The 227,631-nt window shown below is 44.7% G+C and overlaps 1 protein-coding gene and 1 non-coding gene across 11 annotated transcripts; one reads left to right on the forward strand and one right to left on the reverse strand.

The window, feature by feature from the left end:
- Nucleotides 1-1,165: 1,165 nt before the first annotated feature.
- XRCC2 (X-ray repair cross complementing 2) lies at nucleotides 1,166-170,348 on the reverse strand. 10 transcript variants are annotated; one of them, XR_009865977.1, is made up of 8 exons: nucleotides 170,203-170,348; nucleotides 143,599-143,680; nucleotides 55,526-55,626; nucleotides 28,320-28,441; nucleotides 21,335-21,409; nucleotides 12,155-12,241; nucleotides 8,349-8,431; nucleotides 1,166-1,277 (listed from the first exon to the last, which is right to left on the reverse strand). XR_009865977.1 is itself a non-coding variant. In XM_062192893.1 (7 exons), exons 1-6 carry the CDS (start codon nucleotides 170,239-170,241, stop codon nucleotides 8,383-8,385), a joined length of 468 nt encoding a protein of 155 aa, XP_062048877.1. In that variant the 5' UTR covers nucleotides 170,242-170,348; the 3' UTR covers nucleotides 1,166-1,277; nucleotides 8,349-8,382. The 10 variants fall into 10 exon arrangements, 7 of the variants coding, with proteins under 7 accessions (XP_062048877.1, XP_062048878.1, XP_062048876.1 ...); XM_062192893.1 differs by lacking the exon at nucleotides 12,155-12,241; XM_062192894.1 differs by lacking the exons at nucleotides 12,155-12,241; nucleotides 21,335-21,409.
- A 6,639-nt stretch (nucleotides 170,349-176,987) lies between these two features.
- On the forward strand, nucleotides 176,988-177,094 carry LOC133761257 (U6 spliceosomal RNA). The gene has a single exon (XR_009866058.1). It is a non-coding gene; the product is annotated as a U6 spliceosomal RNA (small nuclear RNA).
- Nucleotides 177,095-227,631: the final 50,537 nt, after the last annotated feature.

The following is a 227,631-nucleotide window of genomic DNA, read 5'->3' on the forward strand; positions in this document are numbered from 1 at the left end:
TTAAGAATAAGAGGCAACTTCCACTAGTAACTAAATGTTGTGGTTTCAAGGTGGGTGAGAAATTCCCAGAGCAGGGACCGAGCCGCTAGGGCCCTCTGGACACACTCAGGGGGTGTAGCATGGGGAGGGCAGCAGGAAGGACCACGGGAAGGGGTGGCCATTTGGCCTGGGAGTGGAGCCGCTGCTCCGGACACTGTGCATCCCATGTTGGCGTCTGCTCTGCGGCCTCCATGCCAACTTCCTGCTAATGTGCACCTTGGGAGGTGGCAAGTGATGGTGTAAGTACCTGGGGGCCTGCTACCACGAGAGTTCCTGGCTCCTGGCTTTGCCTGATCCAGTCCCACCCACCTCTTGTAAGCTTTTGGGAAGTGAACCAGCAGATGGGAGATGTCTGACTGTCTCCCAGCCTTTCAAAATAAATAAATACTGGGGCCGGCGCCACGGTGCAGTGGGTTAATCCTCTGCCTGTGGCGCCGGCATCTCATATGGGTGCCAGTTCTAGTCCCGGCTGCTCTTCTTCCAATCCAGCTCTCTGCTATGGCCTGGAAAAGCAGTAGAAGATGGCCCAAGTCCTTGGTCCTCTGCACCCATGTGGGAGACCCAGAAGAAGCTCCTGGCTCCTGGCTCCTGGCTTCGGATCAGTGCAGCTCTGGCCGTTAAGGTCATTTGGAGAGTGAACCAATGGAAGGAAGACCTCTCTGTTCCTCTCACTGTCTGTAACTCTACTTCTCAAATAAATAAATAAAATCTTAAAAAAATTAGTTAAAAACAAAAGGAGAAGAAAACCCACAGGATGCAAACGTTTACTCTAGTTGTTGAAACAGTGTGGACACATACTGAAATAGCCTATTTGCCTCTTTGCATTAAGATCTCATTTGACATTTTATTGGATTTCTTTCCAATTCTCCTCCCATTAACTGTCTCCCAACACACCACTATCTACATTGTTACCGATGTCTGCTGTGTATCTCCTCAGGTAAGTGGACCTGGCTCACCAACTCCAGAACTCTCTGAAGGAGTTCCCCTTAGGCTGACATCCCACCAAGCGTCTCTCTGGGTAGTTTGGAAGTGGGGGGCTGGGGGGAAACATTTGGAAGGATCGGCTCCACTGGCCTTTGCAAGGACATTCATGGTCATGTACCTCTGCACGGGGAGCAACCTCAAGGTAGGGTCTGCTGCTGTTTCTACGTTGGTTGGTTCGTGTGAAGGACGAGACAAGCTCTTACAACGCTTATTAAGGAGAGTGCTGACGATAGAAATGAAAAGATAGGAAAAATCTGAAAATGCAAAAAAAGAGAAAATACACATAAATAAAAACTTCATCAGACAGCACCCATTTATTTCTAATGTGTACAACGTTCTTGTTGGCACTTAAAAATAGAATGGTGAAGGAAGATTTGGTGGGAGTAATTGTTTGGGGAAAAAAATCAATTTAACATCATTTTGCTTTCAATTTCTACTGCCAAGAAAGCTCATGCTACATCCTCGAATTCAAACATAAGTGTCTCCAGAAACCTTTGGATCACATCTTACAAAACCCCATCTGTTTTACCCTCTCAAAATTAACATTTTTAGTTTAATTCACTTCTAAATTTTCTGACATTAGCTTGGTTCCCCTCCCCCTTTGTTATCTAAAATCACAACTGGCACCTTTTAGATTTGGATTCAACTCGGAAAATAATTTTTAGCTATTTTAAATCCTTTTTAGTAGTAAGCAGGGTATAAATAAAATTTAAAACATAACGATGCAAATATATATGCACACAAATGTTTATTACAGCTTTGTTTGCAACAGCAAAAATTGGAAACAAATGTCTATGAATTGAGAGGTGGCTAAAGTAACAATTGCAAAATTATTAATAATTGCTGGAAACAGTACAATATGTATCTATAGGTGTGTATGTACTGATATGGAAGGTTGTATATGTTCGGTGGGAGAAAAGCCAACTTAAAAAACAGTAAACAGATAGCTTTAGCCATGGGGGAAAAAAAAGCAAAGCTTGGAAAAATTTGTTTAAGGACACAGAAAGTAGATTCCGAGGACCACGTCAAGTGAAGGACATGATTACCTTTGGAACAGGGACTCAGGACAGACAGAGGTCGGGGGCAGTCCCATTGTTTTCTGTAGGCTTGTGGTATATTTGAAATCTTCTCCAATGACAATGTGTGGAGTCATATGTTATTTTGTATTTGAAAATTTGAAGCCAAAAGCAAAATTTCTTCAATCACCAAGCATATATTAGAACATAGCAAATAACACCAATGAGGGTCATCAGAAAACTTTGAAATCTTTGTTTCTATTCCAATTTGAGTCATTTCACATCTCTACTCAAGGGAACACAAACAGGAAAGAAGGAGGTGTGCAGTGCAGTGGGCCCTTCTGCTGTGGAGACGCTGGCGTCTCGGATCTCAGTGCTTGGGATTGAGTCTTGCCTCTGTTCTGATCCAGCTTCCTACTAATGCACACCCTGGGAGGCAGCAGATGGTGGCTCAAGTACTTGGATCCTGCCACCCATGTGGGAGGCCTGCATGGAGTTTCTAGACTCCTGGCCTTGGCCTGGTCCAGCCCTGCCTCTTGTAGACAACTGGAGAGTGAATCAGTGCATGGAGAACCTCCCTCTCTCTTTCTCTGACAATCTGCCTTTCCACTGAAGAAAAAATAGCCTTTTTTTTTTTTTTTTTTTTGACAGGCAGAGTGGACAGTGAGAGAGAGACAGAGAGAAAGGTCTTCCTTTTGCTGTTGGTTCACCCTCCAATGGCCGCCGTGGTAGCGCGCTGCGGCCGGCACACGGCGCTGATCCAATGGCAGGAGCCAGGTGCTTCTCCTGGTCTCCCATGGGGTGCAGGGCCCAAGCACTTGGGCCATCCTACACTGCACTCCCTGGCCACAGCAGAGAGCTGGCCTGGAAGAGGGGCAACCGGGACAGAATCTGGCACCCCGACCGGGACTAGAACCCGGTGTGCCGGCGCCACAAGGTGGAGGATTAGCCTAGTGAGCTGCGGCGCCAGCCAAAATAGCCTTTTTTTAAAAAGGGGAAAAAATGTAAAGCACATATATGAGAAAAATGTCTTAGAATGGAGAAGATAATGAGTGTGTAAACTGCTTAGTAAACAGAGAATATACATTTAGGTGACTACAGTGCACAGGAAATGCAGTTGCATATTTGTGTGTGTGAAATTTGTCTTATTTTTGGAGAGCATATTTTCTTTTTTTTTTTTTTTTAAAGATTTATTTATTTATTTGAAAGTCAGAGTTACACAGAGAGACAGGAGAGGCAGAGAGAGAGAAAGTCTTCCATCCACTAGTTCACTCCCCAATTGGCCACAACAGCCGGAATTGTGCCAATCCGAAGCCAGGAGCCAGGAACTTATTCCGGGTGCAGGGGCCCAAGGACTTGAGCCATCTTCTACGGCTTTCCCAGGCCACAGCAGAGAGCTGGATTGGAAGTGGAGCAGCCAGGTCTCGAACACAGGCAGAGGGTTAACCCACTGTGCCACAGGGCCGGCCCCTGGAGAGCACATTTTCATCATCATCATTAATTGCAGGCAATGTCTTAAATTAACTTTTTTAAAAAAGATTTTATTTATTTATATGAGAGGTAGAGTTACAGACAGTGAGAGAGAGAGACAGAGAGAAAGATCTTCCATCACTCTCCAAATGGCCACAACAGCAAGAGCTGAGCCAATCAGAAGCCAGGACCCAGGAGTTTCTTCACTTCTGGGTCTCCCACATGGATGCAGGGCCCAAGGACTGGGGCCATCTTCTACTGCTTTCCCAGGTCATTGCAGAGAGCTGGATTGGAAGAGGAGCAGCAAGGCCTAAAACCAGCACCCATATGGGATGCTGGCGCCACAGGCAGAAGATTAACCTGTGCCACAGCACCTGCCCCTCTTTAAATTTATCAACTAAAATAATCTTTTAAAAAAAGAATTATTTATTTGAAAGAGTTGCAGAGAGAGGTAGAGACAGAGAGATCTTCCATCCGCTGCTTCACTCCCTAGATGGCCACAACGGCCACAGCTGGGCTGATCCGAAGCCAGGAGTCAGGAGCTTCTTCAGGGTCTCCCACACTGGTGCAGGGGCCCAAGGACTTGGGCCATCTTCTGCTGCTTTCCCAGGCCATAGCAGAGAGCTGGATCGGAAGTGGAGCAGTGGGGACTTGAACCGGCACCCATATGGGATGCTGGCGCTTCAGGCCAGGGCTTTAACCCCCTGTGCCACAGCTAATTTAATCTTAACAGCCCAATTAGAAACGTTCTGTGGTTATTCCCATTTTACGGATAAGAAACTGAAGCAGAGGTTAAGGAACTTGGCCAAGACTACACAGCTCATGAATGATGGCAGCTGGGATTCACCCAGGCCGGGTGAACCCAAAGTTCATACATGTAATCCCAGCCCCAAACTTGCAGGCTGAATGAGCACATGCACGCCTTCGGGGGCCGCCTGTCTGGGGCCGGGGCGGAGGGCGGGGTGGGGGGACGCCCGGGAGCATCGTCCTGCCGCCCAGCTCCCCGCACTGTGAACGCCATCCCCTAGGCACGTGCACGCTTCCCTTGCAGTTTCTCTCCTTGGGTGCTGGCGCTTGTTCTCTGGTGGTGGCTGATGCTGGCCTTGGTTGAGGAGGCCGTGGTAGCAGTGCGAGGCGGAGATGGGGAGGAGGGAGGTTCCCTGGCGGAGTGGCGGAGCGGCGCGCTAGACAGGAGACTTACGGCTCACTAACGCACCAGCAGCAGCGCGGGCGCAGGCGCGGCCTTCGGGCTCTCACTGCCTGCTGAGGCAGCTCTGCCCCTCACTTTGTGCAGTTAAAAGGAAGTAGAGCCAGAATCCAGACTGAAGGGATCCATGAATTACAGTAATATGCTAAGGATAGCCACAGGTGACACAAAAGACAAAAAATAAATTTAGCGGAGGGTTTGGGCTTTGACTGATGGGGAGCAGATTGCCCAGGGGGTCTGCCATCCTGTACCCGCACAGGCACTGACACTGGCGCCGAGGCTGCCCCTGGCCCTCTTGGCCGCTCGGTCCTGCAGCTGTGGGTCAGTCAAGACTTCCTGAAGTCCCAGCCGCGCTCAGTGCCGTCTCCTTCCACAGCCTGCTGAGCCACCTGTCTCGCAGGTGCTTCCTGGAGAGGGCCCCTCTCTGAATCCTGGACACCTGAGTCCCCGCCCCACGCCGCTCAAAGACAGCGTGGTCTAGAGGAGGCTCAGCGTGAGCTCCCGGGGTCGGGTCATCATCCAGCCGGGAGGACCTGGCCTGAAACTGTGTCTCCCCAAGTGAGGATCCCCTTCTTCAGGAACACCCAGAACGGGCTAAGCCGCTGCCTGCAGTGCCAGCATCCCATAAGGGCGCTGCTGGTTCAGTCAGCCCTGCTCGCATTCCCATCCAGCTGCCTGCTAGTGGGCCTGGGAAAGCAGTGGAGGATGGCCCGAGTACTTGGGCCCCTGCACCCGCGTGGGAGACCCAGACGAAGCTCCTGGCTCCTGGCTTCAGCCTGGCTCAGCCCTGGCTATTGTGGCTTTTTGAGAAGTAAAACAGAGGATGGAAAATTCTCTCTCTTTTTCTGTCTCTGTCTCTCTGAAATTCTGGTTTTCAAATAAATAATTTTTTTTTTATGTAGATCACTAGGTCTAACCGTCCGGGTCTCCCATGTCCGGGCAGGGGCCCAAGAACCTGGGCTGTCTTCTGCTGCCTTCTCGGATGCATTAGCAGGGAACTGGATGTGAAGTGGAGCTGCAAGAGTGGATTTATTGTAAAAGAATCTTCAAAAATGTTTTTCATTTATTTATTTATCTAGTAAGTATATACTCAGCATTGAGTACATACCAGACACCATCTGCGTGATGCAGGACATGGTGGTAAGCAAAAAAGACATCAGACCTGCCCTACAGAAGCTTGGACATACTGGTTTCATGATGATACAAATACATAAATAGAAAACATGTTAAAGGGTGTGTTATAAAACAGCAACTATGTGTTACAAAGGACAAAGTATGCTGTATTAAGGGCTGTAGTTGGTGTTACAGCGCCTGGACTTGTCTGAGTGTTAGATAAAGGCTTTTTTTTTTTTTTTTTTTTAAACATTTATTTAGGGGCTGGCACTGTGACGCAGCAGGTTAACGCCCTGGCCTGAAGTGCCAGCATCCCATATCGGCGCCAGTTCTAGTCCTGGCTGCTCTTCTTCCAATCCAGCTCTCTGCTATGGCCTGGGAAAGCAGTAGAAGATGGCCCAAGTCCTTGGGCCCCTGCACCCATGTGGGAGACCCAGAAGAAGCTCCTGGCTCCTGGTTTCTGGCTTCAGATTGGCCCAGCTCCGGCTGTTGCAGCCAATTGGGGAGTGAACCATCGGATGGAAGACCTCTCTTTCTCTCGTTCTCTGCCTTCCCTCTCTCTGTGTAACTCCGACTTTCAAATAAATAAATCTTTAAAAAACTTTTATTTATTTATTTATTTGAAAGGCAGATTTATAGAGAGGCAGGGGCAGAGACAGAGAGAAAGAGAGAGGTCTTCCATCCACTGGTTCACTCCCCAAATGGCTGCAACAGCTGGAGCTGCGCCGACCCAAAGCCAGGAGTCAGGAGCTTCTTTTGGGTCTCCCACAAGGGTGCAGGGGCCCAAAGATCTGGGCCATCTTCTACTGCTTTCCCAGGCCATAGCAGAGAGCTGGATTGGAATTCCAGCAGCCGGCACTCTAACTGGTGCCCATATGGTGTTCCGGCACTGCACACGGTGGCTTTACCTGCTATGCCACAGCACCAGCCCCAGCTAATGCTTTTAATTAGACAACCTATAGAGAAGAGCTGAGGAAACTTTCTGGGAACAGCATGTGCAATGGCCCTGTGGTGAGAGGGCACTTGGCACTTGGAATTAAAACAAAGCATCAGAGTCAGCACTGAGGGAATATGGAGAGAAAGAGTGTGAGATTGGATCCAGGGTAGGCAGGAATCAGATCTATAGGGCCTAGAAATCCACATTTGAAGAACAATAGGAGACTTGTATAATGAGTTGGCCAACGTGACCTGGGCAAATTGAAGGGCTCCTGACTAGAACTGGGGATGGGACAGTAGGAGGCACCCTCAAGGGTGCTGTGAGGCCAGGCTTCTGCTTAGCCCCCGTCTCCACACGCAAGCCTTCCTTTCCACCGGGCCCTCTTCCTCCAGGACTGCTCCTCCCTGGGTCTGTATGCTGAACTGCCCAGACACACTCTCTTCAGTGAATCCCCTCCCATTCCGTATCCTAGCGCCTGACCCCTTCCTTCCTCATACTTATTAGATCTGCAATCACTTTATTGCTCTGATTGCTTCTGCCTGCTTATAATGTCCTGCAGACACCCTGCACGAGAGAAGCCTTGGTTCCCTTAGCCTGGCGTGGTGACAGCAAGCGGTGGATGCACCTTGCAGGGGCAGGGATGAGACATGGGGCCAAGTGCACTCAGCGGGAGTCGAGGCAGGAGGACAGGGCCAGGAGTGTGGCTGCGGTGGGAGACGCTGGGAGGACGCTGCACTAAAGCAGCACTTCTCAGCCTTGCTCTCAGGACACTGTGCACTCTAAAAATATATTTGAAAGGCAGAGTGACACAAAGAGGAAGAGGGGCAGAGAGAGAGAGAGAGAGAAAGAGAGAGAGGAATCTTCCATCTGCTGGTTCACTCCCCAAATGGCCATAACAACCAACCAGGGCTGGGCCACGCCGAAGCCAGGAGCCAGAAGCTGCTTCTGGGTCTCCCACATGGGTTGCAGGTGCTCAAGCACTTGGGCCATTAGCAGGGAGCTGGATCAGAAGCAGAGCAGGCAGGACACAAACTGGTGTCCATATGGGACACTGGTGTTACTGGTGGCAGCTTTTACCCTTTACACCACAATGCCAGCCCCACGCCTACGAATTTTTTTAAAAATAAGATAAATAATAAACCCATCTGGCTGGCGCCATGGCTCAATAGGCTAATCCTTTGCCTTGCGGCGCCGGCACACCGGGTTCTAGTTCCCGTCAGGGTGCCGGATTCTGTCCCGGCTGCCCCTCTTCCAGGCCAGCTCTCTGCTGTGGCCCGGGAAGGCAGTGGAGGATGGCCCAGGTGCTTGGGCCCTGCACCCGCATGGGAGACCAGGAGAAGCACCTGGCTCCTGCCTTTGGATCAGCGCGGTGCGCCGGCCACAGCGGCCCTTGGAGGGTGAACCAACAGCAAAGGAAGACCTTTCTCTCTGTCTCTCTCTCTCTCACTGTCCACTCTGCCTGTCAAAATAATAATAATAATAATAATAATAATAATAAACCCATTTTATACCCTAATTTTTATGACAAATAACTGTGTTTCCCAAGAGAAAAAAAAATCAGTGAGAAAGCGACATTGCTTACACTTTTGCACATCCCTTTAATGCCTGGCTTATTATTAGATCGTTGGACACCATGCATAGCTTCTGGATGGTTCTTCTGTACACCTGTGAGAGAATAAAATGGAAAAGGCAAAGATAACTTTAATATTAGTATGAAAATAGTTTGACCTTTTGTCATCTCTGAAAGGATCTTGGAATTCCTGACCCCTCCAACAAACCCAGGCTACACTGAGAACCAGATGCAAGCCTGACCAATGACTGACTGACAAATTTATATTTATATACATATATACTTTTTGAAAAAATGACATCTTGTTGAATTTTTAAAAAAAGATTTATTTATTTGAAAGACAGAGTTACAGAGAGGTAGAGACAGAGACAGAGAGAGAAAGAATCTTCCATCTGCTGGTTCACTCCCCAGTTGGCTGCAATGATGGGAGCCAGGCTGATCTGAAGCCAGGAGCCAGAAGCTTCTTTTGGGTCTCCTGCATGTGTGTAGAGGCTCAGGGGCTTGGGAAATCTTCCACTGCTTTCCCAGGCACATTAGCAGGGAGCTGGATTTAAAGCAGAGTAGCCAGGACTTGAACCAGTGCCCACATGGGATGCCAACACTGTAGAAGGCAGCTTTACCCACTATGCCACAGTGCTCACCCCAGATCTGTAGTTTTTGAATGGTGAGGCTGAGCCTAACCCAAGAGTGAACCTCCAGGATAAAGGTGCTCTTCCTTACTGTCTGTACTTCAATTATTTTTGACATCTAACATTGATTTCAATGTATTTTTGAGCCATTTCATTTTTAAGAGCTCATTTGGAGATCTTAAAAATTAATTTAATCTTTTGTCTCTGAAGTTTAATTCTTCCACTACTGACGTATTATCTATGGCTTCTGAGAAAAATTGCCAATCACTTGGGTAATTTGCACCTAAAATAAAGGTGCAAGGAAGCTGAAATGAGAAGCAGCCAGAATATTAGTTCCTTGGTTTTTCCCACAAAGGCTGTGAACCAAAATTCACAGAACCTTCCTTTTACCACAGCTTCCATTTTAAGCACTTCTAAAAGAAAGTGATACTCGTGCTGAGGAAGGCACTTCCTTCCCAAGCTGTCTGACCACCACTGTCTCTTCCTTGATGGTCGATGGCTAAGGATGTTTATGAGTTTTAAGGGGTTGTGGAGGGGCCTAGGATTGGACTTTGAGAAAAATGACCACCTCCAGGGCTGACTGTCATCCCAATGGCATTGGTCAGTGGTTCGGCTGTCTTCAAGAGGAGGCACACACTGTCCACAACAACTTGAGAGAAGATGAAGTCCCTGAGAGCGGCTGTGTTGAGAATATCTCATTGCTGACACCTTGCCCTGTCTGTACAGGACTATGGTGTTGCAAGCCTCTGCCTTTCCTCACACTTACATGCATTCAATAGCTACAAGTGCTCCTGGAGGCCTTCGGCTTAGCTGGGACAAAACAGTTTGAAAAGTAGGTAAAGGAATTCACATAGTACATGATGGGCCCTAGCTCTTATTCTAAACCCTCATCTCAACAGGAGGCTGTTCCCTGTGTAGGACTCTACTCCTGGAGGGCAGAGTGGTCTCCAGGCCTGCCTGACGGCTGGGAAGTGCTCTGCAAGGCGGTTAGATGAGCAGCTCCGACCATGCCTCTTGCACGTCACTGCTTTCCGTCATGGGAATACGTGCCTGCTCAGAGGGATTTCATCTGGGGACGCATTCATGGTGAGGAAAGAGACTGCCAAGTTAAGTCAAGAAGTCTGTTTGCTTCTGTACCCACAGTGAGGATTTCTATCTTGCATATTTTGCCGAAGCCTTGTTAGTCCTTGTAACATAAAGCACCTGGCCACATGACAAGGGCAGCCCGCTCCCGCCTTACCTCCTGAAGGAGAGCCACCTGGTGTAATAGAAAAAGCGAAGGCAGGGACTCTGGGAATCTGCTTTTATTTTGTTACTGTGTGTGGTTATCTATTGCTGCAAAGTCAACTGCCCTAAAGCACAGTGGCTCAGAATTGTTGACAGAAACTCTGCTTGATAAAACTTTAGTCAAGCTTCTCTTTGCTCTCTTCTCAACCAGAATTTAACCTTTGCTCATGAGAACCACACAATTTAGGCACAAATACTTTTATGTAGCCCTCACACTGAGAGACTTGAGAAAACACCAGCCTGGTTCCTAACAGCTCAAGACTCTGTTCTTGATGTGACCCAGCCTCTCTTGAGTTTGTGCCCTGGAGAGCTCAAGGCTGCCAACAGAATTTACTGTGCGAGATTTTCTTTTCAAAAAATTTTTTTAGTGCTTTATCATCTTTCATTTTATTTGAGAGAGACAGAGATAAAATGACAGATATCTTCCATCCACTGGTTCACTCCCCACATGCCCATGACAGCCAGGATTGGGCAAAACTGAAACCAGGCTCCAGAAACCCAATCTGAGTCTCCCACATGGGTGGCAGAGACCCAAGTAACTGAGCCATCAACTGCTGCCTCCCTCCCAGGGTGCATTAGTAGGAAGCCAGAATCAAAAGTGGAGCTGGGACTCAAACCTAAGCCTCTGATACAGGATGCAGGTGTCCCCAGGGACTGTTGGTGGGAGGGCTGTTTTCATCACAGGGCTGCTTGAGTGGCCTTGTGATGTGGTAGCAAAGAGAGAGCAAGGTAGTGGGGAGCTTCCATGTCTTGTATGACCTAGCCCTGGCAGTCTCACACCTCTGCAGCATCTCTCAGGCCATCTCTGGTGAAGAGGAACTCCAAGGGAGTGCACACACGGTGGCAGGAACCATCAGGGGTCACCTTGGAGGCTGGCTGCCATGCCTCTGCTAGTAACCTCTGCCATGACCTTGAGCCACCTTTGTCAGGGCCTTGAGCAGGTCAGCCTAGGCTGGAACAGTTAGGTGTGGACAGGGCTTGACCTGTGAGGTCCCTCTTAGGCCTGCCTTCATCTTCAGTTAAGTGAGAGAATCGCTCAATGAAGGAAAGAGTTAATGTGCTTACAAAAGCACTTCTCACAGAGAGTACCTCATCTGCCAGGCTCTGGCCCAATTCCTAGAACTGGGCTGCCTGATTGTGGGGGAGGGGGTCGAAGCAGCTGCCCGGGGTTCCCATCATTTCTCCTCTCACTTCCGAGGTCAGGGAAATGGGAGGGCACAAGAACAGGTGGCTCTTGACTAGCTGGCTTGGATCAGCCCTTATACAAAGACACTAAGGATTTGGAAAAGAGAATGTGAGAGGGGGGAATTGGCCGGCTGCCTTTGGAAAGAGCTGGTCCTAGTTTTGCTCCTTTTAGGAGTTTTGCACCTGATTAATGATTCTGTTCAAGATGGATTAAGCTGCTGGAACCTTTCTCCATTTAGCACTGCCAACTCCTTCTTACTAACACTTTTTTTTTTTTGCTAGTACCAGTCTTCCCATCCCCCAACTTGTTCTTGGGCAAACCAAAGGCCTAGGATGAATTGCATTTTCCCTGGGAAAGGCACAAGAGGCTGCACGGCGGCCCCAGGGCCTCCTCCTGGAGGTCCGAGACCAAGGTGAGAGTACAGGGAGAGGAGCTACCAGGCAACAGCTTCCCCCAGATCCCCTGACTCCGAGCTCCGTATCTTCCTCAGGAAGTTTCATTCTGAACAAATCTCCCTTTCAAGGCACAGTTCCTGGCTTTATTCTGTCTTCCCTAGAAATGAGCAGAGAGAAGGCAGGGAGTAACAACCAAACCAAGAAGTTGAGGAGCAATTGTTTTTGTTATTCAAGATGTTAAAAAAATTTTTTTTAAATCCCCACCCCCGACATCCCCTCAGAGGTTGAATTTCCACTTCCCCATTCCATGCTCGCTCTTACACAGTGAATGGCACAGCCTCGCAATCATGGCCTCACGATTGGGACCAGTAAGGCAACGCGTCCGAAGTCTTCCCATTCTTCTCTTTCCTGCAGGAACACGCTTCTTATAATCGGTGATCGGTTATTTGAAGAGTTGCTCTTCCTGTTTGCTCTGGATTGGCTCTCACTGTTGTGGGGGATGAGGGCGCTGGCAAAAGGTAAAGGTGGCTGCCTTCGCCTCAGGCCTGCCCCGGCTCTTCTCTTGGCTCTGCCTGTCTCCCCTCTCCCTGCTGTGTCTCCCCCACCTCATTCCAAGTTGTCCTTTATTCAGCTGGGATCCAAGGATCGCCCTCAGAGAAAGCAGATCATTGCCGGCTCCTCCGACTCGGGGGTGCCAAGACCTCGGCGGCAGGCCGAGGAGCGCCGGCACAATGGCCCTTTATGCCTCGCTGTGGGCTCTGTGCTGGCCCCAGCTGCCCCCATGTTCTGGTGTTCCTTACTCTTTTCTTCAGGCTTCTTTTTCCAGCTGACTTAGTTATTACAGTACACAGACCTGGGAGGCAGGGCCTCGGAGGCTGGGGCTGGCACACAGAATCTGAGAGTGTGGCTCCTGGGCCCCGCCATGACGTCACCAGGAGGTGATGGGTCACATTTCTACTTCCTGGGCTCGTTTCTGCTTTCATGGTAGGGGACAGAGGCAGGGCCTCTCCTGTGATAACCGGCTTCCCTGTCAGGGTGCTAGACCCTGCCAGCCTATTACACCTCTAAAAACAGAACTGAGTATTCAGTGGGGGATGGAGAAGGCCATCACTTCCCAACTCCAGTTTAGGTACAAAGCGTAATAAAGGCAAGAGGTCGATGTTGCAGTAGCTCAAAGTAGAGCTGCCAAAGCAGGTGATGGCTCAAGCAGTTGGGTCTGTGTTGCCCACTTGGGACACCTGGATTGAGTTGTAAGCTTCTGGCATTGGCCTAGCCCAGTAGTGATCCAGTAGCCGGAGGATCTCTCTCTCTCTCTGTCTCTCTTAATAATAATAATAATAATAATAATTAATAATAATGAAGTAGCACTGCCAAGATCAGGGGCTCAAGGGGACTCTGAATGAGAGTGCCTTGAAGCTAGTGCAGTATCCTGCCTGGCTGGCCCTGGCTCGGTGAAGGGCCCTTTCAGCTGGCAGATTTGACTTCTTTCATTCTTGTTTACAAGGGGTTACTAGAACTTGCAAGAACTACAAAACTGATGTTGACATGAAACATCTGCTTTAAATTTTAAAAAATATATGTTTAAATTAAGCCATTTAAATTTGTAATAAGATAACTAGAGTTTCATTTTTTGAAGTCCTAGATTTCATGGGGACAATGCCAAAGTTACAATGGAGAACAAAGCCCAACCAGAACAAGGAAGACAAAATTCACTGCTACCTCGCTTTCCCCCCTCACTGACATGCCCCGGAGACAAGTGACTGTTTACAAGGTAAACTGCATGAGGACCAGGGGAGAGGACCACTTTCTATGGCAGCCAGCAACTTGTAAAGGGGGTGGAAGGTGACTGCAAGCACATTTCAGGTGTGATGCTACTAGGAAAGTTCACCCAGAATGTTGGAAAAGATTGAGGGAAAAAAAAAAAAAAAAAACACCACCAACAACACCGTCTCTATGACCAAAAAGGAGACTTGAGGAGTGGGTATCATGGTGCAGCTGTTAAGAGACCCCTGGGACACTCATATCCCATATAGGAGTGCCTGGAGTCCAGTCCCGCCCCATTTCCACCCCAGCTTCCTGTTAATGTACACCCTGGGAGGCAGCAGACGCTGGCCCAAGTGCATGGGTTCCTGCCACGCATGTGGGTGACCTGGATGGAGCTTTGTGCTCCTGGCTTCTGCCTGGCCCAACCTTGGCTGTGCAGGTATTTGTGAAATAAATTAGTGAAGGAGAAAAAATCCCTTTTCCTTCTCTCTTTCTCTGTCACTATACTTTTCAAATAAATAAAAGTAAAGATTTTTTAAAAAACTGTATTTTAGAAACTTTAAGGAAAAAAGGAGCTTTGAATCCAGATTCAGGAGCTAGCACTTCCTGGGATGCTGGGTGGCAATAGGTGGGGTGCGTGCTGCTAGATGCCTGTATTACACTGCGTATTAAAATACTTAAGTACGCCCCTGTCTCTAGCAGTCATTGAATAGATGCTGGTTCATCTCCCACAACCCCCAAAATCTGTCTGCTCTGGGCCCTCTCTAGGAACCGCCTGGGGCTTCTGAAGAGCCGCTGCTGGAGGAGCAAGTCTGCCAGGGCTGGGGTCCCAGGCCCCACTTCAGTGTGACAGCGAGTACCGTTGTTAAACATTTTGAATGTTATCCCTGGTTATTCCAACGCCTCTAAGATGTGTTGGCAGAGAGATCTGGAAGGCGCTTGTCTGTGGCAATGCTGAAGTTCTGATTACTGAATCTGAGAGCGAGTTCTGGGACATGGCAGAGGCTGCCGGGGGCTGGGGGGTGGGGTGGGGAGGGGGCTGTGGCATTAAACCCGTTCCTAGACATCGAAATTTGATTTATTAACACTGGCAACAGTCACGGGCCATCCTGCCAACAAAGTTTCTGAAATTGAAATCGCATGAAACTTTCTTAGTTCCTGCTAGTGCCACATACGCCCTTTCCTTTCTAAAGCAGCAAATTCACTTAAAAATAATTAAGAAAAGATTGATGGGATTTTGGAATTGTAATGAAAAATATGATCTCATTAGTAAGTCATGAGTCAGGGCCAGGCACTCTGTCAGACGTATGCACTTCTGCATAATTAGAAGAAGCTGATGCAAGGAGAGCTAATAATGGCACGGATTAAAACATTAAAATAGTTTCCCTTTATACTTTTTTGGCTGTGCTGAAATTGTTCCTTTTGCAAAGACTCAGAAAGAGATCTCTTTCAAAAGAAGCCCCTCGGAAGTAACTGAGTTAGTGAAAAGGAAAATGGTGGTAAAAAGAATTGAAAGAACCAAATAAAAGATATTGCCCTGCTGAACCCATTGTGAATTCACATGTAGGTCACCAGACCCACGTGGGCAATGTTCTCACCCACGCACCTTCAACACACACACACCAGCACATTCTGAACAGAGCTGCTAGATTAATCATGGAAATTTCATATAATCTCTGGTTTGAGCCACAGAGTAAATAAAAGAATTGCCGTTTAGAGGGGGCACACCAGCTTTTAAAAGGCAAAAATGAGTTTGGAGTGAGACAAACTGGATGGTCACCTCCTCTCTGCCACTTCCAGCGGAGTAACCCAGCACTTGCCTAATTACCCGAAGTCTGGAGTTACTCATTTGTACAATGGGGAAAGGATGTCGACCTTCCAGGTTTATTGCAGGAACAAAATGAAACAACATTTAGGAGCAGGCATTCATTAACAATTATTTATCTTTTCCTTTTTCCTTAGGAACCTGAGTTTGTTGACAATTGAAACTAGAACAATTTCCCCTTCCTCGGTTCAAAGGAGCAAACACGTGGAGAATCGGCCACGTCTACGACGCAGCGGAGAGTACAGAGACGAGCAGGCGGGTCTTCTAAGGCATAGTCTTAGGGAGGGCCAAAGGGAGGACCCAGTGTGCTCCACTTATCCACAAGACAGAATGGGCTGGATGCCACAAGGGGAGGCCATAAACACTATTTGGAAGTTGCCAGAAGAGGCTGAGTGCAGGAAGATGAGTGAGGCACAGATGCTCGGCTGATTGGCACGACGAAGCTCCCTGGTAAAAGACTGAAATATTTACGCCCTGAGCCCCAGCTGCCTTCTGCTGCCCTGGCTCTCTCTAGAACCCTCAGTCCAGCAACAAGGCTTACCACCTATCATGGCGGAGACCAAAGGCCTCCTCTAGCTACAGCCTATACATGGCAGAGGTTAGATATTTTTTCTTTTCTTCTTCTTTCTTTCTTTCTTTCTTTCTTTCTTTCTTTCTTTCTTTCTTTCTTTCTTTCTTTCTTTTTTTTTAAGGTTTACTTATCTATTTGAAAGGCAGAGTTACAGACAGAGAGTGAGAGGCAGAGACAGAAAGATCTTCCCTCTGCTGGTTCACTCTTCCAAATGGCTGCAAATGCCAGGGCTGAGCCAGGTCAAAGCCAGGAGCCTGGAAACTCATTCAGGTCTCCCACGTGGATGGCAGGGGCCGAAGCACATGGGTCATCTTCCACTGACTGCCCAGGCGCACTATTAGGGAGCTGGATTGGAAGTGGAGCAGCTGGGACTCAAACCAGTGCCTACATGGGATGCCTGCATTACAAGCTGTGCCACACTTGAAGCCTGCCTCAAGGTGAAATATTTCCGATTTAACCTCCTGGGTGTGTGTGTCAGGGATGCAGGGCTTCATAATCTTGCTGAGATAGGAAGAGAACACAACAAGAAGCACGGGCAGGAGATAGAGTGGGAAACAGAATGAGAGAGAAAGTGTGTGGGGGGGGGCAGCACTGCGGCATAGCAGTTAAAGCCTCCACTGCAGTGCTAGCATCCCATACGGGCACTGGTTCGAGACCTAGTTGCTCCACTTCCCATCCAGCTCCCTGATAGTGTGCCTGGAAAAGCAGTAGAAGATGGCCCAAGCCCCTGGCCCCTGCACCTGCATGAGAGACCCAGAAGAAGCTCCTGGCTCCTGGCTTTGGATCAACACAGCTCTGGCTATTGCGGCCATTTGGACAGTGAACCAGTGGATGGAAAACTCTCTCTCTCTCTCTGCTTCTGCCTCTCTGTAACTCTGTGTTTCAAATAAATAAATAAATCTTAGAAAGAGAGAGAGTGCGCATTCTGGAGAGAAGGAACAGCATGAACAACAGTATGAACAAAAATAAAATAAGAAATGTATTTGTAAAGAGTAGGAAGTGATATATAAAAATATTATCCGCATGGTGTAGAAGGAAGGTCTTGACCTTAAAGTAAGGAGACTTAACTTTATGTATTTTCATTTTATTTGAAAGGCAGAGAGACAGAGAGAGAGAGAGAGAGAGAGAGAGAGAGAGAGAGATCTTACATCTGCTGGTTCTCTCCTAATGCCTGCAACAGCCAGTACTGGGCCAGGCAAAAACCAGGGGCCTAGAACTTGATCCACATGTCCCACATGGGTAGCGGGGACCCTCGTACTTGAGTGTCACCTAGTTCCTCCCAGGGTGTGCATTAGCAGGAAGCTGGAGAGGAAGCAGGACCTGTGCTTGAACCAGGCGCTCCAATAGGGGATGCAGGCTTCCTAAGCAGTGTCTTAACCGCCGTGCCAAACGCCCATCTCCAGATTTGACTCTCTTGGGTTGGGAGTCACTGAAGACTGGGGCAGGATGATGGGAAATTAATTCTGCGTAGCACATAAGAAATGACATGGAAGCAGGAAAAAACAGCAGAATCTGCAGTCCAAGAAAGAAACCATGAAGGCCGGAATCGGGATCATGGTAACGCAAGTGAAAAGATGAAAGGGTTATAAAAGACATTCCTGAAATACACACTGCAGACCGACAGTCGACTGAAACATATGGGTCCTCACCAGCTCCCCTGGGTCAGAATCTGGCCCTGATGACACTTGTCAAGACAAAACCCGAGGGGCCGGCAATGTGGCGCAATGGGTTAACGCCCTGGCCTGAAGTGCTGGCATCCCATATGGGCGCTGGTTCGAGACCCGGCTGCTCCTCTTCCAATCCAGCTGTGGCCTGGGAAAGCAGAAGAAGATGGCCCAAGTCCTTGGGCCCCTGCACCTGCGTGGGAGATCCGGAAGAAGTTCTTGGCTCCTGGCTTCAGATCAGCACAGCTCTGGCCATCTGGGGGAGTGAACCATCGGAAGGAAGACCTCTCTCCTCTCTCTCTCTGCCTCTCCTCTCTCTGTGTAACTCTGACTTCCAAATAATTGAATCTTAAAAAAAAAAAAAAAAAGACAAAACCCAAAAGAGTCTGAACCTTCCAGGAATCTAGTGTTAGGCCGGGTGATGACACTATGCTTCCCATCTGCCCTCTCTAGTTCCGGGATGTTAAGCTCCGCAGCCCACTCTCAGGGTGTGTGCTTCCCCTCCCTCGGTGCCGCTGTGCACCACCACCCCTCTCTTTGGTGCCTTTTAGCTAGCATTTACTGAAATCCGCTTTGTGCCAGGCACTGTAGCAGGTGCTAATGAGACACTCCTTGCAATGCTGTGTTGAGTGGAGGTGGTTTGTTCCAGTAAACCCCAAGTAACAAGGACTTGAGACCAGTATTCTCTTGGTTCTTTGTTACCACCAGCTTTTTCAAATCATTACATATCTCTCTTCTATGAAACCCCCCTTGCTTTTCGAGGGGTTTGCCTTTTGGTTTTGTTTTTATCTATCTTCCTCTATGCTACCGTCCCAAAGCCTGGTCCTGCTTCCATACTTACAGAAGGCTGTGCCCATCTGAGCAATTATGAAATCCTAGCAGAAATCCTAGCATAAGGATCCCTTCCCAGGGTTTCCAGCCCTCACCTCCTTTCTCTTTCAGCTACCTGTTCTAATAGTTCAGCTAAACTTTGTCATTGTTGGAACTAGGAATCCTTATTAGAAATACCACTTGCAGAACAGGTTTTTTGTTTTTTTTAATCTTATTTACTTATTTGACAGAGAGAGAGAGAGAGAGAGGAGAGACAGAGAAAGAGAGAGATCTTCCATCCACTGGTTCACCCACAAAATGTCCACATTACCAGAGCAGGGCCAGGCTGAAGCCAGGAGCTTCTGCCAGATCTCCCACATGGGTGCAGGGGCCCCAGCACTTGGGTCATCTTCTGCTGCTTTCCCAGATGCATTAGCAGGAAGCTGAATAGGAAGTGGAGCAGCCGGGACTTGAACCAATGCCCATATGCGATGCTGGTACTTCACCATAGTGCCGGCCCTCGGAGCAGGAGTTATAGCACAACGGGTTAAGTCATTGCTTGTAACACTGCCAGTTCAAGTCCAGGCAGATGTTTCCGATTCAGCTCCCTGCTAATGTGCCTGGGAAAGCAGCAGAAGATGACTCAAACTGCTACCTATGTGGAAGACTAGAATGGAGTTCCAGGCTCCTGGCTTTGGCTTGGTCCAAACCTGTCTGTTAAAAAAAAGAAAGGAAAAGAAAAAGGAAAAAGGAAGAAGGGAAAGAAAGAGAGAGAGAAAGAGAGAAAGGAAGAGAGAAAGAGAAAGGAGAGAAAGAGAAAGAAAGAAGGAGAGAAATAGAGAGAGAGAGAGAAAAAGAAAAGAAGAAAGGAAGGAGGGAGGGAGGGAGGGAGGAAGGAAGGAAGGAAGGAAGGAAGGAAGGAAGGAAGGAAGGAAGGGAAAGACCATTTTCAAACACCCACTCATATCAGGCCACCATCACTAGTTCCAGAGCAATGCTGAATAGAAGTGGTGATAATGAGCATCTTTCCTCATTCCTAACTTCTGAGGGAAATTTTCAATATTTCTCTGTTAAGTATATGTGCATCCACATAGTTTTTGTGCTGGTTCACCTCCCAATGCCCCCAACAGCCAGGTCTGGGCCAGGCCAAAGCCAGGAACCAGGCATTCCATCCTGTTCTCCCACATGGGTGGCAGAGGCCTGAGTAATTGAGCCATCTTCTCTGGCTTCCCAGACACAGGAAACTGGATCCGAAGCAGAGCAGCCAGGACTTGAATTAGTGCTCTGATACAGTATGATGGCATTGCAAGTGGCAGCTTAGCCTTCTGTGTGACAATGCGTCTCCTTGAATAGTTAATTTTATCAAACACTTTAATGCATCTATTAAAATAATATAATTTTCTCTTTAATTTTGTTAAATGCTGAATTACACTGGTTTTTGGTAAACTTAGTTAACATTCATAGCACACATTCATATTGGTTGTGATGCATTAGATGTTTTACACATTTTTAGAACTAGTTTGGCAAAATCTTATTTGGCATTTTTACATGTATGTTTATGAATGATATTGGCATATAATCTAATTTTTCCATGTAATATCCTTGACAAGTTTTGGCACAGTTATGATAGTCTCATATAATAAGTAGAGGAATGTATTCTTTTTCACTTCTCTGGGAGGATTTATGTGAAATTGATTTTATTTCTTCCTTTCATGTTAGAATTCACAGGAAAAGTCAACTAAGCTTGGCCTGTCCTTTGAGGGAGAGATTAAATTAAAGATTCCGCTTCTTCAAAGTTATAAGACTATTCAGGTGTTCTGTTGTTTGTGTGTATATGTGTCAGGTTTTTCTTTTTTTTAGTCAAAATATTCAAACCTTTCATGTACAATTACTTAAAATATACTCCCATCTTTTAAATGTCTGCAAGATCTGTAATGATGTCTCCATTTTCATTCCAAATATGTTTTCCCAGTGCCTCCTCCCTCTTTTTTTCTGAAGCAGTCTCATCACAGATGGGTCAATCTAACAAAGTTTTTAAAGAATCAATTTCAGGTTTTCTTGCAATTTCTGGCTTTGTTAATCTTCTCTATTTTATGTTTGTTTTGTATTTCATTACTGTATGCTCTTATCTGTCTTATTTTCTTCCTCCTACTTTCTTTTTTTTTTTTTAAAGATTTGTTTATTTATTTATTTATTTGACAGGTAGAGTTACAGACAGTGAGAGGGAGAGACAGAGAGAAAGGTCTTCCTTCCGTTGGTTCACCCCCCAAATGGCCACTACTATGGAGCTATGCCGATCAAAAGCAAGGAGCCAGGTGCTTCTTCCTGGTCTCCCACGTGGGTGCAGGCACCCAAGCACTTGGGCCATCCTCCACTGCCTTCCCCGGCCACAGCAGAGAGCTGGACTGGAAGAGGAGCAACTGGGACTAGAACCCGGTGCCCATATGGGATTCCGGGGCCGAAGGCGGAGGATTAGCCAAGTGAACCACGGCGCCGGCCCTCTTCCTACTACTTTCATTTAATGTTTTCTGCTTTTTGAGTTCTAACTTTTAACTTTACAAAGACTTATTTATTATTTACTTGTGAGGCAGAGAGAGACAGACACACCTCCTATTACTTGTTCACTCCCTAAATGCCCACAACAACCCAGGCTGGGCTGAAGCTGAAGCCAAGAGTTGGAAACTCAATCCAGGTCTCTCACATGGATGGCTGGACCTCAACTACTGGAGCCATCACTGATGCCTCCCAGAGTCTGCAATAGCAGGAAGCTGGAATCAGGAGTAGATACAGAGCTGAGACACTCCCCGAGGTGTTTTACTGCTAAATGCCTGCCCTGCCAATCTGTGAATTTGAATCGAAGCACTCACCACAATTTATCATAGTTTCCTATCTTTAGAAAATGATCTTCCATCATTATAGGCAATTCCCCAATCTTCGAATTCCTGTGAAAGCAAAAGCAATGTACATTTTGTCATTGGACTACTTACACCTACACACCATGGAAGGTGTTCAGTAAACCGTTATTGTATGAGTAAAACAAATGAATGCTCTGAAGTTTTAGCTTTTCATCCTTGACTTTTTTTTAAAAGATTTATTTATTTGAAAGTCAGAGTTACACAGAGAGCAGAGACAAAGAGAGAGAGAGAGAGAGAGAGAGAGAGAGAGAGAGAGATTTTCCATCTGCTGGTTTACTCCTCAGATGGCCACAATGGCTGGAGCTGTGCCGATCCAAAGCCAGGAGCTTCCTCTGGGTCTCCCATGTGGGCGCAGGGGCTCAGGGACTTAGGCCATCTTCGACTGCTTTCCCAGGCCACAGTAGAGAGCTGGAGTGGAAGTGGAGCAGCCGGGACTCAAACCGTATGAGATGCCAGCACTTCAGGCGGTGGCTTTACCCACTATGTCATGGCGTCGGCCCCTCACCTTTGACTTTTATGTGCAGAGCTTCAAATCCACTCACGGCTCTTGACTCTTTCTCGCCTTGGGCTCCCTGGGCCTGCTCTGCTTACTACTGTACTTAGGCTTCAGGGAGTTCTTTGCTGTGGGACTGCTCACTGTAGGTGATGCCACCGAACACGTCACTCCTACTCTGCAAAGCAGTAATGGTCTGATCCTATTTTTCAGTCCACATAATTTCCAATTCTAAATGCCACTGTGTTGTTGCCTTGGATCATAATCATGCTGCTGGCTGAGTCTTTAGATTGTATCTGACATGGAAGGAGGTCAGAGGACACATCTACGTGGGCCTGGGATGTGCTTCAGAATCGCCCTTTTTTTGAATTAGTGTTTCTCTTTAGTTTCCCACTGTAGCCTGCTTTGTTGACACATGCCAATGGCCTGTGTACCACTCACAGGTTAACACTAATATTTCTGCACCTCAACCTCGTTCTTATGACTTTAAGGACTTTTAAGCCATCATTGCCTGACTTTAACTTCAACCTTGGCTCTCTTTTGGCCACAGCCTTCTGGGTTTGGCCAGATCCCAGGATCTCTTTGTTAGAGACACACCTCACCTTCCTATTGTTCATCTTGGTGAGCTGCGGCAGCCCTAGTTGACAGTACTGAAGACTCCAAATAAATCCACTCACCAGCACCATCATGTTAAGCCTCGGTGTGATTTAAAGTACCATGTTCAACTGCTGGGAGACTAGTCACAGAGTCATCTGGACAAAGTCCTAGCGATCAAAGCAAAACTTAGCATTCTGGATTTTTGGTTATTCTTTTCTTTTCTTCATTTCTTTAAGATCTTGGAATCTAAAGTTCTCTAATCATAAGCTTGGGAGTTGCCTTACCTCTATGGTGATGGGGATAGCCAGCAATAATACATGCACAGCAAGTTGGAGCTTGGGAAGTATTCAAGATAAAACAGTACAATTTCTCATTTTGTAGTGGAAGAAACTGAGACCTTCGAGAAGTCAAACAAACTTGCCCATTGCCATTTGCTTTCTGCCTGCTGGATGAATGACTGGGTTTATGGGTCACACTCAGAACAAGACCCTTGATTGTTTTTAGCTTATGCACTTATGATTTAAATGTTATTGGGTTCTGGCAGAAGGAAGCAAAGCATGCGAACCACTTAGATGAGTAAACAAGTTGTTTTATTTACTTCTCTTCCTTGTGACTTTTATTTGTTTATTCAAACTAAGCTGCCTTGGATTCAGATTAATTCTTATTTATTTGCTAATAATAATGGCTTACATTTACAAATGTTTTCCTTGGCTGAGCACTACTCCAAGCACTTTATATCGCAGGACAACCTAAGAGGTAGATACTTTATTTCTCCAATTTTGCAAATGACATTGAGGCATGATCACATTAAGTGTTTTGCCTAAAGCCCTACAGCTAGTTAGTGCCCCAGCTGGACCATCTGGCTCCAGAGCCTGAGTCTCAGTCTTGGCTACCAACTATTCTCTCTCTTCCTTCTGTCTTAACCGAAAACCCTGAGTCATAGAGACCAACTCAGGAGTCGATATTGTCTCTTGGAAGAGCCCTGGAAATGTTAGGATTTCTCCTTTGTGGTAACACTGAGGCACAGCAGGTTATGCCACCATCTGCAGTGCCAGCATCCCAGCATGGGTGCTAGTTCGAGTTCCAGATGCTCCACTTCTGATCCAGCTCCCTGCTAATGCACCTGGGAAAGCAGCAGAAGATGGCCCAAGTCCTTGGGCCCCTGCACCCACGTGGGAGACCCAGAAGAAGCTCCTGGCTCCTGGCTTCAGTCTGGCCCAGTCCCGGCTGCTGCAGCCATTTGGGGAGTGAACCAATGGATGGAAGACTTCTCTGTCTCCTTCTCCCTCTCTGTAACTCTGCCTCTCATAAATAGTAATTTGAATCTGAAAGATAAGCAGTCTCCATAGGCATAAACTCAGTACCTTGTATCTATTGACTATTCTTTAATATTCATTAATTGATTGGCTTTTGTTTTGTAAAGATTATTTTATGTATTTGAAAGGCAGAGTTACAAAACAGAGAGAAGGAGAATAGACAGACACAGATCTTCCATCTGCTGGTTCACATCCCAAATGGCCATAATGGCCAGGGCTCGGCCAGACTTCGTCCGGCTCTCCCATGTGGGTGTAGAGACCCAAGGACTTTGGCCACCTTTTGCTGTATTCCTAGGCTCATTAGCAGAGAGCTGGATCAGAAGTGGAGTGGCTGGGACTTCAACTAATGCGCTTATGGGATGCCAGCATTACATTCATTGGCATAACAGTTACACAATGCAGGCCAATTGATTGGTTTAATCAATCTGTGATTGGCCCAAATGATTAGAAAACTGCCACAGATAGATGTAACCTGAACATATCCTTAGCAAAATTCCAAAGTTGGTGATATATGTCTTTTTTTTTTTTTTTAATGAAATGCCAAGTTAACAGCTTCCTACTTCTACTTTATGTGACCCCACCTCTCTCATCCATGTACCCTTTGACAGTTTGGTCAGTTTTCAAAAGGTCTTATTCTTGGCTCGCCTTCAAGGTTGGAAAACATGATGAGTGGATTCAACTTTAAGGCTGAAGAGCATTCAAGACTCCAGTCAATAATGTATCCTAGATAGGAGGTGGGAATTTAGAATGTGTCTTTCCCTAATGTGGCAAAGTAAAGAAGACAGACAGAAATAGTGACTACAATTACAATAGCCCCTATGTGTGGAGCCAGACACTGATAATTATATTGCAGGTGCTGCTGTATCTGTTATGTTTACAACATCTCTATGAGATAGATATTATACTGAGCCTGTTTTTTGGGTTAGGAAAGAAAGATCGATCGGCATGGCATGCCTGTAGCTCCGTATCTAACAGATGGTGAAGCTGGAACTCTTATCGTCCCTGCTTACAGCTTGTTCTCTTGAATATTACTCCAAACTCCTAACTTTTCAGTTTGCTATTTTCTGAACTGGAAGGCAGAGTCAAATTTTAATGTGAATTATTAAGATCTTACTTCGAATTTCGTAACTGGAGAAAATATTTCCGGACATAAGGACCCAAATGTTGCTCCTAAAATTACACTACATGATGTCTTATTTATTTGGATTTGGCAACTGCAAAGGTAAGACAACTGGAAAAGGTACGATGGGCAGAGTCCCTCTGGCTTTCTGGAAACCAATCTAATACTAGCGAGCAGACCAATTATCCCTCTCCAGTTTTTACCCGGACAAGACCAGAAGTTTGTCAGAGATCATTCCTCCTTCTGCTAGCAAAACAAACCTCCCACCACTCCCTAGAGAATAAGTCAATTTCAGAAGGGAAAAGATACAAGCTCTTCTGAGCTTTCAAAGAACTTAATAGGGAGCCAAATAAATAAATAAATAACTGAGTTCCATAAAATGAAGGCAAAAAATTCCCTGGATAATCTGATTGTTAGAGTGATTGTATTAAAGTTAAAAATCCCTCAGACATTTGAACATTTCCATTCTTGGGGCTCACACTATTAAATGTATATTTGGGGCATAACTTAGTATTTGAGTTACAGATTAACATTGGTGCATTGGGTGTTGGCTTGAAAAAGCTGCTGTGTAAATATTACAGTATTGGTATGTAGCTATTGTGACTCAGGCTGATGGAATTACTGCCACAGAATTAGGCATCAACTTAGAAGAGTAAAAATAAGTCTTCTTTATGACTAATTCCGTGTGTGGCCCTAAGAAAACCACTCAATTCTCTGTATGCCTCAGTTCCTTCAACTGTAGCATAGGGCCTGAAATACAGGACTCCTAATACTTCTTCTAGCTAGGAGAGTCTCTAATATTAACATTTATATTTATTTGTTAAATTACCTATCTGGGGTACTCTCATTCCGTATCAGAGCGCCTGGATTAGATTTCCAATTCCAACTTCCTGCTAACGAGCACCTTGCGTCCCTGCCACCTCTGTGGAGACCTGGATGGAGCGCCTGCCGCCTGGCTTTGGTTGGCCCAGCCCTGGCTGTTTTAGGCACTTGAGGAGTGAAGCCGCAGTGCACTCTCTTTATCTGCATGTCTCTCTCTGCGTCCCTTGTTCTCTCTCTCTTTCTCTTGTTCTTGCACTCTTTTCTCTGCCTTAAAAAAAAAAGTACTTGACATTAAATTGTGTTTAATAAATGTTAACTAATATTTAACCTTCAAAAAATTATCCATCCTGGCCAGCGCCGCGGCTCACTAGGCTAATCCTCCGCCTTGCGGCGCCGGCACACCGGGTTCTAGTCCCAGTGGGGGCACCGATCCTGTCCCGGTTGCCCCTCTTCCAGGCCAGCTCTCTGCTATGGCCAGGGAGTGCAGTGGAGGATGGCCCAAGTCCTTGGGCCCTGCACCCCATGGGAGACCAGGAGAAGCACCTGGCTCCTGCCATCGGATCAGCGCGGTGTGCCGGCCGCAGCGCGCCTACCGCAGCGGCCATTGGAGGATGAACCAACAGCAAAAGGAAGACCTTTCTCTCTGTCTCTCTCTCACTGTCCACTCTGCCTGTCAAAAAAAAAAAAAAAATTATCCATCCATTCAGCATTAATTAATCTTTCCCTTCAAGGAGCTTAAGCTTCTGTGGAACTAAGTCTCCCCAAATAGATCTGATTTCTGGGCACAGTAACCTTTGTGTGTGATTGTGATTTGAAGGGGTAGTAAGACAGCACCTGTAAAAGATATCTCCTCAATTTTGCATTTACTGTCACCATGCTACTGAACTCTGGTTTCTTACAGTGTCTCCTGATGTGTGGTCTTGAGAGATTCATTTCTTTATTTGACAAATGTTCACTGAGTGCCTCCTGGATACCTGGCTAGGTACTGACTTTACCAAAGAATCCACAATCAAGTTAAGTTTGAGAAATATTTGAACAAACAGAGCTGAGACTTCTTCCACTCATTATATAGCATAACTCATGGCCTTCTGAGTTTCTCACCATGGAGTCCATATCTAGGAGGAGGTGCTCATAGGACCAGGGTCCTGCAAAACATACTTTGAGTTAAAACACTCAAAGTCCTTCCCAGAATCCAAGCATTTCTGGAGTGTGGGGAGTGTGAAATAAAAGGGAAAGCTGTTCACTCATGTATTGTTCGGTATCTTAATTAGGACTAGGCTATTGCTGCTCCATCCAAATACTCTTCCCAGACACTTGATTTAAGGAGTCTTTTCCCTGAGATGGCATTCATTTCAGGATAGAATTAGAATATTAGATTAACTAAAGTTAATTATTAAGGCCTTAGAAGAATGGGGCTGGAGCTGACCCTAACCAGTGGTAGCATCTGATTTCTGAGCAGTGAGGCTATTATTTCTGTGTGGGTAATGTCTGTCCCGTCTGCTGGAAAAGATTGGAGCAAAATACACTAATTAGGTGAAGTGGAAATTACAGGAATTTGTAAATGGAGCTGATGAAAATAAAAACCAATGTGAATCAAATGCTAACTATTTTCAACTGGCAAGATGGCCATCTGGGGTATGAGTGACATGAAGACAGATCAGCGAATGAGGAGGAGGACAACGCCAAGCCTGGAGGCCACGCAGGGAGTGTGGACTTTTGCAAGAGCTTGCTTTCTGGGCGTGTTTCTGATTAGTGAAGAAATGTTTTGGGTTTGGATCCTCTTGTTTACCAGATGAAGGGTTGCCCTGGGGGTCTGGGGCTCTGGGCCACAGTAACGATTGCGGTTGAGAGGATGACAATTTACATGTGTGTTGGTGCTCCCAGAGGACTCAGGGCAGGGGAGGAGAGCGCCCGCCTCCTCCTAGCCTAATGCTAGAGAAGCAGAGAATGAAGGGAAGAGAAACTCTGAATGGGACAGGGAGGGCTTTTTGGTGATGGGAGGTGAGGGAGGATGGCAGGCCAGTGGCTTCTAAGCATTTCTTCCCCCACAGACTCCTTTGCAGACTTGTCTTCCACGGCCTCAACTGCCTCATTTGTGGGTTCCAATCCCACAGCCCCATGTCTTAGATCATAGGGAAAGCTCTGTGAAAAGCTCCTCCCTGGGCTTGATGTAAGGTAATTCATCCCCCGGCATGGTATCCGTGTTCAGGACTGTTACATGCAATAGCAAGCTCTGGCTATCACAACATAGACCCTGGAGGACCCAGGGGGGCTGTGGTACAACTGGATTCCACCTGGAAATCTCACATGGGTGAGGTCTGGCAATGACTCTATTTACCTTTAGGTTATCCTAACTCTAGATAGGTGCAGAATACTATCTGAGACCTGAGATTCATCCACACTGACTTAGAATGTCGACTATGTGCACTGACAGAGAATGTAATCACTTAATCACTGCAGCTTATCTTCCTGAATATTTCTGGAAATAAGTGAGTTGGCTCCTTAATTTAAAGGCAAATACTGAAATCAGCTCAGTTTCAACAGTGGTAGGAAGGGAGCTTTTTAGAATAAAAGGGAGGAAAAACTTGCCTTGTGGAGACAAGAGCGCAGGGCCGCTGTGACCAAATCCAAACGACTAGAAGTAAAACCAGGGCTCCCATCTTCTGTCTTGGATACCGCACTGCCTCAAGCGTTCCAGCCAGTCTGTTAGTCTGTTGGAAAGAAGAGACAGAGACATATAGGGCAGATGAAGCTTGTGGTCAGCAATTGAGAGCCAGAGATATCAGCATAGATTGCATTCCGGAGAAAATAGGTCTGAAACAATGAAGAGACATTACGGTCATCTGAGGCAGGCTTCTACCGATGTAGTCATTTTTGTTCCATGCGGCAGCTCCTACAGGGAGGCATCTATGACAGGAGAAATCACCACCTCCCAGGTAGCTGGGATTGGGGGTTAAAAGATCCCTTCTTAGATTCCATCCAAATTCACTTCCTGGCAACTTTCACCTTTTGGAATAATAAGAGCAACTGTACTACTTCTTTGTCCCACACTGTTGTCTTCTAAGAGTGGAAGACAGTCACTGTCCTGGCCAGCATTCTCTTAGGAAGTTCTGGAGAAGAAAATAGCAAGCATCATTTGGGTCAGCAAGATCAGCCCCTGCGTCTTGAGGCAATGCTTCCGATCACAGCCTTCATCGGACACCGATAATCAACTTACAGGGATTATACTAGGCCAAAATAGTGTCATGGAAAAGACTTGCCTCTCTATTCTCGTCAAACTTCTCAAGCGACGATCTTATCATGAAAAACTCTAAAACTGGGAGCCAAGGAGAAAGATCTGCAAAGTACAAGTATATGGTAAAGGGGTACTTCCCATAAACTAAGGCTTTTCCAAACTTTAAAAAAAAATAGACTTGATTTTTAGTGCCGTTTCAGGTTCACCGCAAAGCTGAGAGGAAGGCACAGAGGTGCTCCTCCTCATCCCGCATTTGTGCATAGCCATCCTCCTAATCAGAATCCACTCCCCAGACTGCTATATCTCATGCAGTTGATGAACCTATACAAACAAATCACTATCACCCAAAGCCCACAGTTTACATTAGAATTTATTCATCTGTGATTTTATCGGGCAGATAATAGCTCACATTTATGGAATGCTTACTATGAGTTCCAAGTGCTTTGCATGGCTGAACAGTGATTTGATGAGCTAAATGTTACTCCCATTTTACAGAAAGAAAAACTGAAGTGCAGTTACTTGTTCAAGACCAAACAGTTGATGGGTGAGACAAAGTGCAACTCAGGTGGTCTAGCTCCACCCTGTCTCTTGCTTCTGACCACCTCAGGGTGCTGTCTCACACAGGATGTGACACAGCAAAAGAAAGGAAGAAATTGCGCCAGCAACTGGGGGCATGCCCAGTGAAGCAATGAGACTATCCTTCAACCAGAAAAACCCTGTGTTTGTGGAGTCACAGAGAGATTTGCTCTTCTGTGTTGCTTATGGTAAGCAAACTTCCTGAAGGGCAGATTAGCACCAAGCACTGGGCATCAAAAATTGTGCAGGTCTTCTGACTCAGGAGTGCTACTCCTAAGACCTTATCCCGAAGAAATAAATAAGAGTGCAAACAATTTAGTTACAAAGAAAAAAATATGACTTTTTTGGCACAAGGAGATTGGTTAAATGGAGCAAGACATAGTCATAGCACAGGATTCCAAGCAGTCAATAGAAAAATATGTGAAATAATTTTTATCACATGGTGATATGTTTGTAAAATAAGTGAAAAAAGAATTTTTAATATAAGAATAAGTAGGCCGGCGCCGTGGCTCAACAGGCTAATCCTCCGCCTTGCGGCGCCGGCACACCGGGTTCTAGTCCCGGTCGGGGCACTGATCCTGTCCCGGTTGCCCCTCTTCCAGGCCAACTCTCTGCTGTGGCCAGGGAGTGCAGTGGAGGATGGCCCAAGTGTTTGGGCTCTGCACCCCAGGGGAGACCAGGATAAGCACCTGGCTCCTGCCATCGGAACAGCACGGTGCGCCGGCCGCAGCGCGCTACCGCGGCGGCCACTGGAGGGTGAACCAACGGCAAAAGGAAGACCTTTCTCTCTGTCTCTCTCTCACTGTCCACTCTGCCTGTCAAAAATTAAAAAAAAAAAAAAAATAAGAATAAGTAACTATTTTCTCCTTTTTGTAAATAACACAATTGTTATATGTATACTGAGAAATGATCATAAAGACATACGCCTTGTTGTACCTAATGATTTACTCTTCTTAATGGAGTAAAGGTGATTTTAGTATTATTCATTGGGTATATTGTATTTACATTTTTTCTAAATTCAACACACATTTAGAAACAGGAAAATAAAAGTTATTTATCATTAAAAATAGGAAGGCATAAATAAGCAGAAAATTTCCCAATGAAGAGCCTGTTGGGACTCTACTCTGTGATAGAAAAAACAGCCTCCCTCCCAGGGCACCTGTTGTCAATGTCCACAAGGGAGTTCCTGGAAAACGCGCCATTAAAACAGAAATCCCATCAGAACGCAGTAATTTTCCTGGAAATGAGAAAGTTGCTGGTGAGGGACTCATGAGGAGAAATCGTTTTCCATTTTCCTTAAATTTGCTTGTGAACGTTTCGTACCTGAGTATGTCATTTCCCAAGAGGAATGCGGATCTATTTGGTTGGTCCTCAACCAGCGTTTTGAAAGAGGTCAAGGCACTTAGGAGTTGAAGTCAAACTTTCAGCCGCCCCTAATATAATCTCCTCTAAGGAGACTAGGCAAATTGTGCTTTGTAATGAGATGTTTTCTTCTTTTATCAACCATCTCCTAAACTGGACAAAATCTGTTCAGTTCACAACATTGGCTGGCGCTTGATTCTCAGCTACTTGGCTCCAATTGCCAGGGCCCCGTGTCGGGGATGAGGGGCGGATGGCAGTCTTCCCACACAGGCTGAGGCCGTGCACCCAGTGTGCTTGTGCTGGTACCTGCTGATACACCCCAACCAGAGAAGGAAGGCCAGTGTCCTTGGAGACTCCAAGGGTGTCCCAACAAGCGCCATGTCCCTTCCCCAATGTAAAGGACTCTGGAACGGTGCAAAACCAACTCAGGGCTCCTCTCTTCACCTGCGGTTGCTCGTTATTCTTCCCTGGGCCTAAGGAGGATGTGGCATGTCTATAATACTTGTTTGAGGGGGCAGCATTTAAAAAAAAGATTTATTTTATTTATTTGAAAGGCATCTTATAGAGAGAGAGAGAGAGGGATCTTCCATCTGTGGGTTCACTCCCCAGATGACAGCAACAGCTGGAGCTGGGCCAGGTTGAAGCCAGGAGCTTCATCTGGGTCTCTCAAAAGGATGCAAGGGCCCAAGGAGTTGGCCCATCCTCCCCTGCTTTCCCAGGTGCATTAGCGAAGGGCTGGATTAGAAGTGGAGCAGCCAGGACTTGAACCAGCACCCATATGGAATACCAGCATTGCAGGCGGTGGCTTAACCCGCTAGGCCACGATGCCGAGCCTGTGGGGCCAGCATTTGGTGTAGTGGTTAAGTAGCTGCTTAGGACACCTGCAAACCACACTGGAGTGTCTGTTTTGAGTTTTCTCTCTGCTTACAGTCCAGCTTCCCGTTAATGAGCACTCGAGAAGGCAGCAGGTGATGGTCAAGTGCTTGGGTCCCTGTCAACACACATGGGAGACCCAGCATGTGCTCCAGGCTCCTGGCTTTGGCCTAGCCCAGCCTTGGTTATTTCAGGCATTTGGGGAGTGAAAACTGCTCTGTTTTTTGCCTTGCAAATGATAATTAAGTAAACAAAGCCTAGGCGATTATCACTTGGGCAGGGAAGTCAAAAGTATAGATTGCATCAAGTCTTCCTTTCAGCAGATTATCTGACTACTCTCTTTCTTGGACTTGGGTAGAAAGAGACCTGGAGTTTGGACTTTTCAGTCACATTGTCATCTCTTCACCAGTCTGTCATCCTCTTTCTCACTCTCCCATTTTACATGGCCCAGTTTCCCCACTTGTGTCCCATTTATTCTGTGGGCATCATTGTCTACACAGTCCCTCAAACTAGAAATTAAGCCTCACTGCTCAAGAACTCTAGAAACGGGGCCAGCGCCATGGCTCACTTGGTTAATCCTCTGCCTGTGGCACCGGCATCCCATATGGGCGCCGGGTTCTGGTCCCAGTTGCTTCTCTTCCAGTCCAGCTCTCTGCTGTGGCCCAGGAGGGCAGTGGAGGATGGCCCAAGTGCTTGGTCTCTGCATCCGCATGGGAGACCGGGAGGAAGCACCTGGCTCCTGGCTTTGTATTTGCACAGCGCCAGCCAGGGCGGCCATTTGGGGAGTGAACCAACGGAAGGAAGACCTTTCTCTCTGTCTCTCTCTCTCACTGTCTGTAACTCTACCTGTCAAATAAATAAATAAATATCTTAAAAGAAAAGAACTCCAGTCACAGAGGCTGCTAACTCTCCCTCCAGAATGTCCCTGAGACCCATCACCTTCTCCATGTTCCCACTTGACTTGCTCTGGTTCAGGCTGTCTTGTCTGTGTCTCATCCACCCGACGAAGTGCAGTATTTCATTTCCCAGTCTGTGCCCTTAGAGCCTCACATTCCCCTGGCATGGCGATGGGGCACAACCCTGAAAGGCTTGCTTCAGCTTTATTGAGGCACACTCAACAAACAACATTGCATCTATTTAGAGTGTACGATGTAATGATTTCATTTATGCACACATTGTCAAATGAGTGCCACATCCAAAGTTACCTTTCTGTGTTGGCCTAAGAGTGCTTAAGATCTCCTCTACTCTCTAGCAAACTTCGAGTATACAATGCAGAGTTGTTAACTGGAGTCACAGGGCTCTCCCTTGGCTTCTCAGAACTCATTCACACTGTAACTGAAATCTTGAGCTTTTTGACTAACATCTACCTCCCCATTCCCCAGGTCCTCCAGTCCCTGCCAACAACCATTCCACTTTTCCGTTTCTGTGAGTTCAACCTTATTTATTTTATTTCTTCAGATTCCACCTAAGTGATATCATGCAATGTTTGTATTTCTCCAGCTTATTTTATTTAGCATGATGCCCTCAAGGTTAATCAGTGTTGTTGCAACACTGAATTATATTCCACTGTACATAAATAATATTCCATTGTATCTGTGCACATCCCCTTTTCATTATCCACTCACCCACCAACAGACATTCAGGCTGTTTCCATATGCTGGGTATTGCAAACCACGCTGCACGGAACACAGCCGTGCAGGTGTCTCTTCCTCACACTGATTTCATTTCCTTCAGATGTACATCCAGAAGTGAGGTTGCTTTAACCTCATCAGCCAAAATGCAATCCACATCCACACTTGGCTGCAAAGGAAGCTGAGAATTGGAGTCTCGTAGCTCAGCGAGAATGTTCACTACTAGGGGCCACCAACTGCAACACCGGCATCCCATATGGCTGTGATTGGGGTCCCGGCAGCTGCGCTTCTGAACCAGTTTCCTGTTAATGCACCTGAGAAAGCAGCAGAAGATGGCCCAAGTGTTTGGGCCCCTGCATTAATGTGGGAGGCTCGGATGAAGCTCCTGGCTCTTGGTTTCGGCCGGCGCAGCCCTGGCTATTTTGGCCATCTAGGGAGGGAACCAGCAGATGGACGTTCTTGCTCTGTCTCTCCCTCGCTCTCTCTGACTTTCAAATAAATAAATAAACCTTTTTTTTTTTTTAAAAAAAAAAAAGAATATTCACTACTAAAGCATTTTGGTTACCAGGGCTCTAAAAGAGAGCAAGAACTTGAGGGGAGGGAAGGTAAAAAGCAGTCTACCATAGTTTTTCCATATTTAAACATTTTTCAGATGTTCAACTGTATCTCTATCCATGTCACCCTCAGTAAATAAGAATACTGAAGCTACCTCACAGGTAGGCTCTTTAAATTTTCTTTAACTTTTTAAAAAAGATTTATTCATTTATGGGGCCAATGCTTTGTTGTAGCAGGGTAAGCCACACCTACAGTGCCGACATTCTATATGAGCTCGGGTTCAAGTCCCAGCTGCTCTACTTTCAATCCAGCTCCCTGCTAATGTGCCTGGAAAAGCAGCAGAAATGTGCCCAAGTGCTTGGGGCCCTGCACCCACATGGGAGATCTGTAAGAAGCTCCTGGCTCCTTGCTTCAGATTGGCCCAGCTCTGGTAGTGTGGACATTTTGTGGGTGAACCAGTGGATGGAAGATTTCTCTCTCTGTCTCTCCCTCTCTCTCTGTAACTCTGCCTTTCAAATAAATAAATAAATATTTTTTAAAAAGTTGTTTTCCAAACTTAAAATTTGATTACTTATTTATTTGACAAATAAGAATTATAGCTATGGAGTATGATGAGTTCTTGAAATATGTATATATTGTGCAATGGTTAAATAAAGCATTACCTTACCAATTTACCACTTTTTAAGTGGTGAACCATATGACATTTTCTAGATTACCTGATGAGTACCTCATGACTGAGTTCCGGCACAGTGTCAGGACTGGTGCTTGTGTCCCTGCGCTGCACGTCGCTGGTGTGCTCTCCTCCCTCCCCAGCCTCCACTTGCTCTGCCCTGTTCTCTGTCTGGGGAAGCTGCCCGCAAGAGTGGAATCAATGGGTTCACTGGCCATTTGCCACCAGGCTCCGTTTGGCTAATAGGGAGCCCTGGCAGGACAGGAAAGAAAGAACGAGGTCCAGTAGTTCCACCAGCTTTCTCCCAGCAGGGTTGCCCCTGGAGATTTGTGTTCGTAGACCGACTGTCACATGGCCTCTCAAGGTGCCTTTTCTCCTTAGCTCCCTCCTTCTGGTCCGGCCTCCTCTGAACCTAGCCACTCCTCTGCTGTCACCACCCCCTGGTGACACATTGAACAGCTTCTTTGTCAGTCCACCCTCCTCCAGTCATCCTGGGCTCTTCCATCCAGTCCTCTCCTGTGAGGCTCCTCACTGATAGAGGCACCCATCAGGGTGACCTTTGCTTTCTCCAGGCTAATTTAAATAAAGCGAGGCTCAATGACATCAACAGATCTTGTGCCTTGCACCGTTCAAATAACAATACCAAGCAGTCTGAACAGAGAAAAGCAGTGGAAAATCTGCCTTCTCATAGCAGCTGCGTGCACTTGCCAAGCAGTGGCAATCTGTACCGTGTTCCTGTAGGCAGGAACAACACAACAACGTCAACTGTTATATTCAATTCAAGTTGTTAATCTGGCTTTTTTGGTCTTGTACTTGTGTTTGAATAAAGGCACACCAAATTCATGAAAAAAAAAAAAAAGAAAAGAAATTGAAAGGGAGGGGTTTTTTTGGTTACAAAAAAATTGAAATTCATATCTGGTTGTTTTATAATATACATTTTCATGAACTTAAGAAAGCTCTCTTGTGTGCATGGATTTCAAAATTTTTCTACACCAAAATAAACTTATTTTTAAAAATATTTATTTATTTGAAAGGCAAAGTGACACAGAGAGGAGAGAGAGACACACAGACAGGGATCTTCCATCTACGGGTTCACTCACCAAATGTCCACAACAGTGGAGGCTGGGTCATGCCAAAGCCAGGAGCCTGGAACTCCATCCAGGTCTCCCACATGGGTGGCAGGTACCAAGTACTGGGCCATCACCTGCTACCTCCCAGGCACATTAGCAAGAAGCTAGATGGAAAAGTGGAGGTAGAACTCAATTCCAAGCACTCTGATATGTGATCTGGGAATCCAGGTGGCAGCTTACCTCACTGCCCCATAGTACCTGCCCTGAAACTTATCTTTTAATTCCATTTTCTAAGAACTTTTTAAAAAAGATTTATTTATTTGAAAGGTAAAGTGACACAGAGAAAGACAGACAGAATCAGAAACAGAAATCTTCCATCTACTAGTTCACTCTCCAAGTGGGCTCAACAGCTTGGGCTAGGTCAGGATGAAGCCAGGAACCAGGAACTCCATCTGAGTGGCAGGAGCCCAAGTTCTTGAGCCATCATCCACTACTTTCCAGGTGCATTAGCAGGGAGCTAGACTGGAAGCAGAATAGCCAGGACTTGAACTGGCACTTTGATAATGGAATGTGAGCATCCCTAGTGGCGGCTTAACCCACTGAGCCACAATGCCCACCCCTTCCTAAGAGTTTCTGTACATTTTGAAAGTACCTTTGTGGGCCGGCACAGTGGCATAAAGGGTAAAGCTGCCGCCTGCCATGCCGGTATACCATATGGGCGCCGGTTCGCATCCTGGCTCCTCCACTTCTGATCCAGCTCTCTGCTATGGCCTGGGAAAGCAGCAGAAGATGGCCCAAGTGCTTGGGCCCCTGCACCCACGTGGGAGACCCGGAGGAAGCTCCTGGCTCCTGGCTTCGGATCGGCACAGCTCCGGCTGTTGCGGCCAATTGGTGAGTGAACCAACAGAGGGAAGACTGCTCTCTCTGCCTCTCCTTCTCTTCTCTGTGTAACTCTCTGACTTTCAAGTAAAAATAAATATTTTTTAAAAAAAGAAAGTACCTTTGTATGTTATTTGTAATTTTTTGTTTTATGTGGCATAAGATTTATAATCATAAGGGCTTATACCTAGGTTTACGTTAATTACTTTTAACTAATACTGTGATAAAATAATATATCCACATTGGTGATTTCCGGTAATTGTCTCCCTTCAAAACGGATCCACACATCCCTCAGTTTGAGAACCACTGATCTTTTCCAGTGTTTCATCTGCTGCAGAAATATTTCCGGTACATAATGGACTCACTATCCATGTGTCAAGAAGATTTGACAATAAAGCAGAAATGAGATTTTCAGCCATTGGTCCTAATTTTGTCCTTTATAATGACATTCATGAAGAACCCAAGCCCTTTTTACAGAACAGTTTTCTATCCTTGATATCCTATAACAGCGTTCACCTTTCCTTTCTTGCTTTTAAAATATTTGCCATCCCTCCGCCCCCAAAATGTTTGCCTCCTAGGGCAGGTGCTGTGTCACAGTGGGTTCAGCCACTGCATGGGATGCCTGCACCCCATGCTGGAGTCCTGGCTGCTCCACTTTTGACCCAGCTTCCTGCTAATGTGCCTGGGAAGGCAGCAGATGATGACTCAAGTGCCTGAGTCCTTGCCATCCACATGGGAGATGCAAATGGAGTTCCTGGCTCCTGGCTTTGGCCTGCCTAACCCTGGCTGTTGCGGACATTCAGGGAAGTGAACTGGCTGATGGAAGATCTCTCTCTCTCTCTCTCTCTCTCTCTCTGTGTGTGTGTGTCTGCCTTTCAGATACATAAATAAAAGACCAACACAAAAGACCTTCCTCCATGAAGTAGTTCTTGGTGTCCTTTCTCTGAAAAGCGAACTCTCCCCACTCCCGAAGTTTCCCATGCCCATGGTAGCCTGCTGTGCCTCTGGCTGTTGTTGTACATCTTTCTTTCTCCCATTAGTGTTTGTTTCCGGAAAGCAACTTATTCACTTGTATTCTGCTTAGCCCTAACCAGTATCTTACATGTTATAGATGTTTAACAAATGCTGAGTTGAAAGAATCAATGAAAGATGTAAGAGTATATTACAGACATAGACATATGCACAAATAAGATAATACTGAAAACAGAAACTTCTGCTTCAGTGTGGAACATACGCTTGCCTGGTAGTCTCGAGATTTCTCCCCTCGGAATGAGGAAGAAACGGCTCAGGCTGGTGTCCAGCAGCCCCATTACATTCTGTCTCTTAATCTGCAACCTTAAGCTTCTCTTGTGCCAAGGAACACCTTCCGTTTGGATAGCACAGAATCTCCTGGGCCCTCTGCCCCTTGTAGCACTTCTTCTACTAATGGAGTCTGACATAATCAACCTCTTTTCACAGAGTATCAATTATGAGAGCCGCATTATTTTCTGATAATGGAGAAACTGTGATTAAAAACAATTCAAACAGATTAGGCCCTGGAGGGATTTACATTGTACAGGGGAAACAAGGTGTGTTTGTGCTAAACAAAGTTAAGATACGTAGACAGAAATAAGTTAACTGTGTCTAGAATGCATGTGACAACACTGAAAAGGCACACCTACCAGCATAAAGGGATATCCTATGGGGGAAAAATGTATACAAGTGGAACATTAAGAGAATAGACATAGATTATTCATTTAATAAAAGATTTTTTTAAAAACACCTAGTTTCCTGGATGTATTTGAATTATCACAGATTTTTAATGTTGGAAAGTTCTTTAAGGTTATCTACTCTAACACTTGTATTTTTCAAGTGAAGAAATGGAAGCCATCTGCTTTGTTTGCTCTTATTCCAGGACTCTTGAGCCCTGGGGAGAAAAATCAGAGTAATGCAGATGGATGTCATTGCCACGTTGAGGGGCAGTTTCAGCTGGGGGCCCTCGGCACTACTGGGTAATTTAGCAGACTTTCAACTTCTCTTTATTCATTGCCTCTGAATGCTATACACATCCACCTCTTGTTCCTTTTCTTGTTTATGCTCTTTCCCAAACTCATTCTTCAGAGGTAACTTTGATTTCATTAACCACATATTTATCAAACACCCACTATGTCACAGATACATACTGGTTATAGCCACACATTGGGCCAAGGTTCCTTCTACTAAAACGTTTCTAATCTTGGGGGCTGGCACGGTGGCGTAGCGGGTAAAGCTGCCACTTGCAATGCCGGCATCCCATATGGGTGCCAGTTCATGTCCTCACTGCTCCTCTTCTGATCCAGCTCTCTGCTATGGCCTGGGAAGGCAGTGGAAGATGGCCCAAGTCCTTGGGCCCCTGCACACTTGTGGGAGGTCCTGAAGAAGCTCCTGGATCCTGGCTTCAGATAGGATAAACTCCAGCTGTTGTGGACATTTGGGGAGTGAACAAGTGGATGGAAGACCTTTCTCTTTGTCTCTCCTCCTCTTTGCCTCTCAAATAAATAAATAAATAAATAAACTCTTAAAAAAGAAGAAGAAATTATTATTATTATTATTATTTTTTGACAGGCAGAGTGGACAGTGAGAGAGAGATACAGAGAGAAAGGTCTTCCTTTGCCGTTGGTTCACCCTCCAATGGCCGCCGCGGTAGGCGTGCTGCGGCCGGCGCACCGCGCCGATCCGACGGCAGGAGCCAGGTGCTTCTCCTGGTCTCCCATGGGGTGCAGGGCCCAAGGACTTGGGCCATCCTCCACTGCACTCCCTGGCCACAGCAGAGAGCTGGCCTGGAAGAGGGGCAACCGGGACAGGATCGGTGCCCCGACCGGGACTAGAACCCGGTGTGCCGGCGCCGCAAGGCGGAGGATTAGCCTACTGAGCCACGGCGCCGGCTAGAAGAAGAAGAAATTAGACGTATGATTCTGGAGTAGTGGGAAGGCATTGGCGCTGGAGTTGTGGTCAGCAGCATATGAATGGCATTAGTGCCAGGGCAATGGACAGCAATCCCACGGGAAGTGATTGTTTGTAGAAGTGGAGGAGGAGTTGACCTTTTGTGGGCACAGATTTTTTTTTCCAGCTAGCCAAAGGAAAGAATGAATTTCAAAAGAGCAGAGTTTTTGAAGGAGGAGGATGGAGAAATGGTTGGCAGAGATAATGGGAAGCAAGGCAGGCGCACACCCCACCTTGCAGAGAAGAGTGAGGTAGCTGGGATGGAGTCTCGTCCATCTTTCTCCTGTTAACTTGTCTGTACTCATTCTCCTGCCTGCTTCAGATGAAGAGGTGCTCCTCCCCTGCCCTCAGCCTCATCCTTTGGCTCCGCCCACAGTCCATCTCCTACAGCCTCCTCAGCGCCCTCCCTCCACTGTTGCTCCTCTTACAAGACTGTGAACAGGCTGCAATTTCTCCTTACCCTGTGTCTCCTTCTGGCCTCATTTCATTGCCAAGGTGGCAGAAAGAGTACCCCTCACTGTTTCCTCCACTCTTGCCTTCCATTCCCTGTTTCATCCATTGAGATTTGATTTTGCTTGACAAAATGCCCTAGGACTGCTCTTGTTAGGATGCCACTGCCTTGTGGTTGACAAATGGGATGCACACATTCAGTGGGAATCTGGCTTGCTCTCTGCAGCTGTCACATCTGGTACTGCTACGTCTCTGTGATGCCGTTGCTCATGTCCCCCCAGAACACCCTCCTTCCCTGAAATTGCCAGCATCACTTTCCTGATCCACAGGACACCTTTCCCGCCTCCTCCTCCTCAGCGTTGGTGTCACCCATGTTTCTCATCCGTGTTCTCCTTGGGTGCCTGATTTCATAGTGAGGACTTTGATGAGTCCCTAATTCCAATCTTTGACTTGGACCTCCAGAGACCTTCACTCCAACTGCCAGCCGGCCATTTATGATCGATATCCTACAGGTACCTCAAACTCAAACTCAGTATGTCGAAAACTGGACCCATCCGCCAGCAATTTTCCTTGTGAATTCTTCACAGAAGACTGCGTCACCATTTATCTTTTTGGCCAACCCGGAAACCTGACATACACACTCTCCTCACCCTTGCTTTCCCAGCAGGGCTGCCAGTCTTGTCACTTCCGTGATTTTTTGATCTGCTCCCTTCTCTCTTGTCCCTTCATTCATGGCATACCTTCACTCAGCTCATCCTTTTCAACAGGGCTACTATCATGATTTCCAAGTAGGGACTTGATGCTATCAACACCAAATGAATAACTTTTCTAAATATCTATCTGATCGCTCCCTCCTTGACTTAAAAAAAAAAAAAAACCTGCTTAAAACTCTATGATGGCTGTTCTGTATGAGTGAACACAGACTGAAATCTCTTTTGTGACTCATGTAGATAGTGTTAAATAAAAATTGTGAAAGGCCATTGTTTTATTTTTATTTATTTATTTATTTTTATTTTTTGCCAGGCAGAGTTAGACAGTGAGAGAGAGAGAAACAGAGAGAAAGGTCTTCCTTCCATTGGTTCACTCCCCTATATGGCCGCTACAGCCGGTGCTGCACTGATCCGAAGCCAGGATCCAGGTACTTCCTCGTGGTCTCCCATGCGGGTGCAGGGACCCAAGCACTTGGGCCATCCTCCACTGCCCTCCCGGGCCACAGCAGAGAGCTGGACTGGATGAGGGGCAACTGGGACAGAATCCGGCGCCTTGACCAGGACTAGAACCCTGGGTGTCGGCGCCGCAGGTGGAGGATTAGCCTAGTGAGCCACGGCGCCAGCAGAGAGGCCATTGTTTTAGACTACATTCCTGCGCTGGGCTCCAAGAGACCAGACAGAAAATCAAAATGGAGTTACCCCTGCTAAAGTTCCATGCCACAAAATTGAAACTAGCTTGCTATCTGACCTTTTAAGGTCAGGAGAGTGGGGTAATAGCCAAATTTACCAAAGAGGGCAGTATTTACTGCCATGATTGTAAAGTTCCCTCTGTCTTCATCGTCACACAAAAGTGATAATCTGAAGTAACCTGACGCTCCGTTAGTAATTTTTGTGTTGTTCTGCCTCCTTGTCCCTGCTCAAAAGGAAAATCGCTGGAGTGACCGATCTGTGTTTTGTTCTGTTTCTGCTTTCTTCATTCACCCCTTCTCTATCTAAAGCAGCAGCCTGTTCTGCTCTGCCCACTGGAACACCTGTTCTGTTTTACAGGGTGAAGTGCTGCCTCATTCTAGAATAATGCCACTTATGATCACTGAACGAAATTGTTATCATTTTATCCTTTGACAATAGCAACGATGCAAAAGACATAAAAATTAAATATACTGTATCTCTCAAAAAGATAGGGAATGTTTCGGGGCCGGCACTGTGGCGTAGTGGGTAAGGTCGCCTCCTGCAGTGCCTGCATCCCATATGGGCACCGGTTCAAGAGCCGACTGCTCCACTTCCAATCCAGCTCTCTGCTACAGCCTGGGAAAGCAGTAGAAGATGGCCCAAGTCCTTGGGCCCCTGCACCCACATGGGAGACCTGGAAGAAGCTCCTGGCTCCTGGCTTCAGATCGGCACAGCTCTGGCCATTGCGGCCAATTGGGGAGTAAACCAGCAGATGGAAGACCTCTCTCTCTCTCTGCCTCTGCTTCTCTCTGTGTAACTCTTTCAAATAAGTAAATAAATCTTTAAAAAGAAAAAAAAATAGGGAATGTTTTGTAACAAAAAAACTGTGATAATCCCTAAAGGAAGCAAAGGATAAGGAGGTGGGGAGTCACAGGCCGAAGTGATAGCAGGAAACCTCTGAGACCGCAGGTGGAAGCTACTAAGCTCATGGCAAGTCATCCCCACCCAGGAAAGCTGAGGTCGGGGGAACTTCTGCTGGACAAGATAAACCCACAATTAAAAAAAAAATCCCTAAACTTTTCAGGAACATCTATTCCATTACAGTGACACAGTATACACAACAAATAGAAGACCCTGAGTCCCGGTTAATGATAGGAAGAGGACTTTAGAAAAAGCATATTTTATATCATCGGAATGTGAGAGTTTGGAATCACATCCAATATAAAGAAAACAATGCTTAATATTATTTAAAAAAGAGAACAAATTAAAGTCTGAGGGTAGGTGTTGTGGCACCGCAGGCTCAGCTGCCACTTAGATGCCAACATTCCGTGCTAGAGTTCCTGGGATGCAGCCTGGTCCTCTGCTTCTGACTTCTGCTTCCTGCTGATGTACCTAGGAGGCAGCAGATGCTGAGTCAGGATGGGAGTCCCTGCCATTCGTGTAGGAGACCCAGATGTGTTCCTGGCTCCTGGCTTTGGCCTGGCCCAGCTCCAGCTGCTGTGAGCATTTGGGGAGTGAACCAACAGATGGAAGATCTCTCCCTTTCTGGCTTTCTTTCTCTTTTTGTCACTCTACCTTTCAAATAAATAAAACTTTATAAATAAATAAATAAATAAATACTTTTTTGGGGGAAGTCTTTGAAACAAAAGAACCCAAAATATTTATTTATTTTGACAGGTAGAGTTAGACAGTGAGAGAGAGACAGAAATAAAGGTCTTCCTTTTCCGTTGGTTCACCCCCCAATGGCCACTGCGGCTGGGGGGCGCACCACACTGATCCAAAGCCAGGAGCCAGGTGCTTCTCCTGGTCTCCCATGTGGGTGCAGGGCCCAAGGACTTGGGCCATCCTCCACTGCACTCCTGGGCCACAGCAGAAAGCTGGCCTGGAAGAGGGGCCACCGGGACAGAATCCGGCGCCCTGACCTGGGTGCCAGCACCGCAGGCAGAGGATTAGCCTATTGAGCCGCGGCGCCGGCCCCAAAATATTTTTTTAAAGATTTATTTATTTATTTATTTATTTGAAAGTCGGAGAGAGAGAAAGAGAGAGAGAGAGAGAGAGAGAGAGAGAGAGAGAGAGAGATCTCCCACCTCTGGTTCACTCCCCAACTGGCTGAAACAGCTAGGGATGGGGCCAGGCAGAGACCAGGAGTCAGAAGCTTCTTCTAGATCTCCTACATGTGTGCAGGAGCCCAAGCACTTAGGCCATCCTCCATTGCTAACCCAGGCATATCAGCAGGGAGCTGGATCAGAAGTGGAGCAGACTGGTCTCAAATCGGAGCCCATATGGGATGCTGGTGTTACAGGTGGCAGCTTTAACCACTATGCCACAACACCAGTCCAAATACAGAATTCTAAAAGTGAGTGGATGGGCTAAATGAAAGATTAGCCAGGGTGTAGAGTAAATTCAAGGCCTAGAAGATTTTATGGAAGTATTCCTTCAGACTATAGCATAAAATAAGAGCAGATGGACCCTATTACATGAAAGAAAAGAGTCATGGAGGAAAGATACAGAAGTCCTAATTAATCCCCTAATAAGAATAGCAGGATAGATTAATGAAATAGACCACAGAATTTCCCAGAAAATATTTCTCATTAAAGAGCTCACTGAATCTTGAAAAGAATAAAACTAAACAAACAACAACAACAAAAACACCTAGACAGAGGATAGTTAAGAGCAAAGATAAAATCCTGAAATCTATCAGAGAAAACCAAACAGGTTACCCATAAAGAAATAAGAATGAAACTGACATCTTGTCAGCCACACAACCTGTAAAGAGATAATGACTGATACAGTCAAAGTGCAGAGGAAAATATCTTTGATCTTAGAATTTTATTCTCCATCTCCCATTCAATATTAGGAGTAAAATAAAGGCATTTTGGGTCTTGCAATGCTAAGATACTTTATGACCTGCAAACACTCCCTGAAAGACTGGACGTTCTCTAGGGAGAGAAGTGGCTTGGAAGAGATAACAGGTTGCAAGAAACCAATGCATGCAAAGCAAGTCGCAGAAGTTCCTGCATCTAAATAAAAAGGATCTTCAACAAAGTTCATGGAAATGTGCATTATCTTTTAATCCCAGTTTTCCATGAACTTGTGGAAGTATCCTCTAAGTATTGATCATGAATTGTTTGGAGGTTTTAAAGTTATAATCCATAACTACAGGGAAACTGGGGCTGACAGAGGAAAAGCAGCTCACTCAGAGCCAAGGGTTTTGTTTGGTAGACCTTTGTTCCCCAGTGTCTACCACGGGCCCAACACAAAACAAACACTTAATAATTGCTTGCTGCTAGAAAGAATGAATGGATTGATGAATGGTTCGGTTAGTATACGACCTTTCCAGAATATTAGCATTTTCATAGAGTGAGATTCACCATCTCTGTGAATCCACCGAGGGTGTTACAGCCATGCGTTGGGTCCTGGGCAGCCAGGGAGGTTTTGTTGCCTGACTGTTCTAGAAACAAGTTTGGATTGTGCTCCTTCCAAGGGCTTCTGGGAAAAATGCCTCTCTGTCTGGCAGCTCTACCCTTCGGCCTGAGGCCAAGCACCCTCTGAACAAACAGCCTGCTGCTTAGTGAGGGAGCAGGGGAGGACAGCCACATGTCTGCAGAGCACACACTTCCTGCTCGCCAGTGCCAGAGGGGTCTTTCCTTCTCTTTGCTCCAGAGCAGCTCCAGATTCTCAACAAAACAAACAGACCACCCCCTTGCCAGGCCCTCACTTTTTTACCGCATGGAAAAAAAAAAGTCATGAATGAAAACTCCGTGCTGCAGTGTCTCCTCACCTCATTCAGTGCTGACAGCCCGAGCCGAGCCTGCACCAAGAAATAATGACCTGGAAACTGGAGGATGCACTCAGACACCATGTACCCCAGATGCAGAGATGCTCCCCAGTGCTATGCATAAAACATGAAGTCACAGCCTCACCTCTGACCAACGCTGGTGTGAAATATGGCCAAGGAGAGGGAAACTCCGTCCTTCGTTTCCTGGGGAGGAGATCATGGTCATCTTCTAGAAAGCGTGAGGAGATATCTTTAACACCCCAAGTAATTCCTAAGACAGTACTGAGTCTCTCTCTCTCTTCCTTCCTTTCTTTCCTTATTTTTTTTTTTTTAAGATTTATTTATTTATTTGAAAGGCAGAGTTACAGAGAGGCAGAGACAGAGAGTGAAAGAGAGAGAGAGAGAAACAGAGAGAGAAGTCTTCCATCAGCTGGTTCACTCCCCAGTTGGCTGCAACGGCCAGAGCTCCGCTGATCTGAAGCCAGGAGCCAGGAGCTTTTTCTGGGTCTCCCATGCGGGTGCAGAGGCCCAAAGACTTGGGCCATCTTCTACTGCTTTCCCAGAACATAGCAGAGAGCTGAATGGGAAGTGGAGCATCCAGGAACTGAGCCGGCGCCCACCTGGGATTCTGGAACTTCAGGCAGCGGCTTTACCCACTACACCACAGCACTAGCCCTGATAGATATTGAGTTTCTAGGAAAGTTCAAGATCAAGGCAAGACAAAAGCAGATCTGACCTGGCTTGATCCCTAACTGCCAGTGGGAATGGGCATGTAGTTTAAATTTCTGGGGAGGCCTCCCTTTGCTAATCTATTGAGCCTATTGTGTCTCCATTTTATATTTATGTTTGTTTATTTTGGGTCTGCATTGCGGCACAGCAAGTTAAGCTGCCACCTGAGATACCTGCATCCCATATGAGCACCACTTCCCATCCCCTTCCCAGCTAACTGATGTGCCTGGGAAAACAGTGGAAGATGGTCCAAGCACTTGAGCCCCTGCCACCTACATGGGAGACCCGGGCAGGAGACCCAGATGGAATTCCCGGCTCCTGGCTTCCCCCTGGCCCAGCCCCGACCATTGTGGCCACTTGGGGAGTGAACCAGCAGAAGAAAGCACTCACTCGCTCTCTCTGTAACACTGCCTTTCAAATAAATAATAAATCTTTAAAATAAAATAAATAATACATACTGAAATCTTAAAAAAGATGTATTTATCATGTGACTCCACTTACAAAGCTCTTTCTAACTCTAAAATCACACGATTTACTATATTTTGGCTGCAATAATTTCCTAGTTCTCTGCTGTCATTCCTATCCAGTCATTTTCTTAGTTATGTAAGTGTTGCCTGAATACCTTCCTGTAAGAATTTTATTCAGTTCCACTGGTACTTTCTTTTTTTTTTTTTTTTTTTTTTTTGACAGGCAGAGTTAGACAGTGAGAGAGAGAGAGACAGAGAGAAAGGTCTTCCTTCCCCCAAATGACTGCTACGGCCGGCACTGCGCCGATCCGAAGCCAGGAGCCAGGTGCTTCTCCTGGTCTCCCATGCGGGTGCAGGGCCCAGGGACCTGGGCCATCCTCCACTGCCTTCCCCAGGCCACAGCAGAGAGCTGGCCTGGAAGAGGGGCAACCGGGACTAGAACCCGGAGTGCCGGTGCCGCAGGCAGAGGATTAACCTAGTGAGCTGCGGCGCTGGCCACTACTGGTACTTTCAAACCACACTCTGACACCAGCCCTCTCAATTGCTGCACAGTTACTAGCCAGCCAGCCATGTGCCAAAAAATGTTAGATGAGGAGCAAAGCAGAGTCCATGCATCCACAACATTTTTTTTTTAAGATTTATTTGTTTGAAAGGCAGAATGTTAGAGAGAGAGAAAGGGAAAGAGAGAGATCTTCCATCTGCTGATTCATTCCCCAAATGGTTATAAGAGCCAGGACTACGCCAGGCAGAAGCCAAAAGCCAGGAACTCCATCCATGTCTACCATGTGGGTGCAGAGGCCCAAGTACTTGGGTCATCTTCCACTGCCTTCCCCCGTACATTAGCAGGAAGTTGGATCAGAAGCCGAGTAACCAGGACTCAAACTGGTGGCATCACAAGTGGCACTTTAACTCACTGCATCACAACATTGGTCCCCCAGGGAACTTTCACTACATAGGAGAAAGACATAAAATAAACGTCTATAAACAAGCAAGTGCATATACAGAATACTTTCAGGTACTAATACAGACCCTGGAAAGGATTTGAATGGTGAAAGAGGACAAATTGGGGGCCCAAGGGAAGAATATTCTAATGATGAGGAATAGCAGTCATCAAAACCCTGAGACAGGAGAGAGCTTGGTGTGGTGGGGAGAAGGCAGTGCAGTGGGGTAGGGTTGGGGGGGTGAGATAACTGAGGGAAGGGGTGTGGCGATGAGCCTGGTCAGGGCAGTGAGGGCCCAAACCACACAGGCCTTTGAGTTTCACTGTAAGTAAAGTCTTTGGTATAAGGGTAATGGAAGCAATCACTGGATGGCTTTAACAAGGGAAGCAATATAACCTGACACAGTTTAGAAATCACTTTGTCTACTGTTTAGAGAGGAAAGAGACCATGCAGCAAACTAAAGAAAAGTTCATGGTTGCTTGGGCTAAGATTAGCATGGGGGAAAGTGAGAAAGGTCTTATTTAGGACACAAGGTACAAAAGTCTACTACAGGGGCCAGTGCTGTGGCGCAGTAGGTTAATCCTCTGCCTGCTTGCGGCGCCAGCATCCCATATGGGTGCTGGTCCTGGCCCCCGCTACTCCTCTTCTGATCCAGCTCTCTGCTGTGGCCTAGGAAATCAGTAAAAGATGGCCCAAGTGCTTGGGCCCCTGTGCCCGCCGGGGAGACCTAGAAGAAGCTCCTGACTCCTGGCTTCAAGTCAGCTTAGCTCCAGCCATTGTGGCCATTTGGGAGTGAAGCAGCAGCTGGATGACCTCTCTACCTCTCTCTCTCTCTCTCTCTCTCTCTCTCTTACTGTCTGTGACTCTATCTCTCAAATAAATAAATAAAATCTTAAAAAAAAAAAGTTGACTATAGGCTCCTACAGAAAATTGTGGTATCATTTTTAATTGCCACTGAATTCTCAGTGAATGGCAGCACACATTCTCTTGTTCCTGCTTAGGATGCTCTGGGTACAATCTCTTTAAAAACCTATCCTGCCTCTCCACTCTTCCCAGCAGAAGTTACCTTGCGGCTTTGATGGGGAACATGGATGTCGCCTGTCTGATCACTCTCCATTTCTTGCCCAGCAAGTTTTGCCCACTGTGGACTTCAACTCCATGTTTCTAGGGCCAAGAAACAGCAGTCCCTAGGAGGCTCATCTCTTCCCCCTTACTCCAGCTTCTAGCCTGCTCGTGTCCTTAGAGCCGCTACATCTTCAACTCTACCTTCCTACCTGTGGGTGCCACCTCCATTGGTTCCTTCACCTCATCTTTTCCAAAGCTCTCCCAAGTCTACTTCCTGAGACGTCAGTGCCCTCTTGCCTTTCCCTCCTGGCCACGTCTCTTGGCGAGAAGCCCCAGCTCGCTGTCCTTACTGCCCTCACCTCTCACTAGCTCACTGGTCGGACTTCCTGGAAACCATTCCTTCTAACTCCTCACCAGCAGCCACCTAACAACCCCACTCACAGGGCTGCTTCTCTGCTCCGGTCTTATTCCTACTCTCTGACCAGTTGGTCTCGCTCTTCCCTTGAAATGGGCTTCTCATACTGCCAGCACCCAGAGGCTGCAGCGCGCATGCTCTTTTTCCAAGCTTGCCTTCCTTCAGAACTCTACTGGGGCTCCCAGGGTCGTGGGCTCACTCCTTTGGTATTCTGACCCTGCAGGATCTCTGTGGGTAATAATCTCCATGATCAGGGCTTTAGCTACCTTATTGCTGATAATGCAAATTGCCCCCTCTCCATCTCGGATCTGTCTCCCCCTCCTCCTGTCTCTCTCCTTTTCCCCATGGCACTGTCATTCAACTTCCTACTTCCTTCCCCGGACAGCTCACTGATCTGCCTATACTTGTTACTTTCCCCTATTCATCCTCCGTAAGGCACCAGAGTAATCTTTTCAACAGTAAAACAACATGCCATTTCACTTCTGAAATCCTTCCACGCCTCCACACCTGTAGAACAAGCTTACCAATTTCTTACCTAGAATATTACATTTTCATCTGGCCTGTCTTGCTTTTTAAGTCTGATCTCATACTGTTCTTCTCCAAGTACCTCTGCTTGACACCTGTTGGGAATTCTCTGAAAATTCCATGTTTCTTATTAGGTGAGCTTTTTAATTTTCGAGGCCCAATGCAAAGCCTCTTGTCAAGAAACCCAAGGCGTGACAGCACAGCACTGAGTGCAGAGCCCCTGTGAGCAGAGGACCTGTGCCTGCAGAGCTCGCTCACCCGCGCAGCCACTCTGCTTCTCCCTCATGGCTTTTTGTGAATTCTACTCTACTTGAAATGACCTTTCCTACATCCCTGACTGGCAAACTTCTAGTTACTCTTACCGGACTAGTGCAGGTAGTTCTTAACTTTTTAAAGTGGTCACTATTTCTTTAAGAATATGTTGAGGGGCTGGCCTTGTGACATAGCGGGTTTGGTCACTGCCTACAATGCCAGAATCTCATAAGGATGCCGGTTCCGGTCCCAGCTGTTCTACTTCTGATCCGGCTTCCTGCTAATGTGCCTGAGAGGGCAGTGGAAGATGGCCTAAGTGTTTGGGCTCCTGCCACCCACATGGGAGACCCAAATGGAGTTCTAGGCTCCTGGCTTTGACCTGGCCGTTAAGGCCATTTGGAGAATGAACCAGCGGATGGAAGATCTCTCTCCTTCCCTCTCCCTGTGTAACTGTGCCTTTTGAATAAATAAATAAATAAATAAATAAATAAATCTTAAAAAAAAAAAAAGAAGAAGAGGGAGAGAGATTCGTTCCACTGTCCCTACTAGGATTTTCTGGTCCTTCCTGGGGGTGGGCAAGGCACTGCTTCCTCTCTGGGGCCTCCTCCATCCCTCTGTTGGTACTGCAATGGTTACAAGTGACTTCTTGAGGTCCCACCATCTGTATTAGACATACTGTACCTTGACTCACTAGATGTTTTGTCACCATTTTCACAGAAGAGGATCTGAGGTTCAGAGCAGGGCTTCTCCGGGAGAGCGGCTCTCTCCAGCCACCTGCCCCTCGGTCACGTTCCCCCTGCTGGAGTTCACCTTTCACACCGAGTTCAGGAAACTGCAGAGGTGCTACTCTGCTCATCCCCGCACTGCCCGAGCCTCTTCCACAGAGTGCCCGCTAGGTGAACGTTAGATGAATGAGTATATGACTATCCCACAGCTGCTTCTTGTGGGCACAGCCCAGTCAGTACATGGTCTTCACTAATGATTGATTATTTGAGAAACGCAGTAATTGCCTCCACAAAAGATGCCACATCCCTATCCCTAGGATTCTCGTAAACTTGAACTAGCAGGGAGCAACTGCCCACTGAGAACTCTGAGTCAAACTCCACTACCCCAACTCTGAGGTTCCCAAGCCCGAGTATTTATTTCACTCCCCTAGAGAATCTTCTACTTATCTGTGGGCCTGCCAGCTCTTACATCTGTTCTTCAGGTATTTCTGATAAGATGTTAGTGGTTTTCTAAAAACACAGATTCCAATCACTTTGGGCGAATATTTACTCAGTAAACATAAATACACTTTGGGGTTTAGGTGAGTGATTAAATATCTTGATATTCAGATTTAAATGACTTAACAATGTTGGATTCTTGGCTGTCTTTTTCCCCCCACTTTTTAAAAGTTTATTTATTTGAAAGGCAGAGTGACAAAGAGAGGGACAAAAACATATCTTCATTTTGCTGGTCCATTCCCCAAATGCCTGCAACAGCTGGGACTGGGCCAGGTTGAAGTCGAGACAAGAACTCCATCTGGGTTCCCATGCTGGAGGCAGGGTCCCAGGTACTCGGGCCTTCACCTGCTGCCTCCCAGGATGTGGGTTAGGAAGCTGGATTGTAAGTAGAGGAGGGACTTGAGCCCAGACATATGTGATGTAGGCATCCCAACCAAGAGTTTAACCTGCTGTACTACTTACCCTTTTTTCCATTTGTATGTGAATGCCTAGCACTATGGGAAACATCCTATGGATGGAATTAGAAATGATTATGCTTTTCAGTAGTGAGCGTTTAGCCCAGTGGTTGAGATGTTCACGTCCTACAAGAGTGCCTGGATTTGGAGCACCTAGATTTTATTTCTGACTCCAGCTTCCCACTAATGCAGTCCCTGCGAGGCAGCGTGAGGAGCAGGGACGACTCAATGATCAGGTCCCTGGCCTCCTTGTGGGAGACGTGGATTGCTTTTCCCCTGCCCCAGCCCAGCCCAGCCCAGCTACTGAGGGTATTTGGGGAATATAACAGCAGATAGGATCTCTCTGTCTGCTTCTCAAATACACTGTAAAAGTAATTATTAAGGGGCCGGTGTTGCGTAAGGGTTAAGCCTCTGCCTATGATGCCAGCATCCCATATGTGTGTTGGTTCAAGTTCCAACTCCTCCACTTCTGATCCAGCTCCCTGCTGATGTGCCTGAGAAAGCAGCAGAGCATGGCCCGTGCTTGGGCCCCTACACCCACATGGGAGACATAGAAGAATCTCTTGGCTCCTGGTTTCGGTCTGGCCACTGCAGCAATTTTGGGAGTGAACCTGCAAATTGAAGATCTCTCTCTCTTTCTCTCTCTCTCTCTCTCTCTCTAACTCTGCCTTTCAAATAAATAAAATAAATCTTCAAAGAATTTTTTTTAATTTTTAAAGAAATGATATTTTTCAGCTCTGGAAAACATTTAAACTTTTGGAAATGATTATGTTTTTCAGTTTTCACTGAACTGCTACTAGGGCTATTTGATCTGTCCCTGATGTAGCTGACTTTGGCATATCTACTCCGGTTCTTAGATCCAGGAAGAGAATAACAAGCAACCCTTAAATTCTTGTGAAGCCAATGATTTCATCTCCCTCCCCGAGACTTGAAAATCCAAACCCCTATTTGAGTTTTCCTAGATGCCGTGATTGAACAAGGTTCCCTAGGCAGTGCTGGGGTCCCAGGTCTGACCCAGCTTTGAGGACCCTGCAGTTAAAGACTGCCTGGGACAGCCACCTGCGGTATCGGTCCTTTGCAGGACAAACTTACCGTCAGGGAGGACTGAGCCATGAGCAATGGAAGGGTTGGTGCACAATGTGAAGGCCAGCTTTTCTTCTTTTGGAAGCTGCATCCTCTGTGGTCAGCAGAAACAAAGGCAAGACCAAGACATCTGCTCCCCTCTCTTCCTAGCAGGGAACTGTCAAAAAAAAAAAAAAAAAAAAAAAAAAAAAAAAAAAAAACAAACCCCAAGTTGTTGGGGGTGTGTGTGTGTGTGGTGCATTTTGGAAACTTTTTGTTAAATTTTTAACAATTTTAAGAGACTTTTGAAAGGTTTTACATAGAGTCAAACATGACAAAATACTAATAAAAAGCTCCAGTATAGCTCTTTCCAAATACTATGCTAAGGATTTCAACAAATATTTTCCATTCTTGTAATAACCCATGAAATGAGTTTTAGATTTACTATTCATATTTTATGGAGGAAACCAAGACAGTAGGTTAAGTAATTTATTCAGAGTCCCATGATAAGCAAGGGGAATTGCTGGGGTTTGAAGGCTCTATTTGGTCTCAGTCTTCCTCCCCGTGAGTATGATATACTGGCTCTTAGTTGTAGAAAGAACCACTTCACTCACATCGCACTGCAGAGCAGTGCCCCCCATGTTCCATTTCCCTCTTCTCCACTAAAGCCATCCTACGACCAAGGCCAGGTCAACTTTTCTTCCTCTATTGCTTTAATTCTGTCACCACCTGCTTGAACCACTTCCTGTAGCCCACAGGAAGTTCACCCGGCTTCTTCACCAGGCCCCGTCCTTATCTTACAGAATAGCCCTTCTCTGGCCTCTGCAGCCTGCAGTTGAGACGTAAGAGATAGCAGTGCACTGGAAGGAAGGAAATAAATATTTTCCAGCAGGAACAATGATGCTTTCTTGTCTTGCAGATCAAATGCTTGGGGATTTTTCATTTTTCATTCCTAGGGAAAGGCAGCTTACTTAAATGCTTCTGAAGAGAAACAAAATCCTAGAATTTAAGTTTACATTTTCCTCAACAGCCGTGATGATCTGAAGTTCACACATTCCATCTGAGTGCCTACTTGTTCATCCCATCTCTCCTTCCCAATTTTATTTATACTGTTGTTAGGTTTTTGTTAAGCAAAAAAGAAAAGTCTGCTAAAAATTTTTTGACTTGATTTCACAAAATTATTTATTTACTTTTTTTTTTTTTTTCATTTTATTTGAAAGGCAGAGAGATGGAAAGAGAAAAACAGAAGCACAGAGATCCTCCACCTGCTGGTTTACTACTTAAATATATGCAACAGCGAGGGCTGGGCCGGCTGAAGCCAGCATCCAGGAACTACACTGGAGTCTCACTTGGGTGGGAAGGACACAAGTACTTGGATCATAACCTGCTACCTCTCATGGATCAGAGGTGCAGTAGCTGGAACTTGAACCAAGCACTCTGGTATGGGGGGTGGGCATCCCCAGTGGCAACTTAACCTCTGAGTCTGCCCCTTGACTTGGCTTCTAAATTTAATTCACAAATCAAAACAAATGAAAAATTTTTTAAAAAAGATCTCATGAGCAAAAATCAGGAGAAAGAAGGTACAGACTTTGAATGAATTTATATAAAACCTCACAAATATTTTCTACCTTCATTACAATAAAGTATTATAGGCAATATTTAAGGGACTGGTGTTGTGGCTTAGTAGGTTAAGCTGCCACCTGCGATACTGGCATCTCATATGAATGCTAGTTCTAGTCCCAGCTGTTCCACTTCCAATCCAGCTCCCTATTAATGCACCTGGGAACGAAGCAGAAGACGGCCAAAATACTTGGGCCCCTGCCACTCACTTAGGGAGACCTGAATGGAGTTCCAGGCTTCAGGCTCTGGGCTTTGGCCTGGCTGAGCCCCAGCCTTTGAAGCCATTTGGGGAGTGAACTAGCAGATAGATTTCTCTCTCTGTCTCTCCCTCTCTGTGCAATACTGCTTTTCAAATACATTTTTTGAAAATCTTAAAAAAAAGGTAATATTTTAAACAAAGAGATTATCAATGACACTTTCCATATCTTAAATTACTAATGGTGGCCAACGTACAATTCAATTCTTTTATTTTTTTATTTTGTTATTTTTTGACAGGCAGAGTGGACAGTGAGAGAGAGACAGAGAGAAAGGTCTTCCTTTGCCATTGGTTCACGCTCCAATGGCTGCTGCAGCCGGCGCACTGCGGCCGGCGCATGGCGCTGATCCGAAGGCAGGAGCCAGGTGCTTCTCCTGGTCTCCCATGCGGGTGCAGGGCCCAAGCATTTGGGCCATCCTCCACTGCCCTCCCAGGCCACAGCAGAGAGCTGGCCTGGAAGAGGGGCAACCGGGACAGAATCCAGCGCCCCGACTGGGACTAGAACCCGGTGTGCCGGCACCGCAAAACAGAGGATTAGCCTAGTGAGCCACGGCGCCGGCCCACAATTCAATTATCTTTGCCATCTGTTGCTTGCTAGAAACTTTATTGTTGGCCGGTCGGGGCGCTGGATTCTGTCCCGGTTGCCCCTCTTCCAGGCCAGCTCTTTGCTGTGGCCTGGGAGGGCAGTGGAGGATGGCCCAAGTGCTTGGGCCCTGCACCCGCATGGAAGACCAGGAGAAGCACCTGGCTCCTGGCTTCGGATCAGCGAGATGCGCTGGCCACAGCGGCCATTGGAGGGTGAACCAACTGCAAAGGAAGACCTTTCTCTCTGTCTCTCTCTCTCTCACTGTCCACTCTGCCTGTCAAAAAAAAAAAAAAAAAAAGAAACTTTATTGTGGTTTTCCAAGGAAATTCTAATGAGAGGTTCCTCTAAAAACAAGAAGAATTAGAAGAGAAGGAAGGGACAAAGAAGAACAACAAGAAGGAGAAGGAGAAGAAGGGGGAGAAAGGAAAAGAAAGAGCAAAAAATCTTGGAGCAAGTGTGTTGCCCAGCTGCTGGGACCTTGCCTCCCACACTGGAGTGCCTGAGCTCAATTCGTGGCTCTGGCTCTGGCTCCAGCTTCTCGCTAATACAAACCCGGAAAGGCACTGGTGATGGCTCAAGTTCCTGCCATGCACATTGAGACTTGGATTGAGTTCCCAGTTTCCTGCTCTGGCCTAGCCCAGCCCTGGCTATTTAGGGCATATGGGGAGTAAACCAAAAGATGGTAGATCTCTCTCTCTCCCCCCCCCCCCCCCCCCGTCTCTCTAATTTAAAAATTACTAATAAAAATCTTATATTTTTTTGCTGGATATACATACTAACTTTTTTCTTGTCTGATTCTATCCAATTGCTTGATGGTGTTTTGATTGAAGATTTATTAGGAGAGCTCCACATTTTGAACAAACACACTGAAAACGCTCTTCCTGTTGAACAAAAGGTATGAGGAAATAAGTCAATGTTTTTTTGTTTGCTATGTAATGATTCAACGACTTTTCTCTAATTTGTACTAAGCTATCTTATCAGTAATCTCTACTTTAAAAATTCTATTTGTGGGACCAGTGCTGTGGTATATCAGGTGAAGCCACTGCCAGCAGTGCTGGCATTCCATATGGGTGAGGGTTCCAGTTCCAGCTGCTTCACTTCTAATCCAGCTCTCTGCTACATACAGCCTGGGAAAGCAGTGGAAGATGGCCCAAGTCCTAGGGCGCATGTGTGGTGGAATGAGAAGGCCATGCCAAGATGGCCACTGGCAAGCAAGCAAGCGTCAGTTACTCAGGAATGGCTTCGAAACACACCTGGCAACAGAGCCTGCCTGGCAACAGGCTGTGATTGGATGGCTTCGGAAACTGCCTGGCAACAGGCTGTGATTGGTTAGGGCATAAACCACCCCTTGACCGGATTGGCTGCCTTGGCTATTTAAGCTGCTGTACCAACTGAAATAAACGAGTCTGCGGGCTGCTCGCTTCTGGCCTGCTTTCCCCCGACTCCCGGGGTCTGTGTGGTGACTCTGCACCTCTTGCCCCCACCACGCTCCTCCTCTCAGAACAAATCACCTACATGGGAGACCCAGAAGAAACTCCTGGCTCTGGATCAGCCCAGTCCTGGCTGTTGCAGACATTTGGGGAGTGAACCAGTAGATGGAAGACTTCTTTCTTTGCCCCTGCCTCTCTGTAACTCTGCCTTTCAAATAAATAAATCTTTTAAAAATGTTATTTGTTTGATAAGCAGAGGATTACAATTTCCAGCCCTCTGATGGGTTGTATCCCCGCCTCTGATTGGCTGTTATCACAGCCTCCTGACTGGTTGTCATTCTAGCCCTCTGACTGGTTATTAGCTGTAATTCTGTTCTCCTGATTGGTTAAATCTAGGTAGGCATTTTTGTTCATAAAGAGTCAGTGCCCCAGGCTTCTTAGGACAACTCCTCTCTTGGAGTCCCCCCACCTGACTGCTGCTGCAGGTGCTCTTCACTGCAATAAATCTTGCTTTGCTCACTGTCGCCATCAGCATGGAAATTATTTGACATGAGACAAGAACAGAGATCACCTTGAGATTGCTTTCACTGTCTTGTAATACTGTCGTTGGGGCAGCTGTCAGGTAGCTAGAAACTTGTCTAGAGACAGGAGAAAAGACTGGGCGGGACCCTGGAGTCAGGGCTTCTCTCCCTCCCTAAATATCTGTGTGAACTGAGGTTGGCCAACTTTTGGGCCTCATTTCCTAATCTGATTGGGAAAAAAAAAAAAAAAAAGGTGGGTGTAAGGGTTGGCTACCAGAGGATCAAGGATTCATGGGCCCCTGAGGTCAAACTGAAAAAGTCTCAACCACCCTTCCTCCCCAGGACCACCCCAGAACCCTCCCACATCCTTCTACTCCCCAGGAATGTTTAAATCCAGGCTCCCTGGCTCCAGGGCCTTGCCAGAGCCAGGCTGCCCCAGGCAAGCCTGTGTTCTAGGCAACAGACTACAGGGAGCACATCCCAGCCCCGCCTAGGAGAAGCCCCTTTCTGCAACCACAGAGAAGCCATCAATGGTTAATTTCACTCACAATAACCTGAAACGGATTCAGACTGCGATGTGCAGCATCTCCTGGCACCACACCCGCTTTGGAAAAAAAAGACAAGAAAAAGAAATGTGCTTGAGTTCAGCTGCAATTTAATCAGCAGAATGATTAATCAATTAATTATTCCATTCACTGAGCATTACTGAGTGTTTACCATATGCATCCTTGTACAGCTAGAGTAGGAAGTGCAACGGACGAGTAGCCCAGGGAGGGCCAGCCTCAGCACCTGGCTTGGTGACCTGTGTCTCACCCCAACACCCACACACCCAGGGAGGTCTTCAGCGGCTCCCCACCCTACAGTTTGTCTTTCCCACATGAATTTTCTACAGTCATCATTTTAAAGTGACAGTCTTCCTAAAGCCCTTGCTTAAAATTCTAAGCTTTCTACCACCCTGAACGATAAAGAGCTTCTGAACAGGCACACAAGGCCTCCAGGGAGGGGTCTCAGTCACCCCTTCAGCCTTATCGGCAGCTGCTCCTGGCTACAAACCTCCCCTAATGCTAACACCAAACTCTGAGCCATTCCCTGGCACATAAACGCGGTTTCCCCCTTCACCACTTAATTTAGTCCCTTCCCTGTTTAAACTGCCAGCACTGACTTTAAGATCCCCCTCTGCCTGGGACAGCAGTGGAAGACGGCCCACGTCCTTGGGCCCCTGCACCTGCGTGGGAGACCAGGAGGAAGATCCTGGCTCCTGGCTTCCAATCAGCTCAGCTCCAGCCGTTGGGATCATGTGGAGAGTGAACCAGCGGATGGAAGACCTTCCTGTCTCTCCCCCGCCCCGTCTATAACTTTACCACTCAAATAAATTTTAAAAAATCTAAACAAAACAAAAAAACATGCTCCCCCCATCTGCAGAGCTGCTCTGACCTCATTAACCCACCTCTGTCTATCTCTACTCTCTTATCCCATTGCATTACAATTATCTGCTTATTTTTGTGTCTTCTCCACTCATTGCAATCCTGAGAAGGCTGTCCTTACTTATATTTGCAATTTCGGAGCCCGGCATGGGTAATTTTGAATTAAAGTGAGCCTTCCATATGTTTTGGCAGACTGAATTAATTTGGGATGTGTAATTACATGTCTGTTCCTGTAAGGGCTTTGGGTTTGGAGAGGAGAAGGCAATATTCTACCCCTCTGTATCCAGAAAACAAGCAGAGAAACAGATTTTAGAGTAGCAGGTGGGCCAGAAAGGCAAAGGAGCCTAGCCTAGTGCTTTCCTTGCACCTCTCTTCTACAAGATGCTTGTTTGCCTTTCAAGTGCCTACAACTCTAGTGACATATATTGTTATTGTATGCCCGGGCCAAATTGCTCTCTTTCTCTCTCTTTTCTTTAAAGTTTTATTTAAATCCGTATTTATTTGAAAGAGCAAGGGGCGGGGGTGGGGGAGTGGGAGTGGGACCATGGGTGGGGGAAGAAAGCTTTCATCTTCTGGTTCACTTCCCAAATGCCCACAACAGCTGAGGCTGGGCCAGCTTGAAGCCAGAAGCCCAGAACTCAATCTGGGTCTCCCATGTGGAGGCAGGGATCCATGCGTTTGAGCCATCGTCTGCCGTCTCCCAGGGTGTGCATTATAAGGAAGCTAGATTGGAAGTGGAGTGGGAACTCAAGCCCAAGCACTGCCAGGGAATGCAGACATCTTCACCTCTGTACCAAGTACAGAAAAACTATCAGTTCTTCCTATTCTTCATTTAGGAAAAGAGTAGGAAGTGTTCTTTTCATCAGTGCCCACTCTGCATTGTTAGGATTAGGTTAAAACAATGTCCTTGGAGCATTTAGCAGACTGTTTCGCCCATAGTGAGTGCTCAGTAAACGATGCTTTCATTGTCCTTGTTGTTAATGTTCTGTACTAGTGGTTTTGGGGTGGCTTTTCTCCAGGATGCAGATCTGAATTTCAGGGTTTCCAGGATTATAGGGATAACTGTCATCCCTGGGTTAGGAAGCTGTTTGCCATGGGAGCCATTGGCCTGCTTCCCAGAACTCTCTTTTCCTGGGTGGAGCTATTGGAGAAATCATTGTGTGAATGGCTCCCTCACGTGACTGTGCCTGCTGGAAAGACCTTTTTGAGGTGCTAACTAAAAGGGCTGCCTTTGTTCCTTTGTTTGACAGGTGGATTCTGCTCTTCCTGGAGATCTCACTTTCACCATGTTAAGCAACACTGTCTTCTCTCTCCAGTCACTCTCCATTTGGGATATTCAAATCTATCCTCACTGACTTCTTCAAAACTTCCACTTGCCCCCTTGGGTTTACGTTTCTGTGCTTTTTTTTCTGTTTATGAATGTTACAGACAATGAACAAGGGAGTCAGGTAAGAGGGAAAAAATGTAATTTTGGGGAAAGATTGTGTGGCTATCCCATTGTTTCCCAATCTTTACTATAGAGAGAAACAGGGTTAAAATGTACATGAAAGGGGACAAAAGTGGGAGCTGGCATTGTGGCATAGTGGGCAAAGCCACTGCCTATGATGCCGGCATCCCAAATGGGCACCAGTTTGAGTCCCATGGCTGTCCCACTTCCAATTCAGCTCCCTGCTAATAGCATGGGAAAAGCAGCAAAAGATGGCCCAAATGCTTGGGCCCCTGCACCCACGTGGGAGACCTGAAAGAAGCTCCTAGCTCCTGGCTTTAGCCTGGCCAGCTTGGTCATGGAGGCCATTTGGGGAGTGAACCAGTGGATAGAAGGTCTCTCTGCAGTTGCCTTTCAAGCAAATAAATAAATCTTAAAACACACACACACACACACACATTTGGGGCTGGTACTGTGGAATAGTAGGTTAAGCATCAACCTGCTGTGACAGCATCTTATATGGGTGCTGGTTCAAGTCCCAGCTGCTCCACTTCTGATCCAGCTCTCTGCTATGGCCTGGGAAAGCAGTAGAAGATGGCCCAAGGCCTTGGGCCCCTGCACCCGTGTGGGAGACTCAGAAGAAGCTCCTGGCTCCTGGCTTCGGATCAGCCCAGCTCCAGCCGTTGCAGCCATTTAAGGGGGTGAGCCAGTGGATTGAGGACCTCTCTCTCTGTTTCTTCCTCTGTCTGTAATTCTGCCTCTCAAGGAAATAAATAAATCTTAAAAAAAAAAAAAAACTTTGTGTGGACATTGTAATCTCTTTTGGGTCAAGGAGCAGGAGTGGAATGGTGGTCACATATAATTGGTATATGCTTAATTAAAAAAAACAAACAAACACCAAACTGATATCCAAAGTGTTTGAACTATTTACTAAGAGCAGTGGATGAGAATTGTAGTTCTTCCACAGCCTAATCAAAGCTTGCTATAATCAGTCCAGTTTAATCTTAGCCATTCTATTAAGTGTGCAGTAGTACCCCATCGTGGTTTTAATTTACATTTCTCTAATGGCCAATTATTTGGATGACATTGCACAGACTATTTGCCATCATATATCTTTTGCCCATCTTTGGATTCTAAGAGATAAGAATTTGGAGCTAGTAGCACTGGTCATTGGTATCAAGATGACAGTTTTCTGTGGGGCTGACCATTGTGGCCACTTAGGGAGTGAACCAGTGGATGGATGATGTTTGTCTCTGTCTCTGTCTCTTCCTTCTCTGTCTATAACTCTGCCTTTCAAATAAATTTAAACTTAAAAAAAAACACAATTGATTTTTTATACTGATACTGACTCCTACAATTTTGCTAAGTTATTAGTTCTATTGGCTTTTTTGTAGCTCCTATCAGACTTTTTTTTTTTTTTTAGATTTATTTATTTATTTGAGAGGCAGAGTTACAGACAGAGAGAGGGAAAGACAGAGAGGTCTTCCATCCACTGGTTCACTCCACAAATGGCTGCACCAGTCTGAGCCATCTTCCACTGCTTTCCCAGGCCATAGCAGAGAGCTGGATTGGAAGAGGAGCAGCCGGGACAGGAACCTGGGATGCCAGCACCGCAGGTGGAGTGGCTTAACCTATTATGCCACAGTGCTAGCCCTTCATAAGGCTTTCTACATAGATTATCATATCATCTACAAATAGATAGCTTTATTTTTTCTTTACTATTGTATTAGTCCATTTTCCATTATTGTAACAAAATACCCGGGGCAGGCTAACTTTATAAAGAAAAGAAACCTAGTTAGTTCACTACTTTGGAGACTGCAAATGTCCACAGCACAGCACTCTAGGGAGGGTCCCCTTGGTTCACCACCTCCTCACAGATGGCATGATGGTGGGAGCATGTGAATGAAGACAGGAAGCCAGAGTACAACACTGGGTGCCATCATGCCTTCCAAGGGCATGCCTCCAGTTGACCTAAGGATCTTTCCCTAGACTTCACCTCGCACCTCACCACACTGGGAGACAAACCTTCAACACATGAAGCTTTAAGGAACAAACTCAAACCATATCCACAGCAATGCTAACTACTACCTTCCTTTTATTTATTTCTCAAGCCTTATTGCCTGGGTCTAGAACACCCAGAACACTGTTGAATCGAAGTGGTGAAAGTAGGCATCCTTGCTTTGTTTCTGCTCTTGGGGTATATGCATTCAGTCTCTTACCATTAAGTAGGGTGTTTGTTATAGGTTCTACATAGATGCTCTTTTTCAGGTAGGAGAAGTACCCTTCTAGACCTAGTTTACTAAGAGTGTTTGTAAGGAATGGATGATGGATTTTGCCAAATGCTTTTTTTGCTTTGATTGAGAAGATGTTTTTTTCTGTGTGTTAATAGAATTAATTCCATTGACTTGTGAAGGTTAAACCAATTTTGCACTCATATGATAAACTCCACTTGGTCATGATGTATTCTTGGTTTTCTTTCTTTCTTTCTTTTTTTTTTTTTTTTTTTTTTTTTTTTTTTTTTTTTTTTGACAGGCAGAGTGGATAGTGAGAGAGAGAGACAGAGAGAAAGGTCTTCCTTTTTGCCATTGGTTCACCCTCCAATGGCCGCTGCGGCCGGCGCATCTCGCTGATCCGAAGCCAGGAGCTTCTCCTGGTCTCCCATGCGGGTGCAGGGCCCAAGGACTTGCGCCATCCTCCACTGCCTTCCCAGGCCATAGCAGAGAGCTGGCCTGGAAGAGGGGCAACCGGGATAGAATCCGGTACCCCGACCGGGACTAGAACCTGGTGTGCCGGCGCCGCAAGGCAGAGGATTAGCATGTTAAGCCACGGCGCCGGCCCTTGGTTTTCTATATCAGTGTATTTGATTAAATAAGAAGTCTTGCCTCTATGTTTATTGGTAGCTTTGGGATCCGCAAGGAGGGGAGGCCTACACTTCTGGGAATGGAAAGTTCCTACCTGTACTTCCAGGGAAGAAAAGTCCTTGTCAAGGTCCCTGCAGGTGCCTAAAGGTCAACCAATGAGGATCAGACCTGCCTCAACCTTTAACCCCCATGCCCTGAATCTATAAAAGGAGCTCTCCCAATTTCTGATGGGCGACTTCCCCGGCCCCCACTGTTGCTCCGTTGGGATCGGGGAACCTTGCCCGGGAGCGGAATCCCAACAAAAGCCTGTGAATTAGTTGATTTGTCTGCCTGGGAAGATTTGTTACGCGCCAGACACCTTGCATTTATGAGAAATGTTGTTAGTTTTCCTTCTTGTCATGTCTTTGTCTAGTTTTGATTACAGAGTAACGATGACCTCATAAGAATGAGTTTGAATCTCTGGAAGAGTTTGTGTAGAGTTGCTACAATTTATTTTTCCAACATTTCACAAGATCCAGGAGTGAATATTGTAAGCACAGAAAAAAATTTGAAGATTGAAATGGGCCAAAAAAATTATAAGGCATATTCTTGCTAGCTCATGCTTTTAGACTATTTCAGCCTTTCTTTGTCTTTGGCTTGTTTTATAACTTGTAAATTGATAATATTGCAAAAGATCCTTGTCTATATAAGAATAAATTAATTGTGTCTGGAGGAAAACAATTTGTTATTTCCCTGTGGATGGACCTATCTTACATTTATTGTAAACCATTTTATATCATTGCACATTTTCAACTTACCTTTTGAGTCATTTGAAAACATACTATTGTTTTCCCCATGTTAATAAGTTAAATAAAATCTTTAAAAAGTGTACATTTTGCCTTTACACAAGAATCATAGTTTTTCCTTAAAAATTATCTTTTAATACAGTACTGGAAATTCATGCTATAGGCTCTGTTAAATCCAAGGTTATCAGGTTGGTCAGTTGATGACACACAAGGTCATTTGCTATAAGTGCTAAAGATGATAGCCAGAGAAAAGTTATTTTAAGATTAAAGAGAAGTTGGAATTTATTTTCTTATCTCTAAAAAGAGATATTGGGATAGATCATTTCTAAGGTCCTTTTCCATTCTAATCATCCAATTCCAACCTAGTGATTTCATGATGAACTTATTTCAATTTCCAAAGTTCATTATCTGTTAAATGGGATAGACATCTTCTGTGTAAATTTCAGATAATCAGATAAAATAATGGATTGGAGATGTTGAAGGTACAATATAGATCTAAGGGTTTCTTATCTGTGCCTCATGGCAAGTAAAGATAATGAGATGTTCCTGTCATTCCTTCATTTTTGGTCACTAGTTTAAATTTTATAATATGTATAATCTGCTATGAAGCCTAAATGAGCTGATTTGAATTTAGCCTTTTTTTTATTGGAGAAGAATCATTACCTTAAAATTAAACTTATCACAGTTTTTAAATGATCTAGAATGTTCAATTCTAAAACTGTAGACTGAGATAGAGGCAGTGCCTCTGGATCTACTTCCAAAGGCAGAGACAGTCAGTTGCATGGATAGTGTAGAGATAGTGCCATTCTCACTTCTAGTTTGTAATTACTTGAAAGGTTTACAGAGTTCTAAAACAGATTCAAGTCACACATTGCCTCATAACCACGCAGCCATGGGCGTACTCCATGGACAACCTCTGCACTCTGCCAGCCACTTCCTGACTCTAGCTCATTCTCCAGTCCTCTCGTAGGAGTGTCAGGATATCCAGTTTGAGTGAAGCACAGGATTACATAACACAGTGCATTGGCTCAAGGTACTGAGTGAGATGGAGCCCAGCTTACTCGTACAGTTCAATCATCATGAAGCTGGAGTCCCATCCAGCCACGAATGAAAGCAAGTCAGTGTGAATAACTGGGTCTGTTGTGGGCTAGGCTGAGTCTAAATTCCTGTTCTAGACTCTCGCCCCTTACTTAGGGAGCATTCTAAGTACAGGCACAAATACAATGCACAAAGTAATAAAGTTGCCTAGGTGGAGCAGCAGCGGTGGGTGGCAAGGGTGAACCGCTGATGGCGCCTCTGTTGGATGCAATCACACTTGCAGGAAAGCCAAGTTCCCAGTGTTCAGTTCTCAGCAGAGGCTGTGGCCTCAGGAAGTGCAGCCTCACCGTTTTCCCTCTGACCCTTCAAGGAGTCTTTAAGTTACCTAAAGTCTCCTGGAATCCCTTTGGAGCTTCTGTCTCTTTCTACTTAGATTAGCCCTGGTGAATTCTCTTTCATTTTTTAATTTTTGATCATTAAAAATACTGACCCTTATAGTGCTCAGCAACAGATCCTTGAGAAAATGGGCATCTAAGGTTTGTTTTCTGACATGGGTGGGTCTGAAGACACTAAGAGTGCATTTAGTGTTAAAGGCTGGGTTCTGGAAGTCCACAGCACTAGTGACAAAACTTAATTAGGTTGGCCGGCGCCATGGCTCACTAGGCTAATCCTCCGCCTTGTGGTGCCGGCACACCAGGTTCTAGTCCCGGTCAGGGCGCCAGATTCTGTCCCGGTTGCCCCTCTTCCAGGCCAGCTCTCTGCTGTGGCCAGGGAGTGCAGTGCAGGATGGCCCAAGTGCTTGGGCCCTGCACCCGCATGGGAGACCAGGAGAAGTACCTGGATCCTGCATTCGGATCTGCGCAGTGCGCCAGCCGCGGCGGCCATTGGAGGGTGAACCAACGGCAAAGGAAGACCTTTCTCCCTGTCTCTCTTTCTCTCACTGTCCACTCTGCCTGTCAAAAAAAAAAAAAAAAAAACTTAATTAGGGGCCAGACCAGTGGTGTAGTGGGTAAAGCTGTTGCTTGTGATGTCGGCATCCCATATGGGCGCCGGTTCCAATCCCAGCTGCTCTACTTCCAATACAGCTCCCTGCCTAGGAAAGCAGAGGAAGATGGCCCAAGTCCTTGGACACCTGCACCCACATGGGGTACCTGGAAGAAGTTCCAGGCTTCTGACTTTGGATCCACCCTGCTCCGGCTGTTGTGGCCGTTTGGGAAGTGAACAAAAGGATGGAAGATCTCTGTCTCTTTCTCTGCCACTCTGCCTTTCAAACAAAGAAATAAATCTCAAAACAAAAACAAAAACTTAATTCAGTGAGACTTTGCGTTTAACTGGAATGCCATACCTATTGAAGGTAAGGCTTTGGGGCAAAATAAATAGTCACACTCACAGAACACAACAGAAATAAGGTGAAACTTGTGGGATTGCATGACTGCTTTAAATACACTGGGACAGGGAGTGGGCATTTAGCCTAACAATTAAGATGCTGGTGTCCCATATCAGAATACTGGGATTTGATTCCTGGCTCTGGCTCCTGACTTCAGCTTCCCACCAATGCAGACCCTGGTTTGCTCAAGTAATTGCTTTCCTGCCTCAAATATGAGAGACTCAGGTTGAGTTCCCAGGTCCTGACTTCAGTCTAGCCCAGCTCTGGATGTTGCGGGCGTTTGAGGAGAGAAATAGCAAATGGAAAAGCTCTCTCTCTCTCTCTCTCTCTCTTTCTCTCTCTCTCAAATTAACAAGCAAACAGACAAACACTAGGGACAAAAGGGTAGGAAATTATACATTCTAAGACTGAAATTTTGGCTTATGGTGGATTTCAAAATGCCAGAGAATTTCTGACTATTCTTTTTATTTTATTTTTTATTTTTTTGACAGTCAGAGTGGAGAGTGAGAGAGAGAGAGAGAGAGAGAGAGAGAGAAAGGTCTTCCTTTGCCGTTGGTTCACCCTCCAATGGCCACCGCGGCCAGCATGCTGCAGCGGCGCACCACGCTGATCCAATGGCAGGAGCCAGGGGCTTCTCCTGGTCTCCCATGGGGTGCAGGGCCCAAGCACTTGGGCCATCCTCCACTGCACTCCCTGGCCACAGCAGAGAGCTGGACTGGAAGAGGGGCAACTGGGACAAAATCCGGCGCCCTGACCGGGACTAGAACCCGGTGTGCCGGCGCTGCAAGGCGGAGGATTAGCCTGTTGAGCCATGGCGCCGGCCTTCTGACTATTTCGAGTGTGAATCTCCAACAACTGCAGCTCAAGGCAGCCAGGTCTCTGCAGCCTTGGCTCTTATCCTATCATTCATGATGCATAAAGGACCAAGCACTACTATTACATGAGCATCAGGGCTCCAGTCAGGAAAGAGAAGGATGCTGCGACACGGAATGGGGCCGTGTGGGGAGATCTGGCTGACCTGGAGCTTGCTGAACTCCCTAACTTAGAGAGCACCCCTTCTAGCAGCTGCCCTTCCTGCTGCCTGACAGAGCTCCAAGTCCCTACTGCAGACTCACAGGAGACAAGCACATGCCAAAGGAAGCTGGTTCTTACGCTAAACTCTCCCCTACTTATGGCCTCTAAACTGGAGAATAGATTCAGACCCAGGCTTTCTCTACTGAAGCTGTTTTTATTACTTCAACAACAGTTTAGCAAATGTAGTTGCTCCACCAGACTACCTCTGGTTCTGCTGTCAAAACACAGCACAAGGGGCCGGCACTGTGGCGCAGTAGGTTAGTCCTCCACCTGCGGTGCTGGCATCCCATATGGGCCATGGTTCGAGTTCTGGCTGCTCCTCTTCCAATCCAGCTCTCTGCTATGGCCTGGGAAACCAGTGGAAGATGGCTCAAGTGCTTGGGCTCCTGCATCTGCATGGGAGACCTGGAAGAGGCTCCTGGCTCCTGGCTTTGGATCAGCACACCTCTGGCGGTTGTGGCTATTTGGGTTAGTGAACGAGCAGATAGAACACTTTTCTCTCTGTCTCTCCCTCTCACTGTCTGTAACTCTACCTCTCAAATAAATAAATAAAATCTGTTCAAAAAAACACAACAAAACCTGCTGTGTCACAGCTTTAACCTACTTCCTTTCTCTTGGTCTTACAGAACAACTGGCTATATAAAACAAAACAAACAAACAACAAAAACAAATCAGCCAGGAAGTAGAGAAATGCCCACAGACTGTTAATGTAGTCTTCTGCCCGGGGTGCTCTTGGGTAAGCACGTTTGCCCATTTGCCTTCACATTATCAACTACGCTTGAGCATTCTTTCCTTCCTAGGTGAGATTTCTGCTTATTTCTTGGCTCCTGTGCAAGTCAAACATCTCAGAGGGATTTCTCTTCCCATGAGCAAGTAAGGTTGTCCCTGAGCACTTTCAGGGTTTGTTTATGCAAACTTCAAGGACGATAAATGTGAAAAATGCATTACACTCTGAAGTCATGGGAGCTGTGACAGAACTAGGAGGTGGCAGCTCTCACTGAGCTCCTGGGATTGGCTCAGAGACTTGGTGGCTCTGCATGAGGTCTCACAATGAGATCTGCTCTGAAGCTATCTCTCAAGGTACTTCTTGGTCTCCATACACCTCTGAATTAAAGGCAAAACAAGCAAACAAACAACTTGGAAATAATCTGAATGTCCTCAATAGAAGAAAAGCTGAATTTATGGCACAGAGAAGAATCTAAGTAGTAGATAGCAGAAACTTGTCAAAGGCAAATGGTTCAAAGGGTTTATTATTACTATTTTTTAAATGTTTATTTATCTTTATCTATTTAAAAGGCAGAGAGAGAGAGAAAGAGAAAGCGAGCGAGCGTGCCTGATCTTCCATCTATTCCTTCACTCCTGAAATGTTTGCAACGGCCAGGCCCAAGCCAGGAGCCAGGAGCTCTATCGTGGTCTTCCATGTATGCAGCAGGGGCCCAAGGCACTTGAGCCACCATCTGCTGCCTCCCAGGATGCATTAGCACAAAGCGGGGTCAGAAGCAGCATAGCTGGGACTTGAACAAACACTCTGATATGGGATGTAGGTATCCCAACCATGGCTTAACTTGCTGTGCCATAATGCCTGCCCCAGGGTCTTCTTTTTAAAGGACTGTACAATATTTGATTATAAGGATCTATTGTAGCTTATTTATTTTTAAATAGTGAGGTGTGGGGCTGTCCCTGTGGTATAGCGGGTAAAGCTGCCTGAAGTGCTGGCATCCCATATGGGTGCCAGTTCAAGTTCTGGCTGCTACACATTTTTTTCTTTTTTTTTCTTTTTTTTTTTTTCTTTTGACAGGCAGAGTGGACAGTGAGAGAGAGAGAAAGAGAGAGAGAGAGAGAGAGAGAAAGGTCTTCCTTTGCCGTTGGTTCACCCTCCAATGGCCGCTGCGGCGCACCGCGCTGATCCAATGGCAGGAGCCAGGTGCTTCTCCTGGTCTCCCATGCAGGTGCAGGGCCCAAGCACTTGGGCCATCCTCCACTGCACTCCCTGGCCACAGCAGAGAGCTGGCCTGGAAGAGGGGCAACCGGGACAGAATCCGGTGCCCCGACCGGGACTAGAACCTGGTGTGCCGGCACCGCAAGGCGGAGGATTAGCCTATTGAGCCGCGGCGCCGGCTGGCTGCTCCACTTAAAATCTAGCTCTCTGCTATGGCCTGGGAAAGCAGTGGAAGATGGCCCAAGTCCTTGGGCCCCTGCACCCGCATGGGAGACCTGGAAGAAGCTCCTGGCTTCGGATCAACTCAGCTCTGTCTATTGTGGCCATTTGGGGAGTGAACTAGCACATTGAAAACCTCTCTCTCTCTCTCTCTCTCTCTCTCTCTCTCTCTGGCTCTGCCTCTCTGTAACTCTGCCTTTCAAATCAATCAATCAATAGTAAGGGTTTTTTTTAAAATATTTATTTATTTGAAAGTCAGAGTTACACAGAGAGAGGAGAGGCAGAGAGAGAGAGGTCTTCCATCTAATGGTTCACTCCCCAGTTGGCCACAATGGCCAGAGCTGCGCTGATCCAAAGCCAGAGCCAGGAGCTTCTGGGTCTCCCACACGGGTGCAGGGAGGCCCAAGGACTTGGGCCATATTCTACTGCTTTCCCAGGCCATAGCAGAGAGCTGGATCGGAAGTGGAGCAGGCGGGTCTCCAACCAGCATCCATATGGGATGCCGGCAATTCAGGCCAGGGTGTTATCCCACTGCACCACAGCGCCGGCCCCAAGTAAGGTGTTTTCAATAATATTTACTATTATAGTAACTCAGTGACCATTTTCTATATAACAATTCCTATTACTTTATTCTATTTTTAAATCATTATTTATTTATAAGCAGAGAAATAGAGAAACAGAGGGAAACAGACACAGAGAAATCTCCCATGTGTTAGTTCACTCCTCAATGCCTGCAACAGCTGGCATTTATGAAATAATAAAATCTAAGGGTGGGGCCGGCGCCGTGGCTCACTAGGCTAATCCTCTGCCTTGCGGCGCTGGCACACCAGGTTCTAGTCCCGGTCGGGGCACCGGATTCTGTCCCGGTTGCCCCTCTTCCAGGCCAGCTCTCTGCTGTGGCCAGGTAGTGCAGTGGAGGATGGCCCAAGTGCTTGGGCCCTGCACCCACATGGGAGACCAGGATAAGCACCTGGCTCCTGCCTTCGGATAGGCGCGGTGCGCCAGCCGCAGCGTGCCAGCCGCAGCGGCCATTGGAGGGTGAACCAACGGCAAAAGGGAAGACCTTTCTCTCTGTCTCTCTCTCACTGTCCACTCTGCCTGTCAAAAAAATAAATAAATAAATAAATCAATCAATCTAAGGGTGGGTGTTGTGGCTCAGTGAGTTAAGCAGCCACTTGGGAAGCCTGCATCCATCCCATATCCGATTCGAGTTCTGGCTATTTTGCTTCCAATCCAGCTTCCTGTTAATGTGTGCTGGGAGGCAGCAGATGATGGGTGACAGGCTTGGGCCCCTGCCACCCACGTGGGAGAGTTCTGCTCCGCTCTTGGCTTCTGCCTAGCTCAGCCCTGGCTGTTGGCAGGTTGGGAGTGGGGGTGAGATGGGGTGGGGTGGATTTGGGAAGTGAAACAGGGGATGGAAGTTTGCTCTGTCACTCCACCTTCTAAGTATATGAAAGTAAATAAACATTTATAAAAAAAAAAAAATCCAAAATCTGGGGCTGGTGTTGTGGTGTAGCAGGTTAAGCCTCTGCCTGACATGTTGCCATGTTTGTGCTTTTTTTTAAAAATATGTATTTATTTATTTGAAAGGCAGAGTTACACACATACACACATACACACACACACAATCTTCCATTCACTGGTTCACTCCCCAAATGGCCACAAAAGCCAGGGCTGGGCTGGTCCTAAGTCAGAAGCCAAGAACTTCATCCGGGTCTCCCATGTGGGTGCAGGGACCCAAGCACTTGGGCCATCTTCCACTGTTTTCCCAGGCACATTAGCAGGGAGCTGGATTGGAAGTGGAGCAGTCAGGATTTGAACTGGTGCCTATATGGGATGCTGGCACTACAGGCAGGGGCTTTCCCTGTTATGCCACAGCACCAACCCCTGCACCACTTCTGACCCAGCTCCCTGGTAATGTGCCTGGAAATGCAGCAGAGGATGGCCCAAGTGCTTGGGCCCCGGCACCCACGTGGGGGACTTGAAAGAAGCTCTACGCTCCTGGCTTTGGCCTGACCTAGCCCTGACCGTTGTGGCCATATAGCAAGTGTACCAGCAGATAGATCTTTCTCTGTGTCTCCTCTTTCTATAACCCTGCCTTTCAAGTAAATAAAAATATCATTTAAAAAATCCAAAATCCACATCATGGCCTCTGAGGTCATCCCTGCCCTGACCCATAGCCCCTCCCTGATGCACTCCCACCATCCTTTTTTGCCCCCTGAGTCCCTACTGTTCCTGGAGCAAGCCAGGTGACCTCCCGCCATGGAGTCTCTGCCCTTGCTACAGCTCTCATCATATTCTTTCCCTGGAAATTTGCAAGACCCCTCACTGTCTCATCTAAGGCAGCAACTCCATGGTTGCCTATCACCTCTCTTTATTTTTCCTCCTAGCACTTGCTACCATCTGGCATTCGATTATGTAACTGTGCACGTATTTTTAGTGATCCATATACTGCCCCTCCACACCCCCCACCTCCACCTTGTTAACTGTTGAACCCTCACTTCCAAAAAAAGTATCTGGCCATCATATGCCCAGCAAGTTTATAATATATTGCATGACTGAGTGAATTTCTGAACTACTTCCATGTTTTCTACTTTTAAATCTGAGTTGCTAGGATTGTATCAGCCACGGGTGACCCAGGCGATAAGATGGATAATGAGAGACTTTCACTTCAAAGAACAGCATCCAAATATGGAATGTCATGGGCAGTGTGTGGGAAGAGAGATTAAGCAAGTTAGCAGAGTTCAAGTGAGTGGGCATCGAGAGAATCCAAAGGAGAAAGTCAATTTGGAGAACTTTAAAATTATGAACTGGGTTTTAAATTCTACATCTCGATGACACCAGAGAAATGAAGCAGATTTAGACAATTTTGTTGATGTTATTGCTATTATGGACATCATTTTCAGCAAGAGACTACTGAAATACTAATTATTATACAGTGCTTTTCAGGACAGTTACAAACCAAGGTAAGCCAATAGTCAATAGGATGGCAAAATGAAATGAAACTACTTGAGGGGATATAGGAATAAAGAAAATTAGATCAAAACAGCAAAAAGCAGAAGGAGAGAAAAGTGAAACTATAAAAAGCAGGATACATAGAAAATACAAGATATTAAAAATTAGGCCAGCCATAATAAGGATCATTAAAATTTTTAATATATTAAATTCTATTAAAATACAAAAAACCTCAGATTGCACTTAAAAAGTTATAAGCTTTTTAAAAGACATATATCTAAATGGAAAATGAAGATATTAAAAATTACATCAGCCATATCTAGGAGCATTAAAAATTTAAACAGGCTAAATTAAACAATTAAATAAACTAAATGCAAAGAATTCTAAAGGGCATTGGGAAATTACGATTTTTACATGAAGTATATCCAAACCAAATTCCAAAGAAGAGCTGAAAATACAAGATGGACAAAGACAAGGCAAAGTAAAACAGGATGTGCACCTTGAGGCAAGAGGCATTCCTTGGGAGCTAGTGTTGTGGCACCGTGGGGTAAGCCTCCATTGATGTTGTTGGCATTTCATGTCAGAGTGCCCATGAGAGGCTGGGCTGCTCTGCGCCTAATCATGTTTCCTGCTGATAAGCCTGGAAAGACAGCCCAGTACTGGAGCTCCTGCAACCCATTTGGGAGACCAGGATAGAGTTATCAGCTCTCAGCCTGGGCGTGACTTAGCCATTTGGGGAATGAACCAGCAGATGGAACATCTCCCTCTCTGTCTCTCCCTCTCTTGCTCTGTTGCTCTGCCTTTTAACTAACTAACTAAATAAAAAACTTTTTAAAAAGACATTAATGGGATTAAAGTAGATATTTATATTAATGAAGATACTAATTAAAATTTATATAACAATTGAGCAGTATACTTTAAAATTATAAAAGCAAAAGATTATTAGAAATACTAGAATTTGACAGGCAATGACAAATAGTGAGGGACATTAAATACTTTTTTTTTGACAGGCAGAGTTAGACAGAGAGAGAGAGAGACAGAGAGAAAGGTCTTCCTTTTTTTTCTGTTGGTTCACCCCCCAAAATGGCCGCTACAGTCGGCGCACTGTGGCCGGCAATGCGCTGATCCAAAGCCAGGAGCCAGGTGCAGGGCCCAAGCACTTGGGCCATCCTCCACTGACTTCCCAGGCCACAGCAGAGAGCTGGACTGGAAGAGGAGCAACCAGGACAGAACCGGCGCCCCAACCGGGACTAGAACCCGGTATGCTGGCACCGCAGGTGGAGGATTAGCCAAGTGAGCTGCGGCACTGGCCAACATTAAATACTTTTAAAACTTAAAATATGAAGGATATTTTCCTTATTAATAAATTTAAGAATATAAGCATAATTGCTTGGAAATGATATTTTAGGACAACATGAATAAATCAGTAAGAGAGAAAACAAAATATTGAACTGTAGTCTCAGATTTATCCCCAAAATACATCAAGCCAACTTCAGGTTACAATGAATAAATTCTATCAAATCTTTCAAAAATTTATAGATAGCATCATTTCTGTGTTACTCATTGTTTTAGATAATAAGAAAAATTAGGAAGAATTGCAATTATTCTATAAAGCTCATATAACCTTGATAACAAGATTGAGCCAAGGTACAATAAAATGAAATTATAGATGCAAAAAGGCCAAATAAAAATTGACAAGTCAAATACCACAACTGATTAAAAAATATGCAGGGAGACTTAAAATGGTGACATCTAGTACCAATATAATTCATCATATTAATAAATAAGAGCCAAAAAATAAAATTATTTCAAGAGATGCAACAGCCCTAAAAAATGCTTGATAACCTAGGAATAGAAGGACATTTTTTCATTTTTTTTTTTTTTGACAGGCAGAGTGGATAGTGAGAGAGAGAGAGAGACAGAGAGAACGGTCTTCCTTTTTGTTGTTGGTTCACCCTCCAATGGCCGCTGCGGCGGGCGCATCGTGCTGATCCGAAGCCGGGAGCCAGGTGCTTCTCCTGGTCTCCCATGTGAGTGCAGGGCCCAAGGACCTGGGCCATCCTCCACTGCCTTCCCAGGCCATAACAGAGAGCTGGCCTGGAAGAGGGGCAACCAGGATAGAATCCGGCATCCCAATCGGGACTAGAACCTGGTGTGCTGGTGCTGCAAGGTGGAGGATTAGCCTGTTGAGCCACGGCGCTGGCCTTCACTTTTTTTTTTTTTTTTTTTAAGATTTATTTACTTATTTGAAAGAGTTACAGAGAAAGGGAGATCTTCCATCTGTTCTTTCACTCATCAGATGGCCACAAAGGCCAGGAGCTTCATCCTGATCTCTCATGTGGCTAGCAGGGGTCCAAACACTTGGGCCCCTGGTTTCCCCAGGCTCATCAGCAGGAAGCCAGATCAGAAGTGGAGCAGCCAGGACTAGAACTGGAGCTCCTATGGGATGCTGGCACTGCAGGCGGAGGTTTTCCTACCACACCACAATATCATCCCTAACGCTTCTTCACTTTACTCAAGAAGTCAACAGCAAATACCATCCTTCCAGGAGAAGAGACTAATTCATGCCCTTGCAGTGAGAATAAGGTGAGTATGCTGCACACCACCACGCCTCAACGCCTGGCTGTGGGCCCAGCCAGTGAGGAGGGAAAGCTAAATGTGCGATAGGGCGCGTCAGACTTCATGCTGTTGACAGATGACATGCTGCTTCCTTAGAAATCTGTAACAATCAGCCAGCAGCTGAAAAATTTTTGGGTAGGAAGAGGATAGTAGGACAGCTTGCTACAAGTAAAACAGAATATCACTGAAAATAATAACAATAATTAGAGAATTTAACGATCAGAATTATTGTTGGGGGCTGGTGCTGTGGCGCAGATTAATCCTCTGCCTGCAGCGCCAGCATCTCGTATGGGCACCGGTTCGAGACATGGATGCTCCTCTTCCAATCCAGCTCTCTGCTATGGCCTGGGAAAGCAGTAGAAGATGGCCCAAGTCCTTGGGCCCTTGCACCCACGTGGGAGACCTGGAAGAAGCGCCTGGCTCCGCCAGTTGAGGCCATTTGGGGAATGAACCAGTGGATGGAAAACCCTTTCTCTCTGTCTCTCTCTCTCACTATCTGTAACTCTACCTCTCAAATAAAATAAAAAATAAAATCTTTAAAAAAAAGAATTCAATTACAAAATAAAGTTCACCAAAAGCAAGTTATCTATGAATAAGCATAACAATGTTTATTCTCCACCGTATAGAACTCCCTCCCTGAAACTAATTCAGGAGCATGAAGAAGGCCTGAATAGGGGGGTTTACATTGGTCCTGCTCAGGAAGGCTCATTTGTGAAGATGCTACATTTTTTCCACATGTATTCACAAAGCGAATGTAGTTTTAAAGAAAATTTGAACTGATTTTTAACCATTTCTTTCTGAGTTGATCCAATAGTTTATTTGTTGGGGGTGGGGGGTATCTGGCGGGTGGGGGGATAGACAACCCTTACTATGGCTATTTCAATGGGGCTGGAGTTTTTTTCCCCCATTCACTTTTTTTTTTTTTTTTTTTTAATGATAATGGAGTGTTTGGGCCTTGCCCACCTCACCTGTTAGTCTTGTCCTGGCCTCTCCAAGCCCACCCAACCAGGTTTGTTGTTGTAGGTGAACCCCAGTCCTCACCCCCACCCCTTCATGGTGTGTCTAAAGTGAATGGTTTCAGATGTCGAATAAAAAGTTTATTTGGACTAATATAATCTGGGAGAGAGCTAGGTGTTTTTTTTCTTTCTTTTTTTTAAAGAGGGGTGATGGTGGTGAGAACTTGCCTATGAAATGTTAAAACTTACAGGAAAGTTTGCCTAATTACAACTGACAAAGGAGGGGCTGCCATCATGGTTTGGTGGGTAAAGCCACCTGTGACTCTGAAACCAGCATCCCATGTAGGTGCCGGAATGTGTCCCAGCTGCTCTACTTCCGATCCAGCTCCCTAATGGCCTGGGAAGAGCGGTGCAGGACAGCTCAAGTGCTTGGGCCTACATCCATGTGGCAGACCCGGAAGAAGCTCCTGACTCCTCGGCCAATGTGGCTGTCTGGCCATCTGTGGAGTGACCCAGCAGATGGAAGACTTCTCTGTAGCTCTGACTTTTAAATAAATAGATGAATCTTAAAAAATGACAAAGGAATAAATAATGAAACAAAAAATTCTAGAAACAAGTCAGTTCATAATGGGACTTTAACATTTGATAGATTAACTTTTAAAGAAGATGAAGTAAAGATTTAAACATCAAAAGTACTAGAAGAAGGCTGGCACCGTGGCTTAACAGGCTAATCCTCCGCCTTGCGGCGCTGGCACACCGGGTTCTAGTCCCGGTTGGGGCGCTGGATTCTGTCCCGGTTGCCCCTCTTCCAGGCCAGCTCTCTGCTATGGCCTGGGAAGGCAGTGGAGGATGGCCCAAGTGCTTGGGCCCTGCACCCCATGGGAGACCAGGAGAAGCACCTGGCTCCTGGCTTCGGATCAGCGAGATGCGCCAGCCATAGCGGCCATTGGAGGGTGAACCAACGGCAAAAAGGAAGACCTTTCTCTCTGTCTCTCTCTCTCTCTCACTATCCACTCTGCCTGTCCAAAAAAAAAAAAAAAAAAAAGTACCAGAAGAAAACAATGGGGGAGTTTTTGGAGTTTTGGTGTGGTGAAGGCTCCCCTATTCAGATGCCAGATTTTCAGATTTGGTCAGAGGAAAAAAAAAGTAAGCTTCTCTTTATGAGATACCATAAGCAAGATTTTTTTTTTTTTTTTATTTGACAGGTAGAGTTAGAGACAGTGAGAGAGAGACAGAGAGAAAGGTCTTCCTTCTGCTGGTTCACTCCCCAAATGGCTGCCACGGCCAGCACTGTGCCGATCCAAAGGCAGGAGCCAGGTGCTTCCTCCTGGTCTCCCATGCAGGTGCAGGGCCCAAGCACTTGGGCCATCCTCCACTGCCTTTCCGTGCCACAGTAGAGAACTGGACTGGAAGAGGAGCAACCGGGACTAGAACCAGTGCCCATATGGGATGCTGGCACCACAGGCGGAGGATTAACCAAGTGAGCCATGGTGCCGGCCCCTCCATAAGCAAGATTAAAAGATGATCATCCTGGGGCTGGTATTGTGGCAGAGTGGGTTAAGCTGCTACCTGCAATGTCAGTATCCCATTTAAGTACTAGCTTGAGTCTCAGCTGCTCTGCTTCTGATGCAGCTCCCTGCTAATGCACCAGAGAAAAGCAACAGAAGATGGCCGGGTTTGTGCCCCTGCCACTTCAATGGGAGATCTGAATGGAGCTCCTGGCTCCTGGCCTCAGCCTGGCTCAGCCCTCGCCACTGTGATTATCTGGGGAGTGAACCAGTAAATGGAAGAGTGCTCTCTCTCTCTCTCCACCCCGTCTCTGTAACTCTGCCTTTTAAATAAATAAATCTTAAAAAAAAAAAGACCATTTCATGAAAGTATATAATGAAAAAAATTACAAGAGTCAACACTAATGTGCAGTTATGGTGTGCCACAAATTGCACGAAGCATTTTATGTGAGTATCTAATCCTACTGTTATCCCATTTTACAGCTGGAGAAACTGAGGCTTGGAAAGGTTACATATGCAATAAAAGGTTAACATCTGTACTGAGCATTTGCTGTTTTGGGTTGCTCACTGCTCCATCCCTGGCTGCAGTACTCACTCCCTGGACCCAGGAGCCCAGCCCTTGTGCAGGAGTGTTTTCTGGTTTTGGAACTAGGGGAGAATAGACCTTCTCTCTGGATGGAGAAAGGAATTTGCAGTCCCTACTGCTTCTGGCTACATAAAGAAAAATCTAATTGCAGAAAGATTGCCTAAAGGCATCCAAGATAAGCAAAAGTGAAATGTCACTGGGGAACAAGCTGTTATTGTTTGGGTCTCTAGATCCAGCTGCACCCCAGTTTAGATAACCAGGCACCACAGTGGAGGCACTACTCAGCTGCTCTCTCTTCCCCTCCGCCCACAATCTTCTGTCTAGGCGTAATGGGTCTTTGTGCATGTGGGACATCCCACATCCAGGCGTGTATGTGTGCTCGCTTTCTCACCTTTTCAATAAATCTTGTTACCACTAGAAACCTTACGTTTGTGTGAGACAAGAACCTGTAACAAGATTAGAATCCACCCATGCCCACAACACTGCTGTTTTTATCCTGCCTTCTGAGGGCTCCCCGGTGCTGACAGTGTCCCGCAGCTACCTGGGCAGCGGAGGGTTTTTCTTGGGATCACTTTCACCTTACCATCTGGACCTCTCACTTGTTTCCCTGAAATAATCTTCATTAAGCAGAGTGAGAAAGCAAGAAAATCCTCCATGGTACCTTATTTGAGAAATGTTGAAATATTTTGGGAACTGAGAAGATTCCTCCCAAGGCTCGTCTTCTCTGAGCGACCTGTGGGAGGAGGGGCTCCAGGGGCAGTGGGAGGGGTGCGGGTTATTAACTGGCTCCTTCTCCCAGGCTTTGGCTGCCCTCCCACGTGGCTCGCGCCACAGTCTTAATGGAGCTCACAACTCCTGAGGCACGGTTGTGCTGCCCTAATGCATGACTTCTTGGGAACAGAATCAATTGCAGTTTATTTCATTCCATCTCTATCAGTCTGTTGTGGGACGATACTTTCCTGGTGTTGCGGGAAAAGTCCCAGGATAAGAGTTGTAGAGAAAGCATGTCGCCACCAAGTGTGTGACACAGATAGGGACCTGTGGTAATTTGGTGTGAAATCTTAGTCAGGACAGTGCTCAGCAGTGGGGAAGACTCAAAACGAGTAAAACCCACTTCTTGCTCCCCACAAGTTTTCAATCTAGTTGGAGTTATGATAGGAGGCAGGGAAGCAGATGGTGGCCGTCACCAGTCACCAACAGAGAGGACGAGGTGGGAGGCTGCGGGGGTAATGTGGGAGCTTGATTCTGAGGTAGCGACGTCAGGAACACGTCTCAGGCACTCATTCCTTTGGGATGTATACAGTCAACCCTCCGTACCCTCAGGTTCTGGCATCGGCAAAATTCGACCTACCACGCAGAAAACTGCGCTGTGGTGCAGCAAGTTAAGCTGCAGCCTGCAACACTGGCATCCCATACGAGCATCAGATTAAACCCCAGCTGCCCTGCTTTCAATCCAGCTGTCTGCTGATGAACCAGGGAAGGCGGCAGAAGAAGACCCCTGCCACCCAAGTGAGGTGGAGTTCTAGGCTCCTGGCTTTGGGCTGGCCCAGCGCCCATTTGGGGGAATGAACCAGCAGATGGAAAATATCTCTATCTCTCTGTAACACTGCCTTTTGAATTTCTTTATTTGTAGATTTATTTATTTGAAAGGTAGAGTTTCAGAGAGAGAGTGAGAGAGACAGACAAAAAGGTCTTCCATCTGCTGGTTCACTCTCTAAATGGCTGCAATGGTCAGGGCTTCCAGGGCTGGGCCAGGCTAGAGCCAGGAGCCAGGAGCTTCTTTCAGGTCTCCCATGTGGGTGCAGTGGCCCAAGGACTTGGGCCATCCTCTGCTGCTTTTCCAGGCATACTAGTAGAGAGCTAGATGGGAAGTGGAGCAGCCAGGACTTGAACTGGCGTCCATATGGGATACTAGTACTGCAGGTGGTGGCTTAAACCACTATGCCATAATGCCAGCCCCACCATAACAGTCCTTTAGTAAGAAATACCCACAGTGCTTAGTTCTACTAAAAGAAACTAGGGCTCCTCGGAAAACTATTATTCCAGTCACAGGGCAGACAATCTTCAAAGACCAATAGGGTAAATCAAAAGGGCACAAAGAACACCAAGTTTGAGAAAGGTTTTACTGAAACAGGATTATTTCAGTATCAAAAAAGTAGAACTGGATTAGATTGAAACATATCAAACATATAAAAATCCATGGGTTCATAACGATACTCTAAAGACTTTTTCATAGTTACACTTAGAGGTGCTGAGGGAATGACCTCATTACTCTGATATAAATAAAGGGAAGGAATCGAGTATTTATCTTGCCTTTCCAAATATGAGAAATTCTTCTCTATAGAAGAATTATAGTGAACGAAGTACAAAGGAATGATAGTGTCAGAATATCACCATTACAAACCCCTAACAGAGTAACCTTTCTCGATGATAATTATCAATATCTGCTAAAACCATTAAGTGAAATGTTAATAAGGAACTTCATAATAAATGGATCAGGCAGACAACACTTGAACTCACTGATCAATCTTAACATCACTAAAATTGGACAGTTAGATATTTTGTTTTTCCTCTATTATTCCACCTATAAAGATTTCTTGAAGAAAAAAAAAAACAACCTAATTGTGATTAACTTTCTGTATTTTAGTATCAATTTGCAGAAAATATGGGAGATAGAGAAAATAAAAAGGAACATTGGGAAGCTACAACCTGCCCACTTAGAATGTAAAATCCTCGGATCGGCATTGTGACATACTGACTAAAGCTGCTGCCTGTGAGGCTGCCGCGCTGGCATCCCATATGAGCAATGGTTCGAGTCCCAGCTGCTCCACTTCCAATCCAGCCCCGCTAATGTGCTTGCCAAAGCAGCCAAGGACTGTTTTATTTAAAAGGAAGAATTCCACAGAATAAGGGAGATGGAGAGAGAGAGAGAGAGAGAGAGAGAGAGAGAGAGAGAGAGAGAAATAAAGGTCTTTGATTTGGTGGTTCACTCCCCAAATGGCTGCAACTGCTGGGGCTGGGCCAGGCTGAAGCCAGGAGCTTCTCCCAAGTCTCCCACATGGGTGCAGGGGCCAAAGCACTTAGACCATCTTCCACTGCTTTCCCAGGTGCATTAGCAGGGACCTAGATCAGAAGTGGAGAAGCCTAGACTTGAACCAGTGCCCAAATGGGATGTGGGTGTCACAGGTGGCTAACTTTCTATGCCACACCAGCCCCTTAAATAAATAAATAAATATTATATATATATATATACATATATATATATATAATAAGGAACAAATGATCACCTCATCATTCAAATAAAATCAGTGCAATCATGATTAGAACCTGATTCAAACAAACCACAAGAATATTTTTGAGTCATTGTAGAAATGTGAACATATTGGGTGATCTTAAAGAATTATTATTTCTTTTGTGGGGTATAGTAATGGCATTACATTTTAAAAGATGTCTTTAACTATATCAGAATTACTAAAGCACTTATATGTTAGATGGTATGACCAGGATTTGCTTTGCAGTGCTCCCGGAGTTGGCATTTGACCTAATAGTTTAATAGGCCCACATCACACACTGGAGTGCCTGTGCTCACTGTCTGGCTCCTGGATCCAGCTTCCTGCTACTGCAGACCTTGGGGGGCAACAGTGATGGCTCCAGTAACTGAGTTCCTACCATCCATGTGAGAGATCTGGATTGAGTTCCTGGATCCCTACCTTGGCCAAACCCAGCATCAGCTATTGAGGACACTATTCCTTGTTAATTCTCCTGCGAAGGCAACAGATGACGACCAAAGTACTGAGGCTCCTGCCACTCATGTGGGAGACTTGGATAGAGTTCCTGGCTTCTGGCTTTGGCCTGGCCCAGCCCTGTCTGTGGCTGGTATTTGGGGAGGAAAGCAATAGATGAGATACTTTCTCAAATTAAAAAAAATAAAATAAGGACAGATTGTGGTGCAGTGGGTTAAGCCACTAACTGAGACTCCTGCCTCCCATATTGGAGTGTGGGTTCGAGTCCCAGATCCTCCACTTCTAATCCAGCTTCCTGATAATGTGCTTGGGAATGCAGCAGATGATAGTCCAAGTACTTGAGTCTCTGCCACTTATGTAGGAGGCCCAGATGGAGTTCCTGCCTGCTGGCTTCAGCCTGGCCCAGATTTGGCTGTTGCAGCCATTTGGGATATGAATGAATGTATGGGAGACGTCTCTCTGTCTCTGACTTTCTCTTTCTCTCTGTCACTCTGCCTTTTAATTAAATAAATAAGTAAATAAATCTTTAAAAAATAAAGTAAAACGGAAAAAGGAAGACCTTTCTCTCTCTCTCTCTCTATCTCTGCGCGTCAAAAAAATAATAAAAAATAAAGTAAAATGCTCTAACATAAAGAAAAATTTAAAGATGGTGGGGTTTTGAGGATAAGTCAAAAAAGAATGGCAGAATTAGAATTAGATGATTAATGTTTGGGGGCTTATTCTACTATTTTTTTTTTTGTAAATTTTTGAGAATTTTCGCAATAGATTGTTTTTAAAGATTATTTATTTGAAAGTCAGAGTTACACAGAGGTGAGGCAGAGGGAGAGAGAGAGAGAGAGAAAGAGAGAGAGAGGTCTTCCATCCGATGGTTCACTCCCCAATTGACCGCAATGGCAGAAGCTGCGCTGATCTGAAGCCAGGAGCCAGGAGCCAGGAGCTTCTTCTGGGTCTCCCACGCAGGTACAGGGACCCAAGGCCTTGGGCCATATTCCACTGCTTTCCCAGGCCATAGCAGAGAACTGATTTGAAGTGGAGCAGCCGGGTCTCGGACCAGCGCTCATATGGGATGTCAGCACTTCAGGCCAGGGCGTTAACCTGCTGCACCACAGCACTGGCACCCACAATAGATTTTAAAAACATCTTCCTGGGTCCAGTGCTTGGCGCAATAGGTTAATCCTCTGCCTGTGGTGCTGATATCCCATGTGGGCGTCAGTTTGAGTCCCGGCTGCTCCTTTTCCAATCCAGCTCTCTGCTATGGCCTAGGAAAGCAGTAGAAGATGACCCAAGTCCTTGTGAAGTAGGCAGGCATATAGGTTAAAATTGATTAGGTTTGTGAGCTGGAAGACCACACCTTCACCACGCCCCTGGGTGACCTCACGCCCTACCTGATACCTTCACCACAACCTTGTGTGACCTCATCCCCCTACCTGGCCACACCTGGGTACCCACCAACCAATCAGGTTAATTAACCACTCCCCTTTGGAAGTGGGTTAAAAGCCTGGGACACGGTGTGTCCGGCCCTTCTCCCCTGGCCTCTTGCCAGGAGGGGGCTTACTGTAGCCCTGTGCCTCCAGGGCGAGTGGCCTTCGGGCCATGTGCTCTAGGCTTCCTGGTCTAGATGCTCTTCCACGTGGCTGGTTCCTGGTTCTCGGTATGAACCCAGATTTACCTCTCTTTTTTTAGATAAAGCTCTCACTCCTATGCATCTTTCTCACTAAATAAAGGCTTAAAATGTACCATGCTGCCTCGTTTATCTGTGCCAGTATTTAGAATTCTAATCTTAATATTAGGCAAAAACCCTCTTGGGCTTATTAATATTGGGGATTTATTAATAATCTTACGGTGAAATCGTATGACACCCCGAATTCCGGTAGCATGTGTGGCACCCCAGATGGCGCGTCTGGGGAACTCTAAGGGGCCAGATTTTGGTGTAAAGTTTAGGGGGTCATGTCTGATTTCACTTGGGCCCCTGCACCCGCGTGGCAGACCCGGAGGAAGCTCCTGGCTCCTGGCCATTGTGGCCACTTGGGGAGTGAACCAGTGGATGGAAGACCTTTCTCTCTGTCTCTCCTCTCACTGTCTGTAACTCTACCTGTCAAATAAATAAATAAAAATCTTTTTAAAAAAATCTTCCTTTGGTTTCTCTTCTAAGAAGTATTTCCTGCTGTCGGCAGGATTTGCACATCAATCTGTATCACATAAAGCAAACCAAGTCTCTGGGTAGTTTTCCAAAAGAAAGAAAAGCCATCAATACCAACTCCTACCACACGTAAAGGAGGAATCTGCTAGGTCAAGAGTCTTTGTGGAGTCTGGGACACTGGGGGTTAACATCCTGTCCCTGGCAGCTGAGCGTCCCCACAGCTGCCAGCAATTAGGCTAGCTGGCAGTCCCCTTAGGAAACTCCTGCTGCCTGATTAAGACTAATTGCTAGCCAGCTACTAAGTCCCCAATCGATAGAAATGGAAATCCATTAGGGAAAGGCTGGGCAGGGAGGCTGCCTTCTGGAGAGCAAGCAGATGCATGGACATGCAGGCGTAGGAACCAGACTCTAAGTGCACGCCGCCCTTCCAGTACTACTGGAAAATTACACGGCAAGAAATACACCCAGCTTTTCTTCTGGCCCCGAGAAAGAGGACTCTTCCCCCTCGATTTTGGTCTATAAGTGAAAGACGCCTGTTTCTGCCAAAATGTCATTTTGACTATTGTTTTGTAGAGATGCAACAGTGTGTCACAGGAATGGCAGAAGGCAGCTAAAGAAAGCTTGGGAAAGGCTTGGGCAGATGTGGAACCTCAGCTGAGCTTTTGAGAAGGAGCAGTTATTCTGTCCTAAGTATAGTCAGCTCAGGGATGCACCTGCGGCTGCAAGGAAAACTTACTTCAGACCCTTGTTGGTTAGAAATTTGTGACTGGACACTAGAGAGGATGGCATTTTTCATGGAATTATTTCAACCAATTCTATGCCTGTTTTGGGGAATACAAAGATGAGTAGGATCTTATTTTTACCCTCAAAGAATTCCATGGTCTGTCCAAGTTCAAAAACAAAGAAAAGATTACAGTGACTGTTTAAACTGCTTGTGAGAATAGTAAGGGGGCCAACGTTGTAGTACAGCTGGTTAAGCTCGCTGCCTGTGATACATCAACCCATATGAAGACGGTTCAAGTCCCGGCAGCTCCACTTCTGATCCAGCTCCCTCTTAATTAGCCTGGAAAGCAGAAGATAGCCCAAGTGCTTGGACACCCAGATCCATGTGGGAGACCCAGATGGAATTCTGGGCTCCTGGCTTAGACCCCACCCAGCCCTGGCCATTGTGGCCATTTGGGAAGTGAACCAGCAGATGGAAAATCTCTCTTTCTCTCTATGAAATCTGTCTTTCAAATAAATAAGTAAATTAAAAAAAAGAAAGAAAGAAAATATAAGGATTTGTAACCCAGTGATCACATTATGGAGAAACCCTTAAAATCTCTAAGGATAAGTGCAATAGAAGGGGACAGAAAGATCCTGGTTTAAATGATCTGCATTTGGGTGTGCAGTTACGGTTCTAAGCCTCTTGGCTACCAGGCCACATTTCGTTTAACTGATTGCTCAAGGGAACTGAATTCTTACTATTCAGTGTTGCTGAGCTGGGGTGAGGTCAGGCAGGAAGCTGAAAGTGGCAGATGAATTTCAGTGACTGATATATATAAAGCCATCAAGAGAACAACACTTGTCAGTGACTTGCCAATATACTTTCTTATGCACTGTTTGTTTTCCAAAAACAGCTTGATCATAAAGCAACCAGTTTTAATAGACTACAAAGGAAGCTGGTACCGTGGCTCAATAAGCTAATCCTCCACCTTGCGGCGCCGGCTCACAGGGTTCTAGTCCTGGTCGGGGTGCTGGATTCTGTCCCGGTTGCCCCTCTTCCAGGCCAGCTCTCTGCTGTGGCCAGGGAGTGCAGTGGAGGATGGCCCAAGTGCTTGGGCCCTGCACCCCAAGGGAGACCAGGAGAAGCACCTGGCTCCTGCCTTCGGATCAGCACGGTGCACCGGCTGCAGTGCGCCAGCCGCGGCAGCCATTGGAAGACCTTTCTCTCTGTCTCTCTCTCTCACTGTCCACTCTGCCTGTCAAAAAAAAATAGACTTTGTTCAAAACTCATGCTTTGTCATTAGATCCAAAGGAAGACATGTATTATTACTGCATTGGCCAATAAGGTGGAAGAAGGAAAAGGAAGTGATTTGCCCCAAATCACATAATTGTTTAATAGCTGGGCTGTCCTAGACCCTGATTCAATTTCTAATCCCGTGCTCACCCTTTTCTGTTCTTGACATTGCTATTTTTTTTTCCTTAAGTGGTCTCTTTATTTTCACTCTGCTGGATACTTTTGATTCCAGCCCTCTACTTTTTCTTCTCATTTTAAAAAAAAATTTCCTGTAATCTAGGAATAGTTGAGCTCATTTCCTGTACTGAAAATTTGTGTGTGAGAAGACTTTTTTTTTTAAGATTTATTTTATTTATTTGAAAGGCAGAGTTATAGAGAGAGACGGAGAGAGAGATCTTTCATCTGCTGGTTCACTCCCCAAATGGCTGCAACAGCCAGGGCTGGGCCAGGCCTAAGCCAGGAGCCAGGAGCTTCTTCCTGGTCCCCTCTTTGTGTGCAGGGGCCCAAGGGCCATCTTTTGCTGCTTTCCCAGGTACATTAGCAGAAGCTGGATCTTAAGTGGAGCAGCTGGGACACAAACCAGCACCCGTACGACATGCCGGTGTCACAGGCGGCTTTACTAGCTACACCACAATTCAGGCCCCCAAAGAAAACTTTGATAAAGGTAATAGGTATTAGAGACATTGTTTCCTCAAAAGGCAAATTTGTGATTTAGTAACTAGAATACCATTGTAGTAACTGGTATAGCACTGAAACTCTCTATTAAATCCTGCATTTTGTTTAGTTAAAATGAAGGACAATTAATGCAGATCCTAAAAAGATTCACATTCCATTTTTAAAAACTTTAAAAGAAACCTCGTATTTCAGGAGTTCTGGCAATCTGAGCTCGTATAAGGTGGGGAGCTCTGAAATCACAGGTGATATTTAAATCACGCCTCTTCACCTTCTCTAGTGGAGCTGTTCACTATTCTGCTCTGATTCTACTGTCCTTATCTGAACTCCTGTCATTCCACCTAAGAAACCCCAAATCTTCATTGCAGCTAAGGTTTAGTTTCACAGTGAGTAGAATTCTAGATTGCAAAACTTTTAACCGGCTGTGTGAAGAAAATGGTAGCGATGGACTCCAGAGTTAACAGGAAACAAAGGCTTCGAAGCAGAGCAGAGAGTCCTGAAGAAGGTCCTGAGTGCTCCCCATGAACTCAGTGCTGTCCTGTGAGAGGCAACTTCAAGACTGAACATCTGGGGCCAGTGCTGTGGCGAAGTGGGTTAATGCCCTGGCCTGAAGCGCCAGCATCCCATATGGGCGACGGTTCAAGACCCGGCTGCTCCACTTCCAATCCAGCTCTCCCCTGTGGCCTGGGAAAACAGTGGAAGATGGCCCAAGTCCTTGGGCCCCTGCACCTGTATGGGAGGCCTGGAAGAAGCTCCTGGCTCCTGGCTTTGGATTGGCACAGCTCTGGCCGTTGCCAATTGGGGAGTGAACCATCGGATGGAAGACCTCTCTCTTTCTCTCCTCTCTCTGTGTAACTCTGACTTTCGAATAAATAAATAAAATCTTAAAAAAAAAAAAAAAAGACTGAACATCTTAGATCCTGGCAAAACACATTTGAATAAGCCAGAATACCATTAAAATTTTGAGTAATATCCCTCTATTCTGTGTTCAAACATTCTCTTATGCTTTCTTTTGAACAACTTTACAGAGAGAATTCATTTAAACTACACAGATAAACAGGTTGTGCAACCATTACTGCAATCAAATTACAGCATTTTCATCACTCCAAAAAGCCCCAGACCTATGACCAAACAGTCCCCATTTTCTCCCAAGCTCCTAGCCCTAGTCAGTCATTAACCTATTTCCCATCTCTATAGATTTGTCCATTCTCAACATTTCATACACATTGAATCCTACAATACGCGGCCTTTTGTGGATTGTTTCTTTCACTTAGTATGATTTCACGGTCCATGAATGTTGTAGCATGGATCAGTAGCTCATTCGTTTTTACTGTCAAATAATATTACATTATGTGGATTTGCACTTTCATTTACCATTCACCAGATCAAGGATATTTGGATTGCTTCCACTTTTTTGCTATTGTAATAATACTTCTATGAACATTTGTGTATAAGGTTTTATTTAGGTGGACAAACACCTATGCCATATAATAACTGAATGTTTAACCCTTAGGGGAATGAACATGTTTTTCCCAAAGCACCTGTGTACATGGCCAGCAACAATGTGTCAGGATTTCAATTTTGCCATATCTTACATACACTTCTCTTTTTGACAGACTATGAAGTGGCATCTTATTATGGTTTTAATATGCATTTCCTTGGCAGCTAACAATACTGAACATCTTTCATGGAAATATTGGCCATTTGTATACCTTCTTTGGAGAAATACCCATCAGATCCTTTGTTCATTTTAAAATTGGGCTATTTATATTACTGAACTATAAGATTTAAAAATGTACTCAAGATATAAGTCCCTTATCAATACATGCTTTGGGTTGTCTTCAGTTCCTTGGTATTACCTGTTGAAGCTGAAAAAATCTTATTTTGATAAAGTCCAATTTATCCATTTTCTTTTTAGTTACTTGTGCTTTTGGTGTACTAAGAAACCAGCCGGCGCTGCGGCTCACTAGGCTAATCCTCCACCTTGCGGCGCCGGCACACCGGGTTCTAGTCTCGGTCGGGACGCCGGATTCTGTCCCGGTTGCCCTTCTTCCAGTCCAGCTCTCTGCTGTGGCCCGGGAAGGCAGTGGAGGATGGCCCAGGTCCTTGGGCCCTGCATCCGCATGGGAGACCAGGAGAAGCACCTGGCTCCTGGCTTCGGATCGGCGCCGTGTGCCAGCCGCAGCAGCCATTGAAGGGTGAACCAACGGCAAAGGAAGACCTTTCTCTCTGTCTCTTTCTCTCTCACTGTCCACTCTGCCTGTCGGAAAAAAAAAAAAAAGAAACCATTGCCTAATACAAGATCATGGAGAATTATGGCTATATTTTCTTCCCAGAGTCTTAAAGTTTCAGTTCCTATATTTAGTTCTATGACTCACTTTGAGTTGATTTTTGCAAATTGTGTGAGGAAGAGGATCTATTTAATTTTTTAAAAAAAGATTATTTATTTGAAAGGAAGAATGACAAAGGTAGAGACAGAGGGATTGAGATTATCCATCTGCTAGTTCACTCCTTAAATGGCCCAAAAAGCCAGGACTGGGCCACAGCTGAAACCAGGAGCCAGAAACTCCACTCTAGTCTCCCACATCATTGGTTGGCAAGGACTCAAGTATTGAGCCATCGAGTGCTGCCTTCCCAGCCACATTAACAGGAAGCTGGATCAGAAGCAGAGCAGCAGGGACTCAAACTGGCACTCCGATATAGATGCAGGAATCTCAAGTGTAGGTTTAACCTCTGCACCACAATGCCAGACCCCCATTCAATTATTTTGCATGTGCCACTCCAGTTGTCCTACTACTGTTGGCTAAACAACTATTCTTTTTCCATAGCATTACCTTGGCAACTTGTCAAAAATAATTTGTTCATAAAGGTGAAGGCTTATTCCAGGGCTCGCTGTATATTATATTGTTCTATGCCTATTTTTGTTTGTGCCTTGGTAATTATCTTGATTACTGCAGCTTTGTTGTAAGTTTTGAAAATGAGAAGTGTGAGTCTTCCAATTTTGTTCATTTCACTAATTAATTTATTTTTAAAGGTTTATTTATTTAACCGGAAGTCAAAGTTATAGAGAAAGAAAGGGAGAGACAGAGAGATCTGGGACTTGAACCAGTGCCCACATGGGATGCTGGCATCGCAGGTGGTGACTTTACTCACTACTCCACTCCATAACACTGGCCCCTATTTTGTTGATTTTAAAAAGACCGCTTTGGCTCTTCTGGGTCCCTGGAATTTTTACATGGATTTTTAGAATCAGCTTGCCAGGGCCGGCACTGTTGGGTAGTGGGTTAAGCAGCCGTCTGTGATGCTGGCATCCCACATTGTTCAATTCCTGGCTGCTCCACTTCCTATCCAGCTCCCTAGTAATGTGCTTGGGAAAGCAGCAGAAGATGGCCCAAGTGCTTGGGTCTCTCAACCACGTGGGAGACCTAGAAGAAGCTTCTGCCTCTTGGTTTTGGTCTGGCCCAGCTCCAGACATTGTGGCTGTTTGGGGAGTAAACCAGTGAATGGAAGGTCTCTCTCTGTCTCTCTTTCTTTCTCTGTAACTCTGCATTTCAAATAAAGTAAAATAACCGTGGCCCATATGAGATGCCGGTACTGCAGGGCGGCAGCTTTACCCACTATGCCACAGAGCTGGCCCCATAAAATCTTAAAAAAAAATCATCTTGCCAATTTCTGTAAGAATGGCAACAGAGGGGCTGGTGCTATGGTGTAGTGTAGCACTGTGGTGTAGCGATTCGAGTCCAGCTGTTCCACTTCTGATCCAGCACTCTGCTATGGCCTGGGAAAGCAGGAGAAGATGGCCCAAGTCCTGGCTAGGCCCCTGTACCCACATGGGAGACCCGGAAGGAGCTCCTGAATCCTGGCTTCGGATGGGCCCAGCTCCAGCTGTTGTAGCCATTTGGGGAAGTGAACCAGCAGATGGAAGACCTCTCTCTCTTTCTCTCTGCCTTTCTAATGAACAAATAAATCCTTTAAAAAAAAGAATGGCAAAATTTTACTTATTTATTTTTTTTTTTATTTGAGAGTCAGAGAGACAGAGATAGATGAATAGAACTCCTACCCACTGATTCACTCCCCAAATACCCACAATAGCCAGGAGTCAGGAGGTCAAGCCTGGTCAATCCACATGGGTGGTGGGGAGCCAAGTACTTGAGCCATCACCACTGCCTCCCAGGGTTACATTACCAGAAAGCTGGAACTGGACATGGAGATGGGATTTGAACCAGGCTCTTTGATATGGGATGCAGGCATTCCAAGTGTCATTTTAATCATTATATCAAATGTCTGCCTCTTGAAATTTGATAACTACTACATTTAATCTGTAGCATGTTGCCTTTTTATAGGACTACGTATACCAATTTTTATTCCAAGTTCTTCCTCCCACAGAGATAATAATTCAAAGCAGAGGCATGAGTAAGGTGTACAGCAGATCAGGATGATTTAAAAGTGAAAGGGTGAATATACATTCACGGGTGAGTGTGGGCAACCCCACAGAGAGAGACCAGAGAGCTGCCTATGAGAGAAGGCCAGAGAAGAATCCAAAAGCAAGGCAAGAAGCCAAAAGGCATGAGGGCCACTCTACTTCACAGGGTAGGGGGTGGGGTTTAGTGTTCCTGAGGCTTTCTGGGAGTTTCATGGTGCCTCCACATGGAATTTAACTTCCATGTGGCCATAAGAGCGTCTCTTCCTTCCTGGTGTAGGACAGACATCATGGAAAAGTGGGTGTACTGAGGTTGGAGTTACAGGGCACGGCCGGCAGAAATTATTAGGAATATCTTCCAGCTCACTGATTCCCACCTAATATTCCTGCCTATCTCACCCCTATACCACCATCTTAGTGATATTAAATCTTAGGATCCGTGAACATGGAATGTCTTTTCATTTGTTTAGGTCTTCCTTTAACATCTGTCAAAATGTTTTGTAGTTTTCAGGGTATATATTTTGCACTTTTTATTAAATTTAGTTATATTTTATTGATTTTCATACTATTCTAAGTGGAATATTTTAACTTAAGAAATTATTTGAGGCAGACATACAGACAGATAGAGCTCCCATCTGCGGGTTCACTCCCCAAATGCTAGCAAGGACGGGGACAGGGCCAGGCTGAAGTTGGGGGCTGGTAACTCAACTGCGGTCTCCAGACGGATGTCAGAAGCTCAGTTACCTGAGCCACACTGCTGGCTCCCAGGGTCTGCATTAGCAGAAGCTGGAATGAGGCTCCAGAGCTGTGTCCCAGGCATGCTTGATATGGGGCATAGACGGCTTAACTAGCATCTTAACCACCAGGCCCAACGCTCACTCAGTAAGCAGAATCCTTTTCTTGATTTCATTTTTAAATTGTTTATAGCTAGTGTACAGAAATATAACTGATTTTCGTATATTGCTCTTATGTTCTACAACCTTGCTGAACCACTTTTTCCCCTCAGAAACCTTTTATTTAAGGTATACAAACTTCATGCATTTCATAAATACAACTTTAAGAACATAGTGATAGTGATTCTTCCCACCATACCCACCCTCCCTCCCACCCTTCTTCCTCCTCCCTCTCCTATTTCCATTCTTGTTTTTTATTAAGATCTATTTTTTAAAGATTTTTATTTATTTATTTGACAGGTAGAGTTACAGACAGTGAGAGATGGAGAAACAGAGAGAAAGGTCTTCCTTCCATTGGTTCACCCCCCAAATGGCTGCAACGGCCAGAGCTACGACGATTCAAAGCCAGGAGTCAGGTGCCTCCTCCTGGTCTCCCATGCGGGTGCAGGGGCCCAAGCACTTGGGCCATCCTCCACTGCCTTCCCGGGCCACAGCAGAGAGCTGGGGGACTGGAAGAGGAGCAACCGGGACTACAACCCAGTGCCCATATGGGATGCTGGTGCCGCAGGTGTGAAGGACCCTTATTGGGGGAGGGACAAGAAACTAGCCCTGGGCAAATATCAGGGGCTTCTTAACAGGTTAGATGTTCCTCAGAGTCCAGCAGGCAGGACGTTCTCTGGGAAGGAAAAGTCAATCCCCTTCAGAGAATCTCTAGGCACGCCCGGAGCAGAACTGCCCCTCCCCTCCAGGAAACCTCTGGGCGCGCCCAGAGTAGAGCTGCTTCTCCCCTTTGGAGAGTCTCTAGGCGCGCACTTATGATGTCACTGCGACCGGCCAATCCTGTAACACCTCAGCACTCTCCCTCAGCATTCTCTGGTATGCTAATTGTCCCTCCGAACTAGCCAATCCCGTGCCACCTCTGCATTCTCCACCAGCACTCTCCACCAGCATTCTTCGCCAGCGTTCTCCCATATGCTAATGGTCCCTCTGAACTGACCAATCCCACGCATGCGCATTAGGAATATGCTAATTCGTTGCCTATATAACCTGTGTGAACCTGCTGCTCAGGGCTCCTCACCGCCTGAGGTGGGGGCCTGTTTGCGCAAACGTTCAATAAAAACCTCGTGCTTTTTGCATCAACTCGTCTGGAGTCTGGATCTTTGGGCGTCCTCCCGAGCAAGTGGGCATCTCTGCAACTGAGAGGTCCAACAGGTGGAGGATTAACCTAGTGCACCACGGTGCCAGCCCCAAGTGAAATCTATTTTCAATTAACTTTATACACAAAAGATTAATTTTATATTAAGTAAAGATTTCAACAAATTGTATAGTATGAAAAAAAAAAAAAGCTTTTCCTCAGCAGTTTTTTGATTTCTCCTACGACCCACTGTGCTTTCAGGAGCGTGTTGCGAAGTCTCCGTGTGCCTGCATATGCTCTAGAGACTCTAAGCTCTGCAATGAATGCTTCCTTTCTCCCGTCACTCCAATGTTAGTGACTGACTTTCTGCATTTAGGGCAAATGGAAACAGTTTTGGGGGTTCGGTAGGAATTCCTCCAACCAATTTTAAGGACTTGTCTATATCAACTTAAGTAGTTCAGTCCCTGTCCCCATGAGGGACACCTGGATTCAATTCCCAGCTCCTGGGTATATGGGGGAGTGAAGCGGTGGGAGGGAGCTGTCTGTATCTCTTCCTGTCTCTCTGCCTCTCAAGTGAATAAAATAAATACAATTTTAACAATTTTAAGTGGGGGCAGGCATTGTGGCACAACAGATTAAACCACTTGAGATACCTATATCCCATATTGGAGTACCTGATTCGAGTCCTAGTAACTCCTGCTAACGGGCCTTCAAGGCAGCAGAGAATGGCCCAAGTTCTTGGGTTCCTACTGATGGGAATGAGGGGTGTATTAATTTCACTGTAGGTTCTGTTGGTTCACCCCCCAAAATGGCCGCTACTTTTGGCATGCTGCGCCGCTCTATTGTTTTCAACAGATACTCCTGGGCCATCATTTTCTTTACAGTCTAATCTAATTACATTTGGGCCCTTTTGCAATGATTGTATTTGAGTATGTTCTGACCCCAGTAGGGATGTTTTTAGTCTTCTCTTCTCCTGCTTCTCTCTCATTTAACCGATTAATAGTTTAGTTTGTTGATGTAATGAATCTACCATCTTCCCCTTATTTTTTAGAATAAAAATCTCCATTATTTTTGGGAGCACCCTTCAACTTGAACTTCATTCCAAATGAAGTCAGATTCCCTGGGGAGAGTTTTAGAACTCTCTGTTCTTTTCTGATATTGTTACTAATGTTTATTTTTTTCATCTATTTATAAGGCAGAGAGAGAAAAAGATCTATCTTCCATCCTCTGGTTCATTCCCCAAATGCTCACTGCCTACACCAGCCAGGGCTGGGGCAAGCTGAAGCCAGGAGGCTGGAACTAAGCATCTGAGTATCCCAAGCAGATGGTAGGGACCCAATTGTTGGGCCATCATCTGCTGCCTCTCAGGATGCATTAGCTCCCTGCTAATGCACCTGGGAAAGCAGTGGAAGATGGCCCAAGTCCTTGGGCCCCTGAACCCTCGTGGGAGACCCAGAAGAAGCTCCTGGCTCCTGGCTTCGGATCGGTCCAGCTCTGGCCATTGCGGCCATTTGGGAGTGAACCAGTGATGGACGACCTCTCTTCCTCTCTCTCTCTGCCTCTGCCTCCCTGGAACTTTGAGTTTAAGTACAATAAATAAATTTCTAACACACACACACACACACACATATATATATGCGCTCAAACTACAGAAGACAAAATAGGAGACAGGATAGTAGTATTCAGAGTTAGGATTGGGATTTACTTTATGAAGGATCAGGTCTTTTGAGCAGCTCTGAGTCAATGAATTTCCCTCTCCCTTACCTCAGAAACACTGAGCAAGTGAGGTGAAGCCAAGAGCCAAGAGGACAGAATCTGGACCCAGTGTCTACTCAGCATTTACACTGGTAGAGTTGTGATGAGTGGGGTCTCTTTGGGTAATGGTTTCTGAAAACTGTCTCAGTAACAACCAGAGTAGCATCGTGAGTGAGGCTAATGCAGGCCGTGTGTTGGGAAAACACGCTGTGTTAGCTTAGATGTTCGCAGCCTATCGGAAGCACACTGCTGCCAAAGTCTGAGTGCTTGTATCGCCCCGAAATTCAAATGCTAAAACCCGCATGCCCCACATCTTGGATTTCCCTCTTTTCCAGGATACTGACACACAGTGTGATACCCTCTCATGATGTTGGACTGTAGCAGGAATCCGTAGCTCCCAGTTACCATATGGTCACAGGGGATATAGACTGATACTCAACAGAGTACAGTGCTGCTAAGCTGTTCAGGAACGTAGGGTAGGAGAACTAATGCATTTTCAACTTACGATGGTATTTAGGAGTGGGGTCTATGGGAAGTGACTAGATCATGAGGGCAGAGTCCTCATGAATGTCATTAATGCTTTCTCCAGAGGCCTCAGATGGTGCTCTTGCTCCTTCTGTGACATGAGGTGGCAGCAAAGACAGCCATCTGTGAATCAGGAAGCTAGTGCCCACCACACATCAGTCTGTCAGAATCTGGATTTCCCAGACTTTAGAATTCTGAGAAATAAATGTATACTTTGGGCCGGCGCCAGGGCTTAACAGGCTAATCCTCCACCTTGCGGTGCCGGCACACCGGGTTCTAGTCCCGGTTGGGGCACCGGATTCTATCCCGGTTGCCCCTCTTCCAGGCCAGCTCTCTGCTATGGCCTAGGAAAGCAGTGGAGGATGGCCCAAGTCCTTAGGCCCTGCACCCACATGGGAGACCAGGAGAACACCTGGCTCCTGGCTTCGGATCAGCGCGATGAGCTGGCCGCAGCGGCCATTGGAGAGTGAACCAACGGCAAAAAGGAAGACCTTTCTCTCTGTCTCTCTCTCACTGTCCACTCTGCCTGTCAAAAAAAAAAAAAAAGTATACTTTGTGTAAGCTGCCCCATTTATGGTATCTTCTTACAACAGCCCTAACACACTAAAACAACTGCCAAGTTCTGGTAGTGCTTAGATGTAAATGGATCTACATTTGATTTTAGCTCAAAATATCAGTTGTTGTTCTTAGACATAGCATTTAATCTCTGGATCTAAGATTATCAAATATTTTAAGGTTGATTTATTTGAAAGGCAGAGTTATGGGGGAGGGGGAGAGAGAGAGAGAGAGAGAGAGAGAGAGAGAGAGAAACTCTTCCATCTGCTGGTTCATTCCCCAGATGGCTGCAACAGTCAGGGCTGGTCCAGGCCGAAGCCAGGAGCCAGGAGCTTCCCATGTGGGTTCAATGGCCCAAGCACTCGGGCCATCTTCTACTGCCTTCTCAGGAGCATTAGCTGGGAGCTGGATGAAAAGTGGAGCAGCCGGGACTCAACCCAGTGACCATATGGGATGCTGGCATTGCAGGTGGAGGCTTAACCCATGACACCATAGCACTGCCTCCATCAGATTATCAGATATTTAGTAAAACAGAACACTGTTCTCAGAAGGTTGGTTGGTGGGAGGAGGGAGGAGATTATAAAATAACATATCTGTAGAGTATCTTGTGTTTATATCACACATCTTCCTTAACCACACACAGTGGTAATTGGACAGAAGGGAGAGGAAGATGAAACCAAAGCTTTGGCTTGGATAAGGAATATTTGAAAAGGAGAAGAGAATGTGAGTGGCTGCAACTGCAGAAGGTAGTGAGATGAAGAAACCAGATGAAGGGTGCACAGCACATGCAGTCACCATAGCATCCAACCCAGAAGAGAAAAGGCCCTGAAGTCGCCCATCCCTTACCTGTGACAGGTCTCTAACTAAGCTATCTGAGACTAGGACCAGGTTTTGTTTCCTAGACTGCCCCTGACTTTTGATTGGGAGGAACAATGGCAAAGGCAGGCTTCACCTCACCCAGACTGTTGGGGAAAAGATATGAAACTCTGGAAGCTGCTGCCTAACACACTCTCCCAGGTCATCTCAGCTATTCATTGGATCTGAATTCCTTTTACCTTTGTAAGTCGTAGAAAAACAAGGGGATGCAGGTTATTTTTGTTCACAGAAATGCAACTGACTTTTTCTGTGGAAATGCAATTGCTTATTGCCTTGTGTGATTCTACCAGTTTGGTACTACTAGCAAATTTATTTCTGCATTTCTGACTACATATACAATTTGTATGTTCTTTGAACGAGTTCAAACTCTTTGAACGAGTTATAATATCTTATTGGTTTGCTCATTAATTAATAAGTTTAATAAAACCCTTGACATGTTCATTTATATTTATGAGTCACAATTTTAGTCTTTAAAAAATTACTGTTAAAACAGTTCTAAAAAGCTGAATAAAGGAGTTGTTAGATTGCGACTGTCATATCACAACCGTGCTCAATTCCAAACTTGTAAAGACCCAGAGGTGGAAAGACCTGGAGCTGCACTGCATGTGTGACATATCATGCTTATTTTGGGCCAGGGCCAGGTTGGTTTCTAGATTCCTACTGTCTTTTTTTTTTTTTTTTAATATTTTAAAAGCAAAAAAGAGACCTTTCATCCAACTACTGGTTTACTTCACACACACACACACACACCCGCCAAAATGCCTAAAGAGATGGGGCTGGGCAGGGCAGAAACCAGGAGCCAGGACCTCAGTCTGTGTCTCCAACATATGTGGGAGGGACTCAATTACTTCAGCCATCACTTGCTACCTTCCAGGTTACACATTTTAGGAAGCTGGAATTGGGAGGATTCAAACTCAGGCACTCTGATACAGGATGTGGTATCTTAATTACTGTGCCAAAGGTCCACCCTACTACTGTGTTTTGCAGTGGTAAAGTAAAAATATTTCATTTTACCACCTAATGTTTTCTGGGTTCTCTGTTCCCAACATGACAGCATGACCTTAACCATGTCTACAGTACCAGTAGAAAACAAGTATTAGGGGCACGGCACTGTGGCTTAGCATGTGAGGCCGCCTCTTGCAGTGCCAGCATCCCATATGGGAGCCGGTTCAAGTCCTGGCTGCTCCACTTCCTGTCCAGCTCTCTGCTATCGCCTGGGAAAGCAGTAGAAGATGGCTGAAGTCCTTGGGCCTCTGCACCCACATGGGAGACCCGAAGGAAGCTCCTGGCTCTGGATCAGCACAGCTCCGGCCATTTCGGTCATCTGGGGAGTGAACCAGTGGGTGTGCTCTCCTGCATAAGCCAAAAATAAGCACCTAAAAATGGCATCCAAGGGGACTTGTGCTGGTAGCAGGTAAAGCTGCTGCCTGCAGTGCCTGCATCCCATATGGATGCTGGTTGGAGTCCTGGCTGCTGCACTTCCAATCCAGCTCTCTGCTTTGGCCTGGGAAAGCAGTAGAAGATGGCCTAAGTCCTTGGGCTCCTGCACTTACGTGGGAGACCTGGAAGAAGCTCCTGGCTCCTGGCTCCTGGCTTCGGAGCAGCACAGCTCCGGCTGTTGTGGCCAACTGGGGAGTGAACCAGCAGATGGAGGACCTCTCTCTCTGCCTCGCCTTCTCTTTCTGCGTAACTCTTTCAATATCTCCTAGGAGATATTACCTACGCTTTTTTTTAATATTGATTGATTGATTTTGTATTTAAAAACAAGGTTTATTTAAGTCAAAGACCTCCAGGTGGAGTAGCCAGAAGGGGAGCTCCAAGAGAAGCAAAACCCAAAGGAGTTGGTAGTAGTGGGGCTTTTTTTTTTGAAAAAAAAATTTTTTTAAATTTTTTGACAGGCAGAGTGGACAGTGAGAGAGAGAGACAGAGAGAAAGGTCCTCCTTTTGCCGTTGGTACACCCTCCAACGGCCGCCACGGCTGGTGCGCTGTGGCGGGCGCACCGCGCCGATCCGACAGCAGGAGCCAGGTGCTTCTCCTGGTCTCCCGTGGGGTGCAGGGCCCAAGCACTTGGACCATCCTCCACTGCCTTCCCGGGCCACAGCAGAGAGCTGGCCTGGAAGAGGGGCAACCGGGATAGAATCCGGTGCCCTGACCGAGACTAGAACCCGGTGTGCCGGCGCCGCAAGGCAGAGGATTAGCCTAGTGAGCCGCGGCGCCGGCCAACAGTAGTGGGGCTTTTAAACACAATTTTGGGGACAAAATTGTCAATCAGTATGAGGTGGGGACAAACTCATCAAAAGACCTGATTTTTAATCTTTTTACCCTGTCTGGCTAGCTCAAGATAAAACAAAAGAGCCATCAGAAGGGTGGGATACCTAATTTGTTTTACAGTAAACTGGGAGCTCAGAAGGGTGGATTCCCCTCTCCCTCGTTATTTTCATGGTAAAACTGCAAATTCCTAAGGTGTGTGGCAGGCACTTTTGACCTTGCTAAAGATAACTTTTGGAGAAGCAAGCATTTTGCAGCCTAATGGGACCCAATGCCTTTTTTTTTTTTTTAAGATTTATTTATTTTATTTTGAAGGACTTCTGAAAATTTACCTGCTAAAAAACTAGGAAGTTTCAAGAAAGGTCAGTTAGTTTCTGGGAAACTGCAACTTAGCAGATAACAGGGAATAGCAGTTTGGAAACCCCCCTTGTGCAATGGTTAAGATAAGTAAAACTGATGTGTACTGAGATAAGCAGGAATGCTGTATACTAAGATAAGTGAAATTACTGTAAACAAAAATCCCCTTCCCCTTTGTATTCACTTGCTTAAGATAACTTTGTGGTTTTTGCCTTTAAATACTGCCTGTAACCCTTGTCCAGTACCTCACTCTCTCAGGAGGGAGGGGTCCGTTTTGCGCAAAACGTAAATAAAGCCGCCTCTTGCATTTGCATCGTCTGGCCTGAGGATTTTTGAGTCTGGGGTCGCGATCTAAAGGACCGAGCGGGGATTAGGGTCCTTCAATTTGAAAGGCAGAGGCGCAGAGAGAGAGAGAGAGAGAAAGTCTTCTGTCAGTTAGTTCACTCCCCAGATGGTTGCAACAGCCAGAGCTGCACCAATCTGAAGCCAGGAGCTTCTTCCAGGTCTACTACATGGGTGCAGGGGCCCAAGGATTTGGGCCATCTTTTACTACTTTCTAGGCCACAGCAGAGATGGATCAGAAGTGGAGCAGCCAGTGCCCATATGGGATGTGGGTACTATAGGCGGTGGCTTCACCCGCTACACCACAGCGCCGGCCCCCCCTTGGGCTTTTTAAGGTTCATTATTCCTTATGTTAATACAGGAGAGCTGTTACCTTTTTATTTTTGTCCTTACACATGACAAAAGAAAGAACAAACTATTTACAAGGCTTTCTAGGTCTTAGGTAACCAGAATTGCTCATAAAGAGGCAAAAATTAAATCTATATCTATCATAGAAAGTATTAACTCAGTTGGAGACTATTTTGTGTTGTTAGTCATTTTCTTTTTGTTTTCTTCACTATTTCACATTTAAAGTATTTTGGAATTGACACTTGAATTCAGAATTTTAAAAGGTATCACAGAAGTTTTTCATTTGTACGTTTTTATAGTATGGTTGGGAATTACTTTCCAAATGGAAATCAGCAGATAGTCTCCACTGGTTACTACCCTCCAAGTTTTCCAGTTTCCCAGATCAATATAATCACATTGACAGACTTTCACCTTGGTGCTTCATCTCTGTAACTGCTGTTAAACATTACTACAGATCATAGGTCAGTCATTGCCTATAATGTGAAAGGCCCAATATTTGTTGATTTTAATAATCTCAAATACTAGCCGGCACCGCGGCTCACTAGGCTAATTCTCCGCCTTGCAGCGCCAGCACACAGGCTTCTAGTCACGGTCGGGGCGCCGGTTCTGTCCCAGCTGCCCCCTCTTCCAGGCCAGCTCTCTGCTGTGGCCAGGGAGTGCAGCAGGATAAGCACCTGGCTCCTGCCTTCGGATCAGCACGGTGCGCCGGCCGAGCGCACCAGCCGCAGCGGCCATTGGAGGGTGAACCAACAGCAAAGGAAGACCTTTCTCTTTGTCTCTCTCTCTCACTGTCCACTCTGCCTGTCAAAAAAAAAATAATAATAATAATCTCAAATACTTCATGTATGCAGAGCATCCAATAATCCACTTTTGAATCTTGCTCTGTTTTTTCACTTTCCTTATTATCGGAAAGGAAGGGAGCTAATTCTTATTTAGTGTTGGTGAAGTAACAGGAATACCTGGCAGGGAGAATACAATGATCCTATGGACTAGAACAAGAATAAGAAAAAAAGAGAGCTTCAGGAATAGGGTAGATTCTAGGGCAGCATTGAGAGGTCTAAGAATCCCAGATTTTCCAAGGCTGTAATTCTGAAAGTGCAATCTCTGGGCAGTAGTAGCTGAGGGCTTGAAAGTCAAAAATGGCAAATGAGGTTGTGGAGAAAATGGTACCCTAATACACTGTTGGTGGGCATGCAAATTAGTCCAACCACTGTGGCTAACAGTGTGGAGATTCCTCAAAGAACTAATCATGGATCTACCATATGAGCCAGCTATTCCACTCCTGAGAATATATCCAAAGGAAATGAAGTCAGCATATGAAAGAGGTTTCTGTGCTCCCATGTTTATTGCAGCTCAATTCACAATAGCAAAGGAATGGAATCAACCTATATGTCCATCAGCTGATGACTGGATAAAGAATGCTACTCAGCCAAAAAAAAAAAAGAATGAAATCCTGACATTTGCAACACAACAGATGAAACTGGAGATCATCCTGTAAAGTGAAATAAGCCAAACACAAAAAGACAAATACCACATGTTTTCCCCTCAGATGTGGAAGCTAATACACAGAGAAAGAAATGCTGAATTTCTAGGCATATGTAATCAAAATTTACATTTTTATGAGAACTCTCTGGTAATTTGCATTACCATTAAATTTGGGAAATGTGAGGGCACTTCACAAAGTTGGTGGAAAACGAAATCAAAGGATGTTTATTTACTTTGATGCAAAAATTTTTGAAATTCATATGCATATGCAGGGCCTTCAAAAAGTTCATGGAAAAATATGTGTTATGAAAAAACTCTACGTAGATTTCAAAACTAAAATTATACTTTCTTTCCTATCTATATTAGCGGTAACCTGTTCTCTTTTTTTTTTTTAACTATTTTTTTTTTCTTTTTTTAATTTTGACAGGCAGAGTGGACAGTGAGAGAAAGAGAGACAGAGAGAAAGGTCTTCCTTTGCTGTTGGTTCACCCTCCAATGGCCACCGCGCTGCGGCCGGCGCACCGCACTGATCGAAAGCCTGGAGCCAGGTGCTTATCCTGGTCTCCCATGCGGGTGCAGGGCCCAAGCACTTGGGCCACAGCAGAGAGCTGGATTGGAAGAGGAGCAACAGGGACAGAACCAGCGCCCCAACCAGGACTAGAACCTGGTATGCCGGCGCCGCAAGGCGGAGGATTAGCCTGTTGAGCCACGGCGCCGGCCTATGTTCTCTTATGAACCAACCAATAGCCATTTATTATTGAAAGTAAGGTACTACATGACACTATAAAAGATACAAAATATAGGATACAAAAGCTGTTCTCCAGGAATTCATAATCTATATTAGGAAAAAAAGTAGATGCCCCTAAAAATATTAGTACTGGTAGAAAACACAGTGTTTGAGCCTTGTATGCCCTAGTAGTCTAGCCTTATTTAGTCCTCTCACAACAGTCATCCTAAAATGTACTTGGACCTAGGAAGTACTTGGCACAGAGTTCTTGATAAAATGGCCAATGTGCTGTCTTTGTGTTAGTTTGTGGCTGGCTATAATGATTCAGTCAAGGAATGTTTAATAAACTCATATGAGCAGAACACTAAAATATGTCTTATAGAGGCTAGATATTCTTTACAAAACCTTAATATCTATGGCTGGTGAGGCTGGGTATTCTTTTTTTTTTTTTTTTTCCTTTAAGATTTATTTTATTTATTTGAAAGAGTTACAGAGAGAGGAAAAAGAGAGAGAGAGAGAATGAATCTTCTATCCACTGGTTCACTCCCCAAATGGCCACAACAGCCAGGGCTGGGCCAGGCCAAAGCCAGGAGCCACGAACTCATCCAGGTCTCCCACGTGGGTTCAGGGGCCATCTTCCACTGCTTTCCCAGGTGCATTAGCAGGGTATTGGATTGGAAGTAGAGCAGCCAGGACTAGAACTGTTGCCCATATGGAATGTGGGCATTGCAGGTGGTGGCTTTTACCTGCTACACTACAATGCTAGCCCGGAAACTGGATATTCTTAAAAGAAAAAATAATTCAGATACCACCCTGTTAGATTCCAATACTATAATTTATTGTACCTTTTTTTGGCTCTGACTTGATTACCTGCCATGAGAAATAAGCCACGCTGTTTTAATAAATGTTTCATTCAACCAAATGTAAAATGTATGTTATTATTTGAAAATAGGTTTGTTCCTTCTCTCTGCATACACTGGTTTTCATTAGTTGAATCAAGTTTAAATAGTACTTTCAAAACTTAAGACTAGGTTCAGAAGCTTTCTACTATATAAATGCAACTTCAATTTTTAAAAAAAATATTTATTTGAAGGGTCGGCACCATGGCACAGTAGGTTAATCCTCTGCCTACCATGCCGGCATCCCATATGAATGCCAGTTCAAGTCCTGGCTGCTCCACTTCCAATCTAGCTCCCTGCTAATAGCCTGGGAAAGCAGTGGAAGATGCCCAAAGTGCTTGGGCCCCAGCTCTCACATGGGAGACCCAGAAGAAGCTCCTGGCTCTTAGTTTCAGATCAGCCCAGCTCTGGCCGTTGTGGCCATCTGGGGAGTGAACCAGCAGATGGAAGACTTCTCTTCTCTGTCTCTCCCTCTCTCTCTCTCTGCAATTCTGCCTCTCAAATAAATAAATACATCTTTAAAAATAAAATAAAATAAAATGCCTGCATTTAATAGTCAGTGTCTGGGTTTAATTCTTGGCTCCAGCTCCCTATTCCATCTTCCTGCAAATACAGACTCTGGGAGGTAATATTTGGGTCTGGGCTACATACATGAGAGACCTGGATTAAATTCCTAGCTTTGGAATTCAACCTGGCCCAGTTCTGGTTGTGCCAGGCATTTGGGGGTAAACTAGCAGATGGGAGCATTCTCTGTCTCTGACTCTCAGGAAAAAAAAAAAAGTATGGATAGTAGGTATCAAATTGCCATCACATGTAAGTTTTTTTTTTTCTTTTTCTTTTCTTTTTTTTTTTTTTTGACAGGCAGAGTGGACAGTGAGAGAGAGAGAGACAGAGAGAAAGGTCTTCCTTTGCCGTTGGTTCACCCTCCAATGGCCGCCGCGGTAGCACGCTGCGGCCGGCGCACCGCGCTGTTCCGATGGCAGGAGCCAGGTGCTTCTCCTGGTCTCCCATGGGGTGCAGAGCCCAAACACTTGGGCCATCCTCCACTGCACTCCCTGGCCACAGCAGAGAGCTGGCCTGGAAGAGGGGCAACCGGGACAGGATCGGTGCCCCGACCGGGACTAGAACCCGGTGTGCCGGCGCTGCAAGGCGGAGGATTAGCCTGTTGAGCCACGGCGCCGGCCACATGTAAGTTTTATTTAATACATTTAATAAATGTTTTATTATAGGGACAGCACTGTGGGACAGTGGTTAGGCCTTAGCTTATGATGCCAGTATCCCATATGAGCACTGATTCAAGTTCTGGCTGCTCCACTTCCAATCCACCTCCCTGCTATGGTGCCTGGGAAAGCAGCAGAGGATGGCCCAAGTACTTGGGCCCCTGATACCCACATGGTGGACCCAGATCCAGACCCAGATCCAGGTTCTTTGGCCTGGCCCAGTGCTGGCTATTGGAGCCATCTGGAAAGTGAACCAGCAGAATGGAAGATCTCTCTGTAATTCTTTCAAATAAATAAATAAATCTTTAAAAAATTACCCTTTTAAAAAATCTTTTATTATCAAATGTTAATATTCCAGAAATTAAATGCAATGCCACTAGATAAACTTATGAACAAAAGTTTTGAATGTTATATCAAAAGGTGTAAGAGAATATATAATTTTCCAAATTTCTTTAAGGGGATATGTGAGTAGAAAAGAAGTACAGTGATGCTAATTCAGTCTCTCTGTCTTATATATAACAGATTAAATGACTTGCATGCAATTAGTGACCTAGTTGATTGTGGTGCATTGGCAAGAATCTACATCTGAGAGCTCTTTCCAGTCACAGTTTCTGTTGTCCATAAACTTTGTACATTTGTTTTGGTTTTCAGAGCACTCTTCACATAAAACCCGAATACTTTGTATAGTCAAGAATCCATAAGTAAGACCCCTGTAATTTATCTCTGGCACAAGTTAGATTTTTATATATCAGATTTAAACAAAACCTATTTTTGGTAATACATTTAGTATTTTGTTTTAAGAAAGATTAAGTGTATCCCCTGTAAATGATTACTACATTAATATGGACTTCCAGAGGTAGAAGAGGCTTTAGAAGTCATCTAGTCAGAAAAATACAGAATAAACCAAGGCACAGTGAATTACCTCCAAATAGACTTCAGGAAATTCTGAATCATATTTGAAAGGTTAAAGACATGAGTGATGTGACTATCCATAAATATTTCTTAATTTTTTATAAAGGATCCTCTAAGAAACTTCAAAATAAATGAATGGAATCCAATAATTTAAAACTCAAGTGCTGTTATTTCTACAAGGTCTTGGGTTATATGTTCATTTGTTCATCAGAAGAAAAATCACATTTTCATTTCTTATATTTTATTTATATTAGGGAGAGCACTTCAATATTAATTCAAATATCTATCCATTTAATGCAAAAATGTTAATGCAATATTAAAAATGAAATTTAAATGAAAGCAAGGGAATATCACATTAACGTTCCCATGGCAACTCTCACTTCACTTTCCAGTTTCTGAATTGTAATATGGTCATTTATTACAGGCTCATATAAAATATAATCTTGCAAATATTTAAGGATGTATAGGTTAACTCATGTCAATTCAAGTCTTCAGATGAAATCAAATATAATAGATCAGGCTCAGAGTATGTAAAATATTAACCCATAGTCTTAATTTAAACACAGCTACATGAAACACATGCAAACTTTCTAGATTCTGAATGATTTATTAGCACTCACACAAATCATACCATTTTGCAGTTTCCATCATAGTTAAAATCTAAGCTTTATGTTACTGAAATACTAATATAAGTGTGATCAAGTGACTCAAGGTCTAGGAAGAATTTGAAATTATAAACTACAAAATTTTGCAGATCAGGCAAAATGTAAATTTATTAGTTCACACAAATTAAGAGTCTGAGAATTAAGTTCTGCAGATTCAATAATTCTGCCAAAGCCCTACCTTTATTATTGGCCTGCTTTTTTCTACAACCTTTAGTGGTACATCTTAAAGTAAAGAAAACTCAAAAACAGGAGCAGCTGGTTAAGCAGCCACCTGTGACACTGGCATCCCATGTAAGAGCTGGTTTGAGTCTTGGCTGCCCTGCTTTCAAACCAGGAGGTCCCTGCTAATGCACCTGAGAAAAAAGCAGAAGATGGCTTAAGTGTTTGGGCCCCTGCCACCCATGCAGGATGAAGCTCTTGGCTCTAACTTCAGCCTGGCCCAGCCCTGCCTGTGTGGCCATTTGGGGAGTGAACCAGCAGATGGAAGATCTCTGTCTCTGTCTTTCCGTCTTTTTCTGTAATTTTGCCTTTCAAATGAATAAATCTTAAACAACAACAACAACAAAAAAACTTCAAAAAATAAACACTCCTTAACCAAGTAATAAATCTTTACCTATCTAATGGAAATTATTGGATTACTTCTAAGCTACATGTGAAAGGATTTAGGGGAAAAAAATAATCTAAGTACCTACCAGTTGGAGTAGGTTAAATAAACTATGGCATACAGAACTTTGAAATAATTAGACGAATGCATATTGGTGTGGAAAGATGGCCAAACACAAGGTAAGTAAGCATAGCAAGAATAGAACAGTATGTAAGCTAAGGAAGGAAAACCCGGGGCAGGCCTGTGGTATAGCAGGTTAAGCTGTTGCTTGGGCTCATAGTTCCAGTCCTGGCTCCTCTGCAATTCTAATCCAGCTTCCTGCTGATGGGCCTAGGAGGTAGCAGATGATGGCCCAAATGCTTGGGTTTCTGCCACCCCTGTGGGAGACCCAGATGAAGTTCTTGGCTCCTGGCTTCTTCTTGCCCCAGCACCAGCTTTTTCGGGCATTTGGGGAGTGAACTGGTAGATAGAAAATTTTTCTCTCTTTTGCTGCCTTTCCTTCCTTCTCTGTCACTCTGCCTTTTAATTAAATAATTTTTTTTAAAAAAAGGAATAAAACCAAACAGAATAAGACAAAAAGTCAAAATATTATCTCAAAAACAATACATATCTGTGTATACAGATTAATCTTGAATGACACACTCCACATGGTCCAAATGGTGGGATTTTGGTTGCACCTTATTTATTTAATTTTTTACTTAAAACTTATTTATTTGAAAGGCATGGAGAGAGAAAGATAGAAAAAGAAAAGGCAGGAGAAAAAGGAAGGAAGGATGAATGGATGGTAGGAAGGGAGGAAGGGAGGAAGAAAGGAAAGAAAGAGAACAAAGGGAAAGAAAGGAAGAAAGGAGGAAAGAAAAAGAAAAAGAAAAGGAAGAAAGTCTCCTATCTGCAGGTTCATTCCCCAACTGCTCACAACAGCCAGCGCTGGCCCAGGCTGAAGCCAGCAGCCAGGGACTCAATTTGGGTCTCCCACTTGGGTGGCAGGAACAAAGTATTTGGGCCATCATCTGCTGTCTCCCAGGTGCATATTAGCTGGAAGCTGGATTGAAAGCAAAGGCGCTGGGACTTGAACCTAGGGAGCCCTGACCTGGGTGCAGGTCTCTCATGCAGCATCTTAACCGCTGGATCAAATGCCTGCCCTGACTTTGATTTTATTTTTCTGAATGATTTCAAATGAGTATAATTAAAAAATAAATGTTTAAGGCAGAAATAAAATAAGTTAACTCCTGCTGTGTGAAGCTACTTATGTTCTCCGCTGAAGGTAAGCATGAAGGTTCGTATAAACCTTCTTGAAACACCTGATAACACGAAAGCATTGCAGCAAAATTTATACAATCCTATTTAAAAAATAATTATGGGAATTGGAAATCATTTAAATATTTCAAGAGTGATTAAATAATTATATATCCATTACATAATAGGGAATACGATGTATGCATTAAAATCATATTATAGGGGGGTTGGTATTGTGGTGCAGCTGGTTAAGCCGCCACCTGCCACATTGGCATCACAACAGCTGTTCCACTTCTGATCCAGTTCCATGCTAATGTGCCTGGAAAGGCAGCAGAAGATGGCTCAAGACCTGGATGGAGTTCTGGGCTCCTGGCATTGGCCTGGTCCTGCCCCAGCTCAGCTCTGACTGTTGTAGCCATTTGGAGAGTGAATCAGATGGAAGATTTCTCTCTCTCTCTCTCTCTCTCTCTCTCTCTCTCTCTCTCTCTCACTCTGCCTTTCAAATAAACATAAATCTGGGGCCAGGGTTGTAGCATAGCAAGTAAAGCCACTGCCTGAGATGCCAGCATCCGAGGTGGGTGCCGGTTCATGTCCTGGCTGCTCTACTTCCAATGCAGCTCTCTGATAATGCACCTGGGAAAAGCAGTGGAAGATGGCCCAAGTGCTCAGGCCCCTGCTACCCACATGGGAGACCCAGACGAAGTTCTGGGCTCCTGGCTTCAGCTTGGCTCAGCCCTGGACATTGAGGTCATCTGGGGAGTGAACCAACAGATGGAAGACCTCTGTATTTCTCTGTGTTTCTCTCTCATTCTGTGACTCTGCCTTTCAAATAAATAAATAAATAAATGAATCTTTTAAAAAATCATATTATAGAAGATTTCCGTGATAAAATACTGTTGATATCTTGTCAAGCCAGGATGATTTTTAGCTGCAGGTAATAGAAAACCCCAAATCAGTTTACATTACAAAATTCCTGTTTAGCATGCCTATTTCCTTCTAATAACCTCCAATTACATGTATTACCTCCTGAAATCCCACTAGAAAGAAAAGTGGGGGAAAGGCATAAACCATATAGACAGAGACAAGGGAAAGTAGACAGTGGTAATTCAGTATTTAAAGCCAGAAAGCTGGTGGATGGGCATAGGTCTGTGAACCTGCGAGAACAGATGATGCCGATACCTAAGGAACCAGCTTTCAGATAGGCTGATTTATCCATCAGAGCTCAAAAGAAAGAGCTCAAAGGCCTGGACATATTTGGAAAGTGGGAGTGCAGGTGGGAATGCAACTGGAAAGAGTGGATCAGTCTATGAGACATGAGAAGAACTCAAGCCCCTTTAAGAAAGCAAAACCTTGGGGCCGGCGCCGAGGCTCACTTGGTTAATCCTCTGCCTGCCACACCGGAATCCCATATGGGCGCCGGATTCTGTCCCGGTTGCCCTCTTCCAGTCCAGCTCTCTGCTGTGGCCTGGGAAGGCAATGGAGGATGGCCCAAGTGCTTGGGCCCTGCACCCGCATGGGAGACCAGAAGCAACTGGCTCCTGGCTTCGGATCGGCGCAGTGCCAGCCGTAGCAGCGATTTGGGGGGGTTAACCAACGGAAGGAAGACCTTTCTCTGTCTCTCTCTCACTGTCTATAACTCTGTCAAATAAAATAAACAAATAAAAAAAAAAGTATGTTCTTTATAAAAAAAAAACATCAAAACCTACTTGCAGTTTTTAAAGACTATTTTCTCTCCCATTTCCAACCATGAAGTTTCTACAAAAGGAGCCCAGACCACTGTACCTGTATGTATTTCTGTGTATATTATGATGACTGCAATATGTAATAATGAGTTACAAGGCATATTATAACTGATCCTTGGGGGCCGGCGCTGTGGTGTAGCTGGTTAAGCCACCACCTGCAACATCAGCATCCTGTATGAGTGCCAGCTCAAGCCCTGGTTGCTCTACTTCCAAACCAGCTTCCTGCTAACGTGCCTGGGAAAGCAGAAGAGGATGTGCAAATGCTTGAGCCCCTGCACGCATGTGGGAGACCTGGAAGAAGCTCCTGGCTCCTAGTTTTAGCCTGGCCCAGCCCTGGCCATTGTAGCCATTTGGGGAGTGAACCAGCAGATGGAGGATCTATCTCTCTCCATGTCTCCCTCTCTCTGTAACTCTGCCTTTTAAACAAATAAATAAATCTCACACACCAAAAAAATGAACCTTGGGGCTTGCATTGTGGCACAATGGGGTTACCCTATTGTTGTCCTCTATCAGAGTGCTTGGTTCATGTTCCAGCTGCTCTATGCTTCCAATCCAGCTTCCTGCTAGTGTGCATGAAAGCCAGCAGATGACAGACCAGGGACTTGGGTCTCTGTCATCCATGTGGGAGATCTGAATGGAGTTCCTGGCTCCTGGTTCCAGACTGGTTCAGTTCTACCATTGTGGGTACTTGGCGAGTGAACCAACAGATGGATGATCTCTCTCTGTAACTGTGCCTTTTTAAATAAATATTTTAAAAATATAAATAAAATGAGTCTTAATGAATAGAACATTATCAAATCTCATTCTGCTGCTTCCTTGTTCTAATTTTAGCAAAGATCATTTAATTTTGCTTGTTTTAAAAGGTATCTTTATACAAAAACTTGTGAATGTATGTTCTTAGCGGCCATAATCATAACAGTTACAAGTTAGAAACAGCCCAAATGTGTATCAGCTGTTCATAGATTTTTAAAATTTTTTATTCTATTTTTATTTATTTGAAAGGCAGGCAGACAGAAGGACATAGAGAAATCCCTCATCTGCTGGCTTACTCTCCAGATGATTGCAATAGCTGAGGCTGGGTTACGCTGAAGCCAGGGGCCAGGAACTCAATCAGGGTCTCCCACGTGGGTGGCAGGGACCCAAAAACTTGAGCAATCATCACTGTGATTCAACTTCTTTGTAAAATGTCTGCCCCCTATGATATGTAAAATTTTAATGAGTAAAAATTATAAGTATTGATGTAGTCAAGTTTATTTGTTTTCTATTATGATTCTTTTTTTTTCCAATATTTATTTATTTGAAAGCCAGAGGTAAACAGAGAGGGAGAGATTTTCCATTCATTGACTCTCCAAATGGACAGAGGGACTGGGGCTAGGGCTGGGCCAGGCTGAAGCCAGAAGTGAGGAACTTCATTCTGGTCCATGTGGGTGCAGGGGACCAAGCACTAGGGCCATCTTCCACTGCTTTCCCAGGTGCATTAGCAGGGAGCTGGATTGGAAGTGGAGCAGCCAGGTCTTGAACCAGCACCCATATGGAATGTTGGTTGCTGTAAGCAGAGATGTGACCAGCTATATAGGCTGGCCCCATTTATGATTGCTTTTGGTGTCTGTTTTAAAAAATACCTTCCTTGGGATGGGCATTTGGTCTAGTGGTTGACACTACTTGCAATACCTGTCCCCCCACCCAACCCCACCACGGATTAAATATCAGAGTATCTAGGTTAGATTTTCATATCTTTTCCCAATTCCACCTGGGAGGCGGCAGGTGATGGCTCAGGTGGTTGGTTCCCTACCACTGATGTGGGAGATCCAGATTGAGTTCATGGTTCCTGGCTTTCGCTTGGCCCTGCTCCAGCTGTTGTTTGCATTTGGGGGGTGAATCAGTGGAGGTGAGATTTCTCTGTTACTCCGTCTCTTTGTCTGCCTCTCAAATGAAATTGAAAGAACGAAAAGAATACTTCTCTTCTCGAAGATCACAATATATTCTCATATTTAATCTGTAGTTCTGAGCTCTTGGGATTAATCTTAAAAACAATATGGTGTTACATAATTATCCTGTTTAATTTTTTCCATGTTTATCATTCATCCTCGTTACACTGATTGAATAGTCCATCCATTTCTCACTGATTTGTTACTTCTGGACTCTAATAAAGTTTCAAACATGTGGGTTTGTCTGGAGCTCTATATTCTTGCTTTCTATCCTTGTACCAATAATACATGCTCTTATTTTAGCTAACATACTTTAACTCCCTCTACTTCAGTCTTTAAAATCATCTAAGTGCACTACTCAATTCTCCCTTGAGAGTGAACCTGCTCTGATGGGCGGAGTCAACTAACAGCTTGCAGCTAAAGTGCCTCTAGCATCTGCGGCAGCACTTGAGCTGATGTCATGCTCTATCCAGGCAGCCAGCCAATGCCTGAGCAAGGCAGGGGTACCAAGACCTCGCCATTTCTGCCCAGTGTTGGACCCCTCCAGAATGAGGCAAAGAACTTCACAGAGAGGTGCAGGAAGTCTGACGTTCTTTCTTCCATAGATGTCAGAGCTGAATCAGTCTGAAAGGCCTGCCTAATCCTGCCCCCTTCCTCTCCTTGGTCTTTCACATCTTGCACTTTTTGTTTTTTTTAATTTATTTGACAGGTAGAGTTACAGACAGTGAGAGAGAGAGAGACAGAGAGAAAGGTCTTCCGTTTTGCCGTTGGTTCACCCTCCAATGGCCGCTGCGGCCGGCGCATTGCGCTGATCCAAAGCCAGGAGCCAGGTGCTTCTCGTGGTCTCCCTTGCGGGTGCAGGGCCCAAGCACTTGGGCCATCCTCCACTGCCTTCCCGGGCCATAGCAGAGAGCTGGCCTGGAAGAGGGGCAACCGGGATAGAATCCGGCACCCCGACCAGGACTAGAACCCGGTGTGCCAGCGCCGCAAGGTGGAGGATTAGCCTGTAAAGCCACGGTGCCGGCCCACATCTTGCACTTTTTACCACATCTTAGCATCTGCTTCCCGGAGGATCTGAGTTGATAGATGTGGTATATTAGCCTTTTATTACTACCACTAAAATACTTGAAAGAAGTTACTTAGGAAAGGTTTATTTTGGCTCAGTTTTAGGGATTCACAGTCTTTTTTTAACTTTTTATATTTTATTTTTTAATAGAAATCTTTTATTTAATAAATATAAATTTCAAAAGTACAACTTTTTGATTATAGCAATTCTTTCCCTCATACCCACCCTCCCACCCCAAACCATCCCACCTCCTACTCCCTCTCCCATCCCATTCTTCATTAAGATTCATTTTTAATTATCTTTTTTTTAAAATGTAAAGCTGGTTTATTTGACACAAACTCTTTTTTTTTTTTTTTTTTGACAGGCAGAGTTAGACAGTGAGAGAGAGAGAGAGAGACAGAGAGAAAGGTCTTCCTTCCATTGGTTCACCCTGCAAATGGCTGCTAGGGCCAGCACACTGCGCCAATCCGAAGCCAGGAGCCAGGTGCTTCCTCCTAGTCTCCCATGCGGGTGAAGGGCCCAAGCACTTGGGCCATCCTCCACTGCCTTCCTGGGCCACAGCAGAGAGCTGGCCTGAAAGAGGAGCAACCGGGACTGAATCTGGCGCCCCAAATGGGGCTAGAACCTGGGGTGCTGGCACTGCAGGGGGAGGATTAGCCTAGTGAGCCGCGGCGCCGGCCATAATTTTTTTTTTTTTTTTGACAGGCAGAGTGGACAGTGAGAGAGAGACAGAGAGAAAGGTCTTCCTTTTGCCGTTGGTTCACCCTCCAATGGCCGCCGCGGTAGCGCGCTGCGGCCAGCGCACCGTGCTGATCCGATGGCAGGAGCCAGGTGCTTCTCCTGGTCTCCCATGGGGTGCAGAGCCCAAACACTTGGGCCATCCTCCACTGCACTCCCTGGCCACAGCAGAGAGCTGGACTGGAAGAGGGGCAACCGGGACAGGATCGGTGCCCCGACCGGGACTAGAACCCGGTATGCCGGCGCCGCAAGGCGGAGGATTAGCCTGTTGAGCCACGGCGCCGGCCGGCGCCGGCCATAATTATCTTTATATACAGAAGATCAACTCTATACTAAGTAAAGATTTCAACAGTTTGCACCCATACAGACATACAAAGTATAAAGTACTGTTTGAAGACTAGTTTTACCATTAATTCTCATAGTACAACACATTAAGGACAGAGGTCCTACATGGGGAGTAAGCGCACAGTGACTCCTGTTGTTGACTTAACAATTGACACCCATGTTTATGATGTCAGTGATCATCCGAGGCTCTTGTCATGAGCTGCCAAGGCTATGGAAGCCTCTAGAGTCCACAAACTCTGACATTATTTAGACAGGGCCATAATCAAAGTGGAAGTTCTCTCCTCCCTTCAGAGAAAGGAACCTCCTTCTTTAATGGTCCCTTCTTTCCACAGGGACCTCATTCACAGAGATCTTTCATTTAGGTCATTTTTTGCCACAGTGTCTTGGCTTTCCATGCCTGAACCAGATCTGAATGCCTTAAGGGCTTATTCTGAGGCCAGAGTGCTGTTTAGGGTATTTGTCATTCTATGAGTCTGCTGTGTGTCCTGCTTCCCATGTTGAATGGTTCTCTCCTTTTTAATTCTATCAGTTATTATTAGCAGACACTGATTTTATTTTTGTGATCCCTTTGACACTTAGGGACTCACAGTCTAAGATCAGGTCCGGCATCTGCTGAGGGCAACGGATGGCAGAAGCCAAGCAGAGGGAGGATCACAAGGTCAGTCAGGAAGCTGAGAGGAGGAGACAAAATCCACACTGTTCTCTTTCAGGGTGGGAAAATGTCCTTCTGTCCAGGGCCATTTGGGTATTTTTATAACACAATTTCTGGGGCATACAAAATTATCAACTTAAAATTTAGCCCACTATAGATTTATTGAATTTTAAATTCTGCCTGCACTTGCCTAGGCAGTGCCGGGGACTTCACAGCCCATAGGCTGAACATCCCATACCCCTGCATGTGATCTTCCCCTTATAGAGCCGTCCTGATTCAATCATGGGTTCCATCCTAGCAGCTTCATCCAATCTAAGCACTTTCCAAGGCCCTGCCTTCAGATACCATAATTGGATTTTCATCCTCAATCCACTGATGTTAAGACTTGGTGGGGGGGGGGGGCGGTGCTGTAGCACAATAGGTTAATCCTCTGCCTGCGGCACTGAATCCCTTATGGGCATTGGTTCTAGTCCTGGCTGCTCCTCTTCCAGTCCAGCTCCCTGCTAATGTTCCTGGGAAAGCAGTAGAAGATGGCCCAAGTGCTTGGGCTCCTGTACCCATGTGGGAGACCTAGAAGAAGCTCCTGGCTCCTGGCTTTGGATCAACTCAGCTCTGAAGGTTGCAGTCATCTGGGGAGTGGGCCAGCATTAGGAAGACCTTTCTCTCTGTCTCCTCTCCCTCTCACTGTCTGTGACTCTACCTCTCCAATAAATAAAATCTTAAAAAAAAAAAAAGACTTTGGGGATCAAGCCCTTAAACATGAGCCTTTGGGGGACACCCAAATTATTATCCAAACCATAACAAGAGGCTTGGGTTTTCTTGGCTGCTTACTGTAGTAGATTTAAGAAACAGACTACCAAGTTCCAAAATAAAGCAAAACAAACAAAAATACTTTTGTTGATATTTTGACAGTAATTGCTCATTTGCTCAATCATAAAACTGATGTCTTTATAATATCGAGCTTTTCAATCATGAACATGCTAACCTCCCCATTTAGTCAGGCTTCCTTTGAAGCTTCTTTTAATGGAGCTTTGAGTTTCTCCAAAAATGTCTTACAAAAAAAGAAGAGGGGAGGGTCCTTGCATATTTTTGTTAGATTTATTTCTAGGAGGCATATATGAATATTTTTAGTTGGATTGAAAATCGTATATATTAAAAACTTCATTTTCTAATTCTGTTGCTGGTATTTAGAAAAACTTAAAAGTTTAAGTAAAAAATTTGCTAAACTCTTATCCCAATAATCTGATTATTAGGGGATTCTGGATCTCTATGTATACAATTATGCAATCTTTACTGAGAATTTTGTTTCTTTCACATGCTTTTTATTCATTTTATGAGTCAACTGAACAATTTATTTCTCAGACACATAAAATTGAAGAAATTCGGCCCTGATGATATATACAATAAAAAGAAATATATTAATCAAAACATCATGCTATTATTTTAAAATTCTTTCCCTCCCTCCCTCCCTCTCTCCCTCCCTCCCTCCATCCCTCCTTCCTTCCTTCCTTCCTTCCTTCCTTCCTTCCTTCCTTCCTTCCTTCCTTTCGCAGAGAGACAGAGTATCTCCCATTCTCTACAGGTTCATTTCCTAAATCTCGCAAATGGATCTGAGCCAGGCCAAAGCCAGAGGCCATAAGGATATGGATGGCAGGAACCAAAACACGCAAGCCATCACTTGTTGCCATCCACCATGCATATCAGCAGGAAGCTGGAATTGGGAGCAGAGCTGGTAATTATTTTTTTTTAAGATTTACTTATTTATTTATGCAACTGGGCTGAGCTGGGCCTGTCTGAAGCCAGGAGTCAGGAGCCTCTGGGTCTCCCATGTGGGTGCAGGGGCCCACAGACTTCCTCCACTGCCTTCCCAGGTGTACCAGCAGGGAGCTGGATTGGAAACAGAGCATCCAGGACTTGAATCAGTGCCTATATGGGAGGCTGGTACCACTGGTGGTAGCTTTCCCTGCTATGCGACAGTGCCAGCCCAGAGCTGTTAATTAAACCCAGGCACTCAGATGATAGATATGGGTATCTTAAGCAGCGTTATACTTGCTATGCCAAACGACTGTTCCTGCAAACATCATATTATCAACTTGAAATTGTTCTGATACATACAGCAAAAGGGAATTTAAAGAACTATTCCCAAATTGATCATCCTAGGTAAATTTGGCCAAATATGACCCCCACATATTGAAATGAATTCCTCTTACAGTCTTGTGCTTTGCTTCCATTCATTCCAATACGATTCTATGTTTTGGGTATGCATACCAAGTGACACCAAACAGAAGTTGTGGTCATTATGGTTAACTTGAGGGTGTTGAAAACAGAGGGGAAGAGCTGGCATTGTGGCACAGCAGGTTAAGCCACAGCCTGTGATGTTGGCAGCCCATGAGTGCAGGTATGAGTCCTGGACGTTCCACTTCTGATTCTGCTCCCTGCTAATGTGCCTGGGAAAAGCAGTGGAAGATGGCTCAAGTATTTGGGCCCCTGCCACCCACATGGGAGACCAGATGGCAGTTCCAGGCTCCTGGCTGTGGCCTGGTTTAGCCCAGGCTGTTGCAGCCATTTAGGGAGTAAACTAATGGATGGAAGATCTGTCTTTCCCTTTTTCTTTTTAACTCTGCCTTTCAAATAAATAAATCTTGGAAGGAGGGAAGGGAAGGGAAGGGAAGGGAAGGGAAGGGAAGGGAAGGGAAGGGAAGGGAAGGGAGGGGAGGGGAGGGGTGGGGAGGAGTGGGGAGGGGAGGAGTGGGGAGGGGAGGAGGGAGGAAGGAAGAAAAAAAGAACAGAAGAGAATCGAACCAAGAATATGAATGTTATTAAACAGAGTCCATGAACTGGAGAGAATGAATTGTAGAACCAGGCTGCACTATGTGTTGTAAAATAGGCAGCGAAGTTTGGGCAAAATTTTCACCAACAAATTTCTAAATAGCCAATAGCTGGTAGATGGGTAGTATCTATGCCACCAAAAGCTTGCATTTTCCTCTCAAGACAATTTGAAGAATTGGATCTCCAGGGATAAATTATTCAGCTGACCCAATTTTATTTTAAAATTTTTGTTTGTTTATTTGAGAGGGAGGATAGGGGAAAGAGAGAGACAGAGAGGCACAGAGAGAGAAAGATAAGGAGATAGAGAAAGATAAGGTCAGAGTTCCCATCTGCAGGTTCCCTAGCCAAATACCCATGATGGCAGGTACTGGGGGTTTATTTATTTGAAAGTCAGAATTACACAGAGAGCGAAGGAGAACAAGAGAGAGAGAGAGAGAGAGAGAGAGAGAGAGAGAGAGAGAGAGGAAGGTCTTCTATCTGCTGGTTCACTCCCCCAAATGGCTGCGACAGCCAGAGCTAGGCCAATTCAAAGCCAGGAGCCAGGAGTCAGCAACTTCTTCCAGGTCTCCCACACGGATGCAGGGACCCAAGGACTTGGGCCACTTTCTACTGCTTTCCCAGGCTTGAGCAGCCGGGACTCAAACCAGCACCCATAATGGATGTCGGGACTGCAGGTGGTGGCTTTACCCACTATGCCACAACCCACCCCCCCTTTTAAAGATTTATTTATTTATTTATTTGAAAGGCAGAGTTACAGAGAGAGCGGGAGAGATGGAGAGAAAGATATCTTCCATCTGCTGGTTCACACCCCAGATGGCTGCACCAGCCAGAGCTGGGCCAGGCCAAAGCCAGGAACCAGATACTTCATCTGGGTCTCACATGAGTGACAAGGGCCCAAGTACTTGGGCCATTTTTGGCTGCTTTCCCAGGCAGATTAGCAAAGAGCAGGACTGGAAGTGGTACAGTTGGGACAGGAACTGGTGCCCACATGGGATGCTGGCATCGCAGGCAGTGTCTTTGCCTGCTGTACCACAACATCAGCTCCTCCTTTGCCCTTTCTTAACTAAAGTCATTCTGTTGTTTTTGGTGAGTTTTTTAGTTGTAGATACAGCCTAGGTATTAATCCTTTGTCAGGTAGCAAGCAAGCATTTTTTCCCATTCTGTTGGATGTCTTTTCACTCTACTGATAATTCTCCTTGCAGTGCATACACTTAGGAGTTTGATAAAATCCATTTGTTTAGTTTTGCTTTTGTTGCTTGTGTTTGGGGGTCATCACCTACACAAATGTCTTGGAGCGTTTCCCCTACATTTTCTTCCAGCAACTTCATAGCCTTCAGTCTTACATTTAGGCCTTCGATAAATCTTGAGTTGATTTTTGTAAATGGTTAGAGGTATGGATCTAATCTGATTCTTCTACATATAAATATCCAGTTTTGCAAGCATCATTTATTTATTTTTTTAAAGATTTATTTATTTATTTGAAAGGAAGAGTTACAGAGAGGCAGGGAGAGGGAGAGGGAGAGGGAGAGGGAGAGGGAGAGGGAGAGAGAGAGAGAGAGAGAGAGAGGTCTTCCATCCACTGGTTCACTCCCCAGATGGCCACAACAGCAGAAGCTGTGCTTATCCGAAGCCAGGAGCTTCTTCCAGGTCTCTCATGTAGGTGCAGGGCCTAAGGACTTGGGACATCTTCTACTGCTTTCCCAAGCCATAGCAGAGAGCTGGATTGGAGCAGCGGGGACTTGAACTGGCGCCCATATGGGATGCCAGCACTGCAGGCGGCAGCTTTACCCACTATACCACAGTGCCGGTCCCACCAGCATCATTTATTGAAGAGATTAACCTTACTCCAATGTATGGTCTGGGTGCATCTGTCAAAAATCAGTTAACTATATGTCTGTGAATGAATTTCTGGGCTCTGTTCTGTTCCATTGGTGTATGTGTTAAGTTTTTATGCCGTGCCACGCTATTTTAATTACTCTGGCTTTTTAGTATGCTTTGAAGTCAGGTACTGTGATGCCTGAAGTTTGATTGTTTTTTTCTCAAGATTGCTTTGGCTATTCTAGGTCTTTTGTGATTTCATATGAATTTTAGGATTGTTTTTCCTAAATCCATAAAGAAGGTAATTGATATTTTGATAGGGATTGCACTGAATCTGTAGATCACTTTAGGTAGTATAGACAGTTTAATGATACATTTTTAAAAATGTATTTACTTATTTATTTATTTGAAAGGCAGAGATACAGAAAGAGGAGAGAGAGAGAGAGATCGATCTTCCATCCGCTGATTCTCTCCCCAAATGGCCACAATGGCTGGAGCTGGGCTAGGCCAAAACCAGGTACCAAGAGCTTCTTCCAGGTACTTGGGCTGTCCTCCATTGCTTTCCCAGGCCTATTAGCAAAGAGCTAGATCAGAAACGGAGTAGCAGGGACTTGAACCAGCACCTAAATGGGATGCCAATACTGAAGGCAAAGGTTTACTCTTCTACACCACAGCACTGGCCCCAGTTTAAACATATTGATTCTTTCAATTCATGAGCAAGGAATAGTTTTCCATATTTTTTGTCTTTGATGATTATTTCATCAATGTTTTTTAATTTTCATTGTAGAGATTTTTCATTTCTTTCGTTAAATTTATTCCCGAGGCTGGTGCCGTGGCATAGCGGGTAAAGCCACAGCCTGCAGTGCCGACATCCCATATGGGCACTGGTTGAAGTCCCGCTGCTCTACTTCTGATCTGGCTCTCTGCTATGGCCTGGGAAAGCAGTAGAAGATGGCTCAGGTCCCTGGGCCCCTGCACCCATGTGAAGGACCCAGAAGATCCTGGCTTCTGACTTCAGATCGGACCAACTCTGGTCGTTGTGGCCATCTGGGGAGTGAACCAGTGGATAGAAGACTTCCCTCTCTCTTTGCCTCTGTCTCTCTGTAGTTCTGCCTTTCAAATAAAAGAAGAAATCAATCTTTTAAAAAATAAATTTATTCCTAAATGTTTTTTTTTGTGGCTACTGTGAATGGGATTTTTTTTCTTGATTTCTCTTTCAGTGAGCTCACCATTAGTGTATAAAAAAGCTACTTTTCTGAGTATGTTTATTTTGTAACCTGCAATTTTACTAAATTGGCTTATAAGTTCTAATAGCTTATTGGTGGAGTGTTTAGGCTCTTACATGTACAAAATCCTATCATCTGCAAATAGATATTTTGACTTCTTTTCTGATTTTTATGCCCTTTATTTCTTTCTCTTCCCTAAATGCTCTTGCTAATACTTCCAGTACTATACTGAATAAGAGTAGTGAAAGTGGATATCCTTGTCTTGTTCCAGATCTGAGGGGAAAGGCGTTCAGCTTTTCTAATTTCTGCTTTTCTTATCACATTTCTTGTATTTGGGAATGGGATTGAAGTTACTTCATTTTGTTTGAAATAAATGCTTATTAAGCTCATTTTAAATTGTTCTGTTGAAATAAAAAATGTTTTTATTTATTTACTTCAAAGGCAAAATGACAGAGACAGAGCTTCCAACTGCTGGTTTACTCCTCAAATACCTACAACAGCCAGAGTTGGGCTGAAGCCAGGAAGCCAGAACTCCATCTCAGTCTCCCACATGGGTGGCAGGGATCCAATGACTTGGGGCATGACCCACTGCTTCCCTGGCACATTAACAGGGAACTGAGTCAGAAACGGAGTTATTGGGACTTCAACTGGCACTCCAACATGGATGCCACAACACCTGCCCCAAGTCTTTCTTCTTATGTAATACGATTTAAGGCTATCATTTCACCCTTAAGTATTTTTAGTCATACTCCTCAATTTTGAGGCTTTTCATTGCTGAGTTCAAAAGATTTGATTTTTTTCACTGCAATATCTGTAATCCATATTTTCTTCTAAAGTTCATTCCTTAATTACAAAATATAATATTCCAATGATTTATTTGCTACTAATTTCTGGTTTAATTGTGTTGTCATTGAGGAACTTAATTGGTGATTTAAAAAAAAGATTTATTTATTTATTTGAAGGGGAGAGTAGGGGAGGGAGGAAGAGAGAGAGAGAAAAAGAGAGAGAGGATTTTCCATCTGCTGGTGTACTGCCCAAATGGCCACAACAATTGGGGCTGGTTCAGGCCAAAGCCAGGAGCCCAGAGCTCCATCTAGATCCCCCATGTGGGTGGCAGGGGCGTAGGTACATGTGCCATCCTCTGCTGCTTTCCTGGGAGCATGAGCAGGGAGCTGGATTAGAAGCAGAGCTGCCAGGACTCAGACCAGAATTCTGATACAGGAGGCCAGCATTGTAGGCAGCAGCTTGGCTTGTTGTGCCACAACACTGGATCCATTCGTAGATTTTGTTGACAGATTTATGGCCACTAAAACAATGTTACAAGCATACTTAAAGCATTTTTCACTTGATGGGTGGGCTGGTGTTTGTTAATCATGTTGTTTGGTATTCAGTATCATTATTTCTTCTTCTTTTTAAAGATTTATTAATTTATTTGGGCCAGCGCCATGGCTTAACAGGCTAATCCTCCGCCTTGTGGCGTCAGCACACCGGGTTCTAGTCCTGGTTGGGGCACCGCATTCTATCCCGGTTGCCCCTCTTCCAGGCCAGCTCTCTGCTATGGCCCGGGAGTGCAGTGGAGGATGGCCCAAGTGCTTGGGCCCTGCACCCGCATGGGAGACCAGGAGAAGCACCTGGCTCCTGGCTTCGGATCAGCACGATGCGCCGGCCGCAGCGGCCATTGGAGGGTGAACCAATGGCAAAAAGGAAGACCTTTCTCTCTGTCTCTCTCATTATCCACTCTGCCTGTCAAAAAAAAAAAAAAAAAAGATTTATTAATTTATTTGAAAGGCAGTTAGAAAGGCAGAGGCAGAGAGGTCTTCCATCTACTGGTTCACTCCCTTAATAGCTGGGACAGTCGAAGCTGCGCCCATCCGAAGCCAGGAGACAGGAGCCTCCTCTAGGTCTCCCATGTGGGTGCAGGAGCCCAAGGACTTGGGCCATCTTCTACTGCTTTTCCAGGCCATATCAGAGAGCTGGATCGGGAGAGGAGCAGCCAGGACTCAAATCAGTACCCATAATGGATGCCGGCAGTGCAAGTTTTAGCTTTACCCATTATGCCACAGTGTCAGCCCCTCCTTACCTCTCCTTATTATTTCTTCAACCAATTACACAGAGGTGTTAAAATCTCCCACCGTGATTCTGAATTTATCTTATCCTCTAATTATCAAAAGTTTTATTAATTTTATCATTTTATCTTTGCCTATAAAAATGTTTCTTGTCTTAATGGTTTTTAAAAAATTTAATCTTTTTTTTTTTTTACAGGCAGAGTGGACAGTGAGAGAGGGAGACAGAGAGAAAGATCTTCCTTTGCTGTTGGTTCACCCTCCAATGGCCGCTCCGGCCGGCGCGCTGCGGCCAGCGCACTGCGCTGATCCAAAGCCAGGAGCCAGGTGCTTCTCCTGGTCTCCCATGCAGGTGCAGGGCTCAAGGACTTGGGCCATCCTCCACTGCCTTTCCGGGCCATAGCAGAGAGCTGGCCTGGAAGAGGGGCAACCGGGACAGAATCTGGCGCCCCGACCGGGACTAGAACCCGGTGTGCTGGCGCTGCTAGGCAGAGGATTAGCCTGTTGAGCCGCGGCGCCAGCTATTTACTTATTTTTAAAAAATTTATCTACTTATTTATTTGAGAGGCAGAATTATAGACAGAGAGAAGGAGAGAGGGGTCTTCCATTTGCTGGTTCACTCCCCAAATGGCCACAATGGCTAGAGCTGGGCTGATTAAGCCAGCAGCCAGGAGCTTCTTCTGGGTCTCCCACATGGGTGCAGGGTTCCCAGCACTTGGACCATCTTTCATTGCTTTCCCAGGCCATTTTAGGGAACTGGATCAGAAGTGAAGCAGCTGGGACTCAAACTGGCACCCATGTGGGATTTTGGCACCACAGAGGGAGGCTTAACCAACTACGCCACAGGGCCAGCCCCTTAATATTTCTTTTGTCTGATATTATTCTGGGTATACTAGGTTTCTTTCAATTTCTTTTTCATAGATCTTTCCCCATTCTTTTAATGTCAAATTTCTTGTCTCTTGTGTCTCTTTAAAATAGAAAATTTGGGTGCAGCCATTTGGCATAGTGGTTAAGGCATTGTTTGTGACACCTGCCTCTTGTGTTTGGCCTAAGTCTCAGCTCCACTCTCCATTCCAGCCTATTAATGTGCGTCCTGGAGGCTGCAGGTGACAGCTCAAATACTCGTGTCCTTTCTACCCACATGGGGAGATTCTGACTGAATCCCCACTGCTGCTCTGGCCTGGCCCTGCCCTGACTATTGCAGGTCATTTGTCTGCTTTTCAAAAATGAAACAAAAACAAAAATACTAGGTATCTGTTAAAGATATGTATTTTAAAATACATATTTTATAGGCCGGCATTGTTGTAACGTGGGTTAAGCAGCTGGCTGCGACACTGGCATCCCATACTGCATTGTCAGTTCAAGTCCTCGCTGTTCTGCTTCCAATCCAGCTTCCTGCTGATGCCCCTGAAGGGAACAGAAAATGGTCCAGGTAGTGGGGTTCCTGCCACCCATGTGGGAGACGGATGGATTTCCTGGTTCCCAGCTTCAGCCTGACCCAGACCTGGCTGTGGCAGCCATTTGGGAAATGAGCCATTCTCGCACTGTTTCTCCCTCACTCTCTGTTGCTCTGCCTTCCAAATGAATAAATCTAAAATATGTATTTTAAAAATCCAGTCTAAAATTGTCATTTTAGAGTACTTAGTCCAGTTACATCTAATCACTGGTATAACTGGTTTAGAAATAGCATTGTATCATGTTTTTTCACTTTGTCCTCACATATTATTGCTATGGTTTGAATGTGTAACCCCTCATGAATGGATTAATGCTACCTCAGGATGAACCTGTTATAAAAGTGAGTTCAGCCACCTCTTGCTCACATGCTTGCTTGCTCTCTAACCCTACTGCCTCTTCTATGGGATGAGGCAGCAAAAAGGCTCTAGCCATTTGTGGGTCCCTTCACCTTGAACTTCTCAGCTCCAGAATTTTAAGAAATACATCTCTTGGGGCTGGTGCTGTGGCATAGCAGGTAAAGCCTCTGACTGCAGTGCTGGCATCCTATATGGACCATGGTTTGAGTCCTTGCTATTCCACTTCCAATCCAGCCCTGTGTGGGAAAGCAGTGGAAGATGGCCCAAGTGCTTGGGACCCTGCACCTGCATGGGAGACCCAGAGGAAGTTTCTGGCTTCTGGCTCCTGGATCGGTGCAGCTCCAGCTGTTGTGGACACTTGGGGGATGAACCAGCAGACGGAAGACTTCTCTCTCTCTCTGTAATTCTACCCGTACTAACCTTCCCACCCACACTCCTATCTCTTCCTCTTCCCTCTCCTGTTCCCAGTCTTGTTTTTTACTAAGATCTATTTTCATTTAACTTTATACACAGAACATTAACTCTATTCTAGGTAAAGAGTTCAACATTTCGTATGAGGAAGAAAAAGAGAAAAACACACACAAAAACTGGTAATAAAATCTTTTTTGGGGGCCTGGTGCTGTGGTGTAGCGGGTAAATGTTCCGTCTGCAGTGTCGGCATCCCATATAAGTGCCAGTTCGAGTTCCGGCTGCTCCACTTCCGATCCAGCTCTCTGCTATGGCCTGGGAAAGCAGTAGAGGATAGCCCAAGTGCTTGGGTCCCTGCACCTGTGTGGGAGAACCGGAGGAAGCTTCTGGCTTCTGCCTTCAGATAGCGCAGCTCTGACCGTTGCGGTCAAGGAGTGAATCAGCGAATGGAAGATCTCTCTCTGCCTCTCCTTCTCTCTCTCTGTAACTTTGACTTTCAAACAAATAAATACATCTTTTTTAAAAATCTTTTTTTTTTTTTAAAAAAAAAGGTGAATGACCCAAGTTCTTTCAAAAAAAGGAATACATCTCTGCTGCTTACAAATTACCCAGTCTCAAGTACAGCAACACAAAACGGATTAAGATAACCAAGTTTTTTCCTTCCCTTCATCTTTTTTTTTTTTTTTTTTAAGTTTTATTTATTTGAGAGGCAGAGTTACAGACAGAGGGAAAGACAGAGAGAGGTCTTCCATTGCTGGTTCACTCCCCAAATGGCCAGAGTTGAGCTTATCTGAAGCCAGGAGCCAGGAGCTTCTTCTGGGTTTCCTATGTGAGTGCAGGGGCCCAAGGACTTGGGACATGTTCTACTGCTTTCCTAGCCGCCAGCAGGGAGCTGGATCAGAAAAGGAGCAGGGACTCGAACCGGCGCCCATATGGGATGCTGGTGCCACAGGCAGATGCTTAACCTACTACACCATAGTGCTGGCCCCTTTTCTTTTCTTCTTCTTCTTCTTCTTTTTTTTTTTTTTTGACAGGCAGAGTTAGACAGTGAGAGAGAGAGAGACAGAGAGAAAGGTCTTCCTTCCGTTGCTTCACCCCACAAATGGCTGCTATGGCCAGTGTGCTGCAGCCGGCGTGCTGCGCCCATCTGAAGCTAGGAGCCAGGTGCTTCCTCCTGGTCTCCCATGCGGGTGCAGGGCCCAAGCACTTGGGCATCCTCCACTGCCTTTCCGGACCACAGCAGAGAGCTGGACTGGAAAAGGAGCAACCGGGACAGAATCCGTTACCCCGACTGGGACTAGAACCCGTTATGCCGGTGCTGCAGGTGGAGGATTAGCTTAGTGAGCCGCGGCACCGACCTGTTTTTTCAAAATTTATAAAATCATTCCATCATTTTTCTTCTATTCATTCAGAATTTATACCCTTTTTCTATTGACTGGTTATTCTAGAAATCATAAGATGCAATATATTGTTATCTAGCATTGACTGATATACTTTCCCTTCTTAGGGCAATGAAAGGAGCTTTGAACACTAACCCCCATCTATCTCTGATCCCAACTTATATGTTGTTTTTGCCATGCATTATTTTATGTTATGGATATATGTTTATGTAATGAGGGAGTCATTTATTTCTGCAGTTTCTCACACAGATACTGGTCTATTTGTGTGTTGTTATCTTAGGTTGCATTTTAGACATAGCCCCTGTGAATTTTAGAAATAATGTGAAGGCGGCTGGCGCCGTGGCTCAATAGGCTAATCCTCCGCCTGCGGCGCCGGCACACCAGGTTCTAGTCCCGGTTGGGGCGCCGGATTCTGTCCCGGTTGCCCCTCTTCCAGGCCATCTCTCTTCTGTGGCCTGGGAGTGCAGTGGAGGATGGCCCAAGTGCTTGGGCCCTGCACCCCATGGGAGACCAGGAGAAGCACCTGGCTCCTGGCTTCAGATCAGCGTGGTGCGCCGGCCGCGCCGGCCATTGGAAGGTGAACCAACGGCAAAAGACCTTTCTCACTGTCCACTCTGCCTGTCAAAAAAAAAAAGAAATAATGTGAAGGGGTCAGTGTTGTGGTGTAGTGGGTAAGGCAGTCACCTGTGATGCTGGCATCCCATGTGGGCACTGGTTTGAGTCCCGGCTGCTCCACTTCCAATCCACCTCCCTGCTAATGTGTCTGGGAAAGCAGCAGAAGATGGCCCAAGTACTTGGGCCCCTGCACCCATGTGAAGATCCAAAAAAAGCTTCTGGCTCCTGGCTTCAGACTGGCCTAGCTCCGGCCATTCCGGCTACTTGGGAAGTGAACCAGTGGATGTCTCTCCCTCAACCTCTGTAACACTAACTTTCAAATAAATAAATAAATCTTAAAAAAAAAAAAAAGGTGAAACATTGTAACATTGTGAAGCTTAGGATGATGTTACTCTCTAGAGAGGATTTTTGCTTGTTTTGGTTGAACCTGGAGACACTAAAAATCTGAGATCACTTTAGGTAATAGCACTAAGATTTAAGTTATAATTTTTTTTTGAGATTTATTCATTTGAAAGGCAGAGTTACAGAGAGAGAGAGAGAGAGAGAGAGAGATCTCCTCCACATGGCTGGTGTTGTGGCACAGCAGGTAAAACTGCTGCCCACAATGCTGGCACAATTTGAGTCCTGGCTGCTCCACTTCCAATCCAGTTCCCTGCTAATGTCCTGAGAAAAGCAACAGAGGATGGCTCAAGTGCTTGGGCACCTGCCACCCCTGTGGGAGACCCAGAAGAAGCACCTGGCTTCGACCTGGCCCAGCCCTGGTTGTTGTAGCCCCCTGGGGAGAGCACCAGATAGAAATACTTTTATCTCTCTTCCTCTGTGTTAGACTTTCAAATAAACACACATACACACACACACACACACCATTAAAATAAAAAAAGAGAGAGCGAGAGAGCTCCCATCTGCTGTTTGACTCCCCAGATGGCCGCAACTGCCACAGCTGGCCAGGTTGAAGCCAGGAGCCAGGAGCTTCATTGGGTCTCCACATTGAGTGCAGGAGCACAAAACTGGGACCATCTTCCGCTGCTTTCCCAGGTGCATTAGCAGGGAGCTGGATTGGAAGTGGAGAAGTTGGGACTTGAATCACTGCCCATATGGAATGCCTGCGTTACAGGTGACAGCTTAACCCACAATGCCATAATGCCTGCCCCAAGTTATAAATATTTTGCCATTCTTGCTTTATGTCTTTCACCAACTTAACCCTTTTTAAAATATATTTTTGAAGTAATGTTTTAAGGTTTGTGACTGAAAGAGGGAGGGACAGCAAGCTTCCAGACACTGGTCCACTCCCGAAATGGCTATCATAGCCAGGTCTGGACCAAGAAGAACCAGAAACTCCACCCTGGTCTCCCATATGTGTGGCAGGGACCCAAGTACTTGGACCATCTTCTGTTGCCTTCCTAGGTGCGTTAGTAGGAAGCTGGATCAGAAGCAAAGGGGCTGTGGCGTACCAGATGGAGCTGCCACCTGCAGTGCTGGCATTCTATGTGGGCGCTGGTTCATATCCCAGCTGTTCCATTTCCAATCTGGCTCTCTGCTATGGCCTGGGCAGGGGGGACAGTGGAGGGTGGCCCAGGTCCTTGGGACCCTGCGCCCGTGTGGGAGACCCAGAGGAGGCTCCTGGCTCCTGGCTTCGGATAGGCGCAGCTCTGGCCGTTGCGGCTGGTTGGGGAGTGGACCCGCTGGGAGATCTCTCTCTGCCTCTCTTTCTCTTTCAAATAGATAAGCGAATCTTTTTTTTTTTTTTTTTTTTTTTTAATTTTTGACAGGCAGAGTGGACAGTGAGAGAGAGGCAGAGTGGACAGTGAGAGAGAGACAGAGAGAAAGGTCTTCCTTTTGCCGTTGGTTCACCCTCCAATGGCCGCCGCGGTAGCGCGCTGCGGCCGGCGCACCGCGCTGTTCTGATGGCAGGAGCCAGGTGCTTATCCTGGTCTCCCATGGGGTGCAGAGCCCAACCACTTGGGCCATCCTCCACTGCACTCCCTGGCCACAGCAGAGAGCTGGCCTGGAAGAGGGGCAACCGGAGATAAGCGAATCTTTAAAAGAAAAAAGAAAAAGCAGAGCAGCTGGGACTTGAACCAACATTAGATATAGAATGCACATGTTATAAGTGGTGGCTTAATCCATTGTGCCAACACTGGCCTGGCAAATTCTGGTTTTGTTAGTTTGTAAATGTATTTATTTTTATCCTTATTTTTTTTTTTAAGGTTTTATTTATATTTATTATTTGAAGAGTTGCAGAGGAGAGCCAGAGTCAGAGCGAATCTTCCATGTACTGGTTCTCTCTCCAAATTGCTGCAACAGCTGAAGCTAGGTCAGGCTGAAGCCAGGAGCTTCCTCTGAGTCTCCCACCTGGGTATAAGGGCCCAAGTACTTGGGCCATCTTCTGCTGCTTTCCCAGGCACATCAGCAGGAAGCTGGATGGGAAACAGAGCATCTGGGTTTGTACCGGCACCCATATGGGATGCCAGCACTGCAGGCGATGACTTAACGCTCTATGCCACAGCGCTAGTCGCTATTCTTATTCTTATTATTATTTTTTTTTTTTGTCAGGCAGAGTGGACAGTGAGAGAGAGAGACAGAGAGAAAGGTCTTCCTTTTTGCCATTGGTTCACCCTCCAATAGCTGCTGCCGGCACATCACGCTGATCCGAAGCCAGGAGCCAGGTGCTTCTCCTGGTCTCCCATGCGGGTGCAGGGCCCAAGGACTTGGGCCATCCTCCACTGCCTTCCCGGGCCATAGCAGAGAGCTGGCCTGGAAGAGGGGCAACCGGGATAGAATCCAGCGCCCCGACCGGGACTAGAACCCGGTGTGCCGGCGCCGCAAGGTGGAGGATTAGCCTGTTAAGCCATGGCACCGGCCCCTATTCTTATTCTTAAGTAATCTGCAGAGAAGAGTAGTCTGCATCAAAGTGTTAAAAAATATTAATAGTACAGTATTTTAAAGTTGAAAATTTTATACATTCAAAGGAAGTGATAAGATAAGCACTATCTTAATTTTGTATACTGTTTATTAGGTGACTGAATTATTTTCACATGCATTTTTTCCCTGTAGATTCTCACAGAATTTGAGATGTTTGCTTATAGGTAAACAGGAGAAATAAATGGGGTAGGGGCCGGAGTTGTGGTGTAGTGAGTAAAGCCACAGCCTGCAATTCTGGCTTATCACATGGGTACTGGTTTGTGACCCAGCTGTTCCTCTTCCGATCTAGCTCCCTGCTAATGGCCTGGGATAAGCAGCAGCAGATGACCCAAGTGTTTGGGCCCCTACACCCTCCTGGGAGACCTGGATGAAGATTCTGACTGTGGCTTGGCTCAGTGCTGCCATTGTGGACATGTGGGGAGTGAATCAGTTGATGGAAGATCTCTCTCTGTATAAATAAATGAATCTTTTAAAAATGGGATAAATATTCTTTGGGTTCTATACAGTTTCCCTAGTATCTGTTATTTATGTAACCTCATACATGCCATTTTTATCCCTTTATCTTTAAACCTTTTTTTTTTTACAAATATTCAAATTTCTATAACACAAAGTCTTATTACAGTAACTTTTAGTTTAAAAGAATTTTTTATTAACTAGTATTCTTAATTCTTTCCAACATGTCAGATAACACATCTCCTTAAGATAACTAAGTCTTTGGTCTGACACATTAATATACAATTGATAATTTAAGTTAATGTAAAAGTTCATTATTTTTTAATCATATTCCTGAAGAATAAGTGATAAATCTGTGAATAACAGTCCATTAGATTAACATTTCATTTGTATAAAGGAGAAATGGAAAAACTCATCATATTCAAGGCTAGACTTCTGCCTAGGACTTGCTAAGTTTTTCATGTATATTTGTCACTTCACTGCACTATGCAGCTTGAGAGGGAAGGTAACTGAATTTTCCTATCTTTTACTTAATAGCTGAAAGAAGTAGAATTCTAGAATAGAGCAATAGATTTCACTGATCACACACTGAGCACAGAGAAAAATTAGCATATTTTCCCAATTTAAAAACTTACAAATTACTTACATGTAATATACATTTTATGTGATAAAATACAGAAATAAAAATTGAAAAATGACGAACTATTGATAAAATGTTCAAAGTAATAACACTAGTTAGTGAGAGACCACATAGGTGTGTGGGTGTGAACAGTAATGTGATCCAATGGAACTGAACTTGATTGGCAATTAGACTGCCATCGTTTTCAATTTCATAATGTGGCTAAAGGGCAAATACTGCAGAAAAGCTTTTAGTTTGATGACTTTTTGCTGTCTGCGGCCAGTTGGTTTTCCTTTACTCCTCAAACACAGCGGCTCCTGTACAAGGATTTATTGTTTATGAGGAAAACAGTCTCAGGAAGCAACTCTATGAGAGTGAGGAAGTGGGAGGAGGGAGGCACCCAAGCAAAAAACTGTGTTAATGAAGAGATCATCACTGTAAACAACTGGGACTCCATCCTCCTGGGGCCACTCCGAGAAACACGCGCATTCTTCAAAATGAACATGGGAAATGTTCAGCAAAAGAAGTTTCCTTTGGTGCTAAGAGCTTTTAAATTCATGTATAGATTTTTTAAAAAAATTTTTTTTTTTGACAGGCAGAGTGGACAGTGAGAGAGAGACAGAGAGAAAGGTCTTCCTTTGCCGTTGGTTCACCCTCCAATGGCCGCCGCGGTAGGCGCGCTGCGGCCGGTGCACCGCGCTGATCCGATGGCAGGAGCCAGGTGCTTCTCCTGGTCTCCCATGGGGTGCAGGGCCCAAGCACTTGAGCCATCCTCCACTGCACTCCCTGGCCACAGCAGAGCTGGCCTGGAAGAGGGGCAACCGGGACAGGATCGGTGCCCTGACTGGGACTAGAACTCAGTGTGCCGGCGCCGCAAGGCGGAGGATTAGCCTAGTGAGCCACGGTGCCGGCCCATGTATAGATTTTTTTTATAATGTACCTTTTCCCTGAATTTCTTGAAGATTCTTTCCATGAATGGACTTCAAAATCTCTTTGCAACAAAATAAACTTGTTTTAATTCCATACACATTTTGAAGTACGCTCATAACTCAGTGTCCTCTCACTTAGGGCCAAGGGAGCTGGGGTTTTTATATACCAAATTCTGCCCCTCATAGGGTTAAGGATTGTCTAGACTGCAGCCCAGCAAGCACTAGCATCCAGAAGACACCCTAAGCAGCCCTGATTGGGAAACTATGAGTGAGCCAGAGCACACAGGTGGGGCTATGCCCACATTAGGAAGAACATTATCTGTAATTGTGGCTTCATTGCAGGATTAAAAAAAAAAAAAAAGGCCATCCTCCACTGCCTTCCCGGGCCACAGCAGAGAGCTGGACTGGAAGAGGGGCAACTGGGACTAGAACCCGGGGTGCTGGCGCCGAAGGCGGAGGATTAGCCTAGTGAGCCACGGCGCCGGCCATTGTATATCTCTTAAGGTATATGTTCCCCATTCTGGCCACTCAAGATGGACATGATTTGATTCATTTCAAGATATGTCTGATTATTCTGAACAGATAACAAAATGTTAGTAACATATAGTTCTGATATAGTTTCAGCATTGTTTATTACTCAATGAAGAAAAAAATGAGTATTTTTTAAAAACATAGTTACTTAAAATTTTTTTAAAGATTATTTATTTGAGAGGCAGAATTACAGACAGAGGGAGGGAGGCAGAGAGAAGTCTTGCATCTGCTCATTCCCTCCTGAAATGGCCACAATGGCTGGAGCTGGGCCAGGCTAAAGCCAGGAGCCAAGAGCTTCTTCTGAGACTGCCACATGGGTGCAGGGGCCCAAGCACTTAAGCAATCTTCCACTGCTTTCCCAGGCTATTAGCAGGGAGAGGGATTGGAAGTGGAGCAGCCAGGATTCAAATCGGTACCTGGCACCCATATGGGATGCAGGCAGCGGCTTAAACTGCTAAGCCACAATGCCAGCCCCCAAAAATGCGTATTTCAAAACAAATTTCAGAGTTCCTTAAATGGTTATCTTATTTCCTTAAATTTTAAATTATACAGAAACCCAATCACAGTGCAACTCCATCTTAAAATTCAGTGAAACTCAGATCAGAAAGCGCTGACATGTCATAGCTTTTGGTGTTTTCACCAAAAGGCAGATGGCAAGGTAGCTTCTTGTTCCCATCCCTATACAGAAAATACCAGCTCTACAGAAACACTTTCCAAAGTCACATCTTCCTAAAACTATGTGATTAGAAACACATTTAAACTTTCCTAAACAACTACTTAAAATGAATCCCAAAAATATGACACAAGGTTATATAAAAGTCTGTTTTATTTAGGTTGAAATATGTATATTATTTATTTTATAATAGAAACAACAGTTTAATTTATTATCATACAGATTAATCTTCAATAATACAGAAATAGAATAGCCTGAAGTTTTACTGCAGTGGTTTAAGAAATACATTCTGTGTTGAAATACTGTTATATTAACTCCTTCAGAGGGTGGAACTTCAGAATGAAAGCCTGAGACTTTGTAACACTTAGAATCTTGAGACTGTCTTACAAAATACATCAACAAAACTGTACCCCACTTTCTGCAATAATAAAAAAAAGTTTTTTGATGTTGTTACTTTTTAAATGCCGTGACACTAATGAAAACTTGCTGCTGCCTTTGGAGTCATCTTGTTTGGAGAAGAATAGCCTATGCTTTACCAGCTGTTGCCACGCCTTACACAGATAAGGTCTGTAGTCCACCTCTGCATCACAGGGACATTTAAAGGTAGAAGGCTCCTCGGGTGAGTTTGAGGCTTTTTGCATTATACTTTGTGTCGTTGCAAAAAGAACCAAGCGATACTGATCTACAAGTTTCTTTAAGAACTGAGAACATTTCTTCAGAGTAGACTCCTGTAAGTTAACACTTTCTCCTCCATTGACCCTGTCAATCCAGTAAAACACGGACAGGCTATCCAAAATCAAAAGGCAGAGAGAGGGGTGGCTACAAAACATAGTTTCTAGTGAGTACAGTGTGAGAAGTAACTGGGTGCTACTACTGCAGTACACCAAATAAAATCTTCCAAGGCAGTATTTTATGATGTCTTCGGAGCTCTGGGAAAGTCTATGCTCAAGGATTGTAACAAGCCGAAGCATATCAAAGTGGTAATCTGTGTCAATAAATAGGACTTCTATTTCCAGTCCACCTTCTGATTTTGGAAGTATACATCGTGCTGTTAAATGGTAAAGCATTTCTGTTTTTCCTGTTCCTTCTGGACCATGAAATTCAAGAATGTCACCTGTACAAAATTTAAAAATGTCAGTCAAATGCAGCAGCACAATAGTTGGCTACAAAATGAAGTCTGCCAAAAAGACATTTACTGGAATGTGAAAGAAAATTTAATCTTCTTGCCAAAATGGGTCTGGTATAGCCAGATAAGGCAGATACAAATAGATAAAAGGAGTCCTCTGAGAAAAGGGTCAACTATTAAATAGCACCAAGAAAACTTAAAAAACATTGGTAAGACTGAAAGGAACCTAGGAGAATCTCTTGAGAATGGGTTCCTGTGTACTTACATTTAAATACTCATACTGGCGAGTTAAGAATAAAGTGCTACAGATTTTTTTTTAAAGATTTATATATTTATTTGAAAGAGTTACAGAGAGACAGAAGGAGAGGCAGAGAGAGAAAAAGAGGTCCTCCATCCACTGGCTCACTCCCCAGATGGCCACAACAGCTGAAGCCAGGAGCCAGGAACCTCCTCCAATTCTCTCATGCAGGTGCAGAGGTCCAATGACCTGGGCCATCTCCACTGCCTTCTCAGGCCATAGCAGACAGTGGATCGGAAGTGGAGCAGCTGGGACTTGAACTGGCGCCCACATGGGATGCCAGCACTGCAGGCAGCAGCTCCACCCTCTACACCACAGCGCAGGTCCCAGTGCACAGATTTAATACTGTGCACGCCATTCTGATGGTTGATTATACCTTATCCATTCTCCCCTTTATCCTAAAGTATAAAACCCAAGTTGGAAGTATAAGGCAATATGTCTACCTTGAAACTAATTTTCTGAGTCTCACTTGCAAAGAGGAGCCAACAGGTAACAAAGTTGTAGCCAATGAAACATGTTTGTTAGTGATTTCTAAGTCTCTGTCTTAGAGTCAAGTTTTGTTTTGTTTTGTTTAATTTATTTTATTTATCTAAAAGGCAGAGTTACACAGAGAGAGGGAGAGACAGAGAGAAATCTTCCATTCACTAGTTGACTCCTCAAACGGACAAAAGGGCCAGGGCTGGGCCAAGCTAAGGGCAGGAGCCAGTAACTCCATCTGGGTTTCCCACATGGGTGGCAGGGGCCCAAGCACTTGTACCATCTTCTTCTGCTTTCCCAGATACATTAGCAGGGAGCTGAATCAGAAGTGGAGCAGCTAGGACTCAAACAGGCACCCATAAAGGATCCGGACATTGCTTAACCAGCCATGTTAAGTGACAGCTTAAGTGGCCATGCCACAGCGCCAGCCGCCAAAGGGTTTATTTCAAGAAGCTTGCAGTCTTTGGAAATGAGAGCTCTCTTGATCCAAAACGTGTGCTCTTTCCCTAGGTTTTTCTTTTCCATACAGGTGCCACTTCTGCCCTGTTGCTTCCTTTCCTAGAGGAGAAGCAGCCATCTTCAAACAGCAAGCATGAAATAAAAGACGATACAACTTACAGATGGTGGAGCAAGAACAGAGAAGACGCCCAGGGCTTTGACGACAGTGTGGAGCCCAGCAGCAGCTGTGTCGTCTGCCTCTGTATCACTTACTTGCTGAGGACAATAAGCCTGTATCTGGGGAAGCCACTCAGCTGGTTCTGTTAGGGTTTCTCAATATCACTGCCATTGTGACTGGAACAATTCTTGAGTTTGCAGATTCACACATTTTAGATGATGAGTACCCATGGCTCTTGGACTCTATGTGCCAGTAGCACCTTCCAACTGAAAACAGCCTTATCCATTTCCAAACTGCCTTCAGTTATTCTTTGCTATTTGACTATCTCTTGGAACTGTTATTTGGCTACATTGTAAGTTATTTTCCTAGCATTTAAATGAAAGTCAGCAACTCTGAACTTAACATCTAATCTCTATGAATTCCAGTAACTCTCTTTCATTGAAGATAGCACAAGCTAAATAAAACACCTGAGGAAAGTGCCCCGTTTCTAGAGCTTTCCAAAATCTAAACAGTGGCATTCCAATTCTTGCAAGTGTGAACCACCTGATTGGAAACACCATGTTAAAAATGCAGATCCATGGGCCCAAACCAAATCACAACCTAAGCATTCCATTATTTACTATTATTACAAATGATTATATGTTGGAATATCCACAACTACAGTTTCCTGTCACTTAACCAGGAGGCATACTCTAAGAAATACACACACTCACACTTTATTTATTTGAAAGGCAGAGTGACAGGAAGAGACTGAGATAGAGAGAGATGGAGAGACAGAGAGACTGAGAATTTTCCAACCCTAAATGACTGTAAGTCAAGTCTGGGTCAGGCTGAAGCCAGGAGCCTGGAACTCCATCTAGGACCCCCACATAGGTGGCAGGGGCACAAGTACTTGGGCCATCTTCCACTGCCTTCCCATTAGCATTAAAAAAAAAAGCTGGATTAGAAGCCAAGAAGCTGGGACTTGAATTCACACTGATATGGAATGGCAGTATTTTAAGCATCAGCTTAACCCACTGCACTACAACACCAGTCCTCTCATATTCCATTATAATAGAGTTATAAAGCTTGAGCCAATTTCCATTGTAATCTAACATAGAACTTATAATTCTAAATTCACATTAAAAAGAGTTTTAAAAATTATTCTAGGAGTTCGTGTTATGGTACAATTAGCTAGGCAGCCACTTACACCACTGGCATCCCATATGGGCACTCATTCAAGTCCTGGCTGCTCTACCTTCCATCCAGTTCCCTGCTAGTGGAAAGCAGGGAAGATGGGAAAGCAGCAGAAGATGGCCCAGGTCTTTGGGCCCCTGCACCCAAATGGAACACCTAGATGGAGTTCCAGGCTCTAGGCTTTGGCTTGGCCCAGCCCAGCCCTGGCTATTGCTGCCATTTGGGGCATGAACCAGTAGATAGAAGAGTCTCTCTGCCTCTCTCTATAACTCTGCTTACAAACAAATAAATCTTTTAAGACAAATGAAGGAGTACATATATTATTAATATTACAATTATCCAGGCACCAGTGTTGTGGCATAGTGGGTAAAGCCAACTCCTGTAACGCCAGCATCGCAAAAGGGCATTGGTTCAAGTCTGGGCTAACCCAGTTCTATCCAGCTTCCTGGTAATGTACCTGGGAAAAACATCAGAAGATGGCTCAAGTGTTTGGGCTCATGCCACCCACTTGGGAGACCAGATGAAGATCCTGGCTCCTGGCCATTGTGGTCATATGGGGAGTGAACCAGTGGATGGAGGATCTGTATCTCTTTCTTTCTGTAACTCTTTCAAATTAATTAATTAATCTGTTACAAAATGAAACAAAAACCAATTATCCATGGATATACAATGACTAAATAGTATTCAGCCTAGATGGTCAGTTTACCTATGCCACTATAATCATGAGGAGATAAGGTGAATGCCTTCACCCCATAAATGACTTTCACTGCCCTGTATTATAGAAACAGAATGCATTAAATGTACCAGATGAAGAAGCGTTAGTATACAACCACTATTAAAAGTAGTGAAGAAAAGTTACATCTGAAAGTGGTGTAGAACCTGAGCTATAATTAGTAATCCAATGGTAGTTTTTTCACTTGATGTTGCTATATGGGCAAAATGTTGAAATCTTTACCTAATATATACTAAACTGATCTTCTGTATACAAAGAGAATTGAAAATGAATCTTTACATGAATGGAAGGGGAAAGGGAGCAGGAAAGGGGAGGGTTGCGGGCGGGAGGGAAGCTATGGGAGGGGGGAAGCCATTGTAACCCATAAGCTATACTTTGGAAATTTATATTCATTAAATAAAAGTTTAATAAAAAAAAAAAAAGAATAAACAAAATTTTCAATAAAAAAAAAAAAATCTGAGGTAAGTGTATGGATTCCTCAAGTCCTTGGTTTGGCATGAATGAAGCTGAAGGCTAAATTCATGGTTAACTTCCGGGCCGGCATCGCTGCTCAATAAGCTAATCCTCTGCCTGCAGCGCCAGCACCCCAGGTTCTAGTCCCAGTCGGGGTACCAGATTCTGTCCCAGTTGCTCCTCTTCTAGTCCAGCTCTCTACTGTGGCCCGGGAAGGCAGTGGAGGATGGCCCAAGTCCTTGGGCCCTATACCCGCATGGGAGACCAGGAGAAGCACCTGGCTCCTGGCTTCGGATCAGCGCAGTGCGCCGGCCGCAGCATCCATTGCGGGGTGAACCAACAGAAAAGGAAGACCTTTCTCTCTGTCTCTCTCACTGTCCACTCTGCCTCTCAAAAAAATAAAGAAAAAAAAAAAAAAAGAGGTTAACTTCTTTATACCACAGCAGGTATAAAGAAGTCACTGAATTTAGTTTTTTAAGCATTCTTTTTTTTTTTTAGAAACTTAATTAACTTTGAAGAACCAAAGACACAACTATAGCTTATAACAATATCCTCCACTTAATACACTAAAACTAAGTAAAATCCTTATTATTAAAAAAAAAAAAAAGTCACAGATAATAAGTTACACCCAGGGACTGGCATTGTGGTACAATGGGTTAAGTTGCTGCCTGCGATGCTGGCATCACATAAGGGCCAGTTCCAGTCCCACTGCTCCACTTCTGATTCAGCTCCCTAGTAATATACCAGGGAAAGCAGAGAAAGATGGCCCAAGTACTTGGACCCCTGTACCCCAGGTGGGAGACCTGGATGAAGCTCCTGGCTTTGGCTTGGCCTAGTCCTGGCTGTTGCTGCCATTTGGGAAGCAAACCAGTGAATGGAAGATGTATCTGTCTCTCCCTCTCTCTGTAACTCTGCCTTTCAAATAAATAAATAAATCTTAAAAAAAAAAATACCCCAAAATATGCAAACTACACATATTATTAAGGTCCTTGAATTGACTCTCGACAAATATTTTTAATAGTGAATTGAAATCAGTTTTACTGCTTTTATGAATCCTACTGCTTAATTGTTAAGATAAAAAAATCACATTCAAACATGTTCTAAAGAGAGGATATAGTCTTTTAAATTTTATTTGAAGTCATTATCTCACGTTTGTGAGCTGTTACAAAAAATAGCACCCTTGTCCAGCCTAAGTACTGAATTTGACAACTTGTAGTAAAAAAAAACAATCTCTACCATTTGGCACTTGAAAAAATTAAACTAAATCAGAAAATCTGGATGGTTTGGCCTTGACAGTTACTCTTACAAATAAGGAGTTTGGGTAACAGATTGTCGAAAAGAGTTTATGAATCTAAAGATCCTTCAAAATTAGGAAAAGAAAGAAAAGCCAAAAAATACTTCATCTTAGTATCAACCAACTATATAACAAATATGTTGAATTTGCACATTATAATCAGTACAGTACTGAAGATGTAATGAATATGTGGTACTGAATAACTGCTATCCAAAAATGTATTTAATATGTTTACAGTAGCATTAGAGAATCCTGTACCCTCTAAATCTCTTATTTCTTCAACTTAAGTTTCCCTGTAACAATTTCTCATAGACCACTCATATTGTTGATATATAATCCTTATAATCCCAGTTTTGTATCTGCTATTGATTAAAAAAAACTAGTTTTACTAGTTATTTTTGTACCCTTAATAAACACTTTTGTTAGTGACTAAACATATTGGTTTTTGAAAGTTTCTGTAATATTCTAATGTAGAACTTGTGTCACAAACCATTTACCATACTAATGTCAGTTTCATACAGCTTGCCTAAATAATATTCTTTCCTATACAGAGAATATAAAGACAGTTCAGTTTTTTGTCCAATATATTTGACAAAATTTGTTATATTTATTTTTTAAAGATTTATTTATTTAATTGAAAGAGTTACAGAGGCAGGAAAAGATAGAGATCTTCCATCAGCTGGTTCATTTCCCAAATGGCTGGGCCAGGCCAAAGCCAGGAACCAGGAGCCAGGAGCTTCTTCTGAATCTCCTACATGAGAGGCAGGGGCACAAGAACTTGGGTCATTTTCTGCTGCTTTCTCAAGCACATTAGCAGAGAACTGGATCAGAAATGGAGCAGCCAGATCTTGAACTGCTGCCCATACGGGATGCCAGCGTCACAGGTGGCAGCTTTACCCACTACGCCACAAATGTTGGCCCCTATCTCTTATTATTGATTACTGGGGTTCTTGCCACTCACGTGGGAGACCTGGATACAGTTCTTGGCTCCAGGCTTTGATTTGGCTTCATTCCTGAGCATTTGAGGAGTGAATCACAGGATAGAATAGATCCCTCTTTGTGTGTTTCTCTCTCCTTGTCACTCTTTCAAATAAATAAATCTTTTTAAAAAATTAAACATAGTATAAATATTTGTAACTTTGTCATCTATAATATTTAAGAAATAACTATTAAGTAATCATTTAAATCAGTAAAATATTAAATGTGTTGATGGGCATATAAAATATAATTGATGAGCATTACAAAAACATAATTTATAGGGGTTGGCACCATGGCACAGTCAGTAAAGCCATTGCCTGCAGTGCCGGCATCCCATATGAGCGCCAGTTTGAGTCCCAGCTGCTCCTCTTCCCATCCAGCTCTCTGCTACAGCCTGGGAAAGCAGTAGACGGCCCAAGTCCTTGGACCCCTGCACCTGAGTGGGAGACCCAGAAGAAGCTCTAGGCTCCTGGCATCTGACTGGCCCAGTTCCAGCCACTGTGGCCAACTGGGGAGCAACTGTGGCTAACTGGGGAGTAAAACAGCAGATGAAAGACTTCTTTCTCTCTCTCTGCCTCTCTGTAACTCTTTCAAGTAAATAATTTTTTTTTTTTTAAAGATACACTATGGAAACAGTAATCAGAGAGCTGATGTGGTTATACTAATATCTGACAAAACAGATGTTTAAGACAAAAATTACTACTAGAGTCAAAGGACTTTTTTGTTGTGAAAAATATATTATATATAAAACTTACCTTCTTAATCATTAAAAATTTTAAGTTAACGTGTGTATGTGCACACACAGAGAGACAGAGACAGAGAGAGAGAGAGAGAGAGAGAGAGAAGTGTCTTACCTTCTGGTTCAGTCCCCCAAATGCCCACACGGCCAGGACTAAGCCAGGCCAAACTGGGAGCCAGAAACTCAATCCAGGTCTTTGACGTTGATGGCAGGGATCCAATTATCTGAGCCATCACCGCTGCCTTCCAGGTCTGCATTAGCAGGAAGCTGGGATCAGGAGCAGAGCTGGGACTCAAACCAAGGTCTTCCAGCACGGGATGTAGGCAGTGCAACTGCTTAATCCATCTTAACTGCTATGCTAAATGCCCACCTCATCCACGCCTTAACCATTTTTATGTGTACAGGTCAGTAGTGTTAACTGTGAAACAGATTTCCAAAACATTTTGCACATCTGAAACTCTGTATCCATGAAATAACTCCTCCTCCTCCGCCCTCTCTCTCCAGTTCCTTTCAGGTAACTACCATTTTACTTTGTTTCTATGAATTTAACTACTCTAGCCACCATGTATGGCACCCAGTTTGTCTTTTTGTGTCTGGCTTATTTCACTTAGCTTAATGTCCTCATTTTCCTTCATGTTTTAGCATGTGACAGGATTCCTTCCTTTTCAAGGCTGAGTAATACTCCATTGTATGAATTTGCCACATTTTTGTCTACATATTCAATTACTGATGGACATCTGGATTGTTTTAACTACTTGGCTATTTGGAATTATGCAGCTGATGAATATGAGTGTGCAAGTGTCTCTTAAAGATCCTGTTTTCAATTCTGGATATATACCCAAAAGAGAGATTACTAGACAATATTTCTATTTCTAAAATTTTGAGAAACCTAAATGCCATCTTCCATTGTGGTTGTACCATTTTACAATCCAAACATTGCACAAGGGTGCCAATTTCTCAAAATCCTCACCAATATTTTTTTATTCTCTTTTTTTAAATAAGTAGCCATCTTTATGAGAAAAGGTGACTAAAATATTTTATAATAATTAGTCAAGCAGCAAAAAGGTGTAACAGTAAATTTATATGTGCTCAACATTATATGAAGCACTAAAATATATGAATTATGAACTGACAGAATTAAAGGGAAAAAGACAATTCAACAATAACACTTGAAGACTGCAATATCCTACTTTCAATAATGGATAGAACTCTGTGTACAAAGTTAACTGAAAATGAATCTTAATGGCGAATGGGACTGGGAAGTGGAGGGGGAGGTGGAGGAGGGGTGGGAGGGCAGGTATAGTGGGAAGAATAACTATATTCCTAAAGTTGTACTTATGAAATTTGTATTTCTTTAAAAATAAATTAATTATTTAAAAAAAATGGGTAGAATTGGCCGGCGCCGCGGCTCAATAGGCTAATCCTCCACCTGCAGTGCCGGCACACCAGGTTCTAGTCCTGGTCGGGGTGCCGGATTCTATCCCGGTTGCCCCTCTTCCAGGCCAGCTCTCTGCTATGGCCTGGGAGTGCGGTGGAGGATGGCCCAAGTCCTTGGGCCCTGCACCTGCATGGGAGACTAGGAGAAGCACCTGGCTCCTGGCTTCGGATCAGCGCGGTGCACCGGCCGCAGCGGCCATTGGAGGGTGAACCAACGGTAACAGAAGACCTTTCTCTCTGTCTCTCTCACTGTCCACTCTGCCTGTCCAAAAAAAAAAAAGGGTAGAGGCCGGCACCGCGGCTCACTAGGCTAATCCTCCGCCTTGCGGCGCCAGCACACCGGGTTCTAGTCCCGGTCGGGGCACCAGATTCTGTCCCGGTTGCCCCTCTTCCAGGCCAGCTCTCTGCTGTGGCCAGAGAGTGCAGTGGAGGATGGCCCAAGTGCTTGGGCCCTGCACCCCATGGGAGACCAGGAGAAGCACCTGGCTCCTGCCATCGGATCAGCGCGGTGCGCTGGCCGCAGCGCGCCAGCCACGGCAGCCATTGGAGGGTGAACCAACGGCAAAAGGAAGACCTTTCTCTCTGTCTCTCTCTCTCACTGTCCACTCTGCCTGTCAAAAAAAATTAAAAAATAAAATAAAATAAAAAAAGGGTAGAACTAAACAGAAGATCAGCAAGGAAATATAGGACTTGAGTAATACTGAAATTCAACCAGTACTGAGACACAGAGAACACTTGATCCAATCATAAGAGAATATACAATCTTCTCAAGTGTACATGAAACATTCTCTAAGAATAATTCATATGCTAGGCCCATTCTCCAATCAGAAAAAATTGGATGGAAACACATTCCAGCAGAAGCAAAAGCTGTTAAGTCTTGTCGTTGCAATGGCTTGTTAGCTGTGACACCAAAGCATAAGCAATAAAAGAAAAAAAACTGGATTTCACTAAAACTTGTAGCTTCTGTGCTTTATTAGACACCAGTGAGTCAAAAGAGGGGTGGACGTCGTGGTACAGTGGGTTAAGCTGTTGCTTGGATGCCCACGTGCCAAATTGGAGTGCCTGGGATGGAGTCACACCTGTTTCCAATCTATCTTGCTGCTAATAAACTTGGGAGGCAGCAGGTGAAGGCCTAAGTATTTAATTTCTGCCACTCCCATGGGAAACCCTGGTTTTGGCCTGGCCTATGCCTGGCTGGTATGAGCATTTAGAGAGCAAATCAGTAGATGGAAGACAGACCTACCTCTTTTTCTTTCTGCATTATGCCTTTTTAAAATAAAATTTTAAAAAACAAAACATAGGGGCCAGCGCTGTGGCACAGGAGGTCAAGCCACTGCCTGTAGTGCCAGCATCCCATATGGGTGCCAGTTCAACTCAGCCTGGACTAGACCTGGTCGTTGTGGCCATTTGGGGAATGAACCAGATAGGGGGTCTCTCTGTGTGTCTCTCTCTGTCTCTCCCTCCCTCTCTCTGTAATTCTGATTTCAAATAATTTAATAAATAAATATTTAAAAACAAAAAGGAAATACTAAAAGAATAAATGAGTACTTAAGAATGTTCCTGTAATTCTATAAATAAATATTGGGTGCTGGGATAAAAGAGAAAAGTAAATGTACAAGGGATCTTCAAAAAGTTAACATAAAATGCATATTATGAAGAAACCATGCACAGATTTCAAAATTTTACACCAAGATAAACTTATCATTGGAGCCAGTGTTGTAGCACAGTGGATTAAACCACTACCTGCAATGCCAGCTTCCCACATGAGCACTGGTTCAAGTCTAGACTGCTCTGCTACCAATCCAGTTCTCCACTACTGTGCCTGGGAAAGCAGCAGAAGATGGCCCAAGTGCTAGGGCCCCTGCACCCATGTGGGATACCCAGAAGGAGTTCCCTGCTCCTGGCTTCAGTTCAGCCCAGCCCCCCAGCTGTTGTGGCCATTTGGGGAGCGAACAGCAAATGGAAGATTCTTTCTAACTACCTTTTAAATAAAATAAATTTTAAAAAATGCATAAACTTATCTTTCAATTTCATTTTTCCACAAATTTTCTGAAGTTCTCAAATTCTGAAGTTACTGTAGATAAGCCAAGCTTATCATCTGACACAGTAGGGATGGGTAAAATTTTCTGTGACTTGTTTCTCTTACGTAATTTCTTGCTAGGGGTATATGTATGTATACAAACATGTGGGAAAAGCTTATTTTATGAAACTTGATTTATGACACTATACTTTTATCTGAGCCTGTGTTTTTACCATGCACAGGTGAATCTTCATCAGCAAACAGGTATGGTTCTATTTCTTTCAAGGAGCTTCTACCTTCAAGTCGGGCAAGCAACTGACAAAAGAAAAATGAGAAAGAAAACACATTACTTAAAAAATATAAAATTCTGACCAAGATGGCAAAATAGGGAGGGAGTTTACTGCTCTATCTAGGGGAAGATAGATTAAAAAAAAGTGTGGCGAGTGCAAGAGTTAGGGAAGAGTTAGGGAGAAAATGGCAGAGGAAGCTCCATGCAAATCAGAGGGACATTGTGGAGGGCATGGATCACAGCAGCCAAGAGCCTCAGCACCAGCTTTGGAGAGAGAAGTGAGATCACAGTGCAGCAGCCCAAGCCACTGGCGATAAAGCTGCAAAAAGGGCCTGGTGTGAGTCTGGCTTGGAACCCCGTTGGGGAGAGTGCACCTGCCAACCTGGAGGGGAAAAGAGGGGGCACGCCTCTCTCTCCCTAACCACCTGGCACCAGTGTCCTGTAACTAGATGGGATGGTGAGCACCATTTTGAACACACACAACAGCTGTGCCAGCTCATGTCTGTGAGCCCAGCAACCAGCAGAGAGGAGATGCCTGATTTTTGGTTTTTTTTTTAAGATTTATTTATTTATTTGAAAGTCAGAGTTACACAAAGAGAGAGAAGGAGAGGCAGAGAGCGAGCGAGATCTTCCATTTGTTTACTCCCCAACTGGCCGCAATGGCTGGAGCTGCGCCAATCTGAAGCCAGGAGCCAGAATCTTCTTCTGGATCTCCCACGTGGGTGCAAGGGCCCAAAGACTTGGGCCATCTTCCAATGCTTCCCCAGGCTATAGCAGAGAGCTAGATCGGAAGTGGAGCAGCTGGGTCTCACCTGCATGACAGACCCAGAAGAAGCTCCTGGCTCCTGGATTCGGATGGGTGTGGCTCTGGCCATTGTGGCCAAATGGGGAGTGAACCAGTGGATGGAAGACTTCTCTCTCTCTCTGCCTCTCCTTCTCTGTGTAACTCTGACTTTCAAATAAATAAAGAAATCTTTAACAAAAAAAACCAAAAAACTTTCCATAACAAACAGAAATTGAAAGAATTTGTCACCACTCGTCCAGCCTTATAAAAGATGCTTAAGGATGTGCTAGACACAGATGGAAACATGGTCATCACTATGAAAGAATGTGAAGGCAGAAAATGTGAAGGCGCTCGTATGGGATGCCAGCACTGCAGGCGACGGTTTAATTGCTATGCCACAGCACCAGCCCCAATGCCTGATTCTAGCTGGGAGAACTGACAAGGGGCCGGAAGCTTGTGACTGTGGAAGCCTTGTGTGCTGGGACTGTGAAAACACTGTGGTTGCATGTGAGGGCACAGGGTGTGGCTGGGTCTTTGGGCAGTCACTGTGGGCAGCTCCATATGCTCAGGGTTCCCTGCTGAGGGTCACTGCTGCAGGATCCATGCTCACACCCAGGACTGCACAGATCCAGTGTGAATGAATATTACACCACTGGGGCTAGCGGCCAGACATTGGTCTCCTTGGAGAAGAGAGGTAAGCATGAGACTATAACAGTGCAGACTCCTCTCTGATATAAAAAAAAGAAGAAGAAGAAGAAGAAGATTTACCATGCCCAATTTGGGTGTCAGCTTGCATACTCCCCTCACCCTAGAGCACTGAACAGAGCGCCCTGGCCACACCCAGCACAGGCCTCAGGGTATTCACTGAAAGAGCGGACACTCCACTAATCCACAGAGGTATAGTCCAAAGATAAAAGCCATCACAGGGAGAAAAAAACCAACAAGTATCTCCACAAATGCTGAATAATAAATGCAACAATTCAAGAAACAAGAATAAGGAAGACAACATGATGCCTTCAAAGGAACACAATACTTCAACACTAGAATGTGAAAATGAAGAGATTGAAGAAATCCCAGAAACAGAAATCAAAAAAATTGTGGGATTACTTAGAAGTAATCAGAAGCAAATCCACAAATTAAAGAAATCCATACATGACATGAATGAACATTTTTCCCATGAAATTGAGATTTTAAAGAGAAATCAAAATGAAATATTGGACACAAAGAATAGATCTAATTAAAAATGCAGTGGAAAGCCTTAGCAACAAACTCAGTGATGCAGAAGAAAGAATACATGAGACAGAACACAAATCTGAAAATTTTACAGTCAGACCAAAAAAAGAAAAAAAGAAAAAATTAGAAAACTAAAAAACAGCGTTGGAGATTTATGGGATACTATCTGTTAATAAAATGGCAGTCTTATCTATGGTGCGATCTACACCCTGAACACCATCCTAGGCTCTAGTCCCCACCACCATGGCTGGAAGCCAGGTGACCTCATGGCCCAACCACCAGTGTCCACCCCCACCCTAATGGGATTTGCTGCTCCTATTTCCCTGCCCACCCCCAGCAAAGGTTTAAGCGGACCTGTTCCTGAACACGTGGCTCTTTTTTTCTCTCTGTCTCTTGATCTCTCTTACACTCTCCTCCTCCCTCTTTTCTTTCTTCACCCAGTCTGTTGGGTTTCCCCCAATAAACCCTTTCCCTTACTCCAGTGTTTGGTATGTTCTATAGTGGCCTTACACTACCAAACGACCCAACGTAAGGGTCTTAGGACTTCCTAAGGTGTGGAAAGAGAGAATGGATTAGAAGGCTTTCTTAGTGAAATAATTACAAAAACTTCCCTAATTTGGAGAAAGGGACATTCAAGTACAGGAAGCACACAGAACCCCTAATAGACATGACCAGAAATAATCCTTAATACAACATATTGAAAAATACTCTCCACAGTAAAACATAAAGAAAAGATTCTGAAATGCAGACAAGAGAAATGCCAGGTTACTTTCAGATGATCTCTTATTAGACTCACAGCTGACTTCTCATCAGAAACCCTACAGGTTAGGAGAGAATGGAAACATATATTCCAAGTCTTAGAAAAAAACTGTCAACCCAGAGTACTGTACCCTGCAAAGCTCTCATTTATGAATGAAAGTGAAATAAAGACCTTCCAGGGCTGGCACTGTGGTGTAGCAGGTAAAGCTGCTGCCTGCAAGTGCTGGCATTCCATATGGGTGCCGGTTTGAGACCCGGCTGCTCCACTTTCAATCCAGCTCTCTGCTATGGCCTGGGAAAGCAGTGGAGAATGGCCCAAGTACTTGGGCCCCTGCATCTTCATGACAGACCCAGAAGAAGCTCCTGGCTCCTGGATTCGGATGGGTGTGGCTCTGGCCATTGTGGCCAAATGGGGAGTGAACCAGTGGATGGAAGACTTCTCTCTCTCTCTGCCTCTCCTTCTCTGTGTAACTCTGACTTTCAAATAAATAAAGAAATCTTTAACAAACAAAAAACAAAAACAAAAACAAAAAACAAAAAACTTTCCATAACAAACAGAAATTGAAAGAATTTGTCACCACTCGTCCAGCCTTATAAAAGATGCTTAAGGATGTGCTAGACACAGATGGAAACATGGTCATCACTATGAAAGAATGTGAAGGCAGAAAATCTCTCATTAAAAGTACAAAGAAAATCCAAAGTAAACAATAGGAATATTTATGGGAAAATGGCAGAGCCAAGTTGTTACTTATCAATAGTCACCTTGAATGTAAATGGCCTCAACACTCCAGTTAAAAGATACAGACTGGGCCGGTGCCACGGCTCACTTGGCTAATCCTCTGCCTGCAGCACCGGCACCCCAAGTTCTAGTCCCGGTTGGGGCACTGGATTCTGCCCCAGTTGCTCCTCTTCCAGTCCAGCTCTTTGCTGTGGCCTGGGAGGGCAGTGGAGGATGGCTCAAGTCCTTGGGCCCTGCACAGTGCGCCGGCTGTAGCGGCCATTTGGGGGGTGAACCAACGGAAAAAGGAGCACCTTTCTCTCTGCCTCTCTCTCACTGTCTAACTCTGCCTGTCCAAAAAAAAAAAAAAAAAAAAAAAAAAAAAACCAGACTGGCTGAATGGATTAAAAAAAAAAAAATCAAACCCATCTATTTGTTGCCTAAAAAACCATATCTCACTAACAAATATACATGCAGACTGAAACTAAAAGGATGGAAAAAGAGATTCCATACTAACAGAAACCAAAAAAGAGCTGACATAGCCATCCTAATATTGGACAAAGTAGACTTTAACACAAAATACTGTTAAGAGAGACAAAAGAAGGGTACCATGCAATGATTATGGGATCAATTCAACAGGAAGATGTGACTATAATGAATGTATACACACCTAATTACAGGGCACCTGACTATTTAAAAGAAATGTTAATGGATCATAAGAGACATAGACTCCCATCCAACAACAATGGAGGACTTCAATACCCCACTTTCAGCAATGGACAGATCAACCAGACAGAAAATCAGCAAGGAAACAGCAGAGTTAATTGACACTATTGACCAAATGGACCTAACAGATATCTAAAGAACTTTTCATCCTATAGTTGCAGAATACACATTCTCACTAGTGTATGGAACTTTCTCTAGGACTGACCACAGGCAAGGCCATAAAGCTAATCTAAGCAAATTAAAAAAAAAAAATCAAAATCATACCATGCATCTTCTCTGACCACAATGGAATGAATTAGGAATCAACAATTCAAGAGTCTCTAGAACATACATAAGCACATGGAAATTGAACAACATGCTTCCGCATGAACAATGGGTCATTGAAGAAATCAAAAGAGAAATCAAAACTGTTGAGAAAGATCTTTTTCCATACTATTTGTTGAACTGTATACTTAGTATAGAGTTAACCTTCTGTATATTAAGTTAATTGAAAATAGATTTTAGTAAAAATAAGCATAGGGATAGAGAGGGAGGAGGAAGAAGGGTGGGAAAGCTGATATTGTAGGAAGAATCACTACGTTCCTAAAGTTGTATTTATGAAATGCATAAAGTTTGTATACCTTAAATAAAAGGTTCTGGGGATAAAATTATATATAATATGATATATATAAAAATTCTAGAAGTCTATATTTATAAGTTTTCCAAAAATCAGTATAACAGATTTCATAATTTTGAGGAGTTGGAGAAAAACATGAATAGAAAATACAATTTAGGAGTAATGTTATGCTCATTTATTCTTTTTTTACAAGATTTATTTTATTTGAAAGTCAGAGTTACACACAGAGAGAGAAGGAGAGGCAGAGAGAGAGAGAAGTCTTCCATCTACTGGTTCACTCCCCCAACTGGCCGCAATGGCTGGAGCTGTGCCTGTCCGAAGCCAGGAGCCAGGAGCTTCTTCTGGGTCTGCCATGCAGGTGCAAGGCCCAAGTACTTGGGCCATCTTGTACTGCTTCCCCAAGCCATAACAGAGAGCTGGATCAGAGGTGGAGCAGCCGGGTCTCGAACTGGTGCCAGTATGGGATGCTGGCACTGAAGGCGACGGCTTTACCCGCCACGCCACAGCAGTGGCCCCCATTTATTCTTAAATATTTCACTTGCTGGGCTGGTGCTGTGGCGCAGTGGGTTAAGCCAGCCATCTATAACATCAGCATCCCATATGTACGCCAGTTCAAGTCCCAGTTGTTCCACTTCCAATCCAGCTCCCTGCTAATGTACCTGTGAAAGCATCGTAGGATGGCCCAAGTGCCTGGGCCCCTGCACACATGTGGGAGACCTGGATGAAGCTCCTGGCTTCTGGGCTCAGCCTGGCCCAGTCCTAGCTACTGTGGCCAGTTGGGGAGTGAACCAGTGGATGGAAGATCTCTTTCTCTCTCTGTAATTCTGACTTTGAAATAAATCTTTTAAAACAAATTCACTTAACTGTTTATATACCAAATACTGATTATATGAGTCTATGCTCTTAATGGAATGGATGGTATAGTTTAGGATTTAGGGGACCATGTCAATTACAAAACATTTACCCTCTTTTTTTTTTTTAAAGATTTATTTATTTATTTGAAAGGCAGAGTTACACAGAGACAGGAGAGGCAGAGAGAGAGATCTTCCATCTGATGGTTCACTCCCCAGATGGCCGCAACAGCTGGAACTGTGCCAATCTGAAGCCAGGAGCATATTCCAGGTCTCCCATATGGGTGCAGGAGCCCAAGGACTTGGGCCATCTTCTACTGCTTTCCCGGACCATAGCAGAGAGCTGGACAGGAAGTGGAGCAGCTGGGTCTCAAACTGGCGCCCATATGGGATGCCGGAGCTTCAGGACAGCGCGTAAACCCACTGCACCACAGCGCCAGCGCCAACATTTACCCTCTTTACACTTTAAAATTATCTAACTTTGGGCCGGCGCCGTGGCTTAACAGGCTAATCCTCCGCCTTGCGGCGCCGGCACACCGGGTTCTAGTCCTGGTCGGGGCGCCGGATTCTATCCTGGTTGCCCCTCTTCCAGGCCAGCTCTCTGCTATGGCCCGGGAGTGCAGTGGAGGATGGCCCAAGCCCTTGGGCCCTGCACCCGCATGGGAGACCAGGAGAAGCACCTGGCTCCTGGCTTCGGATCAGCGTGATGTGCCGGCAGCGGCTATTGGAGGGTGAACCAACGGCAAAAAGGAAGACCTTTCTCTCTGTCTCTCTCACTATCCACTCTGCCTGTCAAAAAAAAAAAAAAATTATCTAACTTTATAATACCTCTTATACAGTTATAAGCTTTCATTTGTGTGCTCCATTCTATCATCAGCTCTATCAGTGGTGGGAAACAGACAAAGGAAAAGGGTGGAGGAAAATTTCTTGAGGAGCTCCACCTGATACATGTCTCTAACGGTAAATAGGAATCCATAAGGTACATGAGGGCATAGGCAGCACTACCAGGCATATGTGAAAACAGTAGCCAAAGTACAGAGGTTATAAATAGCATTAGGTATGGGTAATCTACATTGAACTGCTAGAGCTTGTAGCCTGAAAGAGGCAGGGGACAGTGAAGTCCTAAAAGAGAGCAGAAGTCCAAGCATAGAAGGTCTTGGATGCCATTTTTAGGTACTTATTTTTGGCTTGTGCAGGAGAGCAAGTGGTTTGGAGTGAAGCACTGAGAAGCAGCCTTGTATAGTTAAAAGCAGACAGTTGGGGCCGACGCTGTGGCGTAGCAGGTAAAGCTGTTGCTTGCAGTGCCAGCATCCCAAATGAGCACTGGTTCAAGACCCAGCTGCTCCACTTCTGATCCAGCTCTCTGCTGTGGCCTGGGAAGGCAGTAGAAGACTGCCCAAGTCCTTGGGCCCCTGCACTTGCGTGGGAGACTTGGAAGAAGCTCCTGGCTCCTGATTTCAGATCAGTGCAGCTCCAGCCTCTGCAGCCAACTGGGGAGGGAACCAGCAGATGGAAGACCTCTGTCTCTCCTTCTCTTTCTGTGTAACTCTGACTTTCAAATAAATAAATAAATCAAAAAAAAGGAAGGACGGAAGGGAGGGAGGGAGGGAGGGAGGGAAAGAGAGAGAAAAAGAGAGAGAGAGAGAGAAAGCAAGCAAGCAGACAGTTGAGACTCCAGAACAAGATTTGCTAGGTCATTTTTCTGGTCCTTAGGTTTCTCATCTGTGAAGTGAGAGTAACAAACTGTACCTACTTCCTAAGGTTTTTGAGATTTAAATGTTCCTGGCACAGAGTAAGCACTCTGTCAGTATGAGCTATTATCATCTGCATTTCAAACAGATTGTTTTGGTGGTTATTGGGAAATAGATTATAGGAAAGCAGACAGAGATATGGAAAGAAGGCTGGAGTCTGTGATGCTAATCTGTAGGAGAGTGCCTGTGCCATGACAGAAGTAGTTAGGATGGCAGGAAGCAAAACTGGGTGACAATTCAAATGTCAGTGAGGGAAATATAATCGAAGCTGATTGTCAAGTTTCTAGGGAATAAGTACATATTTGACAACCTGTCCATACCACAAAAGAAATAAAAATAAAGCATATCCCAAATGGGAAGGAAAGTAGTCCCCTTTATTTGCATATGTGTTTTTTAATGGAAGTAAAACTTTAGGAAAAATTTCCCAAAGTAATGTAAAAGCTTTATATATGAAGAAAATCTGAATTGCATTGTGTACCAATCAAATGCACCTATACCTTCAAAAACAAAACTATCTGCCTATGCTTAGATAAAATGGAGACCACAAACATGAAAACAACCTACCCTCACAGAACTTATGGTCTACATCCTTAGAAGAGGAGATTCTATTACAAAAGTAGATAAAAATACATTTTTTTAAAAGATTTGTCTATTTATTTACTTGAAAGGTTGGGGGGAAAGACAGACACAGAGAGAGCGCTTTGATCCACTGGTTCACTTCCCAAATGTCTGCAGCAGCCATGGCTGGGCCAAGCTGAAGCCAGGAGCCAGGAGCTCCATTACGATCTCCCACATGGGTGGCAGGAACCCAAGTACCAGGGCCATCATCCAGTGCTTCCCAGGTGCACTAGCAGAAAGCTGGATTAGAAGTGGAAGCAGAATTCAGTCCCAGGCACTGATAAGAGATGTGGGTATCCCAAGCAGCAGCTTAACCCAATCCACTGGGCCATGATACCTGACCCAGACAGTGTTAAGAGGATTGGAGCAGAGATTTGGGAGTAAATATTCATGGTCAAAACTATTTTCAGAAAAACACAAAAAGTTAAGACATTATTTGCCTTTTCAATAGGTTCACATTTACACTGATAGAATAAAAAGCAACGGTGAGTAAAAATGCTAGCACCTAGTACAATCAAGGTAGTAGCACAGAAATGTGTTAGAACATACCATGCACTTACAGTAGAATAGGTTTATGTAAGAAAAGCCTTTGATGAAGCAGTAAAAATTATTAGCTTTAGTAAATTATAAGTACTCTTTCCACAATACTGTTTGTGATGACACAGGAAGCACACTGTGTAGTAAATAATTTAACCTTGGTTAAAGAGGTCTGGCCTTTACCTTTGTCTCCCAGACAGCAATTTCTAAACCCTTGGAATGTCCTATCTGATTACAAAGTGTCTTTTGTTTACCTGGGGACTCTGAGGCACACTAGAGTCTTTGAATGTTTGACTTTTGGTGGGGGCTTTGGATCATGTGGTTACCAGGTTGACCTTCTGAGGGGCTGGAGGCTGTGGTCAGCTGTATGGGCAGTTGGCTATGTCTGCATGGCAAAGGCCCACTAAAGATTGTGGACACCAGAATTTGGGTGAGTTTTCCTTGGTTGCCCATTTTCTCTGTTATCATACACTGCTGCTGGGAAATTTAGCACTGCCCACAATTCCACTGGGAGAGGACAACTGGAAACTCCACACTGGGAACTCTCCTAAAAAAAACAAAACAAAACAAAACAAAACAAAAACCTGCAGGCACCAGTGTTGTGGTGCAGTGGGCTTAGCTGCCATCTGCAATGTGAGCATCCTATAGGTGCTTGTCGAGTCCCAGCTTTTCCACTCTGATCCAGCTCCCTGCTAATCCGCCTGGGAAAGTGGTGCAAGACGGCCAAGTCCTTGGGTCCCTGCCACCCATGTGGGAGACCCAGATGAAGCTTCTGGCTCCTGGTTTTGCTCTAGCTCAGCCCTGCTTTTGTAACCATTAGAGAATAAACCAGGGGGAGAAAGATCTCCCTCTCTCGCTTTGTAACTCTGCCTTTCTATTAAATTAATTTTAAAAAAGATTTGCAAATGGAAAATAGTGTTATTTTTACTACTTTTTGTTGTTGTTTAGGAAAATATAACTATTTTTCATAAAAATGTATATTTATTATAATATTCAATGGGTTAACTTGTACATGAACGCAAATATTTTACATTTCTCAGTTTCATTAACAGATATAATCTATATGAACAAAAAATTCTTTAGGACCCTCAATAATTTTTAAAAGTGTTATGCAGGGGCTAGAGTTGTGGCCTAGCAGGTAAAGCCACTACCTGCAGTGCTGGCATCCCATACGGGCACTGGTTCAAATTCTAGTTACTCCACTTCCGATCCAGCTCTCTGCTACGGCCTGGGAAAGCAGTAGAAGATGGCCTAAGTCCTTGGGCCCTTGCACCCGAGTGGGAGACCCAGAGGAAGCTCCTGGCTCCTGGCTTTGGATTGGCCCCACTCCGGCCATTATAGCCATTTGGGGAGTGAACCAGCTGATGGAAGATTTCTCTCTGCCTCTTCCTCTATGTAACTCTGCCCTTCAAATAAATACATCTTTTTTTTTTTTTAAAGTGAAATGCAATTTTTTTTCCTAAGATTTTATTTATTTCTTTAAAAGGCAGAATTACAGACAGAGGAAGAAACAGAGACAAAGGTTTTCCATCTGCTGGTTCATTCCCCAGATGGCTACAATGGCTGGAGCTGGGAAGCCAGGTGCCAGGAGCTTCTTCCGGGTCTCCCACGTGACACACATGTGCAGGGGCCCAACCAATTGGGCCATCTTCTGCTGCTTTCCTAGGCCATTAGTAGAGAGCTGGGTCAGAAGAGGGACAGCTGGGACACAAACTGGCAACCACATAGATGCCAGCACCACAGGTGGAGGCTTAGACTACTACACCACAGCACCGGCCCCGTAATGTAATTTTTTTTTTTTTTTTTGCCAGGCAGAGTTAGTGAGAAAGACAGACAGTTATAGACAGTGAGAGAGAGACAGAAAGAAAGGTCTTCCTTCCGTTGCTTCACTCCCCTAATGGCTGCCACGGCCGGCATTGCGCCAATCTGAAGCCAGGAGCTGGGTACTTCCTCCCGGTCTCCCATGCGGGTGCAGGGTCCCAAGCACTTGGGCCATCCTCCGCTGCCCTCCAGGGCCACAGTAGAGAGCTGGACTGGAAAAGGAGCAACCAGGACTAGTGCCCGGCTCCCCAGTCAGGACTAGAACCTGGGGTGCCAGCGCCACAGGCGGAGGATTAGCCTAGTGAGCCACGGCGGCAGCCTGTAATGTAATCTTAAAGACCAAAAATTATGAGAAGCACTAAATTAAAAGAGAGGAATCTAGCTTGACAAATAGACAAAGAAATATTCATGGATAAGACGAAGCATATAAAACAACTATAAAATGTCTCTAAAGCATGTGTATAAATGAATAGTATACTCATCAAAACAATTAGTGTGCAACGTTACTTACTCCAAATGTTTACTATTGCTGTCATTGTTCAAAATATTTTAGAACCGTCCCCTCAGAATTTCTTGTAAGACAGTATTCACTATCTTACACTGCTGGCGTGCGCAGTGATGCAGAAGGTTAACCCTCAGCTTGCAATGCTGGCATCACATATGGCCACTGGTTCGAATCCCAGCTGCTCCAGCACTATAGTGCAGTGCGTTAAACTGCACTTGCACTACCCACATCCCTTACCGGCACCAGTTTGAGCCTTGGCTGCTCCACTTCTAATCCATCTCCCTGCTAATGCACCTGGAAAAGCAGAGGATGACTGCCCAAGTTCTTGGGTCCCTGCTACCTATGCCAGAGACCAGCATAGAGTTCTAGGATGTTCTTGGCATTTGGGAAGTCAATCAGCAGATGTAAGGTCTCTCTTTTTCTCTGTCTCTCTCTGTCACTTTGCCTTTCGAATAAATAAATAAATTAAAAAAAAAAAAAAAAAACAGCAGCTCCAAGGTATAATCAACCAGTAGTTTCAGAATAAAAGAAAAGTTTGTTCAGTTTCCAGGATAAAGGGAAACAAAAAATTCTACTTGACATGATAGTATCAGGCAATCAGAATTTGGTGATGGTAGCCATTAAGATAATTCAGTATCTGAGGACTGGTTTCAAGACACTCTTCCCATACTAAAATCTACAGATATTCAAAAAATTTCACAGTATTTGCATAAAACATATATATATATATATTCTGCTGTATACTTTAAATCATTTCTAAATTACTTATAATACCATGTAAAGTTATATAAATACTTGTTATACTGTATTATTTAGAGAATAATGAAAAAAGTTTGTACATGTTCACTACTGATGAAATCATTTTTTTCTGATTATTTTTCAACTAGAGTTGGTTGAATGTACAGAGGCAAACTCATGGCTGTTACTTCTCTTGATTCTCTAAGCAACTTTTGTGAGGCTAAATTTCCTGTATAGGAAAGAAGATACAGTGGATGTCACAATTTTAATCTATTTGGCAGCTTAACTAGCACTGCAAATTAATACATCTGACATTTGGACTGCAAATTATTATCTTTTATGTTTTCATTATCATTAACAACAGCTATTTAAAATTGCTAATACTTGTGGTTACTGTAGTATCAGCAGTATGTACTTTAATACATTATCTCCTTTAATTGTTATTACTCTATTTTCTTTTACATAAAATACCTTTCATTTTTATTATCTGAGAAGCAGAAATAGACAGAGCGAGCAAGAGCACTGCCAACTATTGGTGCCACTCTCCAAATGTCTACATCTGGGGCTGGACCAAGCTGAAGCCAGGAACCCGAAGCTCAATCTAGGTTTCCCATGTGGCTGGCAGGGACCCAAGTTCTTGAGTCATCACCTGCTACCTCCCAGGGTGCACTTTAGCCGTAAGCTAAGATCAAGAGCGGAGCTAAGACACAAACCCAAGTTCTCTGATACAGGATGTAGATGTTTCATTTGCTAGGCCAAACTCCCACTCCATTACTCTATTTTTCAGATGGGAAAATCTAGTAAATGACAGAGCCATGATTTCATCAAGATCTCTTTTGACTACCAAACCTGAAAATCTTCTATTATGATAAATACCACAAGTCAGTATCACTGAGTCTAACCAAATCTAAGTACAGGCACTAAATTAAGTGTTTGGACCTATTAAAATGCAGGTCAAAATCAATCTGAGGTCCTGTCTTGGGAATTAAGCTGACTTCTTTAAGCCATCTTTCCTAGTTGAAACTCCCAACTCCAACAAGGAGCCCCAAATGTTTTCGGCAACAGTATCATTACTGGAAAAAGTATAGTCTTCAAAAGGAATAGAACAAATTATATAGGTAGTCAGCAATAAACATTCTTTTTTTTCTTTTTTTTGACAGAGTGGACAATGAGAGAGAGAGAGAGACAGAGAGGAAGGTCTTCCTTTTTGCTGTTGGTTCACCCTCCAATGGCCGCTGCGGCCGGCACATCTCGCTGATCAGGAGCCAGGTGCTTCTCCTGGTCTCCCATGCGGGTGCAGGGCTCAAGGACTTGGGCCATCCTCCACTGCACTCCCGGCCATAGCAGAGAGCTGGCCTGGAAGAGGGGCAACCGGGATAGAATCCAGCGCCCCAACCGGGACTAGAACCCGGTGTGCCAGTGCCACAAAGCGGAGGATTAGCCTGTTAAGCCACAGCGCCAGCCAGCAATAAACATTCTTATAGGTCAAATGTGTTCCAGAAATTGAGGTAAGTGCTGAAGATACGTGGATATACCAGACACAGTTCCATAGTTCCCGTCCTCAAAGAATTTAATGAAAGGGCCAATGTTGTGGAGCAATAGGTAAAGCCACCGCCTGCGATGTCTGCATCCCACATGGGTGCAAGTTCACATTCTTGCTACTCCACTTCTGATCTGGCTACCTGCTAATGCGTCTGGGAAAGCAATGGAAGACAGCCCAAGTACTTGGGTCCCTGCCAGCTATGTGGGACACCCGGATGGAGTTTCAGGTTCCAGGCTTTGGCCTGGTCCAGCTTTGGCCATTGTGGCCATCGGAGGAGTGAACCAGCAGATGGAAGACTTATTTCTCTCTTCTTAATTCTGCTTTCAAATAAATAAATAAACATTAAAAATAAATTTAAAAAATTTTAAAGAATTTTTAAAAAGAATTTTATGAGGGATAATTGAACATTTTTGAAGGATTTATTTATTTTATTTGAAAGTCAGAGTTAACGGAGAGAGAGACAGAGAGAGATCTTCCACCTGCTGCCCCAAATGGCCGCAATGGCCTGGGCTGGGCCAAGCTGAAGGCAGGAACCAGGATCTTCATCTAGATCTCCCACATGGGTGCAGGGAGCTGGATCTTCCATTGCTTTTCTAGGCATATTAACAGGGAGCTAGATCAGAAGTGCAGCAGCCAGGACTTGAACTGGTGCCCATAATGGAATGCCAGCGTCACAGGTAGCAGCTTAACTCACTATGGCACAATGCTGGCCCCAGAGAATTAAAAGTGTTGAAAAAAATAAAGTTACGTAGGTGTTACAGAAATCCATCTGGAGCACCAAGGGGGCAAACAAAAGGAATAGTCCATCCTCATCTAGGTGAGAAGTACCTTTAATTTTGAATGAACTACTGTATTTAAGGTATATACAGTAGTCCCCCCACTGATCCTAGGTTTCACTTTTTGTGGTTTCAGTTACTTGTAGTCCACCAAGGTCCAAAAATATTAAATGGAGGGATAGGCACTGTGGCAGAGGGCTAAGCTACTGCTTGGGACAAACCGCATCCCATACTGGAGTGCCTGTGCTTGAGTTTCGCTGTTTCCAACGTGGCTTCCGGCTAATGTGCCTATGAGGCAGCAGATGATGGTGCAAGCAGCGAATCCCTGCCACCCATGTCAAAGACTCAACTGGACATCCTGGACTTCCTAGATCCGGCCTGACCTATTTCCCAACTGTTGTGGGCATTTGGGGAGTGAAACAGTAGACAGAAGACTTCTTTCTTACTTTTGCTCTGCCTTTCAAATAAATAGAAATGAAAAAACATTTTAAAAACATTAAATGGAAAATTCCAGAAATAAACTCATATGTTTAGAATTGCACACTGTTCAGAGTAACATGATGAAATTTCAAGTCATGTCACTCAAACCTGCCTGGGATTTGAATCATTCCTTTGTCCAGTGTACATTCCTTTGCACTGTGTACAGCACTTATTATTATGAATTGTGATACCACAGTGCTTGTGTTCAAGTAACCTTTACATATTTTATTTAGTAATGGGCCCAAAGTACTACAGTAGGGATGCCGGCAATTCAGATCCGCTAAAAAGAAACCATAAAGGGCTTCTTTAAGCAAAAATGTTAAAATTCTGGATCTAGGGAGGAAAAAAAACCTGTATGCTAAGATCTAAAGTAAGAATCAATCTTCTGTGAAATTATGAAGGAAAAAGAACTTTGTGTTAGTTTTGTTCTTATTTCTCAAACTGCAAAGTTATGGCTCCAGTGTGTGACAGTGCTTAGGTAAGATGGAAAAGACACCATATCTGTGTATGTAAACAATAAAAAAAAAGCATAATATATATAGGGATTAGTACTATCTATGGTTTCTGGAATCCACTGAGGATCCTGGAACATAGTCCCTGCTGATAAGGGGCAACTACTCTGTCTCTAAAGTAATTTTTAAAAACTAAAAAAATAAAGGAGACTAAATGTACTAGTCAAAAAATAATTTAGGAAGTTATAACAGACTGTGCTTCAAAATTTTATGCAGACAGAAAAATCAACTTTATGCAGGCTCCTAGCTAGAGAAGGAAAGCATTACATCAAAACTGCAGGAGTTTTCTGATGGCAGAACACTCATTACTTCACTGGCACGGGAAGAATCCTACTGGAGAAACACTCAGTGTATTTTTCCCTCCTCTCCTCTCTTTCCCAAGATAGTAGAGCTCTTCTAATGGGCTATTTTATTTTATTATTGTTTTATAAGATTTATTTATTTATTTGAAAGACAGAGACAGACAGACAGACAGACTCTCCAAATGGGTACAATGGCAGGAGCTGGGCCGATCTGAAGCCAGGAGCCAGGAGCTTTTTCTGGGTCTTCCATGTGGGTGCAGGGGCCCAAATACTTGGGCCACCTTCTGTTGCTTTCCTAGGTACATTAGCAGGAAGCTGGAATGGAAGTAGAGCAGTTGGGACTTGAACCAGCACCCATATGGGATGCAGTGCTGCAGGTGGTAGCTCTACCCACTACCAACACAATGAAGGCCTCTCTAATGGGTAATTTTAAAGCAGGAAGTAGACATGCACTGATCTACCTTTCCTGTCTCCCACAGCTTGCCTGCATGAAGTATGTATTCTCCTCTTTGACAGAGGCAGGTCCTTAAGAGTCCTAAGTGAAGAAAATGCTTTAAGGAGACTTGAGATCAATAGTGGAAAGTCCAGTATGATGAAGACAAAGAATGAGTTCTGCAATGGCAACATAAAGGTCACTGATAACTGTGAGAGGAATGTTTTTGGTGTTTTAGTTGGAGAAGAGAAGCAGAATCTACTGGGCTAAAGTATTATTGAGAGAGAAGGAAGTGGAACAGAGCACGAGCAGTTCTTTGCTGTGATAAGGAGCATACAGGGACTGGAGGGGAAGTGTATCGAGGGAGGTCATTCTTTTTCTTTCTTTCTTTTTTTTTTTTTTTTAAAGATTTATTTTATTCATTTGAAAGGCAGAGAAAGGAGAGAGAGAGAAAGATCTTCCTTCCTCTGGTTCACTCCCCAGGTGGCCGCAAAGGTTGGGCCTGGGCCAGACGAAAGCCAGGAGCCAGGAACTTCATCCAGGTCTCCCACGTGGGTTCAGAGGCCCAAGAACTTGGGACATCTTCCACTGCTTTAGCAGGGAGCTAGAATTGCAGGTGGTAGCTTTACCTGCTATGCCACAATATCAGTCTCAGTCTTTCATTTTTTAAAAATTTATTTATTGTTTTCAGTTGCGATGCTGATGGAAAAAAAAAAGGTAGAAAAGAGGATGTAGAAGCAGAGAAAAATGACCACAAGAGTGGGATTAACTGCAGGAGTGACGTCTTTGAGGAGGACTGGGATGGATGCGCTCTCTATCACAAGTAGAAAAGTCCCTTTTTAGGAGCAAAAATTATTTTTCTATTGTAAGAGGAGGGGATTCAGAGAAAAAGCAGTACATATATTATCACAGAAATTTGATGAAAAAGCAGAATTTTCATATTAATATTTGATAAAGCAGACTTAGAGCAAAGAAAATTACTAGAGACAAAGGACATTACATAATGATTAAAGGATCAATCCACCAAGAGGATGTAACGATCCTTAAAGTACACATATCAAACAGAGCCTCAAAATACATGAAGCAAAACTAATAGAGCTGAAAGGAGAAGCATAAATCCACAATTATAGCTGGAAACTCAATACCTACCTCCTTGTAAATGACAGAACTACTAGACAGAAAATCAGCAAGAACATAAAAGATCTGAACAGCACACTCTACCCAACAGGCTCTAATTCACATAAATAGTGCAGTTCACCTGACAACAGCATAATACACAATTTTCTCAATTGCCTGCAGAATATTCATCAAGATAGAGATATCCAGGCCATAAAACAAACCTCAACAAATTTAAAAGAATTGAAATCATATACAGTGTTCTCTGACCATAATGAAACAAATTAGAAATCAGTAACAAAAAATTAGGGCATTCTCATCAAATATCTTGGAGCAGGCATTTGGCACAGTAGATTAAGACATCATTTGGGGGGCTGGCGCTGTGATGTAGCAGGTAAAGCTGCTGCCTGTGACACTAGCATCCCATTTGGGCACTGGTTTGGGTTCTGACTGCTCCACTTCTGATCCAGCTCCCTGTTAATGGCCTGGGAAAAGCAATGGAAATGGCCCAGGTGTTTGGACCCCTACACCCACATGGAAGATCTGAAAGAAACTCCTGGCTCCTGGTACCAGTCTGGCCCAGCACTAGCTGTTGTGGCCATCTAGGGGGTAAACCAGTAAATGGAAGCTCACTCTCTCTCTAACTCCTTCAAAATAATTTTTTTTTTTTTTTTAAAAAAAGATCTCACTTGGGATGCCTCCACCCCACATGAGGGGGCCTGGGTTTGAATCCCAGCTCCAATTCCAATTCTAGTTTCCTGCTAATGTATACCCTGAGAGGCAGCAGACAGATGATAGCTCCAGTACTTGAGTCCTGGGATAATCAGATTTAGTTCTGTGCTCCTAGCTTGGACCTGGCCTAGCCAAAGTGGGCATTTGTGGGGGAGACTCAGCAGATGGAAGATCTTTTTCCCTTTTAAACAAAATTTTAAAAATTTAAAATCTTCTATTTTTTTTGACAAATGAGGCAAAGTCCAAAGAGGGAATAAAATGAAGGCATGAAATTCAACCACTAAACAAGTATTAGAGTACAGCCTGTAAGCTAAATATTGTTTTAAACCCTGGACCTATGGGAGGAAACCCAACAGAGAACAAAGTCTGCTCTCATGAACTTTAAATGGCAGAGGCAGGAGATGGGAAGACAACATAAACAATATGAAATGTCAGGTGTAACAAGTGTTAAGGAGGATAAAAGAATAAAGATTGACTGTAGGAAGAACTGTGTTACACTAGGCGATCAGGAAAGGATTCTCCTGCGAGTTGACATCTGAAAAGAAACAGAACTCATGTGAGAAACTGAGCATGTGAATTTCTGAGGGAAGAACAACCTTGGCAGAATAAACAAGAAGTACAAAAGGGGGGGTGCATCCCATATCAGTGAGCCTGGTTTGAGTCCTAGCTCTTCTCCCAATCCCAGCTTCCAGGTAACGTACACCCTAAGAAGCAGCAATGGTTGCTTTAGTTGGGTCCTACCATCTATTTGGGAGACCTAGATAGAGTTCTGGGCTCCTGGCTTCAACGTGGCCTGCCTGGTTGTTGCAGGCATTTAGGGAATGAACCAGTACATCACGGATATGTGTCTGTGTTTCTGCCTTTCAAATTAAAAAAAAAAAAAAAGGTGCAAAAGCCTCTGAGGTTGAATCGTATTTGGCATATTCAAAGAAACATGTGAAGAAGGATGACAGAGAATGTAGATGAGTAGATGACATTTAAAAAGGCAGCAGATATCCAAGGTTACAGGTGGAACTGAAGGGCAAATCACTTAGGAAATGGCAAAGTCTAGACTTTTTTATTTATTTATTTATTTTTAATAAAGGATACCTGCAGGAGCCTCTGGAAAGCTCTGAGCAGTACTGTCTGCCTATGTTTTAAATGGATCACTCTGGATATTATGTGGAAAATACACTAGTCTAAGAGGCAAGGTAGACAGCAAACCAATTAGCTTAGTACAATAAGGTAGGTGATGGAGATTATGAATAGGAATGGTTGCAATAAACATAGTGAAAATGGTCAAATTCATGATGTATTCTGAAGGCAAAGTAGAACGTATTAATGAACTGGATGTGAACTGATCTAAGAGAAAAAGTAGATCCAGGGATGACTCCAAGGTGTCTGGCTTATACAACAGGTATAATACAGTTACCAACTAAGCCAGGGAAGACAAGAGAAGAAGCAAGTTGAGGTGGAGTGTATGGGGGTGCTGGTAAGTAAACCAAGTCTTTAGTTTGGGACATACTAAATTTTTTCCTCCAATTCTTTAACTTTGTAAAAATCTCAAGCCTACAGAGAAACTATCAGAATTGTACAATGAACATGCATATTCTGTACCTAGATTCATTAATTACTAACCGTTTATCAAATTTAACTTTTTCTATTGCTAAACCAATTCCCCTCAAATATTTAATATGTACCTCTTAAGAAAATCACATTCTTCCTCATAACCACATTACATTGAGCTTGCTCATAAATTTAACAAGAGTAAAAATACTCTTCTATAATCCAAACTATTATACTTTCCCTGAATGAGGATTCAATCAAGGATGAACATGTTAAGTGTGGAATGCCTATTAAACATGCATGTGGCTATGTCAAGAGGAAGGTAGAGAGGCCGGCACTGTGGCACAGTAAGTGGGTTAAGTTGCTTCCTGAGATGCCAGCATCCCATATGAGCTCTGATGTTCTGCTTCCAATACAGCTCCCTGCTTATCCATCTGGGAAAGCAATGGAAGATGGCCCAAATGCTTGGGCCCCTGTACCCTAAGTGGGAAATCCAGGTAAAGCTCCTGGCTTTGGCCTGATCCAGTCCTGGCTGATGCTGCCATTTGGGGAGTGAACCAGCAGATGGAAAATCTCTCTTTCTCTCTCCCTCAATGTAACTGCCTTTCAAATAAATAAATAAAACCTTAAAAATAAAAATAAATAGTACAGGCAAAGACTTCTTGGAAAAGACCCCAGGAGCACAGGCAGTCAAAACCAAAATTAACATTTGGGATTGCATCAAATTGAGAAGTTTCTGTACTTCAAAAGAAACAGTCAGGAAAGTGAAGAGGCAACCCAAAGAATGGGAAAAAATATTTGCAAACTATACTACAGATAAAGGGTTGATAACCAGAATCTACAAAGAAATCAAGAAAATCCACAACAACAGAACAAACAACCCACTTAAGAGATGGGCCAAGGACCTCAATAGACATTTTTCGAAAGAGGAAATCCAAATGGCCAACAGACACATGAAAAAATGTTCAAGATCACTAGCCATCAGAGAAATGCAAATCAAAACCACAATGAGGTGAGAATGGCTCACATCCAGAAATCTACCAACAATAGATGCTGGAGAGGATGTGGGGAAAAAGGGACACTAACCCACTGTTGGTGGGAATGCAAACTGGTTAAGCCACTATGGAAGTCAGTCTGGAGATTCCTCAGAAACCTGAACATAACCCTACCATACAACCCAGCCATCCCACTCCTTGGAATTTACCCAAAGGAAATTAATTTGGCTAATAAAAAAGCCATCTGCACATTAATGTTTATTGCAGCTCAATTCACAATAGCTAAGACCTGGAACCAACCCAAATGCCCATCAACAGTAGACTGGATAAAGAAATTATGGGACATGTACTCCATAGAATACTATACAGCAGTAAGAAACAATGAAAACCAGTCATTTGCAACAAGATGGAGGAATCTGGAAAACATCATGCTGAGTGAATTAAGCCAGTCCCAAAGAGACAAATTTCATTTGTTTTCCCTGATCGGCGACAACTGAGCACCAAAGGGGAAACCTGTGGAAGTGAAATGGACACTATAAGAAACTATGACCTGATCAGCTCTTGTCCTGGCTCTAGATGTACAATGTAATACTTTATCCTTTTTAGTATTTGTTGTTGTTGTTGTAGTTGTTGTTCTAGTACTAGTGGTTGAACTCTGTAATTAACACACAATTATTCTTAGGTGTTTAAATTTTAACTGAAAAGTGATCCCTGTTAAATTTAAGAGTGGAAAAAGAGAGGGAGGAGATGTACAATTTGGGACATGCACAATCTGACTTGCCACAAATGATGGAGTTAGAAATGTACCAGGGGATTCCAATACAATCCCATCAAGGTGGAATGTACCAATGCCATCTCACTAGTCCAAGTGATTAATTTCAGTTCACAACCGATGGCTCTGATAGGTCTAAGAATCAAAGGGATCACACAAACAAGACAAGTGTCTGCTAATACTAACTGATAGAATCAAAAAGAGAAAGATCCAACATGGGAAATGGGATACACAGCAGACTCATAGAATGGCAGGCGTCCTAAACAACACTCTGGCCTCAGAATCAGCCCTTAAGGCATTCGGATCTGGCTGAAGAGCCCATGAGAGTATTGTAGGCATGGAAAGCCAAGATACCATGGAAAAGAATAAAAGAAGAAGACCTAAATGAAAGATCTCTGTGAGTGAGATCCCAGTGGAAAGAACGGGGCCATCAAAGAAGGAGGTACCTTTCTCTGAAGGGAGGAGAGAACTTCCACTTTGACTATGACCCTATCGGAATAAGATCAAAGTCAGCGAACTCTAAAGGCTTCCATAGCCCTGGCAACTCATGACTAGAGCCTAGGGAGATTACTGACGCCATGAACAGGAGTGTCAAATTGTTAAGTCAGCAACAGGAGTCACTGTGTACCTACATCCCATGTGGGATCTGTCCTTAATGTGTTATCTAATGTGCAGTGATGCTATAACTAGTACTGAAACAGTATTTTTACACTTTGTGTTTCTGCGTGGGTACAAACTGATGAGATCTTTACTAATTATATACTGAATCGATCTTCTGTATATAAAGATAATTGGAAATGAAAAAAAAAAAAAAAAAAACCCTGGTGTTAAATTGGAAATGGCATAGAAAATTAATTAATTTAAAAAAAAATATTATGTAGGATCTCTGTCTTTAATGTGCTGTACACTCTTATTTAATGCTATAACTAGTACTCCAACAGTATTTTTTTTTTCACTATGTATTGCTATATGGCAGCAAACTGTTGAAATCGTTACCTAATATATACTAAACTGATCTTCTGTATATAAAGAGAATTGAAAATGAATCATGATGTGATTGGAAGGGGAGAGGGAGCGGGAAAGGGGAGGGTTGCGGGTGGGAGGGAAGTTTTGGGAGGGGGAAGCCATTGTAACCCATAAGCTGTACTTTGGAAATTTATATTCATTAAATAAAAGTTTAATTAAAAATAAATAAATAAATAAAAATAAATAAAAGAGGAAAATACAACATGTTTCTGGGATTCAGGGATAAGGCTGGATTTTATGACATATGGACTGGGGGATCTATTTGAGGTTGATGATTCTAAACACAAAACGAAATCAATCACCCTTTGTAATTTTTCCTCTAGCGATATTCAGCTCAGTGGGTGCTGACACACTGAAAATACAAAGTTGAGTTTACTAATGGCTAAGCAAGTAGGCTAGAGGGCTAAAGAGACAAGGAAGTTGGTGATATTTATAACAAAATAATTATAACAATAGAGCATGGATTCTACTCTGGGTAAGGAAGGAAGACAGGAGGAGATAAACACTGTTCCAAAAGTCTGTGATTAGGGGTGGGCATTTGACACAGCAGTTAAGTTGTTGCTTGGGACACCTACATCCCATAGGGGAATGCCTGGTTTGATTCCCAGCTTCTCTGCTTCTGATTCAGCTTCCTGCTAATGTGCATCCTGGGAGGCAGCAGATGATACTCAAGGGCTTGGGTCCCTGCCACATAGTGAGTTGCATCTCTAGAATCTGTTAAAAGGTAATATTATTTGCAATTTTGTTTAAGGATTTATTAATTTATTTGAAAGGCAGAGTTACAGAGGGAGAGGGAGAGAGCGAGAATCTTCCATCCACTGGTTTACTCCCAAACAGCCAAAACAGCCAGGGCTGTGACAGGCCAAATTCAGGAGCCAGGAGCTTCACCCAGGTCTCCCATGTGGGTACAGGGGCCCAAGTACTTGGGCCATCCTCTGCTGCTTTCCTAGGTGCATTAGCAGGGAGCTGGATTGGATATGACACAGCCAGTAATAGAACCAGCACTCATATGGGATGCTGGTGCTGCAGGTGGTGGTTTAACCCACTGAGTCACAGTGTTGACCCTTAAAATTCTGTTTTCTTGAAGACCCCGTATGAAGCTGTCTTTCCCCTACTACTCACAAGGTTAACCCCTACTTTATAAGATTATAACTCCAGTGAACTAAAACTTTAAAGTACCTTTTTGCGATTTTTGAGTTTATATCTTCAGATATCTTCAATACAATGCCTCCAAGTAGAGCTCATAAATTAATAGAGAAAGAAAACAGCATTCTAACAAATTAAGCAGCAGCTATACAGTTAAAAAAGACACTTAGAAGAGACTTGCTTAGTTTTGTTAATAAAAAGAAAAAAAGAATAGCACCAATTGCTTAACTTCCTACTCTTTTCCCCCCATCTTATTCTACTGCAAATGACACTAGCTAGGCAACCCTGCTTAAGATCTTCAAACATGGCAGGCAAAGGAGATGATTTTTTTAAAAAAAGATTTATTTTATTTATTTGAAAGAGAGTTACAGAGAGAGGTAGAGAAAGAGAGAGGTCTTCCATCCGCTGGTTCACTCCTGAGATGGCCGCAACGGCCAGAGCTGCACCAATCTGAAGCCAGGAGCTTCTTCCAGGTCTCCCACGTAGGTGCAGGAGCCCAAGGACCTGGGCCATCTTCTACTGCTTTCCCAGGCCATAGTAGAGAGCTGGATTGGAAGAGGAGCAGCTGGGACTAGAACCAGCGCCCATATGGGATGCCAGCGCTTCAGGCCAGGGCGTTAACCTGCCGCGCCACAGCGCCGATCCCAAGGATATGATGTTCAATTGTTTGTTCTATGACTTGACTATGCTAGACTCCTCATTTTTTGGATGCTAGGCTTGCTCTGACTACAAAAGTCATCTGAGTTTAACCTGTGTTTTAAATTATTTAAATAAGTAAGCGTTTGGAACAGGAATTGTAGCCCAGGTGGTTAAGCCACGGCTTGGGAGGCCAGCATATGAGTGTCTGGGATCTAGTCTGCTTCTACCTTTGATCCAGCCTCCTTTTGATGCACACCTTGAGAGGCAGCAGATAGTGGCTCAGGTACATGGGAAATGTGGATGCAGCTCCTGGCTACGGGTTTTGGCCTTGACCAGCTCCAGCTGTTTTGAGCATTTGGGAAGTAAACCAGTGAATACAAGATCTCCGTCACTCTGCCTTTGAAATAAATAAAAACAAATAAATAAATTTTTAAAAACTAAGTAAGGGCTGGCACTGTGGTGCAGTGGGTTAACGTCCTGGCCTGAAGCGCCGGCATCCCATATAGGTGCCGGTTCAAGGCCCAGCTGCTCCACTTCCCATCCAGCTCTCTGCTATGGCCTGGGAAAGCAGTAGAAGATGGCCCAAGTCCGTGGCCGGATCGGCGTAGCTCTGGCCCTCCTCGCACACACACACCCCACCACCACCACCACCACCACCTCTCCTCCTCTCTGACTTTCAAACAAATAAATAAATCTTTTTTAAGAAAAAGTAAGTAAGATTTTAACTGTAGCAGTTCTTAAACTGAGAAGTAGCTTTTCTGTTAAGGAGCAGGAGTTGTCAACCTATGGCCAACAAGCCAAATCCAAAAGCTTAAAAGTGAAACACACCCAAGCTCATTTGCTTACTATCTATGACTGCCTTCACGCTGGAAGAGAACGAAAAAGTTGTGACAGAAATTGCATGGCTGCAAACACTAAATATCAACTATCTGGTCCTCATAGAAAGTTTGCTGACTTGCAGCGGACTGAAGCAATCCTCTTCCTCACTGTATAAAAGAGCCTTTTGCCTCCACCTATTTTTCAGGGCTTCCTTGCCAACACTGTCTCCCTTACTTTTTGTTCCGATGTACAGAACTATTTGCTGTTCCCCTACATAAGCTATGCTCTTAATTCAAAACCTCTGTACTTGCTACTCCTCTCCTTGCAAAAGCACTGCAAATGGTCCTACTTTAGTTAATTTCTTTAGGGGGCCAGCACTGTACAGGAGTTTAAGCCATGGCATGTGATTTCAACATCCTATATCTATCAGAGTGCCAGTTCCAGTCCTGGCTGTTTGGCTTCCCATCCAGTTCCCCACTCACATGTCTGGGAAGGTAGCAGAAGATAGCCCAAGTATTTGGGCCCCTGGAACCCATGTGGGAGACCAAGATGAAGCTCCTGGCTTTGGCCTAGACTATACCTGGATTTTGTAGCCAACTGGGGAGTGAACCAGCAGATGGGAGAGCTTTCTCTCTCTGTTGCTCTGCCTTTCAAATAAAGGAATAACTAAATCTTTTAAAAATTTTTTAGAAAACAAAACAAATAATCTCCCCAAACTCCAAGTTATCCCCTGTAGTTAGTCTTTGATTACACCCACTCCTTTGCTGGACAGCATGCTTTTACTACATATCTTGTAACTTTAAAAATTCTTTACAATTATTTATTTAAGAGGCAAAAACAGAGAGCAAATTCCCATCCTTGGCTCTGTATCCAAAGGTCTGCATAGAAGGCTTGGCCGCATAGAAGCCAGGAGCCAGGGACTTAATCCAGGTCTCCCAGGTAAATGCCAGGAACCTCATTACTCGAGCCATCCCCTGCTGCATCCCAGGGATTTCATTAGCAGGAAGTTGGGATCCAGAGTGGGAGGAGGGTATGGAAGGAAGTCAGGTACTCCTAAGCAGGATGCATCCGTCATCTTACCTGGCATTTTAAGCCCTAGGCCAACAGTCAGGAGCGCTGTAATTCTCACAGCAGCCTCCTTTCCTAAGTGGCAGCTGTGTCTTGTTTCTTACTCCTACTCCTTAACCAGTGATTGATACACAATAAGCACTGTACATTTAAGTGTTCCGTTCCTGAATCAATTCTTATTTTTAAAGATTTATTTATTTATTTGACAGGCAGAGAAAGAGAAGGAGAGGGAGAGATCTTTCATCCACTGGTTAACTCCCCAAAAGGCTGCCACTGGCCAGAGCTGGGCCAGGCTGAAGCCGGGAGCTTCTTCCGGGTCTCCCACCAGGGTGCAGGGGCCCAAGGGCTGGGGTCATCTTCTGCTGCTTTCCCAAACGCATTAGCAGGGAGCTGGCTCGGAAGCTGAGCAGCCTGGTCTCCAACCGGCGCCCATAAGGGATACTGGTGTCGCAGGCTGTGACTTAACCCCTTGCGTGGCAATGCCCTGGAATGAATTCTTGCAGGGCATCAACCGGCTGCTGTGGCTCTAGGGATACTGGAAATGTACCCTGGGATATCGAGGGCTGGATGCCACAGGCAGAGGTATGTGGACCGCACGGAGACGGTGGAGCAAGCCATTCAAACACCAGCAGTGTAAATGCTCCAACTGGAGACCTCTTCCCCTTCCTAGCTTCTCTTGAATAGTCTGCCACCTCTGAGGGATGTTAACTTGACACAGGTTTCAGACCATAATCCTTGAGAATAGGGACCTCCTATTTTACACAGATCTGGGAACGTAGTAAACCCTGCACCACTGCTCGGCCCTCCCGGAAGGCACCCGGCTCCGAAGCAGCCAACTCGTGGGGCGCGGCGAGGGTGCGGCTAGCAGCGCCCGGCCCCCGGTCCGGCCCGGTCCGGCCAGCCCCAGAGCGGACGCTGCCCAGGCCGCGCCGCCCGCCCCAGCGGCCCCGTTCTCTTCTCCCTCGTTCCCATCCCGACAGCTCTCACCTCGGTCCCGGACTCAGACCGATGGAAGTCACTACACATCGCCCCGAAGGCTCAGCGCGCGAGGCACTCAACTTTCCCGCCACCAACGCCATTGACCAACAACTAGAGGACCGAAGCCAGCCAGACCAGGCCACCCGCGGACCCGCGGCGCGTGCGCACTGCGCCCGGCCGGCGCCGGCGAGGAGGGAGCATGCGCACTAGGGCCGTGTCGTCAGACTTCGGCGTCGCGCACCGGGCTGTCTTCCGTCTCCTTGGAGACCGAGCGTCGCGTACTTGGATTCGTTTTTGTTGGGTGAAATTAACAGCATATACTGAACTTTTTCCCCATATAGTTAACAGTTTTTAATTTTTAAAGTTACGTTTACTTAGCAGTGAGGCTCTTTTCTCCATTCTGGGATGGAAAGCCGTGTCTCTGTGATTAGTCCTTGGAAAGATTAAAGGAACACGAAATTTAAAAGAATTCTGAAAATATATGAAGCCTTCAGCTTTTCCAAGCCCTTTTCAAAGATAGAATAATTCTGTTACTGTTGTGTCCATTCATTGATACATATTTTGTATATCTAATGTAAAAAATTAAAATATGTTAGCATATATTTGTAATATGTGAGAGAGCATATTTGCCATATACCAATTTTGGATTACGTTCTGGGTATATGACATACCTAAATAGTTTACAACTATTAAGTTATTTACTGAAATGTGTTTTAAAAACTCGCTTTCAGCAGCTGTTGATTACTTGGCTAAAACTGTGAGGCTGGCACTCTTCCAATTCTCTTGCAGCTGTGTAACTAAGAAATAATGATTATAACACGAGTTAATATTTACAGTGTTTAGTATATGCCAAGGACTCTTCCAAAGGCTTTACATTTAATAACCGTCCAGTCCTATAAGGTGGGTACTATTATCCCCATTTTATAGAAAGAAACTGAGTCATGATGTTGGCCTATATTGCTTTGTTGACCAGCTTGTAGTGGATTGATAACAATAATGGCAAACAGGAAATGAAGACCAGGTGTTCAGAGAGGCCCTTAAAGAAGCTTGACTGTGAGGGAAAGAGATAATATCTAGCAAAAACATACAGGAGCTAAGAAGGATAATTTTTTTTTTAAGAAAGCAAAGACAATGGCATATTTAAATGCAAACAGGAGAGAGTTTGTAGAGTCTTAACGGTTAAATATATGATCTGAAAAGGGTTATTCGTCGGAGTTGGGATCTGAAGAAGAAAGTTCTAGGAATCAGATTTTTTTTTAGATAAGGGCCAGGATCTCTTCAGCTGCGACCATAGACAACTAATCAAGAACAGGTGCAGATAAATTTGGTGATTAGTTTAAAGAGGTTCAGAAAGTTTTAGTCTGAGGGCTTATGTTTTTTTTTTTAAAAGATTTATTTATTTATTTGAAAGGCAGAGTTACACAGGGAGAGAGAGGTCTTCCATCCGCTGGTTCACTCCCCAGTTAGCCTCAACAGCCGGAGCTGGCCGGTCCAGAGCCAGGAGCCAGGAGCTTCTTCCAGGTCTCCCACACAGGGGCAGGGGCCCAAGGACTTGTGCCATCTTCTACTGCTTTCCCAGGCCATAGCAGAGAGCTGAATCAGAAGTGGAACAGACGGGACTCGAACCAGCACCCATATGGGAATGCTGGCACTGTAGGCTGCAGCTTTACCCACTACACCACAGCGCCGGTCCTGAGGGCTTATGTTTAGGAAGAGTGATGTTCACAGTCCTGAGTTAGATTTCTCTTGGGAAAATAAAGATGCCCAACCAAGTAAAGTACCTATACAAATGTTACCATCTTCGTGGGTCTTGGTTAAAAAAAAAATCTTCCTCAAAACTGTTCTTGATCTATTCTAGTATACAGAGAGGGGTGATAGAATTAAACTACTATACTGGCATGGAGTATGGCAATGACTTTGACTATGTGTTTTCCTGTGGTCTTATCTATAATCACGGTTAATGCTCAGCATATGTTAAAGCTATTCAGTGCATAGAGTTTTTCTCTCCGACTGTATTATAGTTTTCTTGAATTCCAAGACAAATTTTCTGAGTACACTAAGGATTTTGGTGTCACATTTTCCTAGAATTTTAAATCAGGCTTTTTCTTTTACCACAATGCAAGTTATTGAACCACTCTGAACGGTACTGTAATGACTAAATAAAATAATGTACTTTAAAAATCAGTGAAGAGTCTAGCACAAAAATATTGATTCCTTTCCTAACCTCCCTATCTCTCTTAGGTCATCAATTAACTTGGTGCCAGAGACACAATAAATACTCAGTATAGAGCTACTGTTCATGATGATAGCGTAATTAAGGCCTGATTAAGGCATGAGCTGTCTGGCAATTGTCCATGGTGGTAGACCATAAAAGATGCTAAAAACTCTTCTACATACTGAACTATTGTAGGGCTATCAAATGGAAAAAAACAATTTTTATTGGAACTTTGTTCTATTGTAACCTTGTAACCTTTTTTCCCCTTATAGACTGTAAGTCATGTAGTTTTAATTTTTTTTTTTTCTGAGGTGGGCATTGTGGCACAGTGAGTTAAGCTACTGTGTTGGACTCTCTCATCCCGTATTGGAGTGCCAGTTCGAGTTCTGGCTGTTCAACTCCCTATCCAGCTTCCTGCTAATCTACCTGGGAAAGCAGCCGATGATGACCCAAGTGCTTGAGTTCCTGCCACTCATGTGGGAGACCCAGATGGAGTTCCGGGCTCCTGGCTTTAGCCTGGCCCTGCTCCAGCTGTTGTAGGCATTTGAAAACTGAACCAATACGTGGAAGATCTCAATCTCTGCCTCTTCCTCAGTTTCTCTCATTCTGCCTTTTCAAGTAAATATATATATATATTTATATATATATATATATATAAATATTTAAATTTTAAAGTTTGTTTGTTAATTCACTTGTGAGGTAGAGAGAGACAGAAATCTTGCATCCACTGGTGCATTCCCCAAATGCCTGCAACGGCCAGGGGTGGGTCAGACTGAAGTCAGGAGCCAGGAACTCAATCTAAGTCTCCAACATGTATGGCAGGGACATTACTACTAGCGGTACCTCCTGCTGCCTCCCAGGGTATACAGTAGGAAACGAATTAGAAGCTGAGCTGAGACTGAAACCCAGGCACTCTGACAGGGGACACGAGCATCCCAAGCAGTGTCTTAACCACCGTGCCAAATGCCTCCCCACGCTGCAGGTCTTTCAAGCAGTCTACTGTATGTGGGAAAGATAAGGCACTGGGGAAGAGAGTATGAGAGACACCAGCAAAGACCTGCTTGAGCAGCGCAGGTACCTGACACCACATGAGGGTTAGCAGATTGTGAGAGAAATAAGATGAACAAGCTGGTGTATTTTCACCGATAACAGCCATCTCTACTCAGCTTCCTCCCTACCCTCCCGCACCAAGATGGGGGATTCTGAATCTCTAACAATGTACAAATATTTAAAATAGAACCTTTAAGAAGAGATGCTAAATTAATTTGCTTTCTTTGAGCAAATCCACAAATCTTAATCCAACTCTGGTTGTAATGTTGATGAACTGGGCAATAGCTCCTTTTGAACTGAGGTCCTGGATTTCCTGTTGAAGCTTATTTTTTCTTTATTCTCCAGGTTGTCAGAATTATTTGTATAATGAAAAGTCATGGAAAATATACATGATTTCTCTCTTAGGAGTCAAATCATGCTTATTGTCCATTATAAAAGGTTAGAGTTCCTCTCCTGTAATATGACTCCGTGTGTAGGTATTACCTGGCCCTCTTTTTGCATTGTCTTGAGCTTATTCAGGCTAGGATAATCATCGCAAGAAAGTGCCAATATTCTGGCTACTGCTGTTGCTTTGAGTAATAAAGTTCTGTCTCTGACTGGACTCTGGTGTGTTCTGCCAGAATCTATGGAATTGTGGTAGACCTACAACTTGCAAGAAGGGTAAAATCTTTGACTCTTTACAGTTCTTGACAACTTCTATTAAATAATCTGTAACAGGATAAACATTTTTTTAAAAAAGATGTATTTATTTGTTTGAGAGGCAGAGTTAACAGAGAGATGTCTTCCATCTGCTGGTTCACTCCCCAAATAGCTGCAACAGCTGGAACTGGTCCAATCTAAAGCCAGGAGCCAGGAATTTCTTCCAGGTCTCCCATGCGAGCGCAGGGGCCCAAGGGCTTAGACCATCTTCTGCTGCTTTCCCAGGCCATAGCAGAGAGCTGGATCGGAAGTGGAACAGCAGGGATGCCAACCAGTTGCCCATATGGCATGCCAGTGCTACAGGCAAAAGCTTAAGCTAGTATGCCAGCCCCTAAATAAACACTTTTGAATGAGCAAAGCAGAGGCTTAGGGCAGTGGGAATGTAACCGTAGTTAAGGCAAGAGGGGCCAGCGCTGGAAGCAATGGAAGATGGCCCAAGTGCTTGGGCCTCTGCACCCTCATGGAAAACCCAGATGAAGCTCCAGGCTCCTATCTTCAGCCTGGCCTAGCCCTGGCCTTTACAACCATTTGAGGAATAAATCAGCAGATGGAAGATCTCTCTCTCTCTCTCTGTCTCGCCCCCTCTCTCTCTAACTCTGCCTTTCAAATAAATAAAAATAAAATTAAAATAAAAGGTGACTGTTTTCTGGAATGAAAAAGCTTCATGCGAAGATGCATGTTTTTGTATCCATTTATTTTCTAGTTTTCTTTAAAAAGCTGAGGGAATGGGGCTGGTGCTGTGGCATAGTGGGTAAAGCTGCTGCCTACAGCGCCGGCATCTCATATGGGTGCTGATTCTAGTCCTGGCTGCTCCACTTCCCATCCAGCTCTCTATGGCCTGGAAAAGCAGTGGAAGATGGCCCAAGTCCTTGGGCTCCTGCACCTGCTTGGGAGACCCAGAAGAGGCTCCTGGCTTTGGATCAGTGCAGCTCCTGCCGTTGTGCTGTCTGGGGAGTGAACCAGCAGATGGAAGAACCCCCCTCCTCTCTAACCTCTGCCTCTTTGTAACTCTGCCTTTCAAATAAAATAAATAAATCTTTAAAAAAAAAACCTGAGAGAATAACATGACTTATTGAATATTTCTTTTTTTTAAATTTATTTCTCCATGATGTGATTTAAGTTACTCATTGCATAAATTAGAATGTTTTGGGGTTGCAATCAGAAAACCAAACTCTTATTTAAATAACAATTGGGATTTGTGGGAACGCATAACTGAAAGTGCAAGAGGAAGATAGGTTTGAAGATTAGTTTAATTGAAAGATTCAATTAGGCAAATGTACCTAGTTTTCTTCCCCTCTCTATAGACTCCTATTCTCGACCTAGGTCCCTACAGTGTGTGCACACCTGAAACATTAATAACAATCAGGGAATGAATTTGGGCTGGGTAGTTTAAGTCTGAGCTATGTGTTCCACTTCTAGACCCAGCAGTAGAGATACTTGCTTTGAAAGCATATAGGTGATGGGGCTGGTGCTGTGGCTCAGCAGGTTAAGCCATGACCTGCAGCACTGTTGTAGCATATGGGTGCCAGTTCATCTGCCAGCTCTTTCACTTCCTAGCCAGCTCCCTGCTAATACACTAGGGAAGCAGAAGATGGTCCAAGTGCCTGGGCCCCAGCACCCACATGGGAGATGTGGATGAAGCTCCTGGTTCCTGGCTTCAGCCTGGCCCAGTCCCGGCCGTTGCCGCCACTTGAGGAGTGAACCAGGGAATGGATGATATTCTCTCTCTCTCTCACTTGCCCACTCTGCCTCTCCCTCTCTTTCTGTAACTGTGCCTTTCAAATAATTTAATTTTTTAAAGTATATAGGTGCTGTGAAAAGGTATGGATAACAGCAATGACAACAATAATAAAATCTAAATGGTTAGTAAGAGAAGTGGGTGGTGAATGCTGGGTAGGACAAGCTATTTTCACTACATCTTCCACCATGAAAACACATATATCCAAAATCACATCTGTAGGTCACCATCTCTTCCATTCTACTCACTTCAATACAAAAAGAAGCTTACATACAACAAACCAGGATTTGAGAAAGAAGGCTTTGCAATGAAATAGGCACTCCAGGCTAAATGAGTTTCTGAGTCCTTGCGATGTTCCTAATGAAGACTACCTGTCAGACTAACTAGTTTGGTCCATTAACCACACACCTGTTTGTATTAGCCATCCTGTACAACATGGTTTTGAAATTACTCCCGTAATTTACATCGCTTATTATGTAAAAGATGTTTTAGGCACTCATATATTACTGGTAGAAATGGAAATATAGAATCTTTTTGGAGGGGAATTTGGCAATTTCCAACAAATGATACACTCATTAATTTTTTACTGAGCTAGCCTACATCCAGAGAATTACCTTGATGTCATACTTTCTTTTTTAAAAAAATTATTTATTTGAACAGCATGGTTACAGAGAGAGAGACAGAGAGAGCATCCATCCACTGGTTCACTCCCCAAATGGCCACAACAACCAGGACTGGGCCAGACCGAAGCTAGGAGCTTCTTCCAGATCTCCCACGTTGGGGGAGGGGCCCAAAGACTTGGGTCATCTGCTGCTGCTTTCCCAGCCACATTAGTAGGGACATGGAATGGGAGTGGAGCAGCTGGAACTCAAACTGGCACCATATGGGATGCTGGTGTCACAGGTAGTGACCTCAGAGGTCATATTCTCAACATTGCAAACACATATGTGAAAAATATATATGCTGTAGTATTATATGTAATTGTAAAATATTGGAAATGACCTAAATGCATACATAGAAGAATGGTAGAATAAAAAATATCGCTGCCACATAATGGAGCACTATGAAGCACTAATAAAGAATAAAGAAAGGGTGCTCGCTTTGGCAGCTCATATACTAAAATTGGAACAATACAGAGAAGATTAGCATGGCCCCTGTGCAAGGATGACATGCAAATTCGTGAAGCGTTCCATATTTAAAAAAATAAATAAATAAAGAAGGCTGGCGCTCTGGTGCAGCGGGTTAAATCCAGGCCTGAAGCACTGGCATCCCAAATGGACGCCGGTTTGAGACCCTGCTGCTCCACTTCCAATCCAGCTCTCTGCTATGGCCTGGGAAAGCAGTAGAAGATGGCCCGAGTCCTTGGGCCCCTGCACCCACGTGGGAGACCCAGAAGAAGCTCCTGGCTCCTGGCTTAGGACTGGTGTAGCTCAGGCCGTTGCAGCCAATTGGGAAGTGAACCACCGGATGGAAGACCTCTCTCTCTCTGTCTCTGTCTCTGTCTCTTCTCTCTTTGTGTAACTCTGACTTTCAAATAAATGAAAAAAAATAAAGAATAAAGAAGATTTCTAGGCATTTATGTGAGGTGATTCCAGGACTTAATGTTGCATGAAAAGAGCAAGTGGAAGAAGTATCTGTTAGCTTTCAAGTGAGAAGGAACAAGGAATAAGAAAATACACATGTTTCTATTCATTTGGACAAAAAAGAAACACAGGAAGAAACTAATGATATTGGTTATCTACAGAAGACAGGAAGAATATGGTCAGAAAGGATGGAGAGTGAACCCCAGGTGGCCACAGCAGAATCTTCTTCCAGCTCTCCCACGTGGTTGGCAGGGCCCAAGCACTTGGGCCATCTTTTGCTGCTTTATCAGGCCATGAGGGAGCTGGATCAGAGGTGGAGCAGCAGGGACATAAACCAACGCCCATATGGACTGCCTGTGTCGCAGGTGTAGCCACTAAGCTACAATTACAGCTCCTTAATGAAAGTTTAATTTAAAAATATTTGTTAAGTATAAAGTCTGCTAGCATGTTGAAGAATTTCAAAAGTGATGCATTTGGTGTGGAGTTAAACGCTGCTTGGGATACCCACACCCCAGATTTGAGTGCCTGGTTTGGGTCCTGACTGTTTCACTTCTGATCCAGCTTCCTGTTAGTATATTGGGAAGAACAGATGATGGCTTAAGTGGTTGGATTACTGCCACTCATGTGAGAGACCTGGACTGGGTTCCAGGCTCCTGGCTTTGGCCTGGCCCAGCCCTGGCTGTGCAGCAGGCATTTTGGAAATGAACCAGTGGATGGGGGATCCGTCTCTCTGCCTTTCAGATAAAAGAAAAAAACTTTTAAAAATTAAGAAAAAAGATGGAGATTGAAAATAGGGTAAAAAAGAAGAAATGAGGCATGTTTCTCTAAGTGAAACTTTATTTTTAGTAGTTCTGATTTTTAGAGCCATGTTCATGTTTCACATATTTTAAAAAAATCAGCAAAGATGGGAGAAGTCTATAAGAGAAAACAAATGTCTAACAAATCCTGAAAGAGAAGAAGAGAAGGGTAGGGAAATAACCTAAGTATCTCTGAAACAGATTAATTCTCTTCATGTTCTAAGACTAAAGAAAAAAGGAGCTATAAATGAATATTATACCATGGTAGGCAGATTTGTTTCTTCATAGTGGTATTGTGTTAGCAATTTAGTTACTGATTTTTTTTATATTGTAAAATCAAGCAATTAGGTAAATATGTTACAGATAATGAAAGCCAGATTTTTCAGAGAAGTTAAAATAAGACTGGAATAAACCCTGTGCTCTTGGATTAGAATTGGATGTATCAGTGTCAGCTGATAGTTATTAGTATATACAAATACTTAAGGATAGAACTAGATATGAATATGCATGAAATCACTGTAGTTCCTTTCTGTGTCCCACAAGAGGGTCTAGAAGCAATAATGCAATGTGAACACCTAATATTCAGCTCTTGGTTTCTGAATACCATTCTCCAAGGAAAAGAACCACGGCTTCTTGAAAAAATTCTAGGGCAGGAAAAATGCAAGATCAGGTTGAAAAAGTAAGAAAGTAGCTCCAAAATAATGAAGATATTATAAAAGTTCACAGAATTCAGACAGCTTGCCACTTGCCAGATCTGGAACAGTCAGAGCATCAAAGTAAGTAATGATGCTTGTAGATTATAATGCATAAAATGAAATAAAAATCCATGCTGTCATACTAATATAAATGGAAAAGATAAATGAATAAATGAAAGAATGGAGGGAAGGAACTTTTTTTTTTTTTTAAGATTTATGTGAAAGGTAGAGTTACAGAGAGTGAGAAAGAGTTCTTCGATTGGTTGGTTCACTCCCCAAATGGCAGCAACAGGGGCCATCGCTGTGGTGTAGCAGGTAAAGATGCCACCTGCAGTGCCAGCATCCTGTATGGGCACCAGTTCGAGTCCTGGCTGCTCCACTTCCGATCCAGCTCTCTGCTATGACCTGGGAAAACAGTAGAAGATGGCCTAAGTGCTTGGACTCCTTCACCCACGTGGGAGACCCAGAAGACGCTCCTGGCTCCTGGCTTTGGATTGGCCCAGCTCCAGCGCTGCCGCCATTTGGGGAGTGAACCAGTGGATGAAGATCTTTCTCTCCATCTCCCTCTCTGTCTGTAACTCTGCATCTCAATTAAATAAATATATATTTAAAAATAAAAATAAAAAAATAGATAATGCAGTCTTTTTTTTTTTTTTAAGATTTATTCATCTTGGGGTCAGCACTGTGGCGTAGCCAGTAAAGCTGCTGCCTGCAGTGCCAGCTTCCCATATGGGCACTGGTTCAAGTCCCAGCTGCTCTACTTCCTATCCAGCTCTCTGCTATGGCCTGAGAAAGCAATAGAAGATGGCCCAAGTCCTCGGGTCCATACACCCATGTGGGAGACCCAGAAGAAGCTCCTGGCTCCCGGCTTCAGATTGGCCAGCTCAGGCCATTGCGGCCATTTGGGGAGTAAACCAGCCGATGGAAGATCTCTCTTTCTCTGCCTCTGCCTCTCAAATACATACATAAATAAAATCTTAAAAAAAAAAAAAGGCAGAATGACAGAGAGGGAGAGATTGAGCAAGATCTTCTACTTCCTGGTTCATGCTCTAAATACCTGCAAAAGCCAAAACTGGTCCAAGCCCAAACCAGGAACTACATGTGAATGGCAGGAACCCAAGTACTTGGGTCAACAGCTTCTGCCTCTCAGGCCGCTTTGTCAGGAAGTTGGATTGGGAGTGGGGGTAGGACTTGATCCTAGGTACTCCAGTATGGGACGCATGCATCCCAAGCCGCAGCTTAACCCACTGCCACAATACCTTGGTCCCCCAGAGATCTTCAGATCATACTCTGAGAGGCATTGGTTTAGTGCTAACTGAAATTATATTTTTTTTCTGATAACAGTTCCTTTAACTAGGTTTCAAATTCATTTTAATAGAATTATTATTTAATAGTTATGTTTCAAAATGTATGCATGTATGTTTATATAGATTGAGTACTAAAACCTATGCTTCAAAACTAAATATGTGGGAAAAAATATTTCCGAACCATCTATCTGACAAAGGATTAATATCCTGAATATATCAGCAACTTAAACTCAACAACAAAAGAAACAACCAATCCAGTTGAGAAATGGGCAAAGGGCTTCAAAAGACAGTTCTCAAAAGAAGAAATACAAATGGGCAACAAATGTGAAAAAATGCTCAATATTACTAGCCATCAGGGAAATGCAAATCAAAACCTCAATGAGATATCACCTCACCCCTGTTAGAATGGCTAAAATCTACCAGTAACAAATGCTGGTGAGAATATGGACAAAAGAACACTTATACACTGTTGCTGGGAATGTAAATTGGTGCAATCACTGGGGAAAACAGTGAGAAGATTTATTTAAAAACTAGAAATAGACTTTCCATATAATCCAGCAATCCCACTACTGGGTATTACCGAAAAGACTTGAACACAGCGTATCAAAGAAACACCTGCACCACCATGTTTATAGCAGCACTGTACACAACATCAGATGGATGGGTAAATAAAATGTGTATACGCACAATGGAATATTTTTCAGCTATTAAAAAAGAGTAAAATTCTGCCATTTGCAGCAAAATGGACACATCTGGAGAACATGTTGAGTGAAATAAGCTGGGCCCAGAAATAAGCTGGACTCCCTTATATGTGGGAGCTAGAATTTAAAAAACAAACAAAAAAGAAATGTCTGTGTATGTCAGTATTACAGCAAGTAGTTTTGTAAAATTTTGTTTTATACCTTTGTCAAACCAATTAAGAATGTTATACTTCTATAGTTTTAATTATCTGTGATTACTGGTCATTTTTCCATTCAATTGTTGTTTATAGCGATTGTCTATATTTCCACTAACCTAGGGTCTTTTTACTTGTTAAACTTCTTACTTGATGAAATATTAAGCCTTTTTACTGTAATGTAAGTTTAAAATATGGCATCTCCAAAAAAAGCGGAGAGGGAAAAGGAAGGAGGTAGAAGGAAGAGGACAGAGGGAGGAATAGAGGATAAAGAAAAAAATCTAAATATGTACTTTCCTCCATGTAATCATGATAATCATTTTAATAAAAGAGGAGGAATAGCTAACAAAAAAGAAAATCTCTTACGATGATCTGATGACTCCAAAGGTAGAGCATGTTAGACTTCTACTCAAATTGAGGTGCACTTGTTACTAGTCACAGTTACTGAGAAACCTGGAAAGAATATAGGATTCTACCGGTGTATTTAAGGCCCTGTGTGAGAAACTGAAAATGCATCAGAAGAGAGGCAGAGAGGCAGGTTTTAGTCCAGGCCACTGCGGATGTTAGGCAGGAAGGTCAGAGCAACACCTGATCACAATAATTCATGGAACAATAATTCGTGGAACAGAGTCTGAAAGGATCCTTACCGCTACAAGGCTGATATGGCCAACTAGAGAAGTAGTGCTGAAAGTGAACTTTGAACATATGGATTTGGAAAATGATTTTATAAAGCCACTAAACATTGGGAATATAAAGTTCCTGGTAGGATGGCCCAAGTGCTTGGGCCCCTGCGCCTGCATGGGAGACCGGGAAGAGGCACCTGGCTCCTGGCTTCGGATCAGCGCAGCGGCAGCCGTGGCGGCCATTTGGGGAATGACCCAACGGAAGGAAGACCTTTCTCTGTGTGTGTGTGTCTCTCTCTCACTGTCTATGACTCTACCTGTCAAATAAATTTTAAAAAAGAAAAACATAAAGTTCCTGGTGTGAATTAAGGTATGTCTTGGTTCAAAGAACCACATAAAAAAAATTGAAAGGTGAAACCGGTGTTTTGTCAATAGCGTGTGCTCCTAGATAAAAGTACACACACCAGTAGAAAAGATGATGGGGATGGTACTTGGAAGAGCAGAAGTGGGGGAGGGAGATACATGGTAGGGAGAGTAGACCACAGACGCCAGAACCCATGGAGAAAATCAGTCATGTTTCCTCAAAATGAGATGCAAACCATGCAAACCAGCGCAGGAAACATAGAGGACTGTTCACTGTGGGAGGTCAGAGCTTCATCTCCCTCCTTTACTTGCTTGGTTGGAAAGTAAATTGTTCAAAGGAATGTTAGAGGAACTGCTACTTAAAGCTTAATTATGAGTGAGTGGAAAGGTGGCAGTGGAAAATGACCATTTTATCTTAGAGGAAACATAGGGTCCATTCAGATATGTCCTAGACCTAAGAATAGTATAATTTCAGAGAAGGGAAAAATAGCTAAAACCGTATGGGTAGATAATTTAAAAGGAAATAAGGCCAAGGGAAGATAAGTCTCTAAAAATGAGCAAGGTCTTTATATCATGTAGTTGTCCTACACGTGATATATTTGGATAAAACCAAACCTTCTATTTTGTGAATAAAACGAAAAAAAGAGCTGATTGACAAAATAGGTTACTATTGTCAAACCCATATTTCTAGAAAGTTTAAAAGAGTACAACTAATATCCTTAGATCCTTCAATTCCCCCTCTAAGGATCTGCCTGTCAGAAACATAGCACAAATACATGAAGAGGTATGTGTGTGCAAGGATGTCTACTGGATCTTTGTAGCAGAAAAAAAAAATACAAATTTCGTGGCTGGCGCCGTGGCTCACTTGGCTAATCCTCCGCCTTTGGCGCCGGCACCCTGGGTTCTAGTTCCAGTCGGGGTGCCGGATTCTGTCCCGGTTGTGCCTCTTCCAGTCCAGCTCTCTACTGTGGCCCGGGGAAGGCAGTGGAGGATGGTCCAAGTGCTTGGGCCCTGCACCGGCATGGGAGACCAGGAGGAAGCATCTGGCTCCTGGCTTTGAATCGGCGCAGCGTGCCGGCCATAGCAGCCATTTGGGGGGTGAACCAAAAGAAAAGGAAGACCTTTCTGTCTCTCTCTCTCTCTAACTCTGCCTGGCAAAAAAATAAAAAATAAAAAAATTTTAAAAATACAAATTTCTGTAAATGGATGATTGGTTTAATAACTTACAGTGATCCCATGCAATGGAACAGTATATAGCATGCATAGTAGGAGGTATATCTATATATGGATATGAAAAAAATACCAGCGTTATTGCACAGTTCATTGAACCACCACTTGTGATGTTGTCATCCCATATGGGAGTGCCAGTTTGAGTCCGAGCTACTCTACTTCCAATCCAACTTTGTGCTAATGTGTATCCACAGCAGCAAATGATGGCCCAAGCATTTGGGCCCCTGCCACCCATGTGGGAGACCAGGGTACAGTTCCTGGCTCCTGGATTTGGCCTGGCCCAGCCCTGTGGGCATTTGGGGTGTGAACTAACAGGTGGATGGAAGATCTCTCTCTGTCTCTTTCTCCCCACCCCTTCTCTATAACTCTGTCTTTCAAATAAGTAAATAAATCATATATATAAGATATATGTATATAAAATAACATCAAAAAGCCAGAGGCAGCGCATTCTGTGGTCAGAGGACAAGGGACCTGTAACTGCAGCACTGTGATCACACCCTTGTGGTGCCTAAAAGGGCAGAAGGGAGCACAGTACCTGGGGAGCCTGCAGTGGACACCAGCACTGGGCAGGCGGAGGGAGGGAAGACATGGGTCCTGGCAGCGGCTTCTCAAGCCCAGTTGTAAGCTCTGCTGAATCCAAACCTCAGCTTTAAGCTACATGAGCCAGGTCAACTTGAGTTTGCTTTTCTTTCATGTTTAATTTAAAAAAGAAAGAAAGGCTTTATTCGCAATTGACAGATATTTATGGAGCACAGGATGATGTTTCAATACATATATACAAAAAAAAACCCTCTTTTGGGGGCCAGCGCTGTGGTGCAGCGGATTAAAGCCCTGGCTTGGAGTGCCAGCATCCTATGTGAGCACCAGTTCGAGTCCTGACTGCTCCACTTATGACCCAGCTCCCTGCTAGTGTGCTTGGGAAAGTAGCAGAGGGGACCCAAGTCCTTGGGTTCCTGTACCCACATGGGAGACCGAGAAGAAGCTCTTTGCTCCTGGCTTTGGATCAGCTCAGCTCCAGCCTTTGCCACCATTTGGGGAGTGAACCAACAAATGGAAGACCTCGCTCTCTCTGTCTTTACCTCTCTCTGTAACTCTTGTCTTTCAAATAAATAATTTTTTAAAAAAGAAAAAAATATGGGATGCTGGCATTGCAGGCAGTAGCTTAACCCACTAAGCCACAACAGAGGTCCCAAGAGAAAAAATCTTACCCAACACACACACACACGTGTACATGTCTACACTGCCCTTGTCCTTTTTATTTGGCTGAAATGTCTAACCTGGACCAAAGGAGAGAAAGGATACGAGTTGTCAAGGTGTTTCAAGTCTCTTATTTTCACGCTTAGCTACTTAGTGGTAGTCTTTTAGGACATTGATTTCTTGGATATCTGCTGTGATACTAGGATATACTTCTATATTTGGGTTTTCATTCATGGTTCCCAGCTCACAGCTTCTGTAATCCTTGGTATTTCCTACATGCATAGGGCAATAAGACTATCTTTTGTTCATCTGTTTGGTCATTTTGTCCTTGCCTCCTGAAGCAGCTCCAGATCAGCTTCCAGGCCATAAAGGTGAAGTTCCATTTTTTGTTATTTACTGACTAGATGGGAAATACACACAAAGTGATCCTGGGACACATGTAGTGCTGAAATGTAAGAGAGTGCTTTCAACAAATCTTCACATTGATGGAAGTATGTCAAAGTTGCACAAGAGATAGCTGAAAGCGCTCCGAATGGCCAAAGCTGGAGCAATTTGAACACTAACAGTATAACCCAAAGTATAAAATAAATATCCATGATTTCGTACTGATATAAATAAGTAATTGAGTAAGGTAAAAAATGGAGGAGATGAGACTAATTTCTCATGTAGAAAGCTTCCAAATAATTTATGTAGACACTCTGCTCTGAAGGTTGAACATAACTCTTTACTCCCTGATTGAGGGGTGCTCACAGGAACTTCCTTCTGAAAAGTACAGAACTGAAAGAAAGGGGAAAACCGGGTTGGTTTATAGGGGAGATAGCTAACAAACACTGCCTTAGTCAGGTCATGAACAGTGACAAATCACATTGACAATAGGTACCCTTCATACGATACCGTGAGAAAGGCACTTTCTCTCTGCGTCTTCTTCCCCCAAACCCATAACACCAGTGTGAGGAAAAAAATCAGCCATGTTCTAACTGATATCCTACGAAACATCTGACCAGCAGTCCTCAAAGCTCTCAAGGTCAGAGTCAGCATTGTGTTAGTGGTAAGGACGCCGTGTGGACGCCTGCATCCCTTATTGGAGGGCCTGGGTTCAAGTCCCACCTCTGCTCCTTATTCCAGATTCTGCTGATGTACTTCCTGAGATGCACAGCAGGTGATGACTCACGTACTCGGGTCCCTGCCACACAAATGAGAGACCCATATGGAGTTTTGGCTTTGGCCTGGCCCAGCAGTGGCTGTTGCAGGCATTTGGGGAATGAACCAGCAGATTGAGGATCTCTGTCTCTTTTGCTGTCTGTCTGACTTTCAAATAAAAATATACAAATAATTAATTAAGAACTGCCAAGGTCATCAGAAACAATGTCTATAAAACTGGAACAGCAGAGAGAAGCCTAAGGAGACACAACAACTAAACGTAACATGGTCTCTTGGATGGCATCTTGGAACGGAAAAAGTGCATTAGGGAAAAATTAAGGAAATCTGAATAAAGTATGGACTTCAGTTAACAGTAATGTATTCATATTTGTTATTAAACATAACCAATACAAGTATAGACTATCAAGATAAGATGCTAATAACAGGTGAAACTAATTTGTTGGGTACATGATGGATACTATTTTCTGTAAATGTAAAATAATTTTTTAAAAATAAATTTTCTGTTAAAAATGTATGCGTACAAATGCAAGAAGTTTAAGAATGAAAAGACACTAAGGTAGTAATTTAGTGTATTTTATCATGTTTTGTATTAAAAATGGGGTTAAAGTGTGATGCTTACCAGTTATGTTAGAAAATCCCAATGACTCATGTTAAAAGACTAAAACATTCTATATAAATTATAAATTTCTCATAAATTATACATTCGTTTTTAACTACTGGTGGCAAAGGAATATTCTCTGCCCTGTTTGGATAATGTGTAACTGAATCGGGAAGCTCATTTTTACCTATTTTATTCACTTTAGACTTGAAAGTTTTTGTTCTTCCTAGTCTCCCAAGACCTCCTGTCAAGTTGAAATATATAACTTTTTTCATTTTTGATCTTAGCATTTGTAAGGGATAAATAATTGATTAGCATAGGAATTCTGGGAATATATTTAGCTTATGCTCAGCACTAAACTATTTTTAAATGTCCTTAGGCATCAACCCAAAATGTACATCCAAAGGATGTCAATTGGAAATTGGGAAGTGAAGTGACAGTATGGATTAGAATTATGAGATGTGAAATGCTACAAGAGGAAGAGCAGTTGTCAGCTTCACTGCTATTTAAACAGTCAGTCTACCTTGCTGTGTTTTTAAAAATCCCCTAGATATCTTTCTGCTAAGACTATAACCTCTTTGAGGGAAGAATCTTCCCTTCTAATTTCTATAAAATCTGATTAACAGCAGAAACTTAAAAAATGAATTAAAGGCAAAGTATTATTTCAACTTTTTAAAATTTTATTTTTATAAGACTATTTAACATGAGATTTACCCTCTTAATGAAATTTAAGTTTACAATACCGTCTTGTTGACTACAGGGATGACGTTGTATGGCAGATCTCTTGAACTTATTCATCTTGCATGTTGGAACTTTGTGCCTGTTAATTAGCGATTTCTCATTCCCCTACCTCCCACCCCTTGACAATCATCATTCTTTCTTTATTTTTTAATGTTTACTAATATTTTCATCTACTGGAAAGACAGTGACAGGCAGATACAGCGATCTTTCATCCTCTGGTTCACTCCCCAGATGGCATCTCCAGCCAGGGCTGAGCCAAGCCAGAGTCAGGAACTCTAGCTGGGTCTCCCATCTGGGTCTTTTGTGTGGGTGGCAGGGATCTAAGTACTTGGACCATCTCCCACTGCTCTTCCTGGCACATTAGCAGGGAGCTGGATTGGCAGTGGAACAGCCAGGACGCAAACCAGCACTCATATGGGAAGTTGGCGTTGCAAGCGGTGGCTTAACCCACTGTGCCACAACACTGGCCCCATTTCATCCTCAGCCTCTGTTATACTGCCCATCCCCACTGCCACTCCAGTCCTGTGTATGGCTGCATATGTTTTAAATCCAGCACCTGTTGGGTGGCCACAAAGTCCTCAAGGCTGGAAAAAAGAAAGCCCATCTTCAGAAAGATAAAAGAATGAAACAGGCATGTGGAGGGGAAAAGAATGAGATTACTTTATGAATTCATAATAATTTATTATTTTGTGATCATTTTCTGTAGCTTAGATTATGTGTATTCGGGTTTTGTTGTTGTTGTTGTTACTATACCGAAATACCTAAGACAAGCTACTTATGAGGAATGGTTTATTTTGGTTTTTGGAGGTTCAGTTTAAATCAGGTGGGCCCTATTATTTCAGCCATCTGTTAAAGTCAGAGGATTGCAATAGTGGAAGCTGTGCAGTGGAACCAGGAAGCCGAGAGAGAGAGAGAGAGAGAGAGAGAGAGAGAGAGAGAGAGAGATGAGACAGCTCTGCTTTTATAACCAGCCTCCTATACTTAATATTTTTTCTTTGTCTTTGGGTTCCAGAAGTTCTACAATGATACATCTAAGAGAAATTTTTTCTTTGTATTTATTCTGCTTTGTATTTCTAAAGCTGCTTGTACCTACAGCCTGATATCTTTCATCAGTTTTGGAAAATTCCCAATCTTTATCTGTTCAAATACTGCCTCATCCCCATTCTCTCTTTCTTTTCCTTGTTATTCCAATAACATATATTTTAGTCCTTCTACTTCTGTCTCTTACCTTCTCTCTTATTTCCATCATTTTGTCTTTTATAACATTTTTATTTATTTTTATTTTATTTGAAAGGCAGAGAGACAGAATTAACAAGAGAGAAAGATCTCCCGTGAGCTGCCTCACTCCCTGAATGCCCTCAGTAGCAAGCCAGGAGGCTAGAACTCTACCTGGGTCCCCATGTGGGTGACAGGGACCCAAGTACTTGAGCTATCACCTGCTCCTTCCGAGGGTTGTGCATTAACAGAAAGCTCGGGATGGAATTCGAGCTGGGACTTGAACCCACACTCTCGTATGGGAGGTAGGCATCCCAGGTGGCATCGTAACTGCTGTGCCTAACACCTGCCCTATTGTTTTGTTTTTCAGTGCTTCATACTAGATACTGTTCTGGACCTGCCTCTGATTTATTAGTTCCCACTTCAGCTAAACTCACATACTGAGTTCTTAATTTTTCTTAGATTTTTTTAGTCCTGTAATTTTCAATAGTTCTACTTTATAGTTTCTTTTTTTAAGATTTATTTATTTGAAAGAGTTATAGAGAAAGGTAGAGACAGAAAGAAAGAGGTCTTCCATATGCTGATTCACTCCCTAAATGGTCACATTGTCTGGAGCTGAGCTGATCCAAAGCCAAAAGCCAGGATCTTCTTCTGGGTCTCCCACATGGGTGCAGGGCCTCAAACAACTGGATCGGAAACGGAATAGCCAGGACTCAAACCAGCGACTGTGTGGGATGCCTGTGCCACAGGCAGAGGATTAACCTACTGTGCCACAGCTCTGGCCCCTGCTTCACAGTTTCTAATTATTTTTTAGGAAAGAGTTGCAGATTGGTGCCTCCTCACACAGGGCACCATAAATGTTAGGAAAAGAGGCACAGACTAGAAAGGAGGCAGTGTATGAATTTACAGCCAGATCAAATTTATTCAAAGAAAATAAATTCATAAAGGTGGCTGACCGACTGCCCACGCGCACATTGATGGAACATGTGGCAGAAGTAGGGGTGGGGTTTGAAGGCAATAGGGTGTGAGACCCAATTAAGATTCAAGGGCAAGGAATACATTCAATGTTTATCTATCTTTTGGGCAATGAGCAAGAATGGCTGAGGCTTATGTCTTTGTTCCATCACTCTTACAAATTCTTAAATTTGCCTTTAATCTTGGAACATATCCAAAGATAGTTATTTTAACACCTTTGAGTAAGAACTACATTATTTTGTCCCCCTTATAGGTCTATTTCTACTGTCTGTTGTTTCTCTAGGTTTCAACTGACTTGACTCTCATGAGCCTTTTTTTAATTATTATTACTGTGTGCAATACATTGCATATTAATTATGGCCAAAATTAGTCAAATCTAGTACAATATTATCTTGCTAGAGAAGACTTAAAATGCTTTTGGCAAGTGCCTAGGAACACTAGCAGTTCCATTTCAAATTCAGTATGGACCTTGAGCTAATTGGAAGCTGGGTTTTAGTTCATTCTTATTCCTAGAGTCTAGCCCTTGAGTTTCCCAGCTGAAGCATGGATTTCACCCTCTTAACCCTGAGGGTCCTGGTCATTTCTAGGACCCCCTTAAAAGGCTGTCAAAACATCTGCTCAGCTTCTAGACCTTTCTGTGATCTTGTTAGAAAGAACCTGGGAGAATAGTAGCCGTAAAGCTGGCTTTATGGGTCTGAGCTCTGCAGTTCTTTATTGTGTTGCTATTTCCTCCAAAGCCTTCAAACAAATTACTCTTAGAACTTTGTAGAGTTTTTCTACTGCCATTCTCAATGGATATTTAACTCCATTCTCATTCAAATTATATTTTTACCAGATAAGCTAAAAGTAAGCAAAGTAAAGGGTCGTATTTTTTTTTTTTAAACATCACTTTCTGTATCTTTATTCATTGGTGAATGATGTAATGGAAGTACTTTCTAAAAAACGAAGTAAGACAAATGTCAAATAAGGGAAAGGGAAAGACCTGGTCAACTCCCAAACTACACAGGAGTCTGAACAATGGAGATAAAAGAAACATTTCCCAAACTAGGCTGAGCAGCCATTCTCCTTTTTAAAGGGCAGTCCCATTTTCAGCATTTTATATTATTTTTTCCTGGAAGCAAAGTTTTTCTTTAGGCAAAGAATAAAGTAACCAGGTATTTCATCAAGTAGGACAGAACTTGTTTTTTACTATTCTGTGTCCTGGGGGTGTGCAGACCATATGTCACAACAGGGGTGTAGGCAGCATGGAGTTGAAGGGGGCAAGCAAAGCAGGTGGCTTTGTAAGAATAACTATGGGCAGTCAGTAATCAAAAGTAAATATATCACTGTAAGCCTGGGCTCGGGTAAGTCAGCCAAAGTGGATACAAGCTAAGGAGGCATGATGGCATTGGCAGGCAGGCAGGCCACAACGCCCCAGGGAGGTCGGTGGACCTGGCTGGGGCAGCAGCAGCTGCAAGGATCCAGGGAGACATTGTAACTAGGGCAGTCTGCTTTAATTTCCTTCCCGTCCAGTTGTGATTGGGACCAGCCCAGAGGAATGCGAGCGAAGGGAATTTCACACTGGTTTCTGTGGGCAGAGAGGGAAGTGGAATTTTATACCTCTCTGGACAGAGGCAGTTACAGCGCCGCAAGGAAAGCAGGGGGGTATTTCCCCTGAGTTGATGCAATTTTTCTCCTTGGGTTAACAGCTACTCCAGGAGAAGGATAATGTTTGCTCAAAATGTCTGCCACTGTGCTGCTTGGAAACTAAAAGAGGTATTAAGTGTACAAGCTAAAAAGCATAAGGAAAAACACCAAGACAGGGCTGCAGGCTTCTCTCCTGCCTGTGATAAGTATAGCTAATTGTGGGTTGTGCATCTGACAGGCTAAGGCCCATCTCTCCTTATGGAAGGAAATGGAGTACAACAAGACCACCTTGCTTTCCCTGCCCTTCCCGCCTCATCTGCCTCCATCTGAATTACCTATTACTAGCAGCTCCAAATGGAAAGGGAAGTTAGTGATCTGGTGGTCTTGATCCTGCCTTTATCTGAAGCAAGAACTCCTTTGAAGCATTTTAACTTGCTGGTTGACAAGACTCTGAGTACCATCAATGTCAGACACATTGTTAAAGCCTTCCTATTATTTTCATTGTATTGTGTATTAGAATACACGCAGAAGGGGTCAGTGTTGTGGGGTAGGGGGCTAAGCTGCTGCCTGCACTGCCAACCTCCCATATGGCTGCCAGTTCCAGTCCTGGCTGCTCCACTTCCAGTCCAGCTCCCTGCTAATGCTCCTGGGAAGGCAGCTGGGCCCCTGCACCCGCATGGGAGACCCAGATGAAGTTCCTGGCTCCAGGCTTCGGCCTAGAACAGCCCTGACCATTGCAGCCAGCTGGGGAGTGAACCAGTGGATGGAAGGTCTTTCTGTGTCTCACCCTCTCTCTGTAACTCTGCCTTTCAAATAAAATGAGTCTAAAAATAAATAAGTAAATAAGTAAATAAATAAATAAATAAATACATGCAGAAGAAGAAGAATATGGTGAACAGAGCTAGTCTCCATCCATTTGTGGCCTCCCTCCTAAAGCAACCATTAAGTTTCTATGTATTTTTTTTTAAGATTTTATTTATTTATGTGAGAGGTAGAACTACAGAAAGAGAGGGAGAGACAGAGAGAAAGGTCTTCCATCTGCTGGTTTGAGAGCCTGGCCAATCCAAAGCCAGTAGCTTCTTCCAGGTCTCCCAGGCAGGTGTGGGGGCCCAAGCACTTGGGCCATCTTCCACTGCTTTCCCAGGACATAGCAGAGAGCTGGATCAGAAGAGGGGTGCCAGAACACCAACTAGTGCCCATACGGCATGCCAATGAAGTAGGTGGAGGCTTAGCCTACTATGCCACAGTGCTGGCCCCAAGCTTCTATGTATTTTTATAAGAGTTTTGTATATATGATATATGTACAGAACACACTTCTCTCAGCACCACTCACATACCTTTTAAAAATATAAATAATATAATTCTATATTATATTCCTTTGCTAAGCACTCTAATGAAAGTTGTACCTAAAACCCATTTCTGTGGATTTCAAACAGTTAGTCTTTGTTTTGGCTTCTGGAACTTAACAGAATGAGTTGAACTCTTCTATGCAATAAAGGTTGTGCAAGAATTTCAAAGTGGCTGCCGGCGCCGCAGATCACTAGGCTAATCCTCCACCTGTGGTGCCAGCACCCTGGGTTCTAGTCCCGGTTGGGGCGCCGGATTCTGTCCCAGTTGCTCTTCTTCCAGTCCAGCTCTCTGCTGTGGCCCGGAAAGGCAGTGGAGGATGGGGCCCTGCACCCGCATGGGAGACAAGGAGGAAGCACCTGGCTCCTGGCTTCGGATTGGCACAGCACCGGCCATAGCAGCCATTTGGGGGGTGAACCAATGGAAGGAAGACATTTCTCTCTGTCTCTCTCTCTCTCTCACTGTCTAACTCTGCCTGTCAAAAAAAAAAAAAACAACAAAAAACAACAACAACAACAACAAAACAGGTGGCTTTTGCTTACCTTCCCTAACATTCTTTGTCTCACCCACCTCGGCCACATGATTCACTTCTGATCAAAATGTCTCTAATTTATTCCTCCTATGGCACTGTGGAATTAAAAATAATTATAGGTGCTGGTGCTATGGCATAGTGGACTAAGCCTCCACCTGAGGTGCTGGCATCCCATATGGGCGCTAGTTCGTGTCCTGGCTGCTCATCTTCTGGGAAAGCAGTGGAGGATGGCCCAGGTGCTTGGGCTCCTGTACCCATGTGGGATACCTAGCGGAGGCTCCTAGCTCCTGGTTTCAGATCAGCCCAGCTCTGGCCGTTGCAGCCATCTGGGGAGTGAACCAGCAGGTGAAGACCTTTTTCGCATCTCTCCCTCTTTCTATCTGTACCTCTACCTATTAAATAAATAAAATTTTTTAAAAGATTTTATTTATTTATTTGAAAGTTAGAGTTACACAGAGAGAGGAGAGAGAGAGAGAGAGAGAGAGATCTTCCATCCGCTGATTCGCTCCCCAATTAGCCGCAGCGGTTGGAGCCAGGAGCTTCTTCCGGGTATCCCACGTGGGTACAGTGGCCCAAGCACTTGGGCCATCTTCTACTGCTTTCCCAGGCCACAGCAGAGAGCTGGATTGGAAGTGGAGCAGCCGGGTCTCGAACTGGAGCACATATGGGATGCCGGTGCTTCAGGCCAGGGTGTTAACCCGGTGCACCACAGTCCATAAATAAATAAAATCTTAAAAAAATAATAATTATACATATTTCTTGCCAAAGAAAAACATTCAGAGTAGTAAGCTTGCTTTGAGTGGAGCAAAATGGGTTAATTACTTGTGGTGAAAGATGGGCTTGTTTGTTTTTGCTGTTACGGCATCATTATGCTATTATAGAGCATATATTATGCTATTATAGCACTGAGTTATAAACTGGTTACCTTCTGAAGGCTTCCTGTATCTGAATTCTATTTGCATAAGTAAGATAATCAGTGTCAAAGGATAAAATTACAACAATTTAAAGATCTTAATTGGTTGTATTTTCAATTCTAGAATCACGTAACACTTTGTTACATGAAATGGAGTATGTGTTCAATGAGCTGAGCAAAGAAGGCTGACTCATAGGCAGAAAAGAACCTGAAGAAATCAGAAACAAAAAACAAGAAGGGGATTGGTCATTTTCAAGGCTACTTTCCTTGTGAGGTGGGAATACGGAAACAGAATGACGGAACAACAACTGGGGGCAGGTGTTGTGGTGCAGGAAGTTAAGCCACCATTAGGATAGCTGCATCTTACAACTTGAGCTTTGGATCCAGCTTCCTGCTAATGGGTCTGGGAGGCAGCAGGCAATGGCACAAGTGCTTGGGTTTCTGCCACTCACGTGGGAGACGCGGATGGAGTTCCTGGCTCCTGCTTTGGCCTGGCCCAGCCTTGGCTGTTGGCTATTTGGGGAGTGAACCAGGGAATGGAAGATATCTCTTTCTTGCTCTGTCATTCTTCATCTTAAATAAATAGATAAACCTTTAAAAATTTAAAAAAAAAAACAAAAACTTATTGTTAACATCAGGTTACCTTTTTTGTGTGTGAAAGGATCCAGTAGAGGGAATTTTGAAAGTCAAGAGTTACACAGAGAGAGGAGAGGCAGAGAGAGAGAAAGAGAGAGAGAGGTCTTCTATCTGATGGTTCACTCCCCAAATGACTGCAATGGCTGGAGCTGCACCGATCCGAAGCTAGGAGCCAAGAGCTTCTTCCGGGTCTCCCATATGGGTGCAGGGGCCTAAGGACTTGGGCCATCTTCTACTGCATTCCCAGACCATAGCAGAGAGCTGGATTGGAAATGGAGCAGCCGAGACTAGAACCAGCGCCCACATGGGATGCAGGCACTGCAGGCGGCAACTTTACCTGCTACACCACAGCACCAGCCCTTGTTGTTTTAGTCTTGATTTCTCAAAGTTCAGATAAACAGCTTAGTTTTAGCTTGGTGACTTTGGACTTCAGCATGAGTGATTCCATTTTGATTTTTAGCTGGGTCTTTTGGGGCCTAGTGGGAAAATTAAGTCCAAAACAGTACTTCTTATTTAACAGCAGATACTTGTATGAATTTTTTTTGCAGCTGCAGAACTTTAAAAATCAAAGTAACTTTTAGAAATGTGTAGAGTGTATCTCCTTAAGTGGAAAGAAGTTTAAATACACTTTATTGTATAACCTGTTTATAGATATTACCAAATTTACTAACTGAGCAGAGAGTAAATGGAGTAAATTAAAGACAATTTAAACCTAAGGCTATATAAACTATTATCTGGAAATCAGTTAACTATAATAATTGGGCTTTCTTCAGAGAAGTGCAAGTAGAGCTACTGCAGGATCTATATTTATCAAAGAACTTGTGCTTTGACTGAAACAGAATTGCAGGAGATATATCAGGTCAGGAGGACTTTCCCAAATTTTTTAAATGTATATGCAAGGATGCAAAATACAATCTGAATCAGAAGTCTTTGGCTTGTGTCCCAGATATGCCTGTTAGTTTTTTTTTTTTTTTTTAATATTTACTTTTTCATTTGAGAGGCAGAGTTAAAGGGAGAGAGAGAGGGAGGGAGAGATAGAGAAAGAGGTCTCCATCCGCTGGTTCAGTCCCCAAATGGCCACAATGGCCAGAGAGGCCATGAGCCAGGAGCTTCCTCCAGGTCTCCCATGCTGGTGCAGGGACCCAAGGACTTGGGCCACCTTCTGCTGCTTTGCCCGGCCATCAGCAAGGAGCATGATTGGAAGTGGAGCACATGGGACTCAAACTGGTGCCTGGATGGGAGGTCGGCACGGCCTCTGGCGGAGGCTTAACGCACTACGCCACAGTGCGAGCTGCTAGGTTTTGATGTTTGTGCCGTGGTTTCCTCAAGTCATCACCATCACTAATAGTTGCTGAGCGTTTACTATATGTCAGCCAATGGCTAACATGATCATCTAGGGAACTCGTACACCCCAGGAGATTCATACTTTCTTCACCCTGCTTTACAGAAGAGGAAAAGGCTCAGACCGATTAACTAGCTTGCCTAAGGGTACACAGCCCAGAGGGAGGGAGTTGGAATTCATAGGCAAACAACCTGAGCTCTACTTTTTGGTATACATTTTTAAGTGCTTCCTTGTGTGCACTTCCTTCAGTGTTTTCTACCCCACATAGTCTGGCAGATCTTGCTGCACGACACTCTCAGGGGGTTCCTTTTAGAAAATCTTACCCGGCTCCTGACTTGCATGTGTTAAGCTCCATTCAAGGCCCTTCACAGCGTGCTCCAGTTCATCTCTCTAGGCCTGTCTAACCCTGCCCCTTGAACTGACTGGAAAGCCTCCTTCAGGTACCAACCACCCTCTTCTGAAGCCGGATTGTTCCTGTCTAAAGGGATCTCTGCTACGTGGGACTCCTGTAGCATAAACTTCATATTGTCTCCTTAGATGCAATATCATGTATAGTTATTTGTGTAAATGAATTGCCTCCTTTAACATCCTGTAAGAAGATACAAATCAATGTAAGCCTCTTTCTGTACACATCATAAGAATTCAGTGCCTATTTCCAGATGGATAGCTTTTTCTAGAAGTGAGACCTGCAGAGATTTGTGGCCCCAGGAGGTGGGTGGGGTAGAACTGCTCTGAAGACCTGCTCTAAACTGGTGAATAGCCTTGAAAGCTAGACTATTGCTAGTTTCTTTCACTATCATTTCTACTTTGTTTTGCCAACAAAGGAAAGCTCTTAAAAGCCTCAGGCCACGGAATCAAATAGAACCATCCCTGCCTCCTGCTCAAAGCCAGTGCCTTCATTACACTGCAAGGTTACCAGAATAGAGAATCTGTGCTCTGGGGGCGGGCGCTGTGGTGCAGCTCTGGCCTTTGCGGCCATCTGGGGAATGAACCAGTGGATGGAAGACCTCTCTCCCTGTCTCTACCTCTCTCTGTAACTCTGTCTTTCAAATAAATAAACTAAATTCTTTAAAAGAAAAAGAAAAAAGAGAATCTGTGCTCTTGAAACCAGGGTTTGACTCTGTAGTTCTGGATTCATTGGCCTATGCAATGGAGTTAATGGTGGCCATAGAAAGTACCTTTTGCTTGTTCCTTTTACGGAGGTCCCCATAAAACTAATATATTGAATATGCTGAGAGATAGACAGGAATGTCCCCTTTACCTTTTCACAATAAGGGTTCAAAGTCCTCAGCAAGTGGGATTGGAATAGGGGAAAAACAAATTTCTTGACTTGTGGCCTTACCAACAGAGGACTAGCCAACACTGCCTCCTGGTGGTAAACATAGACACTGCCTAACAAATGTGGATGGAAGCCATGGTTGGAGAGGGAGGCTTTTGGAGTATCTGTGAGTATGAGGGCACCTTAGACAAGTTCATGGAAAATGGAATTAAAAGGTAAGTGTTTTGGGGCAAAAAAAGAAAAAAGTCGAAATCCATGCAGTTTTTTCAGTATGTTTTCCATAAACTTTTTTTTTTTTTTTTTGACAGGCAGAGTTAGACAGTGAGAGAGAGAGAGAGAGAAAGGTCTTCCTTCTGTTGGTTCACCCCCCAAATGGCTGCTACGGCTGTTGCGTTGCGCTGGGAGCCAGGTGCCTCCCCCTGGTCTCCCATGCGGGTGCAAGGCCCAAGCACTTAGGCCATTCTCCACTGCCTTCCTGGGCCACAGCAGAGAGCTGAACTGAAGAGGAGCAACTGGGACAGAATCCAGCGCCCCAACCAGGACTAGAACCAGGGGTGCTGGCACCGCAGGCGGAGGATTAGCCTAGTCAGCTGCGGCACCGGCCCCATGAACTTTTTTTTTTTTTTTTTTTTTTAAGATTTATGCATTTGAACCGCAGAGTTGGAGACAAAAAGATAGAAACAGGGGCTGACACTGACCTGGCTCCTGGCTTTGGATCAGCTCAGCTCTGGCCATTGCAGTCATCTGGGGAGTGAACCAGCAGAGGGAAGACCTCTCTCTGCTTCTACCTCTTTCTGTAACCCTGTCTTTCAAATAAAGAAATAAATTAAAATCTTATATATATATATATATAAAAAAGAGATAGATATGCAGATGGATCTTCCACTTCCCAGAAGCCAGAAACCAGGAACTCAATCTGAGTCTCCCATGTGGGTAGCAGGGGCACAAGGACTTGGGCCATCCTCCACTGCTTTCCCAGGCACATTAGCAGAGAGCTGGATTGGAAGTGAGGCAGCCAGGCACTCTGTGTAATGCATCCCCTTTAGACCACACTTGTCCTTACCCCCTCATCATATCTTCTCTTCCCGACTGCTACTTAAATACCATCCTGCTCACCTACTGCCTACCTATGAGATCACACATTGAATGTGAACTGTGTGCCAGACACCCTTAATGGGTTCTATACATACACACTTTAATTTTTACCACAAACTGCAAAGTCAGTAGTTTATTTCTGCATGTTCCTCTTGAGAAATGGAAGCTCACAGAGAAGTTGGTTTACTTGACTGAGTGGAAATTAATCTCAAATTCTTGTGAATTCAGATCCTGTACTTCTGCTTCCACACTAATAGTTCTCAAAGTGTGGCATCCAGATTTTTCATCAGGAAACAGGTTAGAAATGCAAATTCTGGGCCCCAACTGCAGACCCACTGAATCTGAAATGCTGCTATCTGCCACCATCTCACAACATCTTGGAATTGGCAACAAACATTTTGGAACATCAGACAGTTCCCTGAGTAGAACCATGCCTTCGTCACCTGCTCCAATACAACGTGTCTGCAAGGGGCCAAAGTTGTGATGCAGCAGGTTGGCATCCCATATGAATGCCAGATCGAGTCCCGGCTGTTTTACTTACTATCCAGCTCCCTGCTAATGCACCTGAGAAATCAGTGGAGGATGGCCTCTTGTGCCTCTGCCACTCACGCGGGAGACCAGGATGGAGTTTCAGGCTTCTGGCTTTGGCTTGGCCCAACCAGGGCTCTTGTGGCCATTTGCAGAGTGAACCAGCAGATGAAAGATCTCTCTGTGTATCTCTTTCTCTCTGTCTTTCTGCAACTCTTTCAAATAAATAAGTCTTTAAAAATAAATAAATTAAGGCCGGCGCCGTGGCTCAACAGGATAATCCTCCACCTTGTGGTGCCGGCACACTGGGTTCTAGTCCCGGTTGGGGCGCCGGATTCTGTCCCGGTTGCCCCTCTTCCAGGCCAGCTCTCTGCTATGGCCCGGGAAGGCAGTGGAGGATGGCCCAAGTGCTTGGGCCCTGCACCCCATGGGAGACCAGGAGAAGCACTGGCTCCTGGCTTCGGATCAGCGCGATACGCCGGCCGCAACGGCCATTGGAGGGTGAACCAACGGCAAAAAGGAAGACCTTTCTCTCTCTCTCTCTCACTATCCACTCTGCCTGTCAAAAATAAATAAATAAAAAAGAATGTATCCACTGCAGAGGGCAGAGTGGACCTTGGGCCCAGGCCCCAGGCTTTGGATTTTCTCTCTGCCTGATTACCCTACATGTGTCTTCAAGCTAGCATATCCCAAACCTTACCTAAAAGGTGTCCTTTCCCCTTGTCCTCACTCGGCTTAATTGTTTCACTTTTCCCAATTACCTAAGTGGAAACCCAAAGTTCTCTTGCTGCTCCATGCATATCACTTTTAAAAGTATCCTTCATTTATCCCTACTTTTTTTTAGCCCCAACACCACCATTTTCTCAGATCCTTATTTCTTCTAACCTTCCCACCCATCTACCTCCTGTCTCTGTTTCAATCTATCCTACAAATGGCTATAAGAGTCATCATTTCAAAGAGCAGTTCCTGAGCCCATGCTCAAGTGAAAAAAAAAAAAAAAAAAATCCAGTCCTTTGGTCTTCCCCTCCCCCACTCCCTCTCTTCTTCCTTTATAGCAGCGTCCTTGGATTATAATTATTTGTGAGGTTGTCTGATGAATGGCACAGCAAGAAAATGAGACTTGTTTCCAGAAGTCATCTAATATAATCAGCTTCAGGGTTTTTTTTTTTTTTTTTTTAAGATATATAGTCACATCAATGAGCTGATTAGACATCTGCCATGGAGAGAGAATTTGAGGGGTCTTACGAGTGGTTTTGCAGACCAATAATGAACATTTCCAGTGACCCAGAACATTCCCAGCAACCCAGAAACCACTTCTCAGTGACTGCAATAAGAATAGCCCTGCAGTTGAAAGCACAAAGCTTTTTTCATGACCATAGAATCACCTTTGGAAAAGTTGCCTTAGGGCCAATTTCAGAAGGAGACAGATTCTCAGTATTAGGGCCTTAATGACACAATTACCACCACCCTCCTTATTTAGTCTGATTCATTAAGCCCTTGGTTTCCATTAACTAAATCCAGTCCTTTTGTTGCTGGCTGTGGTAATAGTGAATGGCACCTTTCTCCAGCCACCATTTGATGAGCTTAAAATGACCTCATACCAGCTTTGCATACTAACATGACTCACACTGATGTCATCAATCCTGTGAAATGACTGGTGATTCCCCGTGGCAATCAGCACCTTCCTAACAGCTTCAGCAGACACGATTCTTAAAGGGTTTTTGTTCTAACTTTTCTTTTTTGGATGTTGTGCAATAGGCTTTTTAGCTTTGTGTTAATTGTATCTGTTGACATATTAAGTCTTTAATTTTTAGTGTTTTGCATGCAAAAGCAATTTGTTGATAATGAGTCATCCCCTCATTTCTAGTTTTCAGTAAAAGCTATCATCTAATAAGACTAAATGGTATAAAAACCCAATCCAAGAACCAATTTTTGCTGGTTAGGGAATATTTGCCAGTGTTTCAAGTCATGAGTTATTATTAATAACATCTGACATTTGTATAGCTCTTCGCATTTCAGGACAGCATTTTCACATTTATCATCTCGTTTGACCTTCCACTACTCCTCCATGGTGGATGGGGAAGGCATGATTCGCTGCCCTTGTCAACAGCAAGAATGAGCGAGCTGCTGGAGGTCAGTCAGCAGGTATGTGTCAGAGGAGAACTCTAGTCTTGTGATCTGCTTAAGCAAGAGGTTGCTATTAATCAATCTTTTTTTCCTTTATTATTATTTATTTGAAAGGGGGGGGCAGATAGACAGATGCTGAGAGATCTTCCATACACTGGTTTACTCCCCAAATGCCTAAAACAGCTGGGCCATGCTGAAGTCAGGAACCTAGAACTCACTGGTAGGGACCCAAGCACTTGAATCATGACCTGCTGCCTTCCAAGGTGTGCATTAGCAGGAAACTGGATCAGAAGCAGAAGCAGGACTCGAACCCAGGCACTCCAACATGGGATGCGGTGTCCCAAGTGGTGTCTGCCCCTAGAAATCCTTCTAAGTATCAGCAACACCTTAAATTTTTTTTTAAAATGGGCTGATGATCCTTGTAAATGGATGGAACAGTAGCTAAGAAGAGGATTGAGGGGGAAAAGGGAGAGAAAAGAGGAGGGAAAAGATTTATACTAAAGGACATCAAATCTCATCTCAGCAAACCCAAAGAGAAACATAATATTACTACTTTTAAAAAACAAATGGTAGGGCTGGCGCCGTGGCTTAACAGGCTAATCCTCCACCTTGCGGCACCGGCACACCGGGTTCTAGTCCCAGTTGGGGCACCGGATTCTATCCCGGTTGCCCCTCTTCCAGGCCAGCTCTCTGCTATGGCCTGGGAAGGCAGTGGAGGATGGCCCAGGTCCTTGGGCCCTGCACCCGCATGGGAGACCAGGAGAAGCACCTGGCTCCTGGCTTCGGATCAGCGAGATGCGCCGGCCGCAGCGGCCATTGGAGGGTGAACCAACGGCAAAAAGGAAGACCTTCCTCTCTGTCTCTCTCTCACTATGCACTCTGCCTGTCAAAAAATAAATAAATTAAAAAAAAATGGTAGGAGCTGGTGCTGTGGTGTAGAAGGTTAAGCCTCTGCCTGCCGTGCCAACTTCCCATTTGGGAGCCCATTCGAATCCTGGCTGCTCTGCTTCTGATCCAGCTCCCTACTAATGTGCCTGGAAAAGCAGTAAAAAATGGCCCAAGTGTTTGGGCTTTGTACTGATGTGGGTGACTTGGAAGAAGCTCCAGGCTCCCCATTGGGGCCATTTGGGTAGTGAACCAGCAGAAGGAAGATCTCTCTCTCTCTCTCTCTCTGTCTCTCATCCTCTGTCTGCAACTCTGCCTCTCAAATAAATACAAATAAATCTTTTAAAAAATTTTAAAAAGTGGAGCCAGCACTGTGGCAAAGTGGTTTAAGCTGTGGCCTGCAACATCAGCATACTGAATTCTGGCTGCTCCATTTCCGATCCAGCTCCCTGCTGTGGCCTGGGAAAGCAGTAGAAGATGGCCCAAGTGCTTGGGCCCCTGCATCCACATGGGAGACCCGGAAGAAGCTTCTGGCTCCTGTCTTTGGCCTTGCCCAGCCCTGGCCGTTGCAGCCATTTGGGGAGTGAACCAGCAGATGGAAGACCACCCTTCCTTTTTTTTTTTTTTTTAAGATTTATTTATGTATTTATTTGAAAGTCAGAGTTACACAGAGAAAGAAGGAGAGAGAGAGAGAGAGAGAGAGAGGGAGGAAGAGAGAGAGGGAGAGGAGGAAGAATCCTAGTGAGTTGGTTTGTAGGTCTGAGATACTACCCTGTAATGGAATTCGTTGTTTCCTGGCATTTCCTTCTACTGTGCTAGTTCACCTGAACCTTTGCACTTTGGTAACTGCCAAAACTTTGGCCTTTGCTATTCTTCATTCATTCATTCAATTGTGCCAAACATTGGGGTGCAAAGGTTGTAGTAAATTAAAAATGATATCCATAACTGAATTCCCAATGTCTTGTATGATTAAAAAACTCCAGGGGCTGGTGTTGAGGTGCAGTGGGTTAATACCCTGGCCTGAAGCGCTGGCAGCCCATATGGGCGCCAGTTCGAGACCTGGCCACTGCACTTCCCATCCAACTCTCTGTTATGGCCTGGGAAAGCAGTAGAAAATGGCCCAAGTGCTTGAGCCCTTGTACTCCCGTGGAAGACCTGGAAGAGGCTCCTGGCTCCTGGCTTCAGATCAGCCCAGCTCTAGACATTTTGGCCATTTGGGCAGTCAACCAGAGGATGGAAGGTCTCTCTGCCTTTGCCTCTCTGTAACCCTGCACCCACATGGGAGACCCAGAAGAAGCTCCTGGCTCCTGGCTTCAGATGGGTACAGCTCCAGCCGTTGCAGCCAATTGGGGAGTGAACCATCGGATGGAAGATTCTCTCTCTCTGCCTCTCCTTCTCTCTCTGTGTAACTCTGACTTTCAAATAAATAAATAAATCTTTTTTTAAAAAAAAAAAAAACAACTCCAAACAAAATAGTCTTTGTAGATGAGTTTAAGTTAAGCATCTTCAGATGAGATTATCTGAGTAGGTTCTAAAAGCAACCACATGTACCCTAATGAGAGACAGGGAAAGATGAGAAGATTCATAAAGAGATACTCAGAGAAATCAATATTAAATTGGAGCAGAGAGAGATTTGAAAATACTGGTCTTGGAGCCCATGCTATGGCACAGTAGATTAATCCTCCGTCTGCGCACTGGCATCCCATATGAGCACTGGTTCTAGTCCCAGCTGCTTCTCTTCTGATCCAGCTCTCTGCTATGGCCTGGGAAAGCAATAGAGGATGGCCCAAGCATCTGGGCCCTTGAACCCATGTGGAAAACCCAGAAGAGGCTCCTGGTTCTTGGCTTCAGATTGGCTCAGCTCCAGCCATTGTGGCCATGTGGGGAAGACCTTTCTGTCTCTCTCTCTCTCACTGTCTGTAATTCTACCTCTCAAATAAATAAATAAATTTTTTTTTAAAAAAAAGGAAAATCTGGTCTTAAAGATTAGAGGGATATACCCATAAGCCAAAGAGTGCCAGTAGCCACCAGGGGCTGGAAGAGTCCAAGAACCCATTCTCCTGTGGAGCCTCCAAAAGGAGTATGGCTCTGCTGGTACCCTGCTGTTGGCCAGATAGTACTCATTTTATGTTCCTGGCCTCTAGAATGTGAGAGAATAAAACCTGTGGCTTTTAGCTTCCCTATTAAGGATGTATTTTTAAAAATTTCCTTGTGTTCGAAAGGCACACACACACACACACTCACACACACACAGAGATCTTCCATCTTCCGGTTCTCTCCCTGAATGTCTGCAATAACCAGGGCTGGGCCAGCAGCTAGGAACTGCATCCAGGTGTCCCATGTGTGTGACAGAAACCCTTGGACTTGTGCCATCATCTGTTGTCCTGTGCACATTAGCAGGAAGCCAGATGGGAAAAGGAGAAGCTGGAAGTTGAACCCAGGCACTCCGATATGAGATGGAGGCATCCCCAGTGGTGACTTAATCAGTATGCAAAACGTCTACTCCCCCTAAGCTGCAGTTTATGGAGGTTTGTTATAGCAGCCACAGGAGACTAATAGGAAGATGAATCAGTGAGATTCAATGCAGAGAATGACCTGACGTCGTTCACGAAGCAGATTGAATTTGAGTTGTTGACTAATGAACCTACTGGGCACAAAGGTCCCACCTTCGCTCAACAAGAGGGACTGTACCCAGATTCAGTTTCCACAGAGGCAACAGCTCCTTGTTCTAACAGGAAAATACTCCCGTGGGGCCCAGAGACCCCAGGTGGCATTCCTAGACAACTCATTTAATTCGCTGGCACCCTCCAGTTCAGACTGCTAGATGCCAGGACCTTGGTTCTTCCTGCATTGACAAGGCTGTTCCTCAGAGCCTCAGAGGGCTGTTCTACTCAAAGACTTGCAAGTCCAGAGTTAAGGGACTAATACCTCCCTGCTGTATCCATTATGTTTGAGATTTTCTTTATTGCATAATGTTTTGACTTCTTAGGGAGTCTAACTAGCTGGGCAGAAACCACCACTCCCAGGGCTAGCTAAGAAACAACTCACTTGCAAACCAACAAATCCTGAGTCTATCTACCCACCTACTATAGTACTCACACACCAAACCAATATTCCCCGGCTCTAAATCAACCCAATGTCAGTTTTAGACAACTTGGGGCAGCCCCTGTGTGCCAAAACCTGCTAGAATTAATTCAGACTAACCAATCCTAAACTGTTTATCCTTTCCTGTCTTGCCTTTTCTGTGGAAACTTTAATAAAACCTGTGGCCTATGCCTTCCCCTCACTCCTTTCTGCCTCCTAAGTGTGGCCCTATGTGGCATGCTGTACCTGATTTTTTAAAAAATTTATTTATTTATTTATTTGAAAGTCAGAGTTACACAGAGAAAGGAGAGGCAGAGAGAGGGGGAGGGTCTTCCATCCAATGGTTCACTCCCAAATTGGCCGCAACGGCCAGAGCTGTGCTGATCCGAAGCCAGGAGCCAGGAGCTTCTTCCAGGTCTCCCACGTGAGTGCAGGGGCCCGAGGACTTGGACTATCTTCTACTGCTTTCCCAGGCCATAGCAGAGAGCTGGATGGGAAGTGGAGTAGCCGGGTCTTGAACCAGCGCCCTGTGTGGGATGCTGGTGCTTCAGGCCAGGGCGTTAACCCACTGCGGCACAGCACTGGCCCCTGTGCCTGATATTTTAGTGGAGCTATGAATAGCATTCAGCTTTTAATGGCAGTTAGACAACTTAATAAATGAAGACCCAACAGTGTTCAGCCAGATGGCCGGAATGACTTCTTTGATCAGTATTCCAGGTGTACTCCTCGAGAGGGATAACTTTTGAATTTTGCCTTGAGAGTTAGCTCCAACCGCACACAGAGGTAGTTGGCTTGATAACCATCTTTTGTTTGCGACTTTCTCTTCCTGTTCCACTTTCTTTTCTTTTTTCTGTAAAGATTTATTTATTTACTTGAAAGGCAGAGTTACAGAAAGGCAGAGGCAGAGAGATTTTCCATTCTCTGGTTGACTCTCCAACTGGCCAAAATGTCCAGAGCTAGGCTGATCTGAAGCCAGGAGCCAGGAGCCTCTTCCAGGTCTCCCATGGGAGTACAGGGGCCCAAGCACTTGGGCCATCTTCTACTGCTTTCCCAGGCCATAACAGAGAGCTGGAGCAACTGGGTCTCAAACCAGCACCCATATGGGATGCCAGCACTGCAGGCAGCAGCTTTACCCACTACACCACAGCGCTGGCCACCACTCCTGTCCCACTTTCCTCCTTCCTACTGTTAGCTTTTGAATCTTTGTCTCCAGATCTGCATCTGGAGTGCCCAAACCATGATATAAAATGAGAGAGAGAGAGAGAGAAGCCAATTAAATAATCACACACACAAAAAAATCCAAACCAAAAAATGTTCCAGGTGGTACAAGTACATAAAGATGTATGAAGAGGGTACAAAGGACACTGTAGTCGATCTCACCTACCTGAGGTAGGAGTAAGAGAAAAGAAGGGATCTCTAAGCTTTTTTTTTTTTTTTAAAGAATTATTTTATTTATTTGAAAGAGTTACAGAGAGAGGTAGGGCGAGAGAGAGAGGTCTTTCATCTGCTGGTTCACTCCCCAAATGACTGCAACAGCCAGAGCTGAACTGATCCAAAGCCAGGAGCTTCTTCCACGTCTCCCATGCGGGTGCAGGGTCCCAAGGACTTGGGCCATCTTCTACTGCTTTCCCAGGCCATAGCAGAGAGCTGGATCGGAAGAGGGGCAGCTGGGACTCGAACTGACACCCATATGGGATGCTGGCACTGCAGGCTGGGGCTTTAACTCACTGTGCCACAGCGCCGGCCCCTGAGCTGGGTTTTGAATAAGTAGGTAGACAAGTAGGTGAATAAGTAGGTAAGTTCTGAAATAAAGCAAGCTTCAGGCTGATTGGGGTGCTAGGACAAACTGCCATAGCCTGGGTGGCTTCTAAACAGCAGCTGTTGGTGTCTTACGCTTCTCGAGGTGCAAGTCCGAGATGAAGGTATGGCGGATTCCAGGTCTGGGTCATAGAGGACACCTTGCTCTGTCATCACATTGTGGCAGGGTGGAGTTCGCTCTCTGGGAGCTCTTTTATAAAAGTGTGAGGGCTCTACCAGATCGCCTCCCAAAGACCCCACCTCCTGAATCCATCACGCTGGGGATTATCTTTTAACCTATGTATTTTGGGCGGGGAAAGGAAAACATTCAGACCATAGCAAGAGAGGAATCTGGGATGAGATGGGGGAGGGGATGATGTTACCAAGGAGAGGATTCCAAGGAAGGTGAGCAGATGTAAAACCACACTGTGTAGCAGTGAATCACAGAGAATCAAAGCTGGTGATGTGGTGAGGCTAGCCATGGGGCAGATCCTGGTGGGTCTTGAGGAATTTCAGCCCGTCTTCCCCAACAATACCATAGAGTTTAGGAGATTATTTAGTAAGAAAAGTTGCAAAAGATAAAGGAAAAGAATGAGGGTGTGGGGACCAGCACTGTGGTATAGCAGTAAAGCCAATGCCTGCAGCACTGATATCCCGTTTGGGTGCTGGTTTAATTCCGGCTCTGCACTTCTGATCTCTACTAATGCTCCTGGGAAAGCAGAAGAGGATGGCCCAAGTGCTTGGGCGGCTGCACCCACGTGGGAGGCCTGGTGAATCTCCTGTCTTTGGACTAGCCTAGCCCTGGCTGTTGTAGCCATTTGGGAAGTGAACCTGTGGATGGAAGATTTCTCCTCTCTCTCTCTCTCTCTCTCTCTCTCTCTGTTTGCCTCTGCCTCTCTGTAACTCTTTCAAATAAATAAAAAAGCTTTCTAAAAAAGTGACGATATTGGGGCCAGCACTGTGGCGTAGTGGTTAAAGCTGCCACCTGCAGTACCAGCATCTCATGTGGGTACCTGTTTGAGTCCCGGCTGCTCCACAACTGATCCAGCTCTCTGCTATGGTCTGGGAAGGCAGTAGAAGGTGGCCCAAGTGCTGGGGCCCCTGCACCTGTGTGGGAGACCTGGAAGAAGCTCCTGGATCCTGGCTTCAGATTGGCGTAGCTCTGGCCATTGCAGCCAATTGGGAGTGAGTTAGTGGATGGAAAACCTCTCTCTCTCTCTCTCTCTCTCTCTCTCTGCCTCTCCTTCTCTCTGTGTGTAACTCAAATAAATTAAATAAATAAATAAACAAACTTTTTTTAAAGTGAGGGTATGAACTGAGGCTAGAACATTATGCATGGAAGGATATATATACTCTTATAAAGGATACTAAAGAGGGAAAAATAACAGAAAGAGAATATAGACACTGGGGAAGACTGAGGAGATGTTAAGAGAAATTATCCAAACCTTGGAAACAAGGTAGGAAAATAAGCCCCACAGTTAGTTCTTCAGTAATATACTAGGGCAAATGTCTACCCCAGAGGGATTATCTAGGGGATGCACTTTGTACAATTCTGTGTGTAAGTTCCCAGACTTAGAGATACTACTTGTTAGCTTATGAATTTTTATCTAATACAGATGCAAATAATTTTTGTCCACTGGAAAATAAAACCCCAAAGGTTATTTCTGTTGCCCTCTAGGATATTAACCAGTTTTGAATCCATCAATCTTGTTCTAATATTTCCTTATAAACCTGCCCATAAATACCTAGTTCCTCATTTGATCTTTGTGCCTTTTAGAAAATACTAGATGGGCCAGCATCATGGTACAGCAGGTTAAGCTGCCTCCTGCGATGCAGGCATCCCACGTTGGAGCTCCAGGTTGACTCTTGGTTGTTCTGCCTCTGATTGAGCTCCCTGCTTGTGTGCCTTGGGAAGCAGCAGATGATGGCCCAAGTACTTAGACCGCTGCCACCCATGTAAGAGACCTGGATGGAGTTCCTGGCTCTTGCCTTCCACCTGGCGTAGCCCAAACTATCACAATCATTTGGGTAGTGAACCAGCAGATGAAAGACCTCTCTCTCTCTCTCAAATCAATAAATATTTTTCAAAAATTAAAAAAAATTACATGAGAGGCAGACAGTACTTGAGTCACCGTCTGCTGCCTCCTTGGGCAGGCATTAGCAGGAAGCTGGAACTGGAAATAGAGCCGGGACCCGAACCTAGGCACTCCAGATATGGAATGTGGGTATCCCAAAAGGTGTCTTACATGCTGTGCCAGGGCCGGCATTGGGGCACAGTGGGTTCAGTCACTGCCTGCAATGCCAACCATTTGGGGAGTCAATCAGCAGATGGAAGATCTGCTTCTTTCTCTCCTTCTCTCTGCAACTCTGCCTTTCAAATAAATAAATAAACCTTTTAAAAAATGCTGTGTCAAAGACTACCGCCTTTGTTCTTTGAATTAATCTAAACATCTTAGCACTTCCCTACTAGATTAATAAGTTGAATAAAACACTAATTAAGTGTTCCTATGTATAAATACTTGTGATTTTATCCTTTTAAAAATTACACTTTGGTAGAGTATGCCCATGACTTTGTGTGTTTGAGTTTGGTGACAATGTGAGTAATGATAGTTTCCCACAGAGAATATCTGATTTTCTGGCAAAGTCAATAACTTTTCTCTTCGAATGTGCATGAACTTCCGGTGCCCTTGAAATATCCACAAATATCTACTGAAGTTCCTAATTGAGATAGAAAAGAGCTTAGGGAGTGAGGTTGTGGCAATTTTAAAACTTGAGGCTCTTAACAATTGAGCATTATGAGTAGAGCTAGGAGCTTCTTCCTGGTCTCCCATGTGGGTCCAGGGGTCCAGGCACTTTGCTCTGGGCCTTTCCTAGGTCCATTAGCAGGGAGCTGGATCGAAAGTGGAGCAGCTGGGTCTCCTTGAACCGGTGCCCATATGAGGTGTTAGAGTCACAAGTGGTGGCTTGACCTGCTAAGCCCCAGCACCGGCCCCAGCAAAGGTCTTATAGTGTCCTCTGCAAATGTTGTATGCCCATGTTGAGTCTCACACACACACACACACACAGAGCTACTGCTGACTGGAAAATTTATGTCCTAAAAATGGAGTACTCCTTGAATTTCATACATTATGATGGAGAGTCTTCTGAATAATTTTTTAATCAAATTAGCACAGTAATTACTTCAATTTACAGTTGTTTGGGAGTTGCACTTGAAAAAAGTAATACAACGCTCTTGCTTTAATTATGTAATAATCAGACCAGCCTCTGTTTATTATAAAAAGTAATCTTTGGATATTATTTTTGATCGTAAGTTGGGGGAGGCTGTTTTTTAAATACATCAAAATTTGGAAATAGGGTCAAAAAGTGGGTGCCAGGTCTTTTCAACAGGCAAAAGCCTATCCAGGGCTTTTCTAGGGAAATAACACTTTTTAAATTTTCTTTTGGATTTACTCTTCACTGTTCATTACACTTGAAAATATGCACTCTAATAGACTCGGCATATGAGGAATATGAACTTTAGACTTTAATTACCTACCATCATTTCCCCCTACTTACTAAGTTTTCTAAACACTGTTTCCTGCTAATGCACCCAGGAAGGCAACAGATGATGGCCCAAGTTCTGAGGCCCCTGCCACTCATGCAGAAGACATTGACGGAGTCCTGGCTCCCAGCTTTGGCCTGGTGCAGCCCTGTCTGTTGCTACTATCTGGGGAGTGAACCAGTGGATGGAAGATCTCTGTCTCTCCCTTTCTCTCTGTCACTCTGCCTTGCAAATAAGTAAATGTTAAAATAAAAGGAAATATTGCACTATTATAGTTGAATGTTACTTACATCCTTGTAAGAATTTATGTTATCTATTGAAATATAATTTTCCATCTGTCCATTAGAGACACTAACCAACATTAGTGTGATAGCAATAGCTGACAGTAGTCAATTATTAAGCAAAATTATGAGAATAAAACATGTCAATCTTTTTTTTTTTTTTTTTTTGGACAGGCAGAGTTAGACAGAGAGAAAGGTTTTCCTTTTCCATTGGTTCACCCCCCAAATGGTCGCTACAGAATCCGGTGCCCCAACTGGGACTAGAACTCGGGGTGCTGGAGCCGCAGGCAGAAGATTAGCCAAGTGAGCTGCGGCGCCAGCCCAGTCCTTTTTAATTTTTTTAATGGAGTGATAGTTTTGATTTCTAGATTGAGTGAATCAGAAGCTATGCAATATTTTGATTTTAAATCAGCATTTAAGTTTTATATATTTGAATAACATAGCCACAGCTATTAATTTAAAAGGACTTTTTTTAAGTATTAAATGCTGGCTGGCGCCCGCGCCTCCATTAGGCTAATCCTCCACCTGCAGCGCCGGCACTCTGGGTTCTAGTCCCGGTTGGGGCGCTGGTTCTGTCTGCTGTGGCCCGGGAGGGCAGTGGAGGATGGCCCAAGTGCTTGGGCCCTGCACCCCATGGGAGACCAGGAGGAAGCACCTGGCTCCTGGCTTCGGATCAGCGCAGTGCGCTGGCTGTAGTGCGCCGGCCGCAGCAGTCATTGGGGGGGAACCAATGGAAAAGGAAGACCTTCCTCTCTGTCTCTCTCTCACTGTCCACTCTGCCTGTCAAAAAAAAATTTATTTATTTATTTGAAAGTGAAAGCTACACAGAGAGAGAAAGAGACAGAGATGGCCATTTGGGTGGTGAACCAACGGAAGGAAGACCTTTGTCTCTGTCTCTCTCTCACTGTCTAACTCTGCCTGTCAAAAAAAAAAAAGTATTAAATGCTTCAGGGTACATATATTTTTTATGTTATGGCATCATAAGGCAAATGCATGATCTTAATATATATGTCTTTTTTTCTTTTTAATTTTTTAAAAGATTTTATTTATTTATTTATTTGAGAGGTAGAGCTAGAGAAAGTGAGAGGGAGAGAAAGAGAGAGAGGTGTTCTCTTCCAACAGCTGGTTCACTCCCCAAATGGCTGCTACGGCCAGAGCTGCACCCATCCGAAACCAGGAGCCAGGAGCTTCTTCCTGGTCTCCCACGGGGGTGCAGGGGCCCAAGCACTTGGGCCATCTTCCTCTGCTTTCCCAGCCCACAGCAGAGAGCTGGATCAGAAGAGGAGCAGCTGGGACTAGAACCATGTGGTATGATGGCGCTGCGGGTGGAGGATTAACCTACTGTGCCACGGTGCCAGCCCCAATAGATATATGTATTAAAAAAAGATTAAAAAGAAAAAAAAGGGTCAGCATTGTGGTGTAGCCTGTTAAGCCGCTGTCTGCAATGCCAGCATCCCAGCTTGCTTGTTCAAGTCCCGGCTGCTCCACTTCCGATCCAGCTCCCTGCTAATGGCCTTGGAAAAGCAGCAGAAGTTACTTGGGCCCCTGCTACCCACAGGGGGGACCTGGAAGAAACTTCTTATTTCCCTTGCAGCCATCTAGGGAGTGAACTAGTAGATAGAAGACAGAATCTTCTCTCTCTGTCCCTCTCTATCTGTGGCTCTGACTTTATTTGACAGGCAGAGTGGCAGGAAAGGAGGGAGAGACAGAGAAAAGTCTTCCATCTGCTATTTTACTGCCAAATGGTTACTACAGCTGGGGCTGGTCCAGGCCACACAGAAATCCATCTGGGTCTCCCATGCGGGTTGCAGGGGCCCAAGTGCTTGGGCCATTTTCTGCTGCTTTCCCAGACACATTAGCAGGGAGCTGGGACTTGAACCTGCACTCTGATGTGGGATGCCAACACTGTAAGCGGCGGCTCAACTTGCCATGCCACGGTGCCAGCCCCACCCCCCATACATCTTGATTTCAAGGATTATTCAGGCTTATGTTTCTTCCAGTAGTGTGATTTTGTTTGTTATTATTGCTTCTTTATTTGAGAAGCTGGGAGAGACAGAAAGAAAATCCTCTGGTCCACTTTCCAAATGCCTGCAGTCCAGAATTCAATGCAGGTATCCCATATGGGTGGCAGGAAGCCAGGTACTTGTGCTGTCACTGCTACCCCCATAGCCTGCATCTGTGGGCAGCTGGAGTCAGGAGCTGGAGCAGGGAAGTAAACCTACGCACTAGTGGTAGAACGCAGGCATCTTAACTGCTAAGCCAAGCTCCTACTCCTGGCATGATGTTGTTTTTTTTTAAAAGATTTATTTATTTATTTGAAAGTCAGAGTTACACACACACACACACACACGCACGCATGCATACACACTTGCACACAGAGGTCTTCCATCCGCTGGTTCACTCACCAATTGGCTTCAACAGCCAGAACCAGTGGATGAAGACCTCTTTCTCTGTCTCTACCTCTCTCTGTAACCCTGTCTTTCAAATAAATAAAATAAATCTTTAAAAAAATATATTTTATTTATTATTTGAAAGGCACAGTTAGACAGAGGCAGAGAAAGAGAGAGAGAGTCTCTTCCATCTGCTGGTTCTCTCCCCAAATGGCCACAATGGCCAGAGCTGGGCTGATACAAAGCCAGGAGCCAGGAGCTTCCTCTGGGTCTCCCATGTGGGCTCAGGGGGCCAAGGATTTGGGCCATTTTCTACTGCTTTTCCAGGCCATAGCAGAGAGCTGGATCAGAAATGGAGCAGCCGGGTCTCAAACCTGTGCCCATGTGGGATGCCGGCACTGCAGGCGGTGGCTTTACCCACTGTGCCACAGTGCCAGCCCCAACATAGTGTTTTAAAATCATTAAGACTTCCAACTGAAGGTGAGCTGAGAAAATGCAGTAAAATAAATGGAAAATTAACCGGGTTCATTTTTCTGTTTTTTAGTGTTTCCGAGATTATAATAAATGGTCAGTTAAAATAAATCTTCTCGATCATTCTACCTGATAATTGAAAGTCAGTGCTAGGTTTATACATAAGCAGACATATTCCTGGTACAGGGAAATATTTGAGCAAGGACCTATAATTCCTTGGTCATTGTGTATAGGTGTATAGACAGTGATAGTACCAGAAATGTTGGAAGATCTCTTTCTTTCTTTTTTTTTTGACAGGCAGAGTGGACAGTGAGAGAGAGAGAGAGAGACATAGAGAAAGGTCTTCCTTTGCCATTGGTTCACCCTCCAATAGCCGCTGTGGCCGGCGCGCTGTAGCCGGCACATCGCGCTGATCTGAAGCCAGGAGCCAGGTGCTTCTCCTGGTCTCCCATGCGGGTGCAGGGCCCAAGCACTTGGGCCATCCTCCACTGCCTTCCCGGGCCACAGCAGAGAGCTGGCCTGGAAGAGGGGCAACCGGGACAGAATCCGGCGCCCCGACTGGGACTCGAACCCGGTGTGCCGGCACCGCAAGCGGAGGATTAGCCTGTTAAGCCACGGCGCCGGCCTTCACACCAGTTTTATAAAGTTACAAGCATTGGTTTCCTCTGTATTACACATAAATGCTTAGGTGTCAGAGAAAATGAGAAACTGACTCAGGTTGACTCAGCTAATTAGTGACAGAATCAAAACTTGGACCTGTGTCTATTTGGCTCAAGGCACGTGCTCTTTTTTATTTAGATTTATTTTTTAATTATTTGAAAGGCAGAGTTACAGAGAGAGGAGGAAAGACAGAGAGAGAGAAAGAGAGAGAATCTTCCATCTGCTGTTTTACTCCCCATATGGCCGCAACAGCCAGGGCTGGGCCAGGCCAAACCCAGGAGCTTCTTCTGGGTCTGTGATGTGGATGCAGTGGCCCAAGCTCTTGGGCCATCTTCTGCTGCTTTCCATGCACTTTCCACTTCTTAAGCTGCTTTTTCTATTTTTTAAAAAAGATATATTTATTTGGAAGGTACAGTGACAGAGAGGCAGGGAGAGGGAGAGAGAGAGAGAGAGAGAGAGAGAGAGAGATCTTCCATCTGCTGGTTCACTTCCCAGGTGCCCACAATGGTTGGGATTAGGCCAAGCCAAAGCTAGGAGCCAGGAGTTTCTTCTGAGTCTTGGATTCACGGGCCCAAGGACTTGGGCCATTCTCTGCAGCTTTCCTAGGTGCATTAGCAGAGCTGGATGGGAGTGGAGCAGCTGGGACTCAAACCAGTGCCCATATTGGAGGCCAGCATCGCAGGCAGAGGCTTAACCTGCTATGCCACAATGCCGGCCCCAAGGTGCTCTTAAATCACCACTCGCTCTACCTCCTGCAAAGACAGAGCCAGCATTGCCTTGCTGAGTGACAAATCTTTACTCCTCCTTGGAATGCAAAACCGTTGATTGCAGCTCAACACAAGTGCTCTGTATTGTACCTGAGGAGAGGATGTTGTAGAGTCTGGCTGCTGCGTTTGAATCTTGGATCCACCACTGAGATTCTAAAGTGCTTCCGCTACTTATCAAATGAATATAATAGTAGTACCAATGTCACAGCGCTGGGGCTGGCGCTGGGGCTTAGTGGGTAAAGCTGCCGTCTGCAGTGCTGTCATCCCACATGGGTGCCAGTTTGAAACCCAGCCACTCCACTTCCAATCCAGATCTCTGTGATGGCCTGGGAAAGCAGTGGAAGATGGCCCAAGTTTTTGGGCCCCTGTACCTGCATGGGAGACCTGGAAGAAGCTCCTGGCTTTGGATTGGCACAGCTCCAGCTGTTGTGGCCATCTGGGGAGTGAGCCAGTGGATGGAAGACCTCTCTTCTCTCTCTGCCTCTGCCTCTCTGTAACTCCACCTCGCAAATAAATAAATAAATAAATCTTTAAAAAAATCTCACAGCACTATTGTGAGGATTAAGTGAAATTACCTATGTAAAGTATTTAATACAGTAATGTGTAAGTGTATAAAAACGTTAGCTAGTTTTATTATTAGATAACTCCCAACATAAACATGGATTCACTTCCAAAAGTTCACTTTACACTCAGTTGTTTGAGCTGAGAACATACTTACACATATGAAGGATATTAGACAGTCGATTAGTCACTCATAAGTACTATTACAGTGCAGCTAAGAGAGTGCTGACTGGCCTGGATGTGTGTCCTAGAGCCAGGACTGTGTAGTGAGGGGAGAAGGATGGGGCACAAGCTACTGATTCTTTAGAAAGCCCTAGAGTCTCCTCAAACCACTATTCTTTAAAAGGTTTTTGCTTTAAAATGATTCTTTTCCTGCAGTAGTAATTACATGTCTTTGCCTCTGGCAATTGTCCAAACTTAAAAAAAACAAAAACAAAAACAAAAAAAACCCCGAAAACTCTCTTCTCCCGTCTATTCCTTGCTCTCTGCCTCCTGCATCAAAACTCCCATTTTCTCAGTAGTTGGCTCAGGAAAACAACCATTAATTTCTGATTCTATGCAGATGCTCAGTATTCCTTAACTTTCCTGGAATTGTTTACATTTTAGAAGAGATTCATTTATTTATTTCAAAGTCAGAGTGACAGAGGGAGAGACAGATAGCTATCTTCCATCTGCTGGTTCACTCTCCGAATGGCCACAACGGCCAGGTCTGGGCCAAGTTGACACCAGGAGTCTGGAACTATTAAGCTTTTCAGAGGAATGGGACTGGCACTGTGGTGCCGCAGATTAAGCTGTCACTTGCAATGCTACCATCGCATCACAGAGTGCCAGTTCTAGTGCTTGCTCCTCCGACATTTTTTTTTAAACATTTATTTATTTGAAAGGCAGAGTTACAGAGGCAGAGAGAGAGAGAGAGAGAGAGAGACTTCCATCCTCTGGTTCACTCCCCAAATGGCCACAATGGGCCAATCCGAAGCCAAGAGCCAGGAGCTTCTTGCGGGTCTCTGCCCATATGAGATGCCGGCATTGCAGGCAGCGGCTTTACCAGCTATGCCACAATACCGGCCCTAATTCCTCCAACCTCTGATCCCACTTCCTGCTAATGTGCCTGGGAAGGCATTGGAAGGTGAGCAAATACTTGGGCCCCCGCCACCCATGTGGGAGACCAGAATGGAGTTACTAGTTCCTGATTCTGTCCTCACCCAGATTTGGCTGTTGCAGCCACTTGGGGAGTGAACCAGAGGATTGAAGGTCTCTCTTTCTCTCTGCCTTTCAACTAACTAACTAAATAAGCAACTAAACTTGAAGACTATATATAAAGGAATAGAATGCAGAATTTCAGGCAGGGACAGAGCAATGGCAGGATCTGTCACACTGGGCATTCATAATACCCTCCTTACAGTGTTGCTGAGGATGAGGTGCTCCTGGACAGGAGTATTTGCTCCCTGTCTGACCTCTTACAGCACACCTTGGCTGCTGAAAGTACTTCGAGGCAGACCAGCTGTGCCTGGGAGGCCACTTGGGATCATCTCGCTTAAGCTGGCCTCTTTTTCTTCCTTCTTCCACTTCTTAAGCTGGTTTTTCTTTTTTTTTTTTTTTTTTTAAAGAGTTGTTTATTTGAAAGGTAGAGTGACAAAGAGAGAGAGAGAGAGAGAGAGAGAGAGATCTTCCATTCACTGTTTACTCCCCAGATGGCCACAATGGTTGGGATTGGGCTGGGCCAAAGCTAGGAGCCAGGAGCTTCTTCTGGGTCTCCCAGGTGGGTGCAGGGGCCCAAGGACTTGGGCCAGTCTCTGCTGCTTCCCTATGCACAATAGCAGGGAGTTGGATCAGAAGTGGAGTAGCTGGGACTTGAACAGGCACCCATATGGGATGCCGGCACTGTAGGTGGTGGCTTTACCTGCTACGCCACAGCACCGGCCCCTAAGCTGGTTTTTCTAAAAGCCTCTGGATTTTTTTTTCTGAACTCTAAGGTAGAAAGATTGTGGTAAAACTTGGGAGCATATGAAAACCTGTGAGGACGCCTGTACTCATTGAGTGACTGAGGGATTGCTGCACACTTGTGCGATGCAACGAATATATTCAAGCCAGTGACAGACTGTGTGGTTTATGGATAACTGATGACTAAGGGACTCGTGTTGCCCAAGCCAAGAACTGGGACACATTCTGACAAGTACAAATAAATTTATGGGACAATGGGACCGAATAATTGAAACTGGGAGCCATGCCAAAATCCTGGAGCTGACAGAGCCCGGCAGAAGACTGGGAACAGGGGACGTATGGTGCAGTCATGAGTGTTGACATCTCTATAGCTCTGTGTCGTTAGCACAGACAGAGATGAATGATCCCGTGACCCACATGCTCATTCCAAACGTGAGGGAGAACTAGGTCCTTGGAGAGGAGCAGGGCAGTGAATACTGTCTTACCTCTGCTTGGCTGCACATCAGCATTTCCAGCTCCTTCCGGAGGCCCTAGAAACGCCTCAGAGGGAGCCTTCGGATCCTTGGTCGGCCGCTATTAATGGTTTCACCATGCACAGAGTCATCCAAGCTAAAAATAGCAAGTATTTTGTTTTCATCCTCCTCACATTTTCTAGCAGGTCCCTGAGGCCTTTTGTTTCTACCCTGCAATGTCTTTTCTAGTCCTATTGCCTTCATGGTTCCCTGTTACCCTACCTCAGCAGGTCCTTCATCTAGTTTCCTTGCATCTAGTTTCACCCCCCATACTCTTGTGACCCAGCAACACATACCCCCTTCCCCTATACAGACACACACAGACACAAAGACATATAGATGTATACACATATAGACACATACACTGACACACAGACACATTCATACACAAAGACACACACACAAAGACATATAGATTATGGGGCTGGCACTGTGGCACAGTGGGTTAAAGCTCTGGCCTGAAGCACCAGCATCCCAGATGGGCACTGGTTCTAGTCCTGGCTGCTCCTCTTCCGATCCAGCTCTCTGCTATGGCCTGGGATAGCAGTACAAGATGACCTTGGGCCCCTGTACCCATGTGGAAGAAGCTCCTGGCTCCTGGTTTCAGATTGCTGCAGCTCCAGCCGTTGTGGCCATATGGGGTGTGAAGCAGTGCATGGAAGACCTCTTTCTCTCTGTCTCAACCTCTCTCTGTAACTCTGTCTTTCAAATAAATAAAATAAAATAAAATAAAAAGACATAGATGCATGTACATATAGACACACACTGACATGCAGACACAAATAGACACGCACATAGATACATACACATGCAGACATATAGATGTGTGCACAGAGACACACATAGACACATACACTGACACATACATTCATATGCACACAGATACATAATAAAGACATATTTGTATTTTTGATAAAAAATAATAAAAAATGATAAAAATATTTCTGATTAAAAAAGCAAAGACAAAAAAAAACACAAAGACATATTGATGTATGTGCAGAGACACACAGACCCATCCACTGACACACAGACACATACAGAGGCACAGACACATGGACACATGGAGACAGACACACACACTGACATACATATAATGACACATATATGCATATATAGACATACACACTGACCCACAGACACATTTAGAGACACACATAGACATATACACACAAAGACACAGAGACATGCACAAACACACACAGACACACAGAGACACTGGCTGTTTCCCTGATGACAAGTTTGGATCTTTATTGTCCGAACGTCATTGTATACAACTGAAGGTTTTTCTGACGGCGATCTCTAGCCTTTCTATGCCTATCTCCACCAACGTACCCTAGGACTCCTCTAAGTCTTTGAGAATGCTGGTTTCCTCCCACTTTTCAAGATTTACTTTTGAAATGTTTTCCCCTCTGTGGGTCTCATTCCAGTTCTGCTCTTCAGAGCTGATGGTTCTCTTCAATGTTCCCCATCACGGCCCACTCAGTCCTCACTGTGTGTGTGTGTGCCTCTTTCTCTCTACACCTCTAAGGTATTCCTTCTCAGACACTGCTCGCTGAGCCGCTGCCAGCACCTCAAGGTACTTAATAAACTTGTTTATAAAAGTGCTGAACCTTTTTCTTGGCGGGGGCAACTGCATCTTGGGGACAGCTCCTTTCAGCCTCTAGTTAGACAGAAGTCTTCTGTGACTCTTCCTGTCTCTCCCCTCTTGCCTCTGGAGATGTCACCTGTAAAACCAAGCCAGTATTCCTATTGGCTTTGATGCAGGCTTTATAAGGCCTCAGTCTCTCTCACTTTAGTTGCAATTCCTCTGACTTCACTTTGGTGATTACTAACTTCTCATTAAAGATTAACTCGCTAAATTAACAGAGTTTCATAAGGGTGGCTGTGACCCGGGTGGCTCTGCAGGTCTCTGGATAACAAGACTCAGGATTCAGGGCCGGTGCTGTAGCACAGTGGGTAAGCCTCTGCCTGCAGCACCAGCATCCCATATAGGCACTGGTTTGAGTCCCGGCTGCTCCATTTCTGATCTAGCTCCCTGCTAATGCATCTGAGAAAGAAGCAGAGGATGGGCCAAATCCTTGGGCCCCTGCACCCACGTGGGAGACCCGGATGAAGCTCCTGACTCCTGGCTTCGGCCTGGCCCTGTCCCAGTTGCTGCAGCCATTTGGGGAATGAACCAGCAGATGGAAGACCTCTCTCTGTGTCTCCCCCAGCCCCTTGTAACTCTGCCTTTCAAATAAACAAAATAAATATTTTTTAAAAGGCTCAGAATTCAATGATCATTTATATGGCTAGTGTCCTACCACTAGACTCTATTTTGAGTTGTTTTGCAGGACTATCAAGCCCTGATCAAACAAAGTAATGATCAATTTCTTCTTTCTAATGTTTATTTTCATCTACTTGAATCACACACGCAGACACACACACACATGAACACAAACACACACACACAGATTTTGAGAGAGAGAGAGAGAGAGAGAGAGAGAGAGAGAAACCCAATGACCACTCTGTAATAACGAATCTACTTATAGACCCCAGATGGCTGGGGTCTACTTTGCCATCACAGCGTCTTCAGTTCGCCAGCCTCCTGTGACTGGCCAGTCCAAGGGGGGCCATGAGCACTATGGACCCACCAGAGGTGTGCAAGTCAGAGCTGATCATATGCTGCTCAGTCCCCGTGTGGATCTGTAAGATTCACTGTCTTCGAGCACTTGTGGTGGGGACAGGAACTGAGTGTTAGCTCCTTCGCTCCTTGCTCTGTGCTTTGCAAATTTTCTCCTACCATCCCTGTGTCAGTAACTGGCTTGCCGTGCTTCAGGCAAGCAGACTCAGTTTTGTAGATTCTACAGCAACTCCTCCAAGCAGTTTTGGGGATTTTTGTAACACCTATCCCTTTCCAGTGCACGGTGGGAAGCCCTTTGTGCCAAACTCCACTGTGTGGAGCCTGCTCTTCCAGCTTCTTCTGATTTACTTTTTTTTTCCCCTCACTGTGTTGTGCCTATTCACTCTCAAAAGTAATTCAATTCATGCTGATTCCTACTCAGTTATTGTAGTGGATAGCCAATTAATATGTCATCTATCCCACGATAATAGCACTTGAAGAGCAGACTTTCTGATATCTTGTTCCTAACCAAGCCTAGAAGAGTGATGATATATTTTTTATAAAGTTATTTATTTATTTGAAAGTCAGAGTTACACACACAGAGAGAAGGAGAGGCAGAGAGAGAGAGAGAGAGAGAGAGAGAGAGAGAGAGGTCTTGCATCCGCTGGTTCACTCCCCAGATGGCTGCAACGGCCGGAGCTGCGCCGATCTGAAGCCAGGAGCTAGGAGCTTCTTCTGGGTCTCCCACATTGGTGCAGGGGCTCAAAGACTTGGGTCATCTTCTACTGCTTTCCCAGGCTGTAGCAGAGAGCTGGATCAGAAGTGGGGCAGCCATGACTTGAACTGGTGCCTATATAGGATGCTGGCACTGCAGGCAGCAGTTTTACCCACCCTGCCACAGTGCCGGCCCCGAATGATATTTTAAGCATGATGGTCAGACTAGTAACTACCACCCAATTTGGATATGGGGGAGCGCTGGGGCAAGACAGTTTCCCTCATGTGGCTTACTCCCATACAGAGGAAGTGTGGGAGGGGCACTGGGGAAGGAAGTGGGATGGAAGTCACACAGGGGTGGGATGCAGGTAGGGAGAAGTCAGGGAATTGTCTAGAAGGACCCCACTGTGGGAGTGAGTCTTGAAGGCAGCCATGGGGAGAGGACATTTGAAGCAGAGGTTCAGTGTGCATCACACAGTGGTGGGAGGGAAACTGTTTAGCTCACTAGGGTATGGTCTGTCAGCATCACTATGGAAGGAGTGTGTGGCTGCCTTTGAGTAGTAGTGCGACAAACCAAATACTGGGCATCTACATTCACTTGTTATGGGAGAATTCACTCTGTGCCAATGAGCACGTGGGAGGCAACAGATGATGGCTCAAGTGCTTGGGGCTTTGCCCCCTATGTGGGACACCCAGAAGGAGTTCTAGGCTACTCCCTTTGGCCTGGCCCAGCTCTTGGGGGCATGAACCAGTAGATGGTAGATACTTCTCTCTTTCTCTTTCACTCTCTCTCTGTGTCCCTCTCTGCCTCGCAAGTGGATGAAAATACATAAATAGGCCGGTGCTGCGGCTCAATAGGCTAATCCTCCACCTGCGGCGCTGACACTCCGGGTTCTAGTCCCGGTCGGGGTGCCGGATTCTGTCCTGGTTGCTCCTCTTCCAGGCCAGCTCTCTGCTATGGCCCGGGAAGGCAGTGGAGGGTGGCCCAAGTCCTTGGGCCTTGCACCTGCATGGGAGACTAGGAGAAGCACCTGGCTCCTGGCTTCGGATCAGTGCGGTGCGCTGGCCGCAGCGGCCATTGAGGAGGTGAACCAACAGAAAAGGAAGACCTTTCTCTCTGTCTTCTCTCTTACTGTCTAACTCTGCCTGTCAAAAAAAAAAAAAAAAAAAAAGAAAGAAAATACATGAATAAATATTAAAAAATAAGAATAGAGTATGATTTTTACCTTAATGGATAGCTTTTTGCTATAAGCTGCGCATATCAGGAACACAGTGACTATAGTTTTCTATAAGCTACTCTTGCTTAGAATTCATTTTGGGCCTTGAAAAGAGAGCCAACTGCAGTAAACAGTAAGGTAAGACATGGAAATGCACTGTGGCTCTGTGTCCAGTTTCTGGATACATATTGTCACAGCCAGAGTTTGGGGCGAGAGAAAAGACAAACTCAGCAGGTGTGGGTTCCCACTGACCTCCTCCCTATCTGTTGTTTTGTCCCATTTGCTATGACCTATTTGAGTTTCCCAGCACAACTGCGGACTGCAAGGACCACGTTAATATCTGGTGAAGACCATTTTTTGAAGTTGCAGTCTTGCTTCATCCATTCTACTGTAATTATATAAGAGTTCCTGCTGTGCTGCTTCCAAAAATGTTCTAGAATGAACATCAGGAAGGAGATGAGAGACCCTAGGAAGGCCAACTCATCTAAAACCTGTGGCTTGTGAGACTGCACAATGGAGACAGACACTGGACCTAGCTCTTGGCAGTACGCAGTGTCCAGACTGCTTGGAGTCCAATTACGCTACTCAGCAATATCATTCCCTATTGGCAACAGAATTTCATTTTTACTGGAAATTACTGTGTCCAGAACATATAGTGATTGCCTGATAGGAGTTTAGTGGCATTTGTTACTGGAAATAGAAATCATTCAAGGTAAAGAGCTTAAAAGTAGAAAAGTATATTTGAAATAATCAAAGGACTGGGTTAATCTGATGGGGTGTTTGCTGAAATTTCTTCTGGCTATACCATAGATTATACCTGTGCTTATCAGGTGCTGGTGTGCAACACTCTAGTGTTTCCTGTTTTCTCAAGAGAGCCTAAAGAAGGTATTCAGAACAAAATTAAATTTTAATGTATGTTAATTTTAAAAGCACAAGCCTCAGTTTTCTTACTTGATTAAAAGAGGTATTTGTAGTGTCTACCTCATGGGAATGTTATGAAGATTAAATGTGATGATGTACTGAAATGCTTTGTAAACAAAATATTACTATGATTCAGTTCTCCAAGTGAATTGGATGGGAAATTGTTACAAGTACAACCAAAATGCTATTTACTAGAACAGAGGAAGTCATTGACAGGTGAAGCCTCAGGTTTCATCTCCAGATTCTTAACAGTAGGCATAGATTAGTGATTGATTTTGATGAGAGGCATAAGGAAACACTCAGCCTATTTCATTGAATGAACAAATGAAGTGACTGTGAACTGAAACTGGAAGAATGAGTGATGTTTGAACAGGGTCTTGAAGAACGTAAAGGATGACGTAGGTAAAGAAGAATATTCTAGATTGAGAGAACTGATAGTACGGGGTTTGGACGACAGTGTATTGGCGGGCATAGCCAGATGTGTCAGGGGGTATAGTGTGAGATGGAATTAGAATGGTAATTTAGGAGTGGGTCATAGAGGACCTTGAGTGCCATAATAAATGTTTGGGTCAAATTCTATACTGTTAGGGAGTCATCGCAGGTTTTGAAGAAAGAAGACTGGGCATGATATTTAACCTCTCTGTATTTTTGTGATGATGCTTCTCATTGCTATATGATTTGCCCAGGAGATGTCCTGGAGAGGAAAAAGCCTGAGACAAGATGTCTAGTGGGAAGCTATTGAGTAATTGAGCAAGAGTGACAGTAGGAATAAAAAGCAGGGGACAGACACAAGGAAAGCAGTGGGATTGAATGAGCAGGCCTTGGTAGCTCAGTGGCATAGAAGAGTGAGGCAGGAGGAGGCATCTAAGACCAGTTTTAAGTTTGAATAATTGCCATGGGCAGAGCCAGAAACATGGTAGAATTTATCTGTATACATTTAGCGCTCTAGGTGGTTTCCTTAAGTCTCCTGGTTTTTCGTCTGTCAACAACCCACTGACACTTCCTGGCCAATCAACTTGCACAGACCATTTTCTTCCACTGTTGCCAGGACATCAAGGAGATCCATTGAGTGCAGTGACAGGTCCTTCCTCTTAAAGGCGAATGCCAGCTACTTTCAAAGGACTGGGTTCTAATTTTTTGGTGCTCCTTTCAACATTTGCATCCTCATAGCAACAGGGAACACACAGATCGCTCCTGCTTACAGCTTTGAGATTTAAGATTCACAGAGCAGCTGGGTGGGCACTTACTGAAGAGAGCTGTTAGTTTTTGTGTTCTTTTTTCTTTCTTGGCCCAGCATAAATAGTTAAGTGCAGGAAATTAAGATCACATTCTCCAAGCATTCAATGACCAAATCTCATTTAGGTAGACAATCTCTAAACTCTGGTGTGTGGGTTTTTTTTTTTTTTTTTTTTTTTTTTTGTTAAGAAGTCTTCATTTGCCTAAATATTCATCACCACTAGCATTGAAAAGTGTTTATTAAAAGTTCATTTTGAGAGTAGTGCTGGAATGATGTAGTACTCAGGATGGTAGTTATGGGACAGTAACATTGTCCACCATGAAGGTGGATGTTGAATTCTTTTGTTTTTTAAAGATTTATTGTATTTATTTAAAAGGCAGAGTTTTACAAAGGGAGATCTCCCATCCGTTGATTCACTCCCCAGATGGCCACAACCGCAAGGCTGGGCCAGGATGAAACCAGGAGCCAGGAGCTTCATCCAGGTCTTCCAAATGCGTGCAGTTGGGCCATCGCCTGCTGCTTTCTCAGGTGCATTAGCAGATAACTGGATGGAAAATGGAGCAGTTGGGAGTCCAACCACCACCCATATGAGTTGCAGGTGTTGCAGGGAGTGTCTTAACCTGCTGCACTACAACGCAGGCCCCAGAGGTCTTGAAGGTTTCCATGTTTTGTCTTGTTTGGAATGGGTGGGGTAAGAGCATTGCTAGGTAAAGGCACAAGAAACAGATGCCTCTTCCTGCTAGTGAAAGCCAATTAAAGCAGTCCTTTCATTACAAGTTGAACGCAGGATACAAGTCAGGGAGCCAGGCTGAGCTACTCAAGGGGAAAGGAATTGTAGGTTGATGTGCATTTAGTGGCAGGAATTTTGCAAAGTATAGGAGAGAGTAAACCTCCTTGACAGTATGATAAAAATTGTACTTGAAGTGCTTCTTATAGAGTGCGAAATTTCTATCTCTGTGGGTGTTTTGCCCAGGCACTGTCAAAACAGATGCAATCAGTCTTGGATGTATAGGAGTTTACAGTCCGAGAAAGATAACACAGAACACTATATTAGGGATTGTCTTAGTTTGTTCAAACTGCCATAATAAAATACTAGAGGCTGCAGGGCTTCAACAACAGAAGTTTATTTTCTCAGGTTCTGGAGACTGGAATTGTGAGATGAGGCTGTCTATGTGTTTGGGTTCTGCTCAGGTCTCTCTGGGCTAGCAGATAGCCACCTCCTCATCTCCTCACACTATGTCTGTACACAGTGGCTCTTCTTGCCTATCAAATCCAATTCCAGGCAGGGATTGGCAACCATTTGCTTCAGAGAACACAAAGCTCCCCACCGCCAACGGTGTTTTTTATAATATTCTAACACAGTACGTAAGTTTCCCTTACAGATGACTGCTTTGGGTACAGGCTGGTTTTAGGAGTTGAATTGTGTCCCCTAAAAAGACACATTGAAGTCCTAACCTTTGATATTTGTGAATGTGATATTTGGAAACATCTTATGTACAGATGTAATTAGTTTAAAGGGAAGTCATGGGGATGGGTCCTCATCCACTATGACTGTTGTCCTTATAAGATGAGGAGAAGGCTGTGTGAAGATTCAGGCAGAGATTGGAGAGATGCATGTACAAGCTGAGAAGTGCCAAGCATTGTCAGCAACACGAGAAAGCAAGAGAGAGGCATGGAACCGCTTCTTCCCCAGCGTGTTCAGAGAGAGCACGGCTCTGCTATGACACCTGGAGTTGGGTCCTCTGGCCTTCAGAACTCTGAAATCATAAATGCCTGCTGAAGCCACGTGGTTTGTGGAGTTCTGTTATGGCTGTCCTAGGAAAACAGAGCTGGTTAACTGAACAAAAGGAAAGCAGCTGGAGACTTCTGGGAAGGAGTTTCCTCTGAGAAAGGGAATCAGATGGGACATTCTGCCTGCCTTGTGTCCATCCATATGATCGTGGTGCATGGAGCAGCTGTGGCCATCTTGAAACTAAAGGGACATAAGCCTGAGTACAAAGGCCAAGACACAGAGCCTTGGGGCTGGTATTGTGGTATGGTGGGTTAAACTGCCACCTGTGATGCTGGCATCCCCATGTGGGCACTGGTTCAAGTCCTGGCTACTCCACTTCTGATCCATCTCCCTGCTAATGTGCCTGGGAAGCAGCAGAAGATGCCCAAGTGCTTGGACTCCTGCCACCTACCTGGAAGACCTGGATGGAGTTCCAGGTGGGGAGTGACCAATAGATGGACAGTCTCCCTTTCTATAGCTCTTCCTCTTTCTCTCTCTCTCTCTTTTTTTTTTTTGACAGGCAGAGTGGACAGTGAGAGAGAGAGAGAGAGAGAGACAGAGAGAAAGGTCTTCCTTTTCCGGTGGTTCACCCCCCAATGGCTGCTGCGGCCAGTGCACCGTGCGGATCCAAAGCCAGGAGCCAGGTGCTTCTCCTGGTCTCCCATCCGGGTGCAGGGCCCAAGGACTTGGGCCATCCTCCACTGCACTCCTGGGCCACAGCAGAGAGCTGGACAGGAAGAGCAGCGACCAGGACAGAATCCAGCACCTCGACTGGGACTAGAACCCGGGGTGCTGGCACCGCAGGCAGAGGATTAGCCTAGTGAGCCGCAGCGCTGGCCCTCCTCTCTCTATGTAACACTGCCTTTCAAATAAATAAATACATAAATGACACAGGTCCTGGTAGAACTGAATGGACAGGTCCATGATGATGTCATGGAGTTGCTGAATTATGCTGGAATTACCAGATTTCCTGTTCTGCGAGAGAACAGAATTTGCTCATTCCGTGTGCCACTTTTAGTTAGGTTTTCTGTTACCTGCATATAACAACCTTTGATACCTCAAGGGTTAGTGGTATCTAAAGCAATTCACTGAGGTCAGGAAATTTTTTTTAATAAAAATCTTTTTATTTACTTATTTATTTGTGAGGAGGAGAGAGAGTGCATATGCTCCCAATTGCAGGTTTTCTTCCCAAATGTCTACAACAGCTGAGGGCTAGCCTGGGGCTGAAGCCAAGGCCAGTAACTGGGAACTCAAGTCAGGTTCCCCACGTGTATGTCAGGAACCCAACAGAGTGGGCCATCACTGCTTCCTCCCGGGGTCTGCGTTAGCAGGAAGCTGGAGTCAGGAGTCGGTGCCAGGTATCAAACCTGTACTGTGAGGAGGGATGAGGCATCTTAACCACAAGGCCAAATGCCCACACACCAGGAACTCTTTTATTTACCACCAGCTGATGGCTTTGGTGACCATTCCCAGTAAGTACTATGCAGAGGTGACGCTCCCTGAAAAGGTGCACCCTTTGTTACTAGCCAGTCCCAAGTTCCTACAAAGGCTTTTTGACTGTAAAGTGGACTGGGTCTTA

Source organism: Lepus europaeus, chromosome 5 (assembly GCF_033115175.1).
Source record: "Lepus europaeus isolate LE1 chromosome 5, mLepTim1.pri, whole genome shotgun sequence".
In the NCBI taxonomy this organism is placed as follows: Eukaryota; Metazoa; Chordata; class Mammalia; order Lagomorpha; family Leporidae; genus Lepus; species Lepus europaeus.

Bases quoted from the DNA above. Each gene is read 5' to 3' on its own strand.
- XRCC2 (XM_062192888.1), bottom strand. From the start codon at position 170,294: ATGGCGTTGGTGGCGGGAAAGTTGAGTGCCTCGCGCGCTGAGCCTTCG. The intron at 140,176-170,202 runs GTGAGAGCTGTC...TCCTGATCCCAG, and splicing joins GGTCTGAGTCCGGGACCGAG to CTTCCTGCTAATGCAGACCT. The intron at 133,133-140,023 runs GTAAGACACTTC...AATTTTGTACAG, and splicing joins TTGGGGGACTGAACCAGAAG to GTGACATTCTTGAATTTCAT.